This window comes from Microtus pennsylvanicus, chromosome X (genome assembly GCF_037038515.1).
Source record: "Microtus pennsylvanicus isolate mMicPen1 chromosome X, mMicPen1.hap1, whole genome shotgun sequence".
NCBI lineage: Eukaryota > Metazoa > Chordata > Mammalia > Rodentia > Cricetidae > Microtus > Microtus pennsylvanicus.
The window spans coordinates 143552004-143822460 of NC_134601.1; the positions used below are offsets into that span (position 1 = coordinate 143552004).

General features: G+C 40.8%; 2 protein-coding genes and 1 pseudogene across 5 annotated transcripts; 2 read left to right on the forward strand and 1 right to left on the reverse strand.

Annotated features, from left to right (window-relative positions):
* Positions 1 to 9228: 9228 nt before the first annotated feature.
* On the forward strand, positions 9229 to 48617 carry Chst7 (carbohydrate sulfotransferase 7). Its single transcript, XM_075958101.1, has 2 exons — positions 9229 to 10855; positions 48196 to 48617. Exon 1 carries the CDS (start codon positions 9361 to 9363, stop codon positions 10816 to 10818), a length of 1458 nt encoding a protein of 485 aa, XP_075814216.1. The 5' UTR covers positions 9229 to 9360; the 3' UTR covers positions 10819 to 10855; positions 48196 to 48617.
* A 1459-nt stretch (positions 48618 to 50076) lies between these two features.
* Positions 50077 to 222865, reverse strand: Slc9a7 (solute carrier family 9 member A7). 4 transcript variants are annotated; one of them, XM_075958423.1, is made up of 18 exons: positions 222389 to 222856; positions 177290 to 177400; positions 159713 to 159912; positions 158197 to 158274; positions 153231 to 153307; positions 141292 to 141404; positions 129925 to 130030; positions 128896 to 129037; positions 126367 to 126472; positions 126133 to 126221; positions 125930 to 126043; positions 122894 to 123005; positions 122084 to 122237; positions 108677 to 108736; positions 97925 to 97988; positions 66364 to 66446; positions 61951 to 62056; positions 50077 to 57240 (listed from the first exon to the last, which is right to left on the reverse strand). In XM_075958423.1, the coding sequence occupies exons 1-18, from the start codon at positions 222714 to 222716 to the stop codon at positions 56989 to 56991; spliced, it is 2295 nt and encodes a 764-aa protein (XP_075814538.1). In that variant the 5' UTR covers positions 222717 to 222856; the 3' UTR covers positions 50077 to 56988. The 4 variants fall into 4 exon arrangements, with proteins under 4 accessions (XP_075814538.1, XP_075814540.1, XP_075814539.1 ...); XM_075958425.1 differs by lacking the exon at positions 177290 to 177400; XM_075958424.1 differs by lacking the exon at positions 108677 to 108736.
* A 20886-nt stretch (positions 222866 to 243751) lies between these two features.
* On the forward strand, positions 243752 to 244895 carry LOC142840727 (SUMO-activating enzyme subunit 1 pseudogene; annotated as a pseudogene).
* The last annotated feature ends 25562 nt before the right edge of the window (positions 244896 to 270457 follow it).

Consider the following 270457-nt stretch of genomic DNA (forward strand, 5'->3'; position numbering starts at 1 on the left):
CCTTATAGAAATGGATGAGAAGTATAACAAAAAGTTTGAAGAAATGAGTAAATACGTAAATGATACCCTGGGAAACCAAGAAAGAACGATCAAACAGGTAATAGAAACAGTTCAAGAATTGAAAACTGAAATGGAAGCAAGGAAGAAAACACAAACTGAAGACCAGCTGGATATGGAAAATCTAGGTCAACGAGCAGAGCCTACAAAAACAAGCATAATCAATAGAATACAAGAAATAGAAGAAAGAATCTCAGATTCTGAGGACACCATAGAGAAAATAAATGCACTGATCAAAGAAAACTGAAAAGCCAACAAATTCTCATCACAAAACATTCAGGAAATATGGGACACAATAAAAAGACCAACCCCAAGAATAATAGGAATAGAAGAAGGAGAAGAGTCACAGCTCAAAGGCCCAGAAAATATTTTTAACAAATTATGGAAGAAAACTTTCCCATCATAAAGAAAGATATTCCTTTGAATATTCAAGAAGCATACAAAACACCAAACAGACTGAATCAAAGAAAAACATCCTCTCGCCATATAATAATCAAAACACAAAATATACAGGTTAAAGAAAGAATATTAAGAGCTGCAAAGGAAAAAGGCCAAGTAACTTATAAAGGTAAACCGATCAGACTTACACCTGACTTCTCTATGGAAACTATGAAAGCCAGAAGGTCCTGGATAGATGTACTGCACAAGCTAAGAGACCATGGATGAAAACCCAAACTACTATACCCAGCCAAGCTATCGTTCACTATCAATGGAGAAAACAAGACATTCCAGGATAAGAACAAATTGAAACAATACGTAGCCACCAATCCAGCGCTACAGAAAGTAATAGAAGGAAAATCGCAACCGAAGGAATCCAACATTGCCAACACTGCCTACAATAACTGAGGCATCTAGCGACCCTTCACCAGCACAACTCAAAGAAGGGAGACAAACAAACTCTACTACCAAAAACAATAAGAAGAACTGGAGTAAACAACCACTGGTCACTAATATCAATTAATATTAATGGACTCAATTCACCTATAAAAAGGCACAGGCTAAGAGATTGGATGCGAAAACAGGATCCAACATTCTGCTTTTTGCAAGAAACACATCTCAAAAACAAAGACAGGCATCTACTCAGAGTAAAGGGTTGGGAAAAGGTCTTTCAAGCAAATGGTCCTAAGAAAAAAGCAGGTGTGGCCATATTAATTTCTAACAAAACTGACTTCAAACTAAAATCAATCAGAAGAGATCAAGATGGACACTTTATACTCATAACAGGAACAATTCATCAGGATGACGTCTCAATCCTGAATATCTACGCCCCTAATATAAAAGCACCCACTTATGTAAAAGAAACATTACTAAAACTCAAGGCAGACATCAAACCACACACACTAGTAGTAGGAGACTTCAACACACCTCTCTCACCAATGGACAGGTCAATCAGACAGAAACCTAATAGAGAATTAAAAGAATTATGGGAGGTAATGAAGCAAATGGACTTAACAGACATCTATAGAACACTCGACCCAAATAGGAAAGAATATACCTTCTTCTCTGCAGCTCATGGAACCTTCTCGAAAATTGACCACATACTCGGAAACAAAGGAAACCTCCACAGATACAAAAAAAATACAGTGTCCACCTGTGTCTTATCAGATCACCACGGATTAAAGTTAGAAGGCAACAACAATACTACCCCCAGAAAGCCGACAAACTCATGGAAACTGAACAGTCAACTACTGAACCACACCTGGGTCAAGGAAGATATCAAGAAAGAAAATAAAGTCTTCCTTGAATTTAATGAAAATAAAGAGACAACATACTCAAACCTTAGCACTATAAAAGCAGTGCTAAGAGGAAAGTTCATAGCATTAAGTGCCCACTTAAAGAAAACAGAGAAAGCATACATCGGGGACTTAACAGCACACCTGAAAGCTTTAGAAAAAAAAGAAGACACGCCCAGGAGGAGTAGATGACTGGAAATAATCAAACTGAGGGCTGAAATCAACAAAATAGAAACACAGAAAACAGTCCAAAGAATCAACGAAACAAAAAGTTGGTTCTTGGAGAAAATCAACAAGATCAACAAACCCCTATCCAAACTAATTTAAACAACAGAGAGAGAACACGCAAATAAATAAGATCAGAAATGAAAAGGGGGACATAACCACAGACACAGAGGAAATTCAGAGACTCATTAGATCTTACTACAAAAGCCTGTATGACACAAAACTGGAAAATGCAAAAGAAATGGACATTTTTTTAGATAAGTACCATATACCAAAGCTAAACCAAGACCAGGTGAACTATCTAAATAGACCTGTTAGTCGCGAAGAATTAGAAACTGTTATCAAAAATCTCCCTTCCAAAAATAGCCCAGGACCAGATGGTTTCAATGCAGAATTCTACCAGAATTTCCAAGAAGAGCTAATACCTATACTCCTTAATGTATTTCACAATATAGAAACAGAAGAGTCATTGCCAAATTCCTTTTATGAAGCTACAGTCACCCTGATAGCAAAACCACACAAAGACCCAACCAAGAAAGAGAATTACAGGCCTATCTCACTCATGAATATCGACGCAAAAATTCTCAATAAAATACTGGCAAACCGAATCCAAGAACACACTAGAAAAATTATCCATTATGATCAAGTAGGCTTCATCCCAGAGATGCAGGGCTGGTTCAACATACGAAAATCTATCAATGTAATCCACCATATAAATAAATGAAAGAAAAAGCCATATGATCATTTTATTAGATGCTGGAAAAGCATTTGACAAAATTCAACACCACTTTATGATAAAAGTTTTGAAGAGATTAGGGATACAAGGGTCATACATAAATATAATAAAAGCTATTTACAGCAAGCCGACAGCTAACATTAAATTAAACGGAGAAAAACTCAAAGCCATCCCACTAAAATCAGGAACACGACAAGGATGTCCACTCTCTCCATACCTCTTCAATATAGTGCTTGAAGTTCTAGCAATAGCAATAAGACAACATAAGAGGATCAAGGGGGTTCGTATTGGAAAGGAAGAAGTGAAACTTTCATTATTTGCAGATGATATGATAGTGTACATAAGCGACCCCCAAAACTCCACCAAAGAACTTTTACAGCTGATAAACACCTTTAGTAATGGGGCAGGATACAAGATCAACTCCAAGAAATCAGTCGCCCTCTTATACACAAAGGATAAGGAAGCAGAGAGGAAAATCAGAGAAGCTTCACCATTCACGATAGCCACAAACAGCATAAAATATCTTGGGGTAACTCTAACCAAGGAAGTGAAAGATCTATTTGACAAGAACTTTAAGGCATTGAAGAAAGAAATTGAAGAGGACACCAGAAAATGGAAGGACCTCCCTTGGTCTTGGATTGGGAGCATCAATTTAGTAAAAATGGCAATTCTACCAAAAGCAATTTATAGATTCAATGCAATCCCCATCAAGGTCCCATCAAAATTCTTCACAGATCTTGAGAGGATATTAATCAACTTTACATGGAAAAACAAAAAACCCAGGATAGCCAAAACAATCCTATACAATAAAGGATCTTCTGGAGGCATTACCATCCCTGACTTCAAACTCTATTACAGAGCTACAGTGATGAAAACAGTGTGGTACTGGCATAAAAACAGAGAAGTCGACCAATGGAATCGTATAGGAGACCCAAATTTTAACCCACAAAACTATGATCACCTCATTTTCTATAAAGGAGCTAAAAGTATACAATGGAAGAAAGAAAGCATCTTTTACTAATGGTGCTGGCATAACTGGATGTCAACCTGTAGAAGAATGAAAATAGACCCATATCTATCACCATGCACAAAACTCAAGTCCAAATGGATTAAAGACCTCAATATCAGTCTGAACACACTGAACCTGATAGAAGAGAAAGTGGGAAGTACCCTACAATAAATGGGCACAGGAGATCGCTTCCTATGTATAAGCCCAGCAGCACAGACATTAAGGGCAACATTGAATAAATGGGACCTACTGAAACTGAGAAGCTTCTGTAAAACAAAGGACACTGTCACTAAGACAAAAAGACAACTTACTGACTGGGAGAAGATCTTCACCAACCCCGCAACAGACAAAGGTCTGATCTCCAATATATATAGAGAACTCAGGAAACTAGACTTTAAAATGCTAATTAACCCAATTAAAAATGGGGCACTGAAATGAACAGAGAATTCTCAACAGAAGAAGTTCAAATGGCCAAAAGACACTTAAGGTCATGCTCAACCTCCTTAGCGATCAGGGAAATTCAAATCAAAACAACTTTGAGATATCATCTTACACCTGTCAGAATGGCTAAAATCAAAAATTCCAATGATAGCCTTTGCTGGAGAGGCTGTGGAGGAAGGGGTACCCTCATCCATTGCTGGTGGGAATGCAATCTTGTGCAACCACTTTGGAAATCAGTGTTTCGGTTTCTCAGGAAATTCGGGATCAACCTACCCCAGGACCCAGCAATACCACTCTTGTAATATACCCAAGAGATGCCCTATCATATGACAAGAGCATTTGTTCAACTATGTTCATAGGAGCATTATTTGTAATATCCAGAACCTGGAAACAACCTAGATGCCCTTCAATCGAAGAATGGATGAAGAAGGTGTGGAATATATACATATTAGAGTACTACTCGGTGGTAAAAAACAATGACTTCTCGAATTTTGCATGCAAATGGATAGAAAAAGAAAACACTATCCTGAGTGGGGTAACCCAGACCCAAAGAGAGGAACATGGGATGTACTCACTCCTAATTGGTTTCTAGCCATAAATAAGGGTCACGGAGTCTACAATTGGTGAACCTAAAGAAGCTAAGTAAGAAGGTGAACCCAAGGAAAAACATATAGTTATCCTCTTGGCTGTGGGAAGAAGACAAAATTGCAAGGGAGAAAATTGGAATCTTGGGGGTGGGGTGGGATGGGAGTAAGAGGAGATGGGGAGAGAAAAGGGAGAAGGGGGGGGATGGGGGGAACTTGGGGAAAAAGGATGATTGGGATAAAGGAAGGTTGGAGAGGGGAGCACGGAAGCACAATTCTTAGTTAAAGGAGCCACCTTAGGGTTGGCAAGAGACTTGAACTTAGAGTGGCTTCCAGGAGCCCTAAGCGATGTCCCCAGTTAGTTCCTTGGGCAGCTGAGGATAGGGGACCTGAAATGACCCTATCCTATAGCAATACTGACGAATATCTTGCATATCACCATAGAACCTTCATCTGGTGATGGATGGAGATAGAGACAGAGACCCACACTGGAGCAATGGACTGAGCTCCCAAAGTCCCAATGAGGAACAGAAGGAGGGAGAACATGTGCGAAGAAGTCAGGACCATGAACGGTGCACCCACCCACTGAGACAGTGGGGCTGATCTATTGGGAGCTCACCAAGGCCAGCTGGACTGTGACTGAAAAAGCATGGGATAAAACTGGACTCTCTGAACTTGGCGAATAATGAGGGCTGATGAGAAGCCAAGGACAATGGCACGGGGTTTTGATCCTACTTAATGTGCTGGCTTTGTGGTAGCCTAGCTAGTTTGGATGTTCACCTTCCTAGACTTGGACGGAGGGGGGAGGACCTTGGACTTTCCACAGGGCAGGGAACCCTGACTGCTCTATGGACTGGAGAGGGAGGGGAAGAAGGGTTGGAGGAGGGGGAAAAGGGTGGGAGGAGGGGGAAAAGGATGGGAGGAGGAGGAGGGAAATAGGAGGAAGGGAGGAGGCAGAAACTTGTTTTTTTTTCCTTTTCTCAATAAAAAAAAAGAAATTGAAGAGGACACCAGAAAATGGAAGGATCTCCCTTTCTCTTGGATTGGGAGGATCAATATAGTATAAATGGCAATTCTACCAAAAGCAATCTATAGTTTCAATGCAATCCCCATCAAAATCCCATCAAAATTCTTCACAGATCTTGAGAGGACATTAATCAACTTTATATGGAAAAACAAAAAACCTAGGATAGCCAAAACAATCTTATACAATAAAGGATCTTCTGGAGGCATTACCATCCCTGACTTCAAACTCTATTACAGAGCTACAGTGATGAAAACAGTGTGGTACTGGCATAAAAACAGAAAAGTCGACCAATGGAATCTAATAGAAGACCCTGACATTAACCCACAAACCTATGAACACCTGATTTTCGATAAAGGAGCTAAAAGTATACAATGGAAAATAGAAAGCATCTTCAACAAATTGTGCTGGCAAAACTGGATGTCAACCTGTAGAAGAATAAAAATAGATCCATATCTATCACCATGCACAAAACTCAAGTCCAATGGATTAAAGACCTCAATATCAGTCTGAACACACTGAACCTGATAGAAGAGACTCTACAACACATGGGCACAGGAGACCACTTCCTATGGATAACCCCAGCAGCACAGACATTAAGGACCTCATTGAATAAATGGGACCTCCTGAGACTGAGAAGCTTCTGTAAAGCAAAGGACACTGTTGCTAAGACACAAAGGCAACCCACTGACTGGGAGAAGATCTTCACCAACCCCGCAACAGACAAAGGTCTGATCTCCAAAATATATAAAGAACTCAAGAAACTAGACCGTAAAAGGCTAATCAACCCAATTAAAAATGGGGCACTGAGCTGAACAGAGAATTCTCAACAGAAGAAGTTCAAATGGCCAAAAGACACTTAAGGTCATGTTCAACTTCCTTAGCGATCAGGGAAATGCAAATCAAGACAACTTTAAGATACCATCTTACACCTGTCAGAATGGCTAAAATAAAAAACACCAATGATAGCCTTTGCTGGAGAGGTTGTGGAGAAAGGGGTACCCTCATCCATTGCATGTGGGAATGCAAACTTGTGCAACCACTCTGGAAAGCAGTGTGGCAGTTTCTCAGGAAATTCGGGATCAACCTACCCCTGGACCCAGCAATACCACTCTTGGGAATATACCCAAGAGATGCCCTATCATACAACAAAAGTATATGCTCAACTATGTTCATAGCAGCATTGTTTGTCATAGCCAGAAACTGGAAACAACCTAGATGACCTTCAATGGAAGAATGGATGAAGAAAGTATGGAATATATACATATTAGAGTACTACTCCGCAGTAAAAACAAGGGCTTCTTGAATTTTGCATGCAAATGGGTGTAAATAGGAAACACTATCCTGAGTGAGGTAAGCCAGACCCAAAAAGAGGAACATGGGATGTAGTCACTCATATTTGGTTTCTAGCCATAAACAAAGGACATTGAGCCTATAATTAGTGAACCTAGAGAAGCTAAATAAAAAAACATATAGGCATCCTCCTGAATATTAACCTTCATCAGGCGATGAAAGGAGACATAGACAGAGACCCACATTGGAGCACCGGACATAAATCTCAAGGTCCAAATCAGGAGCAGAAGGAGAGGGAGCACGAGCAAGGAACTCAGGACCGCGAGGGGTGCACCCACACACTGAGACAATGGGGATGTTCTATCTGGAACTCACCAAGGCCAGCTGGCCTGGGTCTGAAAAAGCATGGGATAAAACTGGACTCGCTGAACATAGCGGACAATGAGGACTACTGAGAACTCAAGAACAATGGCAATGGGTTTTTGATCCTACTGCATGTACTGGCTTTGTGGGAGCCTAGGCAGTTTGGATGCTCACCTTACTAGACCTGGATGGAGGTGGGGGTTCCTTGGACTTCCCACAGGGCAGGGAACCCTGATTGCTCCTTGGGCTGACAAGGGAGGGGGGCTTGATTTGGGGAGGGAAATGGGAGGCGGTGGCGGGGAAGAGACAGAAACCTTTAATAAATAAATAAATTAAAAAAAAAATAATGACCCAGATCTAGTGTCATGACTCAGTGAGGGCGCCTGGCCTGAGCTGATCCTAGCAACCTGAGTTCAGTCCCCCGTTCCCAGGATCCACAAACTCCTCCGGGTTGTCCCCTGACTTCCATATGCACCTGCATACATACAAATACAAAATTTAAAATTAAAAAAGAGAAAGAGGGAAAGAATGGCCCAGAGTCTTTTAACTGAACAGGAAGTTTGAGACCAAAGTAAGTAGTTCCGAAATACTATATAGTGTATGTGTGTGTGTATATATACGTATGTATATATATACTTATACATACACAAGAGGCTGGAAAATAAGAGAATTGTGGACAGAAAGCAGCTACTGAGTCAGGTTTTACAAATGAGGAAGGTTTGGTGAAGAGAAGACGGATATTTTCAGGTGTCATTTCCCACTCTGAACACTTGCCCTTGGTGGAGAGAAGTCCATTCGTTTTCAGTCTTTTAATCTTTCCAGGCCTTATCAAGGTAGGTGAGAGACAACTCTGCCTGCCCTGTTCACCCAGCTGAAACCGAGGAAAACAACATTTGTTCGGTTCTCTTTTAAATTTTAATTTTAAGCTTAATCTGCCTCTTGGATTTCCTGTTACCTTTTCATCTGCCATTTGGCACATGTCTCTATGTGTTCTTTTAAACACACATTTCTTGGGGAAATTCACCATTTTGCCATTCTGGTTCTGCAAATATCCGTGTATACATGTGGATTAAACTGTAGCATCAACTCCTAAGGGCTGGAACTTTAGGATAACTAGCACTGGAAATTAATCATAGTGCAAGTGAGTAAATTGAATGCTTGTAAAATGTGCACAACAGAACACTTAGAGTTTCACAAAGCCTACTTGATCGTACCCATCAAATTTCTTGCATGAATCCAGCAATGTCTCCCTGCCTCCACCAACATAAGGTGCAGGCGGGTACCTTTTATCTTCACTGGGTACTCTATTCAGAACTCCACAACACCCACTGCGGGGCCAAGGAGTGTAGATCATGACGAGTCATCATTTGTCTAGGACCAGGATGGCAAGGCAGAGGAAACAAAACAAACTAACTAACCACCAACAATAAAACTGTGGTGTTCTCTCGGTAGGGTTCACGTCCAGGACCGTCCCTCGCCTGAAGTCAGTTGGTTAACGAAGACTTAACTTCGTTTTGAAGGAGTTTGGGAGAGGTGGAATAAGGCTCCATGCACCCCTGAGACTGTCCCCGGCCTGTGGCAGCCTAGTCCAAATCTGGCTAGGCAGTGAGCGAAGCCGGGAGGCTAAGGGGGCGGGGAGAAGTTGCGGGAACTGTGGACAGGGCGGGCAGCTGCTGAACCGGCCAATGAGTGCTCTCAAGAGGTTGAGCCAAACAGAGCAAGCCGGCACCACCGCCTCCCAAGTTTCCTTTAGTGGACGCACTGCCTGGCCGCTCTGCTCCACCCAGCGCAGAGGGACCCGAAGAGGCGGGAGCTGCAGTTGGGAGGCAGAGGAGACAGCCACCAGGCGCCGGCTCTGCCCTGGGCGAAGCGGGGGGAGGGGGGCGCGGTGAACTATGAAGGGCCGGCGGCGGCGGCGCCGAGAGTACTGCAAGTTCACCCTGCTCTTGGTGCTCTACACGCTTCTGCTACTGCTCATCCCCTCTGTACTGGACAGTGGCAGCGAGCAGGACAAGGGCGTCAGGAACTGCCCCGGCCTGCAGCGCAGCTTGGGCGTATGGAGCCTGGAGGCGGCGGCGGCTGGAGAGCGTGAGCAGAACGCGGAGGTGCGATCCCGGGCCGAAGGAGACGCGGGTCTATACCCTGGGTCCCCAGGCAACCTTAGCGCCGTCGGGGAGGCGGTGGCCCAGGAGAAGCAACACATCTATGTTCATGCCACCTGGCGTACTGGCTCGTCCTTTCTGGGCGAACTCTTCAACCAGCACCCGGACGTTTTCTACTTGTATGAGCCTATGTGGCATCTGTGGCAGGCGCTGTATCCGGGCGACGCCGAGAGCCTGCAAGGCGCGCTAAGAGACATGCTGCGCTCCCTCTTCCGCTGTGACTTCTCTGTGCTGCGGCTCTACGCGCAGCCCGGGGACCCCGCAGCGCGAGCACCGGACTCGGCCAACCTCACCACGACCATGCTCTTCCGCTGGCGCACCAACAAGGTCATCTGCTCGCCGCCGCTGTGTCCTGCCGCGCCCCTCGCTCGCTCCGAGGTGGGCCTCGTCGAGGACAAAGCCTGTGAAAGCAGTTGCCCGCCCGTCCCGCTCCGCGCCCTGGAGGCCGAGTGCCGCAAGTACCCGGTGGTGGTCATCAAGGACGTGCGGCTGCTCGACCTGGGCGTGTTGGTGCCCCTGCTACGTGACCCAGGCCTCAACCTGAAGGTGGTGCAACTCTTCCGTGACCCGCGGGCAGTGCACAACTCACGTCTCAAGTCTAGGCACGGGCTGCTGCGCGAGAGCATCCAGGTGCTGCGCACACGCCAGAGGGGCGACCGCTTCCACCGGGTGCTTCTGGCGCACGGCGTGGGTGCACGTCCCGGAGCCCAGGCTCGTGCGCTGCCCCCCGCTCCGCGAGCCGATTTCTTCCTAACCAGCGCACTCGAGGTGATCTGCGAGGCCTGGCTGCGCGACCTGCTATTCGCACGCGGTGCGCCCACCTGGCTCAGGCGTCGCTACCTGAAGCTGCGCTACGAGGACCTGGTGTGGCAGCCCCAAGCCCAGCTGCGCCGCCTGCTGCGCTTCTCCGGGCTGCGGACGCTCGCCACGCTCGATGCCTTTGCATTCAACATGACGAGGGGTTCGGCTTATGGCGCAGATCGGCCCTTTCACTTGTCTGCCCGGGACGCCCGAGAGGCTGTGTACGCCTGGCGCGAGCGGCTGAGCCAAGAGCAGGTGCGTCAGGTGGAAGCTGCCTGTGCCCCCGCCATGCGACTGCTGGCCTACCCTCGCAGCAGAGACGATGGCGGCGTGGATAGCGCCAGGGAAGGGGAGACATCCCTGGAGACCAAGGCCAACTGGGCCACGTAACATTCTGATCCCAAACCCTGCCCCAGGGCTGATCCAGGTAAGGTGGCTCTGGACAGGGCAGATTGTAAGGAATGGTGTTGGGGGAAACAACTAGCGTGGGGAAAGGGGAGTTAGAGGGTTGCTGCCAGAACACGTCCTGCTTCAATGGGTTCACTTGCTTAGCCACCTCCCTTCTCAGAGGAGGACCTAGAGATGAGAGATGTGTAAATGGAGCTCAAGCAGCATCCAGAGCTCTCTGCTCTCTCATACCCACTTATGAGGCGTCAGAGGTCCAAAGGCAGTAGAGAAGCCTAAAGCATCCTAATGCAACTTGAGACTGGGAACTGACTGGAAGAGTGGAGCATAGGATTTAGAGAACCCTTTTGAGACTGATGGTTCTGAAACTGGTGGCTGTTTGGCCGGTGGGGCAGCCTTTTGCCATGGTGTCTGCTGCCAGAGGGGGAAACCAAAACCAGAAACAAGGTGTCACGGAAAAGTGTGGATTCTTCCCCTACTTAATCTTAATTTTTCTGCCTGATATTTCGCCTCTCTTCTCCTCAGGCTCCAGAGCTCTCTTCCTGAGTACTCAGCAGGCAAGCACTTTCAGGCAACTCTTGTGACGATTTATGCACATTTGTGTGACTCCAGCCTATTTTAAACAAGTAAAACTGACAGTATTTTCCCTGGCTTGTGGATGCCCTTCTCCCTTCCTGTCTCTCTTCTCCTTTCCCCTCTCTCTAGAGGGTGACTGCTGTTTGCAGGATATCTGACCATATCCCGTTTGTATCAGGTCACAAAAGCTCCTTGGTCAACTTCCTCTAGTGCTCTAAGAAGGCTGGGCTGGGTTTCCCCCCAACTCCCTTGCACCGTTTTGATAGGTGGGCTCTTGGGTGGGCAGTTAACAATTTGTCAAGTAAACCTCTTTTGTTGTTGTTGTTGTTGTTGTTCATTCCCTGTACATTGGTTTGCTAAAATGGCTTCAAACAGGCTCTGTATGTGTCCAGTGTTGGGTTAGCAGATGCTGTGTAACATTGGGCCAAGGGAAAGCTTGTTCTGCATGATGCTCACCATAGTAATCTAGTCAGTGGCATGGTAATGCATTTCCCCAAACACTGTGAATTGCCTTCAGTACAGTGCAGACCAGAGGAGGAAGAAAAGGGACGGAGGCCAGACGTAACTTAAGTTTCCATTTATTCTTTTATAGTGCAATTCAGTATTCCCCTAGGATGGGATGGAAGGACAAAGGTTGAAGATGTTAATGAAGATGGATTTTTCTTTTTGGTTAATAGACCTAGGGTTCAGGAAGTGGTTTCAGGAAACTGACTAACTGAATTTGTTTCTCACAGTAATCAAATCAGTTTCTATAATTGCTAGGAAGTATGTGCTCTTTCCTGATTTCTACAGTGAAGGAAGGTAAGACACAGGGAGACTTCTCATATTTTTTCTTAAAATTAGATTATTTATTTTACATCCTGGTTGCAGTTTCCCCTCCCTCTTCTCCCATTCTCTCCCCCCACCTCCCTTCTGATCCTCCCCTAATCGAAGATGCCTCTGTTTCTGTTCAAAAGGGGCAGGCCTCCTAAGGATTGCAACAAAGCATGGCATTTTAAGTTGCAGTAAGGCTAAGCACCTCCCCTTGTATTAAAGCTGAAGACTAGGTTCCCAAAAGCCAGACAAAGCGTTAGACTCCACATCTTTTTTTGTTTGTTTGTTTTTGACTCCCACATCGTAACAAAAACATCCTATCATCTGTATTTACTGTAATGGATCCTAACTCACGTTCACAGACTTCAGGAAACTCCTCCTGTGCGCAAAAGCTGAAGCGTTCTGTGGTTTTAAGACATGAGAAACTCCTAAAAACCTTTTTCCACCTCCTCCCCCAATTTTTTTGACACACTGAATGATGTCTGGGGCCGGGAATTAGAAATGAGGGTAGGGTCCAAAGACTCTGTCCTCTCGGGAGTGCAAGTCTGTGTGGGTGACAGTGACTGTGGGTGGAGATGCTGCTGCTGCTGCTGCTGCTTTTGGAAGGTTGATGGTGCTTCTCTGCTGGACTGCAGGCACATCTGGGTAGAAGTTTTAGCCTCTTGTAGACTTTGGTGACTGAGCTCCTTTTCCTACATTGGACACTTATATCAATGTGTGAATTTATTAAAATGCTTGTATTCCTGGCTCCTAGGAAGGTAATCTGGTAAAACAGTCTTTCTCAGAACCCACCACTTACTAGACCTACTACTCACTGGCTAGAGCTAACTCACATGGTCTGGCCTAGGCCAATAATTAGCATAAAAGAACGGAAGTCTCTTGAGTGGCTCTTCTCAGCACTTCTCAGTCCTGGGTGAAAATTCCACTTGACTTCTTCGGTGAGTATGTTTCTAGAACCCTTTGCTAATACTGCACCTTATATGTACCATGATCTTCCTTATTCATGCATACCTATGAGAAAATTTAATCTATAAATTAGGCACATTAAAATATTAACAGCAATAATAAAATGGAATGATTATAATAATTAATTATAATAAAAGTTCTATCAGTGTATTGCTTCTGGACTGTCATGACACAGATGGGGTATACACTGTGGATCAGTGTGAATATTCTAGATAAAGGATGGTTTGCATCTCAGATAGAACAGTTCATCCTGATACTCAGAGCAGTGTAGTAAAGCTTAGAAATGATTTCTGCGATTTTCTATTTCTATATCTTCACTGTGGTTGACAGTAGGTAACTGGAATCTGAGAAAGGAAAACCATATGGGCAGGAGAAAGCCATTACTCTATATTCAGCCGAGGAACTTTGAGGAAAATGCCCATGCCTGGGACCCCAACTCTGAGATGTTTGTGAGGTAGATCTTGGTGTTGGAGATAGAACCCATAGTCCAGCGTATGTTATAAGCAGGTGCTCTATCATTGAGCTTCACTCCAGACACAGGAAATCTGATCCATTCAGTCTATGGTGGGGTCTCCAGACCCAAGCATCGGGGTTTCCAAAGCTCCCAAGGCAACTACTATACAGCCAAACCGCAAACCACTTGGCTTGGACCAAAGATTCATTTCCTGGGCTAGGCCACTGGCGTGAGGCCAAGATCAGAATGAGAACTCAAGGGCACTTAATAAGCAGCAAACTCTGCCACAGTGTTTTATGTGAAAGAACTTAAAAATACAAAGTTCTTTGCAGATAAAGATGTTATTATGGGAAGGGAAATTCTATGCGGGGCTTTTTAGCAGCTGCATATCTTCAGATGTTTGGTTGTCTTTCGATTCACATCTCAGAATCCACCATTGCAGAAACACTATCTACTCCTGTTCTGTGCAGATTGCTGTGCTGTTCTGCCCTTCCAGCGTGTCCCTCTTTGCCCTCTGTCCTTGGTAGGATACAAGATATTGCAGCAATGAAACACCAGAATCTAAAGCAAGTTGGGGGAGGAAGCAGTTTATTTGGCTTATACTTTAGCATTTCTGTTTATCACTGAAGGAAGTCAGAACAGAAACTCAAACAGGACAGGTCCTGGGGGCAGGAGTTGGTATAGAAGCCATGGAGGGGTGCTGCTTACTGTTTTGCTCTACATGGTTTGTTACTATGAGGTTTGTTCAGCTTGTTTCTTTATAGAACCCAAGACCACCACCCCAGGGATGGTACCACCCACAATGAAGTGGGCCCTCCCCCATCAATCACTAATTAAGAAAATGCCTTACAGACAGAAGCATTTTTCTCAATTGAGGTTACCTTCCTTTCAGATAACTCCAGCTTGTGTCAAGTTGGCATAAACTAGCCAGCACACAAGACTCCATTCATACTGCCCCTATATGTGTGCATCTATGTGTGCATGTGATGTGCGTGTCTGTGCATACATACACATACCGATGATAGACCAGAGCCTTAAGCATGCCGAACATACATTCTACCACAAGGCCCTAAATCTTTAGGTCTTTGTTCTTGATAAGATATATGCTACCATTGAAAGAAGCTAGAGACAGAGACAGGTGTCCTGTAGTTTAAGTCCTAACAATTAGGAAACTTTCCCAGGAAATCATTCTAAACAAAAGAAATGACCAGCCACCACCATTTTGGAACTCATTACATTTAAATCAGTGAACTGAACCCCAAAGTTCTATGCAAGATTATGTATTAATTATCACTGAAATGTCTATACTTGGTTTAAACCCGGACTACTGAATAACAGGCATTTAAAAACACTGCTTCTATATAGAACCTTTATCGGTTCTGACTTTCAGTAGCAAATTAAGCTGTGTACTGTGTTTGAGCCGAAGGCCATTAAGATGATGGTTTGAAATGGTGATGATGGTGTGTATATTTGTGTGCATATGCAAGCACATAGATAGGTTATGATTGTGTGTTCATACCAATAATAGGTAGATAGAAATCACAGGGCTTCAGTAGCACAGTTTTCTAAAATGTACCCATGTCCAAATCATTACTATCCCTTGTAAGTGAGATTTGTGCTTATTTTTGATTCGGACATTCTCTGAGTTCCTTCTGGGACTGTCTTCTTTGGCAAGTTCCCTCAGCTGATGGTGGGTTTGGTGTTTGTTTAGAAAATGGTAATACTCTTCAAGTCTGGTGAGTGAGAACTGAGAGAAAACTATTCCTGAAAAGTGATGTGTAAGCCCAAAGTACCAACAGTCATTTATTGACTTATATGAAGTCAGTTTTGACATTAGAACACAGGAACCCAGGCTTTGGGACCTGGGTCCTAGGTTGGTACTTTCTTAAGTATAAGAGGTCATTAACTGAGGATGTGGCTCAGTCATCAAGCAATGAAAAATAGCAAACAAACAAACAAGCAAAAACCAAACCTAGAACAATTTAAATGTCCTACCTACAGTGTGGCATCAGGAAGTAGGTGAATATGCAATAATACATTTCTACAATAAAATATAGTCACAGAAAAACAAAAAACATAGAAAAATCACCAAAACAATAAATGTGGTGGGAAAGTACAGGACAATAGTTTAGTCTTACTTATGTATTAAGATGCCAATATATTTTATTTAAATTTGTATAAAACATAACAAGAAGTATATTAGTTGATTCTAGGAATGGAGACTGGTGGGTTTTCATACTCTTTTTCTTACCGCATGCTTCCATGATTTCTATACGTGTGACAGATACTAGTTTAATAAAACTAGTTTTTAAAAATAGTGTGAGCTTGTTTAATCACCCCGAAATACGGAGCTGAGATGAGGAGAAACATATGTTTAGCAGGGAACACAGTGCACAGAATAGGCACTTAATGAGCATCCTTTGGGAATCCTCATTCTACACCCCTCCCCACGTGCTGGGAATGGAACCCAGGGCCTTGCCCAAAGCTAGGCAAACTCCCAGCTCCTTGCATTCCGATCATTCTCTAAAAGTTTGCTTTTAGTTTTGGCTGAGGTTTTCTCTCATGAATACAAATTCAAAATAAATAATTGGAAGTGATTCTTTCTAAAAACACAAGCAGCTTATTTAGAATTCTTTAAATTTGCCTCTTCTTAGCCTGCTCCCAGCATGAGCAGTCCAGAGGGAATGAAACTAGACACTCTCTGACCTTGAGATGTGTGTCTGACATTCTGGTCCAATGTGGTGGCTCCCAAGTAAAGCTCAGTCTCTCCTGTCTTCTGGCTTCCCACCCTCTTGGTTCCGATTGGAACTGAAGGAACTAACCCTAACTGAATAAGTGTCTCTGCTTGAGTGCAGTATAGAGTAAGATTCGTAGAGACTAAGAAACAGTTCTGCCCAAAGTTCAAGAACACTGGGAAGTGGAGGATTGTTTGGAAGCTGAACAGGAAGCCGTTTTAGTTGGAAAAAAGTTGCAGAGCTCAGTGATGTTTCCATGAGAATTAGAACCCTTCAGCTCTGCTCCCTTCCCCTTTCCGGACAGGCATAAAGTCAACAGCCACACTGATATTTCTGCAGCTGGCCTTCCTTATGATAAAGACCATGCTGCTAGAGGCGGAGAATAAATCAGAATGCTAGCCAGTGGTGAATATTTTGAAGTACAGAGGGTAGAGGCTAGGAAAGAGAACCACTACAGTTCAACCTGAGCACTCGTTGCATGCTGGGTCAACAGATCTCCCAGGAGATGAACAGGACAATCACTTCTGCCTAGAATCATGTCCCAAAATGGGCATGGAGGTGACATATTTTTACCTATAGATTTGAAGCCTTTTCTGTGAAGTATTACCTTACAGCTGGGGTGTCAAGGTGCTAGGACAGCAATCTGATGGAAGCGCTTTTTTAATTGAAGTTCTTTCTTCCCAGACTCTAGCTTGTGTGAAGTTAACAGAAAAAAACTAACCAGAACGTTAGGTGATAATGAATGTTTTCCGAAAACAGTAGGTTTTAGATATAGAAAAACTAATCGGAATGTGTTTGGCTAAGAAATCCAAAAGCTTTATTCAGTTTTGAGCACTAGTGCCATTTGTTCATTTAATCATCAATCTAGATGACTATATGCGCAATGGAAATTGTATTACAGGCCAAATTTTATAGATAAAGTTAAATATTACCCATTAAAATTGGTTCTACAAATACTATGAAATGTAGCAGGAATGTCACAGGTACAAGTAATTTTTAATAGAATTTTTTCTACTGTTAAGGCAGTGCTATTTGTGAGGGAAAACTTCAACCCAATGGGAAAACAGAAAAATTTAGTATTTAGATAAAATCTAATCAGATTGGATGCCAAAATCTGCCAGTCCCAAAGCATAGCATTTGCCTCAAAGGAAACTTTTGGAGCTAAATATATGTGATCATGGTACCAGAGCATAGATCCAGGCTGACCACAAGTACTAGTATGATAGCAGTTTGATGAAGTTTTTACGGTAACAGAACCGCAAGAACAAAATACAAATCAAAGCACTTTCAAGATCCATTGATGGAAATATTGAGTAGGTAAGTTACAGCAAAGGGGAGAAATCTGCTATAGGTCGCAAATGCTCTCTGATAACATTCTTAGCATCTGAGTTGCTGGAAGCTAAAGGTCTCTTTGTCCATCCTAAAACACTGTTACCTAATGATCACACTATGGATTAACATTCAAACACCAGTGAGTGGCTATTAAGGAAAGTAAAGATAGCAAGATAATTTGCTTCTGGCTGTATAAATTTCTGGCCCTCCACAACACAAGTTGTTCTGATCAGTTAAGCAGCCTTACAGAGCATGTAGCACACAAGTGCTGCTTTTTCCCTGGCAACTTTAGTTCACACTGGTGTGGAAACCAAATGGTTCCCTGAATAGGTCTAAACTCTGGTCACTTCCCAGACTTATGCCCTCAGCCTTCTCATCCTTAGTGGTGGCTGGTGAACATTTGAGTACATATTATAAAATATTTGCTCGATTCCTTTACTTCAGTTGAGAGAGCAATTTGTTCAAGAATAAGCAACCACCATGCCAATGGAAATAATTTCCCTGAAAACTCTTCAACAAAAGGAAAACTCTGTCAAACAGGCAAGCTCAGCTGTTTCTCACTTGTATTGTTTTTGATGTTTTTTAGTTTTAGTTATAAAACTGATGCATATTGGTTGAAGTATTGCTTAGCGTATGTGAGGCTCTGAGTTCAGACCCGGCAAACAAAAATACATAAAACCGAAGGATTGGTGGCTGAAGGAAGATGGCTCCTGCAGAGGATCCAGGTTCAGTTCCTAACACACACACCAGGCAGCTTGAATCCACTGTAACTCTAGTTCACATGCGTGATACACATAAACTCATGTAGGCACGTACACATACATATGTCAGTTTTATTAATACTCATTTGGTGTGCATTCATTTGTTCTCAAGTAAGGTTAGAAATTTGGGAAATTTTTAGTTGTGGGTGTTAGGAATTTTTCCTAACATGAGCTCTCTGCCGATGCAAAATCCCAATCAAGCCAAATCAAAACAAGCCAAATTAAAAAATATCCAGGTTTAATGGGATTCCTGCGCTCTCGGGTGGCCCCAAAGGGAAACCTGGAGGCCGCGAACTGACCACCAGGAGGAAGGCAAAGGGACCACATGTTCCTCTTTTGGGAGTTCACTTAAATACCCTGTGGGAGTGGTCTGAGCCCCCCCCCCCAGGACCTGGCATGCTGGGATTTGAAGTCCAGACCAATACAGCTTCTCAGGCCTAGGGGCTAGGATAGATGCGAGGGGCTGGGGTCTATGCTCCCAAGTTAACATTCCAGACGTTTTAGATATAGGGATAACAGGAAATCAAAGCGATAATTATAGGCTCTCTAGGGAAAGGGGGCATTGACTAAAGTCTGGCTACTTCCTGCGGGTATAGGGCAATGTGGAGAAGGGGAGAGCTGGGTGTTGGTGGGTCCACGCTCAGCAAGAGGTGTGGCTGGAAAGGCATCCCATGTACTGTCATCCCAGAGGTATGACATCTGTTCCTTGGGGGAGATGAGAAGGCATATGTCTAGGAAAAACATATTGTTATTATGGAAGATGAGCATGCCAGAATGAGGAGTAGGTAGGCCCTTCATTGTGGCGTCCTGGAAAACCGGAGGGTGGACGGTCCTGTCTGCTGGACAGACCAAGAGTCCTGAGTAGGTGCCCGCTTGAGCCTAGAGAGATGGTGCCAGCATGGGTGTCCCAGGAGCTTGGCAGCCGAGGGGGTGGTGAGGATTACCGTGTGAGGTCCTGTCCATCGAGGTTCAAGAGACTTAGGATTTAACTGTTTGAGGAGTACTCTGTCCTCTGGGGAGAGCAGGGCAGGTTCAGGGGCACTAGGGTCCACTGGTGTGGGGGCAGGGAGACAACTGTCAGCGTGTGAATGGAGAAGGGACCTTAAAAGGGAGAGGTAGGGTAGGTACCCTGCCAGTGGAGGAGTTTGAACTGGAAGGTGATGGTTAAGGAGAAAGGGCCTAGCATAAATCAGCTCAAAGGGGCTCAGGCCCATAGGGGAATGTGGGGGTGGCCCTGAGGCGAGTAAGGGCAATGGGGAGAAGGGAGGCCAAATCTTAGTGCATAGGGAAATTAGCCATTTGGGACAGATGGTATCGGACAGTCTCAATTTAAAAAGATTTTGTAAGAGGTGTCCCAGGGGAGACAGTGGATCTGGCTTTGAACTGCAAGTGCCCATTTTAAAGTCTGTGCCCAACCAAGTGGCCTAAGTCTATTACAGCGCGTCCTCTAAAGTAGCTCTTAGGCCTAACGGGGCCATGGAAATTGAATGCTAGGCGTCCCTAAAGCAAACAAAGTCCATCTCAGCCAAGCCTGATCTTGCCAGTCTGGCTGCTCCTGGAATCAAACTCTTGGCGTGAGCTCACGGCTTTAACAAGAGTCCAATAATTGACAAAAATAAGTAGAAATGGCTTCCCCCCAAACCCTATAGGATAGACAAGAAAAAGGGACTCACCGAGACGCAGCAGTTAGCGTGGTGTGGAGAGTGCAGATTTTGGACTAGGGAGCTTTGACACTGGGCCTAGGGCCACAAGGAAAGGGCTGCCCTACCCAGTGGGGCCTCCAGATGTTAGGACCTAGCATGCTGGGATTTGGAGTCCAGACCAATACAACTCTCAGGCCTGGGGGCTAGGATAGATACGAGGGACTGGGGTCTATGCTCCCAACTTAACAGCAGAGATTATAATAAGATTGAAAAATGGTATTATTTCATTCTACTCCATTGGAGGAGATATAATGGGCATTTAATTTTGGCCTTGGTCAATCCCAGGACTTGAGTGATCAAGCAATTGAAGTTTAACTCTTAATTCCTCCCATGATGCCTAGATAGCAGGGATAGACAGACCAAGATCTTCTCAGCCATTCTCTGGGGCTACCTAGGTCCCTCTTTTCCCCCACCCTCCACATACACTCCCTAGGTAATGGTTTTCTGCTTTGATTTCTGACTCAACCCATTTTTTGACCTGAAAGTTGTTTCAAATTAAATAAGTCTGAGACGGTGGAGAACTAGTGCAGACATTAACCAGCAGTCTTTAGTCCCTGCCACTTTCAGACTGGAAGTCTAGATGTTTGACATTTATGTTGCTTGATGTCCATTTCTGGGAGCGCTCTCTCTCTCTCTCTCTCTCTCTCTCTCTCTCTCTCTCTCTCTCTCTCTCTCTCTCCCCCCCCCCCCGTGTGTGTGTGTGTGTGTGTGTGTGTGTGTGTGTGTGTGTGTGTGTGTTTCTATCAACAAACTGACCATTTCTAATTATACTTTGTTTCAGAGTCAGGCTGAAGATATGCTGACGCCCCACATTGCTGGCATTTTGAGAATTATCTTATCCTTGCCTCTAAGCAAGTCCCTTACAACAAAACAATTTAATGGCTCTATTGTCAACATTATCAGTCATTTCCTTTTTCCTTGGCTCAGTATTTCACTGATTTGAAGTGCAAGCAGGAAGATGAAGAAAGCTTAACCTGGGCTATCAGATAAGCCTCAGATGTTAGTGCCATTCACAGTGTGGTTCTCAATGGAGTAGTTAAGGGAAGCCTCCACCAGAACTCCTGTCCATTGAAATGGAGACTACCACACTTGCCAACCCATTTGCTCTGGAAGTGGTCCTGGAGGAAGGCTGTGACAATAAGCTGGGAAGTAGTAACATAGCCCTGAGGATGGAACTTGCTGAATACCCGGAAATCTCTGCTCTCAGTCCAAGTGTTAAGTGCCAGCTCTCACTTTGAGCATCTGTTAAATAGCTTTAGGTGGTCAGTCTCCATGGTTCCTCACCTGGCATGAGCAGGTGAAGAGGAACAGGAAAAGACACATCAGTCTTCAGCACAGAACCCATACTCTGCAGGCAAGACCAGAAAATTTGAAAGGAAGAAAGGCAGGTCAAAACTTAGAAGTGGGACATGTATGGGGGCGGTGAGATCTACTTGGCATGACTGTGGCTCTTGACTTGACCTGAAAGAGACAGAAGACCACAGAGAAAGATGGAGCACCAAATTCAGTTGGTTAAGCCTTCTGTTCTAAAACTTTAAAAACAGCAGGAAGTTGATTCTTACCCCTCCCCTTCCTAGCTTCAAAGGTTGGAAATAATATGGTTAGAACACTAAGCCTGCCTTCCTGAGTTATTCTGCTACGGCAGGAGAACTTCAGCAAGGCCAAAAGCCTGCAATCCAGGCCACACAACTGCAGCATACCCAGAAGGCAGTTTCTTTTTGATGGCACTAAGGCTATGAGTAGGCCAGCTCATTGGAATTGGATTGATTTTAAAAGAAAAAAATCTATTTTAGAAAGTGAAAGCCAATTTGTGATTTTATTGAATATTCAGGAATGATGTCATATGTCAATGCCATGTATTAAAACCAACCCTTTAACATGTGCTTCTCAAAACAATGACATATAGAAACCTCTTTGATTTTTTTGCACTAGTTGCTCTGTCTTTTAGTAATGGTTTGCATGCTGTTATCATTCAAGCTAGATTTCTAATAATTTAAACCTATGTACAACCAGAGGGTCTATATTAATTTCAGACAGTATGCCAAATGTTTTCATGCTCCCCAGATTCTAGGTCAAGAAATTTATGAGCTTAGCATTGAATTTTTTTATTGTTTCCCATGTGCTGGCTGGAAAACAGGAGAAAGTGAGCTTCTGGGGTCAGTGTAGCTTGTTGATCAGTAGTGTTTACTTTAGAAGTATACACCAAATTTCATCTTTCACGGCTCTGTAGGAACATAGCCCCATTATAGTTTTACATTGGAGTGTAGGAGCTAGAGAGATGGTCCAGTGGTTAAGAGCACTAGCTCTTCTTTTAGAGAGCCCAGGTTTATTCCCAGAACCCATATGGCAGTTTACAACTGTCCATAATTCCAGCCCCAGCAGATCTGACATGTCTTCTGGCTTACATATGTAATGCATGTTACAAACACAGTGTACATGCAAGCAAAATACCTATACATATAAAATAAATATTAAAAGAATTGGAGTATGGAGCTAATTAAATTCTTAATATCTATATCTAAGGTATATTAGGTTTAATAGATTTTGGGGAACATCACACCAAGCAACTTTTCAGGTAGATTTTCAAAATGTTAAAGATGTACTTTCTATGCTAACTAAAAACATTCTTTTAAAAAGCAGTGAGTTGTATGTGGTAGCACATGCCTGTAATCCCAGTGTTTGGGAAGAAGGAGAAGCTAGAGTTCCGGGTTATCCTTGGCTCCATAGCTACTTTGAGGCCAGCTTGGTGTTATGGTAAAAGTAAAGTGGCACCATTCCCTGAGTGGCTTCAGTGGGCAGCAAATCCCGGGACCACAGTGGCCTACGAAGGCAGCCAGTCCCAGACAGGGAGCTGCGTAGCAAGTGAGAGCCAGAGACCTATGAGGCACACCATGCAGAGAAAGTGGGTATTCATTTAGTGGGTTATGGAGGGGAAATGGAAAGGGAGAAGGGGAGAAGGGAGAAGAGCAGAGAGAAAGAGAAATACATACACAGAGTGGGAAAGGGGAGAAGTGGGGAGAAGGGAGAGAGGCAGAAGCTGCTTTTTCAGTAGAGAGACAGAAAAGAAAAGGAGTCAGACTGGAAGCAGAAGAAAGATCTGCTTGCCTCAGCAGATGGGGGAGGGAGTGGGCGGGGTTTGTCTCTTAAAGGGACAGGACAGACCATTACATTTCTATCTCTTTTTTATTATAAAAAAAAGCAGGAGGTTAGGCACAACAGGTTAAAGGCACTGGGGCACCGGGTCCTCAAGACTACTTACTGCTTATCTGTGGGCATCATCTTGCAGAGGGGGAGAACCTGAGAAAGCTGGGTGCTGGCCACATCCTGGCATATCTGGTATCTTTACTCCTGTCTGGTGTTTGTGTTATGGAAATGTCTGGTGTCTCTTACTCCTGTTTCAGGTATTGGCAGAAACAGAGGACAACATTAAGTTTAGGAAAAAAATTCCCTGGAACTCACAAGAACTCTTTGGGTTTGTGAAAATATAAGTTTTAGACATATGCATTGGATATTTAGACATATGCAGTAGGATATTTATGTCAGAATGACTGTGACAGATATTTTTGCACAATGAAAGGTATTATTAAGACTATGGAAGGCAGCGTGAAAGAGAAATTTGATAACTTGTATTTGTCCTCACACCTTTATAACTTGCAGGTACACACCTTAATAACTTGTATTGTGTTTTACTGAAATTTGTTTGGTGAGGTTGTCCTTTTAAACTGACAAAACCTGTCTCAGCTGTCAAATTGCATCAGATCTTTGAAAAGGATGAAATTTTACTTGAGTCATTGATTAAAAACAACAGAGAACTTACTTGGTTGGCACCTAGAGCTACTCCTCAGGGTCTTCATGGTCGCTAAAGGTCATATTTGCCTTTTGCTGTTTAGCGGAGGACCTGCCAGGCTCCAGAAGATCCTGAAAGCTAAGACATCTGTAGGAAGACAGCCTACCTTGACCTGAGCAGCTAGGCTGGCAATTCCAGTGATCCTGTCCATTGTCTGGAGATCTTCAGTTTAGATGAAAGGCAGTTTTTCCCGGTGGTCAGTTCTTGGCAGTTGAAGCAAATTGCAGATGGACGTTGTTCTGTACCCATTTGTCTTCTGACTTCTTTGAAGGAAGCAGAGTGCTGCTGTTAGGAGCCAACCTGTCTCTTTTTGTTATGGAAAGTCTTTTAATAATTAAATACTTAAATGTCATATTCCCCAGCTCTCTGAGCAGTTGAGGGCTGTTTACTGGGTATATGTGAGTTATAACTACAGTATAGTTTCTGCCTGGAGAGCTGAGTCTGAGCTTGAATGTACTGGCTGTCAACTTAACAGGTAAAGCAGGGTTGGATTAAGAGACTTAAAAGTACATACCAATTTAAGACACGAGACTTATTGCTTTGTAGTCTGGAATGAGATACAATGAACAGACAATTATAACATTTAACAGTAAACACAGGCGTATTTAAGTTACATACACACACAGAGTGAACAGGAATTTGGCCCTACCAAAGTCATTCACTGTGCAAAACACACTTGTAACGGAGCCAGCACCGGGAACCAGGCAGGGAATACCTCAGTAAAGATGACAGGACTTGGTCACCTGACCTGGGTATCAGTTAAGATGGCAGTGAAGTCACCTGACCTCAGTTAAGATGACAGTAAGATCTCCTAACCTCAGTCAAAATGGCGGCAGTCACATGTTGGATGGAGAAGTTTTTTTTTTGAACTGTGGGAAATTTAAACATAATAACGAGAGACCTAGAGGCATGATCCGCCCTGTTGCTGAGCTGCCACACAACAAGCCAAGGCAGGGAGCAAAGGCTGGAATTGAAAACAGTTGCCTCACGGATCCAACTAATCTTGTCGTTTCTGTGGGATCAGCAGTAGTGGTGGCAGGGATAGTTTGAGGAAAAGCAGAGCTGGTGGCACACCAGTAGAGCATTTATAGGTGGGTGGCTGATAGTTTGAGGGTTTATACCATAGCTGAAAACATGAAAACAGTGAACAAACACCACAGGGCCTATAGAAGGATGTCTCCTCTATACAGGTGTAGGGGGAGGGGGAGGGAGTAAAGCCTGACTGGCTCCAGTCTGGGTGACTTGGAAACCAGAAGATAGAGGCTGCTCTGAGTGGTCTCTCACAGCAGGGACCACTGATAAGTAGTCCAAAAAAAAAAAAAAGAAAAGAAAAGAAAAAGGAAAATCTGAGGGATCCTGGGCTCAAAGACAACCACACTGCTCAGCATGTGCAGTGCTAACACGGGTGGACTAACCCTGGGTTGCCCAATCACATTTTTAGCTATGGGAAGCAACCAGAGATGACTGTTAGCGGTGGGCTCAACCATATCAGTGAAGGCTGTAGTTGGCTAACTGGAAGGGGGAAACTCACCACTGAAGCTGCTGGTGTGTGTAGAGGTCGGCATTCAGGCAGATAGAACACAGAGCTGTTGTAAAGAAACCTGGTTCCTGAGCCCAGGGTTCCATGTTTCCTCAGCCAGCCCACCCGTGGGCAGGAGGAAAGGTGGAAAGAGCCTGGCTGAGTCACAAGGACCAATGTTATGGTAAAAGTAAAATGCTGCAGGACCCTGAGTGGCAGCAGTGGGCAGCAGGCCATGAGACCATGGCAGGCCATGAAGGCAGCCCATCCCAGACAGGGAGCCATATGACAGGTGAGAGACAGAGACCTATTAGGCACACCATGCAGAGAAAGTGGGTATTTATTAAGTGGGTTATGGAGGGGAAAGGGAAAAGGGCAGAGAGAGAGGCAGAAAGAGAGGGGAGAAGGGGAGAAGGGAGAGAGGCAGAAGCTGCCTCTTTGGGAGAGAGATGGAAAAGGAAAGGACTCAGGCTGGAAGCAGAAGGAAGATCTGCTTGCCTCAGTGGATGGGGGAGGAAGTGGGCAGGGCTTGTTTCTTGAAGGGACAGGACAGACCATTACACTTGGTATATATGAGAACCTGTCTCAAAAATAACTAAGCAAAAAGTTATAAAACATTTGGACATAAAAATGTTTAATAAAAGGATACAAATATTGTATGGTCCAGGGGTTGAGCTGAGAGTACTTACCATAAATGGTTGTTAGGAAATGAGATCTGACTTGGCAACATTTAATACTTGGTTAGTCATTGACAAGACTGTGTTCTTGCTGAGCTAATTTCTGGGTCCTTAAAGTAATCCAAGTGACATGCTGAACACACCACACAAAGAAACAGTGATAAGAAATTTTTCTTGGCTTTCCTCTTTGAATGATTACAGACTCACAGGAAGTTGCACAAAAAATGTACTCAGGTACAGTGTACCCTTCACCTATTTTCCCCCAAGGGGATGTCTTACAAATAGATTAACATCAATACTAGGATATTATTGGTGTAATCTAAAGACTTAACATTCTACTTTCAAGTTTTGATGTACCACTTGTTATATATATATATATATATATATATATATATATATATATATATATATACACACACACACACATATGCAGAGATCTGTGTGAATGCATCACTCACAAATTTCTGTAAACACCATTATAGCCAAGACAGAATCATTGTATCAACACCAAGAATAGCCAAGACAGAATCATTGTATCAACACCAAGAAATTGTAGTGGCAACTGGTTGTAGTTATATACCCTGTCCAATCCTACCATTTCCCATAGCAAACACTAATTTGTCCTCCATTTCTATGATGGTTTTATTTTCAAGAATGTCTGTGTGATCTGGGCAGTGATGGCACATGCCGGTAATTCCAGCACTCAGGAGGCAAGGGCAGGTAGATCTCTGTGAGTTCAAGGCTAGCCTAAAAGACCGAATGAGTTCCAACCAAAGATACATAGAGAAACCCAGTCTTGCAAAACAAGAGGGGGGGAAGGGAAGGGAAGGGAAGGGAAGGGAAGGGAAGGGAAGGGAAGGGAAGGGAAGGGAAGGGAAGGGAAGGAAAGGAAAGGAAAGGAAAGGAAAGGAAAGGAAAGGAAAGGAAAGGAAAGGAAAGGAAAGGAAAGGAAAGGAAAGGAAAGGAAAAGGGAAATGTCTCTGTGAGGGTATCAGATCCCCTGGAACTGGAGTATAGACAGCTGTGAGCATTGAACTTGGGTCTTCTGAAAGAGAAACCCATGGTCTTAACCGCTGAGCCATCTCTCCAGTCCAATTTCAATCTTCTTTCTAGCTGGATCAAATCATCTTGTATGTACAGGACAGTCTCTTTATCCATTGATCCATTGATGGACACTGGGGTTGATGCTATATGTTGGCTATTGTGAATAGTGCTGCACTAAGTATAAACGTGCAAGCATCTCTGGGGTTTGGTCACATGTCAGAAGTAACTGTCATTGGTGTGTGGGTTCACACGGGTCTGAGAGGTGAAGACTCAGAGACACATGAGAATGAATGCATCCTCTGTGGCTACAGAGGGCTCAGTCTTGGTCAACTGAAGCGCCTTCCCTTTGCCTCCTAGCATCTTTATTTTTTCCTATATTTACACTTTAGCTAGTAGATTTCCATATCTCAAAACAAAATGAATAAAGTTTCTGGAAACACAATGCCAGGTGCAAATACCTGGTCACCAATTGGCAGGGTTTCTTAGAGGTGGAGTCTGGACTGAGGCAACTCTTAGGGAAGGGGGCTTCTCTCGGGAGCTGGGGTAAATCCCCCAGGCAAACAAAAAGTGTAATGTTTGGTCGGAAGCATCACCTCAGCTCCCTAATACCCCTTTATACAAAAAGTCTGGATTGTTTGCCTCAGGGCTTCACCCCAGCTCCTGACAGAAGCCCCCTCCCCTGGGAGTTGCCTCAGTCCAAATTCCACCTCCAAGAAAGCCTGCCATATGGTGACCCCCTCCCCAGGGAGGGTCAAGAAAGCCCATCAAATGGTATCCTCTCCCCACAGAAGACTAGGACCACTCCCACAGGCTATTTAAACTGCTCCCCCCAGAGAATGAACAGGTAGTCTCCAGGTTTCTCATGGTCTTCCTCTCTCCATGTTTTCCTCGGGCTACCCAGGAGTAAGGTAATCTATTAAACATGGGCATCTTTTAATTTGGTTTAATTTGGTCTGATTGGAATGCTGGAGATGGAACCCAGGGTTTCCTGCGTGGTAGGCAAATACTCGACCAACTGAGTTTAATAAAAGCACCTCCGTTTTACTTTTTATGAGGAACCTCCATACTGACTGTTAGGTCTCAAACTTGACAAATGGCTAAGTAAGGTACATTATCAAAGCAGAAGGTGTTCACCAGGTTCTCCCAGCACCTCACAGTCTACCAGCTGGCATACCCCATTCCCTACCCCAAACTCCCCAACCCAGATTGGGCTGGGCTTCCCTCTCCCCAGTACTTCCGTCCCCTATATGACTCAGCCATCTTAGTTACGCCTGTTTCTTGACCAGGCTGCCCTTCTTGGTCAGAGGCTCCTTTCTCCTATCTCCCACCCCCTCCTCACATGGCCCAGCTCAGTCTGGCCATGCTCACTCTGGATTCTCCCAGATGTGGCTATGCTTTTATCTACAATAAACTTCCTCTACCATACCCAGGAGCAGTCATGTCTTTTTTATTTCTCTTTTTCATTCTCTGATTTCCATAGTGGTGGCACAACTTTCTACTGCCACCAGCAATCTTCAACCCCTTCACACTTACTAGTGTTTGTTACTTGATTCCTTAGTGACTGAGTGGAAATGCAATCTTAGTGCACCTTGAGTTTGGAGCTCTGTGATAGCTAAGCAGATTAAGCACCTTCTTATATACTTACTAGTCATACACACATCTCTTTTGAATACTGTTTCTTTATTTGGCCTATTTATTCATTAGATTGCTTGGTTTCTTCTTAGTAGTTGTCTGTGTGTTTAATATGTTACAGATATTAATTCTCTGTCCAGGGTATAACTACAGATTTTCCCCATTCTGCACATGTGTGAGAGGACAGCTATAAATACAGCCCAACACAACATCATAAACTTACTTGAACTATTCTGAGATTTCATTTTGCAGTTTCTATTGTAATTCAATTATGCAGTTCTTGAGCATGATGTTTTATATGAGAACATAGTGTTGCAATGCAGAAAACTTGAACACACCTACTGGATTCTCTTTCGACTGGATTCTTTCCTTATGTAGAAGTTTCTACTTTCATGCAAGGCCATTTTTCAGTTCTTAAGTTTACTTTCTAAACTATTTGAGTCATTTTTCAGAAAGTCCTTTGTAAATCTATATCTTGATGTGTTTCCTCTTCTTTTTCCTTCAGCAGTTGCAGAATTTCAGGTTTGTAAGTCAAGCCTTTGATGCACCTTAGTTATTTTTGTGCAGGGCAAGAGGTCTGGATCAAGTTTTATTCTTCTACATGCAGACAAATCAGTTTCCCAGCACCATTTGGTTAAAATGCTTTCTTTTATCTGATATGTTTTTTACTCCTTTTGTCAAAAATCAGGCAACTACAGCAGTGCAGTCTTATTCTGGATTTAATATTATATTCTACTGTTCTACATGGTTTTGTTTGGTGTGTGTGCGCGCGCGTGCGCGTGTGTCAGGACAATGTAGTGTAAGCTGAAATTAAGTCTGGTGATATTTCCAGTATTTTCTTTTTGCTTAAAATTGCTTTGACTATTGAAGAATGTACAAGTTTTTATAGATAAAGGTGCTCAATTCTTAGAAGTAAATTCCCAGGAAAGCAATTTTTAGATTATGGGCAAGTGTAGTTTTAATTTTCTGAAAAATACACCAAACTATTTTCGAGGGCGGCTATCACATTTACATTACCTCAGTTACACATGGACTGACACACTTGATATTGTCACCATGCTGCAGCTGTTTAAAGAGTACATAGTGACATCTCATTATAGTTTCCATTTGCATTTTCCTGGTGGCTGGTGATGTGGAACATGTTTTCAAGTGCTCATTTGCTATCTGGACCTCTTCTTTTTGGTCCAGATGTTTTGCCCATTTTCTAATTAGACTTTTTTCTTTCCTTTTTTTAAATTTATTTTTTATTGAAAAAAAAATTTCCACCTCCTCCCAGCCTCCCATTTCCCTCCCCCTCCTCCCACTCCTCTCCTCCTCCCCCCACTCCTCTCCCCTTCCCTCTCCAGTCCAAAGAGCAGTCAGGGTTCCCTGCCCTGTGGAAAGTCCAAGGTCCTCCCGCCTCCGTCCATGTCTAGGAAGGTCAACATCCAAACTGGCTAGGCTCCCACAAAGCCAGAACATGAAGTAGGATCAAAACCCAGTGCCATTGTCCTTGGCTTCTCATCAGCCCTCATTGTTCGCCATGTTCAGAGAGTCCGGTTTTATCCCATGCTTTTTCAGTCATAGTCCAGCTGGCCTTGGTGAGCTCCCAATAGATGAGCCCCACTGTCTCAGTGAGTGGGTGCACCCCTCACCGTCCTGACTTCCTTGTTCATGTTCTCCCTTCTGCTCCTCATTGGGACCTTGGGAGCTCCTTCTGGTGCTCCAATGTGGGACTTTGTCTCTATCTCCATCCATCGCCAAATGAAGGTTCTATGGTGATATGCAAGATATTCATCAGTATGGCTATAGGATAGGGCCATTTCAGGTTCCCTATCCTCAGCTGCCCAAGGAACTAACTGGGGACATCACCCTGGGTACCTGGGAGCCCCTCTAGGTTCGAGCCTCTTGCAAACCCTAAGATGGCTCCCTTAATTAAGATATGTGCTTCCCTGCTCCCCTACCCACCCTTCATTTATCCCAATCATCCCGTTTCCCCAAGTTCCCCCCATCCTCCCCTTCTCACTTTTCTCTCCCCATCTCCCCTTACACCCATCCAACCCCACCTCCAAGATCCCAATTTTTTGCCCGGCAATATTGTCTACTTCTCATATCGAGGAGGATAACTATATGTTTTTCTTTGGGTTCACCTTTTTATTTAGCTTCTTTAGGATCACAAATTATAGACTCAATGACCTTTTATTTATGGCTAGAAACCAATTATGAGTGAGTTCATCCCATGTTCATCTTTTTGGGTCTGGGTTACCTCACTCAGGATAGTGTTTTCTATTTCCATCCATTTGCATGCAAAATTCGAGAAGTCATTGTTTTTTACCACTGAGTAGTACTCTAACATGTATATATTCCACACCTTCTTCATCCATTCTTCGATTGAAGGGCATCTAGGTTGTTTCCAGGTTCTGGCTATTACAAACAATGCTGCTATGAACATAGATGACAAATGTTTTTGTCATATGATAGGGCATCTCTTGGGTATATTCCCAAGAGTGGTATTGCTGGGTCCTGGGGTAGGTTGATCCCGAATTTCCTGAGAAACCAAGACATTGATTTACAAAGAGGTTGCACAAGTTTGCATTCCCACCAGCAATGGATGAGGGTACCCCTTCCTCCACAACCTCTCCAGCAAAGGCTATCATTGGTGTTTTTTATTTGAACCTTTCTGACAGGTGTAAGATGATATCTCAAAGTTGTTTTGATTTGCATTTCCCTGATCACTAAGGAAGTTGAGCATGACCTTAAGTGTCTTTTGGCCATTTGAACTTCTTCTGTTGAGAATTCTCTGTTCGGTTCAGTGCCCCATTTTTTAATTGGGGTAATTAGCATTTTAAAGTCTAGTTTCTTGAATTCTTTATATATTTTGGAGATCAGACCTTTGTCTGTTGCGGGGTTGGTGAAGATCTTCTTCCAGTAAGTAAGTTGTCTTTTTGTCTTAGTGACAGTGTCCTTTGCTTTACAGAAACTTCTCAGTTTCAGTAGGTCCCATTTATTCAATGTTGACTTAATGTCTGTGCTGCTGGGGTTATACATAGGAAGCTATCTCTTGTGCCCGTATGTTGTAGGGTACTTCCCACTTTCTCTTCTATTAGGTTCAGTGAGTTCAGATTGATATTGAGGTCTTTGATCCATTTGGACTTGAGTTTTGTGCATGGTGATAGATATGGATATATTTTCATTCTTCTACAGGTTGACATCCAGTTGTGCCAGCACCATTTGTTGAAGATGCTTTCTTTCTTCCATTGTATACTTTCAGCTCCTTTATCGAAAATGAGGTGTTCATAGGTTTGTGAGCTAAAATCTGGGTTTTCTACTTGATTCCATTGGTCGACTTCTCTGTTGCCAATACCACGCGGTTTTCAATACTGTAGCTCTGTAATAGAGTTTGAAGTCAGGGATGGTAATGCCTCCAGAAGTTCCTTTATTGTATAAGATTGTTTGGGATATCCTGGGATTTCTGTTTTTCCATATAAAGTTGATAATTGTCCTCTCAAGATCTGTGAAGAATTTTGATGGGACATTGATGGGAATTGCATTGAATCTATTAATTGCCTTTGGTAGAATTGCCATTTTTACTATGTTGATCCTCCCAATCCAAGAGCAAGGGAGATCCTTCTATTTTCTGGTGTCCTCTTCAATTTCTTTCTTCAATGCCTTAAAGTTCTTGTCAAATAGAACTTTCACTTCCTTGGTCAGAGTTACCCCAAGATATTTTATGCTGTTTGTGGCTATCATGAAAGGTGATGCTTCTCTGATTTTCCTCTCTGCTTCCTTATCCTTTGTGTATAGGAGGGCGACTGATTTTTTGGAGTTGATCTTGTTTCCCGCCACATTACTAAAGGTGTTTATCAGCTGTAGGAGTTCTTTGGTAGAGTTTTTGGGGTCTGCAAATAACGAAAGTTTCACTTCTTCCTTTCCAATTCGAATCCACTTGATTCCCTTATGTTGTCTTATTGCTATTGCTAAAACTTCAAGCAACATATTGAAGCGGTATGGAGAGAGTAGACAGCCTTGTCATGTTCCTGATTTTAGTGGGATGGCTTTGAGGTTCTCTCCGTTTAATTGGATGTTAGCTGTCGGCTTGCTGTATATAGCTTTTATTATATTTAGGTATGACCCTTGTATCCCTAATCTCTTCAAGCCCTTTATCATAAAGGGGTGTTGAATTTTGTCAAATGCTTTTTCAGCATCTAATGAAATGATTATATGGTTTTTTCTTTCAGTTTATTTATATGATGGATTACATTGATAGATTTGCGTATGTTGAACCAGCTCTGCATCTCTGGGATGAAGCCTACTTGATCATGATGGATAATTTTTCTAATGTGTTCTTGGATTCGGTTTGCTAGTATTTTATTGAGGATTTTTGCATCGATGTTCATGAGTGAGATTGGCCTGTAATTCTCTTTCTTGGTTGGGTCTTTGTGTGGTTTTGGTATCAGAGTAACTGTAGCTTCATAAAAGGAATTTGGCAATGACTCTTCTGTTTCTATATTGTGAAATACATTAAAGAGTATAAGTATTAGCTTTTTTTGAAAATTCTGGTAGAATTCTGCATTGAAACCATCTGGTCCTGGGCTTTTTTTGGAAGGGAGATTTTTGATAACAGTTTCTAATTCTTTGTGACTAACAGGTCTATTTAGATAGTTTACCTGGTCTTGGTTTAACTTTGGTATATGGTACTTATCTAAAAAATGTCCATTTCTTTTGCATTTTTCAGTTTTGTGGCATACAGGCTTTTGTAGTAAGATCTAATGATTCTCTGAATTTCCTCTGTGTCTGTGGTTATGTCCCCCTTTTCATTTCTGATCTTATTAATTTGCATATTCTCTCTCTGACGTTTTATTAGTTTGGATAGGGGTTTGTTGATCTTGTTGATTTTCTCCAAGAACCAACTTTTTGTTTCATTGATTCTTTGGACTGTTTTTTGTGTTTCTATTTTGTTGATTTCAGCCCTCAGTTTGATTATTTCCAGTCTTCTACTCCTTGATGAGTCTGCTTCTTTTTTTCCTAAAGCTTTCAGGTGTGCTGTTAAGTCCCCAATGTATGCTTTCTCCGTTTTCTTTAAGTGGGCACTTAGTGCTATGAACTTTCCTCTTAGCACTGGTTTCATAGTGTCCCATAGGTTTGAGTATGTTGTCTCTTTATTTTCATTAAATTCAAGGAAGACTTTATTTTCTTTCTTGATATCTTCCTTGACCCAGGTGTGGTTCAGTAGTTGACTGTTCAATTTCCATGAGTTTGTCAGCTTTCTGGGGGTAGCATTGTTGTTGCCTTCTAACTTTAATCCGTGGTGATCTGATAAGACACAGGTGGACACTGTATTTTTTTGTATCTGTGGAGGTTTCCTTTGTTTCCGAGTATGTGGTCAATTTTCGAGAAGGTTCCATGAGCTGCAGAGAAGAAGGTATATTCTTTCCTATTTGTGTGGAGTGTTCTATAGATGTCTGTTAAGTCCATTTACTTCATTACCTCCAATAATTCTCTTAATTCTCTATTAGGTTTCTGTCTGATTGACCTGTCCATTGGTGAGAGAGGTGTATTGAAGTCTCCTACTACTAGTGTGTGTGGTTTGATGTCTGCCTCGAGTTGTAGTAATATTTCTTTTACATAAGTGGGTGCCTTTATATTAGGGGTGTAGATATTCAGGATTGGGACGTCATCCTGATGAATTGTTCCTGTTATGAGTATAAAGTGTCCATCTCCATCTCTTCTGATTGATTTTAGTTTGAAGTCAGTTTTGTTAGAAATTAATATGGCCACACCTGCTTTTTTCTTAGGACCATTTGCTTGAAACACCTTTTCCCATCCCTTTACTCTGAGTAGATGCCTGTCTGCTTATTGCAGTGTTGAGGACTAAACTCGGTATCACACACAAACTAAGAAAGTCATCTACCGCTGAATAGCAACGCAGTCCCAGAATGTCTTCTGTATCCCTCAAATGTGTAGACCCTTTCCTCCTACCTCCAGAACTCTTCTAGTACATCCTCAACCTAGCTTGTTCTTGTTCATTCTTTATTTTCCGGTTTGCAAAGACTTTGGTTTTTTTGTTGTTGTTGTTGTTAGTCAGAGTTTTACTTTGTAACCCTCCTGTGCTAAACCTATACACCTTATGCCATCCTTGCCCTGACAGCCATATTCCTGCCTACGTCTTTTGTATGTTGGTATTATAGGTGTGAGCCACCATGCCAGGCTTGCAAAGCCTTTTAAAAATCATGTAATTTCTCCTGATCCTACAAGAGAGACTGAGAACCCAGTAATATTTTTTTTATATTATCTTCAGAAATTCCTTTGATATCTTCTGATATTCTTCAGAAAAAGTTAAAGTTTCTCCCTTTATACTGAGACCTGCTAGGTATTGGATTTACAGTGGAGAATGAGAGCTTAAGTGAAGACCATGAAAACTGCGAGATTTAGATAGCTCTGGGAATACTTCTCCACGGAGCTGAAATTTAAACTGAAGCTATGAAAGAGAAGAAAGGTAGATTATTTCAGACAGACTGCATAGGTTCTATAAAGGTACCAAGGTAGGAAAAACCTTGGTATTGTGAACATGAGCAACGACCAGTGCAGTTAGTTTTCTGGGTAGATGACTCAGTGGTTAAGAGCACTTGCTGCTATTGCAGAGGACCTGGATTCTGTTTACAGCACCCACACAGCAGCTCACAGTAGGCTGTAATGCTAGTGCTAGTTTCAGGAGATTGAACAACCTCTGAGGATTCCAGACAATGATGCAAGCAAAACACCCATAGACATAAAAATAATAAAACAGATAAGTATGACTGAAGTGCTTTTTAAAAAATTGTTTTTATGGAGCTATATATTTTTCTCTGCTCCCCTCACTTCCTCTCCCCTCCATTTCTGCCCTCTTCCATGATCCCTATGCTACTATTTTACTCAGATCCTGTCTTTTTCTACTTCCCATTTAGATTATATCCATGCATGTCTCTCTTTGGTCCTCTTTCTTGTCTAAGTTCTCTGGGATTGTAATTTATAGGCTGGTTTTCCTTTGCTTTACATTTAAAAGCCATTTATGAGTGAGTACATATGATATTTGTCTTTTTGGGTCTGGGTTACCTAACTCAATATGATGTTTTCTAGATCCATCCATTTGCCTGCAAATTTCAAGATGTCATTATTTTTTTCTGCTGTGTAGTACTCCATTGTATAAATGTACCACATTTCCCTTACTCATTCTTAAATGTCTAGGGGCATTTAGGTTGTTTCCAGGTTCTGGCTATGACAAACAATGCTGCTATGAACATAGTTGAGCACATGTCCTTGTGGTATAATTGACCATCCTTTGGATATATATCCAAAAGTGGTATTAATGGGTCTTGAGGAAGGTTGTTTCCTAATTTTCTGAGAAATCACCACACTGATACACCAGTTTTCACTCCCACCAACAATGCAGGCGTGTTCCCTTTTCCTCACAACCTCTCCAGCATAAGTTGTCATCAGTGGTTTTAGTCTTGGCAATTCTTACAGGTATAAGATGAAATCTCATAGCTGTTTTGATTTGCATTTCTCTGATGACTAAGGATGTTGAGTATTTTCTTAAGCGTCTTTCAGCTATTTTATACTTATCTTTTGAGAGTTCTCTGTTTAAGTCAGTACCCCATTTTTGTATTGGATTATTTGTTTATTGGATGAGCAATTTCTTGAGTTCTTTGTATATTTTGGAGATCAGACCTCTGTCCAATGTGGGGTTGGTAAAGATCTTTTCCCATGCTGTGGGCTGTTCTTTTGTCTTGTTGACCATATCCTTTGCTTTACAGAAGCTTTTTAGTTTCAGGAGGTTCCATTTATTAATTGTTTCTCTCAGTGTCTGTGCTGCTGGGATTATATTTAGGAAGTGGTCTCCTGTGCCAATGCATTCAAGTGTCCTTCCCACTTTCTCTTCTATAAGGTTTAGTGTGGCTGGTTTTATGTTGAGGTCTTTGATCCATTTGGACTTGAGTTTTGTGCATGGCGATAGATATGGATCTATTTTCATTCTTCTACATGTTGATATCCAGTTATGCCAACACCGTTTATTGAATATGCTTTCTTTTTTCCATTTTATATTTTTTTTACTTCTTTGTCAAAAATCAGGTGTTCGTAGATGTGTGGATTGATATCCAGGTCTTCGGTTCCATTGGTCCTCCTGTCTGTTTTTAGGCCAATACCAAGTTGTTTTCAGTACTGTAGCTCTATAGTGGAGTTTGAAGTCAGGGATTGTGATGCTTCCAGAAGTTCCTTTATTGTATAGGATTGTTTTGGCTATCCTGGGTGTTTTGATTTTCCATATGGAGGTGAGTAACGTTCTTTCGAGGCCTGTGAAGAATTTTGCTGGGCATTGCATTGAATCTATAAATTGCGTGTGATAAGATTTTTCTTATGTTAATTCTACCTACCCAAGAACATGGAAGATCTTTCCATTTTCTGGCGTCTTCTTCAGTTTTTTTTCTTCAAAGATTTAAAGTTCTGGTCATGCAAGTCTTCCACTTGTTTGGTTAGAGTTACTCCAAGATATTTTATGTTATTTGTGGCTATGGTGAAAAGTGATATTTCTCTGATTTCTTTCTTAGCACGTTTATCATCTGTGTAAAGAAGGGATACTGATTTTTTTCAAGTTAATCTTGTATCCTGTTACATTGCTGAAGGTGTTTATGAGTTGTAGAAGTTCCTTGGTAGAATTTTTGGGGTAACTTATGTAAACTATCATATCATCAGCAAACAGTGTGTTTGACTTCTTTTCTGAATCGTATCCCCTTGATCTTCTTTTGTTGACTTATTCCTCTAGCTAGAACCTCAAGTACTATATTGAATAGATATGGAGAATGTGCACAACTTTGTCTTGTTCCTGATTTCAGTGGGATCACTTTGAGTTTCTCTCCGTTTAGTTTGGCTGTTGGCTTGATGTATATTGCCTTTATTATGTTTAGATGTGTTCCTTGTATCCCTGCTTTCTCCAAGACTTTTATCATGAAGGAATGTTGTATTTTTTCAAAGGCTTTTTCAGCATCTATTGAGATGATCATGTGGTTTCCGTCATCCACCATGATCAAGTCAGCTTCATCCCAGAGATGCAGGATGGTTCAACATATTATATATTATATATATCCTACATCTCTGGGATGAAGCCGACTTGATCATGGTGGATGACGGTTCTGATGTATTCTTAGATTAGGTTTGCCAGTATTTTATTTAGTATTTTTGCATCAATATTCATTGGTAAAATTGGTCTGTAATTCCCTTTCTTAGTAATATCTTTGTTTGGTTTGGATATCAGGGTAATTCTAGATTCATAAAAAGAGGTTGGCAATATGACCTTTGTTTCTATTGTGTGGAATAATTTGAGCAGTATTGGTATTAGTTCTTCTTTGACAATCTTGTAGAATTCTGAGTTGAAACCATCTGGCCCAGGGCTTTTTCTGGTTGGGAGACTTTTGATTACTGTTTCTATTTCTTCAGCGGTTATAGGTCTATTTAATTTGATTGTCTAGTCCTAATTTAATTTTGGTAAGTGATATTTATTAAGAAAATTGTCCATTTCCTTTAAGTTTTCCAATTTTGTGGAGTACAGGTTTTTCAAAATATGGCTTGATGATTCTCTGGATTTCCTCTGTGTCTGTTGTTATGCCATCCTTTTCCTTTCTGATTTTGTTAAGTTGGATGTTCTCTTTCTGCCTTTTGGTTCATTTGGATAAAGGTTTGTCTATCTTATTGATTTTCTTGAGGAACCAACTCTTTCCCTCAATGATTCTTTGTATTGTTTTCTTTGTTTCTATTTTGTTTATTTCAGTTCTCAATTTGATTATTTCCTGACATCATTTGGATATGTTGTGTGCTCATTTTCACTGAATTTTAGGAAGTCTTTAATTTATTCCTTCACCCATTGATGATTCAGGTGAGCATTGCTTTATTTCTACATGTTTGTGGGCTTTCTGAAATTAGTGTTGCTGTTGAATTATAATTTTAAACCATGGTGATCCAATATGATACATGGGCTATTCCAATTTTTTTTGTATCTGTTGAGGATTGCTTTCTTACTTAGTATGTGTTCAGTTTTTGAGACGGTTCCGTGAGGTGCTGAGAAGAAGATATATTTTATGTTTGGATTGAAAGTTCTATAGATGTCTGTTAAGTCCATTTGATTCATAACATCTGTTAGTTCCCTTATTTCTCTGTTAATTTTCAGTCTGATAGACCTGTCCAGTGGTGAGAATGGGGTGTTGAAGTCTCCCACTATTAGTGTGTGGGGTTTAATGTGTGATTTAAGCTTTAGAAGTGTTTCTTTTACATGTGAGGGTGCCCTTCTATTTCGGGCAAAGATGTTCAGTATTGAGTTTTTTCTCTTTATGGATTATTCTTGTGACTAATATGAAATGTCCTTCTACATCTCTTCTGATTGATTTTAGTTTGAAGTTTATTTTGTTAGATATTAGGATAGCTACACCTGCTTTGTTCTTATGTCCATTTGATAGGAAAAATTTTTCCCAACCCTTTACTCTGAGGCAATATCTGTCTTTGAGGTTGAGGTGTGTTTCTTGTAGATAGCAAAAGAATGGATTCTGTTTTTGTATCCAATCTGTTAGCCTGTGTCTTTTTATAGGTGAGTTGAGTTCATTTATATTAAGGGATATTATTCTTATTGTTTTTCTTTTTTATTTCTTTTTTATTATTATTTTTATTGAGCTCTACAATTTTCTCTGCTCCCCTTTCTACCTCTCCCCTCCCCTTCAACCCTCTTTCAAGGTCCCCATGCTCCCAATTTACTCAGGAGATCTTGTCTTTCTCTACTTCCCATATAGATTAGATCTATGTATGTCTCTCTTAGGGTCCTCATTGTTGTCTAGGTTCTCTGGAATTGTGATTTGTAGGCTGGTTTTCTTTGATTTATGTTTAAAAACCACTTACGAGTGAGTACATGTGATAATTGTCTTTCTCTGGGTTACCTCACTCAAAATGATGTTTTCTAGCTCCATCCATTTGCCTGCAATATTCAAGATGTTGTTATTTTTTTCTGCTATGTAGGACTCCATTGTACAAATGTACCACATTTTCCTTATCCATTCTTCTGTCTAGGGGCATTTAGGTTGTTTCCAGTTTCTTGCTATGATAAACAATGCTGCTATGAACATAGTTGAGCACATGTCCTTGAGGCACGATTGAGCATCCTTTGGATATATATCCAAAAGTGGTATTACTGGGTCTTGAGGAAGGTTGTTTCCTAATTTTCTGATAAATTGCCATGCTGACACACAAAGGGGTCGTACCAGCTTGCATTCCCACCAGCAATGCAGGAGTGATGTTATTGTATTTTTCCCTTCTTTGGGATTTGCTGCTGTGAGATCATCTATTGTCTGGGTTTTTGTGGATGTAGCTAACTTCCTTGGGTAGGAATTTTCCTTCTAAAATTGTGTAGGGCTGGGTTTATGGCTAGGTTTTGGTTAAGTCTGGTTCTGTCATGGAATATCTTGTTTTGTCCTTTTATTGTGATTAAAGTTTTGCTGGGTATAGTAGTCTGGGCTGGCATCTGTGGTCTCTTAGTGTCTCCACAATACTTGCTCAGGCTTTCAGTGTATCCATTGAGAAGTCAGATATAATTCTGATAGGTCTGCCTTTATATGTTACATAGTTTTTTTTCCTTTGTAGCTTTCAATATTCTTTATTGTGTATGTTTAGTGGTTTGATTATTATGTGATGAGGGAACTTTTTTTTGATCCTTTCTGTTTGGTGTTCTGTAAGCTTCTTGTATCTTCATATGCATATCTGTCTTTAGGTTGGGAAAGTTTTGTTCTGTGATTTTGTTGAATATGTTTTCTGGCTTTTTAATTGAACGTCTCCTCTTTTATCACTATTATTCTTATGTTTGGTCTTTTCATGGTGCCCCATATTTCCTGAATATTTTGTCTTAAGCTTTTGTTAGGTTTAATGTTTTCTTTGACTGATGAATCTATTTCCTCTATTGTATCTTCAGTGCTTAAGATTCTCTCTTCCATCTCTGGTATTCTACTGTTTATGCTTGCGTTTGTAGTTCCTGATTGTTTTTTCATATTTTCTGTTTTCAAAATTCCCTCGGTTTGTGTTTTCTTTACTCTATTTTGGTTTTCAAGCCTTGAATCATTTCTTTCATTTGTTTGATTGCCGTTTCTTGGTTTTCTTTAAGGGATTTATTGATCTCTTTCAATTTTTTGTTTGTCTTTTCTTCCATTTCTTTGAGGGAATTTTTCATTTCCTCTTTAAGGGCCTCAAACATTCTCCTAAAGTTATTTTTTGGTCATTTTCTTCTGCTTCATCTATATTTTGGTGTTCAATTCTTATTGTTGTATAGCCACTAGTTTTTGTTTGTGTTGTGTTGCTCTTTGTGGTGTTGACTGTGTTCTTACCTTGTCTACCCATCTTTTCCTTTGATTGGTGTAGCTGGTGCTGTGTCTCTGGTGATCAGTCTTCCACATGCCAATGGACCCAAGGCTCAGATGGTTGTTCCTCAGGACCATGGTTCCAGTCAGTCAGTGTTCCTAGAGGTTGCTTGGTGCTCCCCAGTATTGTTCTGCAATCCTGGAGGTTGGAGGTCATTTGGGCCTGCTCCTATTGAGGGTGCTTGCTTGGGGATGCTTCCACTGATGTTGCTGCCTTGGACCTGCTCCAGCAGAGGTCACTGTATTGGACCCATTCCTATAGAGATCACTGACTGAGGCCTGCTCCCTAGGAAGTCCCTGACTAGTGACTTGGTATTCTTTAAAACAAACAAAACCTTTCTTTTTGGTTTTTCAAGATGGAATTTCTCTGTAGCTTTGGAGCCTGCCCTGGCACTCATTGTGTAGACTAGGCTGGCCTCACACTCACAGAGATTCACCTGTCTCTACCTCTTGAGTGCTGGGATTAAAAGTGTGTGCCACTAATATGTAAGAGTTAGCCAATAAGAAGCTAGAGCTAATGGACCAAGATGTGATTTAATTAATACAGTTTCTGGTGGTCATTTTGGGAGTCTGGGCAGTCATGAAATGAACAAGTGCCCTCCTTACAGCAAAATGGCTCTCCAATATGGTCCACTATATCCACATTAAACCTGAGAAAGCTTAAAAGGGAACTCTAGACACAACAAACAAAGTTTAGCTGCATTTTTTTTAGCTGGAAGCTTGCTGTAGCTCCCTTAAGAGAGGTCTTCCTGATTCAGCAGTAACAGAAAAAAATGCAGTTTCAAAACAGCAGTTTCCTGGTTCTCCAGCACAAATGACTCTAGCTCTTTCGGGAGGTTCAGCCAAGGAGCATTTAAATGGGATTTATGAGCAACATGCTACAACTTGCTTAATAGCAACATAGACCAGCTGTGTGCCTAAAAATGGAGCAATGTACATGGCTCTCAGCGGTAGCAAACAGCTCCACCATGCTGGACTGGGCAGGGCAAGCAGAAGGGCCATACCACTGCTTAAGCTCATAAGAAGGGCTTAGCATTTTAAGAAGCAGTTCTGATCAGAAAAGGATTACAGATATGCAATAAAGACAAATCCAGATTTAAAAAAAGACCTCTAAATGGGTCACCTTGTTGAATAAATGTACATAGGCTTTGGAGAGAGAAGAAAAAGAATATAGAGATTTGGGAAAGAAGTAAATCATTTTAAAAAAAACAAAGTCTTTAAAGAGACAGAGTACAAACAGTCATAGATAAAAGGAGTAAATATAATAAAATAAATATTAAAGAGTAATAGAATAAAAACAAGCCACATAAAGATGAAATATACAAAAAGGGTCTGGATTATGTATATTATTGTGTTTTCTTTGAATTTTTGACTGTGAAAGTACAGAGAGACATTTCATTGTATGGGCTGATAAACTAAACCAGCATATATGTTCTAAAGGTATCATGGCTTCCAAATTTGGGTCTAAGGATTTGTTGCTTTGGAAAAGAGTTTCTGCTTTTGTTACCACAAAAGTTGAGAACCTGTGGAATCCTTCCAGACTAATGTGATTTGATGGACCAAGACCCCCTGAAAGGTCACTTTGAAAATTTCTCAAAAATTACTTTGCCCAATAAACAGCAGGAAGCAGTTTGAAGAGAACTACACCCATATTCCCAAATATTGTTTATAAATGTTTTAGATTTAAAGGTATATATATTATAGAGATTTGCATTGGTATGATTTGGTTTACTGATTCATATTTAAGGTCAGTTTTGTTATATGTGTATTTCTGCTCTTGATTAAGGTATTATGTATGCAGCTCATTTAAAAATGTAATGTACAATTTAAAATATAGTTAAATAGAGAGTCATCTATAATAGTCAAGTTTGTAGTCATGTTAGTTAGATTTTCTAGATGTACAAAGATGTTTTTCAGATGGATAGGCATTCTTCAAATCTTTCAAAGACTACAGAATTTGGCATTTAAAATGTTTAAAAACTTAGGAATTTTTATGACAATAAGACACATCTGCTCCTGGCAGCACCAATTGCTTCAAGAGGAAGATGGGCATCAAAGAGGCTCCTTATGGAGTTTGTTAGCCATTTAGGCAAGAAACTGCTCTTGCCTGGACTGCTTGAAATGTCAGGGTCCCTGCTTCATGAAAGAGTTTGCCATTGCAAGGCAGAACAGATTGTCAAATTTCCTGCTTTGTGGAAAAGTATGCTGAACACTATGGGCCTGTGGGCTGAAGACTGAATGCCACAACAACACAGAAGAACTTTGGGTGACTGTCCAGGCAGGGACATGTCTCTGTCAGTTCTAGAATTTTGGAAGTTTCTTATGATGTGCTTCCTGTTCACTTAATATATCCTTCTGGAGTCTTTGATGGAGTTGAAGAATATGTAGTTATAGTTTTTCTTAGTTATCATGAAAGATACAGTAGATATAAATATTGTAATTGTAATTCTTGCTTGATAACTGTTTTGTTATATGTAGTTTTACTATGTTAAAGTTAAAACCTTTCTTTTTATTTAAACAGAGAGGGGGAGGCAATGTGGGATTTCCCTCTGTATGCTGTGATTACCAGTGGTTAATAAAGTACTGCTTTGGACTTATAGTAGGGCAGAACTTTGCTAGGCAGAGGAAACTAAACTGTATGCTGGGAGAAAGGAGGCAGAGAAGCAGAAGCCATGGAGCTGCCGCCAGAGCCAGATAAGCTGAAACTTTGTCAGTAAGCCACTGCCATGTGGCGATATACAGAACATGGTTTAAATTAATATATAAGAGTTAGCCAATAAGAAGCTAGAACTAATGGGCCAAGCCGTGATTTAATTAATAAAGTTTCTGTGTGGTTATTTCAGGAGTCTGGGCATCTGGGAAATGAACCAGTGGCCTCCTTACAACATACCACCACTGCCCAACCTGAAGTATTTTTAGAAAGGTGTAGGGATAAGTCCCGCCCCTTAGGGGGTGTGTTCGCCTCAGGATAATGTTTGCCTATAAATTTGATGAGCGTGCTCCTAGGTCTCTTCTGCTTTCCTGGTCTCCGCGGGAACGGTGGTTCTGTAAGTCTATTTCGCCATTAAAGCTACAATCTGTCTACATTTTGGCGTCCAGCGTCGGGCTATTTTGCCCCTGACTCAAGCAGGTAGCCCACTAGCTAACACAGCACCCTCCTGGGTGCTGTTTTTCAGTTCGTGACTCCGGCCCCAGTGCTGAGTCCGAGACATACTCGGCCACACAGGCCCATTCTGCCTGCCTTGGCTAAGTTTTACAGCGGAACCCCACTGCCTGAATTAGCAGAAGCTCAAGTACCTGCGGTTTTGCAACAAAAGCCGCCACAGCGGCAGATTTGGTCTGATACAAAGTGACTTGGCCGGGCCGTGGTGGCGCACGCCTTTGATACCAGCACCTCTTGGGAGGCAGAGGCAGGCAGATCTCTGTGAGTTCGAGGCCAGCCTGGTCTACAAGAGCTAGTTCCAGGACAGGCTCCAAAACCACAGAGAAACCCTGTCTCGAAAAAACCAAAAAACAAACAAAAAAAAACTTGAACTCTGCCTCAACCTCTCAGTCTGTTTATCATTTGTATATAAGAGGACTATATCATTTATCATTGTATATAGTAGGATTACTGGTTTTTTGTGAGTTAATTTTATATTGAGCTACTTTATAACAGTTGCTGTGGCCATGGTGTCTCTTTACAGCAACAGAAACTCTAAATACTACAAATAGGTATATAGAGAGTGATCAACATTGTTTTGTTCCTGATTTTAGTACAACTGCTATGAGTTTCTCTCCATTTAATTTGACATTGGCAATGGCCTTGCTGTAAATTGTTTTTATTATGTTTACATAGGCTCATTATATCCCTCATCTCTCCAGGACATTTATCATGAAGGGATAATGGATTTTATCAAAGGCTTTTTCAGCTTCTGAGATCATGTTTTTTTTCCCCTTTAGTTTATATGGTGGATTACACTGATAGATTTTCATATATTGAACCATTCCTGCATCTCTAGGAAGGAGCCTACTTGACCATGTGTATGATCTTTTTTGATGTGTTCTTGGATTTGGTTTGCAAGTATTTTCCCAACTATGTTTATAGGGAGAATTAGTCTGTAATTCTTTTTGTTGGGTCTTTATGTAGTTTGGGTATCAGGATAACTATGGCCTCATAAAATGAATTGGACAATGTTCCTTTCGCTTCTATTTTGTGGAATAATTTAAATAGTATTGGCATTAACTCTTCTTTGAAAGTCTGGTAGAATTCTGCACTAAAACTATCTGGTCCTGGGTAAGTGGTACCTATCAAGCAAATTATCCATTTCTTTTATATTTTCCAATTCGGTGGAGTACAGGTTTTTAATGTCCTTATGATTCGCTGGATTTCCTTGGTGTCTGTTGTTCTGTCCCACCCCCATTTATATTTTGATTTTGATAATTTGGATATTTTCTCTCTACCTTTTAGTTAATTCTGATAAGGGTTTTTTCAGGCATAGTGGTTTTTCTCAAAGAATCAACCAGTTGTTTCTTGATTATTTGTATTGTCTTTTTGCTTGTTTCTGATTTTAGCCTGGAGTTTGATTATTTCTTGCCATCTACTCCTTTTGGGCGTGATGTTTTCCTTTTGTCTTGTTCTAGAGCTTTCAGGCGTGCTGTTAATTTGTTAGCATGAAATCTCTTCGGTATTTTTCTATGTAGGCACTTAGTGCTAAGAACTTACTTTTTAGAACCACTATCATTGTGTCCTTTAAGTTTGGGTATGTTGTGTATTCATTTTCACTCAACTTTAGAAAGTCTTATTTATTTCTCTCTTGACTCATTTTTCTTTCAGTATAGAGTTGTTCATTTTCCTTGAGTTTGTAAGCTTTCTGTTGCTTCTGCTGTTGTTGACATCCAGCTGTAATCCATGTGGTCAGACAAGAAGCAGAGGACTTGTCTTTATTTTCTTGTATCTGTTGGTACTTGTTTGTGTCCAAAATCTATGAAGTGCTGAGAAGGTGTATTCTTTTGTGTTTGAATAAAATGTTCCGCAAATATCTGTTAGGCTTATTTGGCTTATAATGTCTATTAGCTCTAGCATTTCTCTGTTTCGATTTTTGGGGGGTTGTGATGACTTGTCTATTGGTAAGAGTGGGGTGCTGAAGTCCCCCACTGTCAGTCTCTGAGGGTCAGTATGTGATTTAAGCAGTATTTAGTGTGCTTAGATGCTAAGAATTAAAATGGCTTTCCTCTTTTCCATTAGAGATTTTTCCTCTAATGAGTGTGTAGTGTTCTTCCCTATTTCTTCTGATTAGTTCTCATTTATTTTGTTAAATATTAAAATAACTACACTCACTTGCATTTACTTGGAATAACTTTTTTCAACACTTTACTCTGAGGTAATGTCTATCTTTGATATTGAGGTATGTTTCTTGGATGCAGCAAAAGGATGGATACTGTTTTAACATCCTTCTGTTTGTCTGTGTCTTTTTATTAAATAATTGAGACCACTGATGAAAAATATAAATGACAATTGATTGTTGTCTCCTGTGATTTTGATGTTGTTGGTGGTGGTGATTGTGGGGTGTGTCTATGTGTGTGTTTCCCATTTCTTCATTTAGCTGGTCTGGGATTATTTATTCCCAATGTTTTCTTGGGGGTAGTCAATCTCTTTAGGTTGGAGTTTTCCTTCTAGCCCCTTCTGTGGGGCTATATTTTGGATAGATATTGCTTAAATTTACTTTTAGCATGGAATATCTTGTTTTTGTCCATCTATGGTAATTGAAAGTTTTGCTGCATATAGTAATCTGGGCTTACATCTGTTGTCTCTTGGAGTCTGCAGCACATCTCTCAAGGCCCTTCTGGCTTTTAGAGTCTCCATTGAGAAGTCAGGTGTAATTCTAGCAAGTCTGCTTTTATATGTTACTTGGTCTTTCCCATTGTAGCTTTTAATATTCTTCTTTGCTCTGTAAATTTACTATTTTGATTATTTGTGCCGAGGGGACTTTCTTTTCTGGTCCAATCTGCTCTATATGCTTTTTGTACCTTCATAGACACCCACTTTTTTATGTTAGGGAAGTTTACTAAGATCCTGTTGAAAATACTTCCTGTGCCTTTGGCCCATGTTCCTTTTCCTTCCTTGTTCCTATTATTCTTGGATTTGGTCTTTTCATAGTGTCCCAGATTTCCTGGATCTTTTGAGCCAGGAGTTTTAGATTTAACACTTTCTGACCTATTTATCATTTCTTTTCAATCGTATCTTCAACACCTAAGACTCTTCCATCTCCTGTAAAGCTTGCCTCCGTGGTTCCTATTCAAGCTCCTAAATTTTTCACTTCCAGATTTCCCTCAATTTGGGTTTCTTTTATTGATTTGTTTCCACTTTCATATCATGAACTGTTTTATTAATTTCCTTCACAAGGGAGTCTATAGGTGGTGTGCTACAGAGCCAGGGATGAGACTGGGGGACTGGACTTGAAGGAAGTGATAGAGAAGGGAAGTGAAGATCTGCAGTTAGCCTACCTGCTTCCCTAGCAGGGGTGACCTGTGTGTTTCCAGGGTGCGCCTGCTGGAGTGGTTGGGAGGCCGGGATACAGTAACATTTTCTCTGTATGTCTTTTACAAACCAGAAATAACAGGCATTGATTTGCTATGCACTTTCAAAACTTGATAACATAACTTGGATAAAGAAAACTGTAGTTAAAAATCACCAGGGTTCAACAGACTGTGAATTTTTCTTTTGTTTTTTCGAGATAGAGTTTCTCTGTAGCTTTGGTCCCTATCTTGGAACTAGCTCTTGTAGCCTAGGCTGGTCTCAAACTCACAGAGATCCGCCGGCCTCTGCCTCCCGAGTGCTGGGATTAAAGGCGTGTGCCACCGCCACCTGGCCAGACTGAATTTCTATGAAGGTCAAACATCTTTTGTTCTTTCCCTTCCAGGTCAGTGGCCACAAACAGGTGAGCTCAGCAGGCTGCACCAACGGTGGAGAGGCTGCGAGGTGGAGGCAATCTATCACACTGTCAGAGACTGGGACCAATTTGGTACCAACTGCTGTGCAAATCTGCTGGTCAGGAACATCACAAGCTGTTAAGTAATGACGGACACATTGGCTGAGATGAAGTTTCCTGAAAGGAAGTGACAGTGCAATGTGGATATTTATGGTCATAAAATAGGAAAAGTTTTAGTTCCCAGGCTGAACTTGGCTCTGCTTGAGACATTTCAACAAGGCATCCTGACAACAAAGAAGATGTGACACGATTCCATTTCGCATCAGCAGGTGTCTGGACAAAAGTCATCAATGTGAATAAGGGCCAAGTGCAGTTGTGCCTTTCTTGAATAAATTACTGTATATTAAATAAAAGGTCTGGGTGGTTTTGTGTCTAGGTTTCTTTTCATTAGCCCTCCTCCTGTAGAACCACTTTTCTCTGGGGATAGGAGATCTAAAGAAATTGAAACTTTTTTTTTGCTTTCAAATTGTTGTATTTAGTACTTTTTTTAACTATGCGGTTAAATGGCACAAGCATCATGCTAATGACAGGGCTTGTTTTGCTAAGCAGATTTTGGGAAATGGCTCAATTGCATGAGTTCAATAGTCTATATAAAAGGAATATAAGAACTATGAAGGAAACTGTATATAGGGTTCAAGAATTTTCTTTTTAAATTTCATTTTACCTGTATGGGTGTATTATCTGCATGTATGTCTGTGTGCCATGTTCATGCCTAGTTCCCATGGAGGCCAGAAGAGGGAATCAGATCCACTGGAAATAGAGCTTTGTAAGCTGACATGTGAAAATCCAATCCCAGTCCTCTGGAAGAGAAGCCAGTGTTCTTAACTACTGAGCCCTCTCTATGCCATTTGGAGTAAAAAAGTTTAGCAGTCATTCTACAAGAAACTATTAAATTACAATGTCAAGTTTATACCCTTCAGTCTCACAGATTCATGTTGCCAACTCCTGGTGATGTGTTCTTTAGGGTTCTGCACTCACAGCCTGGGAGACTCTTCGGGGCAGGAAGAATCCCAGGCTGAAACCACATTTAAACCGTTTCTGTTAAGTCTAAAAATCCCCAAAAGATGTTAGCATGGAGGCTCAGACCCCAGCGTTAACCTGTCTGTGCAGCTAAAGCTGGTCTCAAACTTGTACCTGCCTACTAAATGTTGGGTTCCAGATGTGTACTAGTATGTCCAAATGACACCCTATTCTCTCTTCCCCCTAAACGTTTATGTATATGTGTTTGCCTGTATGAGATTATGTGCACTACCTTTATGAAATACTTGCAGAATCCAGAAGAGGGCGTTGAATCCCCTGGAATTGGAGTTACAGGTGGTTATACACTGGCCTATGTAGGTTCTGGGAACTGATTCTTGATCTTCTGCAAGAGCAGTAAGTGCTCTTAACCACTGAGCCGTTTCTCTAGGCCCCACGATACCCTATTCCAAAGCTGAAAATTTAGAAGTACCTAAATTAGGGATTGGCAAAGATTTTCTTAGTAAAAGGTCAGATAGTAAATAATTCAGGCTTTATGTGCCACAGAATATCACAACTCCTCAGCTCTATCACTATAGCATAAACAAACTCCAGATAGCAGGCCAAGCAAGTAGTGTAATAGATGCCAATAAAATTCCATTTACAAACAAGGCTGTGGACTGAATTTGCTCAGGTCCAAGTATATCTTACTAACTATAGTTTGAACGAATTCCCCTGGAGAGAAATATTCTTAAAAAAAAAAAAGTAACTTGTGAGCGGGAAAAAGAAACCAGCTAGAAATAAGAGCACACTGGATACACAGCAGAGGAGCTCCGAAAACACGAGACACCAGTAGCTCGGCCAGCGCATCTTTTTATTTTCAATTTTGTAAAAAAAAAAAAAAGCTTAGAGAAAAACAACATGTTAAATATTAGTAAAGGACAGGAAAGCACAAGGCTAGGTTTACAATAAACTTACAATAAATAGCGATCTAAACAGCTATCCAAAGGTGAGCAGTAAGTGAAAGGTGAGGAGGAGAGAGCACTTTAGGGTTCCTACTGCAGTTTTCCTGATTGCACACAAATGTAGCAGATAATTCCTAGTCTGTAATGTTCACAGTTAAAACACTTTGATGTCATTTTCTATAAAATTCCCCCAAATATACTGTCAGCCCTCTAGAAAAATTCACCAGAAAGTCCATCACTGCTTTCAAAATTGCTTTCCAGCAACTGAATCTTTGTGGTCTTCTCATTTCATTACCATAGTGGGCATAGGAAAACATGCCAAAAAAGAAGGATCAGGGGATTTAGGTTAGAAAAGAAAAAAGAAAAGAAAGGCTAGAAGGAAATGGCCCTACTGTGAAGTTATATTTTAAATAAAGCGCTTCCAGCACTAACTTATATTTCCACAGATTGAATACCCACAAAACGGAAAAGCATCGATCCTCTGTTCTTCCACGGCCTGCAAGTAGAATGATCATAATGAGCCCCCATCTGCCCTCGCATGGACCTAGCCACAAAGGCCAGGATGGCCACTTTCTGAAGGTGCTTTCAGTAGAAAACCCTCAGTGCCTCATGCTAGTCACTTCTTTTGCCGGCTCAGTTTCTTCAGCATATACAGCATACACAGTCAGAAACATGTCCCACTGGCCAAGAGTTGAAGGTAGACCGGGACATTTAGAGATTCTCTTGTGCCCTTTTAATGATGATGTGTGTTCTCATACCTATTTTAGGCCTTCTCAAAAAGCAGCACAAAAGATAGACCCTCCTTTTAATGTTCCCCAAGACTTGCTGCCCACGTTTCAAATGGGCCACAGCTATAGCATGCCCTGATTAGGAATAGAAAATGAACATTAAAAACTTTAGTTTTGCTCTTTATAATTTGCCAGCAGTTAGTAATAAGAGATATCTGCTAATCTGACAAATGGGTATGAAAACTGAAAGGAGGATAAAGTTGGTTTTTTGGTCCTATTTTGAAAGAATCGTCAGAGAATGCTTTTTTGTTTGATGCAACCACATTCATTCCTATGATACTTTTCTATGGACTGTCAAACTAGGTTTTCAAAAGGGGGTGAAGTCATTTTAGCTGTCAGATATGTTGCTTCTAAAGTAAAATCTTGGCCACGAGTTTCATTCAACTTACTGCCTTAGAACACAGCAGCTGATGCTGGCAAAGCAAAGTCACTTTAAAACAACAACTGAAGAGCTCAAACTCAACACACAGGAGAGGGCCTGCCCTATCTTAAGAGTCAACATCAAAATGCAGGAGTGAGGCTCTCAAGCACCCAAGTTTCTCCGCTGTAAGGATCGGCTCAGCAAGCTGCCACCCCAGCAGCCCTCTCTGCAGATGACATTTGAGATGAACGGTGATGTCATCTCTGGACTACTTTGAGTTTCCTTCGAACTCATGGAGGGAACAAGGCAGGTTACAAGAGGATGCTCTGCACCTCTGATCTCAGTGCTGTTTCTGTACCAGGGAACCAATGGTTCACATTAACTATCTGACATGATTACATTCACTTGTACTGGAAACAGGGCAAGGGAGAGACGGTGGAGGGCAATGGGAAGCAGATCTTTGTTTTGGAAGGGACTGGTCTTTGCTCTAGATGAAACTGCTCCCATACAGACGAGATAACCTTTTTTTCCCTTTTAAATCAAAAGAGATCTTATTTTTCTATGGAACCACAAGGTTAGACCACAAGGTTAGAGCACAAGGTTAGAGGTCTAGAGGATCCAACCCAGAGTGCACCTTGCTGTTTGCTTGATGAGACGTTTGATATCATAACATGATTTGTTTGGCTCCAGGGCATCATGGTCACTCTAAGAAGTACCCTGGATGACAGAGTTGGTATGCCCTTTCTACAGGGTTGGTAGGAAGAAACACACACGCTTTTAAGTTCCCAAATTCCTTCTCTAGGAAAGCTTAGGCTTTCCAGGTCGTTCCCACGGGAGCATTATGAAAAGTCTTCTATCAGAGCTGTGCCACCGCTGACATGTGACAACAGAGTAACCACAACCTTTGCCCATGCTGCTGGCAGCAAATGGGCCGACCCGCATTCTGTGGATAAGGCATGTGGACCAACAAGAAAAAGTTTGACCACAAAAAGGAACTATTGATTCCATACTGAAATGAAAGGACAGCTTCCCAGAATCCTTTTGTGTTGAACTACTCAGCAGATCCAAGACAAAAACTCCCTTGCCCAATCACAAGTGCTAATAAAGATGACAAGTGTGAAATTCTTCTACACACATACTCAAGTCACTCTCTTCAAGTCTTTGTTTTCATGTGGAAGACAACCCTGAATTCTGCCAAATGAGCAGGACGTTCTCCAGAGGCCTAGTCAGTATTAGCAATCACTTTCGGTTTTGTCGCTAACAATTACTAAACAAACATTCCTTTAACTAAGCTTTTAAAGGGTTCCTTGCAAACATGCAAAAGGCTCAACCTTCTATACAGGAGGCATCCTAGAACCTTCAAAACAAACCACACATGCCAGACCCCACCCTGAAGCTGCAGAATCCAAATCTTGAGGGTATTATGCCTTTAACAGGCCTTTTTATTTTCGTACCTGGGAATAGAACCCAGGGCCTTGGCATACTAGGAAGTGCTCTACAGCTAATCCAAACCCGTGGCCCTGCATTTTTTAAATTCAAGATCAGACAAAGGTAACAGCAGTCTGAGTTCAGAATGCCTGATCTAGAATATTCCAGTCCTCAGAGCTGTCATCTCCCTCAACTCAGAATGAACAGGTTTGGAAGATGACTTGGATTACTTTCTGAGATAATTCCAGTCTCGTTTCCAGATGGCTGCCTTTGAAGCAGGCAGTTTCAGGGCTTTGTGGCACCCTACTTTTTTCCATTCAGCCTGGGGACAACACTTCAATGCAAAACTTCTATAGGTAGCTTCATCTTTTTTTTAAGATTTTATTTATTATTATGTATACAGTCCTTTGCCTACATGTATGCTTGCAGGCCAGAAGAGGGCACTAAATGTCATTACAGATGGTTGTGAGCCATCATGTGGTTGCTGGGAATTGAACTCAGGACCTTTGAAAGAGCAATCAGTGCTTTTAACCACTGAGCCATCTCTCCAACCCAAGTAGCTTCATCTTTGAGAACTGTTGGGAAGTCAGGGTTAGTCTCCACATTTTGCAAGCAAAGATCAGGGCTACTTTTCAAAATAATGAAGATTATAAGAGCCTTTAAGAGGAACACAGCAGGATTACGCTAAGACTGGGATGTTACTACGGTTAACAAGGTTGATGGCCTAGTGCTTGTGGGCACTAATTTGTATGGAATGAGGAAAAAAACCACCACATTATAAAAACATCTTTTAAAAATGGAGTTACCAAAACTGCTAGCGCTGTAAGACACGGAAAGAAACTCTAAGATTTCTTTCAGCAGTTTCCCTCCTTTAAGAGTAGGGAAATTAGGATAGCTCAGCCAGAAAAAAAGTGAAACTGAAATGCCATATTTCAAAGCATGTCCATATTAAACTGGTGCAGTAGCCTCTCCACCAAAAACAAAATGATATCTCTTTGCATAGTACTCAAGAGACACATGAATCCCTAAACTTATAGAAGACAGCATTTTCTACTGGATTATGTTCCATTGCTGTTCTTCTGATTCCTCATGTAGCCACTAATATTGCAGCATGCATCAGCTCAATGTTGGAAGTTCTAAGTCTTAAGACTTCTTTCTATGGAGCACAACTGGCCTCACTGAGTAGAGCAGGAGTCAACAGTGCAGTAAGAGCAGGCAGCTCCTTCCTCTTTCCTTTGGTGCCTGTGCTGCCTATAGGACTGCTAAAGAAGACGGTATTGACTCTGCAGCTCTGGGGCCTTGATGGAGATGTCTGTATGACAAGCAGGTGCTCTAAGACTTTCATTGCTATAATGGGCTCCTTGGGTACCATGACTCTGAAAACTGGATGAATGGAATAGTTCCAGGTCTGATGGCAGAAGGCAAAAATATCTCTCAATATACCTCAGAAATAAAGATATCTCAATCAAACATATTCTCAATGGCAAATGCCTTTCTTATCAAGTATGCACAGAAGAGAATATTGACTAAAATATTCTACATGTTGATCAAGAATTGACTACTTTTAGTTTCATTTATTATACGAAAAATCTAAGAATAAAAAGATGGATAATTAAGTATAGGTTGTTTTAAAGTCTGGGTAAGCTGCTTGTACTTCACAGGAAGAACCTTGCAGCTTAGAAAAATGTGAAAACACATAATCTGAAACTGGAAAGTGCTATGGGCCTCTGCAGGCCTGCTAAGCAACTCAGGGAGCAACTAGAATCTCCCAGGAGAGAAGTCTAGACTTCAGGAGAGAGGGGCTTATTACGCAAGAACAAGAATCTCCTAAAATATGAGAAAGATGAGGTATAGAATTTTCAAACTAATGTTGCAGGCTAAGCTACTCAGTACAACCACAACACAAAAAGAACAAGAGCATGAAACCATCAACTTGTTATGAACAGGAAAACCAACTACAGCTATTATAAATTGTGCATACATAGGCTCCCAGTGAGTGGGCAAAACAGAATCCAGGAACAAAAAGGAAACTGCTTGGATGATTATAAATTGATCATCAGGAACAAATTCTAATGGAAAATGCTGGATTTCTTCCCCCCCCCCACACACACAAAAGAAACACAAAACATGGCAGATGATACAGAAACTGTTTCCTCAGCCAGAGGAGATCACACTGGAGAGCTGACCAGGGCCAACATGTGGGACCTCCCCTGTAAAACCTCAAGCACAGCTTAAAATAATACAAGAAAGCAGTAGAGAATATTGAAATCACATTGAAAACTTGATAATCAAGTTATACAAGACACACTGAGAAGATCTGAATGATGAAGATGTAACCTCATGACAAGACTGAACCTTCAAAAACTCAAGATGCTGGAGTTACAGATCCAGCAACGTAAAGAACTGACGAAAAGAGCAGCATTTCCAGCTGTTACTCACTACAGCATGTGATGCTGGTACTACTTCACCACCAGGAAAATCATTTGTAGATGAAGAAGCTTTCCAGAAGGCAGTTTTCATCTGGGATTGGAGGAAAAGGCATCCCATGAAGAAAGAGCCAGTTGATTAAAGCAACATTTTAAAAATAGGACTACCTTTGACCTTTGATTGTCTGATTTGGACAATCCTGGGGCACGGTCATTGGCCACAGCAAAGTAAGCCTTATAGCCTGTCCAGAAGTTCTCCAGTTTACCTGATGGATCTGCCTAAAGTCTCGCCCTCCTCACCTTCTACTTCAGACTTGAGCCGGACATAATCCTCTAGATCTGAACGGAGCTAAGTATGCCAAAGATAATTCCTGAAAAGAGTAAACCAAATCAGGCTGTCTGGAAGAAAAGGTTCAAAACTCAGAATGGAGCATGGCAATAGACCTAGACTACAAGAAGGTTGCTACAGGGATGGTCCTCTCACATACAAAGAGATGAGTCAGCTTTGATTCCTGGAGTTACCAGACTACACAGAGAAAGCATCAGAATGATTTTCATCTTCTAGGTATTGAAAATAGTACCAATGGGAAAGGAATTATTAAAAATATTGAAGTTTTTGTCCTAAAGATAGGTGGCTTTGGAAACTCAGCCTTTACTTGAACATATACATTTATATAATTTATGACAAATCAAGTTCTATATTCCGTTGAGTGTGATTTTGGAATTACCTCTTTTGGATGTTTCAAAATGAAATTGATGTAAAATAATAATGAAGATGTCTATCTTTTCTTTGCAGGTTATTATTCACAATGAAATTTCTTTCCTCTAACCACAGTCTGTGGCCTCTTGCATTTCTTCCTGCCTTCTCTTCTCTAGATAATAGCAGTATCCATGTTATCTCAAACCATGTGGTAGATACCCCTCAGTCTAGCAATGACCATCCAGGCAGTGGGCTCACATAGTCAAGTGAGGATTGCAGTTCTCAACACCTCATGTCCTCATATTAATTAAAAAAGAACAGAACATGATTTGCCTTTAGTTTTAAACATTTCAGGAACTCTTTTATAAAGATTTCCAGAGAAGGAACTAGACTTCTTTTCGCCATACTGAAATGCTCTTGGAACCTCCCCACCACACACACACTTTTTGCGTGCTGGGGATGGAACCCAGGGTCTTGTGCATTGTACGCAAGCACTCTAGCATTCTGTCATTGAGCTAATGCCCAGCCTATGGACATGCTTCCTAATCTTCAGTCTAGGAGCAACACAGACGGAACAGCTAGGACTCTGACAGGAGGATGCAGCTGTGTAAGTCTTCAGAGCCAGGGGCTCTACTGTCTGGTGTAACACCAGCATCTAGCACCACTGAGTCTGACTTCAGTTTCCTTTCTTCACCGTCATTTTGTCTAACTTGTCCTCCCAACTTAATGTTCCTTAAGGCCAGCTAGACTGGCACTACAGCCCCACATCTGCCCCACATCTGCCCCACCATTGTCAGATGCTGCAGGAAGTGAAGTGAGAAACCATTAAAGCATGCTATTACTTTGTTGAACTCTGAAACAGTGTACTACTATGTGAAAAAGTGGGAATAGGTCTGCATTTGTCTTAATTTAGAGAAGTTTTAGCTCCAGCATCCGAGTTTTGGGTTAAGTTTTAAGTGATGATAGTTTCAGGGCCCAATGAAATAGAAGCATTAGTTTAAGCCAGTCAATGTCACACCTCAAACACACTGGGGCATTCGACCATCCTCATCCTCATCCTCATGAGAGCCTCCCTGATCCTTCAGGACTTAGGGTGAAGTCATGCATTTTCCTGTAGTGGAAACACAAGGGGGGTACCCCGACTGGAAACCTTGTGATCTCCCATTCCCAGGTCTCGTTCAAACACTTCCTCCGAGCTGCTTTTTGTTCTCCGACCACCCTCGAGACTTGTGGAGGCTGTGTAGGAGCTCGAGGAGCCATTTGCTGTCACAGTGCTGTCTCCGTAGGTCAAAGTGAGGTCACCCTCCGTCAGGATGAAATCAGAGTCATCTTCTCTCAGCGGCTCTTGATTCTGAAAGGTGCAACCAATAAAAGAGGAACCTGAGATTTTCTGAAGCTGGGGCAACCTAACCCCAAATCCTCATATCAGAAAACCAAGGCTTTGGGCGGGGGGGGGGGGGGTCGGGCTACAGTATAGCAGTTAAGAACATTTGTTGCTCTTGCAGAGGACCCAGGTCCAATTCCTAGCACCCAAATTAGGTAGTTCACAACTACCTGTGATTCCAGTTCTAGGGGATCCAAAACCCTCTGGCTTCAGTGGGTACCTGCACACATTTAGTATGTGTACATACATATACCCAGGCACATAAATACACATATACTAAAAATACCCAAATACACATACATTAAAAAAAATTGCGCACGCCGTTAATCCCAGCACTCGGGAGGCAGAGGCAGGCGGATCTCTGTGAGTTCGAGACCAGCCTGGTCTACAAGAACTAGTTCCAGGACAGGCTCCAAAGCAACAGAGAAACCCTGTCTTGAAAAACCAAAAAAAAAATCTTAAAAAATAAAACCTAAGGATTTTATGAAACTTGCTTACATGCACCCTTGGTATAGTCACTGGATAGACACTATGGTGTTTTCAATCAAAACAATGCTGCCTAAAGCAGGCAGATTAGATTTCAGATGCATGATAGTTCAGGGGTTCTTATCTAAGAGAAGGAAGCATTGTGTCCTGTGGTCTGATATCAGAACCTCTTCTATCCAGACTCCTTAAGTCACGCTGTGCAAAACTATGGGTGCCCCCCCCAGTTGGCATGTGAACTCCCCACTTCAATGATAACACCCATGGTTTTCTTCTTGTCTTCCTAAGTGATGCTTAGTTGACAAAGGCTACTTTAGTACAAGACTCCCAAGCCGAAATTCAGCCATAATCCAAGCTTTTTGAGTACTATCTCTACCTTTTTACAGTTTTTACTAATTGTATAAAACAACAGGTTTTATCATAACATCATGACATAATGCCAAACGTGATGGAGGAAGGTCATTGGTTAAATAAAAAGAAACTGCTTGGCTCTCATTGGTTAGGAGATAGGTGGGAGGAGTAAACAGAACAGAACGCTGAGAGGAAGAGGAAGTGAGCTCAGACTCGACAGCTCTCCTCTCAGGAGCAGACACCTCAGAGAGACGCCATGCTCCCCGCTCCAGGGAAGATGCACGCTATGAAGCTCCGACCCAGGATGGACTTAGGCAAGAATCTTCCCGGTAAGACCGGTGCTATACAGATGATAAGAAATGGGCTAGTCCAGGTGCGAGAGTTAGCCTAGAAGAGGCTAGATAGAAATGAGCCAAGCAGTGATTAAAAGAATACAGGGTCCGTGTAATTATTTCGGGGCAAAAGCTAGCCGAGCAGGCGGCTGGGGTGTTGGGGACACAGCCCCGCCGCTCCTATTACTACACAAACGTCTCATGGTTCAAATATTGTTTCATGTATGAAATTATTATAAATATAAAATTAAGTTTAAGCTATGTGTACAAGGTATATTTGAGACATAAATGAGTTATGGTTAATGTAAATAATGGATGATGAACACCTCAAAGCTCTCCAAATAAATTTCACCTATTAAAAATAGCTGGCGCACGCCTTTAATCCCAGCACTTGGGAGGCAGAGGCAGGCAGATATCTGTAAGTTCGAGACCAGCCTGGTCTACAAGAGCTAGTTCCAGGACAGGAACCAAAGCTACAGAGAAACTCTGTCTCAAAAAAAAAACCCTATAGATGATGAGTAGGGAGCCACACAACAGGTGTCAAATGGCCATGAGAGCCACCCAGTCGGCAGCTCTCACCTGGCACTAACTAGAGGAAGCCCCTCTATCTTTCTCAATTTTGGATTCCTCAATTTATAATACGTATCAATCGCTAATACAATTGATAAGACTGTTTTCACTCAACAGGAGGCTTCGCCATATCTGGAGGTAGCTAAGATGCTGGGCCAAAGAACCTCAGCCCAAATGGACAGCATCAGCAACAAGGGTGGCTCTTGTCTTCGTAGTTCAAAGATTGGATAGGTGTGTGGAGCCCAGAGCCCAAATATTATTCCTAGAGCAAACCTTAAGTAGTCTCTTGAAGTGCTGAAAGACACTTGGTTTCTGTGACTGCAAGAACCTTACTGAGCTTATACTGTCGTCAGACTATTCCAAATATCCCTAACCTCTGAGAAAGGGGGCAATTAATAGGTTTCAGAGCAGAGAAGGTTTATTTTAAGTGGCTGAAGCTTTGGTTTAAATGTCCCATACACAGTCTTTTTCCCTTCTTCACCCTCAGTGCTGGGAATGCAAGCCAGGGTTTCATAATCACTGAGCTCCATGCTCAAAGGCCTTTTTCTTATAACTTAAGTAGTCTATTCCAGTGGTCACAAAAGTCTCACTTGAATATGAGAGGAAGAGCTGGGGGTGCTAGGAGGCTCAGATAGCTTTAAGACAAAGGGGTATGAATGTTGTTTTCTTCACAAAAGGTGAATATGTGAGACAAAAAGACTGAGGCAGAATTATATTCTTCCATGGCACAACCCACTCTCCCAAAGAGACAACCCAGCTGCTTTACAAGCACAAAGTTTTGTCATCTGTATTCATGATGCATGTGTGCGTGCACCTGCACATGGAGGGCAGCGGTTGATCTTTGTTCCCTACCTTATCTTTTGAGACAAGTTCTTTCACTAAACTTAGAGTTCACTTATTGATTAGGTCATCATGCCAGTGAGTTCCAGGGTGTTCCCTACCTTATCTTTTGAGACAAGTTCTCTCACTAAACTTAGAGTTCGCTTATTGATTAGGTCATCATGCCAGTGAGTTCCAGGGTGTTCCCTACCTTATCTTTTGAGACAAGTTCTCTCACTAAACTTAGAGTTCGCTTATTGATTAGGTCATCATGCCAGTGAGTTCCAGGGTGTTCCCTACCTTATCTTTTGAGACAAGTTCTCTCACTAAACTTAGAGTTCGCTTATTGATTAGGTCATCATGCCAGTGAGTTCCAGGGTGTTCCCTACCTTATCTTTTGAGACAAGTTCTCTCACTAAACTTAGAGTTCGCTTATTGATTAGGTCATCATGCCAGTGAGTTCCAGGGTGTTCCCTACCTTATCTTTTGAGACAAGTTCTCTCACTAAACTTAGAGTTCGCTTATTGATTAGGTCATCATGCCAGTGAGTTCCAGGGTGTTCCCTACCTTATCTTTTGAGACAAGTTCTCTCACTAAACTTAGAGTTCACTTATTGATTAGGTCATCATGCCAGTGAGTTCCAGGGTGTTCCCTACCTTATCTTTTGAGACAAGTTCTCTCACTAAACTTAGAGTTCGCTTATTGATTAGGTCATCATGCCAGTGAGTTCCAGGGTGTTCCCTACCTTATCTTTTGAGACAAGTTCTCTCACTAAACTTAGAGTTCGCTTATTGATTAGGTCATCATGCCAGTGAGTTCCAGGGTTGAGGTTATAGGCTTGCAGCATCATGCCCAGCTTATTATGTGAGTGCTGGAGATCCAAAGTGAATTCCTCATGCTGAGAGCCTATCTGTCACATTTTCAATGGTAGCCTTCCTCAAAGGGGAATAAGTAAGAACCTTAGCTTCTGTTGGTCTCTCCCATTGCACAGCAGCACGGTGACTTTGATAACTGTAATCCTTGTTCTCAAGGAAGAGCATGGCATCTAAGAACCCTGTCTTCATCTTGGCTCTTTTGGTATGGTTGCACTTATCTGATATCCCAACTATGCTAGCTATGGCATACATGTCCCTTTCTGTTATTTCTCCTTTCTGAATGTGTACCACGTTTCCCGACCCCATTGTTGAGGGCCCTCCTCCCTCAGATCTTGGTTGGCCTTCTACTTTCTTGTCACTGATGAAATCAACTGCAGATTGTTTGGAGCCCTGTCTTAGGGTCTCAGTTTTGTGTATTACTAATCATGGGCCATGGACAGCCTGCATTATCCCTGAGATGATATAGCTCTCCTCAACTATATTGCTGCAGTATTTGTTCTTTCGCAGTGTGCTGAGAATGAAACAAGGCTTTGACAGCTGGGAGGCTCTCTTCCTTCCAGGCAAAGACTATCATCTTGGGATGGTGAGAGAGAAATGGAGAGGGGGAAGCTCTATCTTCCCTTCTACTGCTTCGAATATAGACAGCTGCTTGCTCTCTTTACCTATCTGCCCTGCAACCCACATTGGGGACTCAAGTTCAGCCCTAAGTCTGAGACATCCATGGCAGAACCATTCTTTTCCTAAGCGTGATGACTCCATTTCTAGCACCAGAAAAAGGGAAGAGAGGACCTAAGCACACCCATAAATAAACTACTTAGAAAGGAATACTTGGTGTGCTGCTTTGTGGTTTGTGGTGCATCTTAATGAACCTTATTTAATGTTCGCACCAGGTGGCACTAGTAGGCCCATAGTACAATTAAGAAAAAGGGTATAGAGCACTTTCGGTAGCCTGTGAGGGCTTGAATTGCAATCTGGTCACTTGAATTCCCAACCACAGCTACCTACACTGGGAAGCCATATAACCCTTTTAAAAGATTTCCCTATTACTGTGCCAAACAAATGAACACACATAATACATGCATACGTACTTACGTACGTACATAAATGCACATATGCACACACACACCATTTCTAATCATCTTATTAGATGAACCAAATCTATGGATCTAGAGTTTGGAGTGTGGTGGTTTTTCCTAAGGAAGAGACTACCCATTGAGCAGGAACACGGACCTAAATGCGGTACTTACGTCATACACCTGGGGACTGGTCAGACATCGAGCTAGCAAGCCACACCAGGCTGGGAGAGTGGTGCTTAGCGGGGGACCACTGTGGGTGAGAATGGGCTTCAAGTAACTTTAAAGAGGAAATTAAGGAAAAATGGCTGCAATGAAAATATACACAAAACAGAATGCATTTTTAAAACCCACAAAGTCTGCCTGCCTCCCATTTTCTCAGTACAACACAGGTAACCCTTACATCTATAGGAACAAAAAGTGAAGATGTCTTCATGGTGTCTAAGCGCACGTGGGTAACTCTTAGGGTAATGATATCTAATAGTCAGTTAGAAGAATAGTGAATAAATTCAGTCAAGCACAACGGTACACATCTGGAATCCCAGCATCTGGGAAGCTGAGGCAGGAAGATAAAGAGTTTAATGGCGACCTGGGCAACACTATGAGCTTGTCTCAAATAATAAAGCCTCCGAACAATCAATCCAAAGCCAGCCAGCAAACAAACAAGCAAGCAAAAAGAACGCTGGATTCATTAGAGTACATATTCCTTACCTAATTTGGTTGCTTTATGGAGAAGAAACCAATGTATGTTTCTAGTTGTGAATTATTTAACTCTTTTAAATAATAGAAAAACTCTCTGTTAAAAGACAGAAACAAGGGTTCTGCTGGAGTTCTCTGCAGACAAAACATGCTGCTGTGTGATTGCCGGCTTTAAAGAGCAGGCTCCGGGATGGATGTGAGCCACTACAGGGCAGTCGTTTCTCTCCTGTCTTTAGTTAGGAAGGTGGCAAGAGCTTCAATCTCTACAATGTCAAGGGTCAAGCCAGAAGCTTCCTTTCTGTTTCCTGCTTTGGGCACTTCAAAGACTAGCCCTTTTTAATTCATGTTGAGAAGTCCTGGAACAATGCCCTCTAAAAACACATATGCAAATGTGTATATAGTTTCTTAAAATGGGTTTATATTTTAAGTTGGTAGACAAAGTAATGTGTTTCACTGTGACATTTTCATGCATGTGTATCATCTTACTTTGTTCCTATTTGTCCCTTTTCCCCATCCCTCCTATCCTATTTTTTCCTGGTTCCCTACCTCCCCCAAATAGTCCCTGTTTTTGCTGTCATGTCATATATATTCTATTATTCTCTATTTTAATTAAAACTTTATTATAAAGAACTTGCAAATAATCACACACCTAAATGAAGTTCATCAGAATGAACTTCTGTATGGTTAGAACAGCCATTCTAAAGCTATAGAGTTTCACACTGGATTTTACACTTTCACTGGAGAACATACTTTTATACACATACCTGTCATTAAAACACGGAAAAATTCATGTGAGTTAGAAGTAAATCCCATGGAGGCTGAGTGATGTGAACCATCCGGAGCTGACACTCTTCTCTCAACATGTCTCTAAACTTTTGCTAATTCTTGAAGTTTTTTCTCCAACTTTATTTTCCAAATCAACAATTTGGTCTTTGCTATGTACAAAAATTCATTACATTGGGGGGGAGGAGAGGTTATTTTCTGAAAAACTTGAGACAGGATCTTATGAAGTCCAGGTTGGCCTTGAAATCCTGACTCTCTTGCCTCTGTTTCTCGCGTGCTGAAATTATAAGCATGCATTACCATACCCAGCCATAAAACTATTTTTTTTTGGTGTTTCGAGAAAGGGTTTCTCTATAGCTTTGGAGCCTGTCCTGGAACTAGCTCTTGTAGACCAGGCTGGCCTCAAACTCACAGAGATCAGCTTGCCTCTGCCTCCCGAGTGCTGGGATTAAGCGTGCGCCACCACTGCTGGCTATAAAACTAATTTTTAATTTCCAAGATTTTTTCTTTTCTTTTTGAACTATTTTCTAACAACTTGCCCTTATTTCATGACTGGAAAAAAACGCTCCCATTTCTTTCTAAACATTTTATCGGGAAATATTTTGGGTGTTTCTTGTGGTTTCTGTTTGTTTATTTGTTTGTTTTTTGACTTCTGAGATAAGGTCTCACACCTTGAAGCTCAGGTTGGCTTATAACTCATTATATAGTCTGTGTTGGCCAGGAACTTTTATATGGGTTTACATCATCATGCCTCGCTGAAGGTTTGTTAACAGTAAACATCTGCAGTTGTTTGATTATTTCAGCATCCCCACTCCTTCGTGTATTTATTCAGTATCTTGGTTCATCAGGTAGGATGGGAACCCCTATTACGGTATTAAAAATCAAAACCAGAGAATATTATTCTGGGCAGAAAAATCTGTTGTCCTCAAGATCTGTTTCCCTACTATTGCCACCCCACCCCCCGCCGTCAAGGGTTTCTACTTTCTCTAGATGTCTAAGAAAACTAACAGCTATTAGGCAATCTATTGACAAGAAGGAACCGCTACAGCGTTCCCAACAACAGTCTTGAATAAATGAGCTAAACAAACTGGCTGAAACTCATGACTGTCTTTGACTCTATTTTGCCTGCTCTAATTCCTTCTACCTTCCTTTGGCTTTTCAAGTGACCAAAAATGCCTCTTTTGTGATTTCTGTAAGGCCTGGGAGAGTATGTGGACACATCTTAAACTGGAAGCCTGTCTACCCCATTTTAAGGCTTGTGGGGGAGGGGGTCCTGTAAATCAGTAGGAGTCATTCATGTACAAATCAACTCCCTTCTACACTCTCATGTTATTTAGATGGGATTCTGGAACTCATTTCTGTTTCTCTTCACACAAGCAATTATCATTTTAGCAGTTGCTCTTCAATGTTCTCTATCTTCTCCAAGCCTAGGGAACAACATGCTTTCTGAATTATCATTTAGACAAAATTCACATGACTTTAAAGAAATCCCTACAAGTTCTGTTTCAGTTAATAGAAAATATTAACTAGACCAACGAGAAAACATACACAACAGAAAATGAAACAAGGCAAAGCTCTTCGCCTGATGGCTTCAGAAAGTGAATAAGTCTCGGAAGAAAACACCAAATGTGTGAGCCCCACACTTCATGAGCCCCAGTTCCCTCAGACACGAGAGAAGCTGAGGAGAGAATTTGGCAGACTCAGATGTAACAGACTGAGAATGACAGAGACTGGAGGGTACTGAGGAAAGAGATGTGAACAGCCCAAGCTTTAGGGTGAAACCCTAGATGAAAATGCAAAAAGAGACACTAACACTCACAGGAATTGAATCCATCTTTAACCTTTCTTGTTGATTGGGTTAAGATGATCTTGAATCCCTATAGCTGATGCTAACTGGGAGCAGTCCTAAACTGAAATACTTAAATCATCTCTGAAGGAGAAACATCATCCAGAGCAACTCAAGTTATCTCTAGATGTCGTCTTTGCTCATGTTTGTCACTGAGAAAAGAAGACACATACACAAAAAAGACAGTTTAGGACACTGGGTGTATGACTTTGAGATGCAGCACACAAAAGACAAGAACAGCATCAATCAACCAAATGAAGAGTTTCTGTTCTTCAAAAGACTTCATTTGGAAAGTGAATAGACAAGAGGAAAAGTATTTTTATCAAATATAACCAGCAGAAGGTACAAATTCAGCTATATAAAAAACTCTTACCAATTAAGAAAATTGCACACAGCCCAATAGACAAATGGGCAAGAAATGTACAAGCATTTCATAAAGGAACATAGTTAATGGCCAGTAAATGTGTGAAGAGAGTCCTCAATCCCATGAGCTGTCACAGAAATACAAATTAAAGCCATAGTAAAATATACAATAAGAAAAATCAAAAGACTGGCAATAACAACAAAAATAACACATGTGGAGCATGTGGAGCAACTAGAACATTCAAACACGAGGAATGTGTGAAATAGTATTACCTTGGAAAACTGTCTTCTAACACTGAACCTACACATGTCTTAAGGAGTGGCTACAAACAAGATATCCTGACCTAGGCTGTTTCGGGTATTAAGACGGCCTATAGAGCTGAATCCTATCCACCTTGACCAAACATCGGAGAATTCAAGCCTATTCCTGCTCCTTCAAGGATAAGACAGGGAGTGGTTTCCTACAGGGAACTTGGTCTAAGGTGTAGTCACTGCACGTCCTGCCAAAAAAAACATCAGAATGCTTAACTCAGGAAATAGTGGCTTGATGTCTCAAGTATTGAAGCAGGTGATTGTTCTGTTTGTCCTTTGTGTCACGTTAAAGCAGTATTTTGTCTTCTTTCCCCCCTTTTTGGATTGGGGTACATAAACACAGGAAAAATAAACACAGGCATATTCAGTATTCACTGGGTAGCCCTCCTGGTTCTAGCCTATATCTCTGTATTTCTTTCATATCTCTGTTCCTCTTACCTAATTTTTCTAATCTACACACCCCTACCCTGGAATATGTGAACCCTGTCAAGGCTGGACCCCAACAGATGCCGCCCCCATGTGTGGCTCGGACAGTGGATGTTGTCACCAATGTCTCCTGAGCCCAGGAGAAGGCTAAAGGATACTTGTGATCAAAGCCATACCACAGCCTGAATATCCATGCACTCTCCTGCTTTGTCCGGCTTCCTCCAGCAGAATCCAGGCCATCCTAGAACAAACCAGAGAATGCTGATTAGGGAAAGGGATAATGAGAGATGGAGGAAAGGCTAGTTTTAAAATTGTAACTGTTGTGTTTTGCAGTGCTTAAGATTGACCTCAGAGCCTTGCACAAGTGAGACAATTGCTCTCAACATGCATGGGCTCACTCTGATGAATATCTTGCATATCACCATAGAACCTTCATCAGCGATGGATGGAGATAGAGACAGAGACTCACATTGGAGCACTGGACTGAGCTCCTAGGATCCAAATGAGGAGCAGAAGGAGGGAGAACATGAGCAAGGAAGTCAGGACTGTGAGGGGTGCACCCACCCACTGAGACAGTGGGGCTGATCTAATGGGAGGTCACCAAGGCCAGCTGGACTGGGACTGAATAAGCATGGGATCAAACCAGACTCTCTGAACGTGGCTGACAAGGAGAGCTGACTGAGAAGCCAAGGAAAGGCACTGGGTTTTGATTCTACTTCATGTACTGGCTTTGTGGGAACCTAGTCTGTTTGGATGCTCACCTTCCTAGACCTGGATGGAGGGGGGAGGACCTTGGACTTCCCACGGGACAGGGAACCCTGACTCCTCTTTGGACTGGAGAGGAAGAGGGAATGGGGGGAGGGGGAGGGAAATGGGAGGAGGGAAGGAGATGAAAATTTGTAATAAGAAGAAGAAGAAGAAGAAAAATGAAAAAAAAATGCATGGGCTCATATAACTACAACTTTCCCAGAGCTAGAACTCACAGTGGAGAACCACACACTACTATAGCTTCAAAGATACAGCTCAATGGTAGAGGATTTGTGTAGCATACACAGGGTACTGAGTTTAATGCCCAGAACCACACATGTAGAGATATATTGAGAAGCAATATTCTAGCAGAAATTAAGCAAACACCAAAGGAAAAAACTGAATTCCTAAAGTAAAAAGTTCTAGTCATGTTTGTGGGTAGATGGAACCAATATTAGCATAAAATCTCTTTGGCATTTTATTTTAATAAATGAAGGTACTTCCAAGTACCTTTCAAGAGTTAATTACCTTACTGTAGTCTAGATCCTTGCAGGACAAAATTGTACATGGCCAATGGTAAAAAAAAATATTCCATTGTGGGGATTCTCTTTCCCTCTCAGCCTGTTGGTCACCAGGTCAAGAGGGGAAAGAGGCAGAAAGCTTTGTCTACGGCCCATGAGCACGGCCAAAGACAGCCCTCCAGAAGACAGATTTCAGTAAATCAGCTCAATTTTATTCTAGAGTATATAGGAATATATAGGACTGAGGAGTCTGGGGGGAAACCCTAATTTGCATTAGGTGGTCCGCTCCTATCACAGGGTTCAGTATTTGGCAGAGGTCCTAGAGCAAATCTTCTTAGCAGGCATCTGTGTCAAGGATCAAGCTAAATATAAATCAGGCAGATGCTTTAGGAACAGCTTTTAGATAGGTCAGTCCTCCAAGTCCAGGGACATTCTCCAGATAAGGGCAGGTAGAGGCAGGAAGTGCTGCTGGAGGGAGGGAGCTCCCTGTTGCTGAGCTTATTGAGATAAGCTGCTAGGCCATAGGGAGGCTGTGACCTCTGACCAACCAGCAATGTCTTCCAACATTCCACTATCAAAAATCATTTTTTTTGAAATTACTGTTGTTTTATTTTCATAAGAATCATTAGTCACAATCAATACAAAATGAAAACTGCTTAATTTAAGTTGAGAATATGACAGAAACCAATTTTGTCTCTCAATATACTTACATACATGTTTCTATGGTTCTACTGTTATCTGTGATACACAAGATCCATAATTTACTTATTGTACCTCAATTAGCTGATGTCTAAAAACCAAAATAAACAAAGGATATTAAAATGTAGTCACACATTTACATTCTTAGAGCATTGAAAGGAGCAAGCTATTATATTCATTTTCAGATATAAAAAATATACATGTTCACGAACTAAAAATTCACCTCTTTCAGGAAAAAGGATACAATTCTTGACCTAGTTATATTCAGTAAGAGCTTTCTGGAAAGCTTCTAAAGTGTTTTCACAAAGTTGCTATGCCCTGTGTTTGACAATGGAAAAGTGTATCTACACTTTTCTTTTCAGATTTTAAAAAATAGTTGCCATGGTATCTGAGGAATGCTTATGAATGGATATGGAAATGGTCCAGTTAAATATGCCCTTCTGTGGATGAGAAATATACATAAGGAGAAACTGGACAGACAAATATGGGAGAAAGGGGGCATTTGCTGATAGTTGTTTCTCTGAGTAATTGCTAACTAATGACAATGATAGAAAAATTTCAAAATGCTACATGACTGAGTCGAAAAGTGGCAGATAGCCTTTCTATGAAAAAAAACCTAAGTATGTTTCCAAGTTTTTAAAAAAGATTTACAACCTCTCTCTCTCTCTCTGAGTATGCGTGCGTGCGTGTGTGTGTGTGTGCGTGTGTGTGTGTGTGCGTGTGTATGTGTGTGTGTGTGTGTGTGTGTGTGCGCGCGCGCGCGTGCTGGTACCCATGGATCCTCTGTGGCTGGAGTTACAGACGACTGTGAGCCATGCTATATAGGTGCCCAGAACTGAACTAGGATCTTTCGAGCAGCAAGTGCTCTTGTCTGCTAAGCTACCTCTCCACTCTCATACAATTTTACTATAGGAAAATAATAAACATCATAAGGGATATTATAACCAGGGCGTCTTAAACTTTTCCATTTGTGTCTGTAAATTCTGGTCTCTGGCCTCCATCTTTCGAGGCCCTGCCCCTGTGCCCCTTGACCCTTGACCCCTTCCCAAGGAGGGTCAAGGTTGCCTGCCAAACCTTGACCCCTCCCCAGAAAAGATCAAGACCACTCCCCCAAGCTATTTAAACTGCTCCCCAAAAAGTAAACACATGGTTTTTCCCTCTCCTCATCCCCCATGGTCAAATTGGCGGCTAATCTGCTTCCCCTCAGGGCCACCCAAGAGTCCAGTAGTGGATATCTTTTAATTTGGTTTGTTTTGATTTGGCTTGATTGGAAATATTCCTGTTTGAAAATATTCCTAACATCTGGAGGTCCCACCAGGTAGGGCGGCCCTTCCTATGGCCTACGGCCACACATCAAAAGCAACCTTATCCACAACCCAAGCTCTTCACACCAGGCTAAAACCAGCTGCTGGACTACAGCTAAGGCGAATGAGCCTTGGTGAGTCCCTTTTTTCTTGTCCATGATATAGGGTTTTGGGGAACAGTTCCTGTTTACTTTGTGTCGATTATCAGGCTCTTGCTAAAGACACGGGCTGCACCAAGGGCCTAATCCCAGCGGTTGAGCCAGGCTTAGCTGAGGTGAATTTTGTTTGTTTTAATTAGATAGTCCTAGCATTCAATTTTCACTGCCCCATTTTTGTCAAAGCGCTGTAATGACTTAGGCCACGCAGTTGGGCATAGACTTTAAAATGGCGCTTGCAGTTCAAAGCCAGATAAACTGTCGCCCCTGGGATGCCTCTTTTTTTTTTCATTTTACTTCTTATTGAATTTTACTTTTATTTACAAGAACTATGCATTTTAGTACTTTCATAGCTGAATATGGGGATTCAATTTTTGATGACCATCATTTCTTTTGAGTACCATAAATGGAGACAGCTTAAATTCAAACATTGAAATGAGATGGTTAACCATATTTAAAGAAAGCATTAACGATATTTCAATAGTCATCACTTAAGCTTATCTTGTGTTTTACCTACTAATGCTTAATTTTATCTTCTAAAGCTGGTGTGTTACAGTGAAGTGAGTGGCCATGCATAATTTGTCTTGGGAAACTGGGAAATATTGAGCTCAGGGTTTAGCAAAGGTTTTAAGTTACTTTACTTAATGACTTGTTCTAAGTCAGTGCTTCTCCGAGTTTAATGTACACAGGAATTACCTAGGGATTGATTTTAACTATAGAATAAGTAGCTGCTGCCCAGGCTTGATGTTCTGCATTTCTAACAAGTTCCCTGCTGAGGCTGCTACTTAGAGTTTGCATTGGTGAGGTTCTCACCCATTTCAGAAAGCTCAGAGTCAACACAACTTTCTGCCAATGAAATCAGAGTGACTTCTAACAACCAAAGCAGAGAGACCTCATAAGGCTGGAAAGAGGGACTGTCCTAATGGCCAGCTTTCTCTTCTGATAAAGAGAGTAGTCATGATTATGGGTGACTAAGAAAAATTATTTAAAGCGAACAAGAACAAAATGAGAATATTTAGTCCTCATTTTCATGAGTGAGGAACACATTCTCACCTCATCACTGAAGAAACAAACAGGGGAAGATGGCAGTCAGCTACAGTCCACTGCTTCTGTCTTTCTGTTCTCCCCTGCTGCTGTGCGGCCTACCTTCTCCATTTCTACAGGATCAGTGTTCTCTGGTCAAGAAGGCCAACTCTGCCTACTGTTACAGTTTAAGATGGGCTTGTCTAACCTGAGACAAACTTTTCTAATGCAGGTTATCTTTTACAAGTTGTAGAGTTATTCCTTCTTTTTTTTCTATTTAAGTAAAATTGCTTTATTCTAACCAACTCACAGATAAAAATAGGTATGTAAAGGAATCTGTTCACTTGCTTACTCTCAAACCCTATACATCTCTGGGATGCCTCTTACAAAATCTTTTTAAATTGGGCTTGTCCGATACAATATGTACTAAACAACTAATTTCCCTATGGACTAAGATTTGACCTCAATACCATCTTGACAGTGGGATGCATTGGTCACCAGAGAAAAGCCTTGCGCTTACTGTCCCTCCAAGGCCTAGAAAATATTTGTCACTGTGGGGATAAGTGGACAGAGCTTCCCTCAGTAGCCAGTGCCTCACAACATGGGTCTTGGTCACTAGGATCGTGATGCCTCCAAATTTCCTGTCATCTGGTAATTAGGACCCCAATAATTCTAGCTGGACCATGCAGCCAGAGGCACTGGCCCTTCCCCCACTCTCTCAAATCCTCACTACCTACCCCAGTCCTGTGAAGCAACATTCTCCACATTCCTCTCCTTCCCTGTCCTCACCTACCCCCTCTCCCTAGCCAAACTGGAGTTCTAGGTCAACTTCCCCCTTACCCACCTTCCTCCCTCCCTCCCCACTCCTACCACATCTCCCCACCCTTGAACCCCCTCGGTGCACTGGGCTAGCCCCTCCCAGTCCTCCCCAGTCTCCTCCTATACCAGATCCCACCATAGCTCCACCAGTCTCTGCCCTCTCTGGAAAATGGCAGTAGTCAATGGCATTATGAAAGTCCATGTTCCCTTTTCTCTTCCAGATTTCTCAGAGAAGTGGCTGGGTTCCTTTTCTACTAATTTTTCTGTTTATATTAAAGAGTTCCATTATTTGTCCCAGGCCTATGATCTAACCAGGCTACTAAGCCATCCAAGCGTCTACTACCATGGCCCAATATACCAGGCTAGATCCAGCCTCCCCAGCAGGAGCCATGGTCATGGCTACCCATTTTATTTCTCACTCAGCACCAGATATTAGAAAAAAATAAGAAAGGCTGAAGAGGGTCCCAAAACACCTATACAGGAATTGGTGAAAATGGCCTTTAAAGTTTTTAACGCCCAAGATGAAACAGCTGAGTCTTTCCGACAGACAAGGCTACAACAAGCAGTTAATCTGCAGGCTCAGGCCTTAGCAGCTGTCCTAAGATCACAAAAAGGGGGACAAGGGAAGCCAACCACAGGGCTCTAGCCTAAGTCAATCTCACAGGCAAGCTGTTCCAAGTGTGGCCTAAATGGCCATATGGCCCAATACTGCACTAAACCTCCTACAAGGCCATGCCCTATCTGCCAGCAACCTGGACACTGGAAATCACAATGCCCCTGTGCGGGCTTGTCCTCGATGTCACGCCACAGAGGTCCAGCCTCACCAACATCGACAACTGAGACTATGCCAGCCTTCAAACTTCTCAGCCTTGCAGAGGATTGACGCTGCCCAGACTTGGTATATCCTGTAACCCTGTCCGAGTCTAGGATAAAGCTGCAGGTAGTGGGTAAGTCCATTACTTTTCTTTTAGACACAGAAGCTACATATTCTGTTTTAACATCTCACTTAAGCCTTACGTTCACCTCACCAATTTCAGTTATGGGGTAGATAGAACCCATTCCTCCCCACTTAAAACTTTGCCACTGCCCTGCATTCTTGCAGGACAATTTTTCTCAAATTCTTTCTTAGTGATACCTGCTTGCCTAGCACCTTTACTTGGTTGCCTAACAACTCACATTGCAACACTCCAATTCTTCCTGTGCATAAGCCCTTGGGCAGTCATTCCAGTTCACCCTCTGGTTAACAACTCATACAATCTCCTGTCTAACGTCCCTCCTACCACCTCTGACTTTACAGTTCTAGACCTAAGAGGTGCCTTCTTTACTGTCCCTTTACACCCTGACTCATACTTCCTCTTTGCCTTCACCTGGGAGGACCCTGACTGCCGGTCCTTCAGACAGCTTACATGGACTGTTCTCCCTCAGGGTTTTCAAGACAGTCCCATTTATTTGGCCAAGTCTGGCTCGAGATCTCTCAAACTTTGACACATTTTCTAGCACGCTCCTCCAGTACTTGGATGACCTACTTCTCTGCAGTCCTACATTGTCTCTGTCCCAAAGGCCACCTCTGAACTCTGGAACTTCCTCAGATCCCTGGAATATCGAGTTTCACCAAATAAGGCTCGGCTGTGCTCTCCTACAGTGGAATATCTGGGTGCTCAACTCAGCCCAGGCTCTAAAACTCTCACCTCTGCCAGGGTCCAGGCACTGCAGAATTTACAGCCTCCAACCACAGGGGCTCATCCCCTGCTCTTGCTCTTCCAAACCCCAGAAAGCTTTGCCATACAGATGAGAGGTAAGGAGTGGCCATGGGAGTTCTAACCCAACAGGCTGGGCCTTTAAATCTGGCTGTTGTCTTTTTATCCAAACAGCTGGACCTCACTGTCTGTGGATGGCAACTATGCCCTGGCAGCAGCAGCTGAACTCACTCGGGAAGCTCTCAAGATGGCCTTGTCTGGGCCAATCACAGTATATTCTACCCACCGCCTCTCAGACCTTCTGAGATCCACTCCTCTCTCTCCTTGGACCTTCATGAGTCCAGGCTTTTCACTTACTTTGGCTTCCAGTCCTGCCATAAACCCCACAACTCTTCTTCCTGTTCCCTCCCCTCTGGTACCTCCTCTCATTCTTGCTCAGAGGCTATAGAAGCTTTAAACTCACCCAGGCCAGGTCTTCTAGACCAGCCACTTACAGATCACCAACTCACCCTGTTTGTTGATGGAAGTTCCCTTATCAGGAAACCGACAGGCAGTGTATGCAGTGGTCACTTCCACTGACAAAGCGACCCACCTGCCAACGGGAACTTCTCACAAAAGGCCAAATTAATTGCCTTGACTAGGGCACTCCAAATAGCCAAGGGCCGACGGGCTAATACCTACATTGACTCTAAATGTGCCTTCTCAACAGCCCATATTCATTCTGCAGTCTGGAAGGAAAGGGGCTTCCTTACTACCAAGGGCACTCCCATACTTAACAGATCCCATAGTTAACAAAGCCAAACTTTGGAGGCCCTCCAGCTCCCTGCAGAAGTAGCCATTATTCACTGTAGGGACACCAGTCCTCCAAGGACCCAGCGGCCTTAGGCAATGCCAAGGCTGACTCAGTGGCCCGGGGCTGGCCTCCAGTCCTCAGATTCCACATAATATATTTTGTTCTTGACTCCCTCCTATCAGCTCTGTTACCAACCTAAAGAGAGGGACGAGCTTATAAAAAGGGGGGCCACAAAAACAAAGGATGGATGGTTCTATTTAAATAACCGTCTCATCCTTCCTCAAGACCAGGCACTGTCAATCATTTCAGACATCCACCAGACCTTACACATAGGCCCCAAAGCTTTGTTTTGCTTCTTGGAGCCCCTTTCTAACCTCACCCATCTCTGAGAGTCTATTTTACAGGTTCTCTCCTCCTGCCAGACGTGCCCAGGCCAACCCACAGGGGGCTCTCCACATATGTCAGTCTCTACACCAGCTTTGCAGACGCCAACTAGGCAAAGATTGGCAGGTTGATTTCACTCATATGTTTACTCATAAAAAACTCTGTTATCTCTTAACACGTGTGGACACTTTTATAGGATGGATAGAAGTGTTTCAGGTCTCCAGGGAAACAGCAGATGTGGTGGCTCAGGTACTCCTGGACTGATGTGGGAGTGTCATATATCAATCTGTTGATTTCATTGTTTAAGCAATAAAGAAACTGCTAGGCCCATTTGATAGGCCCACCCTTAGGTGGGTGGAGTAAACAGAAGGGAAGGCTGGGAGGAAGAGGAAGTGAGGTCAGACTCCACAGCTCTGCTCTCCGGAGCAGACGCAGGAGAGACGCCATGCTACCAGCTCCAGGGAAGACGCACACCATGCCCCAGCTCCGACCCAGGATGGACTTAGGCTAGAATCTTCCCGGTAAGCGCACCTAGGGGCGCTACACAGATGATTAGAAATGGGCCAGAGCAGTGTTTAAAAGAATACAGTGTCCGTGTAATTATTTGGGGCATAAGCTAGCCGAGCCAGGCAGGCGGCTGGGGTGTTTGGGGACGCAACCCTGCCGCCGCCCATATTACTACACTGGACCACATCATTCCTCGGCTTGGCGTCCCACAGACCATCCAGACTAACAATGGGCCAGCCTTCACTTCCGGGGTCATGAAGCTTGTGTTAGAAGCTCTCAACATCTCCTATATTTCCACACCCCCTATCATCTACAATCCTCAGGAATGGAAGAGAGGACCAATGGACTCATCAAACAACAACTAACCAAGCTCTCCATTGAACTCAGGTTATCTTGGCCCTCCTTCTCCTCATTGCCCTTACTCGCCTCAGGGCCACCCCACGTTCCCCTAGGAGTCTGACTCCTGTTGACTTGCTTTATGGCAGGCCCTTTCTCCTTAACCATCACCTCCCAGTTCAAATTCCTCCACTGGCAGGGTACCTACCCTACCTCTCCCTTTTAAGGTCCCTTCTCCATTCACACGCTGACAGTTGTCTCCCTGCCCCCACACTAGTGGACCCTAGTGCCCCTGAACCTGCTCTGCTCTCCCCAGGGCACAGAGTACTCCTCAAACAACTAACTCCCAGGTCTTTCCAACCTCGATGGACAGGACCTCACACGGTAATCCTCACCACCCCCTCGGCTGCCAAGCTCTTGGGACACCCATGCTGGCACCATCTCTCCAGGCTCAAGCGGGCACCTACTCAGGACACTTGGTCTGTCCAGCAGGCAGGACCGTCCACCCTCCGGTTTTCCAGGACGCCACAATGAAGGGCCTACCTGTTCCTCATCCTGGCATGCTCATCTTTGATGATACAAACAAGATGGGTAATAACAATATTTTTTTCTCCAGTCACCTGCCTTCTTACCTCCCCCAGGGAACGGATGCCTGGCATCTCCGGGATGACAGTAAACAGGATGCCTTTTCAGCCACACCTCTCACTGAGTGTGGACCCCCCAACACCCAGCTCTCCCCTCCTCGACATCACCCCATGCACGCAGGAAATAGCCAGACTTGAGTGGATGTCCCTTTATCCAAAGAGGGCCTAAATGTTGGTCATAAATATCACCTCAGCTTCCTGTCACCCCTTGTACAAACAGTCTGGAAAGTAAGTCCCAGTCTCCGACCTCCATCTTTGGAGACCCCACTCCTGTGCCCCTTGCACCCTGACTCCTCCCCGAGGAGGATCAGGGTAGCCCACCAAACCTTGACCCTTCACCAGAAAAGGTCAAGACTACATCCCCAAACTATTTAAACTGCTCCCCCCAAAATAAACACGTGTTTTCCCTCTTTCTCTGCCCCCGGTTGGTGGCTTTTCCGTTCCCCTTGGGGTCACCTGAAAGTGCAGGAGTCCAATTAAACCTGGCTATCTTTTCATTTGGTTTGTTTGGATTTGGCTTGATTGGGATTTTTGCATCAGCAGAGAGCCCCTAACAGTGTCCTCTTTTTACCTTAGAATATTTTACATGGCCCTGGATGCATAGAAAAATCAAATATTTACTGATAATAAATCATAAACTTACCTTAAAACAGTTATTTGATTTACATATAATTAACCATTTCTAATAATAAAGATGAAATTCATTTTCATACTAATGAAATGGATATACTTCTTTTAATATAAATCTTGGGTGATTATTTGACACTTATGGACACAGAATCTTCAACAATTTTCAGGTCAATATTAATTTTTTTGTTAATATAGAGAATGCTGTTTCATATAAATACATAGCACAAAACAGCAAAAGTATATTAAGATCATTTCGGAAATTGGTGAAAATTCTGCCTAATCCTAAATAAAAATTCATGTAACTTTTTTCTATGAAACTGAAGGCAGCAACTCAAATAACAAAAAGTCTTGCAAGTCACAAAGGAATATGCTTGCAACCCACAAGAAAGATAAATGACCTCAGGTTCCACAGGAAAACTCAAATGGAAGAAAACTGAGTCAGAAGTATAAACTGGGAAAAAATAGTATTGTTAACTTTTTTAAATAGATGTTTAATACTTTCTAGCTCCAAAGAGATGGTGCCAGGGGCATGATTAGAGACAGGAAGAGCTCCAATCTGCATGTTGTGGCTCTGAGGAAATCAGGGCAATTTTCAACTACTTTAGCGCACAGAAGTCAAGAGACCCTTTCCTGTGGACTTGGAATGACTATGACAGATATTTATTTATAACATGATTGATAGAACACAGACAATTCTCCCGCAATCATTCTTGGAGATCTCTGATGCAATTTGACAGCTGAGAGGTTTTGTCAGTCAAAAAGGACAACTTCACCAAACAAATTTCAGTAAAACACAAATACAAGTTACTAAGGTGTGTACCTGCAAGTTATAAAGGTGTGAGGACAAATACAAGTTATCAAATTTCTCTCTCACGCTGCCTTCCATAGTCTTAAAAATACTTTTCATTATGCAAAAATATCTGTCATAGTCATTCTGACATAAATATCCTACTGTTATACAGTACATCATGGTATAAATATGCTGCTGTCTAAAACTTATGCTTTCACAAACCCAAACAATTCTTGTGAGTTCCAGGGAGCCGGAATGAAGCATCCACCTTAAATAGGTCAGATACACCACTCTCAATTCCCTGGTCCTGAAATATTTTTCTTCCTAAACTTAACTTTGTCCTCTGTTCTGCCAACACCTTGCCAGATCCAAGAAACACCAAACAGTTCCATACCACAAACCCTGGACAGAAGTAAAGAGACCAGCTACCCAAGATGTGACTGTTTGAGGCCTGGGGGACTTGCTGAGGCCTCAGGTCACCAGCCACTAACCCTCATGGGACCAGCTGCCCCTCATGGGACTGCCACCCCTCAAGGGACCAGCCTTCCCTCCCTTATATCTTTAAAAAGAGTAACAATTAATAACTACCTATCTTGTGGGGTCATTATGGGGTTGTGATACTGCAATATGACAAAGAAATATTTATATAGTCTTCACACTATTCCCTGGCGCAAAACTCCTAAAAAATGGGATTTCCTAATCAAAGCTGATCCTTTTTTGCTATTTATATTAAGTAGAGTTCACCCATGCCTCAGTTTATCTTATTAAGACCATGTTTAAAAGCTGAGAAGTGGTTGCCAGAGGCACCAATTATGTGACAGAGAATCAACCTTTAAACTGAATCAAAGACCTGGATATTAATCCATACACTTTTGAACACCTGCTTTTTGTCACAGAAGCAAAAAATATCAAATGGAAAAAAGAAAGCATATTTAACAATTGGTGCTGGCATAACTGGATATCAACATGTAGAAGAATGAAAATAGACCCATATCTATCACCATGCACAAAACTCAAGTTCAAATGGATCAAGGACCTCAACATAAAGCCAGCCACACTGAACCTCACAGAAAGAGAAAGTGGGAAGTACACTTAAACACATTGGCACAAGAGACCGCTTCCTAAATATAACCCCAGTAGCACAGACACTGAGAGAAACAATTAATAAATGGGACCTCCTGAAACTGAAAAGCTTCTGTAAAGCAAAGGACATGGTCAACAAGACAAAACAGCAGCCTACAGAATGGGAAAAGATCTTCACCAACCCCACATCAGACAGAGGTCTGATCTCCAAAATATACAAAGAACTCAAGAAACTGGTTATCAAAAGAACAAATAATCCAATAAAAATGGAGTACAGACCTAAACATAGAACTCTTAACAGAGGAATCTAAAATGGCTGAAAGACAATTAAGGAAATGTTCAGTATCCTTAGCCATCAGAGAAATGCAAATCAAAACAATTCTGAGATTCTGTCTTACACCTGTAAGAATGGCCAAGATCAAAAACACTGATGACAACTTATGCTGGAGAGGTTGTGGGGAAAAGGGAACACTTCTGCATTGCTGGTGGGAGTGCAAGCTGGTACAGCCTCTTTGGATGTCAACGTGTTGATTTCTTAGAAAATTAGGAAAAACCTGCTGCGGGAGCTCCTTCTGCTCCTTCAGCCAATAGCCTTTAAGATACCAGCCCACTTGGGCGTGGTCTCTTCTGCTTTAAAAAGCAGCAGTAGCCCTGCTCTGGCTCTCTTGCTTCTGGCTCCCGTTCCTGGCTGCCAGACTCTGTTCCTTTTTGTTCGAAGGGCTGTTGTCTAGGACAGTGATCTGTAAGTTTTCCCCTTAAATAAATAACCCTTTTATTAATCCTAATTCCACACTGGTGTGGGATTGTTTTGTGACTTACACCTTCATTTGGAGTCCAACAGATGTTTGGTTTTGGCTCTACTACCCACCGCCAGCTCAGAGCGCACCTGGCTAGGCCCTCCCTCAGCCAGCTGCAGCCTGTGCATGGAGCAAGCAGTTCATTTGGACACAGAATTTTCATGAAGCAGTGGCTTTTCTTACTGCAGATTGGCCACGGTTCTTTAAAATATCTCATTACTCACCTCAGAGCAGCTTTCAATCCTCCCGCCACCGCACAATGCACAGAAATTCAGCCAGGATACAGGCTTTCCTGGGTGCCTGCTGTTATCTTGTTATCCTTGTGGTCCTGTGGCTGCTGACTGATCAGAGCCCACTGCGGTACATAGTTTGTGATTTCTATTAATAACTATTTTTCGATCTAAGCATATCTTTCAGCATTTTATACTAAAATCAGATTCATACCAGTCACATGACTCCAACTGTGTTGCCACACCCAGCAGGGTTAGTTTTGTAGGTGGCCTGAGAAACCTATTGGCACGTTATAGTAATTGCTCCTAATCTAGCTAATTAAACCACAGTAAGATTTAAAATCCTAAATACAGATCATAAGTTCTTAATTTCAAAGGGCACTAAGTTAGACAACCTAACCATCCAAGGTTTCAATAGGCTCTTTACTTACAGCATGAGTGAGGTTTCACAAGATTTATATGATGTCCCTTCTACATCGTTAATCTTAATTCTGAGGATTAGATTTGTCCTCAGTATATTTTTCTTTAAAAAAAATGGTTTGACAATAGGCCTAAGAATTAAGCATTTTTAGAAATGGTGCAGTCTTTACAGACTGAAACCACGTTTCTCAAGAAAGCGTTTGGGACTCTAAAGAAGGATACGACTTCATTTAATAGAAGATTAAGCACTTGGGAGAAGGAAACAGATGATTTGCCCCATAAAATCCAATAAATGACAGTGGGTGCTGAAACATTATTTGACAGAATTCGCACTTTTGAATGCATTAATCGAACTCTGTCAAAGGGGTATGACAGATAGATAGACTGATAGAATGTCTCTACAGAAAGGTAATATGTATGCTATAAAGATTATGTCCAAGGATAAAAGATTATCTCTACTGGACAGACTTCATACCTTGGAATCCTCAATTAGAGCAGGACAGGAAATCCAGACATTACAAAAGGCAATGGCAAACAGATTTGAAAAAAATGAGGAAATTATCAAATTTGATGACAAAGGCAAAATTTAACCTAGTCAGTACATAAAAATCTCCAGGATAGCTTCCCCAGAGTTCTGCCTGCCTTTCCAGTAATAACAAAAGAAAAAGTATCTGGCCCCAAGTACCCTAAAGTTGTCAAAGAATATACATGGGAACCCATACCTATGACTGATCTAAAGGAAATTAAACAAGCAATTGTAGCTTATGGACTATATTCATCCTTTGTTAGGGAAATGGTCAAAACCTGAGCTTTCAGTAACAAAATAACGTCTCAAGATTGGGCTCAGTTAATCTCAGCAATTACTTTGGAGATGCTTTTTTAAAGAGGAGCTGAGAATTTTAGAGCAACAAGAAAAAGAAATGGACTTGAGATTTCCCTAGATCAAATTCTAGGTGAAGGACCTTACTCTGACCCTAAGGATCAAGCTTTTTATGATGACCACATCTTGTCCCTATGTAGCACAGCAGCTTTAAAGACTTGGGACAGGATTCAGGAACTAGGAAACACAGTTGAATCATATCTTAGGGTTAAACAGGGTCAGAGAGAACCTTCTAGTGACCTTTTGCAAAGACTAACTAGGGCTGCACAAATAGGGGTAACTGACATATAATATTTGACATATAATATTTGACATATAATAATTGAATCTTTGGCTTATGAGAATGCCCACATTGAGTGCAAACGGATTCTTGGGCCTTTAAAGATCAGATCAGCACCCAGGGATGAATGGGTCTTGCATTACAATGAATGTTGAGACACTTGATTATGGTGCTGAAGCATGGGTAGGAAAACCAATTTCCAATGTAAGAGAAGACATCAAAGATTATTAGGAGACATTTACAGTCTACGACTGGCTGTTGGGATAACACCTGATCTAATAATTCATTTAAACAAACCCTTAGATGGTGATAAAGACTTGGATAGTCCCAGAGAATTAACAGCTGAAGTGGAGAAGGAATTAACAATTGTTGAGGAGAAATTGCAGGAGACACATGTAGATAGGGTGAATCCAAATCTTAATTGTATTCTAGTCATATTGCCTTCCAGAATTTCTCCTACAGGAATTTTAATGCAGAGGGACAATATTATCTTATAATGGACCTTTTTACCATATAAACCAAGTAAAAAATTAAAAACTTATGTGGAAAAGTCTCTGAATTAATTATAAAAGGTAAATTGAGACTTTGTCAATTAGCAGGTATACACCCAGCAGAGATCCAAGTACCTTTTACTGTTGATGAAATAAAAAATGTTATGGGAAGATAATGAACCTTACAAAGGGCTTGTGCTAATTTTTTGGAGAAATTAATAGCAATTATCCCAAAAGTGATAGACTTAACCTTATAAAGAGAACTTGGATTCTTCCCTGAACTGTACGTGATGCACCAATAACTGGAGCCCATGCATTTTATACTGATGCAAATAAATCAGGGAAGATGGGTTAAAAATCAGAAGAATTAAGTAAGTAAGATTAAACAAAGCCCTTATAATTTTGTCCAGAAGGCAGAATTATATGCTATTCTTATGGTACTAAGGGATTTTAAAGAATCTCTCAATATAGTTACTGATTCACAATATGCATAAAGAGTTATCTTGCATATTGAAACTGCTGAATTTATACCAGATGATACAGAATTGACTTCATTATTCATCCAGGTGCAAGACATAATCAGGAATAGGCTTTGTCCTGTATACATAACACACATCTGATCCCATATGGGTCTGCCAGGTCCTCTAGAACAAGGTAATGCAGAAATTGATCAATTATTGTTTGGAAGTGTGTTACAGACCTCTGAATTTCATAAAATACATGATGTCAATAGCAAAGGTTTAAAGAAAGAGTTTTCTATTATATGGCAACAAGCTAAGGAGATTATAAAGAGGTGTCCTACTTGTTCTTTCTATAATCAAACACCATTGCCTGCAGGGAGTAACCCAAAGGGTACTCAAAGGAATGGAATATGGCAGATGGATGTGTTCCACTTTACGGAATTTGGTAAATTGAAATATGTACACCACACCATACACATGTATTCAGGTTTTCAATGGGCAACTGCCTTGAGCTCAAAAAAGGCTGATTCAGTAATCACACATTTATTGGAAGTTATGGCCATCATGGGTATACCTGCACAAATAAAGACAGACAATGGTCCAGCATATGTATCTAAGAAAATAACGTGGTTTTTTTGCTTATTATAATATAAAGCACACTATAGGTATACCAAATAATCCTACAGGTTAGGCAATTATAGAAAGGTCAAACTGGATTATAAAATATATGCTGAATAAACAGAAAGGGATGTAAAATATTCCCAGAAATAGATTGCACAATGCTTTATTAACCTTGATTTTCTTAATGCTAATGAGAAAGGAACAACAGCAGCAGAGAGGCAATAGATAATGGGAAAAAACTTCTGAATTGAATCAACCAGTATATTTCAAGAATGTGTTGACCTCACAATGGAAACTAAGAGATGTACTATGTTGGAGAAGGGGTTTTGTTCTTGTTTCCACAGGAGAAGAAAAATTATCGATACCATCAAAATTAATAAAGATTCATTTTGAAAAGGAGAAACCTATTGAAAAATAGAAATGATACCTCATCTACAATGGTGACAATCATACAGGTGGTAAGTAAAGCTCATAAGGGTTAGTGCAGGGTCTCCTCTTATCTTTACAGAAAAATACACATTATCAAAAATTCAAGAGACCCTGGATGTTTGAATGCTTACAAAAGAAAAAATAACTATCCACTAAGGAGCATCTAGGAAACAGAATATGGTTTATGAATCCAGGTATGGGTTACACTTACATTTACAAACACACACACACACACATATTAATATATTCAGTTGATTTTGGTGTTGGACAATGGCTCTGTACTTCTCTAAATCCAAGCATGTTGTTAAAAGGAATATTCAGAGTTTCTGTCTCATATCAGGAGCCATCTGATATGGGACAGAAGGAAGGCTTTAGGAAAAATTTTACTTTCAACATGCCTTTTTTGCCGTCTACATTCTTCATTGAGTGTTTATATGAATGATGTTTAAGTTTTTCATGATGAACAATAGATTTTCCTACAGATCCTTTTCCTGCAGTAATCTTTGAAGAGGATGGGGCCCCACAGCAACAACTCTATCTAGTTGAGATGACATCGTGATGCAGACAGCACTACTATAAGACCGCTTCTTTATTTTTGGGTACCAGCTGCTGAAATGGTACACCTTCTCATGACATTCTGGCCAGAACTCCAAATAAGAACTTTGAAGAAAAAAAAAAACCCTCAACTGCTTGGAAATTGTTTGCAACTATACTAGACAGTAATTTTGAAACTTAACCATCGCTTTAATTTTGCAGGATCCCATTAAGAGAACATCACCCCCACGACAGGAGGAAGCAATTCTAGAAGACGACACCCCCATCCCAAAAAAAGTTTGTCCATAGGGTTGGGAATACTGTTTAGGGGTTGTTGATTATTACATGTATTAGAGAGTTAAAAAGAAAACTATGTTTGTTCAAAAAAAGGGGGGATAGTAATAGTGGGTAATAGAGTGAATACTTGTGAGCTATATTATTCATGGGTAATTTACATTGGTATGTTTTTTGTATATTGATACAACTTCAAATTATATTTCTTATTTTTGTTTACATTATTTGTACACCTATGCAGAGTTATTCCATAAGACTTCATATATGGCCTTTTGTCTGCAGGGTCCTCTGTTCCTATGCTGAAGAGATCAATCCAAACACAAAGACAGACATTTACTCAGAGTTAAGGGTTCGGAAAAGGTTTATCAATCAAGCAGACCTAAGAAACAAGTGGGTCTAACAAAATTGACATCAAACTAAAATCAATCAGAAGAGATGGAGATGGATACTTTATACTCACAAAAGGAACAATTCATCAGGATGAAGTCTCAATCCTGATATCTATGTCCCTAATATAAAAGCACCCACATATGTAAAAGAAACATTACTAAAACTCAAACCATACATCAAATTCCACACACTAATAGTAGGAGACTTCAACGTTCCTCTCTCACCAATGGACAGATCAACCAGACAGAAACCTAACAGAGAAATAAGAGAAGTAATGGAGGTAATGAATCAAATGGACTTAACAGACGTATATAGATCATTCCACCCAAATAGGAAAGAATATACCTTCTTCTCAGCATCTCATGGAACCTTCTCGAAAATTGATCACATACAAAGTAACAAAGCAAACTTCCACAGATACAAAAAAAATTTTAGTAACCACCTGTGTCTTGTTGGATCACCATGGAATAAAGTCAGAATTTAACAACAATTCTACCCCCAGAAAACCCACAAACTCATGGAAACTGAACAGTCAACTACTGAACCACCCCTGGGTCAGGGAAGAAATAAAGAAAAAAAATAAAGTCTTCCTTGAACTCAACAAAAATAAAGACACAACATACCCAAACCTATGGGACACTATGAAATCAGTACTAAGAGGAAAGTTCATAGCACTAAGTGCCCACATTAAAAAAAAATAAAGAAAGTTCACATTAGAGACTTAACAGCATAACTGAAAGCTCTAGAAAAAAAAAAGAAATAGACTCACCCAGGAAGAGGAGAAGACTGGAAATAATCAAACTGAGGGCTAAAATCAACAAAATAGAAACACAGAAAACAATCCAAAGAATCAATGAAACAAAGAGCTGGTTCTTTGAGAAAAATCAAAAAGATTGACAAGCCCCTATCCAAACTAATCAAAAAGCAGAGAGAGAACATGCAAAGTTAACAAGATCAGAAATGAAAAGGGGGAATAACAACAGACACTGAGAAGGCCTATATGCCACAAAACTGGAAAATGTAAAAGAAATGGACATTTTTTTTAGATAAGTACCATATACCAAAATTAAATCAAGACCAGGTGAATAATTTAAATAGACCTATAAGTCGTGAGGAAATAGAAGCTGTCATAAAAAACCTTCCAACCAAATAAAGCCCAAGACCAGATGGTTATAATGCAGAGTTTCACTGGAAATTCCAAGAAGAGCTGATACCTATACTCCTTAAGGTATTCCACATACTAGAAACAGAAGAGTCATTGCCAAACTCTTTTTATAAAGCTACACTTACCCTGATAGCAAAACCACACAAAGACTCAACCAAGATAGAGAATTACAGACCAATCTTGCTCATGAACATCGATGTAAAAATTCTCAATAAAATACTGGCAAGCCGAATCCAAGAACACATCAAAAAAATAATAATCCAATATGATCAAGTAGGCTTCATCCCAGAGATGCAGGGCTGGTTCAACATACGCAAATCTATCAATGTAATCCATCATATAAATAAACTGAAAGAAAAAAACCATATGATCATTTCATTAGATGCGGAAAAAGCATTTGACAAAATTCAACACCCCTTTATGATAAAGGTCTTAGAGAGATTAGGGATACAAGGATCATATCTAAATATAATAAAAGCTATATACAGCAAACCAACAGCTAATATCAAATGGAATGGAGAGAAACTCAAAGCCATCCCACTAAAATCAGGAACAAGACAAGGCTGTCAACTCTCACCATATCTCTTCAACATAGTGCTTGAAGTTCTAGCAATAGCGATAAGACAACATAAGGGGATCAAGGGGATTCGAATCAGAAAGGAAGAAGTTAAACTTTCGTTAATTGCAGATGATATGATTGTGTACATCAGTGACCCCAAAACCTCCTCCAATGAACTCCTACAGCTGATAAATACCTTCAGTGATGTGGCAGGATACAAGATCAACTCAAAAAAAATCAGTTGCCCTTCTATACACAAAGGATAGAGAAGCAGAGAGGGAAATCAGAGAAACTTCACCTTTCACGATAGCCACAAATAGCATAAAGTATCTTGGGGTTACACTAACCAAGGAAGTGAAAGATTTACTTGACAAGAACTTTAAGCCTTTGAAGAAAGAAATTGAAGAGGACACCAGAAAATGGAAGGATCTCCCATGCTCTTGGATGGGTAGGATCAACATAGTAAAAATGGCTGTTCTACCAAAGGCAATCTATAAATTCTACGCAATCCCTATCGAAATCCCAACAAAATCCTTCACAGACCTTGGGAGAACAATAATCAACTTTATATGGAAAAACAAAAAACCCAGGATAGCCAAAAAAATCCTATATAATAAAGGAACTTCTGGAGGCATTACCATCCCTGACTTCAAGCTGTATTACAGAGCTACAGTAATGAAAACAGCTTGGTATTGGCATAAAAACAGAGAAGTCGACCAATGGAATCAAAATGAAGACCCGGATATTAACCCACAAACCTATGAACACCTGATTTTTGATAAAGGAGCTAAAATTATACAATGGAAGAAAGAAAGCATCTGCAACAAATGGTGCTGGCATAACTGGATGTCAACCTGTAGAAGAATGAAAATAGATCCATATCTATCACCATGCACAAAATTCAAGTCCAAATGGATTAAAGACCTCATTATAAATACAACCACACTGAACGTAATAGAAGAGAAAGTGGGAAGTAGACTGCAATACATAAGCACAGGAGACCACTTTCTATGTATAACCCCAGTAGCATAGACAACAAGAGCAACAGTGAATAAATGGGACCTCCTGAAACTGAGAAGCTTCTGTAAAGCAAAGGACACTGTCATTAAGACAAAAAGGCATCCTACTGAATTAAAGATCTTCACCAACCCCGCATCAGACAAAGGTCCAATCTCCAAAATATATAAAGAACTCAAGAAACTTGACATGAAAATTCTAATTAACCCAATTAAAATATGGGGTACTGAACTGAAGAGAGAATTCTTTAGCAGACGAAGTTCAAATGCCCAAAAGACACTTAAGGTCTTGTTCAACCTCCTTAGCGATCAGGGAAATGCAAATCAAAACAACTTTGAGATACCATCATATACCTGTCAGAATGCCTAAAATCAAAAACACCAATGATAGCCTATGCTAGAGAGGATGTGGAATAACGGGAACACTCATCCATTGCTGGTGGGAATGCAAACTTATGCAACCACTTTGGAAATCAGTGTGGCAGTTTCTACTACCTCAGGATCCAGCAATACCACTCTTGGGAAAATATCCAATCATACTACAAAAGCATTTGTTCAACTATGTTCATAGCAGTATTATTTGTAATAGCCAGAACCTGGAAACAACCTAGATGCCCCTCAATGGAAGAATGGATAAAGAAAGTGTGGAATATATACACATTAGAGTACTACTCAGCGGTAAAAAAAAAAAACAATAACATCTTGAATTATGCATGCAAATGGATGGAAATAGAAAAAAACTATCCTGAGTGAGATAACCCAGACCCAAAAAGATGAATATGATATGTACTCACTCATTAGTGGACTCTAGCCATAAACAAAGGACACTAAGCCTATAATTCGTGATCCTAGAGAAGCCAAATAACAAGGTTAACCCAGAGATAAAACATATGTAGATCCTCCTGGAAATTGGAAGGAAACAAGATTGCTGGGCAAAAGTTGGGAGCATGGGGGTGAGGGTAGAGGTGGGGATAGGGGTGGGGGTAGGGGTGGAGGTAGGGGAAGGGGAGATGGGGAGAGAGAAGGGAGAAAAGACTGGAGAGGGCTTGGGGGAGATGGAAGGACAGATATTGGAGCAGGGAAGAAGATATCTACATTAAGGAAGCCATTTTAGGGTTGGCAAGAGACTTGGCTCTAGAGGGGATCCCAGGCATCCACAGGGATATCCCCAGCTAGGTCCTTGGACAGCAGAGCAGAGGGTGCCTGAACTGGCCTTGACCCACTATCACACTGATGATTATCTTGAATATCACCACAGAATCTTCGTCCAGCGACGGACGGAGATAGAGACAGAGACCCTCATCAGAGCAACAGACTGAGCTCCCAAGGTCCAGTTGAAGAGCAGAAGGAGGGAGAAAATGAGCAAGAAAGTCTAGACCGCAAGGGGTTGGTCCACCTGCTGAGACAGTGTGCCTGTTCTAATGGGAGCTCACCAAATCCAGCTGGACTGGGACTGAATGAGCATGTGATCAAACCAAACTCTCTGAATGTGGCTGACAATGGGGGCTGACTGAGAAGCCATTGATAAAGTCAATGGGACATGTTTTTACTGCATGTACTGGCTTTTTGGGATCCTAGTCTATTTGGATGCAAAGCTTCCTAGGCCTGGATGTATCGGGGAGGGCCTTGAACTTCCCACAGGGTAGGGTTCCCTGCCCTCTCTTAAGGAGGGAGGTGGAGGGAGGAGGGGAAGTGGGGGAAGTGGGAGGAGAATGGGAGGAGGGGAGGAAGTGTAAATTTTTTAATGGAAAAAATAAATAAAATATTATATATATATATGTTCTTATCTCTGTTTAGGACATTTTGTATATTGATACAACTTTTAGAATATATTTTCATATTACATTATATATTACTCCTACCTCTGATCAAGATACATATAGATTGTTTACATTTTGAGGTCATTGTCCTCATTTGTTGCACATTTGTTTACAGATTATTTAATATTCTGACATGAAGTTTTACTCTCTAAGTTATACAGGTATTAATTATTATAGGTCAATAGTTGTTCATGCTTGTTGTACATACAGTTAGATCAATTAGGTTCTTTGGATACACAGAGATTGTATTCTGTCTAGATAGGTAATCTTCAACAACTTCAAGGATCTGTGGAATGTGACATTTAAATAACTTAGGGTTCTGTTGACATGAGACATAACTGCTTCTGACAGCACCAATCTATTCCCGAGAGAATGTTGAACACCAAAGATACTCCACTTGGAGCTCATTTTCTTCTTGGCAAAACTGGCCTTTGGGCAAGGAACTGACAATGCTTCAACTACTGACAAGTTACATGATATCCGGAAATGGATAAGCAAGCAGGACTGTCAAATCTTGCCAATACAGGATAAGACGGTTTTGAAAAATGTTCATCCTCTGAAAATGGTCTGTCAATTATATTAGGCCATAGCCAAAGTTGGTTGCTTCAGTGTTGTAAAATGAGGCTCAGGTAGCTAATTGTTTCTGTCATATGTTGCTAGCTTTAAAGATGGAAAGGGGGCATAAGCCAGGAAATATGAGTGGCTTCTAGGAACCAAACATGAACCCCAGCAAACAAACAGAAAAGACACCACACCTTAGTCCCACTAAGGCAGAATAGGGTGTAGAGTGAGGTTCAGAAGACCAAGAACTAAAGTTGACAAAGAGGAAGGCTGAGAGCCACTAAAGTGTGTTGGCACCACTGGCTCAGGCACATATGCAGTCCAAAGGGTCCAAAAGTCACTCATAGTAATTATAATACTAAAGGGCACATTCCTGCTGGAGATTTCCCATGCCAATGAGACATATAATGCATGAAGTTAAATGCTGAACTACATGGGACAGAGCACATGTGGAAAAACTTGTGCTATGCAAACGCAAACACCCCTCCTTAAGGTACCAAACAAGCCCCAACTCTCTGTAAAGCAGGTCCCTTTAAGTGCTAAACTTTCTCCCTTCTCCAGCCCACTCCCTCCCTTGGAAGTGTACTATCTCTTAATAAACCATCGGATTCTGCTGCAACTATGTCTCTGCTCAATACTTTTATTGGGGATGTAAAAGCCTGGAAGCCCTTTAGAAGTGCCCCCTAAACCCTGGTATCTACTAATATCAGCTGGCAGACCAGTTAGGAGGTAAGATCCACATTCTGAAACTCCTAGACATTCCACTCATTCTGGAGGCACCTGAGAGGTGTCACTCCAGATTCTACGCACAGGTTGAGCAGCTAAGAGCCATTGCAGTGCCTGTCACTTGAAAACTCTTCTCACAGGACAATCTGGTCATAAGCCAAGGTTAGAAATTAGACTTCACTAAATGCAAGAAAATATTCAATTATTAAGGTACTCTGTAAAATCATGTACCGTTCCACAGCAGCTGTCTGGTAAGGACTAATAACCTTAAGGGAATCTGGAATGTTTTCCTCTCCACACACCCTCAACAAGCACGCCTTCCCTCAGCAATCTCTCCCTCCTTTCATTTTCTAACTATAGACTTCAAAGCTACTTTTCATTGTGCAAAATCATTTCTGACATGAGTATACTGCTGTTCCTATAAAACAAATTTCAGTACACATTATAAACAATAAGAATGCTAATGTGTCTAAACATTTTCACAAACTCAAAGAATTCTTGTAAGTTGCAGGGAGCCAACGTGGAGGATTCACCTCAAACAGGTCAGATGCACCCCTCCCTCAATTACCAGGCTCTAAGAGCCCAAGCCTCCCCACCTTTCCCCATTCCTGGCACCCTCCCCCTCAATCACCAGGATATAAAGAAAAAGAAATTTACCCTAAACTTAACCTTGTCCTCTCCTCTGCCAGCACCTTGCCAGGTCCAAGAAAGACCAGAGAGCCTGGACAGCGGTGAAACAACCAGATACCCTAAGACATGGCCAGCACACCAGCTTTCTCAGGGCCTCCAAAATTTCAACCCCCACAAATCAGCAGGAAGCAGTCTATCAGATATCAGATAATGACTTTCCCCACCTTTTATAATAAGAAAAAGACGGGAATGTTAGGATCCAGGCATTATGCTGGCTTGCCCTATCATCTGGCAGAATGCACTTTGGCAGTGCCCTAGTCATCCCAGGGTCCTAGTCTGTACACAGGTGCAAAGGTCCCTTTAAGCAACAAGCTCCAGGGGCTGGAGAGATGGCTCAGCGGTTAAGAGCATTGCCTGCTCTTCCAAAGGTCCTGAGTTCAATTCCCAGCAACCACATGGTGGCTCACAACCATCTGTAATGGGGTCTGGTGCCCTCTTCTGGCCTGCAAACACACACACAGACAGAATATTGTATATACATAGTAAGTAAATAAATAAATATTTTTAAAAAGAGACAAGCTCCACCCACTCCCAATCTCTGCTTTCGCCACTGCTCTTCTGAAGGGGCAGGCAGGACTTCTCCTGCCTCTTCTTTTCTTCTCTTCTCTTTCTCCCTCTTTCTCTCTCTCTCTCTCTCTCTCTCTCTCTCTCTCTCTCTCTCTCTCTCTCTCTCTCTCTGTCCCTCTTCCTCCCTCCCACTCTCTTCTCTTTTCCTCTCTTGCTTCACTTTCTCTACTCCTTTACCTTCCCCCAATAAAACTTCCCACTTGAATTCTATCTGACAATTATATTTGTCCCTCATCTATCCTGGGCTTACCTGCCAGGGTGCCACTTTGCACTGTATCATAACAAGGAAAAAAGAAAGGAGGGAGAGAGGGAGGTTGGAAGGGAGTAAGGAAGGAAAAAGAAAAATTGAAAAATGGGGTAGAGTGAAGGATCAGAGAACAGTAATTTGAAGAAAGTGACTTCACCAACTGTTTGAAGTTAAAAATTTGTGTGGCTAAAGTATCAGATTTTAGCCAGAGGGGAGGTTCCATTCAGGGACAAAGTTCTCTGTCAATGGAGCTCTAAACATCTGACTTTCAATGGTACAGACACACACACACACACACACACACACACACACACACACACACACACACTTCCTTCCAGACTCCATTAGCACATCCGTTTGTGTGCTGCCCTTGTTGATATGATGAAGGCAGGAGTCACACTCTTTGTTGCCTAGAGGGGCCTCATTAATAAGTGATCTTCTGGAAAACTTGAGGAAGGAAGTGAATGATGTATCATCATGTGTAGCCAACAGAAATCTCAGCTATGTCTGATCTGGCAGGAAAGTCCCTTTCTAACTGGATGAGAAGCTACTACCCCTGGAGCCAGGCAGCTTGCTTCCAGCTGAGCTTGTTTTGGGTATTGGTTGCAAAGTTGCCAAGACCTCTAGAGAAACAAAACAACTGTGTTTTCAGGCCTTGTTTTTGTTCTGATGAGTCCAACTTGCCAGAAACACAAAGTTGGAGTCTGCCCACAATATTCATATGCTTCCCTCACAGAGCCAAAAGTTGCAGCCAACTGCTCCTTCCCATCTCCTCCATGAGCTAATGGGAGCTGTGACACTGTTTACAGCTCGGGGCTTCTAGAAACAGTAAGGAAAACTGTCTTTATTGTTTTCTGGTTTTGTTTTTGTTATTTTTTTAACATCCCAACTGCAGTTTCCCTCACTCCTCTCCTCCCAGTCTCTCTCCCCTCTCTGTTCCCAAGCCCCAATCCACTCCTCCTTCATTTCTGTTTAGAAAAGTGCAGGTCTGGCGAAAGAGTCAGAGACAGCCTTTGCTCCCACTGGTAGGAATCCCACAAGAAGACCAAGCTAGACAGCTGTAACATATATGCAGAGGGTCTAAGTCAGTCCCATGCAGGCTCCCTGGTTGTTGGTTCAAACTCGGACTCTGTGAGCTCCTATGATCCCAGATTAGTTAATTCTGTGAGTTTTCTTGTGATATCCTTGGTCTCTCTGGCTCCTATTTAGAACTGTACCCCACTTTTAATTGGATTATTTGGTTTGTTGATATCTGTTTCTTGAGTACTTTATATATTTTAGAGATTAGCCCTCTGTTAGATGTGGGGTTGGTGAAATCTCATCCCATTCTTTAAGCTGCATTTCTGTCCTTTAGACAGTGTCCTTTGCCTTACAAAAGCTTCTCAGTTTCAGGAGTTCCTATTTATTAATTGTCAATCTTGGTGTCAGCACTATTAATGTTCTGTTCAGGAAGTTGTCTCCTGTGCCAATGCATTCAAGGCTATTCCCCACTTCCTCTTCTATCAGGTTCAATGTATCTGGATGATGTGTGACTCTCCTCTGTATGCTGTGAATACCATGTTAATAAAGAACTGCTTTGAGCCTATAGCAGAGCAGGGCGGGGCAGAGGTATGTGGGGAAGGCTGGACTGAATGCTGGGAGGAAGAATGCAGAGTTTAGGGAGAAGCCCTGTAGCCCCACCAGAGATGGACGCTGGAACTTTAGCCAGTAAGCCACAGCCACGTGGTAATACACAGATTAATAGAAATGGGTTAAATTAATATCTAAGAGTTAGCCAATAAGAAGTTAGAGCTAATGAACCAAGCAGTGATTTAATTAATATGGTTTCTGTGTGATTGTTTTGGGTCTGAGTGGCTGGAAACCAACAAAGTGCCTCACCCACAACATCTAGACTTATGTTGAGGTCTTTGATCCACATAGACTTGAGTTTTGTTCAAGATGATATATATGGATCTATTTGCATTTTTCTACATGCCAACACCCACTTAGACCCCACCATTTGTTGAAAATGCTTTATTTTTTTCATTTTATAATTTTGGCCTCTGTTGAAAATCAGGTATCAACGTGGACTTATGTCTGGGTTTTTGATTCAAATCCATTGATCCATCTGTCTATTTTCTGCCAATACCATGTAGTTCTTATTACTATAGTTTTATAGTAGAGCTAGAAATCAGGGATCATAATACCTCTTACATACAGTTCTTTTATTGAACAGAGTCGTTTTTGCTATCCCGTTATTTTTGTTTGCTTTTCCATAGGAAGTTACATATTGTTTCAAGATCTATAAAGACTTGTGTTGGGATTTAAACTGATTTTGGTAAGATGTCCATTTTTACTATGATAATCCTACCAATCCATGAGCATGGGAGAATTTTCCATTTTCTAATATCTTTTTTCCTAATATCCAATTTCTTTCTTTATAGACTTGTAGTTCTAATCATACAGGTCTTTCACTTGCTTGGGTAGAGTTAAACCAAAACATTTTATATGATTTGTGGCTATTGTGAACATTGTTGTTCCCCTGATTTCTTTCTCAGTTATTTAACATTTGTATATTGGAGGGCTACCGATTTTTTTTTCAGTTAATCTTGTATCCAGCCACTTGACTGAAGGTGAAAAGTTGTAGGAGTTCCCTGAGAGAACTTTTATGGTTACTTTTGTATACTACCATATCATCTGTGAATAGTAATACTTTTACTTCTTCTTTTCCAATTTGTATCCCCTTGATCTCCTTTATGATCTTATTGCTCTAGCTAGAACTTCAAACACTATTCTGAATAGATATGGAGAGCATGGACAGCCTTGTTTTGTCTTTATTTTAGCAGAATCGCTTTGAGTTTCTCTCCATTTAATTTGATGCTGGCAATCAGCTTGCTGTAAACTGCCTTTATGCTTATGTTTAGGTATGTTCCTTGTATCCCTGATCTCTTCAAGACTTTCATCACGAATGTGTGTTGGATTTTGTTGAAGGCTTTTCCAGCATCTAATGAGATGATCATGGGGTTGTTGTTGTTATTTCATAAATTTATTTATTTTACATTCCAGCCACCTTTTCCCCTCCCTCCTCTCCTCCCAGTCCCTTCCTCTCACCCTGCCCCTCTGTTCTCACCCCATAATCCACTCCTCCTCCATTTTTGTTTAGGAAAGGGCAGATGTCCCATGGGTATCAACAAAACAAAGTATATCAAGTTGCAGTAAGACTAAGTACCTCTCCATGTATTAAGGCTGGGCAGAGTGACCCAGTATGAGAAGTAGGGTCCCAAAAGCCAGTAAAAGATTTGGAGACTGCCCATATCCCCACTGTTAGGAGTCTTACAAGAGGACCAAGCTATCACTTCTGTGCATATACTCAAAGGATGCTCAATCATACCACAAGATTGTGTGGGGGGGTTTTCCTTTCAGTTTGTTTATATGGTGGATTATATTGACTAATTTTCCTGTGTTGAATCATCCCTGCATCTCTGGAATGAAGCCTACTTGTTAATGGTGGGTGATCTTTTTGATGTGTCCTTGGATTCAGTTTGTATTTTATTGAGCATTTCTGTGTCAATGTTTATGAGGAAAATTGGTCTGTAATTCTCTTTTTGTACCTCTGTGTTATTTGGGTCTCAGGGTAACTGTGGCCCCAGAAAATAAATTTGGTGATGTTCCTTCTCTTCTGTTCCTATTTTGTGAAATAATTTGAGGAGTATTGGTATTAGCTCTTCTTTGACAGTCAGCTAGAATTCTGACCCTAGGCTTGTTGTGTGTGTGTGTGTGTGTGTGTGTGTGTGTGTGTGTGTGTGTGTGTTTGTGTGTGTGTGTTTTGTTTTGTTTTGTTTTTGTTTTGGCTTGAAGACTTTTAATGACTGCTTCTATTTCTTTAGGCCTTTTAGGTCTATTTAAATTGTTTATCTGATCTTGATTTAACTGTGGCAAGTGGTATCTATCAAGAAATTTGTCAATTTCTTTAAATTTTTCAATTTTGTGAAGTATAGAGCTTTGAAATACGATCTAATGATTCTCTGGATTTCCTCAGTTTCTGTTGTTAATGTCCCCCTTATCATTTCTGGTTTTGTTAAATTGGATATTCTCTTTTTGCCCTTTGATTATTTTGGATAAAGGTTTGCCTGTCTTGTTGATTTTCTCAAAGAGCCAACTCTTTGTTTCATTGATTTTTTTGCATTGTTTTCTTTGTTTCTAGAACCTGCAAGAAAATTGTCTTCTAGAACCAGTAAGGAAACTGTCTTTATTGCAAAAAAAAAAAAAGAGATTTTCTTTCCTGTATTACATCACTGTCTTTACTTGTAGGCATCCATTTAGAAGACAAGGTTAAGAGACCCTTGTCTTCCTTGAATTTAATGAAAATAAAAAGACAACATACTCAAACCTATGGGACACGATGAAAGCAGTGCTAAGAGGAAAGTTCATAGCACTAAGTGCCCACTTAAAGAAAACAGAGAAAGCATACAATGGGGACTTAACAGCACACCTGAAAGCTCTAGAAAAAAAGAAGCAAATGCGCCGAGGAGGAGTAAGACTGGAAATAATCAAACTGAGGGCAGAAATCAACAAAATAGAAACACAGAAAACAATCCAAAGAATCAATGAAACAAAAAGTTGGTTCTTGGAGAAAATCAACAAGATCGACAAACCCCTATCCAAACTAATTAAACGACAAAGAGAGAACACGCAAATAAATAAGATCAGAAATGAAAAGGGGGACATAACCACAGACACAGAGGAAATTCAGAGAATCATTAGATCTTACTACAAAAGCCTGTATGCCACAAAACTGGAAAATGCAAAAGATATGGACATTTTTTTTAGATAAGTACCATATACCAAAGCTAAACCAAGACCAGGTGAACGATCTAAATAGACCTGTTAGGGAGGGGGAGGGAAATGGGAAGCGGTGGCGGGGAGGAGGCAGAAATCTTAAAGAAAGAAAGAAAGAAAGAAAGAAAGAAAGAAAGAAAGAAAGAAAGAAAGAAAGAAAGAAAGAAAGGAAAGAAAGAAAGAGAACTACTCTTTCTAGAAGAGGACAAATATCTGGATTTCCCCCACCTCTATTTCAATTTTCATGACATCACCTAGCATGGAAGGTGCATCAGGAAAAACAACAAGAACCTAGGGTTTCACCTACAAATGAGAGGCCCCTGATTGCTCTCGTTATTCAAGGTCATTAAATGTTCCATGGTATGCTTCAAGAAAGCTAAGGAATATGTATTGGAAGCCCTTTCTGTGTGGGGATTGAGTCGTAGCAAGAAGTTGGGAAACCACATTGGAAGTCTGATTACTTTTCCCATCCTAAGCAGGGAAAACAGAACTGAATGCTGGGAGGAAGAAGGGCAGAGTGAGAGATGCCATGGATCTTCTGCCTGAGACGGATGCTGGTTAGAATCTTGCAGGAAAGCCACAATCACACGGCAATACACAGATTAATAGAAATGGGTTAAATTAAGATGTAAGAATTAGCCAATAAGAAACTAGTGCTAATGGGCCAAGTAGTGATTTAATGAATACAGTTTCTCACACATGGAACTGTTAAAATTGTGCCTTTTTACTTATTACATGTACCTAAGTCTAATCCCTTTGTGACCTATCTGTATAAGGATTCCTTGATGATTATTTTCTCTCTACTCTTTCTCCACCTGCAAGCCAATGAAATTTACAAAGAAGTTTCTACTTCAAGGTCAGAATTCTGTGGAAAATATAACTAAATATCCAACTATATATTGTCCCCATTAGCTAAGCTCATTTGCAGATGAAGCAGTTTCAAAACCACCCACGTCCCACGTAGCTATTCCTGAGTCACTTGACTGTATTTATCTCCTCCCATTCACATTTGACTCCCTTCTGCTCAATCGACAAAACCTGCTAACTCGGTTGGACTCAGTCTCAAGTTCTTTTCTATGGTAGATGTCAAACATCTGGATGCACCTGAGTAGATGTCCCAAGACTTGATGGGGACTCCTGGGGCCACACTGCCAGCAAAGTTGACTTGTACCTCTTGTTAATATTTCAGCCTGCAGGTCTTAAGAGACATACAGTAAGCAATGCTGCATGACACCAACCCAGCACCTCATTTAATTCTTTTTGCAGGTGTTTGAGTGTAGACGGAGAGGCAATGAGAAACAGAGAATGGAGCTGTTTTGACAGGTATAGAAGTATCTAGATGGAATCTCCTCATCTCGGTAGTTAGCTGTTCCTGGCCTTTTTCACTTACAAAATGCACCACTTTCTCATTATCTGGCCTTAGGTAACTCACTTAAGACTCAATTTTCAGCATCTAACCTATAAACCAGAATTTATGGCAGCAACCTAAAAGATTGTTGTCAAGACGACAATGCACAGCATGAGAGCAAACGCTTGGTTTTAGTAATTTTCAAATCATATATTACTCAGAAGACAGCCACTTGTGACTTACCCCTTGTAAGACTTGAAAGCTGTCGTTGTTAGGTGGCGGGTCTTGATCTGGGTCAACACCAACTCTAAAAGTCACCAGGGAAAAAGACAAAGAGAAAAACAGAAAGCATTAGCTTAGGCCATGGCAGCCTTGCTTGCTTAGTCAGCGACTATCTTCCCAAAGCAGGAGTGGTTAGCTTCAAGGAGAGAAAGGCCATCATGCAGAAGTCAGGTCCACATGGAAGCAGATCCCAAAGAGTGAGATATTATAAGTACACATGCCCTTAGCATTTTTCCTCTGGGAAATAAGCTGGCAGTTTTCCACCTGCCTTCCTGTACCAAGCAGTCCTCACTACTAAGTCCTAGGTCCCTTCTGCTTGGCTGTTTCCTCACTTCTTCCCTGAACTGCTTTGATGCCCACAATATTTTACTATGAAATTAGGCAGATATACAAAGAAGCATGGGAGGAATTTGTAGTAAACACCTGCAGGGCCACCAAGATTCTACATTACCATTTATTACAGGTTCTTTATTACCATCTTCCCATTTCTCCATCCCACATCTTATTTTCTGATACAGATACAGCAGTGATATCAATATATTTCTTCTAACTCTCTTGTGTGTATGTTTGTACATGTGCAAACATCTGTGTATGTGTGGTAGGCCAGAAGTCAAACTTAGGTGTTCAGAAGCCAGCCACGTTATTTTTCAAGATTGGTACTCTCGTTTGGCCTAGAAATCACAAATTAGGTTATGCTGGCTGCTCAGCAAAGCCTATCTCCCCAGTGCTGGGGTTAGAAACATGCACCACTGTATCCAGCTTTTGACATGGGTTCTGGAGAGTAAACTCAGATCCTTATACTTGCACAGCAAACACTTCACTGACAGCCATCTGCCAAGCCTCCCTTCCCTGACATTTTTAGTATGCATAATGATAGAATCTCTCCTTCTTCCAAATTTGAGTTAGTTTTTTTTTTAATCACCTTCCCAATTAGGACCTAACTTTTCGGCTTCTTCCCTTTACATCACCAAGTTTTATCAAAAATCTCCTTAAGCTGGTTTAGCCAGAAGTCCCACCTTTGTTACCTGGTCCCTCTCAATACCTGATGCTCCTGCCGTCTCTCAAGTGGTATCTGATCTCCACAGCCAGCCTTTAGCAAGAATACCCACTTATCCCTGATATTTCCTCTTGGCAAATTTCATCCATCAATTCCTAGCACTCTCTCACACTGCAAAACCCCACCACAGTAGAACTCTATGTCGGTCACAGTGATCCTCACTAAGAGCTGTCCTGTCCTCACAAGTATGGCAATGCTATCTTCATCAGTATTATTAACTGGAGTCCTTGTGTCCCACACTCTCTTTATCAAAGATGAACAGACAACTCACACATCTGAGAAAACATGCACATTTAAAAAGAACTGAAAATAAAAGAAAAAAGACCAAGTGGCAAAAATCCACTTACAATTAATTCCTGAGAAACACCAGGACGGTTGTCTTAGCTTTGCCATATGCCACCTATTGTTAACTATTTATATCATAACTTACAATTCTGAGACAGAGAAATGGGACACAAATAACATAGATAACATGGATCATGAGAGAAAAAATAGACACCAAGAAAATCCTGTACTCCTTTCAACCTCCCAGTATCTCAAAAATATGGACAGCATCATAAAATGTAGTAGAACATCAAGTCTTCAGCAGATTAGGCCATTCTAAGCTTGAAGAGGGATGTTCTGTTGCCAAGTACAAGCTGTCCTAGTCCTGCAAGCAGATACTGGGCTGGACATACAAAGCCTTAAGTACATACTTACTTTTCTTATTCCTCCCCATCACCTGTAACACTTGGGATCTTTCTAGAAAAAAGAGACTACATGCAATTAAGAAGTAAGTGATAGCACAGACAGACCTTTATTCTGTCCTGTCTCATGCTTGTGCCCTTGGCAAGGGGGACAGAATAAAAGGAAGCAGCTACCTCATTTTCTGTTGGAGGCAAAGTTTTAGCCACAAGATGAATTCACATACACAGTAAGATATGCATTTAGGGCCAGGCAGTGTTCTGGACACTTGATAAAATTTAATACTGGACCTGGCACCAGATTCTTCTCTGTGAACCTGGGACTAGATGGGCTGTTTGCACTGAATTACACAGATTTTGCTCTATGTTAGAGGCTATTTCCTGGCAGAGAATTCTGACATCTGGGATCTTGCAACTAGACCTTATCTGGTAATGTTTGAACATCAAATCTCAGAGACCAATATTTTGACAAGAAAACCATCTACTTCAGGGACTCAAAAGCTGACCAAAGAAGTTACCTAAGACCCTAAAGGCATGCAAATAATCTAATATATGGAAGTAACTGGAGGCAAGATCGCATTAGGAACTCCTAGCTATTCTTCAACTCCTACCTGTTTTTAGAGCCCTTTAATGTACATTCCATACAGAAACATCCCCTAGATGGTGTTCTATAAGGTATCTATTGTAGCATTTATGAGGCCAATGGGCAATAATATACTATTAAACCTTATGAAGCAGCACAAAAATACTTTGTGCCAGACAAATCTACTGAGACTGAACTGTTGGATGCAGACTCAGCGGTACAGTGCCTCTCAGAAAAGCAGGTGGCATGTTATCCTCAGGTGAACGACAGATAGGCTGCTAACCAAGAATATGGCACTTCAGATCTGCCACTAAGAATCTCTCTTCTCTGCACTTACGACCGTGAAAGAAGTTTGCTTCTTTTTTTTAAAATTAATTTATTTATTAAGGATTTCTGCCTCCTCCCCGCCACCACCTCCCATTTCCCTCCCCCTCCCCCAATCAAGTCCCCCTCCCTCATCTGCTGGAAGAGCAATCAGGGTTCCCTGACCTGTGGGAAGCCCAAGGACCGCCCACCTCTATCCAGGTCTAGTAAGGTGAGCATCCAAACTGCCTAGGCTCCCCCAAAGCCAGTACGTGCAGTAGGATCAAAACCCCACTGCGATTGTTCTTGAGTTCCCATTCTTCCTCATTGTCCACTATGTTCAGAGAGTCCAAATTTATCCCATGCTTTTTCAGACCCAGGCCAGCTGGCCTTGGTGAGTTCCCGATAGAACATCCCCATTGTCTCAGTGTGTGGGTGCACCCCTCGTGGTCCCGAGTTCCTTGCTCGTGCTCCCTCTCCTTCTGCTCCTGATTTGGAACTTGAGATTTCTGTCCGGTGCTCCAATGTGGGTCTCTGTCTCTGTCTCCTTTCATCGCCTGATGAAGGTTAATATTCAGGAGGATGCCTATGTGTTTGTCTTTGGATTCACCTTCTTATTTAGCTTCTCTAGGAACATGAATTATAAGCTCAATGCTTCTTAAAAGGCTTCTGCATCAGTTCTGGTGAAGCAAACTTACTGTATATCAGCCCGGATGAAACAGGAGGCCCACAGGGAATACTGGACCATATGAGGAAAATAAAATTAAATGTAATAAGAGCTGCCAGAGGAAATTTAGCTAACCTCAAATCTTTACTATAAGAAGAAAATAATGTTTAACAAAATCATTTTGGCTTGTGGGTACAGGGCAGCCTATGTAGCTAGCCTTGCCTGACCTGGAATTTACTGTGTATACTATACCTTGAACTTGTGTCAATCCTCCTGAGTTCCAGCAAAGCTTTAAATTGATTCTATTTTAAAATAACTACTTATAATGACTAAGATTGATCTACTGTCACTCAAAGCACAGAAATACCAATGAGACTCATCCATTTGCATTAGACCCATGTGGCAGGCCAGAATTCCAAACAGAGCTTAAAATACTGTATTCAAAACATTTTATGGTGGACCTAGGAAATTAGAATCATCTTATCTTGACTACAAGCTCATGATGCTCACAATTTGTTATGGGGGAACCTGAGAGTCTAAGTCAGCACTACACAACAGAACTTTTTGCGGTGTTCTGTACCTGCAATGTCGTTATTAGCACCTGCTGGCCACATGCGGTCACTGAGCACTCATAGTATGAGTGAGGAGCTACATTTTACAGCTTATTTTTAACTAATTAAAGTTAAATATGTGGACAATGGAAGTGTAGATTCTAGAATAAACCCTAATTTCAGCCAAGGTTCCATATTGTCCTCACTTTTTCCTTCATTTTGCTAACTCTTTGTCAGTGCTAACACCCAGATTCCTCTTATGGTCCTGTAGGGCCACAACTCCAATGCCACACAGTAAGTTAAACTCTTTTGAACTGAATGCTCAGACAATGAAAAGACTGTTAACTCCATCAGTACACAAAATAAATCCCCAAACTTTCTAAAGTTCTTTATGGGGAACATGAATCTTGAAGAAATGGGAGAATTAGGAAAGTCTTAATGCTACTGTCCTCGGAGTAACCACTAGTGGATGATTTCCCTGTTGGCCATTAGGAATCTGGCCATTCATATGGTGGGAAAACACTCTACTGATAACTTTTTAATTGCATAAAGAAAAGTGGCACTTTGAAACTAGAGAGACCTAGGATCAGTATTCTATGCTAGATAACTAATCAAATGGAATATCACTAAAAATGAACAGCTTGACAACATGTGCACCTGAAAGGATACAGCAAGAAACGTGTGACCACACTTTTACAGCATTATTTGCCTCTTGTCATAATGAGATATCAGAAAAATCCAGATGATAGGACATTCTGTTAAGTAACTATCAAGAATACTTAAAACTCAAGCCGGGCGGTAGTGGCGCATGCCTTTAATCCCAGCACTTGGGAGGCAGAGGCAGGCAGATCTCTGTGAGTTCGAGACCAGCCTGGTCTACAAGAGCTAGTTCCAGGCAGGCTCCAAAGCTACAGAGAAACCCTGCCTCGAAAAACTAAAAAAAAAAAAAAGGAATACTTAAAACTCAATGTTATAAGAAAACATGAAAATTGACTGGGTTGTAGAAAGAGAGTAAACAGGCATGCCAAAAGCATAAACTTTTGTTGGATCCTAAGTGTGTAAAATTCATGTTGCTTTTCTCAGATGTGGTTACTGAGGAGATTGCATTTAGGAGTGGACTCAGGACACCTGACTCTGAAGTGGGAAAAACATGATAAATGTTACGTATGTGGTGAGTGCAAGTTAGTGCCTAGGTATTCACTGCTCCATTCTTTGTTTCCGGGGGGAAGAGTTGTAAATGCCACAGTTAGTGCCTAGATATTTACTGCTCCATTCTTTGCTTCTGGGGGAAGAATTGTAAATGCCACAGTTAAGAATATTTAATGATAACTTTGGTAAAGATGTTTCAAAAGCACACCAGCTTATTTTCCTATCTCTAATTAATTAATACTGACGATTTATAAGCTCATTACATTTCAGGGTCTGAAAACCAGACACTGTAAAGATTCCTAACATAAGGTACTAGAATTGGTAAGGACAGGCAATGGTAACTAAAGATTCTCATAATTATGCAAGATTTTCCTCTTAATAATTTCAGAAATGTTTTCTCTTTCCCCTCAAAGTAATGGACATGGAGAAAGTCTCAAGTAGAATGAGACACAGTTAAGGAAGTACTAAGCAATATAGCCATGTTCAGATCTGGTTGTTCACTCCCTAGAGACTTAAGCTCAACACCTGCTTCCCTTACTTGTATCAGTCTTCTGTGTGGAAGGTCCAGTCTTCACTGCAGCTACTTGCTATCAACCATATGTCTGAGATGCACAGAGCCTGCCTGCACAGGAACTATGGGGACTGCCTGGCTCTCCCATTCTGACTCATGAAGACTCATTCTGGTCTCATGAAGGTACCAACTACTGTTATAAGTGTTTGGTAGGCAAATTCAAGAAGGGAAGTCAATATCTGCTTTCCAGCTTGCCACGGCTTTATAAATGACCCCTCGGAAGACAGACACGGGGCATGGGTATGAAGGTTATTCTAGAATTTTTCCCATTTGAGAATATTTACTTTAGAGAGATTCAATAATTACTTTTTGGCATCTGGATGGGCCCTTGGACTAATCCCCAAGGATGGCACACTTATCCTGGGATTCCTACAAAGGACTCCACCCTTGGGTCACAGCCTAGAATCAAACTGGCCAATGTGAACAAGAGTAAAGCAATGGGCCAAGACATTTGGAGTGATGTTAAACAGCAAGAAAGACCAGACACAGGCTTTTGATGAAAGATTCAGAGCCCCATAATACTTAGCTTCCTCGAATTTCCTGGGTTGGCAACTGTTTATAATGTATTTATCTCCTGATTGTAACACCTGGGAGGTTGCAGAAATCTGGAGCTTTATTACGTCACATTTATAATGTATTTATCTCCTGATTGTAACACCTGGGACATTGCAGAAATCTGGAGCTTTATTACGTCACATTTATAATGTATTTATCTCCTGATTGTAACACCTGGGACATTGCAGAAATCTGGAGCTTTATTACGTCACATTTCAGCATTCAGATACACCTAGGCAGAGCACACTGTAACAGACACTGCCGTCTTTTCCTCCAGAATGAATTGAATTATCTTTAGTTTCATTAAGAATGAAACGAAGGTTGGATAGGAGAGCAGGGAAGCATAATTCTTAGTTAAGGGAGCCACCTTAGGGTTGGCAAGAGACTTGGACCTAGAGTGGCTCCCAGGAGCCCAAGGCGATGTCCCCAGTTAGTTCCATGGGCAGCTGAGGATAGGGAACCTGAAATGACCCTATCCTATAGCAATACTGATGAATATCTTGCATATCACCTTAGAACCTTCATCTGGCGATGATGGAGATAGAGACAGAGACCCACACTGGAGCACTGGACTGAGCTCCCAAGGTCCCAATGAGGAGCAGAAGGAGGGAGAAGATGAGCAAAGAAGTCGGGACCACGAGGGGTGCACCCACCCACTGAGACAGTGGAGCTGATCTACTGGGAGCTCACCAAGGCCAGCTGGACTGTGACTGAAAAAGCATGGGATAAAACTGGACTCTCTGAACATGGCGAACAATGAGGGCTGATGAGAAGCCAAGGACAATGGCACTGGGTTTTGATCCTACTTCATGTTCTGGCTTTGTGGGAGCCTAGCCAGTTTGGATGTTCACCTTTCTAGACATGGACAGAGGGGGGAGGACCTTGGACTTTCCACAGGGCAGGGAACCCTGACTGCTCTTTGGACTGGAGAGGGATGGGGAGAGGAGTGGGGGGAGGGGGAGAAGGGTGGGAGGAGGGGGAGGGAAATGGGAGGCTGGGGGGAGGCGGAAACTTTTTTCTTTTTTTTTCCTTTTCTCAATAAAAAAATTAATAAAAAAAAAGAATGAGACAAATGTGGAAATTCTGTACCAAATGAGAATACAAAGAAGTCAAATAGATGTGGTTTTCAGGAATGGATAAATACCTCAAAGTTAATAACTTTCATTTTAGAACAATTATTTGTCTACCGTACTGTATTAGTCAGTGTTCCCTAGGATTACAGAACTTATGGAATGAATCTTTCTCTACACACACACACACGCACACACTCACACATTCCATATGTATAGGGGATTTATTGTAATGACTTACACGCTGCGGTCCAGCTAGTTCAACAATGGCTAGCTGTGAACAGCAAGTCCAAGAATCTAGTAGTTGCTCTGCCCGCAGGCTAGGTGTCTCAGCTGACCTTCTGGATGTGCTGGAAGAAATGAGCTCCAAAGCCAGTGAAGGAATGGATTGCTAGCAAGGCAAGAGCAAGCAGGCGAAGAGCAACAGATTCCTTCTTCTATGTCCTTATATAGACTTCCAGGAGAAGGTATAGTCCATATTAAAGATATGCCTTCCTGCCTCAAGATTTGAGTTAAAGACATATGTCTTTTTGCCTCAAGATATGAATTTAAGGCCTGTGTTTTCCAGCCTTAAAATCCAGATCTAAGATGTATGTCTTCCCACCTCAAGATCCCAATCAAAGGTATATATCTTACTACCTCAAAGGTCCAGACTAGAAGATTAAGCTACTTAAAAAGAAGCAGAAAATCTCTCACAGGTGTATCCCCATTTCTGGATTCTAGTTAATTCCAGATATAGTCAAGTTGACAACCGAGGACAGCCATCACAATCCACCCCTTGTCAACTTGACACAAATCATATCTCCTCATGTCATGATTAATTTCCAAATGAAGACAATAACCAGGTCATAATAACTCCTACACATAACTATACCACATACAATCACAAACACATTATCTATTTAACCAGGTCATAATGAAGCCTAACATGATATAACTATCTTTTGTACAAATATAAATGCATTATAAATTTATAATGGGTGACACTGTCCCTTGGGGGACATCTTTTTAGTAGCTCAAGCTTAAATATAACCATTAATATTCTTTTTGTTGATATTACAACATATGATAAAGAAATTGAAAGAAAACACAAATACCTGTACAAATGCATTGTTATCAAGATACAACAGACACACTCATGTCAACTTAATCCCCGTTTCTGTGACTGGTCATGTGACCTCAGCTGGTATTTAGAACTCCCTTCCTCTACTACCCATTCTGTATTCCCTCCACCCTGTGCAAGAACCTCAGCAGACCTAAGCTCTTTTCCTGGAGGAGTGGCCCATACCTTCATATACCAGCATTCCTGCAGGGTCTGTGCCTTTGTCATCCTGTCTGCTTTAGGCTGTTGTAGTTTCCCACTGACTTAACCACAGAACATGATAGCACCAAGAGATGCCCTAGAGTATCTCCTCCAGTCTAGACATAATCGTTCTTATCACCATTTGTGGAGACTCGATCCAATTTCCCCAGAGTAATCTGGATCAATCATCCCACCCAACTCTTTTATTCCTTTCTTAGCCTGTTGGTTTAAGGGCATCAGAAGGCAAAGTAACCAGGGGAAAGCTGCTTTCCAGTTCAATGGAATGTTTTTTGTGGCTCTTGACAGGAATGCTCCCCTCTGGAACCCAAACCTCTAGGTAGTAGGAACAGTAAGCAAAAACTTTTCTAGTGGGTTACAAGGGGTGAGGGTGAGTGGAATTATTTACCCTTTTCTAACCCTTGATTCCTGGACCCATGGATCCTAGCTACGGGAGAAACTGTACTATATATTGGATGTTGATTCAGAGTGTATACTACCTTCTGGAGAACCCTGCCCCACTCCTCCTGGCTGCTGCCACCTAACTGGCACTGTAACTGAGTCTTCAAAAGTCCATTCCATCTTTCTGTCAGGACAGCTGATTCGGGATGGTAGGGAATATGATAAGACCAGTGGATTCCATGATCACGGGCCCACTGTCACACTTCTCTGGCTGTGAAGTGAGTTCCTTGGTCAGAAGCAGTACTGTGTGGAATACCGTGATGGTGGATAAGGCGTTCTGTAAGTGCATGGTTTTGGCAGAAGCATATGTGCAGGAAATGCAAATGCATAACCAAAATAAGTGTCTACTCCAGTAAAGACAAAGCATTGTCCTTTCCAAGGATGAAGTGGTTCAACGTAGTAGTCATATGTCAACTTAACATACAAACTAGAGTTATCTGAAAGGAGGGAACCTCAATTAAGAAAGCACTTAATTCCCCACCACTACCATGGGAGAGCTGACCCCCAGCACTTGGGAGAGATGGCACAGCACAGGCATGTGGTGAGAGATCCCTCACTACAGGCATGAGAGCTGCTGGTCCATTGACATGAGCCTAGGAGACCTGGCTCTGCCCCTCACCTCAGGGGGTGGTCCCATTGGCCCAGATCTACCAGTTCAGCTACCGCCCAGATCCATATCCTGGGCCTTGGAATGGCCCACCCTAACAGATTCCCATCTATGACCTGCTGGATTGCACAGAGGGACTGGTGTGATAACTTAAAGTGTCCTTGAAGGCAGGACACATTAGTAGAAAAGGTCCCTCTGCAACTCCACTAGTAAACATTTTAGTGTGTGTGTGTGTGTGTGTGTGTGTGTGTGTGTGTGTGTGTGGAATGGTAAGAAGAAGCAGGAACCCAGTGAGATATTTCAACACTTCCATGAATTTGATGCATGCCATTAGAGCATATATCTACGCCCCATTACACACACACACACACACACACACACACACACACACACACACACATATAAATAGTTTCTTTCATCCTGTCCTCAGGGAACAAAATATTTTCACAAGATCTGAGTTCAAGATGATTTTGCATTTAATGTATCTACAGATCAGACCAGGAAGAAAACATATCAATTGGAGATCCAGAAAGGCAATAATGAACACTGGACGGTTTTCCTTTTCTCCTTCGTCACCACTCTTAAGCACAATTCCATCACACAAAGTTGGATGTAGACCGAGAAACAACTGTGTTAGTGGAAACATCATCCTTTCATTTATTAAAAATCAATGTTCTTCATGTCATCTGAACCATCATGAGAAAGTACAGATATACAAATACATACTTAAAAATATACAACACTGGCATCTAATTAAGGTCATGTGAGCTACGCTGTAGTCAAGGCTGAAATAGGAAATTCTAGGTCTCTGGATTAGTTATAAGCCTTGCTTACCATATCAGAAGGAGCGTTTTCTGGGGGAAAGTCTAGGTGACTCTGAAAATAAGCTGTCCTTAACACTAAGCTCAGCTGTACCAGCCTCCGGCTCTGGGGTTGAAAATGTGGGAGGAAAGCACATAGTCCCAATAACATTGACACACCAATCAGCATGAAGGAAGAAAGGAAAGAATGATTACAACTCATTTCCCTGTTTCCCATGGAGTGAGAATTGGCACATTCAGGAAAGAAAAAGCAAACAGCATAAAGAGAAAGCATTCGAGTTAGAAGAGAAAAGAAAACCTCAATGAATTATTTTCTTAGTAGTGTCTGCGTCACCTGAAGTACTGCCAGCGATGTTCATTCTGGTCCTCTTCGGAGAGCTCTTCCACACCAACTCTGGGCATCAGAAGAAGGAAATGTGAACACGACAGGACAACACAGGTACCAGGAGCTCTGGCATCCAACCTGGACCATGTCCATGAGGAAAGCTATCTCACCTTCAACAGAAATTCATAGTCCCTTTTTTGGTCAGTGCTGGGAATGGAACCCAAAGTCTTGAAAACACCATGTAAGTGCCAACCATGGAGGCCGCATAACAATCTGGTTGTCCCTATTCTCTAAAACCCAAGAGGCAGAGAAACTGCTAAATTTAAAACAGCAATGTTAAGAGCTAGATCAAATGAGGAACGATTGAGAATGACGTCAAGCCCCTAAAAATATAACACAACAAAATCAGATGAATAAATGTATAGCATATAAAATTAATCTACAAAAATTCCAGGAGTTTATCAGTTTCATAAAGCAAGATGAATCCATAAAAAAGAAAGCAGAAACATGTAGTAAGTACATGTTACTAAACAATGAACATGTACTTAAAGTATGTGTATATTTTATACATGGTTAATAGGAAGAACAAAACCCACTGTATTACTAAAACAAAACAATACTTAGAAGATAGAGACGGCCACTTTTTTTCTACAGAAGAAAAACAACATTGTCCACAGCTTCAATCTGAAGGCCAAGAATCCCACTCCGGCTCTTATATTTCTTTGAGGTCTCTGGCTTGTTGTGGCCTTTCACTTTCCTTAATGATTTCTGGATTCTTCAGACAACATTGAACTTTACATCATGCTACAATATGGTTCTATAGACTCAGCACTAAGGGCTTTTGAATCCACAATGAATATTTGTTGTGGGGAGCCATTCTCCTGTGCACTGTGGGATCCTGCTTTCTACTTACGGGATGCCGACAGCAACAACCCCAACTGCCCCAGCATAGAACAACTCAAAAAGATCTCCAAAAATTCCTAGATGTCTTCCAGGTAGTAAAATCACCCTTAGTTCAGACATTGCACTAAATCAGGTATTTCTGGTGGGAGTAATAGCATCCCTATGGGTGTAAAAACTGCTTCCTGTGGGACATACACAAAAACATACTGGGTACGTTGGAAGCCATTGAAAAGCATTATAAAATAAAAAGAGATATAGCAGATCTCTGGTACTAAATTTTCACTACGGTTAATTGAAAAAATTGAGAAATATTGGGATAGGCAATGCTCAAAATTCTCATTCCATTGTCTCCCTTGAAAAAATGTGAGATAATGATGTCTCATAAAATGATTCTTTCAATCAGTTACATGGTCAGATAAGAATACGCCTTAAACTGTACTTTCTAAATTACTATAGCATATTAAAAACTGTAAAAAATACCAGAAAGACAAACCAGAATTTCTTTAATGTCAGTTTTATTATTGCTTGGGGGATTGTAATAATAATATTAATAACATGATATAAACAGCTAAAATTTAGAAAGAGAGTATCATGTGTCAAACAGCATATTTAATGAGAGAATGTTTGGGGGGTTCTGGAAGTAGTGGTGGTAACACTGGGGATAAAAACGAGGACCTTGCACATGCTGGGCAAACATTCTGCCATTGAGCTGCACCCTGTAGCCCTAGTGCAAGAATTCTTCATCAGATCAACACACTATGATTGTCACTATTTAATTGGTGAGAAAACTGGGAGTTCGAGGTAAAACAATTTGCCTACAGTCACGAAAATAGAAAAGACCAGGGCGGTGGTGGCGTACACCTTTAATTCCAGCACTTGGGAGTCAGAGGCAGGCAGATCTCTGTGAGTTCAATGACAGCATGGTCTACAAAAGTGAGCTCCAGAACAACCAGAACTGTTATATAGAGAGAGACCCTCTCTTAAAATAAAAAAAAAAGCCCAACCAAGCACAACAAATAAGCAAAAGGTAGAAACTGTACGGGCACAATTCCAACTTCGACCTGCTGACTCAGGGACCCCAGTTATTTCTGCTAAGATTTCTAAGTATAAGGCTGCATCATTTTAAAAGTCAAGTAACAAACACTGCTACAGAAACAGCCCAGGGTTTCTTCTCATCTTGAAGAGAATGGTACCATCATTTCTCAGTCTAATAAGATTAATACCAGAGTGTTCTTACTTGCCCTTGAATAATTGTATTACTTCCCTGCGGGGTACAAAGGCTAGCTGGATTTATGTCTTTCCACTACCTCTCTACCCAATCCTCACTACCATTTCATGTATGTACTCCAAGAAAACAGTCATCGCACCAACATAATGTGTTTGGGATACATATGTTCATCTGTTGATATAATTTCATAACCCCTCTAAGTCGCCAAAATTATGTCATTTGTGAATAACAGCACTTATTCAAGAGTCTAAAAAAATACACAGCTTGTATATTAACTAAAATATTGGAGAATTTCCCATTACATTTTGAAATATCAATCACAAAACATTAATTTAAAAATATAATTTAGACTTATGGAAAGAAGTGACCTGGCTTTGAAATTGTAGTTTTATTCATTTTTTTTCTTCATAAACAGACTTGAAGTTAGTCATGGTCAAGAATGGTGGCATATACCTTTAATCCCACCCAGCATTCTGGCAGCAGAGGTGGGTGGATCTCTGTGAGTTTGAAGGCCAGTCTGGTCTGCATAGTGATTTCCAGGTCAGCCAGGACTATGTAGAGAGGCAGTGTGGAAGGAGGGAACGAGGGAAAAAGAAGAAGGAAAGAGGAAGGGAACAGAAGGGAACGGAAGGGAAGAAGGAGGGAAGGAATCACAGCTAACCTCTAGTTATGTACAGTAGAACTCCAAGACTTTCCTTGGTCCTATTTCTGAGCAGCTACCTAACCACTCATCAGCAGCTGAAGAAATAAGGAACAAGTAAGAAAGTAAACTCTGATCCTACTGAGTTCTCAGGGTTCAATACACCACAGTAAGTATCAGGGGATTTCTGAGTCAGTTTAAAATAAGAACCGTGTTACAGAAATTACGTGAGGCCACCAAATAACATCACAAGCCACAAGCCAAGAGAAACCAATCACTCTCGTTACCTTATTTTGGAAGGAACTTGTTTTGATGCAATTTCTGTAAATGTCAGTGTCTATACTTAAATAATCATTATTTATACACATCTGGAAAAATACAATGAGCTAGCACCATATTTATTTTTCAACAATAGTACATGTTTCACTTGGGTGTCTAGGTAGAGCTGGGCACAAACAAGAAAGATGGAAACAAAATACAGAAGCAGAAATCAGTAAAACGAAAATCAGATAAGCAGTATAGTAAATTAAGTAGAATAAAAGGTAATTTTTAAAAGAGAAACAAAAATGTTTACATAAAAAAATCTAATAGCTGGGCTTGGTAGCATACACCTTTAAACCCAGCACTAGAGAGACAAAGCGAAGGCTTTTTGTGAGTTCTATGCCAGCCTGGTCTACACAGTGAGTTCCAGGACAGCTTAGGCTACATAATGAGACCCTATGTTCAAACAAAAATAACAAAACCCTTTCTACCAAACCCCTAGTGAGTCTGACAAAAAAATAATGACACACATTATTAGGAACAAAATGTAAAAAGGAAAAACAAAACATTAGATCACTGCAGACCCAGAAATATCTAAAGAACAATCAGGAAACACCATAGGTCTTAGGGTTGCTATGGCTGTGATGAAACACCATGCCCAAAGCAACTTGAGGAGGAAAGGGTTTATTTTGATCACACTTCTACACAACAATTCGTCATCAAAAGCAGTTAGGACAGGAACTCAAACAGGGCTGGAACCTGGAGTCAGGAGCTGATGATACAGAGGCCATGGAGGGGTGCTGCTTACTGGCTTGGTCCTCATGGCTTAATCAACCTGCTTTCTTATAGAACCCAGAACCACCAGCCCAGGGGTGGAACCGCCCACCACAGGCTGGGCCCTCGCCATCAATCACTAATTAAGAAAATGTCTTCCAGCTGAACATTACGGAGGCATTTTCCCAACTGAGGCTCCCTCCTCTCTGATGATGGTTCTAGTTATATAAATTGTGTCAAGTCGACATAAAAATATGAATAACATTAACTTGAAAATCTAGGTCAAACTGATAAATTTCACAAACTATCACAGTTCACTCAATATAAAATATGTAATTTGAAAAGCCTCATCCATTACACAGTTTAAAGATTTTTGAAAAAGTAGTCTTTAGACCTAGCTGGTTCCACTGGAGAATTCTTACCAAAAAGTAAAAGAAAATAACACCAAGTATAAAGAAGGGTAGAGAACACATTCCAGTTCATGTTGTGGTCATGTTACCCTGATACCTAAACCAGAAAAGTGCATGCAAAAAAGAGAGCTACAGACTATATCCCTGTGAACACAGAAAAATTCTTAAGCAAGTATTTATTCATAGAGTTAAGCAGTATTAAAATAATATACCATAATCAAGTAGGAGCTATTTCAGAAAAGCTGGACTGGTTCAGTATTTGGAATTGAACAATGTAATCCACCAGAGTAAAGAACTAAACAAAAAAAGCACATGATCACACCAACTGACGCAGAAAATGAATTTATTAAAATCCATGCCCATCCAAGACAAAACCTTTAAGAAAATAAATATGAGGGCCAGCAAGATGTCTCAGTGAGTAAATGCATTTCTTGCCAAGTCTGATGACCTGAGTTCCATCCCGAGGACAAACATGGTAGAAGAAAAGAACCGACTCCCAAAAAGCTGTCATCTGGCCTACACATGTGTGCCCTGCCCACAAATAAATACAATATATTTAAAAAGAAAGTAGACTAAACATGAGATAGAAATTTACTAAATATGATGATGACTATCTAGAAAATCCTTATAAGCTATTATGACATCCCATGATGAAGGGGGCTGGGTGAAGACACCCATTAGCACTACTTTTATTCAAAATAGGACTGAAAGACAGTCAGAGCAATAACACATGAAAAGAAAGCCAAAGGTAAATTGGTTGGTTGAAAAATGAAAATTAAAAATATTTAACTTTGTATAATTATGCAGATAATCCAGAAAATTTTATCTATGTAGAAAATCCCAAAGACTATAAAAACAAAATAAAACACCTCCTAGAACTTTAAAAAAAGGGAATTCAGCACAGTTACAGGATATAAATCTAATAAAACTTGCATATGATTTATATACTAAGAATGACAAAATACTAATATAAAGACACAAAAAGGCCAAAATAAATGGGGAAACATACTCCATTCATGAATTGGAAGACACAACATGATGAAGATGTTAATCTCCATGGTTGATAGTTTATAAAATACAGTTCCTATGAAAAGCACAGAAAGATTTTGTTTACTTTTGTTTTATCCAATGTTTTTTGAGACAGGGTCTCTTTATAACTCTGAGGCTAGCCTTGAACTCCCGCCTTGGCCTCCTGATTGTTGAAATTACAAGCATGCCTGACCATAGAAAAAAATTTTACTTTAGAGATAGACAAGCTTATTCAAAAAATCATATGGAATAAAACTGGAATAGCTCCATTGGAAAACAAGTAGTTGCAATCTGTGTGCCTGATGCTCAGACATACTGTTTAACTATAGTCAGCATTTTTGGTAAGTCAGACACACAGATCAACGAACCAGAACAGAAACTGATCCATGGATACACAGAAAACTTCATTTCTGATAAATGAGCTAAAGCAATTCAATAGAATATCACAGTCTTTTTATTATATCATACTGGAACAACTGGATAGCCATAGTCTTTTTATTATACCATAATGGAACAACTGGATAGCCATAGACAAACAAGACAAAACTTTACATCTCATACAAACATTAACCAACAACAGCTCATAGACTTAAAAGTAAGCTATAAAACTAAGTGTTTAAGGTAGCAACAAAGAAGAAAGTTTCAAGAGGGTTTGGTGAGTTTTTTAGACATGGCATCAAATATATGATCCAAAAAAGACAGATTACAATACTTCAAATTGTGACTTCTGATCTATGAAAGATTCTACCAAAAAGACTTCAAGACAAGCTATAAGAAAGCGAGAAAAGACTTACAAACATGTTATCTTGCAAACATTAGTATCTAGAACAAAAACATTTTAAAAGTCAATAACAACAACTAACTCCAATTAGAAAGCAAACAAAAGGCTTGAGCAGAAAAGCAATAGATAAGCACATGGAGAGATATTCAACATCATTAGGGCACAAAAAAGAGATGCAAACTAAGAGCAGGAGGAGACAGCATCACACACCTATTACAACAGCCAAAGAATGCAAAGCAGCACCGCTGAGAGCACCGGGAAACCCAATTCTCACACGCCGCTAGCACAGCCACTTCCAGAAAAGTGTTAAGCAGTTCCTTAGAAAATTAAATATGCATTTACTATCTCATCTGGCAAGCATAGTCCTGGACATGTATCTTAGGTATATGGAAGTCTATACTGATATAAAAACTTACCCAGAAATGTTAGCAATAGCTTTATTTATAATAGTCATCAACTGGAAACTAAGCAAATGACCTCTAAGTTGTGAATGATTAAACAAGCCCTGATACATTCATGTCATAGAGTATTATCCAGAAACAAAAAGAAACAAACAATTGACATGTACAATGGCCTTCATGGATCTCTTCCAGGCATATGCTGAATGGAAGAAAAAGCCAATCTCAAAAGATCATATGCTATGATTTAAGCTCCTTAATTATCAAAATGACGAAAGTATGGAGATGGAGAACAAATCTGAGGGTATTGGACTAAGGGATTGGTAAGGATAGGCCGTGAGTGTGATAAAGGATGGGGCTGAGATGGCGCCTTTGTATTGGAGCAGCTCTTTACCTTGAACAAAGTGGTACTTACAAAAAAACTATATGTAAACTGGGTGGGGGTGGAGGACACTTTTAATCTCGGGAGGCAGAGGCAGGCGGATCTCTGTGATTTGAGGCCAGCCTGGTCTACAGAGCAAGTGCCAGGACAGCCAGGGCTACACAGAGAAACCCTGTCTCAAAAAACCAAAAACAACTACATGTGCTACTTCGGGTCATGGCTGCAATACGATACAATTGTGCAAGATGGAAGCACACAGAAGCATAAATATTCTGTGCAAGATGGAAGCACACAGAAGCATAAATATTCTGTGCAAGATGGAAGCACACAGAAGCATAAATATTCTGTGCAAGATGGAAGCACACAGAAGCATAAATATTCTGTGCAAGATGGAAGCACACAGAAGCATAAATATTCTGTGCAAGATGGAAGCACACAGAAGCATAAATATTCTGTGCAAGACGGAAGCACACAGAAGCATAAATATTCTGTGCAAGATGGAAGCACACAGAAGCATAAATATTCTGTGCAAGATGGAAGCACACAGAAGCATAAATATTCTGTGCAAGATGGAAGCACACAGAAGCATAAATATTCTGGCTCACATGTCAAAGAAACTTAAGAGACATTTCTCCAAATTTGACAATTCAAAAAACTCATATGACATTACCAATGAAGAAAAGTGAAACTGAATCTTTTCTAAAATACTAATAATATCAAGTTTTGATCACCCATCCTCCAAAGATTTTTATTTCTATATATTATCTATGAATAATATGACAAAATTGCATGGTGAAGGGACCAAAAAGTAGACAGATAAAAAGCAGCAAAGAAGTATTACAGGAACTGTTGGTTTTCCGCTCAACAGAATTGCTCACTTCTTACCAACTGCAGTCGAGTTGGGCCATCACATGCTTCTCAGAAAGCTGCCCACATATTCAGCTCTGGGAAGGACTGTTTTCATGGCCCACATTTTGAAAAGGTCATGAGGAAGTGCAAAAAAGTCAACTCTCTACTCTCAGTGGAAAATCACTTGGTTCTATTTGTACCAGATATGTTTATGGGTTGAAAAAATGCACATGACGTAATCTGGTCCTGAAGAGTCAGGGGACAGGGTGACCAGGCAATTCCTGAGGGGGCTAGGATTTTTATATAGTTTAGGGACCTACTTTAAATTACTCATATAAAATTAAGCATAAATATGAATATTTTATGAACATATAAAAGTGAGTTTTATGAATAGGGTGAGAAATTATGACAGACTTCAAAGTTTTCATAAACTCCTGATAAGTTATATAATATTCTTCAATATTTTCAAAGCCCATGATAAATACCAATATCGCAGAGTCTGAGAAAATTACAAAATGTTGCTTATTAGCTATCTGCTAACCAGCAGTTCTTGCTTGAAGAGTCCTTTTGTGATCACTCACTATGTCCAACAGGTAATGCCTCTTGGTTTTGTGTGTTCAGTTGGCCCTCCTTATGTATGGCGGGGCAGGGAATTCAATCAATCCCAAATTAAAAATATCCCCCCCACAATTGCTTCTGTACTGAGCATATAGACTTTTTTCTTGTCATGATTCCCCAAACAATGTGGCACTACAGTTGTTTACATAACATTTACATTGTAGGAAATATCAAAGGCTTTTAGAGACCACTTAAAGTCAGAACGGGCATGGGTTCTGAACAAATACCCCATTTTTATAAGGGCCTTGAGCATCTCTAGGGTTTATTATTCATAGAGAGTCCTGGAACAACATTTTCAAACACCAATTAAATATTCGTGCATATATTTGTGATGTTATAAGTGTTCTGTAGGTAAGGAAAGAATTACAGAGGTTAGACGATGAGGACGTGTCTCACTGGTACAGAGAATTACAGAGGTTAGACGATGAGGACGTGTCTCACTGGTACAGAATTACAGAGGTTAGACGATGAGGACGTGTCTCACTGGTACAGAGAATTACAGAGGTTAGACGATGAGGACGTGTCTCACTGGTACAGAATTACAGAGGTTAGACGATGAGGACGTGTCTCACTGGTACAGAATTACAGAGGTTAGACGATGAGGACGTGTCTCACTGGTACAGAATTACAGAGGTTAGACGATGAGGACGTGTCTCACTGGTACAGAATTACAGAGGTTAGACGATGAGGACGTGTCTCACTGGTACAGAGAATTACAGAGGTTAGACGATGAGGACGTGTCTTACTGGTACAGAATTACAGAGGTTAGACGATGAGGACGTGTCTCACTGGTACAGAATTACAGAGGTTAGACGATGAGGACGTGTCTCACTGGTACAGAGAATTACAGAGGTTAGACGATGAGGACGTGTCTCACTGGTACAGAGAATTACAGAGGTTAGACGATGAGGACGTGTCTCACTGGTACAGAGAATTACAGAGGTTAGACGATGAGGACGTGTCTCACTGGTACAGAATTACAGAGGTTAGACGATGAGGACGTGTCTCACTGGTACAGAATTACAGAGGTTAGACGATGAGGACGTGTCTCACTGGTACAGAATTACAGAGGTTAGACGATGAGGACGTGTCTCACTGGTACAGAATTACAGAGGTTAGACGATGAGGACGTGTCTCATTGGTACAGAGAATTACAGAGGTTAGACGATGAGGACGTGTCTCACTGGTACAGAATTACAGAGGTTAGACGATGAGGACGTGTCTCACTGGTACAGAGAATTACAGAGGTTAGACGATGAGGACGTGTCTCACTGGTACAGAATTACAGAGGTTAGACGATGAGGACGTGTCTCACTGGTACAGCACTTGCCTAGCTTGCTTGAACCATTAGTTCTATCACTTGTAGCATATTTAAAAACCCAGATATCTTGCCTTTGTTCTTAGTTACATGATGGTGAGTTACGGTTTTTAATTACAATTCCTGGGAATAGCAAAAAATGATAAGCATTTAGAGATCTGCTTTAAATTATTCATATAAAGTTAAGCATAAGTGTGAATGTTTTCTGAATACATAAAATACATTTTTATGAGTAGAATGAGAAATAAATCATAATAGTCTTCAAAGTTTCCAAAAACTCCTGATAAGCTACTTAGTATTGTTCAGTATTTTCAAAAGCCCATGATAAATACAAATATCAAAGAGTCTGAGGAGGTTATGAAATTTTATTTGTTGCCTGACAATTTTCTATACAAAATGAGCATCTCTATTACAAAAATCTTCATCTGGCAAAAAGTAACTTCACAGGTCAATTCTACCCTGCAATTATAGCCAGGATCAACCACCTGGCTTATTCTCATGTTACCACAAAAAACAAAGACAATACTATCTGATGTCTCAAGTTGGATGTCACAGAATTAAAATTTCTTTCTTCGGGTTTATATTCTCAAGGATAGACTGTGTTATTTAATCCGACCTTTAGTATTAATGCTAGGAAGCTGAAATTCTAAACACTCCAAATTTCATGCGGAAGGCAGTCTTTAGCATTACAACCCTTTTTATAGATGGCAGGCACAGTGAGCAAGTCTTGGGAAGACTTCCTGAATTCCAATCCACCTCATCCTCTTAATACTCTGCTACCTGCAGTCAAATCGCTGCCCTGGGTCTCATTTCCCCAACTCTACAATAGAGACTGCAGTATATTCTCCACTATGGGTATGTTCTGAGAACCATATCTTAACACATAGGCACGGAAACGCAATGGCATCTGCAATGCAAGCATGAGTGGGGACCCTGATTGTCACCAAGAAGCCTTGATCTGCAGACTGAGACATACTGCCCAGAAATGGCATAGCTGGCAGTGGCCAAACCCAGGAATCCCTGCCTACCATTATACCATTAGTATAAAAGCCTCAGGTGGAAGAGGCCATTTTCTCAAATCCCGCTTCTTTCCTCTGAAATGTGTAGGAGCTCCAGCTGTCTTTGGCATTCTACATTCTAGAGGGAAAACAAACTAAAGACCAATAGAGAAAGATATACTGCCACCTTGTGGCTCTTTGGAGAGTGACTCTTCAGGCATTTGCATTACTTGTGGTCATGAAGTCTCTTCACAGGAATAGAAACCCTAAGACAGTCTGGGGTAAGGGGAGATGGGGAGAGAAAAGGTAGAAGGGAAGGAGGGGGAACTTGGGGAAACAGGAGGATCGGGATAAAGGAAGGTTGGATAGGGGAGCACGGAACCACAATTCTTAGTTAAGGGACCCACTTTAGGGTGGGCAGGAGACTTGACCCTAGAGGGGCTCCCAGGTGCCCAAGCTGAGGTCCCCAGTTAGTTCCTTGGGCAGCTGAGGATAGGGAACCTGAAATGACCCTATCCTAGAGCAATACTGACGAATATCTTGCATATCATCCTAGAACTTTCATCTGGCAATGGATGGAGATAGAGACAGAGACCCACACTGGAGCACTGGACTGAGCTCCCAAGGTCCCAACGAGGAGCAGAAGGAGGGAGAACATGAGCAAGGATGTCGGGACCACGAGGGGTGCACCCACCCACTGAGACAGTGGAGCTGATCTACTGGGAGCTCACCAAGGCCAGCTGCACTGTTACCGAAATAGCATGGGATAAAACTGGACTCTCTGAACATGGCGAACAATGAGGGCTGATGAGACGCCAAGGACAATGGCACGCGGTTTTGATCCTACGCAATGTGCTGGCTTGGTGGGAGCCTAGCCAGCTTGGATGTTCACCTTCCTAGATATGGACGGAGGGGGGAGGACCTAGGACTTACCACAGGGCAGGGAACCCTGACTACTCTTTGGACTGGAGAGGGAGGGGGAGAAATGTGGGGGGAAGGGGAGAGGGGTGGGGGGAGGGGGAGAAGAGTGGGAGGAGGGGGAGGGAAATGGGAGGCTGGGAGGAGGTGGAAATTGGTTTTATTTTCTTTTCTTTATTCTCCTTTTATCAATAAAAAAAATAAAACATAAAAAAAAGAAACCCTAAGACAGTCTGGGGTGGGGGTAGGGGGGAGACATACCAAAATGGATGGATATGGCATTTTCTATGTAACATTCATCTGTTATATAGCCCCATGACATCTTTTGTGTGTAGTCTGTAGCTTTGTCTAACTAATAACAGGGGGATGTTGACCTGAGTTTGATTTTTTATTTTCCCTTAATTCTCCCGACTCTACTTCCCAAGCATTAGAATTGCAGCCTATAGTTCGTGATCGTAGAGAAACTAAATAATAAGGTGAACCCAAAGAAAAACATATATTTATCCTCCTGGAAATTGGAAGTAGACAAGATCGCCAGGCAAAAGTTGGGAACATGGGGTGGGGGTGGGGTGGGAATAAGGGGAGATGGGGAGAGAGAAGGGACAAGGGGAGGGTTGGGGAGAGCTTGGGGGAATGGGAGTGTTGAGATGGAGGAAGGGTGGATATAGGAGCAGGGAAGAAGATATCTACATTATGGGAGCCATTTTAGGGTTGGCAAGAGACTTGGCTCTTGAGGGGTTCCCAGGTGTCCACGGGGATGTCCCCAGCTAGGTCCTTGGGCAGCATCAGAGGAGAGGGAACCTGAACTGGCCTTGTCCCATAGCCATACTGACGAATATCTTGCATATCATCATAGAACCTTCATCTGGCAATGGATGGAGATAGAGACAGAGACCCACATTGGAGCACTGGACTGAGCTCCCAGGGTCCAGTTGAAGAGCAGAAGGAGGGAGAAGATGAGCAAGGAAGTCAGGACCACGAGGGGTGCGTCCACCCACTGAGACGGTGGGGCTGATCTAATGGGAGCTCACCAAGGCCAGCTGGACTGGGACTGAACGAGCATGTGATCAAACCGGACTCTCTGAATGTGGCTGACAATGAGGGTTGACTGAGAAGCCAATGATAATGGCACTGGGATTTGATTCTACTGCGTGTACTGGCTTTGTGGGAGCCTAGTCTGTTTGGATGCTCACCTTCCTGGACCTGGGTGGAAGGGTGAGGGCCTTGGACTTCCCACAGGGCAGGGTGCCCTGACTGCTCTTCTGACTGGAGAGGGCAGAGGGGGGGAGGGGGAGGGAAATGGGAGGAGGGGAGGAGGTGGAAATTTTTAATGAAAAAAAAAAGCTCAAAAAAGAAAAGAAAAGCCGGGCGGTGGTGGCGCACGCCTTTAATCCCAGCACTTGGGAGGCAGAGGCAGGCGGATCTCTGCGAGTTCGAGACCAGCCTGGTCTACAGAGCTAGTTCCAGGACAAGAACCAAAAGCTACGGAGAAACCCTGTCTCGAAAATTCAAAAAAGAAAAGAAAATGCCATCTCTTTTTTGCACAGAAGCAAGAAAAGGCACTGCATACAAAATCCTAAGAAAGCGAAACTCTACTTGCCTCTTTTGGTTGCTGGCTAAGGAGCTTCTTCTACGCTAGTAAGAGCCAGCTCATCCTAGTCTCTGTGTGTACTGATAATCCTATTTTCGATTGTTTTTTTAGAATTCAATGACAATTTTGTATCCTGAAAAATCCCAATACTCTAAATTTTAATTTAAAAAAATCTAAAACACCTCCCCCACACACACATTGCTTAAACCAAAAGAAGGAAAATCTTTCACAAGCACAGCCTGCACAGCACCTGAGCTTTCTCAAGAATTATGACAACTGACACATTTGGATGCAAAATTGGCTTGGTTTCAAACTGACCTTATATTGAGCCATGACAGCATTGGCGTGGTGCCTCCACCGATGACCCATACAGTGAAGAAGACAATGAGCAGCGTGGTTGTGAACATCATCTGGCGGGCATAGGATGTCGTGTCACGGATGGCAAGTGCAAATGCCATTGCTCCCCTCAGGCCTGTGGGACCAAACAGGAAGATCTTCTGCTGATGTGGGAACCTGGTGATAATTCTTCAGAATGCACTGCCACTGTGGGAATAATAGAACCCTAGCCATATGCTTTGGGAGCCCAGCTGCTTAAGCCAGGTAGAAGCACCTTAAAGGTGTATGATCCTCTTCCCTTTGAAGCTGGCTTGCACAGAATTCCCAGCATAAGAAGAAAAACAGCACCACTTTGTATGGCAGAATACTAACCGCTCTTATTATTTAAATGAATCTTCTCCTAATGACCTAAAAGGAAAAGAAGCTTGCATAATAACAAGCTCTAAGTCTTCTATCCAAATACCACACAGTCAACAGAAATGTTGCCTGACTATGAATGTGTGAAACTGTACATTCACGGAAAGCAGGGCAGTATTTTTCTTAGTAAAGGAAGGGGTAGCACACGGAAGAGTAGAAAGATAGGTTGATGTGTAACAGGATCTTGAGACAGGGTCTCATTTAGCCCAATATGCACCCAAGCATGACCTTGAGCTTCTGATCCTTCTGCCTCCCCTTCTTAGTCTGGAATTCCAGATGTGTGCTTTAAAGCCAAGTTGTTTATATTTTAGTCATATTATCATTGTTTGCTAAATAAAATTTATTTTCTTTATATATTATATAAATATATTTTACCTGAAAACATCATCATGTGTTGAAAATTCCAACCAATCTTGTGCCTTCTGCCCAGGTTGAGGAAGAAGGAGAGAGGGTAGATATGCGCAGCTCTGCCCAGGAAGATGGCAACCTGACCACCAGGCGAGGTTAAGGAGCCCACACGTTTCCAAAATGGCACTTCAAATACTCTGGTTGAGCACAGAACTTTAGCAGTGCTGTGATGTAGGGCTGCCCAAAGAAGTCAGAATGCCTGGACCCCCCATCGCAAATCTCTCAGCAACAAAGTGGCAGTCATTTGGTCAACTTTCCCATCTCTTGGTTCATTATACCGCTTATCAACACATGGTTGTACCTTTTGAACTGAATTGAACTGGTTCAATTGACAGGCTTGCCAATTTCTCTAAAACTAACTCCAGAAGAAATCTAAAGTCCCATAAGATTGAGAACTGGACAAGGCACATACTATGTTGGGCTCTACTAGAGCGAAAGAGCCAGCAAGTTTCATTCGCAAGAAAACATTAGGGACTTCAATGCCTAGGGAGCACACAAAAATAGATGTGAGGAACCCTCAAGTAGTCTTACCACAAAGAGACATTCACTCACACAAATGAACTCAGAGAAAGTTTCTCCTATGCAGCTTAAATGACCTTTGGGGATGCTAGAAGTAGAAAGGATGAATGTGAAAAGCAAAGAATGCAGAGAAACCAATCATCTTTTCCTTGCCAAGTTTAAACAGCACCCAACAGAGAGAGCTGCACAATCCCCTGGTCAGAGAAGGAAACACAAGCAGGAGCCAGCAAATAGAGAGTTTCCGCCAGGCAATGCACCAGCTGCAAGAGCCACAGCTGTTTCAGACAGAAACCAGAGCCAAACTAGCTTCCTCCAGGGTAAAGTGTAAACTGTTTTCCTGCTTTTTTGTCTTTCTTCCTTTCCTTGTTTGGTTTTGTTTTTAACAAAGGGAAATGGGTGGTGCTTGTAAAGCATATTCTATCTCAGAGGTGAAGGAAAAATCCTCAAGTGCTCAGCAGCCTTTAGGATTTCCAGAGGATGTGGCTCACCCAGCCAACAGGCCCTGTTCTATAAACAAGGCCTTCCTCCACTATCTCTTCCACTATGACGTGCAGGAAATACAAATCAGAGCAACAAGCTAAGTCTGAGTGAAGAAAAACTAATCTAACAGATTCTAAGCTGTTCCTCTAGTGTGAAGCCATTACGAAGATCCTAAACTAGGGTGCCAGCACTGTCACTCTCGAGCAGTCAAGAAGGGACAGCCCCCACATTCTTGCACATGAAATGAAAAACCCAGAGGAAAAATATACTCTTTGAAGACAACATTTAAGAGTTAAGGAATCCCAGGAGGCCTAAAAAGACAGAAAGAAAAAGAGAAGAGAAGAGAAGAGAAGAGAAGAGAAGAGAAGAGAAGAGAAGAGAAGAGAAAGAGCAAATGTCCAACAATCTTGAAATCCAGGGCCAGAAAAGCTTACTTTAATGAAAACAATAGTATCTAAAACCAAGTGAGCCAAACCCTTGGCCACTGAGCCATTGCTAGGTACTCAACATCCGCCCTTTTTGTTTTTTGTTTCTCTCTTTTTTTTATTTTTATTTTTTGGTTGTACTATCCTTTTTTATTTTTTAAAAAAGAAAACAAACTATCTTTTTTCATTTTACATATGAATCCCAGTTCCCACTTCCTCCCCTCCTCCCATTCCCTCCACCTGTCCCCCAAACCCCCATTCACTCCTCAGAGAGGGTAAGTCACTTTGCTTTGGGAAAGGTCCAAGGCCCTCCCTACTATATCAAGGCTGAGCAAGGTATCATCCAAAGAGAATGAGTTCCCAAAAAGCCAGTACCAGCAGTAGGGACAAATCCTGGTGTCACTGCCAGTGGTCCCTCAGTCTGCCCCAGTTATACAACTGTCACCCACATTCAGAGGGTCTAGTTTGGTCCTATGCTGGTTCCTTCCCTGTATGGAAGTTGGAGTTGGTGAGCTCCCATAGCTCAGGTAGATTGTTTCAGTGGGTGAACCCATCATGGTCTTGACCTCTTTGCTCATATTCTCATTCCTCCCACTCTTTAACTGGACTTTGGAAGCTTAGCCCAGTGCTCCACTGTGGGTCTCTGCCTCTGTTTCCATCAATTGCTGGATGTAGGTTCTATAGTGATATTTAAGATACTCATTAATCTGACTGCAGGGCAAGGCCAGTTCAGGCACCCTCTCCTCTATTGCTTAGGGTCTTAGCTGGGGTCATCCTTGTGGATTCCTGGGAATTTCTCTAGTGCCAGGTTTCTTGCTAGCCCCAAAGTGGCTCCCTCAATCAAAATATCTCTTTCCTTGCTCTCATCTCTGCCTTTCCTCTATCTCGACTATCCTGTTCTCTCAAGTAACATCTGTCCTTTCTAAGTCAAGCATCCAAAGTGTCCCTTCTCTAAACACTGTATTCTCAACAGCCAAAGTCAAAGAACTACATATTTTATTTTGTCTTTTCTTCTCTTTTCTCCTTCCTCTTTCCCTCTAATCTTATCAATTATTTTTATCTGTTCTTTTTTCTCCTCTCTCCCTCTTTGCAAACCTCCCTTCCTTCTTGTTTTAGCAAACCAAAGGAGTATCTCTGAGAATAATCCACAGGAGCAGGGCAGCTTGGGTGCGGGCAGCCTGGAGGTAGAGCTAGCCAAGTGGGACTATGCAGCCGACAGCAAGAGGATTAGTCACTAAAATCAGGGAACTAACTGCCTGGGTTACATTAACGTGGCAATGACATGTTAAAAATAATTGTGGGGACTGACAGGGTTATTGACTTTTAGATCTACTCGGGACAGAGCTCTACAAAACAAATGATAGCCGGTCAAGCACTAAATTAGAACAGAAAATACCAGAAAAAAAGCCAGACTTGAAATGAAATACATTCTGCTTTAAGAATTTCCCCCCAAGTATCCTGAACTAGAACTGACCCGCTTATCCATTCAAAACAGAAATGGTAATCAAATGATTATTCTTAGTGGTTATCCAGAGGTCACCTCTCTGTCTACAACGTGGAATAAATGAGAAAAGGATACAAAAGCACCAATGATGAAAATGGGGCTGAAAACATGCTTCTGGAAGGTGAACAGTGCTAGGCCCATATAGGAGAAGATGAAGTTCTCCGCCAGAAAGTGTAACACCTCAAAAAGCTGCATGAAGAAGGAAAGAGGAGGCCATGAACTCTGCAGTCTCCTGCTGTGCTACCTGGCAGTCCATCAGGCTCAAGGGCCTCTCTTACCTGCTTGCTCCGAGTTCTTGATTCTACTGACAGATTGTTGTATGTGTAATGAGCCTGTGCAATCCCACAGGAAAGAACAGCTACAACACCTGCCAAAAGAGTTGCTAAGAATCAGTGAGAAACAAGAGGCAAGGAAAAACTGAACTGACAAGACAATTTACAGCAGGTGAGCCACACAGCCTACCTCCCCTCTTCCTCTCTTACAGGCTCTGCTGAGACCAGCAGTAAACCTACCTGTAAATCCACAGGCTTCAGCCAAAAGAAACGTGCTCCAGGACATCAGGAAAAAGAGCGCTGTCTCCAGCAGGGGGAAGCAGTGCAGCTTAGTAAACTTGGTCACGTCAGCACCAGGTTAAGGACAGCAGCTCTGGGCATGGGCAGCAGGGACACTGGAAGTCCCCATTCTTTCAGCCCTCTCAAAGGGCCACCCATCCCCTACCTCCTTGGAGGGAGTTAGATCTCCCTTTTTTAACTGTTACAGTGTCGGGATGGAACTTAAGAGCCCTGAACATGCTAGGCTGCTTCTCGACCACTCTGCCATACAGGCTTTGTTAGTTCTTTTTTCTTTCTTCCTTTTCCTCTCTCCCCCCACCCCTGATAGGGTTTCTTTAATTAGCCTTGGCTGGCCTGGAACTCACAATGTAGACCAGGCTGGCCTCAAACTCAGAGATCTACCAGCCTCTACCTCCCAAGTGCTGGGATTAAAGGTATGCGCCACCACATACAGCTCAATTTTACTTCTTTCTTTAAATGATTTATTTTTATTGTATGTACATTAGTGTTCTGATTGCATGTACCTCTGTATGAGGGTGTCAGATCCCCTGGAAATGGGATTACAGACAGAGTTGAGCTGCCATATGGGTGCTGGAAATTGAACCCAGATTCTCAGAAGAGCAGTCAGTGCTCTTAACTGCTGAGCCATCTCTCCAGTCCTGAGCTCAATTTTCAAGTAACAAAATTTTAAAAATATCAGCTTTCCAAGGGCTGGTGGTGTAGCTGAATGGTAAGCACTTTCCTAGCATGTTTGCAGTCCTGGGTTTGATCACCCCACCACCATACAAAATAAAAGAAACTTTACAGAGTCAGAGCTGGAGCGCAGAGTTTCTGTCTGAGATGAGAAACAGGCAGTAGGAAGGGATAATCAACACTGTGAATGTATTTAAAAACTTAAAATGTGTATTTAATAACTTAAAATGGGGTGTGTGTGTGTAAAAGGGGGGACACGTGCCTGCTAAGCAAGCAAGTGAAGGTCAGAGGACAATCCGTAGGGAGTAGTTTCTTCTACCATGTGGGTTCCAGGAATCAAGCTCAAGTCATCAGGCTTGGTGGAAAAACTCCTTACCTGTTGAGTCATTTTGTTGGTTCCTGTACTTACTTTAAACTGTGTACTGAGGCAAATTTTATTATATATTACCATGATTTTAAAAATTAATGATATAAGGAATGCAAAACAATTGAGTTGCATGCTTTGAATGGGTGAACTCTATAGGAAATGAAGTACTGTGATTCTAAGAATAAATTCTGGCTGCTTGACTCACAGGTTAGTTCTCTCATAGGACTGGGAAGGCCTTAGGCAGATCTGGGAAGACAGGCTCTTAAGGCTCTAATTTCCATGATTAAGGCCTGACCCATGTATGGGACAGAAAAAAAAAAGAAATCTATAATTCCTGGAACAGCAATGAAGTCCTGAGGTCTCCTTTTGAGAACAAAGGGAATCTTCCTCCTATCCCAACCATTCAATATGCCATCAACACAGAAGCAACTCACAAACAAGTTCACTGAGCAATTAAGCCCTCAGTACCAGGGCCTTTAAACAAAGCTAGCTTGATGTGTGTTTTAGAACAAAGTTGCTGCTAGCTACTCTCAACATTTAAAATGTAGTTAGGCATAGCTGCGATTTTGCAAAGAGCAAAGGATACATATCTCAAAGACTAAAATAAAAAATCTCACTAATAATTTTCCATATTATCTATACTGGTCACACATAAAATGGATGTGGTTTGTATTCCATTCATTAGTAATGCCAATCAAAGAGAGTGATGGAGGGACTGCAAGCTCTTTCCATGGTTTTCTCTTTATGTTTGGTTATTTTAAACTAAATATCATACTATCCTTTGTCATGGAAGACACAGTGGGAAGTTCAATAATTCTCACCAATTACTCTGGGTTAGTTATGGCTACCTTAATGTTCATAGTCCCTGAATAGCAGAAGCTAAAGTCCAGCCTGACCAGTGGTCACTGACTGCAAGCCTCCTCTGGGTTCCTCAGTCTCTTCATCCCCTATGATTAGTGCTCCAACTGGGTTATAAGGAAGGGAGAGAAGAAGCAAAGGTAAGGACAAAGCAAAATCTAGAGTTGAATTCCCCATCTTTATTTAGTATATCTTATGTTTCATTGATGGTATTTCCTTCTTTCACACTCTTGGGAAAAATTGCTTTACTTATTCTTTAACAATTTCGTGCATGCTAGCAATGTATTCTGATCATATGTACCCCAACTCCCTACATCCCACTTCAGATACCTCAACATATCCCCATCCCCATTTTCAATACCTCTTCTTTTGTAATTCTCCAGTCTTTTTCTCAGATTATTACTTAGGGGCCCAATCACTGTGCCTGACCCAGATGAGGAAGTACCACATCTCAGGAGAACAATCAATTTAAGATTCTGAGCTGAAAGGAGGAACTGAGAACTTTCTCTTTGCAAACACAGTATCATGTATATGTAGCCAGGCAGGGACCAAAACTTTTTTTAAAAGGATATTAAAGCAGTCACAACACCAGTTACAGCTCCCATTGTAAAAGAGCCACTAAATATACCTAGAAAAATGCCAACTGACTTAAAAAAGGCAGCAGCATCAAAAGCGTGGGTATTTAGTCCTGCTGGCTGATAGGCAACAATAGACCTGGAGTTTAAAAACAAAGAGAGAGAAAGTTTTGTTTTTGTTTTTCTTTTTGAAAAGATGACCACACTGGTTTTACATCATGACACTCCAAACAGTCCCGACCCTCCTTCACTATTTCACCTGCTGTGGTATTAGTTACCTGAGGTCAACCTCAAACTAAAAACATGAAATAGAAAAATCCAGAAATAAACTATTTATAAGTTCTAAATGATATACTGTTCTCAACAGCATGATGAAATTTCCAACCATTCAGCTGGATCCTGTCCATGACATGAATCACTACTTTCACTAATATCTCCACGTGGTATATGCTAACTGACTATTAGTCCATTAGAAACCATTGAGGTTATCAGACTATAGCATTTATGTTCAAACAACCTTTATTTTACTTAATAACGTTTCCAACGAGAAAAAGTAGTGTTGCTGAAAATTTGGATCTGCCAAAGAGAAGTCATAAAATATTTATTACGTTAGTGAAAAGTTGAATAATATTTTGAAAGAGTAAGTTTGTTGCATAATTTTATTACAACTGAAACATTATTTTAATTGTTCTACTTTAATATTAGTTATTGCTAACTTTCTACTTGTCTAATTTATATACTGAACTTTATTATTATAGATATGTATGTGAAAATCATCAACAGGGTTCAGTATGGCTTCAAGCATCCACAAGGGGTCTTAAACTATCCCCGAGGGATAAGGAGACTCACTGGAACTGAAAATAACAACAAACGTGGAGTCTAGCAAGCACTGCCCAGAGCAACTCCATTGAATCTAGGCTGCAGCCACCATGCTGTGCTGGCACCAGCATCCTGAATGCTGCTAAGGGACAAAGCCAGAAACATTATCCTACCCCACCCCACCTCCCTCCAGACCCAGTTACTCACGAGGACAGTACAATGGCAACAGCATCGTTCAGGACACTCTCTCCAAACAGAAGAGCATAAAGATCCACATCTGCATGCAGTTCATTAAAGATTGCCAACACAGTCACTGAAATCGAGGCCCAAAGCATAGACATTAGTTTTGGCTTCTGCCGTCAAACTACAGATTGCAGGTTTACAGAGGCTATTTGTCTATTAGATGGTACAAGGTGGTTTGGTAGCCAGTAATAGTCTGTCTAGTAAATGATAAAAGGGAAAATGTTAAGCTTCTAATGTAGATGAGGTTTGATGTGATCATTGAGTCTGATGACCCCTGCACCTAACTACACTGCTGTCTGCGCCAAAGTACACAGCCCTAATACCGCCAACATACTGAAAATACCTTGTATAGAAATTGGGGGGTGGCGGGGTAGAGCCACTTATGTAATTTGTCTCTTTATGTGGGTTGGCAATTTTTTGAAGATAGAAATCCTTTTTTTTTAACCTTAGTACTCCCAGAACTCAGCACAGAGTCAGGGTGTAGAATAGACTGATAAAGGCTTTCTCCATGACAAATCACCTGTAATTATACTTGTTAGGGAATAAATAACTAAGAAAGGGTCTTTTATTTAGCCCAGGCTGTCGTAGAACTTACAACCCTCCTGCCTCAGTCCCCTGAACGTTGAGATTACAGACATGCACTGCCATGCCCGGGCCATAATTACACTTCTCCCAGTTTTCACATTTCTGAAGCATTTAAAAACCAATGATTCTCTGGATCAATATCTGAAACTTTTAACCTCTACACTCCTTTATATTCTAAGATCTGTGCTCCTAATACTGATATTTATTGAATACAGCATAAAATTAGTATTTGTGCATTTTAAATAATAACTTTTCTATACTAACATGAAATAATTAGATAAAAACTATACTTTCTGAAATAAAAATCTGGAAAGAAAAAGGGAATCCCTTTAAACTCTTGGATTACCAGATGTTTCTCACAGCTGTTTCTATATCTAAGGGACAGATAATAGTACTATGTTCTTGTGCAGCCTCTGGAAGACTTCACTGTACATGTGGGAAGATGAGAATAAAAAGACAAATAAGGTGCGGCTGTTATTATGAAATCAGTTTTAACCTGATGGGCCCCTTGAAAGGGTTTTGGAGAACCCCAAGTATTCTCAGTTCATACACACTGAGACTTACTGCTAGAACATGGTTTCTCAACTTCAGCCTTACTCGTATTGGGGACCAGATAATTGCTTTGCTGTGGGGGTTGACCTGCGTACCATATCCCTGGCCTCTATCTGCAGAAGATGATAGAGAAAGACACATGCATCCAGCTTACCTCCACAAGGCAATGGAAGTGCTACTGAAACCCAAAGTAATATAGTAGAAAGAATAAGAAGGTCCTAGGTGCTCCCAGCTAGGAGAGAACTCATGGTACCAGGCCACAGGTGGGATTCAAGATAAACATCTAATTTTGTTTAAGCTTGCATCAGCCAGGTTTTCTGGTATTTGTAGCTAAAAGTACTACTACTTAGAGAAATAGAACACCAAACCAAATGCTTAGTTCAGTGAGTAATTAGAAGAAAGTCAGTTTGCTTACCAATCCAAGAATTTGCCAGCCCCCTTCATATACATGTGTCCCATCCCAATCTCGAGCCCCCTTCACTCAAAAATAACCATTGTGTGAATTTTACAGTGACTTTCCCCCTTTCTTTATAGTTTAATAACCCAAACACAGACTGTCTGAAACTACCATTTTAAAGAAAATGGACTTTAAACTAACCTCTTTCTCTCTGCTAGGTTCCTCCTTGATCCCCTTCTGTGAGCTCTTTTCTCAAGGTGCCTTATGATTTAGCTCTTCGGTTCTTCCAAGCTCTTTTGTAATGCCTATTACTTTCTGTTAGGGAGGATTTTTGAGACAGGGTTTCTCTGTGTAGCTCTGGCTGTCCTGAAACTCACTCTGTAGACCAGGCTGGCCTCGAACTCACAGAGATCCACCTGCCTCTGCTTCCTGAGTCATGGGATTAAAGGTATGCACCACTACCGCCTGGCTAGTAGTAGTAGTAGCAGTAATAATAATAATAATAATAATATATCTATATTATTATAGATAATATATCTATAATAATAATAATAAAGATAGGATCTCACTATATAGATTGACCTTGAACTCATAGAAAACTACTTGCCTCTGTCTCCCAAGTACTGGGATAGAAGCTACACCAAGTTGTCCATCACTCTCTTAATTCACCTTAGCATCTTTTGGAATCAGAAGAAAGTTGCATCCGTTAGGATGGAGTCATATTTTCATAGTCTAACCTCATTCCTGTAGTTTTCTTATTCAAGGGGTTAACTTCATTTTTCCTCAACTTGACAGTGTTGCTTCTATTTAATGAAGGTGTGGCAAGGTTAGTGTATGGGTTCCTTTTTCTCATGCAGTGTAATGAATGAGAATGACCTCCATAGGCTCGTGTATTTAAATACTTGGGATCCAGATGGTGGTTTGGGGGAGGCTATGGAACCCTTAGCAGGTGGAACCTTGCTGGAAATACATCACTGGGGCAGCAAACTTTGAAGGTTTGCAGGCTTGTTCCACTTCTCCCCTCCCCCCAACTTCCTGGGTGCACATGCAAATATAAAAGAAAGAAAATGCAATTATCCAGCTTCCTGCTCCTGCTACCATGCCATGCATTTCCAACATCAACAGACTCTGTCACTCTAGGATCATACATGAAAATAAACTCTGTCTTCCTTATTTTACCGTCGGCTATGGAATTTTCTCACAGCAGCTACTAACAACTAATAAATATGACCCTTTCCCCAATACTTTCTGAAATCCACTGATTCCAGCATTTTCCATCCCACCCCAACTAGAATTCAATCTGTCTTCCTCTTTTAGTGACCTGTCAATCAAACTCAATAGCCCCAGCAGCTCCTCTTTGGGGAATGGGTCAATTCTTCCAGAAATATCTTTCGTGGGCATTTATTTTTATAAAAAATATTATTAGTTATGTACAGTGTCACACGCCTTTAATCCCAGCACTCAAGAGGCAGAGGCAGGCGGACCTCAGTGGGCTAGAGACCAGCCTGGTCTACACAATGGGTTTCAGGCTGGCCAAGACTACATAGTAAGACTCAGTCTCAAAAAATTGTTATTGTGTGTCACACATATGTGTGGAGGTTGTAACACAATTTTATGAAGTCAGTTCTCTCTCCCCACCTTTACAAGGATTCCAGGTTTGGAACTCAATTTACCAAACTTGTACAAGAATCTTTACTCACTGCACTGATGGAGGAAGGTCATTGGCTAATAAAGGAACTGCCTTGGCCCATTTTATTGGTTAGAACATAGGTAGGTGGAGTAAACAGAACAGAAGGCTGGGAGGAAGAGGAAGTGAGCTCAGACTCCACAGCTCTCCTCTCGGGAGCAGACACCTCAGAGAGACGCCAGGCCCCGCTCCCGGGCAGACATACACGATGAAGCTCCGACCTAGAATCTTACCGGTAAGACCGGTGCTCACAGATTATTAGAGATGGGTTGATCGGTATATCAGAATTAGCCAGTAAGGGCTAAAGCTAAAGGGCTAAGCAGTGTTTAAATGAATACAGTGTCCGTGTAATTATTTCAGGGCATAAGCTAGCCATGCAAGCGGCTGGGGTGTTGGGGACGCAGCCCCGCCGCCCTTATTACTACACTGCACCATCACCATCTGATGGTCATTTTCTGTGTGTTTCTAAGAGCCCTCATAACCCAGATCACTCGCACAGCCTCTGACCTACTTCAGTCTCCTTATACTCATCAGCAAATCTGAACACTGAATGTCCCTATCAGCTTCAAGTGTCACCATACAGGCTAACAGTATTTGTGCTCAGTGGGGACTCTTACTTTAGTGTATAAATATTGGAGGGAAATTTCTGGCTTTCATAGCACTCAAAATGATCAGCACCCCTTCTTTTCCTCTGCAGAGGTGCTATTTTTATATCCAAGCCTCACTGTTTCTACTGCAATAGCCTGCTATTTCCTTTATGGTTTTTTTTTCTTTTGCTGTCCTGTTTTCTGTATTTTTGTTAGGGACTAAAGGACATCTCGAAGTAACATTCCCTCCAACATGCTTTCCTTTTCAAAACTTCTAATTCATTTACAAAAGATAAACACCTAATTTGGATTTGAAGAATAACAGAATAACCTCTTTATCATGACATAAACTAGTAGGAACAGGCTACATGCCTGCCAGCAATGCTTCTTAGAGGACATATTCTTACAACACTGATGCTATCTCAAGACACAAAGTCAACTTCTCCCATTTGGCCTGACGCGACAGCTTACACAACATGGAAAACATTAGGGATAAGACTTTTTAAAAAGCTGTGTTCCATATAATTTATTACATGAATTACATTTATGGCCTCCTCATGCAAAACTTTGACTCTAGTAGTTTACTAGTATATACTATAAGAATTGCCTTTTTTAAAAAAAAAATCCAGCTGCTGGAGAAAATTTAACAATGATAATCACAAATGCTGATGATTTACCATAAAACAGATAACCATGTTAAGCATTTTTTAATTTAATTCAGTTCATATAAAACCTTATGAGGCAGCTAATATTACCATTTAAGGGTAAGAAAACAAAACTCTGCAATGCACGGGCTTCTCTATACTTCATTAATGAAATCCACCAAATCTCAATGATGAAAAGAGAGGCTTCATTCCTCAGTTACATCATCTGTCCACTGTAGACTGTTGTGTGGGGGGCTCTATCCACATCAGCTACATTGAGGATTCAGAGACTCAACACTGATGGAAGCAAATAAAAATGAACAGTATTTAGAGTTGGCGGTCTAGGAGCAGGAGATCCTGGGCATCAGACTCTATCAATCAGAAAGGGTCTTAGAAGGAAACAAATGGCACACTCAAACAGCAAACTAAGAAGAGCTTTAGATGGTGATGTATTCCTTTAATCCCAGCACTCTGGGAGGCAGGGGCAGGCAGAGCTCTGTGAGTTCAAAGCCAACCTGGTCTAAAGAGGGAGTTCCAGGACAGCCAGGACTGTTACACAGAGAAACCTTGTCTGGAAAAAACAAGAATTAAAAAAAAAAGCTTTATAAGAGGTTATTTACAAAAATGTAGGAAGAGTGCAGGAAAACAGAAGGGAGAAGACAGTGCTTAAGGCCAGAACCAGGGAACTTACATCCATAGGTCTGAAGGCTCAAGAGCAAGGAGTAGTTAAAAGAACCTGGAGTTGTAGGGACTGGGTTCCTTGATAGGAGCTGTTACTTCTGATGAAGAGGTACAACTGGTCTGAAAGATTCCTATACCTCTATCCTCCTTCCAGTGGCTTCACTCTAGACAAATCTGGGAAATCAGAAAGCAAAGGAACCTTGGACATGTTCCATATAAGCCAGCTTCTAGGGCTGAGGGAAAGGAAAGGGCAGCAGGTAGTTGTGAAGGGGCAGCAGGAGACATGCAACAGCCATCAACTGGTGAAGAATTCAGCACACAGCAAAGTCCAAAGATTTGGTGGACTGGTTACTTTTCTCCTACCTGTGACTTGAAAAGCACAACTTAGGGGAGGAAAGGTTTATTCTGGCCCATGGTTTGATCAATATAGTCTGTCGTTGCTGGGAAGGAATGTTACCAAGAGCATGAGGTAGCTAATCATACTGTTTACAATCAGGAAGCAAAGAGAGATGAATGCTCGTGTTAGCTGATTTTGTCTCTTTTCAATGGAGTAATGCCACCCACACTCAGGGCATGTCTTAACCCCCTCCATTAATCTACTCTGGAAACACCCTTATAGGCATACTCAAAAGTATTCTTTATTAATGCCCTAGTGTTTCTTAAACCAATCAGTAAGTAGTTAAAAATAACTATCATATTTGACAAAGTGGAGGATTATATTACATAACTTCAAAAAGCCTTTTTGACTTTTAAACATATCTTGCCTAAAATGTTATAGTTCCCAATAGTAAAAACAAAGCATAGTTCATTGCTCATGACAATGAAAGCATGTCTAATACCATAACAACGGTCAGTTACCTAGATCTGGTATGAATCTTAACTCCTCTTTATTCCTGCTGTCATCTTAGAAAGCAAGTCAGGAACTTTGTGCTCCAAGTCTATGCCAGACTACAGTGAGGAAATATCCACAGTAGATGGCAGCATCCAAAAGAGAATGATGTAGGGATAGCAGGCTGGGAAAGGGATTTGCCCTTTTTTTGGATGTAATTTGAATGTCCCGTAAACTTTCACATAAAATGGGTTGGTCCTCTAGGAAGCAGCATTAGGTGATGCTGAGGAACTCTGAGAGAAGGGACTTCAATTACTGTTCTGGGGGACCCTAGTTTCTCACCATTTCTGAGCTCTTGGCTTGAGATATTACCACCTACTTAAGCATATACCCCACCATCGCCATTCTACACACTTATCAGATGGCCAAACCATTGTGGAATGCCTGATTTTCAACCTAAGTGGTGGTGGTGCATGCTTTTAGTCCCAGCACTCAGGAGGCAGAGGCAGGCAGATCTCTGAGTTGGAGGCCAGCCTGGTCTATAAAGCAAGTTTGGGACAGCCTGGGCTATACAGAGAAGCCCTGTTTCAAAAACAAACAAACAAACAACAAAACAAAACAAAATGAACAAAGAAAAATCATTTCTCTTTCTTAAGTTACTGTCTCCAACATTTTCCTGTAGTGATGCAAAGCGACTAATACAGTATGCAACAGACTATCCCACCACTGCAAGACCCTTTACAGATCCCAGAATAGCTGGCACACACAGGAAGAAGAAAAGCATCTTAAGAACCTGATCTGTTCATTCAATTGACTTTTCTTGAACACATCACTTGTTTATGAAATATCATTCAATATTTGTGAATGCTCACTATAAAGTACCCATATCTCTATGTACAAAATAGACTTAATTCCAAGAGCTATAAAGAGAAATAGTTGGGCCGTGGTAGTACATTCCTTTAATCCCAGCACTCGGGAGGCAGAGGCAGGTGGATCTCTGTGAGTTCGAGGCCAGCCTAGTCCACCAGATCTAGTTCCAGGACTAGCTTCACAACTATTGAGAAATCCTGTCTCAAAAAAAGAGGTCTAGGAAGAGTGACCAGGTAGGTGGCACACTGGAAACATCTCAAAAGGTAACAACTGAGTGGTACAACTAGAGAATTAGTTTTGGACAACTAATTTGGATCAGAGATTTTAAAATCTGCTATGTTGATGGACTCTGAGGGGTACATAAGAAACAGGATTAAAATGGAGGGGAACAGGGTTAGTTAGTAGTATATCTCAATGGGCGAGACGCTTGCCTAGTGTGCTCAGAGTTTGATTCTCAGCAACTCCCTCCACACATGCGTGTACACACAAATTAAGATGGGGGAAGCCAGGTCATTGTGTGACACGCCTTTAACCCCAGCACTCAGGAGGCAGAGGCAGGCGGATCTCTGTGAGTTCGAGACCAGCCTGGTCTACAGAGCTAGTTCCAGGACAGACTCCAAAGCTACAGAGAAACCCTGTGTCGAAGGGGGGAAAAAACTAGGAGAATCATTTCATACTGAGTCACAAGAAGAAATAGCACTCATTTTCTACCGATATACTAGAAGATGGAACCCTATATTTCCTTTCCTCAATGATAGATCAATCTAAATTGGCCCTTTTTTTGTTTGTTTTTCGAGACAGGGTTTCTCTGTAGCTTTGGAGTCTGTCCTGGAGCTAACTCTTATAGACCAGGCTGGTCTCGAACTCACAGAGATCTACCTGCCTCTGCCTCCTGAGTGCTGGGATTAAAGGCATGCGCCACCACTGCCCAGCCCTAAAATGGCCTTCTGAAAAGATGAAATATGGATCCCATGATACCAACCACAAGTGGAGAGGGCTGTAACCCCTCATATATGGTGACATTTTCGATGAGAAAACCAAAGATTGATATGTTAAGTCAGGTACAGTATAATCAGGGATAAGAAGCTTATTTTTTCCTGCCAGTCAATACCACTCCATACTAAAATTTGTGTTTGATGACTTAGGAACAAAAAGCCAATCTGATCTAGTCATCCCCTTAAAACCAACTTCTTGCTCTATCGGCTATAATCATCAGTTGGGCATTTATCAAAAGAGTGGTTACAGTTGTAAATATGTGTATTTTGCTGCTCAAAACCATCTCAGTGGCTTTCTTGAGAAAGAACCATTCTCGGGACTATCAAAAAGCTTCAGTCTCCAAGACTTCGCAGAACAGACCCCCAAATTTAATCGTTAAGCAAACAGCTAGATGTGCTAGCTCACGCCTGTAATCCCAGCATTAAGAAGGTCGAGGCAGTAATGAAGTCAGTCTGTGCTATACAAGTGAGTTCTAAGCCATCCTGGGCTACAGTGAGAGACCCTGTCTCCGAAAGCAAACAATCAAACAAGTGCAGCTGGTCTAGTTCCCTTTATGCCCACCAACACTGACTTCTGCTGTTCTGTCCCTCCACATTCCCACTTAGTTACTTGCTTTTTTTTTGTTTTGTTTTTTTTTCTTTTTATTCTGTGTAACACTTCTGGCCATCCTAGAACTTGCTCTATAGACAAAGCTGGCCTCAAACTCAGCGATCTGCCTGCTCCGCTTGTCTCCTGAGTACTGGGATTAAAGGCGAACACCACCACCACCACTGGCTCTGTTAACTTTTAAAATCACTAATTTTGGAATTCACACAACTAAACTATATTATTGTAATTTATTCACCCCCATACTAGTTTCATGCAGGTAATATCTGGCACACGGAGGTCACAATAATAGCAGAAGACAAAGTACTAACTTCAAGGCCATTTCTGTTCACACCACCAAGTCTTCACTTGGGCCTATGCAGGTGATATTAGCACTACCATTTTCGGAACATGTGTCCCGTGAAGATTGATTACACGTGTGTTTAGATCACTGATTACTTCACCTCCAGCCCGTTTCCCCGAGTCTTAAATCACCCTGCTGCTTTATCTCTGAACAGCCCCTGTCCTAGCCTAAGGGAAGAGGATTGAGACTTGCTTCTGTCACCTCCACCGTCAGCTGTCCAGTAAATAAGCTGGTTTGTAAAATGTATAGGTTAAGGGATTGACTGACTTCACTGTTGGTGGTGGTGGTGGTTTAGCAGCATCCTCTAACTCTGTGCTCAAGTTTTCCAACAGCAGATTTTTAGGAGGCTAGTAAAACACTTCAAATAGCCTACATTTGAAAAGCTAGCCATTCAAAAAGCAGTTAGTTAATGTACCAATATCTAACAAGTTTAAACATCTAATTTTCTAGAACTTTTATTTACATGGAACTCTTACTATACCAATCTTCAGAGGCCAAATAAAAATGATATGCTTTCTGTTATTTTATAGCATAGCAAATAAAAGTAATACTTTCCATTATTTTATAACATAGCACAAATGCATTATAAGGGAATAAACTGTTACTTAGGTGATCTGGAAATATAGGCCTTTTATCCAATTAAGTGAAGCAATACTAATAGTTCAGAAAACAATATCTGTAATCTTTACCACACTCACCTCATATTACTAATAAGATGATAATGATAAAGTTACACACAAACATAAATAGTGATATATGTTCAGACACTATAAACACCCTTCTCGGGCTTATGAAGAATCTATTTCTCAACAGATTCTTCTCTGAACACAGTCACAGACAGCTTAACATTTAAATAAAGTTACCTTTCGGGGTGGTTTTTAGAAGCATGTTTGAGGAGTGAGGATCTATTATTTATCTTTTAAACAAACATGAAGAAAGCAGAACTCTCTGCCTGGGTCTGATGTGCACAGAGGCCAACATAATCACCAAACATTATGCTCAGTGCTTTATATGCATGGCTGTATTTCATTCTCACAAGAGCCTTCGAAACAGGAAGCACTACTTGTACTTTATAATGAGATTGCCAATGGAATAAGGGACCGTGGGCCCAAGACGGCTGATCAGTGACTGGCCCCGTGAAAGCTGAACACAAAGGCCAAGACTCCACAAACTAAGTTCCTCAAGCAGTCAATCCTTCAATACCTATTTAGAGAGTCTATGATAATATGTGGTGGTAAAAAAAAAACTTATTGAATTTAGAACAGTGAGATTCAACTATACAACTGTCTAGCACCATGCTATTCAATAGGGCAAGGCCAGTTCGGGCCCCCTCTCCTCTACTGCTTAGGGTCTTAGGCGGGGTCATCCTTGTGGATTCCCGGAAATCGTTTGTTTTCTTTTAAAAAAAATAAAAGATTATTACTATTCAGAATGTTAGAGAGTATTTTACACATGCATGCTTCTGCACATCTAAGCAAGAACAGAAACATCAAGATTTTTATACCTCCATTGTTAGGACTAAACCAACCCTTTCTCTGTAATTTATTTCTAAGATGTATAGTCAGTCAATCCTCATTGTGTGAAGAGAATCAGTTCCAGGAACTTCTTCACAGAGATACCAAAAATCTATAAATGTTGAAGTCCCTTATATAAAATGATAAGTGTATATAAAACCTATGTGTACCCTGTTGCATTTGAAAGTCTAGCTAAACTGGCTGTAATAGTTAATTCAAGGTAAATGCTATGTAAGTAGTTGTTATACTGTATTGCTTAGGGAATAAGACAAGAAAAGAACTCTCTTACACATTCAGTACATGTGCAATTGTTTTTTTATTTTTGAGACTGCAACTTAATTACAACACTTCCCCCTTCCTTTTCCTCATTCCAAATATCCATCCCTACTCTCCTTCAAATTCATGGTCTCTGTTTTCACAGCCCTGAAATCATACATACAAGTAACATTATATGAACCCAGAAGATTATATTTAGGAATATATATGTATGTGTGAATACATATATTCATGCGGATTTTTTTAAAGCTACATCTGAATCCAGACATGGAAAACACAGTTGTAATAGCTGACATTAGAGAAATTAATAGCTGATACTTCGGGAAACTTTAAAAATTTATGTGTATGGGTATTTTCCCTGTAACTGGGGCTACAGATGGTTGTGAGCCATCATGTGAATACTGGGAATCAAACCTGGGTCCTCTACGCAAGCAGCAAGTGCTTTTAACCACTGAGTCATCTCTCCAGTCCCCTGCTCTGCTTTATATATTCTAACTTGGAGTCAAGCTATCTTGTTTGTTTTTGAGGTACAGGAGAGAAGGTCTATAAATGAATTCCATTTCTTTTTTCTGATGTCTTGAGACAGAGTAGCTTTGGAGTCTGTCCTGGAACTAGGTCTGTAGACCAGATCTAACTACCATTCACTTCGTCCATCATCTCTTGATGCCACAGTCTCTCTACTGTAAAAAAGTCAATAACTGCTCTTAACTTTACAAGATTTACATAATATAGTAACACAATGATCAAGCCAAATGTCAAATTACCTGGGTCAGTGGCAGAGATAATTGCTCCAAAAAAGAGACAATCCGTGTAGTAAAATTTATCAGTGAGCTGGCCCACAATCTTCATGAGTTTCACCACCCCATACATAAGATTTCTGTAGGATGAGAGGTAAACAGTGTCAGGGGAACATTTTGCTGACATATAAACAGTAATAGAGTGATATTAGAACATTGCACTTTAAGGAAGATTCAGGAAAGCATGGGCAGTTTCTATGGTTGGGCACTTACCAGGAACCTAGGCAAATAGAACTTTGACACCAAACAATGGTTTATAGTTATTATCTTGCAGAAGTATCTAAATACTTTTTTGTTATTGTTGCTTTTTTGTGCATGCATGGGGGTGGGGCACTGAGAGAAAGTCTCCAGTAGACTAATCTAGCCTTGACTTGCTACCTCATAGCAGAAGATGACCTTCAACTTTTGATCCACTCAAGGATGGCCCTGAACTTCTGATTCTCTTGCCTCTGCCTTTCAAGTGCTATAATTACAGATATAACCCACCACCACCCAAAGCTTTGTGCATTTTAGGTAAACTGCACTAACGGAATTACATCCCAATCCCTGAATATTTCACTCTTAAAAGTTGTTCTCATTAACAACTATATCATCTGTGAGGTATGATCTTTGATGAGTCATGAAGTTAAAAGATCTTAAGCAACTGGGTGATAGAGGAGAATAGAAGGTAGAGCCTCAAATAATGTATAATAAACAACTACAATGTAGACTTATAAGATAGTATAGCTCAAGTCATAAAAACTAAGGGGCTGGGTGAAGCTAGAGAGACTGATATTACTAATATCTCCATCAAGAAGTAGTGCAAAGAAGGTAAAGACACAACCCTCTTGAAATGCCCTAGTAGATCACCAGTGTCCCCACTGATATATCTGGCCTCCTGCTCTCTTTGGGTGAGGCAGGCTAGCTATAGCCCCTCTCATATTGGGCAGAATGTGAGATGTTCTAACAGGGATCACCAAGTTCAATATTTCAGTTTGGCTGGAGCAAACTTCCTACATGGCAGATTATAATCGGAAAGAGTAATGAGTATTGAAAAATAGCCTATCATGTATTACACATGTGTGTATGTATCTGTGTGCATGTACCAATAATAACAGCAAATGCAAGGTTTAAAAGAATAAAAATAACAGAATTAACTCCATGTACACTAAGACCAAGGCCAACCATTTAATAAGATGTGTGATAGTAAAGACGATGTCACTGTCTTCCCTTATGTCTTTAGTGACTACAACAGTGGACTGGCTAGTGGTGAAAGAATTGCTTGCACTGTAGACTGGAATCCTTATGAGAAGAATTAACTAGAACTTAATGCTTGCCTAGTGTGTGCCCAGGTGTTGCTCCAATCAGTTCAACTTCAGTCCATGACCACTCCATGGAACAGATATGATTTGTTCTTCGCTGCTTACCAAAGGTTTTCACGTTCATACCTTTCAAATATTTCTTAAAAGTAGACTAAACCTACACCCACATGGTACATTTCTGTCTGCCAGCCTTCCCACCATCTTGCTTCCCATCATCATTAATGTATGCCAGAGAACCTGTGTCCTTCAGTGATCTGTCACCCCATTAAGGAGAGACCTCAAGACCATCCTTTTAAAGAATAAAATAGAAGGTCCTTGCCTTTATCACCAGTTTTCCAACTAATTTTTTGTTAAAGTCCTTATTACATTTAGATTTGCTTGTACATTATTAAAAAATATCACCTTTCTATTCTAAGATTCCATCGAAACTACCAAATGGCATTTAGTCATTAAATCTCTTGTGACAGTTTCTCATCCACTGCTTGTTTTTGACGATCTTGGCAATTCTGAACACTGCTGGACAGAACGTTTGCAGGGTACCCTTCAGTTGAGATTTGTCTGCCTTTTTTTCCAGATAAAGCTGATGTGTTTGGGGTGGCAGAGAGCCTCCCTGCTCTGCCTGCTTGGGCGCTGGGTCCCAACCCCAAGCGTAGGGTAAAGGGGAGCCCGGGGGCTTCTTTGTCCCCATAGCCCGCCTGCAGCAAGCAGGGTGGGCCCTTTGTCTGCGAGCGAACCAAGCAGCACGGAGTTTCATCAGGGCACCTAGTGAGACATCATTGTGGTGAGCGAGTGCTGCGGCACCCGGGAACAGCCCGCCTACACTTCCTGATCAACCTACAGGGCTACACTGCCCGGTACCTCCTCTCTATTCCTATCCCATCCAGCTTACATCCAGATCCCCCCACCCTCTGTTTCTCTTCCCCCTCCCTTCCCTGGTGGCAGAGAGCCTCCCTGCTCTGCCTGCTTGGGCGCTGGGTCCCAACCCCAAGCGTAGGGTAAAGGGGAGCTCGGGGGCTTCTTTGTCCCCATAGCCCGCCTGCAGCAAGCAGGGTGGGCCCTTTGTCTGCGAGTGAACCAAGCAGCACGGAGTTTCGATCAGGGCACCTAGTGAGACATCATTGTGGTGAGTGAGTGCTGCGGCACCCGGGAACAGCCCGCCTACACTTCCTGATCAACCTACAGGGCTACACTGCCCGGTACCTCCTATCTCTTCCTATCCCATCCAGCTTACATCCAGATCCCCCCACCCTCTGTTTCTCTTCCCCCTCCCTTCCCTGGTGGCAGAGAGCCTCCCTGCTCTGCCTGCTTGGGCGCTGGGTCCCAACCCCAAGCGTAGGGTAAAGGGGAGCTCGGGGGCTTCTTTGTCCCCATAGCCCGCCTGCAGCAAGCAGGGTGGGCCCTTTGTCTGCGAGCGAACCAAGCAGCACGGAGTTTCGATCAGGGCACCTAGTGAGACATCATTGTGGTGAGTGAGTGCTGCGGCACCCGGGAACAGCCCGCCTACACTTCCTGATCAACCTACAGGGCTACACTGCCCGGTACCTCCTCTCTCTTCCTATCCCATCCAGCTTACATCCAGATCCCCCTACCCCCTGTCTCCCTCCATCCCTCCCTTCTTGGAGCAGAGTGCCGCCCTGTTCAGCCTGCCTGGGCGCTGGGACTGAACCCGAAGGTGAGTGCAAAGGGGAAGGTGGTAGCTCCTTTGTCTCCATAACCTGCCTGCAGCAAGCAGGGTGGGCCTTTGTTTGGAAGCTAACCAAGCAGCAAGGAGATCGGAACTGGACTCCAGGAGAAACATCACGGGGGAGTGACATCACTTGGAAGGTACATCAGTTGGCAAGAAGACCTGATCCTGTAAAAGAAGATCCATAGGAGAATATTGGAAGGAAGAGATGGGGAGACGCCAATGCAAGAATTCACCCAACAATCTGAAGAACAACACGAAACCACCAGAAGCCAGCGACCTCACAACAGGAGGACATGAACACCTTAATCATGAAGAAGGAGAAAAAACTGACTTCATGACAGTGATTGACACCCTTAAACAGCATATAAAAAACGCCCTTATAGAAATGGATGAGAAGTATAACAGAAAGTTCGAGGAATTGAGTAAATCAGTGAATGATACCCTAGGAAAGCAAGGAAAAACAATCAAGCAGATAATGGAAACAGTTCATGATTTGAAAAATGAAATGGAGGCAAAGAAGAAAACACAAACAGAGGGCCGGCTGGACATGGAAAATCTAGGTAAACGAATAGAGACTACAGAAACAAGCATAACCAGCAGAATACAAGAGATAGAAGAAAGAATCTCAGAGTCTGAGGATAACATAGAGAAAATAAACGCACTGATCAAAGAAAACAGCAAGTCCAACAAACTCTCATCACAAAACATTCAGGAAATATGGGACACAATAAAAAGACCAAACCTAAGATTAATTGGAGTAGAAGAAGGAGAAGAAGTGCAGCTCAACGGTCCAGAAAATATACTTAACAAAATTATAGAAGAAAACTTTCCCAACCTGAAGAAGGATGTACCTATGAAGGTTCAAGAGGCATACAGAACCCCAAATAGGCTGGATCAAAAAAAAACATCCCCTCGCCATATAATAATCAAAACACAAAATATACAGAATAAAGAAAGAATATTAAGAGCCGCAAAGGAAAAAGGCCAACTTACTTATAAAGGTAAACCTATCAGACTTACACCTGACTTCTCTATGGAAACCATGAAAGCCAGAAGGTCCTGGATAGATGTACTGCAAAAACTAAGAGACCATGGATGCAAGCCCAGACTACTATATCCAGCCAAGCTTTCGTTCACCATAAATGGAGAAAACAAAATCTTCCAGGATAAAAACAAATTTAAGCAATACGTAGCCACAAACCCAGCCTTACAGAAAATAATGGAAGGAAAATCACTAACCAAGGAGTCCAACAAAGACCTCAATAACTCAGACATCTAGAGACCCTTCACCAGCGCAACTCAAAGAAGGGAAACACACAAACCCTACTACTTAAAAAGTGACCGGAGTTAACAACCACTGGTCATTAATATCACTTAATGTCAATGGACTCAACTCACCTATAAAAAGGCACAGGCTAAGAGACTGGATACGAAAACAGGATCCAACATTCTGCTGTCTACAAGAAACACACCTCAACCACAAAGACAGGCACCTACTCAGAGTAAAGGGCTGGGAAAAGGCTTATCAAGCAAATGGACCTAAGAAACAAGCAGGTGTGGCCATACTAATTTCTAACAAAGTTGACTTCAAACTTAAATCAATCAAAAGAGACGGAGAGGGACATTTTATACTCATAACAGGAAAAATTCATCAGGAAGAAATCTCAATCCTGAATATCTATGCCCCTAATATAAAAGCACCCACGTATGTAAAAGAAACATTGCTAAAATTCAAGGCAGCCATCAAACCGCACACACTAATAGTAGGAGACTTCAACACTCCTCTTTCACCAATGGACAGGTCAATCAGACAGAAACCTAACAGAGAAATTAGAGAATTAATGGAGGTAATGAAGCAAATGGACTTAACAGACATCTATAGAATATTCCACCCAAATAGGAAAGAATATACCTTTTTCTCTGCAGCTCATGGAACCTTCTCGAAAATTGACCACATACTTGGTAACAAAGCTAACTTACACAGCTACAAAAAAATATTACTAACCACCTGTGTCTTATCAGACCACCATGGATTAAAGTTAGAATTCAACAACAATGCTACCCCCAGAAAGCCTACAAACTCATGGAAACTGAACAGTCAACTACTGAACCATACCTGGATTAAGGAGGAAATAAAGAAAGAAATTAAAGTCTTCCTTGAATTCAATGAAAATAAAGAAACAACATACTCGAACTTATGGGACACTATGAAAGCAGTCCTGAGAGGAAAGTTCATAGCACTAAGTGCCCACTTAAAGAAAACAGAGAAAGCACATATTGGAGACTTAACAGCCCACCTGAAAGCTCTAGAAAAAAAAGAAGCAGACTCACCTAGGAGGAGTAGAAGACTGGAAATAATCAAACTGAGGGCTGAAATCAACAAAATAGAAACACAAAAAACAATCCAAAGAATCAATGAATCAAGAAGCTGGTTCCTGGAAAAAATCAACAAGATTGACAAACCCCTATCCAAACTAATCAAACGGCAGAGAGAAAATTTGCAAATTAATAAGATCAGAAATGAAAAGGGGGACATAACCACAAACACAGAGGAAATTCAGAGAGTCATTAGATCTTACTACAAAAGCTTGTATGCCACTAAACGGGAAAATGTAAAAGAAATGGACACTTTCTTAGATAAATACGATTTACCAAAATTAAATCAGGACCAGGTGAACAAGCTAAACAGACCTGTCAGTCGCGAAGAACTAGAAGCTGTTATCAAAAACCTCCCTACCAAAAAAAGCCCAGGGCCAGATGGTTTCAATGCGGAATTCTACCAGAACTTCCAAGAAGACCTAATACCTATACTCCTCAATGTATTCCACAATATAGAAACAGAAGGGTCATTACCAAATTCCTTTTATGAAGCTACAGTTACTCTGATACCAAAACCACACAAAGACTCAACCAGGAAAGAGAATTACAGGCCGATCTCACTCATGAATATCGACGCAAAAATCCTCAACAAAATACTGGCAAACCGAATCCAAGAACACATCCGAAAAATTATCCATTATGATCAAGTAGGCTTCATTCCTGAGATGCAGGGCTGGTTCAACATACGAAAATCTATCAATGTAATCCATCATATAAATAAACTGAAAGAAAAAAACCATATGATCATTTCATTAGATGCTGAAAAAGCATTTGACAAAATTCAACATCCATTTATGTTAAAAGTCTTGGAGAGATTAGGGATACAAGGGTCATACCTAAATATAATAAAAGCTATATACAGCAAGCCGACAGCTAACATCAAATTAAATGGAGAGAAACTCAAAGCCATCCCGCTTAACTCAGGAACACGACAAGGCTGCCCACTTTCGCCATACCTCTTCAATATAGTGCTGGAAGTTCTAGCAATAGCAATAAGACAGCATAATGGGATCAAGGGGATTCGAATTGGAAATGAAGAAGTTAAACTTTCGTTATTCGCAGATGATATGATAGTGTACATAAGCGACCCCCAAAATTCCACCAAAGAACTTTTACAGCTGATAAACAGCTTTAGTAATGTGGCAGGATACAAGATCAACTCCAAAAAATCAGTCGCCCTCCTATACTCAAAGGATATGGAAGCAGAGAGGGAAATCAGAGAAGCTTCTCCATTCACGATAGCCACAAACAGCATAAAATATCTTGGGGTAAATCTAACCAAGGAAGTGAAAGATCTATTTGACAAGAACTTTAAGGCATTGAAGAAAGAAATTGAAGAGGATACCAAAAAATGGATGGACATCCCTTGCTCTTGGATTGGGAGGATCAACATAGTAAAAATGGCAATTCTACCAAAGGCAATTTATAGATTCAATGCAATCCCCATCAAGATCCCATCAAAATTCTTCACAGATCTGGAGAGGACAATAATCAACTTTATATGGAAAAACAAAAAACCCAGGATAGCCAAAACAATCCTATACAATAAAGGATCTTCTGGAGGCATTACCATCCCTGACTTCAAACTCTATTACAGAGCTACAGTAATGAAAACAGGGTGGTACTGGCATAAAAACAGAGAAGTCGACCAATGGAATCGTATAGAAGACCCGGACTTTATCCCACAAACCTATGAACACCTCATTTTCGATAAAGGAGCTAAAAGTTTACATTGGAAGAAAGAAAGCATCTTCAACAAATGGTGCTGGCACAACTGGATGTCAACCTGTAGAAGAATGAAAATAGACCCATATCTATCACCGTGCACAAAACTCAAGTCCAAATGGATTAAAGACCTCAATATCAGCCCAAAAACACTGAACCTGATAGAAGAGAAAGTGGGCAATACCCTACAACAAATGGGCACAGGCGATCGCTTCTTAGGTATAACCCCAGAAGCACAGACATTAAGGGCAACATTGAATAAATGGGACCTACTAAAACTGAGAAGCTTCTGTAAAGCAAAGGACACTGTCACTAAGACACAAAGGCAACCTACTGACTGGGAGAAGATCTTCACCAACCCCGCAACAGACAAAGGTCTGATCTCCAAAATATATAGAGAACTCAAGAAACTAGACTTTAAAATGCTAATTAACCCAATTAAAAAATGGGGCGCTGAACTGAACAGAGAATTCTCAACAGAAGAAGTTCAAATGACCAAAAGACACTTAAGGTCATGCTCAACCTCCTTAGCGATCAGGGAAATGCAAATCAAAACAACTTTGAGATATCATCTTACACCTGTAAGATTGGCTAAAGTCAAAAACACCAAGGATAGCCTTTGCTGGAGAGGCTGTGGAGGAAGGGGTACCCTCATCCATTGCTGGTGGGAATGCAATCTTGTGCAACCACTGTGGAAGTCAGTGTTTCGGTTTCTCCGGAAATTCGGGATCAACCTACCCCTGGACCCAGCAATACCACTCTTGGGAATTTACCCAAGAGATGCTCTATCACATGTCAAAAGCATTTGTTCAACTATGTTCATAGCAGTATTATTTGTAATAGCCAGAACCTGGAAACAACCTAGATGCCCTTCAATGGAAGAATGGATGAAGAAAGTATGGAATATATACACACTAGAGTACTACGCTGCGGTAAAAAACAATGACTTCTCGAATTTTGCATGCAAATGGATGGAAATAGAAAACACTATCCTGAGTGAGGTATCCCAGGCCCAAAAAGACGAACATGGGATGTACTCACTCATAATTGGTTTCTAGCCATAAATAGGGTTCATGGAGTCTACAATAGGCGAATCTAAAGAAGCTAAGTAAGAAGGTGAACCCAAGGAAAAACATATAGTTATCCTCTTGGATAAGGGAAGTAGACAAAATTGCCGGGGGGAAAAATGGGATCTTGGGGGTGGGGTGGGATGGGGGTTAGGGGAGATGGGGAGAGAAAAGGTAGAAGGGAAGGAGGGTGGACTTGGGGAAACAGGAGGATCGGGATAAAGGAAGGTTGGATAGGGGAGCACGGAACCACAATTCTTAGTTAAGGGACCCACTTTAGGGTGGGCAGGAGACTTGACCCTAGAGGGGCTCCCAGGTGCCCAAGCTGAGGTCCCCAGTTAGTTCCCTGGGCAGCTGAGGATAGGGAACCTGAAATGACCCTACCCTAGAGCAATACTGACGAATATATTGCATACCATCCTAGAACTTGCATCTGGCGATGGATGGAGATAGAGACAGAGACCCACACTGGAGCACTGGACTGAGCTCCCAAGGTCCCAATGAGGAGCAGAAGGAGTGAGAACATGAGCAAAGATGTCGGGACCACGAGGAGTGCACCCACCCATTGAGACAGTGGAGATGATCTACTGCGAGCTCACCAAGGCCAGCTGGACTGTTACCAGAAAAAGCATGGGATAAAACTGGACTCTCGGAACATGGCGAACAATGAGGGCTGATGAGACGCCAAGGACAATGGCACGCGGTTTTGATCCTATGCCATGTGCTGGCTTGGTGGGAGCCTAGCCAGTCTGGATGTTCACCTTCCTAGATATGGATGGAGGGGGGAGGACCTAGGACGTACCACAGGGCAGGGAACCCTGACAGCTCTCTGGACTGGAAAGGGAGGGGGAGAGGAGTGGGGGGGAAGGGGAGAGGGGTGGGAGGAGGGGGAGAAGAGTGGGAGGAGGGGGAGAAGAGTGGGAGGAGGGGGAGGGAAATGGGAGGCTGGTGGGAGGAGGTGGAAATTTGTTTTTTTTCTTTTCTTTATCCTCCTTTTATCAATAAAAAAATTAAAAAAAAAAAAAAAGCTGATGTGTTTGGCGTAAATGATCAGGGAAGCGAAGCGCCCTTCTTCCTACAAATCTCAAGGATATACAATAACAACAATGCAAATCTCAAGGATACACAGTAACAACAATACAAATCTCAAGGACATACAATAACAACAATACAAATCTCAAGGATATACAATAACAACAATACAAATCTCAAGGATATATAATAACAACAATACAAATCTCAAGGACATACAATAACAACAATACAAATCTCAAGGATATATAATAACAACAATACAAATCTCAAGGATACACAGTAACAACAATACAAATCTCAAGGACATACAATAACAACAATACAAATCTCAAGGATATATAATAACAACAATACAAATCTCAAGGATACACAGTAACAACAATACAAATCTCAAGGATACAGAGTAACAACAATACAAATCTCAAGGATACAGAGTAACAACAATACAAATCTCAAGGATACAGAGTAACAACAATACAAATCTCAAGAATACACAATAACAACAATACAAATCTCAAGGATACACAGTAACAACAATACAAATCTCAAGGATACACAGTAACAACAATACAAATCTCAAGGACATACAATAACAACAATACAAATCTCAAGGATACAGAGTAACAACAATACAAATCTCAAGGATACACAGTAACAACAATACAAATCTCAAGGATACACAGTAACAACAAGGCTTGCAGTGTCTGCCATGCTCTCTATTTTCCCCACTTTTTGGACCATCCTCATCAGAAGAAGCCACAACATGCAGCCCACACTCAAAGCTAGCTTGGAATGAAGAGGTGGGGATAGGGGGACTAGTTCTAACATTTGAAGGGAATATATCTATAACACTTAACTACAATTTGGCATGTGAAATGTCTCTTCTTGTTTATTTCTTCATTAAATTATCTCTCTATGTATAGACACAGGAATATTTATTTTATATTCTGTATGATAATCTCATTGAAAGTTATTTATTTTGTTGTGTTTCAGATACTTATGGGTTCTGGCTATGGTGAGAACTTCAGGTTAGCTTTTGAGTTCCTTTGACATGACTTGTATCTTTATGGTTGTCTGTCCTTTGAGCGTTAGCTTACTTTCTATATTGAAAGATGCTCCAACAGCATTGAGCTGAGCTCCCAAAGTCCAATTGAAGAGTGGGAGGAGTGAGAATATGAACAAAGAGGTCAAGACCATTATGGGGACACTCACTGAAACAGCTTACCTGAGCTAATAATGAAGCCTTCCAACTCCAACCTGACAGTGAGGGAACCAGCATAGGACCAAACTAGGTCCTCTGAATGTGGTTGACAGTTTTATGGCTGGGGCAGACTTTGGGGCCACTGGCAGTGAGGCCAGGATTTATCCCTACTGCTTGTTCTGGCTTTTTGGAACCTATTCTCTCTGGAGGGATACCTTGCTCAGCCTAGATATAGTGGGGAGGATTCTGGTTCTGCCTCAAATCAATGTGCTAGACTCTGTTGACTCCACGTGGGAAGCCTTAGCCTCTCTGAGGGGTGAATGGGGAGTAGAACGAGGGGTGGGGGGAAGATGGAAGGAGCAGGAGGAGGGGAAGGAGTGGGAAATGGATTTGGCATGTAAACTGAGAAAAGACAGATTTTTAAAAAATAAATTAACAGAAAAATGATGCTCCATCTTCATGTAAATTTCATGCTCCTGCCCTAGACTAAGAGACACTATGTTTTTATCATAGAATGCTACAAGAAATTATGATCTAGTAATTTAGTTAATTCTAATTTTTCTTTATTTTTTGTTTTATTGAGCTATATATTTTCTCTACTCCCCTCCTCTCCTCTCTTCCTCCTGCCACACTTCTACCCTCCCCATGATCACCATGCTCCCAATTTACTAAGGAGATCTTGTCTTTCTCTACTTCTCATGTAGATTAGATCCATGTATGTTTCTCTTAGGATCCTAATTATTGTCTAGGTTCTCTGGGATTGTGAACTGTAGGCTGTTTTTTTTTTTTTTTTGCTTTATGTCTAAAAGTATGAGTGAGTACATATGATATTTGTCTTTCTGGATCTTGGTTCCCTTACTCAATATGATGTTTTCTAGATCCATCCATTTGTCCACAAATTTCAAAATGTCATTTTTTTTCTGCTGTGTAGTACTCCATTGTGTGATGTACCACATTTTCCTTATCCATTCTTCGGTCGATGGGCATTTAGGTTGTTTCCAGGTTCTGGCAATTACAAAAGATGCTGCTATAAACATAGTTGAGCACATGTCCTTGTGGCACGATTGAGCATCCTTTGGATATATACCCAAATGGTATTGCTGGGTCTGAGGAAGGTTGTTTTCTAATTTTCTGAGAAATTGCCACACTGACATCCAATGGGGCTGTACCAGCTTGCATTCCCACCAGCAATGCAGCAATGTTCCCTTTACCCCACAACCTCTCCAGCGTAAGTTGTCATCAGTGTTTTTGATCTTGGTCATTCTTACAGGTGTAAGAGGGAATCTCAGAGTTGTCTTGATTTGCATTTCTCTGATGGTTAAGGATGTTGAGCATCTTAATTTAAATTTAATGTCCACATGCAGCTAACAACTACCATATTACACAGGATAATGCTCTATACTAATTTCCATCCTCATACAATATTAAAATACTGCTTTCTACACTATATTGATGAATCTCATTCCTTTGGGTAGTATGTTAGACTGGTTATACCACAAAGGAAGACTTACCCAATAATGAAGCAGGAAACCGCTGTCCCAAAGAAGGCGTAGGCCAGAATTGATCCAAGATTTCTGAAAAAGTGTCTCTGAATAAAACAAAAAAATAGGAATTATAGTAATTATTGGTAGCAAGCCAAATAAAAAATCAAACATATAAGCAAAAACTTTACATTAAAAGCCTCTAAAACCTAATATGTCACACGGTTTATACATCTAGCAATATCAGGAGTCACTCCTAAATAATGCTATTCAGTCTTAAACAGCGTGGTTTTAAAATATCCTTTGCACTATTGATCACTAACCAAGTTACCAAGAACCTGATGAATTTCAGACAAAACAATTCAGGCTAAAAATAATGAACTGAATTGAGTGTTTATATATGTAAACCAATTTTTTTTCACTGGACAAAAGCCAGCTTATTGCACAGTTCTGCCAAGTACTCCCTACTTTAGTGGGATCTTAGAGGGTCATTAAAGATAAAAGTCTGAAACAAATAAATGAAAAAGTATCATCTGAGAAACTTTCTACTTAATTTGATGGCAGAAAGCAGACTCCTAAATATACGCTCATTGGACTTGGGATATCACCTTATATTCATCTGCTTTACTCTTTGGAGCCTGAAAAAGATGAACAACAGAGTTGGGAGTGGATAAATGAGAATGGTAATGAATTTGATTCAAGATGGCCATGTTTGTTATAGGAAAAACTTATAATCAATGTTAAGATGCAGTGATTATTCAGAAAGTTGCAAAATTACAATATCCCTCTGATGGGGTTCTGCATATTCAAAAGTTAGCTTCAAAATGAACACCACAAACACATATGCACACATGCTCACTTCTTACAATTCATCAGGTCCATGGGGTCTCCTGATGAAGAGCAGGTTATACCTGTTCGTAAGATCTTTTAAAAACAGGCAAAGGCAATTTCTATTTGAGATTCAGAAGTACTTAATAGGAATAGACAAGCAAAAATCCTCCAAACACCCACAATTAAACAAAGATTATCAAAATGTTAGCCATTATTTTTTATTGTTTTTATTGAGCTCTACGTTTTTCTCTGCTCCTCTCCTTTCCTATCCCCTCCCCTTCAACTCTCTCCCATGGTCCCCATGCTCCCAATTTGCTCAGGACATCTTGTCTTTTTCTACTTCCCATGTACATTAGATCTATGTTTGTCTCTTTTAGGATCCTCATTGTTGTCTAGGTTCTCTGGGATTGTGAATTGTAGGCTGGTTTTCTTTGCTTTATGTCTAAAAGCCACTTATGAGTGAGTACATATGGTATTTGTCTTTCTGAATCTGGGTTACCTCACTCAATATGATGTTTTCTAGATCCATCCATTTGCCCACAAATTTCAAGATGTCATTGGTTTCTTCTTCTGCTGTGTAAGTACTCCACTGTGTAAATGTACCACAGTTTCCTTATCCATTCTTCAGTCACGGGGCATTTAGGTAGTTTCCAAGTTGTGGCTATGACAAACAATGCTGTTTTTGTTGTTGTTGTTGTTGTTGTTGTTTGAAACAGGGTTTCTCTGTGGCTTTGGAGCCTGTCCTAGAACTAGCTTTTGTAGACCAGGCTGGCCTTGAACTCACAGAGATCCGCCTGCCTCTGCCTCCCGAGTGCTGGGATTAAAGGCGTGCGCCACCCCTCCACCCCCCCACCCCCCCACCCCCCCACCCCCCCACCCCCACCCCCGGCTAACAATGCTGCTTTGAAAATAGTTGAGCACATGTCCTTGTGGTATGATTGAACATCTTTTGGGCATATACCCAGAAGTGGTATTGCTGGGTCTTGAGAAAGGTTGTTTCCTAATTTTCTGATAAATCGTCACACTGACATCCAAAGGGGCTGTACCAGCTTGCATTCCCACCAGCAATGCAGGAATGTTCCCTTTACCCCACAACCTCTCCAGCATAAGTTGTCATCAGTGTTTTTGATCTTGGCTATTCTTACAGGTGTAAGATGGAATCTCAGAGTTGTCTTGATTTGCATTTCTCTGATGACTAAGGATGCTAAACATTTCCTTAAGTGTCTTTCAGCCATTTTAGATTCATCTGTTGAAAATTCTCTGTTTTGGTCTGTACTCCACTTTTTTATTGGATTATTTGTTCTTTGGATGACCAATTTCTTGAGTTCTTTGTATATTTTGGAGATCAGACCTCTGTCCTATGTGGGGTTGGCGAAGATTTTTTCCCATTCTGTAGGCTGCCGTTTTGTCTTATTGACCTTGTCCTTTGCTTTACAGAAACGTCTCAGTTTCAGTAGGTCCCATTTATTAATTGTTTCTCCCAAATTTATTGTTTGTGCTACTGGGGTTATATTTAGATAGTGATCTCCTATGCCAATGTGTTCACGCATACTTACCACTTTCTCTTCTGTGAGGTTCAGTGTGGTTGGCTTTATGTTGAAGTACTTGATCCATTTGGACTTGAATTTTGTGCTTGGTGATAGATATGGATCTATTTTCATTCTTCTACATGTTGATATCCAGTTATGCCAGCACCATTTGTTGAATATGCTTTCTTTTTTCCATTTTATATTTTGTTTTACTTCTTTGTCAAAAACCAGGTATTCATAGGTGTATGGATTGATATCTGGATCTTCTACTTGGTTTCATTGATCCTCCTGTCTGTTTTTATGCCAATACCAGGCTATTTTTTTGTGTAGGAGGTCCTTCTATATTTGTATTGCTTTCATTGGTTGAATAAAGAGACTGCCTTGGCCTTTTGATAGGACAACCTTTAGGTGGACGGAGGAGACAGAACAGAATGCTGGGAAGAAGGGAAGTGTGGCAGACACCATGAATCTCTGGCCTGAGATGGATGTAGGTTAGAATCTTGCCAGTAAGCCACAATCACGTGGTGATACACAGATTTAATAGAAGTACATACTGTAATGATTCTGTAATGATTTCAGCTACGTAAGGCTGATACTTCCAAGTTCTAGGGGTCATGCAAGTACAGACAAGCCCTCAGGCAAAAGAAGTGCCTAATGGCCCCAAGGGATGTTAAAGGGCCCCCTGCAAGATCCACATATGACTCAGCTAAGCCCTTGCATGCACGTGTGAGCCCTGTCGTACAATGTACGTAGTCACGCCAACCCCCTGTGCGCATGCGCTAGGCAGCTTTTAAAAAGCTGGACTCACCATCTTTCTCTCTCTGCACACTAATTCACCAGGCCTGTGCACGCCCCCTCTAATAAACTCATAAGCAAGTTTGTTGTGTTTTGTGGTTCCTTCTCACTCGCACCAGGTAATTTCACTCATGTGTATACACCACACAAATGCACACAGACACAGACAAAGACAGACAGACACAGACAGACAGACAGACACACACACACACACACACAAGAAAAAAACAAGGTGGGCATGATGGTGCACACTTGTGATCCCGGTACTCAGAAGGTTGAAAAAAGCAGGTCCCTGGAACTCCCTAACCAGACAGTCTAGTCTACTTACAGAGTTTCAGGCCAATAAAAGACCCTGTCTCAAAAATAATGAGGTGTACAGTGCCTGAATCATACCGAGATTAACTCCTCCCTCCCCATACAATTTCCTGGCACAAAACTGTTCTGAGTACTCCTTTATTATCAGCTGAATGTCGGAATATTCTATAGTGATACCCTCTCTTATGTTCCTAATACAGTTTTCCCAATTAATCTATCCAAAGTTTCCTCATTTAGAAGTTATTTTCAGGTTCATAAAGATGTTATGTTTACTGTCAGCCAAGATCTCTCTTCTCTGGACCTGGAAGGTTTGTCTCAAGTCTTCCTTTAGAGTTGAAATGGGCTATTACCCTAGGAAGGCCTTTGGGGAGGTAATCTTCACACAATACTCCCACAATGAGAAAGAGAGAGGGGGGATAGAGGGAGAGAGGGATGGGGGAAGAGAGAAAGAAAGATCTACCTATGTTTTGTAAACATACTTGGTTTTTCAAATAAACAGTAGTTTAGGTTTAAGATGCTGTCAAGTACAGTGATCCTCAATAAGGGGGATAGTCAGGTTCTTTAAAACATTTTTTTACTTATGAACTAACAATGGATTCACTGAAGTTGCAAAGACAGTATAGAAAGGGTTTGTGTACCCTTCATCCACTTTCCTACACTGATGGTAACATATGCAACTATAGGAAAGATTCTAAACCCAGGAAACTATCATTAGTACAATATCAGTATAATTTTATCAGATGTGCAGATTGTATAACTACTGCCACAGTCAAGATACAGAACTGACCTGGAGCATCACACTCATCTAGCATGTATGAAAGGCTCTGCACCCCATCCTTGGACAATCAAGAAATATTCCATGACTACAAAAATATCCCTTGTGATCTCTCTCCGCAAACTCTACTTTACCATCATCCCTAATCCCAAGCAACCACAAACTTGTTCTGTAGTTCTATAATTCTGTCATTCCTGTGATGCTACATAAAGTAATACAGCATATAACCTTGAATGTGGATTTTCTGACTCAGCAGAATGCCTTATAAATCTATCCAGATTATACAGCAAACATTTTTTCCATGTGATCGCTGAAGGTTTTTCTATGGCATGGATCTACTACAGTTTAATTAACCATTACCCACAGGAAGGCATTTTAGTTGTTTTTTTTTTTGGTTTTGTATTACAAATAAGATAGTATGAAGAATGCAGCATAAGTTTTGTGTGAATGTAAGTTTACTTTCTCTTCAAGAAATCCTCAGCAGTGAAGCTGTTCCCTTAAGACAACTTGGACTTCAGTTTTACAAGAAACTATCACCTTGCTTGCCAAAGTGGCTATATCATGTTATATTCCTGGTGGTATGAAAGAGCTCTAGATTTTAAAACAGATGAATCACAGATGATGAAGCCACCTATGATCTCTGAGTGGGTACAGAGCACAGAAATCTGAGAGTTTAAGGGGAAACACTAGAAAATTATTTAGGTCAATTAACACTGAGACTCTTAAGAAATTACTGGCAAAATGGTCATACCTTCTTTAAACTGTATCCAGCATGGAAAATAATTGGAGGCAGCAGAATGTTGAAAAATACCTCTGGATCAAATGTTACCTGAAATTTTAAAAAGAAAAAAAGTCAAAATTTAGATTAAGATAAACTGAAAATATTTATTAAATATTGAAAGCCATTGACTAAAGTGCCTGATTAAAACAAAAGCCACCAATGTGTTAAATCATTACAGCAGTGAAGCCGCAATTTCCCTATTGACTGGTGTGTTCTTCCTCTCTATCTCTCCCTCCCCCAGCACTTCTGAATAAGAATCCAGTGTTCTATCTTAATACATATTAAGTCCTAACAGTTTGAGGCAATTTCAGGAACTCACAGAAAGCTGCTGCCAATGTTTTTCAACAGAAAAGAAAAACATCTTGATTTTTATCACATATTCATGAAGGTTTAATTGCAATTGAGTCTTCATTAACTTCCAGACTATTAATGCGCTCTTTTCTAGATACAATTCTACTACATTTAAGTCTCTTTTGAGGAAACAGTCTTCTGAAATCCTTCATGTGGCCTAGACAAAGTTATCAGTGAGGTCAGTAGCTTCCTGATCATCAACAGAAGTTCAGTAACTCTACAGAGACTGAAATCAGTTGTTGATATAAGGAATTCACACTGAAACACCTACAGCGCTAATCATAGTACAGCCAAAGAAACTAAGCATTTCCAAACATGCTAACCTTTTTAGGAGGGAGAAAGGGTAGGCTAAATATTTAAAATAATTAACTGAAATAAAAGTCAATTAATCTACCCACATGAATAAATCTTTTAATATTGATTTCTTGTCTATCCTGGAAATCACTTACATGAGAGGCTTATAATCTTTTTTGAAGCATTTTTGCTACTCCATAATCAAATGAAAAACAATGTTGAAGCTAGGCATAGTGAAGAATGCCTATAATTCTAGCACTCCGGAGGCTGAGGCAGGAAGACTGATTTTGAGATCAGCCTGAGCTACATTTTAAGAGGCTTTCTCAAAAGAAAAAAAATGGATTTTTTAAAATTGAAAAACAGTGCTTGCACCTAAATTCTCCCTAAAACAAGCCTGTCTCCCTTTGAAGATTAGGTAAGTCTTTGGCATCAGTCACTAATAAGTTCAAGCAGTCAAATATTTTCAGACTATGTAAAGAGAGCCAGGAAGAATTAAGAATTACAGTTCAGAATACTGACTAAGCTAAAAGGGAAATTAATATTATTTTAAGAAAGATAGCCTCCTTTCTAAGGCACAGCAAGGTTAAGAGAAAACAGGCACGCAGGATGTACAAACATGTTGCATAAGCAGCAGCCCACATCTACAGACCCTAGCTAGTTAAGGTCAGAAAGCTGAAGGGACAAAGTTCCAATCTGGCTCTTCCTTCTCCTCATCCTGACACGGAAGCTACCCTAGAAAACAGTGAGCCAGGAATGTGACTGAAGTTCCAGCAGTTAGAAGGGGTTTTTCTCCTACAGGTCAAGATGAAGCCAGGGAATCTGGAACTTTGTCCCAGCTCACCTTCCGCAGCATGTCATTCTGCTCCACGCTATTGATCTTGCCAGGGCTGATTTCTCCTTTCAAAGTGTATTCAAAGAACTTGCCACTGACATTCACTAATAAGGTGCTAAAGGCTCTATCTTCCTGAGTACAGCTGAGTGACTTGTCATGTCCGCTGGTAGCAGGGGTGCCATACCTCAGGATCACTCCAACAATGAGCCCTGAAATAGGGTGACACATAGAAAAAGAATCAGTCCTGGTTAACTGTCCAATCATTTGCAGAGGTGCAGCTGTGCAGCTGAGTTAAACCTGCCCAGTCTTCTGAATAGTTCAGAAAAGTCATTTTCCCTTTTGGTTTCTCTCTTTCAGATCCTGGCCAGAGTCTCAGTATGCTTTCTCCGGGATTCTTTTTTACTCTGAAGCTACCTCCCTTTTGCCATGTGCTTGCTTGCCCAACCTCCATGCCTAACTTAAAAAGACATAGCTTTCTCTCTTCCTCTTCTCCATCTACCTCCTCTGGGCAGATGCTGAGATTTCCAGATTGCCTATTCTAGAGTTTTAAACACTAATAAAAAACATTGTTGAACTCTGAAAAGGCCAGTCATGTGGCAGAACAGAAAGTATGGAAGTGACGCCACTGTTGATGTAAGTCCCTCAGTCACGAGAAGGATTAAACAGTTTAGTGGTTAATATGACCCCATGAACAGAATTAATACCTGCTTGTGCTTCATGTCGTATTTCTGAGGCTTTTAGTAGAGAAGGATGAGGTGGAGAAACAGTGTAATATTTTCAGAATGAGGAAGAACTACTGAGCCTTTTTTTCCCCAGTGCATCCCTCAAACCAGCCCAGCTGTCATCTGCTAGGGTGGACCAAGCCACTGGAATTTTTAGTTGCTATAAATGGAACATGCTTTGCCACACACCAGAGGTAGAAGAGGGGAAACAAAATGGTTTTTCTTATATCATTCCAAGCACTGAATATCATGGAGAAAGTAACTATACCCACTAGGAGGCTAAATACTGTAGTGTAAACTTAAGCAGTCATGATCCAGGGGCCAGGGAGCTGCTTCTTGAGGCTACACATTTAAAATGATGTTCTTAATAATCTCATCCTGACCACCTGTGAAATAACCTTAAAGGTATAAGAAAAGGCAGACTTAATCTTAAAAAGTATATTTCTCATTACCAAAAGAGATATTTAAAGAAAACAAAGGTTCCATAATGCAGATGCTTCAAGTTACCTGGTGAACCAGCAGTGCCAGTCTTCTTTTTTTCTGGGTTTTTCTTTTATTTTATCCAATAATTATTATTAAGCAAAACCAGTCCCTTGGTAATGGACTTCTTTTTTTTGTTTTGTTTTGTTTCGTGATTTTTTTTAATTTTTTATTTTTTTTATTGAAAAAAAATTTCCGCCTCCTCCCAGCCTCCCACTCCTCTCCCCCTCCCCCGACTCCTCTCCCCCTCCCCCCACTCCTCTCCCCCTCCCTCTCCAGTCCAAAGAGCAGTCAGGGTTCCCTGCCCTGTGGAAAGTCCAAGGTCCTTCCCCCTCCATCTTGGTCTAGGAAGGTGAGCATCCAAACAGACTAGGCTCCCACAAAGCCAGAACATGAAGTAGGATCAAAACCCCGTGCCATTGTCCTTGGCTTCTCATCAGCCCTCATTGTCCGCCATGTTTAGAGAGTCCGGTTTTATCCCATGCTTTTTCAGTCACAGTCCAGCTGGCCTTGGTGAGCTCCCAATAGATCAGCCCCACTGTCTCAGTGGGTGGGTGTACCCCTCGTGGTCCTGATTTCCTTGCTCATCTTCTCCCTCCTTCTGCTCCTCATTGGGACCTTGGGAGCTCAGTCCAGTGCTCCAATGTGGGTCTCTGTCTCTATCTCCATCCATCACCAGATGAAGGTTCTATGGTGATATGCAAGATATTCATCAGTATTGCTATAGGATAGGGTCATTTCAGGTTCCCTATCCTCAGCTGCCCCAGGAACTAACTGGGGACCTCGCCTTGGGCACCTGGGAGCCCCTCTAGGTCCAAGTCTCTTGCCAACCCTAAGATGGCTCCCTTAATTAAGATATGTGCTTCCCTGCTCCCCTATCCAACCTTCCTTTATCCCAATCATCCCGTTTCCCCAAGTCCCCCATCCTACCCTTCCCACTTTTCTCTCTCCATCTCCCCTTACCCCCATCCCACCCCACCCCCAAGATCCCAATTTTTTGCCTGGCAATCTTGTCTACTTCCCATAACCAGGAGGATAGCTATGTTTTTCTTTGGGTTCACCTTCTTATTTAGCTTCTTTAGGATATCAAATTATAGACTCACTGACCTTTATTTATGGCTAGAACCCAATTATGAGTGAGTACATCCCATGTTCATCTTTTTGGGTCTGGGTTACCTCACTCAGGATAGTATTTTCTATTTCCATCCATTTGCATGCAAAATTCGAGAAGTCACTGTTTTTTACTGCTGAGTAGTACTCTAACATGTATATATTCCACACTTTCTTCATCCATTCTTCCATTGAAGGGCATCTAGGTTGTTTCCAGGTTCTGGCTATTACAAATAATGCTGCTATGAACACAGTTGAACAAATGCCCTTGTCATATGATTGGGCATCTCTTGGGTATATTCCCAAGAGTGGTATTGCTGGGTCCTGGGGTAGGTTGATCCCGAATTTCCTGAGAAACCACCACACTGATTTCCAAAGTGGTTGCACAAGTTTGCATTCCCACCAGCAATGGATGAGGGTACCACTTCCTCCACAGCCTCTCCAGCAAAGGCTATCATTGGTGTTTTTGATTTTAGCCATTCTGACAGGTGTAAGATGATATCTCAAAGTTGTTTTGATTTGCATTTCCCTGATCGCTAAGGAGGTTGAGCATGACCTTAAGTGTCTTTTGGCCATTTGAACTTCTTCTGTTGAGAATTCTCTGTTCAGATTAGATGAATTTCCATTCATTTCTTCACATCCGGTGATAAATCAGATGATGGCAGAGATGGCTAGCCAGAAGTTGCTCATCCTTGGGAGCATGTTCCCAGCTGGCACTGTCATGGCTATCTTGCTTCAGGCTTTCTGGGTTTCTATGCTGGGAAGTAAAGTTGTGAGCTACCTACAGAAAGGTGGCTGTTGCTCACATCTTTTTATTTCCTTGATCTTTATTCCTGTTCCAGCAAGGAAGGTAGGATAAATTGTCAGTTTCTATCAATTCTCCCTCATAGGAGGCTTTGAGAACTCTGATAACTACTTAGGGCTCCTATGAATGGAGCAGGAAGAAAGTATGTCATGTGTAGTAGTCAGTCCGAGTGTTTCCTAGTCAGTCCTCGGGGCAGTGAACCACCCCTTTGCTGTGAAATCTGTCCTCTAGGTGTGATATGGAAATCGTCATCTTGAAATCAGAGCAGCTGTGATTACTCATACAAGACCCTCACAAGATTAGGTCAAAAATAAGTTACTTTCTGGAAGGGAAGGGCTCTTCATCACCGGTGCAGCTGTCTCTAAGTTGCCCATGCTTATATAGGGAAGCCTTTCATTCAGGATCCTATAAATAACCCCAATTAAACTCACTGGCTCACTAAGCTACACCAGTCGAATTATTTCTTTGGCTTTTATCAGAGCCCTATCTAAAGTGAAGAAAAGTCATTAGCCCCATTTACATTATTCTGCTCATTCTTCTGATGACTGTGTGGAAGGTCCCATGGCACAGATGATATCTCTCATGGTTACCATGTGTTATTTACATCCCAACATTAGAACCCCACCAGGTCCTGTATCATTGCTGCCTGCTGCCTGCTGCCTGCTGCCTGTGCACCCTTTTCTCCTTTAACAACACACAACTCCACAAATGTTCTATCTTCTTTGTTGTAAGGATGTTCCTTGGGAGTTATTCTTCTCGGTGACAATCTCGTGAACAAGTTACATCTATTAGTATCCTGTGGGTGAAACCATATATCTGTGTGTGTGAGAGGGGGCGGGAGGGAGAGAGAGGGAGAAAGGGAGAGAGGGAGAATGAATGAGAATTCAGGAGATATGCGTGGAGATCAGAGAACAACTTTGGGTGTCAGTCCTTGCCTTCTACTTTGTTTGAGATGGGACCTTTCTTTTTGTTGCTGCATTCACCAGGCTAGTTGGCCTGTAAGCTTCTGGGAAACCTGTTCTCTCCACCGCTCATCTCTAGAAGCAATGGGATTACAGATATACCACCACGATCAGCTTTCATGTGGGTTCTGGGGATTTGAACTTAGATCTTCACACTTGCTTTGCCCACTGAGCCACATCCCAGAAGCATATGCTTCTTATATAGAAGCATCTTGTGGTTTTTAAACCTCCATGACAGTGACAGTTTGTGCCCATGGTGCCAGGCTGAGTGTCTCGGTCTTATTACTCATAGTTGAGGTCATGTTGATAATGACTAAGATTAGCTGCAGCAACAGTACTTCCTTCCAAGGCAGCTGGCAGCAGGGCGGGCAGAGGGTGGGGACTGCTGGGTGCTCTCAGGGCTTTACTGTCCACATCTTTAGAGTGTCTTTTAGTCTCATTTCAGTCCTTGGTTAGCCAGTCATGTTCTGATGACGTTTTACTTGACAAAGCAGTTGACAGCTCTTCAGCATTTATCATGATACACCATGGTCTATATTGCCTTAAAAAGATGTATTAGCCGTCTCTGCAGTGAGCAGAGACCAAACAGTACCTTTCATGCTGGAAATCAACGCTGACTGGGAGCTCCCATAAGGGGCTGAGCTTCAAAGGAGGAAGGGGAAGTGGGCAGGAAAATAACTCTCCTTAAAGGAGAAATTGAGGAGCAGCAAAATTATGCCAAGTGTTATGAGCCTCTGCTTCAAGTGGAAGCCTTTTTGGGTCAATAGGGTGATATTTTGCAATAAAAAGTACAACCCAGACAACCTCCAAAAAAAAGAATATATTTATGTAACAATCAAACAGCAGATGCCCAATAAATACTTTTAATCAGCTGAATTTGAATAAAGATTGTCAGTAAAAATCAAAAAAAACTAAGCTAATAATGATGTGAATGTCCCTGTAGTGTAAGACTAGGTTAATATCCCAAAGAGTAGGATTAAGATTGTGTTGATAGGAATACTACACATCCCTTCTCTATCCTATACTTAGTGCAGTCTTGGGAAAGAAAGAAATTAGTTGCTGTTGTTTAAAAAAAAAAGTAGCCTGTCACACAGTTTATACTAAACAGGTTCATAAAGAAAAGAAAAACCAAAACATAGTATTTACAAAAACTGCTTATATTAAAATTTGCTTTACATTCGTCACTGCTTCTCGAGTTTATCAACCTCCTCAGCTGAGCTAATGAAGAAGTAAACTGCTCTCTTCTAGGTCCTCACAATGAATACTGAGAAAGAAAGAGGTTTAGGGGCTAGAGAGATGGCCACGTGATTAAGAGCACATTCTACTCTTGCAGAGGATCCAAGAACTACTCCTGGAACCCATATTGTCTTCAGGCAGCTCACAACTGCCTATAACTGCAACTCCAGAGTATTTAGCGGCCTCCTCTTCTGGCGTTCACAAGTACTTACACACATGTCACACACACCGATGTATATGCACACACACAAGCACACACACACACACACACACACACACACACACACATATATATATATATAAAATAAATCTTTAAATAAGAGGCATACAATTGTATACGAATTCTTTTATTCCAGGAAACGTCTAGATTCATTAGTAGATGTTGAATACTGGTGCTTAAAGTTAGAAAATCTTCTCGTCTGTGCTCTGGGCCCAATGCACCCATACAAATAAAGGGAGACAGCGAGAGAAATGACACTCTGTTTAAACAGCAGCATAACCAAGTACAGCAAGTGGTTAGCCCCATGCTCAGAGCTTGACCTAACCCAGCCGCAGAGTATACGCTGAGTGACCCTCAGTTCAGATATCTAGTTACTACCATCACACTCCAGGCCATGATATGAAGTTCACAATGAGCATTTTCTGATTGACAAAAAAGCAGCATATCAGGACTGCAGAGGGCTTTTTGTTGTTGCTTTATGTTTGAATTAATTATTTTTTAAAAATCTGGAGACAACATGAACACCCTAGTTCATGTGCTAGATCTGAAGACATCCTCTGATATAAAACTCTGAAAAGACCTTAACTGCAAAGAGTAAAAACATGTAAGGAATTCTACTTAAAGCTCAAAAAGTTCAGTACATACACCAAAAAAAAAAAAAAAAAAAGAAAACCAATGCAGAGAGCCACAGAGGCACTGATCACACTGGCTCAACAGCACAGTGCTCCAGATTACAGAAAAAATAAATGTCTGTGAAAAAAGAGTCACAGCAGACACCAGCTGAGGAATGGATGGTCACTGATTTCACAGGCATATGACTAACTTCAGGAAATAATTTAATTTCAAATTTTACAGAAAGAAAATGGAGATGGAATTACTTTGACATTTTATGTGGCTGAAAGCAAACGGTGAACTCGAAAGTATAAAAATTCAAGACTAACTTGTGGGTATGAACAAACCTACTTCCCAACTCTATCTACAGTATATAACTGGCAGCTCTTCCAATTTTAAGATATAGCCAAAGGACGTGAACATGTATATACATCTATATATGCATATCTATATATGAATGGATATTTTATATATGTGCTCATCTGAACTTTGGTAGAATGAGAAAGGAATATGAGCCAAGTGTGACTGCAAATTCCAGAGGGTCATAAAGATGCCAACCCCCATTGGTGTGGAGTCAGTTTCTCTTTCGTAACTGAGGCTGTTGAGAGAATGGTTGAACAAGTAGACATGGGAGAGATGTAATTCTAGACAATCATCCACCAGCTGCATTATAAAAATGCCAATATTAATAAGACTTTATTAGCTGGGTTGGCAGTGGTGGGACACGCCTTTAATCCCAGCACTTGGAGACAGAGACAGGTGGATATCTGTGAGTTCGAGGCCAGCCTGGTCTAAAGAGGGAATTCCAGGACAGGCTGCAAATCTACATCAAGAAATCCTGCCTCGAAAAAAAAAGGACTTTATCAAAGGCAAGAAGGGCCGGTACATGAATGTACTGTTCTCTACTCAATGAGAACATCACTTATGCATGCTACTGAGGGTAAAGGATCACCATCACATGGTAGTGATTTGGCCACCACCATGTTACTGTGTAGTGTATAATAAGGATTCTGAGTTCTAAAGCTTCATTTGACATAATAAGAAAAGAAAGCATCAAATCACAAAGCATTTGAAAATAGTGATATCCAGTGTTCTTACAATGAGGTGGCAAGAGATAAGGAAAATCCCAAGAAGCTAACAGGCCAGCGAATCAGGCATACATGGCAACGAACAAGAGACCTTGCCAAAGAACTATACCCTAGGTTGCCATCTGGCATCCATTGCACACCATGCACACATGTCTACACTTACACAAAAGAGGAGAAATAACTATTGCTTGAGAATGTGCTACCTGAAATGGAGGGACTAGAGGTGTTTCTGATTTCAGAGTCATTTGATTGGGATTCTCGCACAGACTTTATCAAATTGAGTATCCCTAATCTGGAATCCAAAATTTACTATGCTCCAAAATACAAATCTTTTTTACTTGTCATATCAGAACTCAAAAGATCCTGGATTTTAGGTTTCAGTTGAGGAATGCTCAACCCACACATCAAATTTGACAAAAAAGAACCCAATAGATTTTAGCAGTAATCATCACTTTTCAGGGTTAGGGGTGGTTGGCAGGACTTTGGCTTTGAGAATGCATTGCTATGGTTCTCTTCAATGGCTTCTACTCACTCTGCTACTTATACAGCTGTGCTAATCACTGATATGGGCTGGGCGGGGAGCAGTAACTGAGAGTCATCACAGGCTCCTCTACCTGCCTAAAGTAAGTCTTTTGAACACGTATCTGGAGAGATGGAGGTCATCTCTAGGCTAAAAGCCACAGGCGACCATTGTCCTTGTTAATGTTCAGCAGTTTTAATACATGTTCCCCAATTTGTTATTGACTATTTGTCCATTCTTATATATTTTAAATAGTTATTTTTAAGAGTTTTGTTCAATTTTGTTGCTATGGATCACCCACCCTAACAACATGCTCTACCAAGCAGCAGAAAGGAGAATTTTGTGGGCTTCACAGGAGTCCTGGGTGTGTCCCATCACTTACACCTCAGTTGCCATACAAAGCAAGGTGCCTCCACTATTCCCTCCTAAGATCTGGCTGTTGGAAGAATGAGTGCAAAGTACCAACTGCTGCCCAGGTGCTGCTTTTCTACAAGTCTTTTGGATGAATCACTTCCCTTACATTATCACAGTTGCTATAAAAAATACCACATATAGAGAATCAGGGATCTGGAAGGGAGTGGATGTGTGGGCTGGAGCAGAGTAGGAAATCTACTCCAGAGAAGCAGCTATACGGCTATCTCTTATTGACGTCACCCTGTCCAATGTAGGAGACAGGTGCCATAATTTATTTGACCACCTGCTTCATGAGTGTCAGTAAAATGAACATTTGTATAAGAATTTACCATTCTAAAAAGTTTTGACCAGAGAAGTATTTTGAGAGTAAGCATAATTCTCTATAAATGCTGATATTTATTTTAGAAAATTGTCCCATGGATTTATCAAAACAGAAAGTCAGTAATAGGGCTGGAGAGATGGCTCAGTGGTTAAGAGCAGTGACTGTTCTTCCAGAGGACCCGGATTCAGTTCCCATCACCCACATGGAAGCTCACAACTGTCTGTAATTCGAGTTTCAGGGGACCTGACACCCTTACACAGACATACAAGTAGGCAAAAGTCAGTAATAAAACGATATAGCCATATGATGCATCAGCATGCAGCACTCTAGCTTGGTAAACAAACAGAAAATAAGCAACTCTACCAGTTTCCCTACAGTAAGTAAGATTGTTCTCTATAGAAGAAATAAAGGACTGTAGGGCTGCAGAGATGGTTCAGTCAGTAAAGTGCTTGCTGTGCAAGCATGAGGACCTGATTTTAGACTCCCCAGCATTCATATAAAAGCCAGATACATCTAGGTTGTTTCCAGGTTCTGGCTATTACAAACAATGCTGCTATGAACATAGTTGAGCATATACTTTTGTTGTATGATAGGCCTCTCTTGGGTATATTCCCAAGAGTGGTATTGCTGGGTCCAGGGGTAGGTTGATCCCGAATTTCCTGAGAAACCGCCACACTGCTTTACAGGGGATGTTCTATCGGGAACCCACTAAGGCCAGCTGTCCTGGGTCTGAAAAAGCCTGGGATAAAACCGGACTAGCTGAACATAGCGGACAATGAGGACTACTGAGAACTCAAGAACAATGGCAATGGGTTTTTGATCCTACTGCACGTACTGGCTTTGGGGGAGCCTAGGCAGTTTGGATGTTCACCTTACTAGACCTGGATGGAGGTGGGTGGTCCTTGGACTTCCCACAGGGCAGGGAACCCTGATTGCTCTTTGGGCTGACGAGGGAGGGGGGCTTGGCTGGGGGAGGGGGAGGGAAATGGGAGGCGGTGGCGGGGAAGAGACAGAAATCTTTAATAAATAAATAAATTTATTTTAAAAAAAGCCAGATACAGCAGCACATGTCTGCAATACCAGCACGGAGGCAGGGGAGAACAAAAGCAGAGTCAGCTGGATCCTTGGAGCTCACTGGCCATACAGCCAGCCTAGCAACTGATGAGCTCCAGGTCCAGTGAGACTCTATCTCAAAGGTGGAGAGCAATTGAGAAATACATCCGACAAGCACCTCTGATGTCTCCATATGCTCCCACATGTACGTGTGCACACACCTATATGATGACCATATATGCATGCATAATAGAAACCCACAGAATTAAAGGCTATAAGGAAGATGGGCTGCATGAAACCAATAATGTCATTGTTGAAAATTCCCATTTAAGAGTTATTAGAAAGAGTAAGTTGGGTGGGTAGGGAGGTGGGGAAGATCTGGGATGAGTTGAGAAAAGAGAAAGAATATGATCAAAATATATTGAAAAATTAAAAAAAATACTCAATACAAAAAAATCCCAATTAAGTGGTGAATAATTGTCCATTCTATTTTTTAAAGGTTTAACCTGATAATAAGAGTCACACACCATTGGTTTTATTACACAATTTCTGCAAACTGTTCAGTTCCCTTAAATTCAGTTGATATTTCAGAATTGCATGAGATTCAGTCTTGGCATTAAAGCATCAGTTCTGAAGCCCAACATGAACAGAGCCATAAATCCTTAACTGCTCACTCACTGAGAAGTCCTCTGCTTTTGTTTACTACACACCTAAGGAATAGCTATAATATCCCCACATTTATTTTATCCAGATCTCATATCACAATTACAAGAGATATACAAGATATGCATCACATTTAAAAAAATGCTGTCTTAAGCTGTGGTATTCAGAGCCGCCTGGGGAATCAGCTGGAATACAGGCCCCAAGGTCTTCCGTATAGCTTTTGATCTTTTGGTCTGGGTTGTAAGTTTGGGGTTTTGTTTGTTTTGATTTTTAGTCCAGTAATATGCACATTTAGAAATGAGAACCTTTGCTTTCTTTTCTTTATTTTTTCATTCTTACATCCTGACCACAGCTTCCTCTCCCTCCTCCCTTCCCAGTACCTCCCACCCACCTCACCTTTTCCCCTCTCCCATCCTCCCCTGTTTCTCTTTAGAAAAGGATGGGCCTCCTATAGCTATCAGCTAGCCATTTTAAGGTTTAAGGTTTGACTTTTTAAGTACTGAGAAACAATACATATATACCCTTCAACCTGATTAGATTTTTAGCAACTTGATACAAACCAGAGTCACTCTGGGAAGAGGGAACCTCAGCTGATAAAATGCCTCCATCAGATTAGCCTGTAGGCAAGTCTCCAGGACATACCTTGATTAAGGATTGATGTGGGAGGGCCCAATCCACTGTGGGTGGTGCTATCCCTAGGCAGGTTGTCCTAAATAGAAGGTAGAAGAACATGAACCTGAGGAGCAAGCAGTAAGCAGAATTCCTACGTGGTCTCTCCTTCAGTTCCTGCCTTGAGTTCTTGCTTTGACTTCCCTTCATAAAAGACTGTAATCTGTAATCCAAACAAACCCTTTCCTTCCCCCAAAGTTGCTTATGGTCATGATCTTTAACTTAGCTATAGAAACCTAACTAAGACACCTTCTCAATAATTACCAAAATAAAGAAATTTCTGTAAACCCATCTCACTTTTTTGTGCAATATACAGAACTCATATTACAAAAGGCCAGATGCTGTAGCTATACATCTCATAGATACAGGGAATGCTAAGCATGGGCAAGGCCTTCGATTCAATCTCCAGCACCAAAAAATGGGGTTCAATATTTGGGGTGTAGAAAAATGTAGCTCCTAATAATTCTTTTGTCCACTGGATACTCAATCAATGGGCTTATCCCTAGGGAAGGGTAATTCTTCCCCTCTCAGCAGCTGTTAATTGCTTATAGCTCTTCATCAACATGGGGCCCTGTGAGATTACCCCCATTTAAGTTGGGATGTTAACTACTGTTGGAGTTGTTTAGGCAATCATGTTGTTGAGATTTCATGGTTGTAGTTTCCTCTTATAGCTAAATGACATCATATCACAGTAGACTTCATGGTCCTCTGGCTCATATGGTCTTTCCTTCCCCATCTTCTGCAATGTTCCCTGAGCTTTAGGTGCAGGAGTTACATTGTAGATATATCAACTGGGACTGAGCAGCACACAGTCAGTTGATTCCTATATTTTCACCAGCTGTGACTTTCTATAATGGTCTGCTTCTGTTGCAAAAAGACTCTTCTTTGATGAGGGATGAGAGCTATATTCACTTGTGGATATCAGGATATGTACTTAGTGTGTAGTCAAGAAATTATACTGGCTTAGGAAAGTGTCAGTAGTAGGTATTTCTCTAGGGTCTATGACATTTCCTTCCCATGGGTAGCTGGCTAGGTTTGCAGAGAGTACAACAGAAAATCTGCACATTGTTAGTTCTCTTCTTCAACAGCTAAAACCATGAACATCTGACTAAACTCAAGATAGACGTTCATATGATTAAACATATTAAACACACACACAAGCTGAACATGGTGACACACATCTGTAATTCCAGAACACAGGAGGCTAAGGCAGAAGAATGATCCCTGTCTGGAAAAAAAGATTCTTCATCTAAATATCAACTACATTTCAAAACAAACCACCTTTCCTCTGAACCTATTCCTGGAACCCTCTTTCTACCATAGACACCCTAACCATTTTACCAGGTTGAACATTATTCAAATCATAACAGCGATAATGTGGAAGAGAAAGGGTCCTTAAAAGTGAGCTGGCTATGCTGGCATCTTGACCTTCTAACCTTCAGAACACAATGCAGTCCCAGGAGCCAGTGCAGTCCCGGGACACTGGCAGATGAGGCACCAGAACAGGTACAGGGGAGTAACCGCTGAGTGAGTGAGCCAAAGCCAGAATCCGCTGAGGGTCCCCACATGGATCTGGGACCTTCAAGGGAGTAGACCTAAGCCAAGACCCCTGTGGATCTGGGCACAAGTCTGGGACCTCCCAGGAACTAGGCCAGAGCCAGGACCTCTGCCAGTCTGGGCGTGAATCTAGGATCTCCGAGGGAGTAGGCAGGAACCAGAGATCAATACAGGGACAGGCATGAGTCTGAGACATCAGAGGGAGTAGGCCTAACCCAGGACCTCTGTGGGTCCGGGTTTTGGTCGGGGACATCAAAGGGAATAAGCAGGAACCTGGAACCTCTGAGGGTCCCAGTGTGAGTCTGGGACCTCAGAGGGGGTAAGCCTGAGCCAGGTCCTCTGCGGTTCTGGGCATACCCGAGCCTGGGAACTCCAAGCAGTAGACTGGAGCCAGAAACCTTTGCAGGACCAACTCCAAGCCAGAGACTTCTGCAGGAGGGGATCCAGAGCAGGATTTGTAGAGGTAGGTCAAGGCCGGTAACCTAAGCCAAAGTAGGCTTGAGACAGCAAACTCCCAGGGAGCAGTGCAAAGCAAAGGAGTGCTGAACTATCTCCAGGAACACGGAGTAACCAACGGGGTACCTAGAACTGTGGCACTGGCTGTACCACGAGAAACAACCATCTGAGCTTTGGATTCTTTGGCACTTAGAAGTTTATTCAACAGAATATCAGACAGCCCCTACCAAACCTTTTAGGGGAAAAGATGAGAAGAAAAGGAAGAGCAACACAACACCAATAAAACCTAAAGACCTACAACAGCAAGACCTGAACAACCATATATAGATGAAGCAAAAGAAAATGACCTAAAATATAACTTCAAGAGAATGTTTGAAACTCTTAAAGAGGAAATAAAAAAATCCCTTAAAGAAATGGAGGAAAAGACAAACAAAAAATTGGAAGACAAAAGCAAATCCCTCAAAGAAAACCAAGAAACAGAAATCAAACATATGAAAGAAACTATTCAAGACTTGAAAACTGAAATGGAGACAATAAAGAAAACACAAGCCGAGGGAATTATAGAAACAGAAAGCATGAGAAAACAATCAGGAAACACAAACGCAAGAATGAACAGCAGAATACAAGAGATGGAAGACAGAATCAAAATATCCAGGAAATATGGGACACCATGAAAAGGCCAAATCTAAGAATAATAGGTATAGAAGAAGTTCCACTCAAAAGCACAGAAAATATATTTAACAAAATCATAGAAGAAAACTTTCCCAACCTAAAGAAAGACATGCCTATGAAGATACAAGAAGCTTACAGAACATCAAACAGACTGGATCCAAAAAAATTTCCTCTCACCACATAATGATCCAAACACTAAACATACAGAGTAAAGAAAAAATATTAAGAGCTGCAAAGGAAAAAGGCCAAGTAACATATAAAGACAGACCTATCAGAATTACACCTGACTTTTCATTGGAGACAATAAAAGCCAGAAGGTCATGGTTAAGTGTTAAGCGGACATTAAGGGACCACGGATGTCAACCCAGACTACTATACCCAGCAAAACTTTCAATCACCATAGAAGGACAAAACAAGATATCCCATGATAAAACTAGATTTCCCGAATACCTAGCCACAAACGCAGCCCTACACAAAATACTAGAATGAAAGCTCCAACCCAAGGAAGTTGGCTGTACCAACAAAAACACAGACAACTGATGGTCTCATGGCAGCAAATCCCAAAAAAAGGGAAAAACTGCACAAATTAACATCACCAACAATGAAAACTAAATTAACAGGAGATAGCAATCAGTTTATTTATATATTACATTTCCTCTTGAAAGATTTTTCCTGTGACTAATATGAAATGACCTTCTTTGTCTCTTTTGACTGATTTTAGTTTGAAGTCTATTTTGTTAGATATTAGAATAGCTACACCCACTTGTTTCTTAGGTCCATTTGATTCGTATATTTTTTCCCAACCTTTTACTCTTAGACGATGTCTGTTTTTGAGGTTGAGATGGATTCTGTTTTTATATCCAATCTCTTAGCCTGTGCCTTTTTTTTTGGTGAGTTGAGTCCATTTACATTAAGGGATTTTAATGACCAGTGATTGCTATCTCCTGTTAATTTAGTTTTCATTGTTGATAAATGACAGATTTCTGTATTTTTGCTGTTATCTCCTGAGTCATTAGTATCTGGGAAACAACCAAAGTCAAGAGCCAAAGTTACATTAATGACACAAGAAATGCTTGATATCATACATCCAACAAAACCTTTTATGTGCTTCTGAAGGCAGAATAAGATATAATTACAAACTGCCTTTAATTCAGCTTAGCTCAAAACTACGTCGATTCAACAGGTTACTTGATAAAATCACTTTAAAACAAAACAGAGTGAAGTTGCTTTAATGGAAAGTGTTGCTCATCCTACAAAATGTAGTTCCCAATAGTTGGACCCTTCATACTGAGAGGGGAAGGTTCTGGACTGTACTCACAGGGAGATGAAAAGCTGGCTAACACAGAACCTGCCCCACACAGTCCCACTACAGGCACACACAGACACACACACACACCTGTACCACTTGTATTACATTACAATAAAGCCAATTAAAGTGTGATGCCACAAAAAAGACACAAAAGGTTGACACAGCAGGATACAGAATAAATATTTCTTTCATGTGAAAAAAAATGTTGAAGAAAACCAGAGAAACAGTGACTTCTTGATTGGGCCTTACAAGAGAAGGAAAGAGACTGAAAACTAGACGTCAGAGAAAATTACCCTGGCTAAATATCCAGGTTGGTAAATGAACGTCAGATGGGACTGAGTTGGCTCACGCTGGGGAGAAAAGGGAAGGGAGGGGTCCAAGTGTCACGTGGAAGGCAGCTTCCTTCCTTTTGAGCCAGGCTCACAAGATTAGCATTTACCACACAGGAAACAGAGACCACAAAGACTGCTGGGCCAAGAAAGAAGCACATACAACCAAGTCTGACTTTTAGAAGGTTCCATAGCAACAATATTGAAAATGAACAGCAGGAGAAACAGGATATGAGTTCAAGAGCTTTAGCAGCTATCCTGAAGATATGGTTCAGGATGTCCTGGTTTTATTTCTGTTGCTAGAAAAAAAAAACCAGACAAAGAGCAACTTAGGAGAGAAAAGATTTACTCAGTTTACACTTCCAGGTCCATCACTAAAGGAAGGCAACACAGGAACCTGAAGCACATCCAAAGTCAATAATAGAGAATAATAAAATGTACAGGCCCATTATGCTCAACTCACATTTTTTTCCTCATACAGTTAAAGGCTTACCCCTCCTTAAAGGGTGCTACCCAATTTTATACTGGATCTTCCATATTAATTAAAGTAATCAAGACAATACCCACCAGACATGCCCACAAGCCAACTTGATATAGACAACCCCTCATTGAGACTCTCTTTTTAGGTAAATTTTCACCGGGTCAAGTTGACAAAACCAACCATCCCATGTAGGGGTGGGGAGTCAAAATCATTCCTCTGCTGAAGAGTCCCCCATTATCCTACATCCTGACTGCTTTCTTTCTTTCATTTGATGGCTGTGGTTCAGGTGCAGACAACAGGTCTCAGATTATTCTAAAAAGTTACCTACTCAATCCTATTGATAAAAGATTTATGATAAATCAAGATATATCAGCCAAATGCTATTGGAAGGCCTAATTTGGATCTTAAGTCAAACTAAACAAAAAGTTAACTGGAGAAATATGAACTCACTGTATATTTGACAAGTATCACAAAATTAGTATGGATTTTAAGAGTTAATAATCTATTATAGCCGCATTATTAAAATATCCTTTGTCTTCTGGAAATATTTACAAATCAAATAATATAATGTGAGGGATTTGGATCAAAATCATATATGGGATAAGCTGGTTGGAAGGCACAAATGAAATAAAATGGACTACAAGTTGGTGATTAATGAAACAGGTAATGAACTCATGGGTTTCATTTATTATATTATTGACTTTACTTTTATGAATTTGAAACTCACCAATATAAACATCACCTAACCAGTATAACGCTTTAATGGTATCATTCTAGCAACCAGAGGGTAAGCACAGATTTCCCTGCCCCACCCATCACTCTTGAACCTCTGTCCAATTAATTGCCTGCTCACCAGCTCTCTTAACACCTCAAACTCAACAGGTCCTAGAGGTAGCTCTTACTCCTCCAGGTCAGCATTGTTTCTCTTCTCCATTCCCTGTCCTTGCCACAGTCAGCTCCCTGTGAGTCACTCTTAAACTCATTTACATTCACAGGCACCATCAAGGTTCTGCACATTGGCAGCCATTCTTCTCTCTGGAACTTTTCTTCAGAGCCTTTTCATCCCTCTGCATCCATCACACACTGCTTAGCAGTCTACCTCAAAACCACCACAATGTCTGTAACTCTGAAAGAACCGCCACTGCTCTAGCTTAAAGACTCTGGTGACTCCTTGACAGCCAGAGGACAAAGCAAAAGCCCAACTGCTGAGCAGCAAAGCAGGATCCCCTTGACCACGCCCATCTGAGTGAATTTAATTCCCACAAGATGTGAAAGCTGTTTTGGAGCTAATTAAGAAACAGATTAATGAGTGATAGAATCATCTTGCATGTAACATCCACAGTCGTAGTATAGGAGGACCCCTTAAGGCAAAATGGCCAGTCAGCCAGCTTGTTCTCAGTACTGTGCCCAAGCCAAGGCCTACCTGCTTTGTCTTTCAGGAGCTAGAACCCAAGGCAGTTGCCAGAGGAGCAAACTATGGCCATACATCAGAGTCTAAATGACATGATGAAGCCTCAAAATCAAACACAATCTACTAGCATCTTCCTCAGTATGAGACTTACAGCATCAAACCAAAGAAACAAAAAATATTAACCATAAAACATAAAGAAATAAAACACCAGCAAAAGAAATACTCAACAATGAGAATTACAGAGCTATGAATCACACTTCTTAAAGGTGTCATGTGTAACTCAGTGCAGGTGTGTGTGTTCACACGGCTCCGTGAAATGAAGACTAGAGACACATGAGGATGAACTCAGGGGGCTCAGTCTCGGTGAGCTGAAGCCTTTCCCTTTGATTCTTGGCATCTTTATTTTTTCCTGTATTTACACTTTAACTAGTAGATTTTCATATCACAAAACAAACTGGATAAAGTTTCCGAAAATACAACGCCAGGTGCAAATACCTGGTTCATGAGGTCCCACGATTTTCCCAGGTTCCTCTAAACCAAGTTTTGCATAGGTTTTGTATCCATGGGGAACTCTCAGACGAGATTCACTCGGACAACAAAAGGTATCTGTAACACAAAGGATGGATTAGGGGCTGAGAGCTGCCTCCGGAGCTAGGCCAAGAACAACGCAGTGGCGAGTTCATGGCTAGGGAGGATTACTTGCTAACCCTCTGGCGCTGAGCCAGTATGAATTTCTGCCACATAAAGGTACCCAAATAAGGTAAGAAAAATGCAAATTGGAAGTGTTGAGAGAGGGTAGGCCATATGACAGCACCAAAAGCAGAGGCCCATCCATTATGGTGTCTGTTTCTTCTTTCTACATACCTCTCAGTTGCTCAGCTCCAAACTAAAATTTATGCTCACAGAGAGATGACAAATGTCTCCCTGGCTTCAAAGCCATATGATTCAACAATTCCAAACAGAACATAGAGAAATCTAGGATTGGTGACTATAGTGGTTTAAATAGGAATACCCTCCATAGGTTCAAATATTTGAAGAAGTATTCATTAGGGAGTGGCAGTACTTGAGAGAGATTAGGGGATGTGACGTTGTGGGAGGAAGTGTGTCCCTGTGGGAGGGCTGGAGGTTTCAGAAGCCCAAGCAAGGCTCCTCCTGCTACCTGCAGATCCAGACGTAGAACTCTGGGATGCCTCTCCAGTACCCTCTCCAGTACTGTGTGTCACTAGGCTCCCCACCATGACGAAAATGGACTAAGCCTCTCAACCTGTAAGCGAGCCCTAATTAAATGATTTCCTTTATAAGAGTAGTTGTGTAATGTTTCTTCCCGAAGACAGTGACAATAATCTATTTAGTGACAACCCAGCAACCAGTACCTCCCCAAATGATATACACAGTAAATATGAATGTAGCACTCTCTCTTCACAGGCCTCATATTCTGACAGGGGAAAAACCTTTTCAGATCAAATATCGAAGCTAAGCAGGAAAAGATGAAAATAAAGGAGGTAAAATAGCACAAGGAGAGTTGGAGGAGACGTCAGGTAGGACAGTGAAATATTAGAGGCCAGAAAAAAAGGTTTCAGTGGAAACAAAGAGAGGATACAGCATCAAATATGAGGCAGCTACTCAGCTCCTTGTCATTCAATTTTCTGCCAACAGTCACATCTTCCAGTGAGTTTAAAAATAAGATGCCCACATCAATGACTTGAACAACACTCAGTGTTTGTCACATCACTTTGTCAGCCGCCTAAGGGGTTCTGTACAGAGACTTCTCTTCAGACAGAGCCCAGATAAAACTTGGTCAGAGAAGAGAGTTTCAGGATTGACAGACAATATGAAGCAGAGTTGGTGTTTGTGGAGGGGAAAACTTTACTATGGATTTTAAAACGGAGGTTAGTAGTGGGAACATGAGCTCCTGCAGGGAAGCTATGACCACAAAGGCTAATTCATGAGAACTTCAGTGATATTGAAAATTGGAATGTAGTGGGTCAAGAGCTAAATTATTTGGGGATATCTTTATCTCCCCTTAATTGTCATTTATTACCTGCCTCTGGATATGACTTAACATCATTGTAATCACCAGGCACAACCTTTGGACACCAGGCACACACCCCCATTTCTATCAACCAAAAAAGCTGCAAGCATCTGAGACCTATAGCTGATATTTCCCTGTTGGTCTGCAACCCACCTACCTGATATACCTACCAATATGTTCAAAAAGTGTCTTGTCTCAAGATTTAAGTGTCTGTTACTATAAAAACTTCATGTAATTGTTACCACATTAGAACATGGTATTTGAATAAATCTATGTTCCTAGGCCATATTGGGCTCCAGAATAAACCATCTCATTTGTTCCTCTGGGGACAAGAGCTCTTTCTTTCGTTGCCAAGAGAGACACTGAGGGAAAGAATTGTACATCCTAAAGCAAGGGTGTGGACTTCGCAAGAAAAAGTTTCCCTTAAATATGATAGTAGTCCAACAGATGAAATTACATTGTTCAAAGAGTTTCTAAGGAACTTATTTCTGCCCTTTCCAACTTTTCTTGGTAAGTGAGATCAAAGAGTGGTACCTAAGGTGAGTTGGATAGGGTTACAATCAGACGAAATAAAGCCCCACAGGTCACAAGGGTTGCACAAGAGCATTGAGACTTACCTTTCACTGTAAGGGAAGTGTCTTGTGAAATTCCTTTAAAAATTGAGAGTTTCGAGTTGGGAAAGGAGAAAGGCTATCCCTGGTCCTGAATGCTTAGGCCTTAAGCAGATTTGTTGCTTTTTTAAACATTGCATATTTCAAATAACTCTAGAGAAAGGTAATATTGTCTCTATACAGGCAATATTCATAGCAAAATTTGTTAGTTGTCCTGGGAATTCTTTACTCTCATTTGGAGAGAGACTTCATTCAGATAGGGAAGAGGGTGTTCCTTTCCCTTCCCATGTCCCCTTCATTTTCTTCTGCCTTCTACCTGCATCAACTGGACAAATAGATGAGAAATTACTCTATAACTCTCTAAGAAAGTGCAAGGCACCAAAAAGGGGAACAGGCCAGAAATGTTATACAATGGTTCCTATCCTCTGACAGTCTAAAGCCCACTCAAAGTCAGCCAACTGTGCCAAAGAGAGAAAAAAAGCACTAGAAAAGTCTATCAACAGTCCTGGTAGTTTGTATTATAGCAGTGGGATGCTCAAGGCTCTCAGGGGAACTATCGTCAGTTAAATGTTGTCTGGGGAGGAAGGCCATCCCCCCATCTGGCTGGGTCTGGCTGGGTCTGGCTGGGTGTGGATGGCTGTGTAGCATGACAAAATGGCAGGGCTGGTGCAAAATGCAGAGCCAGGATTCCAGTGATGGAATGTGCTGATTAATAAGGTAAGAAGGAGACACAGGGTCAGAGAGGAGTAAAAGAACAAAGTCAAAGAAACCAGACCAGCTATGCAAAAATTATATCTAAGGCCAGAATTATGAGACCAAAAGTCATCAGAGCAGAGTACCTCTTGGGCACAGCTACATTTAGCTAAACACAGGCACACGGAGTGGATGAAGCACACTTATGTGACTAGAAGAATTCATTTGGAATTACAAGTAATAAATGTATTAACGAATGTACCTGAAATAAGGAGAGGACAGTTAGGGTCATCCATCCCCCAGATTTAAAGGTAAGAAAATGAAAGTTTCCTTTAACACTTCCTAGTCATTTCTCATGTGTTGGATGTGAGTGAGAAACTATTGGCATAATGAAGGAGTTTAGCTGTTTGTATGCACTTAAGGACATGTGAATCCCCAAACCACGGGGTGACTCAACTGGAATGTACCTGAAGTGCATGCAAGGAAATAGTAGCAGTAACCGGCAATCAGAGGGTGAGGTCATCCATCCAAACACATAGGGACTATCTCAGGCTGGCCAGGGGTGGGAAGGGGGCAAAGCCATCTCAGCAAGGAGATTGAGCCACTAATCTCTGTGTATGAGCACACCATAACCACTGCTTCTGTGCTTCTCTCTTCTTTCTTAGCAGCCTATCGCCAACACAGGGGGCCCTGCCACTTGCATATATAAGAGAAAACACTGTTCCATCTAAGCCTACACTCTGCTTGGCTTACCCAGTAAATATCTCACTAGAAATGAATCTACTGGCCTTAGGTTATGAACCTGGTTAATTCGAGCCACTCCTCCAAGCCAGACATTTCTGCTTGTGAGCTAGCAATGTCATTGTTTGCATTTTCTACCAAGGCAGGTGCTATGCTGCCTGTGTGGCGCCTTAACATACAACTGCAATATCTATTTTCCTTGTTCTATTTGACAGCTAACTCTATAGTGCTACCTATGACTGTGACCTTTGTTTCCTAATCCCATCACTTCATACACAGTAAATGTCACTATTAAAAGCCATCTGAAAACAGCTGCACATAAAGAAATCACCAAAAATCTCAGGTATGCATGCTGAACTAGCCTACTCAACACGACTGGGCATTGCACACAGAAAAGAGAGACAGACTGCACCTCCTCATCCCTAACCCTAGTACTTTCCTTCTGCCTCTGAGACAACCACTATTTCAATTTTGTTTGTATTCCTAGTCTAAGGTTTACTAAGATGATCTATAAATATGTAAGTCATTTTCCTGTTTATCTTTCATTTGGATGTGTATATTTTGTAGTGGTTGTGCAGCATGCGCATTTACTGTACAGGTGTGTGCACACGTGCATGTGGGTGTGTATGCAGCTATGTGCACCCCAGTATGGGGCTCTCTCTCATTTACTGTACAGGTGTGTGCACACGTGCATGTGGGTGAGTATGTGCACCCCAGTATGGGGCTCTCTCTCATTTACTGTACAGGTGTGTGCACACGTGCATGTGGGTGAGTATGCAGCTATGTGCACCCCAGTATGGGGCTCTCTCTCATTTACTGTACAGGTGTGTGCACACGTGCATGTGGGTGAGTATGTGCACCCCAATATGGGGCTCTCTCTCATTTACTGTACAGGTGTGTGCACACGTGCATGTGGGTGTGCATGCAGCTATGTGCACCCCAGTATGGGGCTCTCTCTCATTTACTGTACAGGTGTGTGCACACGTGCATGTGGGTGAGTATGTGCACCCCAGTATGGGGCTCTCATTTACTGTACAGGTTGTGCACATGTGCATGTGGGTGTGTATGTGCACCCCAGTATGGGGCTCTCTCTCATTTACTGTACAGGTGTGTGCACACGTGCATGTGGGTGTGTATGTGCACCCCAGTATGGGGCTCTCTCTCATTTACTGTACAGGTGTGTGCACACGTGCATGTGGGTGTGTATGCAGCTATGTGCACCCCAGTATGGGGCTCTCTCTCATTTACTGTACAGGTGTGTGCACACGTGCATGTGGGTGTGTATGTGCACCCCAATATGGGGCTCTCTCTCATTTACTGTACAGGTGTGTGCACACGTGCATGTGGGTGAGTATGCAGCTATGTGCACCCCAGTATGGGGCTCTCTCTCATTTACTGTACAGGTGTGTGCACACGTGCATGTGGGTGAGTATGTGCACCCCAGTATGGGGCTCTCTCTCATTTACTGTACAGGTGTGTGCACACGTGCATGTGGGTGAGTATGTGCACCCCAGTATGGGGCTCTCTCTCATTTACTGTACAGGTGTGTGCACACGTGCATGTGGGTGTGTATGTGCACCCCAGTATGGGGCTCTCTCTCATTTACTGTACAGGTGTGTGCACACGTGCATGTGGGTGTGTATGTGCACCCCAGTATGGGGCTCTCTCTCATTTACTGTACAGGTGTGTGCACGTGTGCATGTGGGTGAGTATGTGCACCCCAGTATGGGGCTCTCTCTCATTTACTGTACAGGTGTGTGCACGTGTGCATGTGGGTGTGTATGTGCACCCCAGTATGGGGCTCTCTCTCATTTACTGTACAGGTGTGTGCACACGTGCATGTGGGTGAGTATGTGCACCCCAGTATGGGGCTCTCTCTCATTTACTGTACAGGTGTGTGCACACGTGCATGTGGGTGTGTATGTGCACCCCAGTATGGGGCTCTCTCTCATTTACTGTACAGGTGTGTGCACACGTGCATGTGGGTGTGCATGCAGCTATGTGCACCCCAGTATGGGGCTCTCTCTCATTTACTGTACAGGTGTGTGCACACGTGCATGTGGGTGAGTATGTGCACCCCAGTATGGGGCTCTCTCTCATTTACTGTACAGGTGTGTGCACATGTGCATGTGGGTGTGTATGTGCACCCCAGTATGGGGCTCTCTCTCATTTACTGTACAGGTGTGTGCACACGTGCATGTGGGTGTGTATGTGCACCCCAATATGGGGCTCTCTCTCATTTACTGTACAGGTGTGTGCACACGTGCATGTGGGTGAGTATGTGCACCCCAGTATGGGGCTCTCTCTCATTTACTGTACAGGTGTGTGCACACGTGCATGTGGGTGAGTATGTGCACCCCAGTATGGGGCTCTCTCTCATTTACTGTACAGGTGTGTGCACATGTGCATGTGGGTGTGTATGTGCACCCCAGTATGGGGCTCTCTCTCATTTACTGTACAGGTGTGTGCACACGTGCATGTGGGTGTGTATGTGCACCCCAGTATGGGGCTCTCTCTCATTTACTGTACAGGTGTGTGCACACGTGCATGTGGGTGTGCATGCAGCTATGTGCACCCCAGTATGGGGCTCTCTCTCATTTACTGTACAGGTGTGTGCACACGTGCATGTGGGTGAGTATGTGCACCCCAGTATGGGGCTCTCTCTCATTTACTGTACAGGTGTGTGCACATGTGCATGTGGGTGTGTATGTGCACCCCAGTATGGGGCTCTCTCTCATTTACTGTACAGGTGTGTGCACACGTGCATGTGGGTGTGTATGTGCACCCCAATATGGGGCTCTCTCTCATTTACTGTACAGGTGTGTGCATACGTGCATGTGGGTGAGTATGTGCACCCCAGTATGGGGCTCTCTCTCATTTACTGTACAGGTGTGTGCACACGTGCATGTGGGTGAGTATGTGCACCCCAGTATGGGGCTCTCTCTCATTTACTGTACAGGTGTGTGCACATGTGCATGTGGGTGTGTATGTGCACCCCAGTATGGGGCTCTCTCTCATTTACTGTACAGGTGTGTGCACACGTGCATGTGGGTGTGTATGTGCACCCCAGTATGGGGCTCTCTCTCATTTACTGTACAGGTGTGTGCACACGTGCATGTGGGTGTGTATGCAGCTATGTGCACCCCAGTATGGGGCTCTCTCTCATTTACTGTACAGGTGTGTGCACACGTGCATGTGGGTGTGTATGCAGCTATGTGCACCCCAGTATGGGGCTGTCTCTCATTTACTGTACAGGTGTGTGCACACGTGCATGTGGGTGAGTATGTGCACCCCAGTATGGGGCTCTCTCTCATTTACTGTACAGGTGTGTGCACACATGCATGTGGGTGAGTATGTGCACCCCAGTATGGGGCTCTCTCTCATTTACTGTACAGGTGTGTGCACACGTGCATGTGGGTGAGTATGTGCACCCCAGTATGGGGCTCTCTCTCTCATTGATCACTCTCCATATTTAGTTTTGAGACAGTGTCTGACTATACCCGAAGCTCATGAATTTCCAAAGTGCATCAGAGACCTGCCAATTACCATCCCCCTATACCCATTCCCAGCGCTGGGGTTGCAGGTATGTACCATATTGTCTGGCTTTTCATATGGGTTCTGGAATCTGAAGTCAGGTTCTAATGCTTGCATGGTAGGCTCTTTACTGATTGAGCCATCTCCCCAGTCCCCTTCCAGGTTAATTTACACAAATAATATTTTCTAAAACTAGGAGGTTGTAGCTGTGGAACAATGACCAAAATAACAATAACTTAAACAGGCCAAAGGGTTTTTCCCCTCATGTAGAAGGTGGAGTGAGCATTCCTGGGATGAACCCCAGCTCCCTGTCTGGGCATATTGTCATTTAGGCAGAAGGAAGTGAGGGGAAAAGGAAGGCATTCTCTTCCTTTCAAGAGCATGCCTTCCAATTTGCTACACTACTCTGTATACATCTTACTAGCCAGTACTCAGTCATACTTAGTCACATGGTCATACCTGGCTATAAGAGAAGGGAAAAATAGTCCTTTTCTCTGGGAGGCCATTTATCCTTTTAAAATTTCATTACTGGAAATTATATTTACTAGACAAGTTTTGCAGCATCTCCCTTTTTTGCTGAATACAATCTTTTAAGATTACTCACGGTGAGACATATAAAGTCATGCATGTGCATTGCTGCTCAGTTGTGTGCATATATGAGCTTGGGTGACAGGTTTGCTTTAGAATTGAGGATTTAAATTCTAACTGTGCAGCATGAATATACCACAATGTATTCAACCATGCCCCTACTTCAAGACACCTGGGCCTTTTAAACACAATATATTTCCTGACTGTTTGAATCACCTCAGGGAAAATGTTAAATTAGTTAAATGCTAAATTATATGGATCAGTCTCAGGTTCACTCTTGTTATTTTGCAAAGTTTTTAAAGGCTCTACACCAAGTCGGTTAAAACAGAAACTTAACAATGCTGAATTACATAAAAAGAAGAAATAAGTCTGTGGTTCACCTAGAGTTTCTGCTATTGTAATTAAACATTGCGTGGTGTTCTGAGTTTCTTGACAACTGAAACAAAGAGGAAGCATAGTGTGCCATTCGTTCCTCATCATCTGATAAGGATAAACAAATAGCTAGGTGTTTGCTCAATTCCACATTCTAAAACAACATTGTCTTATTTTTACAAAGCTCGGTTAGCAGGACAAGTTAACGCCACTAACAACCAGTTGTCAAAAACAAGACAAGACTTATCTAGAAGTATTCTCATTTTACCCTTAACAAGTAAAGGACTTAGTGTTCCCAGTTTTTCAGGTTAAGGATGTAGCTCAGTGGTACAGAGCTTGCCTAGCATGTACAAGGCCCTAGGTTTCATACTCAGTACAGTATAAAATAAGGGGAAAGTTTCTATATGGGGCCAGGGTAATGTCCATATGTAGGGCATTTAGGTTGTTTCCAGGTTCTGGCTATGACAAACAATGCTGCTATGAAATAGTTGAGCATATGTCTTTGTGGCACGATTGAGCATCCTTTGGATATATCCCCAAAAGTGGTATTACTGGGTCTTGAGGAAGGTTGTTTCCTAATTTTCTGATAAATTACCATGCTGACACACAAAGTTCTGGCAAGAAGTGGTCGTCTAGGAGGAATGGACCAAGACTCTTCCAGAGTTTGATAGTTTCCTTGTAGCTGGGTATTTTAATAAGATCACACTATTAGGTACCTTGGTGTCAAAGGATTTTTGAGTCTCCTGTAATTAATTCAAGATTTCAACCCATTTTAGAGAAGTGAAAGAAACTGGCTATTTCTCTGGCTTTTTTTTCAAAACTGTGAACAACCAAATATAGCATCCTTCCCATTTTTACATGCATTTTGGTAGTTTTTTTCTTTCAGCATATTTTAAAATTATTATTTGAATTGCAAAAGTTTATGGGATGTCGTATATACAGTTCATAATGACCTAGTCAAAGAAATTAACATTTCTGACTCTTCAATCTTTAAAAACTTTAAAATTAAATTATGGCTACAGTATCTTACCCCAATATACTACCCTTTATGCTTCATGCTTTTTCCTATTACTCCAAGAATTTTCCTGCAAATAGAATCAGTACATTTGTATACTGTTTCAAATCATCTTGGACAGTATATCGAACACCCAGTTTATACTATGGATTCTTCTTATAATAACAACCCTTAAACCTCACTACAACTTCATGATGTAGGGATTACTAACACCACTTTCCAGTTAAGGAAACTGGGTATTGAAGAGTAAATGATCTATGTAAAAAATCACATGGCTGACAAACTCTAAATAGAGCTTAGATCCAATTTCACATACTTCCAATTCCAAACTTTCTAATAGCTGCAGATATTCAAATGGCAAGTAAATTATGGCTAAAATTTAACTCACCTTTGTCAATAATACATGAGTCTACTGTATAGAAACCCCAAGTCTTCCCCCAAAGCAAGTTAGTAGATATAATCTGAGCAGACTGAACTCCCTCCAAAAATCTTCTTTCCTACCTACTCTACAAAGACCTCCATCCGCACCAGTATCTGATCTCCCAGCTTTCACCATTGCCTCCACAATTACATAAAAATACATTCAGTCAACAAATGTTTTAAGATCCTTCTGTGCCTCAGGCACTGTTCCAGTGTTTGGATACATATATAAGTGAAGAAACAAAGAGAAATTCCTGATCTCGCAGAACATATGTATACTTCTAGTATGTGGCCAGACGCAAAACCAAGATAGATCACACTGTGTGTTAGAAATAAAAAGTGTCACACTCCAGCCAGGGAAGCAGGTAGGCTTTTCTCCAAATTCAATCCCCAAGTCTTTCCCATAGCTCTGCAAGAGAACTCCTGCTGAGGTAACCGAAGAATGGATAAGGAAAATGTGGTACATTTACACAGTGGAGTACGCCACAGCAGAAAAAAAATTAACGACTTCTTGAATTTTGCAGGCAAATGGATGGAACTAGAAAACATCATTTTGAGTGAGGTAACTCAGACACAGAAAGACAATTATCACATGTACTCACTCATAGGTGGTTTTTAAACATAAAACAAAGAAAACCAGCCTACAAACCATAATCCCAGAGAACCTAGACAACAATGTGGGCCCTAAGAGAGACATACATAGATCTAATCTACATGGGAAGTAGAAAAAGACAAGATCTCCTGAGTAAATTGGGAGCATGGGGACCTTGGGGGAGGTTTGAAGGGAAAAGGAGAGAGGCAGGGAGGGGAACAGAGAAAAATGTCAAGCTCAATAAAAATCAATTTAAAAAGGTTTAAAAAGTCAAAAATTAAAAATAAAAAAATAGTTTAAAATAACGCCACATAAAGAGTAAAAAAATACACAGAGAGTGTTGTCTTTAAATTGTTTGATGGCTGAAGAAGGAATAAAAGCTGCTAAAAGACATTTGATTATAAATGCTGCTGGATTAATCTAACATGTATATTTTGAAAATGCCTTGACTTCAACATTTAAGTCAAAAGGTATGTTACTTTGGAGAAGAGATTTTGCTTTTGTTTTCACAGGAAATGAGAGGCTGTGGATTTATTCTGGGTTAAGAAAAATCAGGTTTGATCAAGGAAGACCCCCCCCCGAAGAATCTCCAATAGGAGCAGATGGTCCAGATGATCCTACATTTCAGAGGATCTCTGTTGGAGTTTCCTCTGAGTTCTACATCCAGAACAGTTTTAAATTGCTGGCTGAGATGATGAAGCCTCACAGAATTTTCCAGTCAGGACTTGACCATAATTCAAATTTTTCTTTAGGTCCCCATAAGATTATTAGTGCCCCCAATCAGCAGGAAGTATCCTGGAAAACTCTGTCCACATTCCCTCCCCCCAAAATATGGATTAAGGATGTTTGCCTTTCTTTAGAATTTTGGTTACTAATTGTTGTAGATAATGGTCAGGAGAAAAGCTAACCAAAGGAGATTCAATTCACAGTTCTTGTTTGCAAAATCGCGGGCAGGGTGCTGTGAGAGAGTCAGTTTTCTTGCTCCAGTGAATGGCCCCACATCCACACCGATATGGGCAGCAATAATTAGACTCAGTTTTTAAAAACTGACTTCATTTTTTTAAGGGGGAAAAAAGAAATAACATAAAGTAGGTAGGAAGTTGTAGTGAGGATTTAGGAGGAGTGGAAGGGAAAGAGTAGGGAGTAAATATCAAAATACATTGTGTGCATGAATAAAATTCTCAAAGAATAAAAATATTCTATTTTAAAAGAAATACCTATTATTTAGAGATTTTTATAAATGTAACTCAGCAATCTGTAGTTTTAAAAAGCACTTTCTGAACTCCACCTAATATTTGGCTGTGGGTCTGCATCTGTTTCCATCAAGTGCTGGATGATGCCTCTGATGACAATTGGGCTAGGCAACAATCTGGTCCCAGGAGATGGCCAGTTTAGGCTACATATCCACTATTGCTAGAAGTCTTAACTGGGGTCCTCCTTAGAGATTCCTGGGAGATTCGCTTGCACCAGGTTATTACCTGACCCTAAAATATCTCCCCTTCCAGCAGTCTCTGGGGAATTCTGCAGAAGAGGGGGAGAAAGTATTGTAGGAGTCAGAAAGTGTAGACAAATTTTTCTTTGGGCTGTCAGCTCACCAAAAAAATGACACAGAGACTTATTAATTGATTATAAAAGCTTGGTGGGGGCCAGCCTGATCTACAGAGTGAGTTCCAGAACAGCTAAGTCGTTTCACTGAGAAACCCTGTCTTGGGAAACCAAACAATGAAAAAAGCTTGGCCTATACCTTAGGCTTATTCCACTAGGTTTTATAACAACCCATTTATATTAATCTATGTTTTATCTCACGTCTTTTTACCTTTCTTCCACCTTGCACCTCCTGTTTCCCCTCGGTGTCCTCTGGCATCTCTCTCACACCTAGATTCATTTTTTTCATTTCCTCTCTCTCTTCCTGGAAGTCCCGCCTAAGCTCTTCCTGCCTAGCTATTGGTCATTCAGTTCTTTATTAAACCAATCAGAAGGTACTTTGGCAAAGACACATCATCACAGTATATAAAATGATTATTCCACAGCAAGAGTGATCAAGGACACCAAGAAAACCCACAGAATCAATTAACCTGGGCTCATAGGGGCCCACAGAGACTGAATGGAAAACCATAGACCCTCCACGGGACTGACCTAGGTACTCTGAATACATGTTACAGTTATGTAGCTTGGTTCTCTTGTGGGACTTTTAACAGTGGGAAAGGGACTGTCTCTGACTCTTTTATTGGCTTTTTGGACCTTACTTCTCATACTGGGTCACCTTGCCCAGTCTTAGTCTTACTGCAACTTTTTTTTTAGTATTTATTTATTTATTATTCATACAATATTCTGTCTGTATGTATGCCTGCAGGCCAGAAGAAGGCATCAGACCCCATTACAGATGGTTGTGAGCAACCATGTTGTTGCTGGGAATTGAACTCAGGACCTTTGGAAGAGCAGGCAATGCTCTTAACCTCTGAGCCATCTCTCCAGCCCCTTACTGCAACTTGATATGCCATGTTTTGTTGATACTCATGAGAGACTCATCCTTTCCTGAACAGAAACAGAAGATTATGGGGTAGGAACGGGTGATGGGCTGGGGGTAGAGGACGGAGTGGAAACTGTGGTCAGAACATAAAATAAATAAATAAATTTATTTTTTTTAAAAAAAAAAGTACATTCTGCCAGGTATGGTAGAGCACACCTTTAATCCCAGCGTTCAGGAGGCAGACAGATAGATGTCTATGAGTAGGGTAGCCTGGTCTACAAAGTGGGTACCACATCAGTTAAGTTTATAAGTCTCAAAACAAAAACATAACAAAGAAAACCAGTTTCTAAGATAATCTAGATAATATGGCTATTCGCAAAAAGAAAAAGAATTAAAAGGGGTTAGCAAAAAAATTTTAGTTGCCTGAATTATTCTAAGGTTATTAGTAAAACCTAAAATTCTGTGTAGCAAGGAAAAAACCTTTCATCAATGTCATTTATGCTGTGTTACACATAAAGAATTGAAGTATTAAAGTAACAAAATAAGAACTGGGTGTTTAAATAACACTAAATTGCTGATCTGAGAATTACAATGCGACAAAATGAGTCCTTACTTGTGGCTGCAGGCCATTGTAACACTGGGTCTATAATATTCTACCTGCTTTATGCTAGTTCAATTACAGGTTCAAAACACAGGCACTTTCTTAATTAGCAGGTAATATTCTGTCATTTTCGGTCACTGCACAGATCCATTTGTCACTCACAGCTTCTGGCACAGTAGAATATGCCATGCTGCTCTACTGTGCAAAATATAATAGGAAGGAGAAAATGTGTTCTGTTTCCATAGCTTCTGTCCAACTAGCAATTGTGAGGAGCTGGAGTGCTGTAATAAAATAGTAGGCTGCTTACCATGCTGACTTAAAAACCAAAGAAGTGCTATATAGCAAGGAATGACAGCCATGATGAAAAATCACTCTACCCAGCTAGCAAAGATAGGTACAAAATAATCTCTGCATGGAGTCTGGGGTCTTAAATAAGGACTAATTATGCACATGTCATAAGGCTCATCTTAGAGAAAGGACCATTTCCTTTCTTTTGCTATCTAACGAGCCCAGGCAGGATAGCCCAGGTACTGACAATGAGATTTCTTTTAAAATGAAGGAAAACTGTGTGATGAGGCATGTCTGTATCCACAAGAAAGGCACAAGTGCATATCCATGGATCAAGCCCAATTTCCTCCCTAAGTTCATTTCCCTATGAAAAAGCAAGGGAGGAAGAAGCCTGCAGACGCCTTTGCCAAGGACGCTGAAAGGAAGGGACACAAGGTGTACTAATATGAGCAGCGGGGCTGTGGCCCCAGCACCCCAGCCGCCTGCTAGCTTATGCCCCAAAATAACAACACACAAACTGTATTCACTTAAACACTGCCTGGCCCATTATATCTAGCCTCTTCTCGGCTAACTCTCGCACCTGGACTAGCCCATTTCCAATCATGTGTGTAGCACCCCAAGGTGCGCTTACCAGGGAGATTCTAGCCTACGTCCATCCTGGGTTGGAGCTGAATCGCGTCTGTCTGCCCAGGAGCGGAGAGCATAGCGTCTCTCTGAGCTCACTTCTTCTTCCTCCCAGCATTCTGTTCTGTTTACTCCTCCCACCTATGTTTTAACCTATCAGGGCCAAGCAGTTTCTTTATTGCTTAACCAATGAAATCAACAGATTGATATATGACACTCCCACATCAGCAAGGAGTTGGGGAAAGAACTCAGTAACAAAGAGGGTCAACAGACATGATAGGAGGTACATAACCATAGTACAGCCCTGCCTTGTTAGAACAGGAATGTAAGGCACAGGATATTGCTGTCTTCCTCTAGGCTCCCCACAAGCTGAGCATTGGCCCAACCCAGTGCAGCTGCAACCCGCATGAGAGATCCCTCATTCTCACAGTATGAGAAAGAATGGAGGAAAGTAGCTCCTGGATTCAAACGGCTCAGAACAGAGGGTGTGAGTCAGACAGCTTTAAAGCTCTGCTTTACCATTTAATCAGCTGGGTGACCTGAGCAAACCTCTCAATATCTCTCATTTTTCTCATCAAAAAACTAAAATAGTGTTGAGGTACTATGAGAAATTAAGGAAGTTAATAATTATAAAATTCCTAGAATAGGGTTTAGCACACCCCTTGACTTATAATAGCTCAACTTCTTATAATATTTCTTAATAAAACCTGCAACTATCCAGGCCCAGAACCAGGGCTATGGGTTGGCCCACCCTAATATCCACCCTATCTGTGATCTGCTAGAGCACGTGAAGGAACTGATCCTACAGACCCCAAACTGCAGGATCTCCATGACACAGAGCAACCCCAGGATAACCAAGAGGAGTCCCAGTGAAGGTCCAGCATCCTTAGTGTAGCAGAAACCAGAGAGACCTCGAACCAGATCAATGAAATGACTCTCTGCAATGAGTATGTAAGTAAACATGTATGGACTAAAGGGTATACTGCAAGACTCACTATATCACACCACAGTTTCCACAATGAAGATTCCTCCCCCCAGCCCTTTGTTCTTTTTTTCTCTTAAATTTTATTGGGGAGGGGCACCGTAAGGGCAGAGGGCAGATATGCAGGGACTGAAAATGAATGGGATCAAGACATAAAAAATAAATAAATAAAAAGGAAGTCTTTTTAAAAAAAACAAAAAAATAGCAGAGAAATGATGATATCCCACAGAAATTATACTTGTACTGTATTCTGAATTTGGATCATTACCCAGAGTAGCAGAACTATCCTCTGTCAGGGTACTGGGATGTACCTCCCAGTCACCTCTGAACCCATGAAGAGAACAGCTGGCATCCTAAAGTACACTAATGGCTAAGACGGGGGTTGCAGGACATTAGGTAGATTCAATTCATTTGATGGGTTTATCAACATTTGTATTAAGAACTCTTGCTTACATTTTTAAAAAATGACAACTTGAAGAGTTCCTGGTCCTGCCTAGGCCCCTCACCTGAGATGAAATTGAAGTTCTGTCCTCCCTCCTCATCTGGATTTCCAGCAGGAGCACTGTGCCTTGCCCTAAGAGAAGATGCTCCTCATTCTCCTACTTTTTCATTGTGCTAGTCGCAATTCAGATCTCTCAGCCATGACACAATCCCACTTTGTCCTGCCAGCTTTTCAGCTTAAGGAGGCATAGCAAGCAACATAGATGTGGTAATGGGGTCCAGAGGCAAACAGACTCCCAGGACACAACCAGGTTGTCGCTGGTTACATTTATTGTGCTTTGCAAAAGGATGAAAGACAGAAATAAACAAGGGATAGCAGCTACATTTCAACGTGAGGGCTAAGCAGCTTCCCGTCTACCCTTCACTCACATGGGTCACATATGACTGCGAGAGGACAGGAAAAATGTTTGTAGGTCTTGTTAACAAATGACAACAACAACCAAAAAACCCAAAACCCACAGTCTCTTTTCCTGCACTCTCAGACAAGCCAACTAACATGCTTCCTGACCCAGGGTAGCCCTAGACAAAAACCAAAGCAGACACCAAAGCCCCCAAATACCTTAACTCTATTGATCTGTGTGTTTTGAGATAGTATTCATGTATTTCAAACTGACCTTGAATTTAGTATGCAATCAAAGGTGATCTTGAACTTCTGGCCATTCTGTCTCTGACTCCAAAGTGCTGGGTATAGGCATTCATGTATCAACAGGTCTGTTCTGGACAGTGTTGGATATCAAACCAAGGGCTTTTCATAATCTAAACAAAAATCCTACCAAGTAGGTATACCACCAGCCCCAACTCCACCATTTTCAAAGAATTCAGGTGATCAAATCACCCAAAGACAAGCCCAAAACATCCCAAGACTTCAATCATGAATGTTAATTCACTTTTTTAAGAGAATGGTGTTTCAAGCTCCAAAAGGCAACTAAAGGTCCCCACAATCCTGCCTTATCTTACATACCTGATCACCATATACCTAATATAACATCCCTTGACTTTTGGGTAACCATACACAGTTTATCCCATTTAGGATGGCACTTCTTGGTGGCAGAAATGTTTTCTTTTCTCTTTCTATCATCCAGCAATCAAGCATATTTGTTTAAATACAAAAACTGGGCAAAATATCAATTGCATCTAAGCAACCAATGAATTCATCACTATTATTCAGGTACAGTGAAGAAAAGTTGATGTGGGATGTCCTTCTGCATATGTGTTGCTTTTATTGGTTAATGAATAAAGCTGTTTAATTTTCTTACAGACATATGCTGGAGCATTGTCTGTTTTTATTTGTGCAGGTACCCATGATGGCCATAACTAAGAAGATCAGCGATTAAAACATCCCAACTGTAGTACAAGTAATAAAAACCCAAATGTAGCATAATTAATAAAAACTCGGAGACAGATATTGGGGTTCAACCAGAAGGTCAGAAAAGAAAACAGCCAGCCACTGGCTCTTACCTCTACCTCAGTCCAAAATGGCAATCCTGCCTCCAGGAATCTCAGGATGCGGCTGTTTCTGAGGGCTTTTTCCTCCCATTTTATAATCCTCTCTAGGGCTGGGATTAAAAGCATACACCACCACTGCCTGGTTTCTATGGCAAGCAGGTGTGGCTACTGGGATTAAAGGTGTTTGTTACCACTGCCTGTCTGTAAGGCTGACCAGTGGGGCTCTTTTACTCTCTGATCTTCAGACAAGCTTTATTTATTAAAATTCAAATGAAATATCAGTATAAAAAGTTACAGGATTTTAAAAGCCCCAATGTCTGAATGGCAGTAATCCTTAAAAAATGACATGGAAAATGCTACAAGACTTATCTAAACTTGTCTCAATTTTATGAGGAGGCAGGCACTTGAGTGGTCTTAAAGCTAGTATCTTTTCTTGGAAAGGAACTTAAGGCCTCATACATGCTCGACACTTTATACCACGACGGTGCATCCTGGGCTCCTAAAGCTAATGTACTAATAACTTCTTCTGCATATACTCCTAAGTGGGGCCTATGGCCCTACACAATAAACAGTCAAATGCTTGAGGGGGTTCATCAGATAGAAAGAAATACTTAGACTTGACCCAAATCTAAAACTTCTATTCTACAAAAGACACTCCTAAGGAAATGAAATGATAAGCCATAGGCAGCAAGAAAACAGCAGGTAAAGAATTGGTACATCAAAATATACACAAACCTACAAAAAAGGCTCCAATAGGTCAAAGTATGTAAAAGATATAAGAAGATAGAGAATGATAAATAAGCAACAGAATGATGCTCATTGTCATTCATTAGTACAGAAATGTACTAAAAACCAAAACTGTAAGGTACACAAGAATGGTTAAAATTAAAACTTCCTAAGAAAGCAAACACTGTGAAAATGTAGACCGGTCTCACATCTTCTGCACTATTCCTGGGAATGCAAATTATTCCCACTCATAAAAATGGTTGTCGGGTTTTGGGAAAATTAAGCATACACTTTCCATACAAGTACAAATGAAAAACATAAGCATATGCCCATACAAAAATATGTAGGTAAGTGTTCATTACACCTTTATTTATAATACCCACAAAGTAAAACCAACCAACAAAAATGGTGAACAAATGGTCAATACATGAGTAAACTGTGAAACATTCATAAAATGGACAACTCAGAAACAAAAAGCAGACAAATCTCTGATAAGCTTTATGCTAAATCAAAGACATCAGGTACACAATGTTTCCCCAAAAGACAAAAGCACAGAGATAGCAAACATATCAGGAGTTGCCAAGAATTCAGGTAGGACAATGAACATGTTAAGCAAAAATACATAAAGGAATGCTCTATATCCTTATAGCGACGGTAATCACACAAGTAGGTCACTATATATGTAAGCTATACATCAATAAACATTTTTTTATTATTTTTATTGAGCTCTACATTATTCTCTGCTCCCCTTGCTTCCTCTCCGAGCCTCCTCTTCAACACTCTCCCAAGGTCCCCATGCTCCCATTTTACTCAGGAGATCTTGCCTTTTTCTACTTCCCATGTAGATTAGATCTATGTATGTCTCTCTTAGGGCCCACATTGTTGTCTAGGTTCTCTGGGATTGTAATTTGTGGGCTGGATTTCTTTGCTTTATGTTTAAAAAACACTTATGAGTGAGTACATGTGATAATTGTCTTTCTGTGTCTGAGTTACCTCACTCAAAATGATGTTTTCTAGTTCCATCCATTTGCCTGCAAAATTCAAGATGTCGTTAGTTTTTTTCTGCTGTGGCGTACTCCACTGTGTGAATGTACCACATTTTCCTTATCCATTCTTCGGTTGAGGGGCATTTAGGTTGTTTCCAGGTTCTGGCTATGACAAACAATGCTGCTATGAACATAGTTGAGCACATGTCCTTGTGGCACGATTGAGCATCCTTTGGATATATACCCAAAAGTGGTATTACTGGGTCTTGAGGGAAGTTGTTTTCTAATTTTCTGAGAAATCGCCACACTGACATCCAAAGGGGCTGTACCAGCTTGCATTCCCACCAGCAATGTAGAAGTGTTCCCATTACCATACAACATCTCCAGCATAAGTTGTCATCAGTGTTTTTGATCTTGGGTAAGATGGAATCTCAGAGTTGTCTTGATTTGCATTTCTCTCATGACTAAGGATGTTGAACTTTTCCTTAAATGTCTTTCAACCATTTTAGATTCCTCTGTTGAAAGTTCTCTGTCTAGGTCTGTACTCCACTTTTTTATTGGATTATGTGTTCTTTTGATGACCAATTTCTTGAGTTTTTTTATATTGAAGATCAGACCTCCGTCTGATGTGGGGTTAGTGAAAATCTTTTCCCATTCTGTAGGCTGTTGTTTTGTCTTGATGACTGTGTCCTTTGCTTTACAAAAGCTTTTCGGTTTTAGGAGGTCCCATTTAGTAATTGTTTCTCTCACTGTCCGTGTTGTTGGGCTCAGTCTCCTGCGACAATGCGTTCAGTGTATTTCCCACTTTCCCTTCTATGAGGTTCATTGTGGCTGGCTTTATATTGAGATCATTGATCCATTTGGACTTGAGTTTTGTGCATGGTGTTAGATATGGGTCTATTTTCATTCTTCTATGTGTTGATATCCAGTTATGCCAGCACCATTTGTTAAATATGCTTTCTTTTTTCCATTTGATTTTTTTTACTTCTTTGTCAAAAATTGGGTGTTTGAAGGTTTGTGGATTAATATTCTGGTCTTCTATTCAGTTCCACTGGTCCTCCTGTCTGTTCTTATACCAATACCAGGCTCTTTTCAGTACTGTAGCTCTCTAGTAGAGTTCAAAGTCAGGCATTGTGATGCCTCCAGAGGTTCTTTTATTGTACATGATTATTTTGGCTATCCTGGGTTTTTTCCTTTTCCATATGAAGTTGAGTACCCTTCTTTCGAGTCTGTGATAAATTTTGCTTGGGATTTTGATGGGCATTGCATTGAATCTGTAGATTGCTTTTGGTAAGACTGCCATTTTTGCTATATTAATTCTACCTAGCCAAGAGCATGGGAGATCTTTCCACTTTATGATGTCTTCTTCAAATTCTTTCTTAAAGATTTAATGTTCTTGTCATACATGTCTTCCACATGTTTGGTTAGAATTACTCTGAGATATTTTATGCTATTTGTGGCTATTGTAAAGGGAGATGTTTCTCTGATTTCTTTCCCAGTCATTTTATCATCTATGTACAGGAGGGCTACTGGTATTTTTGAGTTAATCTTCTATCCTGCTACATTACGAAAAGTGTTTATGAATAGTAGAAGGTCCTTGGTAGAATTTTTGGGATTGCTCATGTAAACTATGATATCATCAGCAAACAGTGAGATTTTTACTTCTTCCTTTCCGATTTATATGCCCTTGATCTCTTCTTGGTGTCTTATTGCCCTAGATAGGTCCTCAAGAACTATATTGAATAGATATGGGGAGAGTGGACAACCTTGTTTTGTTCCTGATTTCAGTGGGATCACTGGGAGTTTCTCTCCATTAAGTTTGATGTTGGCTGTTGACTTGCTGTATATTGCCTTTACTATGTTTAGGTATGTTCATTGTATTCCTGCTCTCTCCAAGATATTTATCATGAAGGAATGTTGTATTTTGTCGAAAGCTTTTTGGACATCTAATAAGATGATCATGTAAATTTATTTTTCAGTTTTTTTATATAATGAATTACGTTGGCACATTATCATATGTTGAACCATCCCTGCATCTCTGGGATGAAGCCGACTTGATCAGAGTGGATAATGGTTCTGATGTGTTCTTGGAATTGATTTGCCAGTATTTTAGCATCAATGTTCATGAGTGAGATTGGTCTGTAATTCTTTTTCTTAGTAATGTCTTTATGTTTCTGGGTATCAGGGTAATTGTAGCCTCATAAAAAGAGTTTGGCAATGTTCTTTCCATTTCAATTATGTGGAATAATTTGAGGAGTATTGGTATTAGTTCTTCTTTGAAATTCTTGTAGAATTCTGAGCTGAAACCATCTGGTCCTGGGCTTTTTTTCTTTGGGGGAGTTTAGATGACTGTTTCTATTTCTTCAGCAGTTATAGGTCTGTTTAATTTGCTTATCTGGTCTTGATTTATTTTGGTAAGTGATATTTATTCAAAAAGTTGTCCATTTCCTTTAGGTTTTCCAATTTTTGTGGAGTACAATTTTTTGAAATATGACCTGATGATTCTCTGTATTTCTTCTGTGTCTGTTGTTACATCCCCCTTTTCACTTCTGATTTTGTTAATTTGTATATTCTCTTTCTGCCTTTTGGTTAGTTTGGATAAAGGTTTGTCTATTTTGTGATTTTTCTCAAAGAACCAACTCTTTGTCTCATTGATTCTTTGTTTTGTTTTCTTTGCTTCTATTTTGTTGATTTCAGCGCTCAATTTGATTATTTCCTACCATCTAGCTCTCTTAGGTGAGTTTGCTTCTTTTTGTCCTAAAGTTTTCAAATGTTCTGCAAATTCACTAGTGTGGGATTTTTCCAGCTTCTTTATGTAGGCATTTAGTGCTATGAACTTTCCTCTTAACACTGCTTTCATTGTGTCCCATAATTTTGGATATGTAGTGTGGTCATTTTCATTGAATTTTAGAAAGTCTTTTATTTCTTCCTTATTTCTTCCTTGGCCCAATTATGATTCAGTTGAACATTGTTTAATTTCCATGTGTTTGTGGGTTTTCTGAAATTAGTATTACTGTTGACTTCTAGTTTTAAACTATGTGATCTGATAAGGCACATTTTTTTTATTTGTTGCGGTTTGTTTTGTTATCGAGTATGTGGTCAGTTTTTGAGAAGGTTCCATGAGGTGCTGAGAAGAAGGTATATTCTTTCCTGTTTAGATGGAATATTCTATAGATGTCTGTTAAGTCCATTTGAGTCATAACATCTGTTAGTTCCCTTATTTCTCTGTTCATTTTTTGTCTGATTGACCTGTCCAGTGGTGAGAGGGGGAGTGTTGAAGTCTCCCACTACTAATGTGTGGGGTTTACTGTATGATTTATGCTTTGGAAGTGTTTCTTTTACATATGAGGGTGCCCTTGTATTTGGGGAATAGATGGTCAGTATTGAAATTTCCTTTAGATGGAATTTCCTGTGACTAATATGAAATGTCCTTCTTTGTCTCATTTGATTAATTTTAGTTTGAAGTCTCCTTTGTTAATATTAGGATAGCTCACCCACTTGTTTCTTAGGTTCATTTGATTGGTATATTTTTTCCCAATCCTTAACTCTGAGACAATGTCTGTCCTTGAGGTTGAGGTGTGTTTCTTGTATGCAGAAGAAGGATGTATTCTGTTTTCATATCCAATCTGATAGTCTGTGACTTTTTATAGGTGAGTTGAGCCCATTTATATTAAGAGATATTAATGAAAATTTATATTAAGATATATTAATGACCAGTGATTGCTATCTCCTGTTAATTTAGTTTTCATTGTTGGTGATGTTAATTTGTGCAGTTTTTCCTTTCTTTAGGATTTGCTGCTATGAGACCATCAATTGTTTGTGTTTTTGTTGATATAGCCAACTTCCTTGAGTTGGAGTTTTCTTCTAATATTTTGTGTAGGGCTGGGTTTGTGAGTAGGTATTGGTTAAATCTGGCTTTGTCATGGAATACTTGTTTTGTCCTTCTATGGTGATTGACAGTTTTGCTGGGTATAGTAGTCTGGGTTGGCATCCATGGTCCCTTAATGTCTGCATAATTCTTGACCATGACCTTCTGGCTTTTATTGTCTCCAATAAAGTCAGGTGTAATTCTGATATGTCTGCCTTTATATGTTACTTGGCCTTTTTCCTTTGCAGCTCTTAATATTCTTTCTTTACTCTGAATGTTTAGTGTTCTAATTATTATGTGGCAAGGGGACTTTTGTTTGGATCCAGTCTATTTGGTGTTCTGTAAGCTTCTTGTGTATTCATAGGCATATCTTTCTTTAGGTTGGGAAAGTTTTCTTCTATGATTTTGTTAAATATATTTTCTGTGTTTTTGAGTTGAACTTCTTCTTCTATCACTATTATTCTTAGGTTTGGTTTTTATATGGTGTCCCATATTTCCTGGATATTTTGGGTTAAGTTTTTGTTAGATTTAATGTTTTCTTTGACTGATGAGTCTATTTCCTTTATTGTATCTTCAGCGCTTGAGATTTTCTCTTCCATCTCTTGTATTCTGCTGTTCAGGCTTGCATTTTGGGTTCCTGATCATTTTCTCATGACTTCTATTTCTATAATATTCTCGGCTTGTGTTTTCTTTATTGTCTCTATTTCAGTCTTCAAGTCTTGAATAGTTTCTTTCATATGTTTGATTTCTTTTTCTTGGTTTTCTTTAAGGGATTTGCTGATGTCTTCCAATTGTTTGTTTGTCTTTTCCTCCATTTCTTTGAGGGAATTTCTCATTTTCTCTTTAGAAGTTTCAAACATTCTCCTAAAGTTATTTTTTAAGTCATTTTCTTCTGCTTCATCTATATTTGGTTGTTCAAGTCTTGCTGTTGTAGGATCTTTAGGTTTTACTGGTGTTGTGTTGCTCTTTGTGGTGTTGCATGTGTTCTTACCTTTTCTACTCATCTTTTCCTCTAGTAGGTATGGTTGAGGCTGTCTGAAATTCTGTTGATTAATCTTATGGGTTCCAGTGAATCCAAGGCTCTTCATTGTACAATTAGTGCCAAGGTTCTAGTTACCTCTTTGGTCACTCTGTGTTCCTGTAGGCCGCTCAGCGCTCCTGGGCTTTGCTCCACTCCCTTGGAGTTTGCTGTCTCAGGCTTGCTCTAGCGTAGGTTGTTGGCTTTGACCTGTTTCTGTAAATCCTGGTCTGTATCCACTCCGGCAGAGGTCCCTGGCTTGGAGTTGGTCCTGCAAAAGTCTCTGGCTCCGGTCTATGCCCTTGGAGTTTCCTGGTTTGGGGTCACCCAGACCCACAGAGGAACAGAAGAACTGGCTCAGGCTTACTCCCTCAGAGGTCCCAGACTCATGCTCGAACCCACAGAGGTTTCTGGTTCCTGCCTATTCCCTTTGATGTATCAGACCAACGCCCGGACCCACAAAGGTCCTGGCTCAAGCCTACTCCCTCTGAGGTCCCAGACTCATGCCTTAACCAACATAGATCTCTGTATTCTGCCTACTCCCTCTGAGGTCCCAGATTCATGCCCACACCCACGGTGGACCCAACTAAAGCCTAGTTCCTCAGAAGTCCTGGACTCACACCCAGACACACAGGGGTCCTGGCTTAGGTCTAGTCCCTTGAGGGTCCCAGATTCATGTCCAGACCCTCAGTTGTCTCTGACTCTGGCTCACTCACTTGGTGGTTGCTCCCCTGTACCTGTTCCTGTGGAGTTCACTGTCTCGGGTCTGCTCTGGCCCAGGTCGCTGGCTCAATCCTGGTCTGCCAATGTCTCTGATGTAGATCCACTCCCGTTCCTGTTGAGCTTGCTTCCTTGATAAACATGTCTTTTTAAAAAGAATATATTGAAGACCAGCAAGATTGTTCAGCTGGTAAGGGGTCTACCTATTTTAATTTCCAGAAGCCAAATGGTGAAAGGAAATAAAGAACATGACCTATGACTGCAAGTTGTCTTATAACATCCATAAGTACCATGGCACATGTGCCCACACACATACATTTATAAATATACAGAAGCAAGTATATACACACATACACACACACAAAATAAATAAAGAAGTATAAGTTTTTTAAGAAGAATACAGTAAAAAATAAGTAAATAGTAGATATCTGTTGAATGAATTAATGAATTGAGAGCTTGGTAGTTAAAGAACTTAAGGAAAACACAGTGTATCTGGATAAGTTGACAAATATCTAAAACTAGAAGATAATGTATATAATAGTTCAACTTAAATCTGATTTCATCAGAAGGGTTTGGCGCATTTGTAATGTTAGCATTTATAACATTTCAACACAATACAAAGTGCTTGCTCCCTCTTTAGTATCACACTTATGCAATCTAACAGAGTATGATTCTGAGAACTTGCAATTTACTCTGTAATTGCAAACTTCAAAACACGATTAACATTTTAATGTAATAATAGTGGATCTCTGAATAAAATTTCTGATTTTTTAATTCAGAGATTCCTTCTGTTGATGATATTTTGGTTTGATCTTGATCAAATATTGATTTTTAATGTTGTCATTCAACATCCAGCTAACAAAGTTATTCAGTGACCAAGCTATCAATCTTTTCAAGTTCTAGGTAATGCTTGGCAAGTCTCTACCAATTGACTATCAAGATATACTTTGGGAGAGACGCCATGCTCCCCTCTCCCGGGCAGACGCGAGATGCGATAGCTTTGCTCTCTGGGGCACACGCGATGAAGCTCCAACCCAGGATGGACGTAGGCTAGAATCTCCCCGGTAAGCGCACCTTGGGGTGCTACACACATGATTGGAAATGGGCTAGTCCAGGTGCGAGAGTTAGCTGACAAGAGGCTAGATATAATGGGTCAAGCAGTGTTTAAAAGAAAAAAAAAGATATACTTTGGTTTAGCCTTTCCTGTTTTTAAAGACTTGTTCTCAACTCAAAACTGGTAACTTTTACACAAAAACCCAAATCCATTTGCAGGACTTTGATTCCTTGTCTTTTCATTTTACATTCTTAATTGTTCTGGGATGCTAGGGATGGAACCCAGGACCTTCCACATGCCTTCACATAATCTGCAGACTCAGATCAACTTTTACAAAAAAAAAATTCAGAATAGGCATACAGTTTAAAGGGGTTGTGGATGGGCTGGAGATGTAGATCACTTGGTAGAGCTAGTATGTTTCAGTTCTCTTAGCATGTGTGGGGTTGATCCCCAGCACTGAATAAACCAGAGAGGGTCACATCCACCTGTAATTCCAGAAGTGGAGGCCAAAGAATCAGAAGTCCAAGGTTATCCTCAGAAGCACAAGAAAGAGATATATGAGGTCTCTCCCAATAAATAAAGGATAATGGGTGAGATCTCATTTATAAATATCAAAATTATAAGTGTCAAAAATAAAGTAATCCAATACAAAAAACATAAGTGTAACAAAAATATAAAATATCTATGAATAAACTTGAGAAATGTGCAAAACTTAAGAAAATTCAAGCATAGAGCAGAAGAAGGCATAGAAGGTCCCTGACTAGAAAGAATCATAAAAATGATACCACCCATGTTGGCTCAGAAATCCACTGCTCTTCTAATAAAAATGCCAAACATGTTTGGCCGGGAGGTAGGCAAACTGATTCTAGAGTCACATGCCAAACCAAACAAACAAGAACCAGGAAAATGCAGGCGGGGGGAAAAGGGCAAGAAAAGGGCACTGGCCCAAGCACATTTAATATGTAATCTAAGGGTCTCAAGAGTAACTATTGTGATATTAGACAGCAACAGACCAGGATGGGAAGCCTAGAAATGCTGTTTTAGAGGGGCCAACCTGAACTTTTTAGCTACTCTGTAAGAACAAAGAGTAACCATGTGGGAGAATATCTAATGACAAAGTCTAGACATCATTTAAAACATGAAAATCTGATAACAACAGAAGTCTAGAGGAGCAGAACACATAAACAGTGTGTGGACGGGGTTCCAACTGAAGAGAAGGTGTAACTCATAATGGAGAGAGTTAACCTCCCTGATACACAGAAAAAAGCTATTAGAATAAAGAAAAAGCCCATATGAAAACTAGAAAAACTATAAGCAAATGACAGGAAAAATATATGAATCACCTGTAAACTTAAAAAAAATCCATTCTTGCTAATAAAAGAAAAGCAAATTCTAACAGGACGATACTATTCTCTCATGATAACAAAAACATCTCAGTATATGGTATATGAGAAGAATATACCATATTTATCCCAAATTATAAGCCATTACTCCTTCAATACAATAATCTCAGCTCTAGACCTCTACCACATGATACACCTGAACACAAATAACAACCTTGAGGTTATCCACAAGGTATTGTTTACTGTAACACGGGAAACAACCCTAGTGGCCACCAACAGAGGACAGAAAATGGTGAAACTTTAAAGAATGACGAGAAACAACTCCTTGGATGAAATAGGACAACACCAGAACAACTGAAATGAAAAACCACATTAGCGTGCAGGGCCATCAGCCTTTTGTAACATAATAGGTGGAAATTAGCACTTACGTGTCTATTTGCTTGCATTTATGAAAAACAAAACAACAAAGCCACTGGAACAAGAAGCCAATGACAGTGTCAAGCAGAAATAAAGAGAATTTATTTTACATGAGGATCATGTGCATGTATTATCTATTTTTAAAATAACATTTAAAAAAAAAAAGTCCTGTCATGTGCCTGTTCTTCCAGCTACTCAGAAGTCTAAAGCAGAAGGGTCAGTTGAGCCCAGGAGTTCAGAGATAGCCTGGACAACAGAGCAAAACCTCAACCCAAAAGAAAAATATTGCAATAAAGATTCAAAGAAGGCAATTTTTAAAAAGAAAAATTAGGTAAAACTAAACAATATATTATTTAGAGGCACCCACACATTATGAACCTATAGTGACTATTTTAACATTGTCAGACAATCTTTTTGTTGTTGATCTTTCTGTTAATACAATTAGGGTGTAGGCTGGTTTTGAAAGCCTTGGTTTCCATGGTTACATTCAGAGTACAGGCGTTTTCAAATGCCTCATCTTTATGGAGTAGGATAAATTGCCACAAGACTTTTCTCGGTGTCTTCTTTCCCTCCCTTAACTTTGAATCTCCCCTTGACTCTGAAATCTGTGCACTGTGGCCCAGCTCTCTCCTGCAGCCACCTGAATTCCATTATTGTTATTATTTGATGTTTGTTAGCTTGGTAATAGGTGGTGAGGGGATTCTCTGACGTTCTGATAAATCCTCAACATTAGGCAGATATGGAATCGGGTCTAGGGCTGGTAACCCACAACACACATGTCCTTGATCCCCCATGTGCAATGATGAGTCAGGCGGAAATTATTTCACTTAGTGTACTGCTCTGTGGCCAGTGGGTTTCCACCAAAACCCTCCATATTTTCCTGTCCCAAGGATTAAGACTTTGCATTCTTGGGAGCTGGCAGGGATGGGCTGGGAGAGACACCTGAGCAGATCTTGGCAGTGTTGACAAACTTTCTCAGGATTCTCTCTGACCTTCATCAAAAGCACCTGATGGGACTCCTAGAATGAGAATCTCTGCACCCCCAATCTCTGGCAAGCCCTTAAAATCCTGCTTTAACCTTCTTAATGGTTTACCCAGCTTTCAGCAGGTCTGCCCTGGGTAAGCAAATGCTCATCTGCCACCTGTGTCTCACCCAGCTTCTGCTTGGATTCAAGAAAGTCTTTCATTTGCTACTTATCTCTCTCTGAGCCACAACCAGATTTCTGTATAGTAGTTTCAAATACATATGTGTGTATGTATGTTCATATACATATTTACACCTTACATATATGACAAATGCTATATGGCTAAGCCACATCCACAGTCTCTCATAAGGTTTTCTCAATAAGGTTTCCTCATAAAGGTTGGATATTTGCAATATGAAAGAGTGTATTAAGTAAATTGTACAAAATAACAGTTCACTAAATGCTCTGCTAATCAGACAGACATTAAAAATTTGGAAAGCCCAATAGTATTAATATCTAGTAAAGGATTCTGATCAGTTCCAGTTGCAATTAAAGACAACATTTATTTTATTAACTTATATACTGTTGCAATAAACAAAATTCTTGATTTCCATTTGGCATCTTAGGGGGACAAAATGGTCGAACCCTGTACCTTAACATCGTGAACTGCATCACTGGCCTAGTCAGGTCCTCCCTAAGAACAGCAGGGACTAAGCAGCCCTTATACCCTGGAGATGCCTCTCACAGAAACTCAGCTTTAACCAGGGAATCTTCTAGCAGTCCGTGTACTGCAAAAATGTGAAGTCATCATTATAAAAGCAAATAACACCAATTCCAAGGGATTAGTACCTCCCCCATGCAGTCTCCCTGAGTGAGTTCATCCAGCAGAGTAATTTCATAATTTGGAAGTGCCAGGGTATCACTGTTAGCATGGCTCCATGACAAAAGCCATTGTAACAAAAATGACTATCACTCTGCTTCTTCAGATTAATATGAACGTGAAACTGCATGCATGGATAGTTATATTATAAAAGGTCCTTCCTTCTGTCCTATCTACCACCACATTCTCTCCCTAAATTTCAAAAAATATACCATTGGTAGGTAAGTTTACAAAAATAACTCAGGTGAGAATTTTTTTTCTGTTTTCTAATTTAATTTAATTTATTTATTTATTTATTAAAGATTTCTGGCTCCTCCCCGCCACCGCCTCCCATTTCCCTCCCTCTCCCCCAATCAAGTCCCCCTCCCTCGTCAGCTCGAAGAGCAATCAGGGTTCCCTGACATGTAGGAAGTCCAAGGACCACCCACCTCCATCCAGGTCTAGTAAGGTGAACATCCAAACTGCCTAGGCTCCCACAAAGCCAGTACGTGCAGTAGGATCAAAAACCCATTGCCATTGTTCTTGAGTTCTCAGTAGTCCTCATTGTCCGCTATGTTCAGCAAGTCTGGTTTTATCCCCTGCTTTTTCAGACCCAGGCCAGCTGGCCTTAGTAGGTTCCCAATAGAACATCCCCATTGTCTCAGTGTGTGGGTGCACCCCTCGGGGTCCTGAGTTCCTTGCTCGTGCTCTCTCTCCTTCTGCTCCTGATTTGGACCTTGAGATTTATGTCCGGTGCTCCAATGTGGGTCTCTGTCTCTGTCTCCTTTCATCGCCTGATGAAGGTTAATATTCAGGAGGATGCCTATATGTTTGTCTTTGGATTCACCTTCTTATTTAGCTTCTCTAGGATCGCGAATTATAGGCTCAATGTCCTTTATTTATGGCTAGAAACCAAATATGAGTGAGTACATCCCATGTTCCTCTTTTTGGGTCTGGCTTATCAGGTGAGAATTTTTGTTTCTTTTTGTGGTATTGGGAATCAAACCCAGAGCTTTACATGCATGCTCTATAACTAAGACATATCCCCAGCCTCTCATGTGAATTTTCTTTAATGCATGGATTCAACATATTAAACCCAAACAGATGTTTGTTATAATTACCTCACTTCACCTTTTACAGAAACTTCTAGAGTAGCTGCAGCTACTGCCTCAGCACCCAATCCTTTCTTCCAAGTTTGCTAATACAGATAATGCTTCCTGACCTGGATCATACAACTTTTCTCCTCTCTTCTGGTCATATCTAGACACTGCATCTACGGCACAGCAGACGAAGCCCTTGAGGGTGAATTTTATACTCCTTGAACTTAAGGGACTCAGCCAGTTTTCTGCCTTTTCTTGCTCTGCTACACATTGCAAGGAGAAACGGCAGGGGGACTGTGTGTTTTAAGGTCCCCTTCCAAGTGGCTGCCTATATGCATTCAATGAGAAGGTGGTAGGGAAGGAGAAGCCAAGGCAGGTAATTCTTCCTCTATCTCTCCATTCTCTCTCCCTCTCTGTCAGCCTCCACATCTGTCTTGCTCTCGCACTCCCTGGCTACATATTCTCATAGCTGAAGCTCTCACAACACAATCCTCTCTCCAGGTCCCATGCTTAGATGTCTTCCTAATATTCCAGGTCCTCACAAGAGGCCTTATCCCTGAGTTCTAATAAAAACAACTACCTTGTTTTGGTGTTAGTACAGGGGTTGGTAGTCATCTCTAAGCTGCTTCAACAGTCTAACTGGCATCTTTATTCTTCTGATTTTTTATCTAACAGTTGCCTCCTACTAAACTTCCTGCTGGTTTTTCTCCTGGCTAGACTTCATCAGCCACATCAGACCTCTACCATATTACTCTGTACTGGATAAAAATCACCACAGTTTCTCTGCGAGTTTGAGGTCAGCCTGGTCTACAGAGTGAGTTCCAGGACAGCCAAGGCTACACAGAGAAAACTTGTCTTGAAAAAGAAACAAAAGTCCTCACACTATTACCACCTTGTCTCTCTCTCTTCCATGCCGTCATAAACAATCCGCACAGTTCTGCCATTGAAAAAAACAATTCTTTTCTTCATACTACTGAAGAGAATCATTGTGGCTAGTTCATAGCCTACCTCTGAATGAAATCTTTTCTTTCTCTAGTTCTCTCAGAGCTAAAATGTAGCCAAGAGAGTCGTAGACTAGAAAAAGACAGTTCATGGTAAGCCTGCTTCAAGTGTGTCTGTAAATACATAATCATATCTAACCACATAAACATACATAAAAAGTTCACAATTCAAGAAAAATAAATATCAAATGATAGAATGTACATGTACAGGGTTTCAAAACTGAGAATCAAAATTTCTTTATAAACAAAAGCTTCTACTTCCAGACAAGATAGAAAATGGAACAGGGTTTATACCTTTTTACACAAAATATATGACATGGTGGTTTTCAAAACAGTAACCATCAAGTAGTGGATGCCAATGACCCCTGGGAGATGGAAAATATGAGGCAAATTCTGTGACTGCCCAGCCTACTGTAGTGATTTTGAGGGTCACAGGACAGAGAGGGGGGAGTAAGTGAAGCCTAACAGCTGCCCAACTCAAGAAGCTCAAGAGTACAGACACAAACATCACAGAGACATTGGATCTAGCTACACAAGGACAGAATTCTGGAAATCCAGAGGGGCTTTCCTTCAAGTATTAAAGGCAGATTCTCACATGCATACAAGAAGGGAAAGCAAAACTTATGTAAAGAGGGCAATACACCCAGCAAGAGCGGCTCTAATGAAACAAACTGGAAGGATATTTGATTCCCAAGGCCCTGTACAACAGAAGTGAGGGGAAACAGCCTATGAGCAATGATTGTTTCAGACACACCTAACAAGTCATAAAAGATCAAATCACTTCCAAGCAAATGTACTGCACCTAGCAATTTCTAGATGCCAAAAATGACTAGTGTACAACGAAGAAAAACTCTTGAAGACTGCTGGGCATGTAAAAAGGGAGGAAAATAAAACCTACAAAAATAGTCAAGTGAAACTGACCCAAATGCTAGAAGCACAAAGCAAAGACAGGTATTTAAAAACATATTATAAGATATCCCATATATTCCAAAAGTTAAACAGAGATATAAGAGCTAAATGGAACTTCAGAGTATAAGGACAAGAATTTTAAGAAATAAAATAACATACTGGATTACACTCATGGCAAATCAAGTTACAGGGAAAAAACCTTTAACTGGAGGGCAAAGCAATAGACACAGCCCTAAATGAAACACAGGCCAGGCAAGGTGGCACATGCCTATAATTTTAGCGCTTGGAAGGCTATGGCAGCAAAATCACAACTTTGAGCCCAGTCTGGGCTACATATTTAGACACTGTACTAAAATATACAAACAAGCAAATAAAAGCAGAAAAGACTATTCAATTCATTCTATAAAGCTAATGTTACTCCAACACACCAAAGCAGACCCTATCATTCGTAAGCATGAAAATTCTAACCAAAATTTTAACAAACCATTTCTATAATGTATTAAAAGAGTGGTGCATCATAACCAAGTGGAGTTTATACCAGGAAGGAATCCAAAGTTTGCTATTCAAAAGTATATACTATACTGTATTCATAACCAGGAAATGAAAAATACACAACCATCCCAACAACCACATGAGGGGCACGTGAAAGTCTCTCACAGCCACTCCTGCTAACCCTCTCAGCAGTGTAGAAATAGAAAGGTGTTTCCTTTATTTGATAAACATTTGTAAAAATACACAGTTAACATTAATAGTTCAAGAAAAGACTTAGCACACCAGCTCTACTATTGTAATAAAATGTTCTACCTGGCACGGCTAGACAACAAAAAAGAAATGCCACCTTTAAGCACAGCACATGGGAGGCAGACACAGGCAGATCTCTATGAGTTTGAAGCTAGCCTGGTCTACAGACTGAGTTCTAGGCTAGCCAGGACTGCATAGAAAATAAAAAAAAAAGAGCAAAAGAAATACCCTGCAGATTAGAGAGAAATAAAACTATCATTATTCACAATATGATTGAATATGTATAAAATCTGGTAGAATAATCAAAAAGCTACTGAAATTAAAATGTGAATTTAGCAACACTACAGGATATAAGATTTAGGTGCAAAAATCTATTATATGTCTATATATTTGCAACAAAGAACTGGACATTAAAAATAATAAAAAAGAAAAATTGTAATGCCAGCTAAAATACTTAAGGATATCAGTTCACCAAATACATGAAGACCTGTACATTTAAAACTAGAAAACATTTGAGGCCAGTCTGGTCTACAGAGCTAGTTCCAGGACAGCCAGGGCTACAGAAAGAAACCTTGTCTCAAAAAAAAAACCTAGAAAGCAATGCTGAGATGAAACCCCAATGCTAAAGAAACCCTAAGTAAGTGAAGAGCTGTGTCTATAATGATCATTCTCCTCAAATTAAGTACCAATTGACTATGTCAATCAAAACACCACCAAGACATTTTGCAGAGAGAAATAAGCTGACTATGAAATTGACGTGGGAAGGTCAAAGAACTGGAACAGCTCAAGCAATCTCACAAAGAAAGAATAAAGACGCACACTATCCAATTGGAAGAGCCATTATAAACCAGCAGTAAAAAAAACTGCAGTACTGGCAAAGACAAGTACACAGATTAGTAGATCTATAACGAACAATTCAGAGGCAGAGCTACATAAGTACAGCTAATTGATTTTTGACAACGATGCAAATGTAACTCAATAGAAACAGCAACTTTCAACAAAATTACTGAAACAACTGAATGTCCTTACACACAAAAAATTTGAATCTAAACCAAAATGTCATACCATCTACAAAAACTAACTGAAAACAAATTCTAGATCTAGATGCAAAGGTATAACATATTTAGATGAAAACAAGAGACAATCTTTTTAACCTGGGTTTAGTCAACTATAGCCTTTTAGACATGTGTCAAACAGACAATATAAAAGTTTAGTTCTAAAAATGGACATGGTTAAGCTGGGTGTGGTGGTGCTAGGTGAGCTGTACAGCCGCTCTAGAAAACAGTTTGGTAGTTTTCATGTGAAATGAAACCAATGACTAATCTACTACCCAGCAACTTCGTTCTTCATAACTTACTATAAAAATGAAAACTTCCATTCATTCACACAAAAACTAATATAGTAGCCCTAGTCATAACCATTCCAGATTGAAAATAATCCCAGTATCCCTCAACTGTGGTATATCCCATAATGTATCTTAGGCAATAATACTCATTTTATAAAATAATTAATCCTTTTGTCAGTTTTAGACAACAAATACTCCAATAAATAAAACCAAATTTAGACAATAAATATTCTTTCATTAGAGAATCATAGAGAAGAGTGATTCTCAAAGGCATTGCGCTGACAATGTTAATCCCTACACATTATGTACTATTTGGAGCCAAAAAAGTTCATACAACAGGCCTGATGTTGCTAGCCCTGGAATGGACTACTTTAGATGAGCAATCCTTACAATAGTTCCTAGGACTGTGTCTGTGAAATGTTCTCTATGCTGCTAGTTGGTAGACAATGTGATTTGTGTGCCAGTAACACTAAGTTCTGTTATACTGTCCTAGGAAGACTGTTTTCACAAATGCAATTTATAGTAAACACCTGTTTTCCACCTGAGTGCCAGAAATCTCAGAGAGAGGGCTCAATTGTAGGGTAGCTGCCTAGAATGTACATGATCCTGAATTAGACCTCCTCCGCTGCAGGGCTCAAGAGAGCCTACCGAAGCAGAAATGCGAGTGTGTGTTGCCAGAGGATGAAGCTAGTCCTGTGCAGCTGGAGTTACAAACTCACACTCAACTCCCCTATGGAAGTACTTGAGAAGCTCAAACTAAATTCTTCCAGACTCCACTCATTATGAGGTTTTCCCTTGCTGATCCTTCTGTGTCCCCTTTCACTGTAATAAGTCACAGCCATGAATAAAATTGTGTCTTAATTCTAGACCTTTTCACCTAATATGCCTAAAACAGTTACCAAATGTGCTTTAAGTGGAGCTTAAAACCTGAGGCTTTCCTCAAACTATTTCTCTGGACTCCTGTCTACTCTTCATTTTCCAGTAGAACTCCAGGAAGTACCATATGCATGGTAGCTATGAACATTTGCATCAGCTCCTCAAAACACCCCATGTTTCCTATTTAAATTCAAGTAACACTAACAGCTTGACATAAACATTACAATTCGGTTCAGCAGCAAATAGAAAACTTGCATCACTCTCATAAAGAGTACACAAGTATGCAATCCAAGCCCAACATGAAACTCAACGATTTCAAAGACTCTGGAAAATCCTACTTTATTATATTGCCAGAAGTGTTTCTTGTTCTCAAGGTCATCTCTTGATCCAATGTGGCTGCTGAAGCTCCAACATCAACACTCCAAGAATCAGACAGACAGCATGTATAAAATAAGAATGTTTTATATAACCCCATCCAGCACTTTGCGTTGCCTCCTGTTTCTAACCGGAACTTAGTTGCACTTTTCACTGCACAGCAACAGGCTGATCAGGCACAAGATGGAAGCTACCTGATCCTGGCTATGAATCAGTATGGACATTTGTATTATGATAATGTTCATTCTTAAAACAACCCGATTCCATGTTTTCATGATCTAACATAAGAGAAGTTCGTTTCCATGCATGACATGGGCCAGAGGAAGGAGAAGCTGGCTTTTCATGTTGTTATCAGGGATCAGGTACCTACCATCTTGTGCCTTTACTACTCCTTAGGGCCATGGAATCCTCCCCTCCAACTGACAAATGGATAAAGGAAAAAGGATCACATGGGGACGACACTTATGCTAAGAAGAGCACAGGCAATTTTTATTTTGGTATGCTTCCTATGTCAGCATGTGTGTAAATGTGCTTGTGTGTGTGGAAGCACATGGAGGCCGGAGGTTCACGCCAGCTGTCTTTCCCTACTGCTTTCTCTCCAAGTTTTCAGAGGTCTCTCACTGAGCCCAGAGCTCAAGAACTGGACTAAAATGGCTGGACATGTGCCAGCCTCAGTCCAACCCCAGTACTAGGGTTGCAGACACTTATCTCTATGCCTGATTTTTTAAAAACTTCTTTATTGAATCTTTGGAATGTCAAATCATGTACCCCAATTCTGTTTACTTCCCGCCCCCTGTATTCCTCCCTCATCCCTGTTGCACTCTCCCATGAAAGAAAACAAACCAAAGTAAGCAAGCAAGCAAACAAAAAATCATACAAACAAGAAGCACAAAACAAAAACAGATAAAACCATAAAAGAACAAAAGCCATACCCGAAATAACAAAATCTCAGCTTCTCCTTCTCTCCTGCCTCTCTATCACCTCTTCATCCATCCTTTTGGCATTAGAGGCTTCAGTGTATCAGATAGTATATATCCCTTTGTCCCATCAGCTTGATGAGCAACTGTACACTGCAATGTCACTGGTCTGGTTCAAGGCCTCTGGTTTTTGTACAGCATCCTCACTGAATGCTCACCAGAGTTCTTCTGGGAGATCTTGTGGGTATTGTTCCACAGGACCAGTCCCTTCACAAGCTCCAGCAGAATCGAGATGGACTAGATGCTAGGGTGGGTCAACCCAAGGCCCATTAGTGGGCCTGGGTGTTAGGTAGGCAGGCCAGATGGAGCCACTGGGACCACTTGCCTCTGGTGCAGAGATGGAGTCAGCTCCCCAACATGCATGCCCTCAGGGTAGTTTCATCCTCACCTGTGGTGAAATGTGGGGGCCCTCTCTCCAGAGTGCAGGGGCCAGCTCTCTTGCTACAGTGGGCAACAAGAGGTAAGGCCAGCTTTCTCAGGGCATCTCTTTTTCAATGGCTGTATAGTATTCTTTAATTGACATGCAGCATCATTTTACTAGTCCATGCTTGGTATTCCTTTTTTTCTGCTGCAGCAAATACTCAATGTCATATGTCAACACAAATTTCTGGAGGACAAAGGGCAAGAAGTGACACTGCTAGACAAAAGGGAAAGGTAGGCAAATGGCAACTTTTTTCTAGGTATTAGCAAAGAACACACCAAAAGCTGTAATACTATGCAATTATCCTCACCATTAACTATGCCTTCACAGATCTTAAAATTATATCTGGGTTCTTCTGAACAAGTAAACTTCAAAAAGCAAAACTTTCCAAGGAAATCGCAAAGTCTTAAGTGAAAATGAAAACTAATATTTACCAAATTATTAAGTATCAGACACTGTATCTTAACCTTTTAGAATACTTTAACCCCATGGGGTAAGCAGTTTTATCTCCACTTCCCAAAAGAGGAAACTAAGGTTCAGAGAACTTCCCCATCTAAAGTCATGCAGCTTTCTAAGAAGCAGACCACCACCTGAACCCAGGGACATGGGTTACCCAAGTGAGACTACTCTAAAGTTGGGCCGAGGTGAGAGGCTCTTTTACAGAGAATATTTGATTCACCTGAAGGAAAGTGGGCCATGTTTGTTCATAGGTTCAGATATTTCATCTGGATTGGCAGCTTGAACGGCCTGCCAAGCCTCTAGGACAGGTAGAGCGCACCGGAGTGTGTCTCTGAGCACATTTCCAGAGGGACTAAGATCCACACTGAATGTGGGTAGCACCACCACATAGACTGGAGATCCAGATGGAATAAAAGAGGAAGAAGGAAGGGCTGGAGAGATGGTTCAGGGGTTAAGACTACTAGCTGCTCTTGCAGAGGACCGGGGTTCAATCTCCAGCACTCGCATGGTGATTCACAACCACATGTAACTCCACTTCTGGGGGATCCGATGCCCTCTTCTGACCTCCACAAGCACCAGGCATACATGTGGCAAACAGATATGCATGCAGACAAAACATTCATACACACGCTAAATAAATATTTTTAAAGAAAAAGGAAAAACCCCACAAGTGCGGTGTCTCTACCCCTGCCCTGCCACAATATTGTAAGCTGAACCACCTGCCATGATAAACTGAAATTTCTGAAACACAAAATAAGTCCTTCCTCAGCAGGGTGTGGTGGTGCACACCTTTAATTCCGGCATTCCCGGAGGCAGAGGCAGATGGATATTTGTGAGTTTGAGGCCAGACTGGTCTACAAAGCAAGTTCCAGGACAGCCAGGAATATTACACAGGAAACCCTGTAAAAGGAGACTGCGCTTTCATTTACCAGCCGCCCAGACCCAAATAATTACACATTAACTGTATTAAACTACAACACTGTTTGGCCAATGGCTCAGGCATATTCCTAGCTAGCTCTTACATCTTAAATTAACCCATTTCTATTCATCAATGTATCACCACAAGGTTGTAGCTTACCGGTTATGTTCTGGCATCTTTCTCCTTCAGTGGCTATATGGCATCTTCTCAACTCCACCTATTCTCTCTCTCTCTCTCTCTCTCTCTCTCTCTCTCTCTCTCTCTCTCTCTCTCTCTCTCTCTTCGGATTTCCCACTAGGCTTTATTCTGCTAAGCCAATAGCCGAAATAGCTTTATTCATCAACCAATAAAAGCAACACATATACAGAAGGACATCACAGAGCAAAACCCTATCTCAAAAAAATAAAATTTAAAAATCAAAACTTCCTCCCCTAAGTTGTCTCTCTCAAAACCAGCAATAAGAAAGTTTTACTAACAGAAACGTGGTACTAGAGAAGTAGGGCTGTCGCCATGACTACTTGGAAATATGATTCAGAAGCCTTTGGAATGTGTTTGTGAGAGGAGTATGAAAACATTTGAAGCTGTGGACTAAGAAGCCTAGACTGCTGTAAACACAATTTTGGGGCTGAGTGGAGTGGGAGCTCAGAAGACCAGGATGCATACAGAATGCTACAAAGTTTCAGATGGAAACAAAGATTCTATTAGCAATTGGATCAGAAGACATTCATGTTACATGCTGGCAAACAAATTGTCTATACTTTTATACATGTCCTGAGACTTTTATAGAAAACTGTCTTTAAAAACAATGAACAAATTCATCTGAAGAAAGAGGCTCTAAAGCAGCAGCATGCAGTAGCAGCTTTCAGGATGTAGAATGGATGCTGCTGGAAGCTCCTAGCCAGGTTTACAGTGAGGATCAGAAGAAAAAGACAAGTCTGAAAACCTTAAAGGTCCAAGAAAAGATATAGCATAGAAAGGAATGACGTCTGAAGAGATTAAAATAATTTAAAAGTAGGGATTGAAGAGAATGCTCTATAGTTAACAGTATTTCCAGAAGATCTGAGTTCAGCTCCCAGCAGCCATGTCAGGTGGCTCAAGACTGCCCACAATTTCAGCGTCATCAAATACGACACACTCTTATTGCCACCTCTAGCACCTGCACACATGTGACACACATACACACACATACACACATACACACAAATACACATTGAAAACAAAAATCTTTTTTTAAAAAAACTACTTTTAAAAGTCTTTCAATCCAAACAGAGGTGGTGTAAACCTTTAATCTCAGCATTTGGGAGGCAGAGGCAGGCGCATCTCTATGAGTTCGAGGCCAGCCTGGTCTACGAAAGAAGTTCCAGGACAGGTAGGGCTGTTACACAGAGAAATCCTTTCTCAGAAAAACAAAACAAACAAGTCTTTCAAAAGAATCCACGTATTTTGTAACAAAACAATGAGAAAAAAATACAGAGGGTAACTTTGGAATTGACCATACCCCCCCCCCCAAATTGGAGTCTCAAAGGGAGTTTGTCACTTTTCTAGTTTTGTGTGCAAGTGGAATGAGCTTCAGAGTCATTGAAGCTTCCTCCCAGACTTCAAAGGAATAGCTGGGAAGCTCGGTAATATGCAGCAGGCAGCCCTCAAGAGGGCAATGTATGAAATTGGGAGGATTAAATAAAAGATGCAATGCAGAGCCCAGAATATTGGAGATGATTAGAAAGGTTGGAAGCAGGAGGCACAGCCAGCTCAAGAGAAAATCCATGTGCTATACGACCAGCAAGGCTATAGGGGTAGGGCTACCAAGTCCTCCGACCTCATGGCACACCACAACACATGCCACAGGTGCTAGACATAAAGCTCGAGGGTTTCCCTGCAGGGTTGCAGTCTTGCTCTTGTCTGATCCTTCTTTTCTATTTCCCTATCCTCCTTTTTAGAATAGGTAATCTCCTCTGTGCCATTATTCTACAGGGGCTCACAGCTAAGAGTTGATTTCATTGTTCAGAGGAAATTTTGGACTTGAACTTTTAAGCAGTGCTGGAACTATTGAGACTGGGGGTTTTGGAGATGGACTAAATCTATTTTACAATATGAGTTATGAGCCTTTAGTGGTGCAATGTTATGAATGAAAGAGATGTGTTTGTGTACTGTGGCTCAACCAATAAACTTGTAAAGGAGGGTTAACTATGATCAATCATATGACTGGACAGAGAAGCACCTAGAATGCTGAAATGTACCTTTGGATGTATCTGTGAAGGTGTTTCCAGAGAGGATAATCTAAGAAACACTTTCTCTGAAAGTAGGCAACACTATTCCATGGATAGGGAACTGGATTAAATAAAAAGGGGGAGGGAGAAATAGCCAATGCAGCAGGCACACTCTCTACTTCCTGGGCAACATAACGAAAACCCACTAAGCCCTCCACACTGTGGCAGGCTGAAATCATGGAGATAAAACCAATCCTTCTCCCTTAAGTCGTTTCTCTCTGGTATTTGGTCAAAGCAATAAGAATCTCACCAACACAGATGCCCAAATGTAAGACTAATGTTCCTACATCATATTTGATCCTTTCATACTTTGTCTGGAAGGTCTACCCTCAGGCTGTGCTTAGCAATCTAGCTACAGTCATCAACAGAACAGCAGCAAGGAACCCACAACCCAAAAAACTTTGCAATGGCTGACCAATAAGTCTTCAGAAAGCTGGCAGACATGGAAAAAGGAGAATTAAGAAGCAGGTGGCAGGCTAGTGTCGTCTACAGATATTATTTTGGATACACGTCATTTGTCACAAAAACACTATAGAGGAAGTAGAACTACTGTAAACATGAGAACCACAGTTAACTGACAGGCTATTTATGCCACCTTCCCCTGCCTCAAAAATTTGTTATTTCGGCTGTGCAGACATGCAGGACCCTGTAACTTCAGGATGGTGCTTAATCACCTACAGAGACAACTGGAAGCTCCCTAGTGTAATGGAACAGGTTAGACTGGTGCCTTGCTAATGCTTCACACAGATATCTACAGCTGGCATGTTCAGGTCTGGGGACTGCTTTCAAACTCCCTAGGAAGTCAGGTCTGGGAATACTGTGCCTAGTAGCACCTTGGCCTCTTGTCAGGGATGAATGCACTATCCTTAGTACTTGTCTTTTACTACAAATGCTAAACATTCACAATCTCTTACTGTCTTTAGGTCCTTTGTACCCAAACAAATACTTACTGCTACAAGACCTATTGGTGTAAATTCCTAACGAAATAACTACTCCCTGGGGACAATGGGATGACATACCATGATATAAATAGGGAGAAGTGGGTGTCACATTCAGTGATTTAAGAAGCACACACATCACAACTGATACAGAAAGGAGGCATAGACATGCTACTGGGTAATTACACTTCTACAGTTCAAAAACCAAAATGCACAAATAAGTACATAACGACATCTCCCTTCCACTCAAAAGTCACACCTACCAGCCAGGCGGTGGTGGCGCACGCCTTTAATCCCAGCACTCGGGAGGCAGAGGCAGGCGGATCTCTGTGAGTTCGAGACCAGCCTGGTCTACAAGAGCTAGTGCCAGGACAGGAGCCAAAAGCTACGGAGAAACCCTGTCTCGAAAAATCAAAAAAACAAAAAAAAAGTCACAGCTACCAAGGTTCTGTCCCCTAAGGAAACCAATGAATAGTCCATTACATATACTTCCATAGATATTTATAACTATACTAGTTTATTTGTTTAATACTAAATCTATTCCTCTCAAAATAAATATCAGTTCAATAGAAAAAGGTGGGAAACTCCTGGGTATTTACTCAAAGGACTCCAAGACAAGAGATCCCTGCACATCCATGCTTACTGCAGCAGGACTCACAACAGCTAAACTATGGGACAACTTAGGTGTCTGTCGTCAGAAAAAGTGGATAAAGAAAATGTGCTACATATACACAATGGGATTTTACTCATCCATGAATAATGAAATTATGTGGTGTGCAGTAGCAGATTATCACGATAAGTAAATTAAGTCAGACTCAAGAAGACAAATATTGCATATTTTCTCTCATTTGTGAATCCCAGACTTTATAGATATAACAAAACTCATGACATGAAAATAGAAGCTTGAATGTCTAAAACAGTGGTTCTCAAGATGTAGGCTGTGATTCCTTTGGCAAACCTCTGTCTCCAAAACTATTTACATTAGAATTCATAACAATAGCAAAATTACAGTTATGAAGTAGCATTTCGGGGTGGAGGTCACCACAATGTGAGGAACTGTATTAAAGGGTCACAGCATTAGGAAGGCTGGGGGAAGAAAGGGAAAGAGCAGGAGGAGAAAAAAGTAGAGGACAGCAGGGGATGAGGAAAACACTGTCAAAATACATTAATTACTTGTGTCAAATGTTCTTAAGAAAACCAGTAATATGTACAATGAATATATGCCAATAAAATAGATGACAGGAAAGAGACTTTTCAAACTTGAAGGGTTTTGGATTTCAAAATTGAACATTTTAATTCATAAAAATTTATTCATAATAATTTCTGAAGTTAAATTGTAGCTTCCAGAAATTAATATGCATACCAGGGCAGAGCAGATCCTCAACAAGTATATCCCTAAGCCTTCCTGACCTTTATTACTCAGAGACAAGAGGACAACTACTCACTTCCTCTATGGATACTGAGAAATAAAATCAGATTTCTTTGTCTGTGGGTAGATGCATGTGTGAGCACAGGTGTGTTCATGTGTGTACACTAAGGCACATCTGCAGAGTCAGAGACTCCTGCCTTATTACTCTAATAATCTTAAGTACATAGTGGAAAATTTAGTAATCAATTAAAATTAGAATTCAGATTTTGATCGAGAATTGAAACAGAAGATCAAATGTCCTGGAAAGAAATGTTTTCTCACAATTACAAACAACCCAAATCAACATATTAATATTTGACATAACCCAGGAAATCACACTTTGACAAAATAAATTTCTCAATACATTTAAAAGCAGCAAGAAGACCCAAAGACATAGAAGAAAATGACACAGGTATATCATGAGATTTATAACATGACTATCCACAAAATGAAAGAGCACACTGGCATGTGGTCCCAATTACTGAAAAAGTGAGGTGACTTTCTGAAGTATATATGAGTGCAAGAAAAGCCTACTGTTGTTTTTAAGCCTTATGATAAAGATGGCTGGAGCTGGGTGTGGTAGCTCATGCGTGCAATCCCAGTACTCAGAAGGCTGAGGCAGGAGGGACTGCCCTAAATTCAAGGCCAACCAAGGCTACACAGTGAATTTCAGGACAGTCTAGGCTACTCTGCAAGACCCTGTCTCGAACAAAATCCAAAGATAAAAATTACTGAATTCTATGAACATAGAATAATCCTCAGAACACATATTTTTATCCCCATTTATTTTCTGTCTTTGAGCATGCATTTATGAGTCTGTCAAATGTACTACCTATTTCTCACTGTTCTTTAAGGAGTTGGTTCTGAGACCTATAAGATAAATATATGCTCATAGCTTTGTATAAACATACAAAGGCAGTCCTTCATTTCCAGCATGGCTCTGAGGCAATCGTCTAAGATGGCGGCATATTTCAATTCCTCATTCACTATCTGCCCAGGAAACATCTCGGTTTACATGCTTTCCTCATGTCACTGATTTGTTACCAACTAAAACAAACTACAGAGGCTCCTTGATCAAGTATGGAGGCCAAAGTCTGGCCTGAGACTTGTGATTTCCCATAACCACCTAGATTTTTGATTTTATGGTTTCAAAATCTGTTTAGGTCACTACTTCCAAACTGAAAGACTCCTAACTAGTCCCTTATACAATTTGTTTGAAAGGGTTTGGTAGCCATAAGCCCTGATTAGTAATAACTAACCAAGAACCATGAGACCCAAAAGGTCCAGGACCAAGGGTAATTCACACATTTAAAGTTAAGAAATTAAAGATTAATTTCTATTCGTCAGGGATCCCTGGGTAAAAACTGGAGTATACTGTGCTGAAGAATAATGCTCTGGCTTGGGAGACAGTTCTGAAGGGGGGGCTCTTTTATTTCATTGGAGAATGCTGGTTTGGGGCTTCCACACCCCTGAATTAAGTTTAAAAAGAATGCTTGGCTCCAGTTTGGAGTAAGAGAGAATGACAGGAGGCACAGAGAGAAAAAAGGATGACTCAGATTGTGACTATTATTATCCCCGTCATAACCCTGTCCACGCAACATGCTGTGTACTATTCAATCCAGAAAGGAAAGTGATATCAGCCCATCCTTAACAAAAGAATCAAAACCATCACTTTTCCCTCCATACACTCAGAAATGTTTCTTCAAAGTTGCTCCTTGTTACCAATTTAGGGGTAGAAGAGCTACCCTTGGCTTACAGAAAGCCAGGAAATAGGTCTAACTTCCCAAGGGACATTAAGGATTCCTGTCTCAATAGTTAGGCCTGCCATAGTGGTCACTACAATGCGTCCTAGACCACACTCACCCTTCATTCCTCCTCGGGCATTATTGACACGAGATAAAAAGAACACAGCCCTCAGAAGTGAGCCCCTACCTGGAATGACCATCATGGGCAGCCCAAAGTCAAGACTTACATTCAGACCTCTTTCTCACCCCTCTGGGGCCTGTCCCCTGGCGCAGCACAGCTCCCTGAGAAATCACCCACCTCCTGCCCCTGTGTCCTCTACAGATCTAAACTGGGGTAGGAAAGGGGGTCAAGGCTGATGGAGAGGGGCACAACAGAAACATAATCAAGCAGAGGGGCTAAGAGATCTCCTCTGTGTCTTTCATCTTGGTTCCTGGTAAAGAAACGTTGAAATGGGACAAAAATGCTTTTAAGCAAAGCACAAAGTCATAAAAATACAGACAGTTGACCTTGGAAAGCCACGGCGTCTCAGCTGGAAACGCAAAAGAAGAAACTCCTTGGGAAGTGAAGCCGGAGAACTGTGCGGCAACCCGGAGAAGCACAGCCGGCCGCCCAAGGGATGTTGGCCGGGCAGTGGCAGGGAACTCACCATAGATCATGGCCAGCCCGGTCTCGTGCAGGAAGCGCACCCGGCGGTGCTTGAAGAGCCAGATGGTGAGGATGGTGAGGGTGAGCAGCAGGATGAAGGTGAGCAGGCTCACGCTGTCCTGCCGGTGGCTTTCCTCCGCCTCCTTCTCGGTGGCGAGCTCCTCCATGGCGCTGCTGTCCCCAGCCGCCGCCCCAGACGAGGAGGCCGCGGCCCCGAGCCGCAGCCCCCGACCCAGCAACACTGGCAACAGTGGCAGCAGCAGCAGCCGCGGCGCCAGCGTCCAAACAGCCCTCCCTGGACCGGGGTGCGCCGCGTCACTAGGCTCCATGACTCCGGGGCTCCCCGCGCCTCCTCCACGCGGGGACCAGCAACAGCCCGCGCAGTCGTCGGCAGCTTCCCGCGGTGCCGACCGAGCCCGTGGCTACAGCCGCAGCTCCTCCTCCTGCCGCTAGCGCCCGGCCAGGGCTGCGCCAAGCTGCGGGGGAGGGGCGCTCGCAGTGCGCAGGATCCCCAAGCGCCGCCCCCCGCCCGCGCACCTGTTCGTCGTCGTTGTCGTCGTGTCCCCCACCCCCCCGCCCTGGCCTAGAGCATGGCCACCCGGCTGTCCGGGTGGGGCGGGCTCTGTCCTCCTTCTCCGCCAGGCGGGCAGCCAGCCCTTTGGTGGCGCCGCGCTGACCGTCCTGTCCAGGAGTACCTGGTCAGACCGTCTGGGGTCTGCTAACCAGTTTCTGGGTAGTAGCCTTCACGCTACCTAAAAGGGACTGCAGAGGTCACTTGCTCCTGGCAAGAAACATCAGCTAGGACTGACTCGCTGCGAGATCTCCAGTCCTGTTCCTAGCGCCATCGCTAGGAGTTTGGTGTCACGCGGGTGTGTGGCCTCTGTGAGCCCAGCAAAGTGGGGCCTCCCAGGAGTTACAAAATCATATTACTGTTCACACACAGAGAGACAGAGAGACAGAGACAGAGACAGAGACAGACAGACAGAGACAGAGAGAGACAGAGAGAGAGACAGACAGACAGAGAGAGACAGAGAGAGAGACAGAGACAGAGAGACAGAGAGAGACAGACAGAGAGACAGACAGAGAGACAGACAGCCAGAGAAAGACAGAGAGAGACAGAGACAGAGACAGACAGAGAGAGACAGAGAGAGACAGAGAGAGAGAGACAGACAGAGAGAGAGAGACAGAGAGAGAGAGAGAGACCCCTTTTGTCACCTTTATAGGGACTCCCCCAGAGTCTTCCAGGCATTATTCAAATAAGGATAGGTAATGGCAATCGGTGAGAGCGATGAAATAAATAACTCCATCATTAGACTTCAACTAATTCCTTGCGGGAAAGAGGGTTGAATTGGAGGGAACTAAGAACTCTTGCCATTCTGAGAAGAGTGGCCAATGGTCAGCCCTAAGGAGGGTGGGAGGGGCAATTTATCATGATGATACTTTTAATGTTATCTTCCTGTTAACTCAGAAAACAGGTGAGTCTTTACTTGAACATTAGGGTCAAGTCCAACTCAGAATTATGACAAGGTCTTCAGAGATAAAAACCTCTTGGAAGAAATCCTAATAACTAGAGTTTTCAACCCACCTTGTTTCTCTAGTCAAGAAAGAAAAGAAAGCTGAACACATCAGTCACTGCCTGTTGTCAAGCACTCTATTCACATTTACTGAATCTCTCTCCCCACCAACTGCCCATGCTCTCTCCTCCAGAGGAGTTTGCTGAAGAAGATAGGAAATCTGTTCAGAACACCACCACCCTCCTCTAGGTGAGCATTTAGCCAAGACTACTTAGTGCCTCTTCACATCATGGAATCTCTTCATCTTGATTTTAGCCAGGATCTTTTCCTACTCCACCATAAATACAAAAGAAACTGCAAATAAGAACCATCTAGCTGAGCCTAGGCAATGCCTTAAGCCGAGATAATGAAATGATTGTTGCTATGTTCATAGACCTTACGTTACTATTTGATGACAGCTTCTTCCACAGCAATAGACAACCAAAAGATTAATCATTACATAAAGTGATTGCCTCAGGAAGAACATGAAAAAACTCACCTGATATTCACACCTATACACCAAAGACTCCATTCGCTATACATATTTATATATGCAATCTATCTTATTCAACCCAGAGATTCGGATTCCAATTAACACAGATTAATACACTCAACTGTGTGATTCCCTCTGGGTGTGGTGGCACACCTCTATAAATCCCAGCTACTCGAGAGGCTGAGGTGAGAAGAATTGAATCAGAAATTTCAAGGCTAGCCTGGGCAACAAAGCAAGATCCAACGCAGCCCAGAACACCTGAGCAGAACGCATAGTGAGGCCATTTAAACATTCTGAAATGAAGACAACCAGGGAACTTCATGAAGAACACCGGAGTTGAAGCCAACTCAATACCAGACTCAAGCAAACCTACAAGGGTGAATAGACATGGACAAAAAGAGCTCCAGAAAAAGGGGAAATAGGTCTCCTAATGTTCAAAGAACATAGAAGAAATACCATTCAAGTTTTTTCTTTGTTCTTTCCTGTACTGTGGCATCTGCATTGGTTAAAAAGAATGCCGTACCCCCATGCACTCAGACTGACCGGAGTGGGGACTGTCTTTCTCTCTGCCTAGAGCGGCTGTGATCCCAAGACACTGGGGCTGTTCCCCAATGGTTCGTTTTCATTTCTCTATGTCTGTCTCTGTGTGTCTCTCTGTCTCTGTTTCCATCTCTGTCTCTCTATGTGTATCTGTGTCTGTGTGGGGGTGTCTTCCTCCTCCCCACTCCCCCCCTTCCCTCCCTCTTCATCTGTCCATTCTTCTACTGTTTACTGTCAGACAAAGTTACAAGAAGTTACTAGTAGAGAAAAGGAAATATGTAGATTTCTCTCTAAGAACCCAATAAAGGCACTCCAAGGAATTCCAGATTACCAGGGAGACCATGGAGAAGAATCTCAAAAGAAAAAAGTTGTTGATGAATTCCTAAATTCACTCCAACCTGAATGAACATGGAACAGCATACAAAAGACTATGATAATTAAGAAACCTCCAGATTGTAGACAAGCTGCTGGTTAAAATATGTGTGTGATCACAACATTTAGGAGACTGAGGCAGGAGGATACTGAGATTAAGACTTGCCTAGGTTAATAGCAATTTCCTGGTCAGGCTGGGTTACACAATGAGACCCTGACTCAAAAAAACCAACCAAACAAACAAAAATACAAGACAGATATGAGAGTCCTGCATAATTTTCAAAACTTGATTAGCTTTGGCACTATAATCCACACGCTGCAGGTCAGAATTTGTGTTCTAAACCAAACCATGTTGATTACAAGTTAAAACAAAATATTTCTACATAACAAAATTTTAAGTGTCAAAAAAGTGGTTTTATTTTTTGAGACAAGGTTTCTCTGTGTAGCCTTGGCTGTCCTGGAACCTACTCTAGACCAGGCTGGTCTCGAACTCACAAGGATTCAGCCTGCCTCTGCCTTGTAAGTGTTGGAACTAAAGGCCTGTGCCACTACCGCCTGATGACAAATGATCTTTAAATGAATGTAAACATTGGAAGTTTTAACAAAAACCAGGCAGTGGTGGTGCACACCTTTAATCCCAGCACTCAGAAGGCAGAAGCAGACGGGTCTCTGTGACTTCATGGCCAGCTTGGTCTACATATGAGTCCAAGGACAGCCAAGGATACACACAGAAACCTTGTCTTGAAAAACCAAAAAGAAAAGTTTCAGCAAAGAAGAAGTAATAGAAAATTGAAATTGTAAGACTGAAAAATACAGTAACAGAAACTTGCAGGGTACAATAGAAGAGTAGATTTGAAAGAGACAATAAATTTAAGGATAGATCAATAGAAATTAGCTAAGTTGAACAATAGAGAGGGAAAAGGTGAGAAAAAACATACAGAGCTACAATAATCTGTAGGATGATACAGTAAAACCTAACATTTTGTTTCTAGAGATGCTGAAGGAGCGAGTAAGTAATGTTGAGAAAAAAATATGTGAATACGTAATAACTAAAATTATTCCAAAGTGAGCAAGAGACATGAACCTGCCAGTTTAAGGGCCTCTTCAAAAAAAAGATAAATCCAAAAGTTGTCCAGATATATTCAATGTATAGAAAGGATAAAATTAATGCTATGTATAGAGTAATAACAATTTAAATGCCTATGGGTTTCTCTTTAGAAATTAATCAGGTCTTAAGAAGTGTAAAACATTTTAATGTGATCAGATGACTATCTTTACAAAGAAATGTGTCCAGCATAACTTTCAAGGTGAAGAAATGATACCAAGATGATATAATCTCTTCTAGAAAGCAAAAGGTAAACACTTCTCATTTTAAGAGGTCAGCATTACCCTGATACCAAAATCGGAGAGCTGAAGAAAATAAAGGTGTAGGGCACAATATCTCTCATGAACACAAAAAATCTCAACAAAATCTTAACAAATTTTATCTAGTAATAAATAAGAAGAAGCATATACTGTGGCCAAGTGGGTGTTCTTCCTTTTAGCAGTTTCAGGACTGACTCACCATGAGGAAAGCAAGCAATACAGTCTAGCATATTAAATGTCTAAAGAAGAAAACCTATACTATCATATCTTCACTGATGTAAAAAGATGTCTGGCAAAATTCAATATCCACTCATGATAACAACATTCAGCAAAACAGCACAGATAGATAACATGCTTGAAACACAGCATCATTCTTAAGGTGAAAAATATGAAATCTTTCCCCGTAAGATCAGGAAAAATTCAAGAAAGTCCATATCACCACTCATGTTCAGGATTATACTGCAATCCTAATCAGTGCAGTAAGGCAAGATAAAAGGAAGCAAAGGGCAAAGAGATATATCAAAACTTGTACATAGATATTTCAGTGATTCATTGGCAAGACAGAACCAAAAATAGAGGTAAGAGTAAGGGAAAAAATGAAGAGATTATTAATGGCTACTTGAATTTTTCTTCTTATCAGATGATAATTTTTTTAGAAAACCCCAAGTAATCCAAGAAGTAAATATTTAAGTTCAGTAATATCTCAGGATATAAGGTTGGTGTGAAATCTAGCAATATTTCCAAATTCAAGCAATGCATAATTAGAGATGAAAGTTTTCAAACATACCATTCACATTAGAAAATTGAAGAAAATTCTTAGATAAAGATGTTTAGTATCTATATGCTGAAAACTATAAAACACTAATTACATAAATCAAAGGATGCTTAAATAAATAAACATGCCTTGTTAATGGATTGGAAAACTAAACTTAATAGAGACAGGAATTCTCTCCCACAGTTATGTACATACATAATGCAACCCCAATAAAATGACCAGGAAATTTTTGGTAACTATAGCAGGGAAATTTTAAATGACTAGGAAAGTTAAAGCAACTAGACCAGCCAAAACAAGTTTGAAAAACAATACAACTACCAATTTAAGACTCACTCTAAAAGTAGTGTTAAAGCAATAATGTATAAGATAATCAAATCAGTGTATTTGGAACTATGAGAAAGGACTATACCTTGAGCTGAACTTTATACCTTATTCAAAACTCAATTTCAGTGGATTATAGATCTAAATCTAACATGGAAACCCGTAAAACTTTTAGACAAAAAAAAAAGCTGCCTAACTTGGGGCTTCTCAGAGAGTGCATAAACAAGACTCCAAAAGCACAATTATCCAACACAAATGTTGATGATTTGACTGCATCAAACTTGAATATTTTTCTGCTTACTTTTTAAGGGTATCACTGTCAGGGTTTCAAGGAAGGACTGTAATTACAACCATGTTCAGCTTTTGCAAAAGAATTTTTTTTCTTTTCCATTTGATCCCAGAGTCTCACTATGCAAACCAAAACAACTTCGAATTTACAGAGCTCAGCCTGCCTCTGCCTCTCAAGTGCTGATTAAGTGTGCACCACTATACTCAGAAACAAAAAATCCTTTTTGTTGTTGCTGTTGTTTTGTTTTGTTTTGTTTTGTTTTTGAGACGGGGTCTCATGATGTAGCTCTTGGTATCCTGAAACTCATAGAGATCCACCTTCCTCTGCTTCCCAAGTGCTGAGATGTGTGCCACCAAACCCTGCTCAAAAGATTCTTTTAGGGGGTCATATATTAAATGAATTCTACTGTAGTATATTCATTAAAGAAAGAAATGTGTTTCATTATGACATTTCCAGATGTGAATATAACATACTTTGATCATATTCATTGCTTCTTTTCTCTTTGACATCCCCAATAGGAAGACAATCTTGAAAATCCAAACTATTATTCTGTTGAACAGACCAGTAGTTTCTAGGGAGTCAATGGCAAAGGAGGGAGGGCGATATTATGATGATGCTGGCCCTCCCTGCCAGTACCCTGTCCCTCTAAGAGACAAGCTCTGCCTAGTCTCCAGCCTCTCTCTCTCTCTCCCCACTAAGGCCCCTTCCTCTCTCTCACTCTGCTGTTCTGTCTCTCCCCACTCCTCTTCTCTCTCCTTCTCCCTCTCTGTCTCTCTCGCTCTCTCTTTCTCTGACTCCGTATCTCTCCCTTCCTCCCCCATATCCTCCCAAACCCTCCCAATACCCTCTTCCTAAGTAAAATTTCATCCTCCCCAAGCTCTCTCTGCATGGCTAATTCTGTTTCCTACCCACAGTACCCCACCTGCAATGAGACCTGCTGAAAATCTTTTAGGCATAATTAGGACATATGAGTCAAGGAAGGTGGGGGTGGACCTGTTCTGTATCATAATTGTGACCGTGGTAATATGAATCAGCACATGTGTTAAATTGATCTCACTGTAGTTATAGGTCAAATCCTCTCTTTGATTACACTCTTACGTAGTTTCCAATTTGGGGTTGGTTTAAATAGATAGTAACGGCCTTAAGCAATTCTTTACTGATGTGCCCTGACCTCAGTAAGCATGAAGTGTGGCAGGAAGTAGTAAAGAGGAGAACTGAAGCCTAAAATTCACACAGAAGAGCAGGACATAATGAATCCTAGGACTGTGCTCAGGGGCCTGCTTTTCTCTAATGGAAAACCAAGAGGGGGCGGGAAGCTCTGTGACAAAGCAGAGAGGGACTAATTTACACAGAATTTAACAAGAAAGTCTACAACTGCTTTGGGTATTCCGACCAGAGAAAATTGAAGGCAGATAAAAGGATCTATAAGTGATAGAAGAGCTGAGATGTTAACAAGGTCACAATGTAGTGCACTAGAAGGCCACAGGCTGGAGCCAGAAAGAGGAGAAAGAGGTTCATAGTTGGGATTGCCTTTTTCCTCTAAACCAGGTGTCTCAGGTAACACAGCCACCCACCAGTGTGTGGGTTCACGCTGATTCGTGAAATGAAGACACAGAGACACCTTGAGAATTAATTTATGCTTTATGTCATGGGGGATGGGGAGTAGCCTCTGTGAACTGAAGTGCTTTTCCCTTTGTCTCTAGGCATTTTTATTTTTTGTTTTTTTAATTGTTCTTTTAATTGTTTTCCCCTCTTTTCCTCTCCCCCCCCCTTCTTCCCTCTCGCATGATCCCCATGCTCCCAATTTACTCAGGAGATCTTGTCTTTTTCTACTTCCCTTATAGAATAGATCTATGTAAGTCTCTCTTAGGGTCCTCATTGTTGTCTAGGTTCTCTGGGATTGTGTATTGTAGGCTGGTTTTTCTTTGCTTTTTGTCTAAAAGCCACTTATGAGTGAGTACATGTGATAATTGTCTTTCTGTGTCTGAGCTACCTTACTCAATATGATATTTTCTAGATCCATCCATTTGCCCACAAATTTCAAGATGCCATTATTTTTTCTGCTGTATAATACCCCACTGTGTAAATGTGCCACATTTTCCTTATCCATTCTTTGGTTGAGAGGCATTTAGGTTGCCTCTGATATCTGTCTATGATAAATAAATATGCTATGAACATAGTTGAGCACATGCCCTTGTGGTATGATTGAGCATCCTTTGGATATATACCCAAAAGTGGTATTGCTGGGTCTTGAGGAAGGTTGTTTCCTAATTTTCTGAGAAGTCACCATAATGATTTCCAAAGCAGCTGTACCAGTTTGCACTCCCACGAGCAATGCAGAGGTGTTCCCTTTACTCCAAATCCTCTCCAGCATAAGTTGTCATCAGTGTTTTTGATCTTGGCCATTTGTAGAGGTATAAGATGGAATCTCAGAATTGTTTTGATTTGCATTTCTCTGATGACTAAGGATATTGAACATTTCCTTAAGTGTCTTTCAGCCATTTTAGATTCCTCTGTTGAGAGTTCTCTGTTTAGGTCTGTACTCCATTTTTTATTGGATTATGTGTTCTTTTGATGACCAATTTCTTGAGTTCTTTGTATATTTTGGTGATCAGACCTCTCTGTCTGATGTGGTGTTGATGAAGATCTTTTTCCATTGTAGGCTGTCATTTTGTTTTGTTGACCACGTCCTTTGCTTTACAGAAGCTTTTCAGTTTCAGGAGGTCCCATTTATTAATTGTTTCTCTCAGTGTCTGTGCTACTGGGGTTATATTTAGGAAGTGGTCTCCTGTGCCAATACATTCGAGTGTACTTCCCACTTTCTCTTCTATGAGGTTCAGTATGTTGAGTCTTTGATCCATTTGGACTTGAATTTTGTGCATAGTGATAGATATGGATCTATTTTTATTCTTCTACATGTTGATATGCAGTTATGCTGGTACCATTTGTTGAATATGATTTCTTTTTTCCATTTTATATTTTTTACTTCTTTGTCAAAAAATAGGCGTTCATAGGTATGTGGATTGATATCTGGGTCTTAGATTCCATTCCATTGGTCCTCCTGTCTGTTTTTATGCCAGTACCAGGCTGTTTTAAAAACTGTAGCTCTGTAGTAGAGTTTGAAGTCAGGGATTGTGATGCCTCCAGAAGTTCCTTTATTGTACAGGATTGTTTTGACTATCCTGGGTTTTTTGCTTTTCCATATAAAGTTGAGTATGTTCTTAAGAGGTCTGTGAAGAATTTTGCTGAGATTTTGATGGGCATTGCATTAAATCTGCAGATTGCTTTTGGTAAGATTGCCACTTTTACTATGTTAGTTCTACCTACCCAAGAGCATGGGAGATCTTTCCACTTTCTGGTGTCTTCTTCAACTTCTTTCTTCGAAGATTTAAATTTCTTGTCATACAGGTCTTCCACATGTTTGGTTAGAGTTACTCTGAGATATTTTATGCAGACTAAGAGACCATGGATGCCAGCCCAGACTGTTATACCCAGCAAAACTTTCAATCACCATAGATGGAGAAAACAAGTTATTTCATGACAAAGTCAAATTTAATCAATATTTATCCACAAATCTATACCTAGAGAAGCTACTAGAAGGAAAAATCCAACCAAAGGAGGTTAACTATACCCATTAAAATATAGGAAATAATCTCAGACCAGCAAAACCAAAAAAAAGGGAAACACACATACACACACACCACCACCACTACCACCACCACCATCAACACCAACAACACCAATAAAATAACAGAAATTAACAATCATTGGTCATGATATATCTCAATATCAGAGGAGTCAATTCCCCCATGAAAAGACAAAGTAACAGAATGGATGCAAAAACAGGATCCATCTTTCTGCTACATACAAGAAACACACCAGAGCACCAAAGACAGACATTACCTCAGAGTAAATGGTGGGGAAAAGATTTTCCAAGCAAATGAACATAACAAGCTAGTGTGGCCATTCTAATAGTTAATAAAACGGACATCAAAACAAGAGGTAGGGAAGGATGTTTCACACTTTTAAAAGGAAAAAGTCCACACAGATAATCTTTCAACTCATAACATCTATGCCCCAAATGCAAGGGCACCCACATTTGTAAGAGAAACATTACTAAAGCTTAAATCACACATCCACCTCAACACTGAGTGGGAGACTTCAATACCACACCCTCACCAATTGACAGGACACCCAGACAGAAACTAAACAGAAAAATAATGGAACAAACAGGTGTTGTGAAACAAATGGACCTAGCAGATAACTACAGAACATTCTAGCTAAATACAAAAGAATATACTTTCTTTTCAATACCTTACAGAACTTTCTACAAAATTGACCACAAACTCAGGCACAAAGCAAGTCTCCACAGATACAAGAAAATTGAGTTAATCCCCTGTATCCTATCAGACCACCATGGACTAAAGCTGGATTTCAACAACAGAAACAACAAAAAGCCTGCAAAACTCATGGAAACTGAACAACTCTCAACTGAATAACCACTGGGTCACTAATGAAAGACTTCCTAGAATTCAGTGGAAATGAAAGCACAACAAACCCAAACTTAAGGCACACAATGAAAGCAGTGCTAAGAGGAAAGTTCATAGAACTGTGTGCTTCATAAAAAAATTGGAGAAATCTGATACTAAGTAGCAACTTAACAGCACACCCTAAACCTCTAAAACAAAAAGAAACAAACTCACCCAGAAGGAGTAGACAGCAAGAAATAATAAAACTGAGAGCTGAAATCAATAAAATAGAAACAAAGAGAACAATACAAAAAGACAATAAAAAAAGTATAGTGGTATACTATTTGTGTTTTAATAAATAAAGCTTGCCTGAAGGTCAGTGCAAAGCAGTCTCGTTAGTCAGCCACACAAACCAGGCAGGGGTGGCACACACCTTTAATCCCAGCAACCACACTAGTCAGTCATAGAGGCCTGGTGGTGGTGGTGCACAACTCTAATTCTAGCACTAGAGAGAAATAAGGCAGGATGAGACAGGAACTAGCTTTCTTTTCAGTCTGAAGATTTCATATAGGTAAGAGCTCTTTAGTGGCTTGGCTGATTTGCTTTTCTGATCTTCAGGTTGAACCCGAATATCTGTCTCTGGGCTTTTATTATTCATGCTACATTAGGTACCCAACATTTGGGGTACGAATTCATGAAAAGACATTTGCCACAGGCCAGAGATGCACATGGGGCTCTAGCCACACCTGGTTAGGTTTTCTTTTCTTTCTTCCCCAAGCCTCTGATCAAGTTTGGGATATTCCTGTTGTAGCCACTCTGAAACAGTTTTCAGCTGCTACCCAAACTCCAGAAGTACCTGGGCTCCAAATGGCACAGGACTCGTCCACCCTAGACTGGCTGGTTCTGACTTCAGGCAGTCCCCCACCATACATGATTTTTCTGAACACATTACAATGAAGGGATTTAGGTCTCTATATGATAATATGTTAACAGTTTGAAAATGGAATGATGAAATGAGAGGATATCTAATTTAGATGGGATTTATGTAATGTCAATTATAAACTATCAATTTTATCATTTTTGTTTTATCACTAAAATGTTGGTTAATATGAGTGCTAAGATACAGAACTTAGAAAAGCCTAATAAAACAGATCACAGAGATATCCAATTCCAGACAGAGAAATTTAATTTAACCAATTTCAGTGTTGCATTATGAGAACAGAGAGGAAGAGTCTTTTGGATAACCATCCTTAATATTTCCAGTAACCTTACAGGAATTGCCAAATGACAGAGGCTCTGTTGCAGCTAACTGGACTCCTGTGCCAAAGTAAAATTTAAGGAGATTCAAGGAAGCAATAGTCTCATATAGCATGGATTCAGCTTTTGTGAAGCAAAAAAAAAAAAAAAAGTTAAACTCGTGGTAAGTTTGTCATAGAATTATCCTTAATGAAGGATAGAGTTGGTTAAAGGTGTTTTAGAGCCTGATCCACAATTACAATGGGGCGATGGGGTATCTGATTCAGAGAAGAGGCTAAAATTATTGAACAAGAGAGTAAAGCTAGAGATAGGGAAATCTCCCAAGATCAAATTCTTAGAGAAGGAGACTATGCTACTATAGAAAGGCAGGCTGTATATGATGACCACACCCTGCATTTACGCTGTCCAGCAGCTCTGAGTGATTGGGATAGAAATGGAGAAATAGGAAAGAAAATTGAGTCATATACTAAAGTTTTAGAGGGCCCAAAGGAAGCCTTTATGGATTTATTACAGCGAATGATCTCAACAGTAAATAGAATGATAGCAACTTCAGAAGCTAGAGAAATAATAATTGAATCTCTGACTTTTGAAAATGAAAATTCTGTGTTCAAAAGGATAATCAGGCTGTTAAGGCAAGGCTAGCAACTTTGGAAGAATGAATCTAAGATATAATTAATGTTGAATCTCATGACCATGATGATGCATGGATAGGAGAGGTAATTTTTAGAGGCTTAAGGAAAAATTGAAATGTCAATTGTTATAATTGTGGCAGACAAGATTACCTTAAAAGGGACTGTAGACAGGGAATTCCTAGAAACAATGTTTTTTCTAAGAATAATTCATTCAGGACACTCCTCCCTTCTGGATTATGCAGAAGATATGGCAAAGGCAGGCAGTGGGACTAATGAATAGACGACAATGAGGAATATTTAAGGTAATCATTTTCCATTGGGAAACTCTGTGAGTGGTCTCTCACAGGTCCCTATTCCAAATCCAGTTCAGTCATAGAATAAACTCATTCCCAGAGCAATGAAAGAACCGAATGCCTATAGTAAGAAACCATACTGTTCTGCATAATAGAAGAGAGAACAAAACAATCAGAAGAAACCATAAAGTGAATGTTTTGGCAAACATTTATAAATGAACAAAGACCAAAATTAAAAGTACGAATAAATGACGTTGTCATTGAAGGTCTGTGTCAGGGTCTGGTGCTAGCCCAGACCATAAATTATTTCTCTGAACCAGACCCCAATATAAACTATCTCTCTTTGGACCGGTGTGGAGGCACAGGACTAAAGACACAATTCACATGGCTTTATCGGGAGGGAGATTCTCAGTGATCCCTCATGAAATCCTGAGTGCACATCCTGAAGAATTTTCTCTTGTTTATTCTCCAAACAGCCTTTATACCAAAACGTAGACTGAGGGGAAAATATATTAGCATTCTGTTTCCTAGGTAACCAGGTGAATTGCTTTTAGTCACGTCCACATCTACTTGTGATTGCTATATCGTCTTCCTGATCAGCATGCTATCTTTGTCATGTAGGCTGAATTAGCAACTCTATTCAGGCATCCTTCCAAATTACAGAGGAGCAAAACAACATCCTGACCCTTTGTTTGGTAGTGTCTGGAAAGTTATGTGATCCTTAGAGGCTGGCTGCCATACCATATAGAAATACGGGCCTACAATCCACTCTCTCATTAATTTTAATAAAAACCTGTGCTTCTGCCTGGCTTGGGCAAAGACTTCTCCATTCACCAAATTTTCCCACCTCTGGAATAGGCATTTATATATGCGAGCTCCTGCCTTAGGCATCTGGGGAGAAGAAGCTTCAAACCCATCATTGACTGCTGATCTCTGTAAAGAAAAAAGATTAAAGGAGAGAGATACCTTTGGGCTCTATGTCTCTGAGCCTGTCAGGATAAATTATAATGTTTTATGAATAACCATGCTCCTAAAGACTGTATTCTCCTATTTAAAGTGAGTTGAGAATGCTTCTTCAGCTAGTTTAGAGCACCTCTTAAATTTCTTACATTGTATCCAAGTCTAAAATTCCTAACATATGCATTAAACACAAACATTTACAGGGTGTGTCAAACCTTTCTCAACATCTTATAAGCAGTTTCAAACATTATCAGGTTAGTACCATAATTCTCAGCATTATTGGTCAATACCATCTTTTCTCAACATCTTACATGCAGTTACAAATATCAGGTCAACTGGATGGAGGTGGGGGTTCCTTGGACTTCCCACAGGACAGGGAACCCTGATTGCTTTTCGGGCTGGGGGGGGGAGGGGGACTTTATTGGGGGAGGGGGAGGGAAATGGGAGGCGGTGGTGTGGAAGAGACAGAAATCTTTTTTTGTTGTTGTTTTATTTATTTATTTATTTATTAGAATTAATTTATTTATTAAGGATTTCTGCCTCCTCCCCGCAACCGCCTCCCATTTCCCTCCCCCTCCCCCGATCAAGTCACCCTCCCTCATCTGCTCGAAGAGCAATCAAGGTTCCCTGACCTGTGGGAAGCCCAAGGACCGCCCACCTCTATCCAGGTCACCAAGGCCAGCTGGCCTGGGTCTGAAAAAGCCTGGGATAAATCCAGACTAGCTGAACATAGAGGACAATGAGGAATACTGAGAACTCAAGAACAATCGCAGTGGGTTTTTGATCCTACTGCACGTACTGGCTTTGGGGGAGCCTAGGCAGTTTGGATGCTCACCTCAGAAATCTTTAATAAATAAATTAATTAAAAAAAACAAATATCAGGTCAATACCATTAAGTGTACAATGACATTGCTGTTATCAAATACCAGTTCCAGTCTCTGAGCAGACATTAAATCCTTAGGTTGCCTCCTTCTTAAGTGAAGAGGGGTTTCAGTCACTTCTTATTTTGAGTCTTTCTTTCCCTGAGGGAAAGCTTAAGTCTTAGTTCTTAGGTTCAATAGTTTAATGAAAATGAATTCTGTGTGTTAAAGCTTAAAACAGTCAAATGTTCAGTCTGCATATGAGCTCGAAAGCAAACAGGATTCAAACTGCAGAAAATTGTAGTCATTGCGGTCAGGTCATCTCAGCAGGGCCCCTGGGTCTGTGTGTGTCCCAAGTGTCTGGAAGCATCTCAGCATCTGTTCCTCAGTGCAGCATGGCACCCTGCAGTGTAGAGTGTCAGTAGCAGGTCCTGCAACCAGCTCTCTCCCTCTGCCAGCCTGCAGTCCCAAGCTCTGGCGGGCATAACTGCAACGATTTTTAACTTTCTTTTTTTATTTTAACATGTAATCATAAAATTATGAGAATTTTTTTAATCCTCTCCTCTATTCTATTGACTGACTCTGGGGTAAAATTTGTTCTCTAAACTTACTCCTACTTGCCTTTTACCCACAGGTGGGTTAGATTTAGCTAGCTACTGTGTGCGCATGGCGCCTCAATCTCAGCAATAACCAAGGCAATTCTTGAGCCAAAAGCCAGTTTTCCTTCACTTTTCCTACCCATTTAGCAAGCGATAAAAGTTGTCTCTCTACATCTATCACGCTTACAAATTTTAAATATATCTGCCATTGTTTTTGCTCCAGTCTAACTTCCTTTAGCTGCTAACATAATTGAATACTTTTTCCTTATCTCATATATATATACATACATATGTATATATACATATATATAACTTATTATATACAAATTTTTACTCCCAATTTAAATTTTGTCCCACTTTATCTATACTTCTTTAAATTCTGATCTCTATTTCTGAGTGTTCAATACTTACATATCCACCAATTTTTTTCTCATGGGTTCCTCATGTCTGGTCACTTCTTCTGTGTTTTTTGGGATTCGCTGATCAGCCTCACATCTGGGCACCATTATGTCAGGGTCCGGTGCTAGCCCAGACCATAAATTATTTTTCTGGACAGGATCCCGACAGGTCTGGTAGACACAGATGCAGATGTAACAACAATTTCATCAGAACCTTAGCATCTAAATTGGCCTCTTCAGGATGTAAACGTTCATTTTTTTAGGGACTGGAACTTTATCTCAGGTAAATCAGAGAGCTAGGTGGATCAAATATACAGGGCCAGAAGGACAGAGAGGATTATTAAAACCTTATGTGGCTAACATAGCAATGAATTTATGGGGATGTGATTTGTTACAACAATAGAATACTCAGATTCACATCCCCCCAATCTTAGAAACAAACCATATATTAATGTCTGTTTCTGGGGAAAATATTACAAGGTATTATAAAGGACAATCACTGACCATTCAGGTTGTACAAAAACAGGGCACAACAGCTGCTGATATTTCAAAGGCACCAACAGCCCTACCTTTAAAATGGTTGACAGACAAACCTGTATGGGTTAAGCAATGGCTTTTAATAATAGAGTAACTGTGGGCTTTAGTTTAGTTTAGAACAGCTGGTACAAGAGCAACTAGATACTCAGCATATTGAAAAATCAACCATCCCTTGGAATTTTCCTGTATTTGTTGCTAAAAAACAATCTGGAAAGTGGAGAATGGTAAAAGAGTTGTTAATAAGGTGATTCAGCCAAGGGGCTCTCTATAGTCTGGCATTCCTTTGCCTTCTCTGTTGCCCAAAGATGGCCTCTTGATTTAAAAGATTGTTTCTTCACTATACCTTTACAAGAAAAAGACAGAAAAAATTTTGCCTTCACAGTGCCTATTTATAATAATTTTCAGCCTGTTAAAAGATATTAATGAAAGACTCTCCCACAGGGAATTTTAGAAAGCCCCACTCTGTGTCAATATTTTGTAAGTCAACCATTAGAATTGAAACATTAAGCAATTTCCTGAATATATAGTTTATCATTACATGTATGACATTTTGCTATCTGATTCAAATGTAGATACTTTAGAAAGAATGTTTGAATAGGTGAAGAAAATTTTGCAGTGTTGGGGATTACAAAGTGCTCCTAAAAAAATAAAAAGATAGATTCTATTAATTATTTTGGCTATAAAATAGGTTTATGAAAACTTAGACCCCAAAAGGTACAGATTAGGAGAGATTGACTGTAGAATCTTAATGACTTCCAAAGATTGATAAGAGACATTTCCCATCTATGGAATACTACGAGGTAGCTACTTATGACCTGATTAATTTAAGCAAAACCTTAGTTGGTGACAAGAATTTAAATAGTTGCAGGGAAATATCAGCTGAAGCTTTGATTGAAGAGAAATTACAGAAAGCACATGTGGATCATGTGGATCCAAATTTTATCTGCATTTTGTACATATTATCCTCTAAACATTCCCCTACAAGAATTTTAATGCAGAGGGAAGATATTGCCTTAGAATGGATCTTTTTACCACATAAACCGAGTAAAAAATTAAAAACTTATGTGAACAATTTCTCTGAGTTAATTTTAAAAGGAATATTGAGACTTCATCAATTTAACAAGAATAGATCCAGCATAAATTATAGTACCTTTTAGAAATGATGAAATTGACAAATTATGGAAAGAAAGTGAACCCTGGCAAAGAGCTTGTAGTAATATTTTTGGAGAGATTAACTACAACTATCCCAAAAGCAAGAGCATTCAACTTATAAAGAAAACTAACTGAATCTTTCCTTACATTGTAAGGGACACACCAATAACTGAAGCCCCTACATTCTATACTGATGCAAATAAATCAGGAAAGGCAGGTTACAAATCAAAGCCCTTATGATTCTGTACAAAAGTCAGAATTACATGCTATTCTCATGATACTAAGGGATTTTAAAGAACAAAGTTACTGATTCACAATATGCAGAAAGAGTTGTTTTGTTTATTGAAACTGTTGAATTTATACCAGATGATACATAACTGTCTTCATTTTTTATTCAGTTACAAGATATAATCAGGAATAGGCATCATCCCATATATATAACACACATCCAATCCCATATAGGCCTACAAGGTTCTCTACCACAAGGTAATATAGAAATTGGTCAATTATTGATTGGGAATGTGCTGAAGGCCTCAGAATTTCATAAGAAAATCATATCAGTAGTAAATGTTTAAAAAAAGACTTTCCCAACACATGGCAACAAGCCAAGGAAATTATAAAGAAATGTCCTTCTTGTTTTTATACAACCAAACTCCACAACCTGCAGAAAGTAACCCAAAGGGTACTCAAAGTAATAAAATCTGGCAGATGGATGTGTTCTATTTTGTAGAATTTGGAAACCTAAAATATGTACACCACACAATTGATATCTATTCAGGTTTTCAATGGGCAACTGCTTTGAGTTTGGAAAAAGCTGATTTGGTAATCACACATTTGCTAGAACTTATGTCCATCATGAGTATATCTATACAAATAAACACAGACAATGCTCCAGCATATGTCTCTAAGAAAATGAAACCACCTTTTTGCTCATTATAATATAAAATATATTACAGGTATTCCACACAGTTCTACAGGGCAAGAAGTTGTAGAAAGAGCAAATCAAACTCTAAAGGATATGTTAAATAAACAAAAAAGGATGAAAATACCCCAGAAATAGCTTTCATAATGCTTTATTAACTTTGAATTTTCTGCATGTTAATGAAAAAGGAACAATAGCTGCAGACATTGAATAGTAGAAAAAAACTTCAGAGCTAAATCAGCTGATATACTTTAAAGATCTACTGACCTCAGAATGGAAACCAGAGCATGTGTTACATTGGGAAAGGGGTTTTGCTTTTGTGTCCACAGGAGAAGAAAAGCTATGGATACCATCAAAATTGGTAAAGATTTGATTTGAACAAGAAGCACCTCTTAATTATAAGAGATATTTCATTAAGCACCATGGCTGTCTAATCTAAACAAACATATAAAACTAACAAATGCTTTTCATTTGATCATATATAACTTTCCAAAAGAGAATACCCCCAAAATTACAGTTGGGGAAGTGGTTTGTTTTTGTCTTTTCAGGAGAATAAAGGTATCAAGCCAAAGAATTTGAAGACTATTGGACAAATAAGACATCTGAAGAAAAAGGACAAATTATCCAGAAAAAAAGTCTCAAGCAAAAAATTAAGTTAGTCTATTAGCATATCACATTTCCAATGGGATAAAATTTTATAAATCTTCCCAAATGTTTGCTTATGCTGTTCTTTACAGACATATATTGCAAATGTCTTTTTGTAGTCCCAGACTAATTAAAGATTAAAGCTGGCTCTGGAGTTGGAGTGGGGCTCTCTCCTTCTCTAAACCCAAGCATGCTTATTAAAATGAAATCCAAAATCTCTGTCTCCTGTCAGAAGAGCCACCTGACATAGGACACAAGAAAAAGAGAAATTTAAGGACTATTTTATTGCTACTAATCTTGTAATCCTGTGATTTTATATTGACTCTTTAGCAGCTTTCCTTAAGGTATAAGATTCATAAGATTAATATATATATTAAACTTTTTGTCATGATATTAATGACTAACTAACTAATTCTAGAAAAAGGTTTTATCTGCCTTCCTGTACATGATTTCAGGTTTGAGTCTCTATCAGTTTTCTGCAACGAGCATTCCTAATAGCAACTTTTGATGTTATTCAAAAGGGGGATGGGGCCCCACAACTATTATTCCTCCAGAACTATGATAACCACTAACCCGAAAAACATGACCTAAAGCTCGGCTTTGGACTACAAACTGCTCAGAACAATTTTGAGGTGGCTAGCTGAAGTGATCCAGCCTAACAGACTGTTTTAGCCAGGACTTGAGACAAGCCCTGTACTTTTGCATTATGCAGAGACTAGACAACAAATGATACAGCTACCTCTCCCAGGACTTGACAATTAACCCACATTTTTCTTATCAGGATCCCCTAAAGATACCATCACCCCCAGATAGCAGGAAATAAATTTAAAAATATGACACCCACATTCCCAAGAGGTGGGATGGGTGGTTTTTGATCATTCAATGGCTCATGGATATTTGTTGTTGCTTAAGGGGTTTGGGTGCAAGTTGTTATTGGTAATGGTCAGGGGGAAAGCTAAATAAAGGAAAATTAGATTCAAGGTTCTTGTTTTGAAAAGAAAAAAAGGATGATATAGATATTATAGAAAAAGGGTATATTGTTGAATCTACTCTAAGAAGAGAAAAGGGAGGATACAGATATGATAAGATAAAAAGGAAGATTATTGAATCTACTTTTAAAAAGCAGCTACTAGTTTTAAATGTTTTCTATTGGATTGGACTTTTATATATTGTCTACAAATTTTATTTATTGATAAAAATTTGAGATTAGTCTTATTAGAACATATTGTATATTCATTTCTATTCTTGTTCAAGGTATTGTACCTATACAACTCACTTAACAATGTAATGCGAATTTCTAGTCCTTGAAAATTATTATTATACTAACTGTTTAGGATAATAAAGAAATGCGTGTTAGTAATTAATTGCCTATTATAATCAAACTTGTCACATTAGGTATGTTTTCAAGGTCAAACAAAGAAATATTTTAAATAGACAGGTCATCTTCAAACACTTCAGAGATCTACAAAATATTGCATTGAAGATATTTTAATAGCATTGGTGCTTTTTTCTTTTTTTATGACAATGAGACATATCTGTTCCTACTTCATGTCCAATCTACTTCAGAGAAGATGATGGGCATCAAAGAAACTCCACAAGGAGTTTGCTTTCTTTGTGGCAAAAGTAAATTACTGGGTAATAAAGTGACCTTGTCTTAGCTACTGACCGTATGCTGTGCTAATAGAACAAACAGGACACCAAAGAGAGTAACTGCCAAACATTGCCCAGACAAAAGGTGGGACAGTCCTTCAAAAACCCTGTTTCATAAAAACGTCTGTCAGATACTGTAGGCCTGTAGGCCAAAGATGAATGCCTCAACACTGCAGAGGAACTTTGGGTAGCCAGCTGTTTCTGTCATTTCCCACAATTTTTTTTAATGTCACTTGCTCACACTTCCTGCTTACTCAGTTAATATTATTTCCTTCTTGAGTCTCTGAGAGAGTTGAAGACTAGATATTTATAGTTATAGTTTTCCTTGTTTACTATACATAGAAAGCAAATTATGATAGCTAGTAAAGTAGCTACAAGACTTTGGAATCACCAAGATATAACAGATATGGAGTATTTTCTCTGAATCTGTCAAATGCAAATGGACTAGATATTGTTGGTGTACATATTGCCTGAATATATTATATATAGTTATTGTACTTATTGTATAGAGTCTTTCTTTTATTAGTTATAGCCTAACTTTTTTATTTTAGACAAAAATGGAAAATATAGTGGTATATTATTTGTGTTTTAATAAATAAAGCTTGCCTAAAGTTCAGTGCAAAACAGCCACACTAGTCAACCCTACAGGCCAAGCAGGGATTACACACACCTTTAATCTCAGTAGCCACACTAGTTAGTCATAGATGCCAGGTAGTTGTGGTGCATACCTCTAATCCCAGCACCAAAGAGGAATATAAGGAAGGATGAGACAGGACCTCGTCTCTCTTTCAGTCTGAGGATTTCATTGAGGTAAAAGGTCTCTAGTGGCTTGGCTGCTTTGCTTTTCTGATCTTCAGGTTGAACCCCAATATCTGTCTTTGGGTTTTTATTAATCGTGCTGTAACAAAGAGCTGATTCTTTGAGAAAATCAACAAAATTGACAAACCCTTATTCAAACTAACTAAAAGACAGAGATAGAACATTCAAATTAACAAAATCTGAAGTAAAAAGGGAGGCATAAAAAGAGACACCAAGGTAATTCAAAGAATCATTAGGTAATACTTTAAAAACATGTATTCCACAATATTGGAAAATCTAAAAGAAATGAATAATTTTTCTCAACAAATAATATTTGCCAAAGTTAAATCAAGATCAGATAAACAATCTAAGTATATCTATAAGGAAATAGAAGTAGTCATTAAAGGTCTCCAAATCAAGAAAAGCTCTGGGTCAGTTGATTTTAAAAAGAGCTAATACAAATACTCTTCAAATTATTCCACAAATGGTGGAGAAGGAAGATGCCAGCGGCAGCGGAATCAGCGAGGAGGAGGCAGCGCAGTCTGACCCAGAGATCTGCCTGTGGGGGCTGGAGGCCCAGAAGCGGCTTCGAGCTTCCTGGGTGTTGATTGTCGGCATCAAAGGACTTGGGGCTGAAATTGCCAAGAATCTTATCCTGGCGGGAGTGAAAGGACTGACCATGCTGGATCACGAACAGGTATCTCCAAAAGATCATGGATCTCAGTTCTTGACTCAAACTGGGTCTGTGGACCAAAATAGGACTGAGGCATCTTTGGAACGAGCCCAGAATCTCAGCCCCATGGTGGATATAAAGGTGGATACTGAGGATATAGAGAAGAAGCCAGAGGCATTCTTCACTCAGTCTGATGCGGTGTGCCTGATTTGCTGTTCCAGGGATGTCATCGTTAAAGTTGACCAGATCTGTCACAGAAACAGCATCAAGGTCTTCACAGGAGATGTCTTTGGGTACCATGGGTATGCCTTTGCAAATCTTGGAAAGCATGAGTTTGTAGAAGAGAAAACCAAAGTTGCCAAAGTTGGTCAAGGAGTAGAAGATGGGCCTGATACCAAGAGAGCAAACTTGATTCACCTGAGACAACCATGGTCAAAAAGAAAGTGCTTTTCTGCCCTGTAAAAGAGGCGCTGGAAGTAGATTGGAGTGGAGAGAAAGCCAAGGCTGCTCTGAAGCACACAGTCCCAGACTACTTTCTGCTGCAAGTGCTGCTGAAATTCCGTACAGATAAAGGAAGAGATCCCAGTTCTGATAGCTCCAGTATGTGCTGTGGTTGGAGGAATCTTGGCACAGGAAATTGTGAAGGCCCTGTCTCAACGGGACCCTCCTTACAACAATTTCTTCCCTTTTGATGGCATGAAGGGGAATGGAGTTGTGGAGTGTCTGGGTCCCAAGTGAGCCAGCGGTGTGTGTGCTCCAAACCCACCTGCCACCTGCTGTCTTCTCAAGAAGGTATTTCTGGATGACAAAGATTTTCCTAGAACAAGTAGGCCTGACTGTGTCCTGCTTCCGTCCTACCAACTGTCAGGGACCTGCCGGCTCCATAGCATCACCATCAAAGAGCAGCATACTTCATGTTGTCGGAGCTTCTTAGAACCTTCTGGACTTAGTCCCTTCCGTAAGTCAACAGAAAGGAGAAGGCCTTCAGCAGGGGTATGAGGCCCAGAGCTTTAGAAGAAGAAGAAGAAGAAGAAGGAGAAGGAGAAGGAGAAGGAGAAGGAGAAGGAGAAGGAGAAGAAGAAGAAGAAGAAGAAGAAGAAGAAGAAGAAGAAGAAGAAGAAGAAGAAGAAGAAGAAGAAGAAGAGAACATCTCTATATACACAAATACCTGCACATAGACATTTATAGTAGGTTTATTTATCATTGCCAAAACTTAGAAGTAACCAAAATATCCTTCAAGTAGGTGAGTGGATAAATAAGCTATGGTATATGTAAACAATGGGATATCATTCAGCAATAAAGATAAATGAGTTACCAAGTCACCAAGACCCACAGGAAAAATATCGTGCATATTGCCACATAAAAGGAGCCAATCTGAAAAGATTCCATAGATTTGGTTCCAGCAATATGACATTCTAAAAATGGGAAACTATGATGATAACAAGTAGTTTGCTCAAGTAGAAACGCTGAATAGAGAGCAGGCAGGGAATTTTAGGACAGTAAAAGTACTCTTTCTGAATAGTGCTAGTAGATATATGTCATTAAGCATTTTTCTAAAGCCTTAGAATAAACATAATAGAACTCTAATGTGAACTATGGACTTGGGATGATGACAATGACATAGGTTCGTTAATGGTAATTACATTCCACTCTGCAGTGGAATGCTTATGGTGGAGACATTTCACAATACTTCTCCTCTTCTTCCAGCTCTTATAGTCTTTATGCCCCCTCTTCCACAATGTTTTCTGAATGCTGGCAGACTGAGTTAATGTAGATGTCTCATCTATGACTAAACACTCCTAGTCATTATCAGCACTTTGAACAGTAATATATCTCTTCATCAAACACTACTTGTGGCAATAAGAAACTTCTTTGACCAAGGTTGTGAGTAGCACAAGTCTACAGCTGTAAATGTAAACATTTATAAAGAAGGCAGATAGTTCTAGCCATTAGAAAAACAACATCAATAAACTTTCCCCTAGGGCCTATGACTTCCATAGCTATGGGTTTTTACTATGTTTACAATACCAGGCAAGAAATCCCTCCTGTACATCAGGCCTCAAATCCAATCAAGAGAGCAACTAGTAACCCCAATAAACAATACTGTCATTATTACACCAGTGGGCACATCTTGCTTGATAAGCCAGTATTGTATATGCAGGGTCCAGCACTGTATAACCACTGGTGCTTTTTCTCCCCATAATAGCCAACATAGCATCTTCAACCACCACAACAGTTAGCCAGCATGGAGAGTTTGCTGATTCATCCTTGCTTTGCAATCAAAGTAGATGGTGTCTTCAGCAATGGGTCTTACCATCTAATTATGGTGTAGAACCAACAGCAATAACAATAGCCTGTACTACTTGGGATGTCTCTGGGACCTCTTTGTCCAATAACCTGCAGGGAGGCAACCTATGCCAAGCACTGAGATTTTCAGTTAATAGCTAGTGTCTCTGAGAGCAGCATTGTTCACTAATGTGTGCTTTCATTCAAACTTTTTTAAAAATAGATTTTAATTAGCTTGCAAACTAGCAGAGCTACAGAAGGATTCCTTTCCCCCAACCCCTATTCCCATCCCCACTTAAACCTTTAGCTCTCAATGTTCACTCCCTCTTCTTTTACATCATATCTGCTATTCCCCTCTTGTTACTTTTTAAACTTGGATTGCAAGATCCTGGGTTAAAGCTGAGAAAGAAAAAATATAAAATGTATAATTTGAGGAGAAAAAGGGTACAAGAAAGTGGAATGGAACTATGCCCTGTGCTCAAGGAGAGAAACAGATTAAGAAATTGAATAAAGGGAGTGGTAACCTCAGGGCCAGATTCTACCCAGCTAAGTTTCCAATTTGTGAAAACGAATTAAAGAAAATCTTAGAGTCAGGTGTGGTAGTGTGTTCCTTTAATCCCAGAACTCGAAAACTGGCAGACTTCTGAGTTTGTGGCCAGCCTGGTCTACAGAGCAAGTTCCAGAATAAGCAACCTTAGGCAGTGAAGGAAACCACTGAAAACCAAAATCTGGTGAAGATGTAATTGAAAGATCTCTGAGTTCAAAGCAAGCCTGGTCTACAGAGCACGCTCCAGGACAGCCAAGCTTAAGCAGTGAAGGGAACCATGGAAAATAGAAAGCGGGTAAAGATGTAATTGAACAAGGAGGCAACAGCAGAACTTAACAGCTTTGGTCATGTGTGCCAAGGATAGAAGAAAGGGCTTATGGAATCTTCCTATGCAACTAAGGAAAGCTGCTGAGGCCAGGCATATATCAGGAGTGTTCCTGAATGGAAGCCTAAAGATGCCATTGTGTGAAACTGTGAAGCCTGGATCTTGGAGACTCCAAGATGGTGGAGATGCCAGAGCCATGGGATACCTGCTGAGAAAATCTGCTCACAAGGAGTGAAACCAGCCCAAGAGAGAAAAGTGTGTTGCCATCAACATAGCTGACAGGAGTTGAAGATCTGAAGAGTGTTTTGACATCAGATATGGAGATGCAGAGTTTGGAGCTTTCCCAACTGATTTTCAGTCTTGCTTAGGTTTAGTATACTCCCTTCCCTACTTTTTTGGAATAGTAATGCTTATACTGTACCACTATATGTTGAAAAGTCTGTGCTCTGCTTTTTTATTTTGATTTTACAGGAGCTTACAGTTAAGAGACTGAATGAATCTCAGAAGAGACTTTCAACTGTACAGTTTTAAATAAGTTTGAGACTGTTATAGACTATGGGGACTTTTGAAGTTGGATTGAATACATTTTTACATTATGATATGACCACAAACCTATGGAAGCCAGGGCATGGAATGTGGAGGTTTGAAAGAAAATGGCCCCCATAGCGAGTGGCACTATTAGGAGGTACGACTTTGTTGGGAGAAGTGTGTCCCTACGGAGGCAGGTTTTGAGCTCTCATATATGCTCAAGCCACACACAGTGAGACAGTCCACTTCCTGCTGCCTGTGAGAACAAGATGTCAGAATTCTTAGCTCCAGTACCATGTCTTCCTGCACACTACCATGTACGACCATGACCATAGTAGACTAAACTATAATATAGAATATAACCCCAATTTAATGTTTTCCTTTTAAGAATTGTCGTAGACATTGTATCTCTTCACAGCAATAAAAACCGTAAGACAACCCCAAAGGGGTTGTGGCCCACAGGTTGAAAACTTCTTTTAAAAAGCTTCAGCACCTATTCCAGTAAGCTTCCCTTAGTCCTGAGAACAACCCCAGTCTCTGAAAATTATTCTTCTATGTTCCTGAAGCTCTACTCATCTCTAAAGTTGGAACTCTATAATTTTCTATCATTTTTGTCCACCCTGGTGTTGGGAATCATATCACCCTATAGAGATAGAGCTTAGTATGTTGTGGCAATTGTTCCCAAATCCTTTGATTTCCCTTCCCTCAAAAAGAATAGCTTGCCAGGTGATGGTGATACACACCTTTAATCCTAGCACTTGGGAGGCAGAGGCAGGAGACTCTGAGTTTGAGGATAGCCTGGTCTACAGAGTGAGTTCCAGGAATGCCAGAGACACACAGAAACACTGTCTCAAGAAAAAAGGAAACACACACACACACACACACACACACACACACATGAAAAGAGCAGAAGAAGGGCTTATTTTCCATTTCTTTGAGTTGGACCAATATTATGATTGGTTTATAGACCACAGAATGAGGCAGAGGGGATGCTTGGTGGCTTCCTAAGCTAGGTCAGAAGAGGCAATGCAGATTCTATCTTGCTCCCTGTGATGTGAACTTAAAAACTGATTGACATGGAATAATGCTCTGGTTAGTTTTTGTAAACTTGACACAAATTAAGGACGTTTTGGAATAGGGAAACTCAACTGAGAAAATGCCCCCATCAGAATTACCTATAGGCAAGTCTGCAGAGAATATTTTTTATTAATGATTGATGTGTGAGGGTCTAGCTCACTATGGGCAGTGTCACCCACGGGTACACTGAGTGAGCATGAGGAGCAACATTCTTTGGTCTCTGATTCAATTACGGTCTCCAGGTTTCTTCCCTAATTGACTTCCTGCCTTGTCTTTCCCCGAGGATGAACTTTGTTATGTACATATAGACCAAATAAACTCTTTCCTCTCCAAGTTGCTTTTAGTTATGGTGTTTGATCACAGCAATCGAGTACACCAGGACAGAAATAGTGACATTTTTAGCATAAGTATACAACATAGAGTGATCATTGGCACGGCCACCACTTCAAATATGTATACATTTCAAAATATGTAGTAAAGAAAGCTTGGAAGGGACACTAACTTTTGAGGTACAGACTTAGCATATCCAAAGTCTCCACTATGCTGTGAAGCAGGCCATGTCATGTAGAGGACAGCTGGTCAACATGTCCAGCTGACAATATATTCAGCTAATAGCCATATGCATGAATAATGAATTCTCCTTAAGATTCCATTCCCCAACCATTGAGTCACCAGAGCCATCAAATCTTCCTAGCTAACACTACACACATTGTACAACACAAGTCGATGACTCTCACTGCTCTCTATCTGAATTCCTGATCCACAAAATTCATGGAAGCAGTAAATGGTTATTGGAAGCCACTAAGATTGGGGCTAATTTGTTTCTGAACAATGGTAAGCAGAATGGAGAGATTACAAAGCTGAATTGCACACTTACGGAGTATGCTCTCTCTCAGGCATTCTCTGGCTCTGCAGGAACCTGCAAATGGCTCAGAGCAATTTTCCCATATGAAGATTTGACAAGGAGAATTTTCCAGATTCCAAGTATCATTTTTAGAATCAACTGTGTGATTGCTTCAGGATGCAAGTATGTGATGACTATAGTCCAAGAGGGAAGACGGGTCTAAGAAAGTGGGAAGTTAATTTTGGTAAGTGATTTTTATCCAGAAAGTTGTCCATTTCCTTTAAGTTTTCCAATTTTGTGGAGTACAGGTTTTCAAAATATGACCTGATGATTCTCTGGATTTCCTCTGTGTCTGTTATTATGTCCCCCTTTTCATTTCTGATTTTGTCAATTTGTATATTCTCTCTGTACCTTTTGGTTAGTTTGGATAAGAGTTTGTGTATCTTGTTGATTTTCTCGAAGAACCAACTCTTTGTCTCATTGATTCTTTGGATTGTTTTCTTTGTTTCTATTTGCCAAATTTTATTAGTCTTCAATAAGCCTAAAATTCTACAGTCTGAGATAATGGAAATATGTATGTTATTACCCATAATGTCATCCTTAGCTACTGTAATCCCTAGCTACTTAGAGAAACTGTTAGAGACCACTTTCCAAAAATATACCTGAAGGGCTTTGTGGAATAGCAGGCTCAACACTTCAGTCAACTCGTTCTCTTACTAACGACAAAACCCTGTGTTGTAAATAATGTCTCTTTCTATTTGGTGACATTGGGAATCTTCTCAAGAATGGTATGGCAACATATGAAATCTAATACTGTGTGTGAAAATTAAAACTAAAGTTTAAAATGATATGATAAGACACGATGAAAGGAGAGAACGCTCAGTGGCAGTCTCTGTCACTTCAATCAGTGAAGGGCATTTTCTTCTTGTGTCACAAAGCTAAGAAATAGGGCCGAAACTCTTATTATCAGATAGATAATCTGGAATAACATTTGTATTGTAACCACTTAAGTGCAGAGTTTAGTCTTATTGAAGATATTCACATTATTGTTTAACCGTCACCATCATCCATCTCTAGAACTTTTTGATGATGAAAACAACCCAGAAATTCTGCACCCATTAAAATCTAACTTCCAGCTCTCCTGTCAACACAACTCTATATTTTTCTCTATGAATTCAACTACTCTAGGCACCTCTTATGGATAAGATCATACCTTGATTGTGTTTTCAGATTAGCCTATTTTATTTATGATAATGTTCTCAGCGTGAATCCATGTTGTAGCAAATGTAAGAATTTCCTTCCCCTTTAAGGCAACTAAAGTACCATTATATGGATATACTACGCATTATACATATGAACAAATGTCCATACATAGGCATTTCTGACATTTTTACTTACTCTTAGACTTTTAAAAGTCAATGCCACCAGTACCCCATATAAAAAGCAATGGCCTCCACCCTTTCTGATCTACTTCCTACTCTGCACTGTTATCCGGGTGTCACAAGCTAACCTGTAGCTCTCTCTTTGACCTGTGTTCTCTTCCTTGCCTTGGGCGTGGCTTCACTCTTCTACCTATCTTAACCTTCCACACATCCCCGTTCCCTGTCAATCACCACAATTCCAGAGCCCTTTGTTTTAGACATTGATCTTTTATTCTAGGTTTCTGGAGAACTGAATCATATTCTCTACCAACCCTCCACATACTGGTTCCTAAGCCCACAGGCCCAGGTTGCAGTCCTTTTAAGACTGAACTGGCTCCCTGCTGCCACCTGCTGGCTAGAGACACCAATGAGACTGTTTCTTATTCAAAGGTAATCCTTCCCATTGTAGAGTCACTGACCTCAGTGGCATATTATCCATTATGGGATATGACATTCAACTACATAATTAAAATTTGTCTTACAATATTTTGACTCCCCTGTATTTAAAATGAATACCTTTTAGAAAATCCTTGTGTAAGTCATAGAGATTCTCAATCACACTTGCTGAAAGATAAAGAAAAAATTTCACTCTCTTACTTGAACACTACATTTTACAAAATGATAAGAATATATATATATATGAGTATATACATATATTAGTATATATAATATATTACTTTTCATTAGCTTTATAATGCTAGTTATGTTATAGTCAAGATGAATTGAATAATCTTAATATTTTGCTTTCATTTGCTATGATAAAGACCATGACCAATGAAAAGAAAAGGATTTCTTGGTTTACAGGTCCAAATCATAGTCCATTCTCAGGGGAAACTGAGGCAGAATCTCAAGCAAGGAAGGCACTTGGAAGAAGGAACTGAGGCCGAGACCGCAGAGGAGCGCTGCCTACTAGCATGCTTCCCATGGCTTGCTCAACCCGCCTTCTTATACCACCCAGGACATCCATGAGCGATACAGTGGGTTATTTCTCTCAGTCTGAGGCCAGCTTAATCTACATAGCAAATTCCAGGCCAGCCAGGACTACATAGTGAAATCTTATTTTTAAAAAGTAGTTTTGAGGACTTATCGATATTATGGCTTGAATTTGGAAGGTCCCCTGTAAACCATTTATTAAATGCATGATCAACAGTCTGTGATGCTCTTGGGACATAGTTGAACCTTTAAGGAATGTGACCCTCTCAGAGGAAGTTAAGTCATTGTGAAAAAGACTGGGGCTCCCTCTTATGCCCCTCTTTTGCTTCCTAATTACTATCTACAATTCACTGTTACCACAGGCCTGAAGCAACAGGCTGTAGTGACCATGGACTGAACAAACCCATCCTCCTTTCCAATCCCTTTATTCCATGTATTTGTCACAGCATCAGCTAACTAGCAAAATGGATTAAATGAATTTGTAAATTGGAAAAACTAAAAATGAAACAAAATAACAAACAACAACAATGAAAACCCAGAAGCAACAAGTGTTGGTATTGGAAAGTAAAGGAATAGAATCTGGTATTTGTAACTCATCTTTATATATTTACATATTTCCTTTATCTTTCCCTTGGGGTTATCCTTTGTCTTTCCACTTCACTTTAAATTTATTTTCCATGTCATGTTCTGACAGACATCCAAGATCAGTGGCATTAGAAATACTATTTTTGAAGGTGGTTATATTGGTTTATTTTCTCATTGCTATGACAAAGCACATGACAAAAGCAACTTAACTGAAGAGTTTATTTTTGACTCACAATATATGAAGTGACACAATCCATCATGGTGGATGAGACAGTAGAGGATGAGACAACTTGTCAGAGAGAGAAGTGCTGGTACTAAGCTTGCTGTCTCCTTTTCTCCTTTTAATTTAGCCTTCACCTTAGCCCAATGGCAAACCAAGGTATGATTCCACCAAAGTTCACTCTAGGAAAGCAGCGAATTTATTCGGCTTACTTACAAAGCAGTGAGAGAGGGGTTTGTGGAAGAAGCATGGGTGACTTAAAGAAAGCACACTGGAAGGATAACGATTCCCCCATGCCTTGTATATGGATTCCCCTCCCCTCATTTTCCTACACACACACACACACACACACACACACACACACACACACACACACACACACACACACACATATATATATATATATATATATATATATATATATATATATATATATATACTCTAGCCCTTTGTAGCTTCTCTCATATGACATGCAGTTAGGGCACAGTTGTATACAGTTGTAGGGAGGAGTGACTGGGTACTCAGGTGAGGGTCTCAGGTCTCTCCAAGCCCCCTCCTTCCAAAAGGCAACATTAACAATCATTAAAACCAGCTGTGGTGATCTTTGGTGAGTAGGCCCAGTCATACTCCTGAAGATGGTGGCCGTTTGGCTCAGAGAATAGTCCTATATAACGCCAACAAAAACATTTATACCTATCGTACACTTTCTTGCTGTAAACTTGATAGTACTTGCAAATTAAGAAGTGTGCAACCTGGGACAAGACCAAAGTCATGTATGAGTTTTGTCTTCTTACCTATGACAACTCCAATCCTGCCTTGGCTCAGGATAAAGTTGAGATGTTTCTGAGGTGTCTATTCAAAATAGTTTGTCTTTTTCTTTGATACTATCCACTTGCCCGACATGCTATATTAAATATTCCACTCAAATAGTAATCCAAAGAATGATCTGGCCAGTCCCCCAAAGCGCTGAAGTTGGAGGGCATATATCATTGGTATTGTTTAACATCACTAATGCAGGATGGAGTGCAAGTCAATGCTGTTACATTCTTATGGATCTATAGGTGTGCAGCACCAAACACTGCCTATCGTTGACTTCCCTTTTTATTATTAGTATCAGTGTGTGTGGCATGGTGCATTTGTGTGCCGTGCTGTATATAGAGATCAGAGGACAACTTCAGGAGTCAGTTTTCTTCTTTCGCTGTGGATTCTAGAGATTGCATTCAAGTCATCGGGCTTGTAAAACATACGTTTTTACCCAGAGTCATCTCCCCGCCCTATCATGATTTTGAATGCTCTAGAAAACGAACACTCTTGTTGCTTGTAGCTAGGGTGAGTCATTCTCATTGTTCCTTTCCATGACTGGAACCTACCAACTTCACATTTTCCCCAGAGACTTAATTCTTCATCAGTGTCCACTTCTGGGCTTTCTCTTCTTGTATATTGGTCTGCCTCCTCACTAGTATGTGAGTAGCTTACTCCATTTGTAAAGTTTTATGCTTTAATATTTTATTCTGGCTCTCTATCTTTGCTTTTGTATACTTCAGACTGTTCTCATATCAATTTTGGAACCTGTTTAAACGTGGCTTCTGCTTTCACTTATAATCTTACTCACCTTTAAATTTGAATGTTGCAAGCTTGTAGCTCTTTTGAAACAGGATGTCATGTAGCCTGGGCTTGCTTCAAACCTACCTGATCTTCCTACTCCTCCCTCCCTCCCCCCCTTCCTCCATCCCTCCCAGGTACTAATATTACAAGCATGAACCACCAAACACATCCTAAACATCCACGAAAACCACATCCACACTAAAACTTTTAATTTAGTATTGCAAAGTCTTATCTACCAAGGTTGTAGAAAATTTCTCATTCTATGTTAGAATTCTGACTTTTTAAAAGATTTTGTTTCTTTTTTAATTATGTGTATATGTATGTGTGTGTATGGGTACGTGAGTGCCAGTGCTTGTGGAAGCCAGAAGAAGGAATTGGATCACATGGAACTGGAGTTACAGACCATTGTGGGTTGTGAGCATCCCAGTATGGATGCTGGGAAGCCACTACACTTAAGGTTGTAATCTATCATGTCCAGACAGCTCTTTAAGGTCCAGACAGCAAAATGGAGGACTCCATTTCCAACAGGGCTCCCTCCCTACCTGGATAATGTCTCTAGGCTCAGAAGTCTGATCTTATCTGGAAGCTGTCCCTAAGCCTGGATGCCTGATTACCTCAAGCAAGGCCTTTGACATAGATCCCTGCAGATGCTCTCCCCTGCTGCCCATATGATAATTAGGTTTTGTGCTCCCAGCTGTATGGTAGGATCATGCTGCCACATATGGTAACTGGGTGTGCTCCAGCTGTATGATAAAACTTTGCCGACAAAAGCAAATGAGGTGATGATTCCCCTGCTGCTGTTTCCATATTATATACTTCCCCTCGCTCTGGGATAAAGTTGAACTGTAGCACGGAAGCAGACTCCCGGAAATCCTTCTGAACCCTGTTCCCTGCTTCTGCTCCCTCTCCCCTCTCGAACGAACGGATGGCCAAAGATCCCAATCTCGGAGGAAGGAGGCTCACAAGCCGTCTCTCTAGCCTCTTGATTTTAGCCTTCTTATTTTTAGTTACGGTTTTACTGGTTGAGTGCTATGGTTTGAACAATGACACCCTTTCCAAAAATTAATTTCAAAACTGAATCTCCAAAGCAACAGTAGTAAGAGGTGTAGTCTGGGAGTTGCCTCAATCTAGACTTTGCCCCCAAGAAAGCCCGCCAAATGATGACCCCTTCCCAGAGATAAACAAGACCACACCCACAGAATATTTAAACTGCCCCCCAGAGAACAAACGTGTGGTTTTCCAGTCTCCCTTCCCTGGCTCCTCTCTGGGGGACTGGAAAGCCATCCGGGAGCACTGGTATCCATTAAAGCTTTTTCTAATTTACTTTGATTTGTTCTGATTCCGATTATTGCATTGGCAGAGAGGTTTATCGGGATACAGAAACTTTTCAGCTGATGTATGACTGTGCTGAGATCAACTGTGAACATCACAAAGTAAATATTACTAATGACAAAATGAAGGGTGATATATTGTTCAGTGGTACAGTGCATTGAGAGGTCCTGGGTTTGATACCAGCACCACAAAAATGGGAATAATTACTATCTTGTTTTTTAATTGCTTGTATGTTTTTCATCTAGACTCAAAACTCTATGAGGATGGCGTACTTTGTTCATACTTACACCTCCAGTGTCTAGCATACTAGGTGCACATAATTGATGACTATATGAATTAATGAATGAATGAATAATCTGGATTGGTGCTGACTTCTTCCTTAACAGTAAGGTTTTAGGTATTTATTAACTCCATTTATTTTAACAATGAGATGAAGTTGTCTCCAGATCCTGATTAGATCATGATATCATAGACAGCTTAAATATGATTTCTTGCTTATGATTTTTTATTTTGATTATTTTCTTCTAACACAGATGCTATACTTAGGCTCTTACTTAATTCTACCTCTGAAAGTGACACATAAATCTCTAAATTGTATCTTTTAGAAGGCTTTCATTTTTAACTTATGTGTCTATAACAAATTCTGTTATGGGAAAAACCATAAAAGTGAGGCTTTTTGCTTGTTTATTGCAGAAAAAAGACAATGTTCTATGTACTATATCGAAGCTTCTGCAAGACTCTGTGTTTGTTTTTGAGGTGTGAACAACTGCTAGTAGTCAAGGAGATATCATCACTAGAATCTAGGAGCTGAAAACATCCAGATGTGTCACATTATTAATTAATCAGCAGCACTATTTTTCCATCTTATCTTCAAATACAGTCCCTTGCCACCCTGGTTATTAACAAGTAGCATAATTTATTCCTTAGAGGCCCTCAGAGTGACATAATTCAGAACTACAAAACAAAGCAGGAAAGAACAACATATTTTACAACAGCAGAGACTGCTAGTAAAGTTAATCAGGCATTTAATGACAATGAACAATTTACACAAGAAACTTGGAACATGGAAACAGGGATGAAAATTATTGAGTGGGGTTTTTTTTGTTTTGTTTTACTTTATTTCGTTGTGCTTCTTACAAAGCGCACCTTCACTATTCCACACTATAATCATTGCTCCTGCTTCCTCTACTGGTTTGTCTCAAACACACTCCAGTCAGGGTATTGTCCCTACCTCTGTGTCAGAACCCTTACCACCTAAGTCCTTGACAACTTCCATGTAAACAAAGCCTAGGCTAAGTAAGTCTATATAAAAGATCATTCTTTTGGCCTCTCTATTTTTCATCTACTTCACCAATTTCTCATTAATTTGGTTTTTAACATTTTATCTCAGAAGGTAGCAAGACAAATGCTAGAGATTGGCCCTGTGCAGCCAGCTCTCCACATGTTCACATGAACATACTATAAAATCAAAACCTGACATTGCAGGTATGATTGGGATTTCACCATTTTTGCATGCATTTATTTCAAGAATAGAATGCACAGTATATGTTCATGCCACCATATTGGCATTAAGACACTGTGGCATGACCACAAAGAGACTTCCTGTGCTAGTCACCTTTCTCTCATTGACAGAAATATCTGAGAGAAATACTACTCCCCAAAAGTTAGAAGATTGGATTGTAGCCAGTATTTATCTAATGTTAGGGAGCCCCTGTGATTAATTGCTAACACTGTAGGAAATATAAAAGAAAAATTTAGTTTGATCCAAGATTTCAGGCCAAGGTTGATGGATCCTTTGCTTGCTTTTGGCTTAAAGAAAGGCAGAATTTCTTCGAAGCAAGCAGGACCATGAGGTCGAATCTGCTTACTTCGTGGTAGTGATGAGCCTAGGCAATGGTACCACACTCCTTTAATCCCAGCACTCAGAGTTTGAGGCCAGCCTGGTCTACAGAGATAGTTATACTACATCCAGGGTTACACACAGAAACCCTATCTCAAATGAATAAATAAACAAGCAGACAAAAGATTAGAAATTATCTTGTTAGATGGTCAAAATAAGTTTACTTCTGTTTGCTGTAAAACTTGAGTTCCTGAGAAATTGAAGAAGACACCAGAAAATGGAAAGATCTCCCATGCTCTTGGGTAGGCATAGTAAAAATGGCAATCTTCCAAAAGCAATCTACAGATTCAATGCAATGCCTGTCAAAATCCCTGCAAAATTCTTCACACACCTTGAAAGAACAATACTCAACTTCATATGGGAAAAGCAAAAAACCCAGGATAGCCAAAACAATCCTGTACAATAAAGGAACTTCTGGAGGCAACACAATTCCCGACTTCAAACTCTACTACAGAGCTACAGTACTGAAAACAGCCTGGTATTGGCAAAAAAAAAAAAAAAACAGACAGGAGGACCAATGAAATTGACGCTAAAACCCACATATCAATCCACACACCTTCGAACTCCTGATTTTTGACAAAAAAGAAAAAACATAAAATATAGAACAGAAAAAAGAAAGTATATTCAACAAATGGTGCTGGATATTAACATGTAGAGGAATGAAAATAGATCTATATCTATTGTCATGCACAAAACTCAAGTCCAAATGGAGCCTTCAACATAAAGCCATCCACACTGAACCTCATAGAAGAGAAAGTGGGCAGTACACTTGAAAGCATTGGCAAAGAAGACCACTTCCTAAATATAACTCCAGTAGCACAGACACTGAGAGGAACTTCTGTAAAGCAAAGGACATGATCAACAAGACAAAACAGCAGCCTACAGAATGGGAAAAGATCTTCACAAACCCCACATAGGACACAGGTCTGATCTCCAAAATATACAAAGAACTCAAGAAATTGATCATCAAAAGAACAAATAATCCAATAAAAAAAATGGAGTACAGACCTAAACATAGAATTCTCAACAGAGGAATCTAAAATGGCTGAAAGACACTTAAGGAAATGTTCAACATCCTTAGTCATCATAAAAATGCAAATCAAAAGACTGCTGAGATTCCATCTTACACCTGTAAGAATGGCCAAGATCAAAAACACTGATGACAACTCATGCTGGAGAGGTTATGAGTAAAAGGAACACTCCTGCATTGCTGGTGGGGTTGAAAGCTGGTACAGCCCCTTTGGATATCAGTATGGCAATTTCTCAGAAAATCAGGAAACAACCTTCCTCAAGATCCAGCAATACCACTTTTGGGTATATAGCCAAAGGATGCTCAATTGTTACACAAGGACATGTGTTCAACTATGTTCATAGCAGCATTGTTTGTCATAGCCAGAACCTGGAAACAACCTAAATGCCCCTCGACTAATGAATGAATAAGGAAAATGTGGTACATTTACACAATGGAGTACTACACAGCAGAAAAAAATGATGACATCTTGAAATTTGTGGACAAATGGATGGATCTACAAAACATCATATTGAATGAGGTAACCCAGACCCAGAAAGACAAATATCATATGTACTCACTCATAAGTGGCTTTTAGACATAAAGCAAAGAAAAACAAGCCTATAATTCATAATTTCAGAGAACCTAGACAACAAAGAGGACATGGATCTAATCTACATGGGAAGTAGAAAAAGACAAGATTTCCTGAGTAAATTGGGAGTGTGAGGATCATGGGAGAGGGTAGAAGGAGAGGGGAGAGGAAGGGAGGTGAGCAGAGAAAAATATATAGCCCAATAAAAAAAATAAAAAAAACTTGAGTTTCTCCTTCTTATAATTTGTTCTGACTATACCTTGGAACTTCCTGGAATTTGACTTGGTCCAGAGCCCCTACTGTACCTTGACCTCCACCCTCATATGATAAGACATTCTGCTAATTCATTTTGAAACGTTCTGCCAAGTTCCTACATAACCAAGATTCCCCTGGGAATTCCCCAACCCTTGAAAATCCCCTAGTCTTGCAGCTTTGTAGCTATAAAAACCCCACTTCTACTATGTTCAGGTCGTCCTGTTAAATTCCAAATTTAGGGAGATGTAATCACCAGACCAGCTATATTGTGCTCACATAGTAAATCTTACTGTAAATTGGACTAATTTGGGTCTTTACTCTTTTCTGTGGGGTTGATAGTAGCTAGGAAGCCCAGATAAGATGGGACTGGAGTCCAAGTATATAAACTTTAAGGACAAACTTCCCCCCAGGCCTTTCCTTACACAGTTCCAACACATCCCAATAGTCTATTCAGAATTTGAATCTATCATTGGATTAATCTATGGATGAAGGCATAGTGTTATGAAGAGTTAGTTTTAATTATTAACTTGACAGAATCTAGAATCACCTGGGAAGAGAATACCAGTGAAAGATTATGTAGATGAGGCTGGCATGTCTATGGAGGATTATATTGATTACATTATTTAAGTATGAAGACTAGCCTACTAGTAGGTGGCACCATTTCCTAGGCAGGAGATCCTTAACTGTCTAAGAGTGGAGAAAACAAGCTCAGGACAAGTAGGCATATATTAATTCCTTCTTCTTTGCTTCTTGACTACCATGTAATGTGACCAGCTGTCTCTAGCTCCTGCTACTCTGACTTCCCTGAAACAAAGGTGTTTTTGTTCATTGCTTCTTCATCTTGATTATTTTGTTTTTGAGAAAGCGTCTCATTATATAGCCCTGACTGGCCTGAAACTTGCTATATAGACCAGGCTGGCCTCAAATTAATAGAGATCTTCCTGCCTCTGAATCCCAAGTGTTGGAATTAAGGGAATACAACATCACAACTGGCTCCACCTTGAGTGTTGAGACAGGATCTTTCACTGAACTGACAGCTTGAATCTTCATTTAAACTGGTTGACAACAAAACCCTCAGGATACTCTTCCCACCTCCCAATTCTGGAATTACTGGTGTGTGTCCACCCGCTCAGCTCTTTACATGAGTGCTAGGGATCTAAAGACAGGTCTTTGTGTTTTTGTGGCAAGCACTTCATTGACTAAAGCATCTCTTCGGCCTCAAGGTCTATTTTGATGGTTTGTACAACTCCTTGAATTTTTAGACTTCTGCTTTTTAAATTTTTAATCAGAGTTCCACAAAACAATTTATTATTTTTAAATGTACGCTTTTCTCTCTTTCTCATTTTGTATAATTTCTACTAATCTGTCTTTAGTTTGCCAGCTCATTCCTTCGTCTCCATTCTACCATTGCACACATCAAGGTGACTTCTAATTTTAACTGTTGTATTTTGCAGCTCTGAACTTGTTGTGTGGTTCACAACTGTATCTTTGTAAACAGAGACTGCGTGCTCATCTCCCGGTTGTTCAGACCATAATAATCACACAGAAACTATATTAATTACAACACTGCTTGGTCAACAGCTCAGGCATATTTCTGGCTAGCTCTTATATCTTAAATTAACCCATTTCTATTATTTTGCATTTTACCACAAGGCTCGTAGTTTGTTGCCTCGTTCTTCTTCGGCAACTACATGATGTCTTTTTCCTTTGGCAGCTACATGGCATCTCCTTGGCTTCAACTACTCTCTTTCTATATCTCTGTTTGTATTTCCCACCTGGTTTTATTCTGCTAAGCCATTGGCCAAAACAACTTTCTTCATTAACCAATAAAAGCAACACATATACAGAAGGGCTGCCCACAGCGATCGTATCTTTTTTTCTTTGATGAGACTTTGTATTTTTCAGCGGTTTAAAGAATGTTCGTGACTACTTGTTGGATCACTTGTACGGGTATTACTTTTAAAGCATTGTGAAACACTTTCAAGGCTGTGTCATCTTGGTGTTGGCTACTGTTGATTGTCTTCACTTGCACGATTTTAAAGTTTCATAGTTCATGATAGAGTTAGTATTTTTATTATGTTCTAGATAATTTTCATATTACAGTGTAAAGATTCTGGTTTCTATTTGAGTCTTCTAGTAGAGAAGACAATCTTTATAGGTTAAGAAAACATAATATTATTCCATATTTCTGGGATGTGATCCAAATACACATTTACTTCTCAGTCTCTGCAGCACTGTTTGGATCTGTTCACATATGTGCTGCCCAGAAATTACTGTCAAATCTAGGTGGGGTTCAATTCCCAAGTATTTCTCTGTTGTTTCTGTTCAGTTTCACATTTGAGCTGCTAATAGCTCAGCACAGAATTTCATAGGCAGATTTTAAAAATTACTTTCTTTACTTCCCTTCTCTTGGTAATTTTCAGCCACTTCCTAGTTAAGAGGAAGAAGGATATAGATTTCTTGATGATGCATACCAGAAGCAGGACAAGTAGAATCAACTTACTCCCTTGAGAAAACTGTTCTTTACTTGGTCCTCTAGCAATCAGGAATGAGTGAGCTTTTATGAAGACATGATTATTAATGTCATGGACTGGACAGTAGAGAGGTCCCAAATCCAGAAATGTCAATAAGCACACAAAAATCATGTCTTCATAAAAGCACAAAACAAAGCAGAGAACTAACTACTATGGTGCTGCTTGTTTGTGTAGACAGGGTCTTACTCTGTAGACCAGACTATACTAGAACTCACTGTGGAACACAAGGCAGCCTTGAATTCATGGCGATCCTCCTGCCTCCCTTTTCCATGTGTTAGAATGACATGCATAGCTCATAATGTCTGGATACCAGAGTACTTCTTAAGCCCCACATTTCACTTCAGCTCACTTCTGAGTTGTCTAATGACCACAAAACTCTTTTACCAAATGTGTGCAGATTGTTTACTATAAATTAATGAGAGGAGTGTCCTGGAATGGATTACCTCCATCGAGAACTCAAAGTCCATTATCATTCCTTTGAACCCTGGTCCCAGATCGTCAACATTTTTAGTTACCTAATCCATACACCAAACTAAACACTTCCATGTATACATTCAATTTTTCCTCCCTCATACTTTTCTGTCTCTGTAAATATAAATCATGCTCAAATCACTCTGTTTTGTCTTTTTTATTTGTTTCTCTCTCACAACTGTAACATGTATGCAGAGTGCATATGTCAGTCCCATGCAGGCTCCCTGGTTGTCAGTTCAGTCTCTGTGAGCCCGTATGAGCCCAGGTTTGGTGATTCTGTGGGGCTTTTTACCCTACTGCTCTCTCGCTCCTACAATCCTTCCTCCTGCTCTTTGCCAGGCTTCTCACAGTTCTACCTAATGTGTGGCTGTGGGTCTCTGCATTTGTTTCCATCAGTTGTTGGAAGAAGCCTCTCTCATGATGGTTATAACCAGGCTCCTGTCTACATGTATAGCAGAATATCATTAGAAATCTTTCATTGGATTTTTAATGAAATGGTTCCTCAAATCATTATTTTTTTATTTTTTGAAACAGAATTTCTCTGTGTAACAGAGAATATCATGGACTGGGCAGTAGAGAGGTCCCAAATCCTAGGCTGTCCTAGAACTTGATCTGTAGACAAGGCTGGCCTTGGACTCACAGAGACCCGCCTGCCTCTGCCTCCCAAGTGCTGGGATTAAAGGCGTGCACCACCACCACCCAACTCCTCAAATAATTTTTGACTCCTCATTTATGCCTTTCCTATTCAGACCCATCAGTACTTTGTCTAGACTCTCTGCCTTTAACAAAAAATACATTCCTCCTCATTTCTCCGCCTGTCTCCTGGTCTAAGCCAGTATCAGCTGTGGCCTGGATCACTGAAGTAGCATCCCGCTGCTTTCTCTGCTTTCATTTTGGCCTTTCCTCTGTTCTCCATTTCCCAGTGAGACATTACATGTCAACCAGACATTACATATCATACCCTTTTTCCAGAAACTTCTTGAGTCCAACCCATAGTCCTGTTTGTGCCCCCTGCCTAGTCTGACCCCAACCCTTTTCTCCAATAGGTAGAAGGACAGGTGAAAACAGACTCCACCTCTGGTGGCAAGAGCAGCAGATGCATACGCAGGAAGTAATGGTATCCCTGACTACCTTTGTGGGTTTATTTTCATAGCAAATATTATATTCATATTCTATTTTTCTGATATATATGATAAGCATGTTCATGCATTTTAAAACTTTCAACATAATTTTTAATATCTACATGAGATTTCATCAATGGATGCTCCATCATTTTCCACTGATCTCATATTAATGAATACTTAAGATATGTCATTTTAAACTATTATCTAAAATATCACCAAAAAAGTCTTGTTTATAAGTTGTGATCCCTGATCTCAACATTTCCTTAAGTCAACTTTTGGTAAGTGAAATTACAGGAAGTCCTTGTCACAGAAATTAGGAAAGAGAAAAAAGGCATCCAAAGTAAAAAGGAAGAAGTGAAATTGCTTGCTTTCTGATGACAAGATCATATGTATACAAACTCTAAAACCTCATCAAAGATGCTAAATTCAGAAAAGTTGAAGGGTACAAACCAAGAATGTAATATCCAGTAATATTTCTACCCACAAACAATGAACTATCCACAAAATAATCAAACAATCATTTCCATCAATTGAATTTCCCAGAGCCACACATACACAGTCGGCAAATTTACTTCAGAATCCATTTAAGAGCTGAAGAGACGGCCCAGTGACTAGAGTTTAGTTCTCAGCACTCACCTTACATGACTCACAACTGCCTGTAATTCTACAGGTAGATCCAATACCTTTTTCTGGCCTTTCTAGGTACCCGCACATGTACATGCACATGAATAAAAATAAAAATAAATCATTTAAACAGAATAAATTTAATCAAGGGGATATAAGAAGCTTACAGAACACCAGATATGCTGGATCATAAAAGTCCCCTTGCCATATATAAATTAAAACACAAAACATACAAAATAAAGAATATTAAGAGCTGCAAAGGAAAAAGGTCAAGTAACATATGAAGGTAAATAAACCTACCAGAATTACACATGACTTCTCAATGGAAACCATGAAAGTCAGAAGGTCCTGGATAAATGTGCTGCAGACACTAAGAGACCATGGATGCAAGCCCAGACTACTATACCCAGCAAAGCTTTCATTCACCATCGATGGAGAAAGCAAGATATTCCATGATAAAACAATATGTATTCCATGATTTAAACAATACGTATCCACCCACAAACCCAGCCTTACAGAAAGTACTAGAAAGAAAACCCCAACCCAAGGAAGCTAACTGCACCCACAAAAACACAGGCATCTGATAACTCCCACCAGGATAACCCAAAGAAGAGAAACACACAAACACTACTACCAAAAAATAACTGGAATTAACAACCACTGGCCATTAATAGCACTTAATATCAATGGACTCAATTCACCTATAAAAAGACACAGGCTAAGAGAATGAATATGAAAACAGGATCCAGCCTTCTGCTGTATACAAAAAGCACACCTCAACCTCAAAGACAGACATCTACTCAGAGTAAAGGGTTGGAAAAATGTTTTCCAATCAAATAGACCTAAGAAACAAGCGGATGTAGCTATCCTAATATCTAACAACATAAATTTCAAACTAAAATCAATCAGAAGAGATGGAGAAGGACACTTTATACTCATAACAGGAACAATCCATCAAGATGTAGTTTCAGTCCTGAACATCTATGCCCCTAATACAAGAGCACCTAAATATGTAAAAGAAACATTATTAAAACTTAAATCACACATCAAACCCTACACACTAATAGTAGGAGACTTCAACACTCCACTCTCGCCAATGGACAAGTCAACCAGATAGAAACCTACCAGAAAAATAAATAAGAGAACTACCAGATGTCATGAATCAAATAGACTTAACAGACATCTATAGAACATTCCACCCAAACAGGAAAGAATATACCTTCTTCTCAGAACCTCATGGAACCTTCTCTAAAATTGACCACATACCCAGAAACAAAGCAAACCTCCACAGATACAAAAAAATTGGAGTAAGCCCCTGTGTCTTATTGGATCACCATGGATTAAAGTTAGAATTTGACAACAATACTACTCCCAGAAAGCCTACAAACTCATGGAATTTGAACAGTGAACTACTGAACCACCCCTGGGTCGAGGAAGAAATAAAGAAAGAAATTAAAGTCTTCCTTGAATTCAAATTTGATTCTGTGGGCTTATGTGACTTGTACTCTTACCTTATGAGCTATTTGCCCCAAGCCCACCCTTGCACGACTTTGGAATGTTGTTCTGGAGCACCATCCAGTATGGCCAACTAAGATGCAGCTCTCTCTGAACAAGGAATAGAATTTGTTTGGTACATTCAATACACTTGGTATAATTTTTATCAATTTGAAAGCAAATGGGTTATCTGTAAAATTAAATGCCATTGACAAAAATCGAAGTATGGATAAGAAAATTTGGAACTGGGTTTATTTCTGCTAGCAAATATGGCAAATACAGTAAGAGTTTACACTATCTTAACAGGAAGCATAAGTGTCAGCTTGGTAAATATTTGGAGAAAAGGAAAGCTTGCAGCCATACTAATTTAAATCTGAAATACTAAGCCTACACATAAATTTGATGGTGCTATCTTACCTTTCTTAGCGGTCAGTCCAAAGTATTTGATTAAATGTGTGCCAATGGTTGTCAAAATATTTGTACAGTTGTCTTTGCTGATTGCTAATGAGTCTATAATGCATGCATTAGGATTTTGTTTGAGCATATCTGACTCTCATAGTTAATCTTTGACTGAGTTTCAGCAGCCTACACCCATTTGCTTCTCTGTTCCTCTTGAGGTTTGTGTGAGATGTAGCAGATCTGAGGCATGCTGGGCAAACAGTCTTTGTTATTTGCTCATGTGCTATGCCGACATGGATGCATTCAGAAGCCAAATGATATGTGGAAAAAATGCATAACATGTGTAGATTTAGATCCTGATTCCTCAAGAAATAATAACCCTCATACATTCAGACAGGCTATTTTACAGCGTTTTCCATTTTTAGTTTGTGTATGAGTTTTACCTGAACATATGTATGTATATTGTGTGCATGCCTAGTCCCTAAGGAGGCAAGAAGACCACTGATTCCCTGGGACTGGACTTAATTATGTTTTGTGAGCTTTCATGTAGATGCTGAGAACCAAATTCAGGTCCTCTGCAAAAACTTAATAACTGAGCCACCTCTCCAACCCCAGATTCTTTTTAAAAGACAGGATCTCACTAAGTAGTCCTAGCTATGTTACCTGGAACTTGCTTTGTAGATCAAGCTAGTCTCAAGACTCACAGAGATTTACCTACTTCTACCTTGCAAGTGTTGGATTCAAGGTGTGCATCACCATGCCTGACTGGATAGTACAACTAATAAAATTTAAACTTTAGAGTTTTCATTTGCTTGAGTCTTGCATATACCCTAGGAAAGGGCCTGGTTATTTTATGTTAATAATTTTGTACTATTTTTATTTAAAAGACATGGTACATGTTACAGAAACTTCAAAAATCTATAAATCTTGAATTTCTTCCTGTCTTTGAGTGAGTTATTGTTGATTTAATGCCGTTCTCAGCCTCACACGAATCAAGGAATGCCCTATAGATGGGATTGAGTCACTTCCCTTCCTGATGCGCATGTGTATCCTTGGCTGAGAATGTACTGTGCAGCTGGGCTTTGTGGTGGGGAGGAGGGGAAGTGAAAATTGTACCAAACTTAGCAGAAAAACTCTGAGGGAACATTTTTGTCTAAAATAAACTCCAGTGTTTATTAACTTTGTTGGAAACCAAAGAAGAGGGAAGGAGAGGAAAGAAATTCTACTTTTATAAGAAGCAGAGGTGAGTGGAGTGGGTCTTCTTAGGCATTGACTAGCTACGTAATGTTAACATTTTTCTTATGGAAGATTCTGGAATTGTTATTAGATATAACTTTTTTAGACAGTCTGAACTCACTGTCCAGGCTGAAGTAGACCTTGTCACTCTCCTGCCTCAGTCTTCTGGACTCAGTCTGCTGGGATTATATGTATGTCCACATTTGACTTTATATATATATATATATGTATATATATATATATATATACGTCTATATAATGTTTAATTAAAACTTTTCAATTGTGACATAAGTTATTTTGTTCAATCATTCTACCTAACACACACTATTTTGAGATTATGTTGAAATTGTATAAATGTTTATGGGTGACAATCATGAGAACTGGGATTTTCTAGGTGTCAGATGAGAATTTATTTTAGTATACATGGTGTGATGACTATTCTGGGTTGTCAACTTGACTACCTCTGGAATGAACTACAATCCAGAAATGGAGGGCACACTTGTGATAGACTTTCTGCTTGGTTTGAAGTAGACAAATCCACTTCTAGTTCTGACCTTTGAGGCAAGAAGACACACCTTTAATCTGGGCCACACCTTCTGCTGGAAGCCTATATAAGGACAAATGGAAGAAAAAGGGAGGGAGGGAGGGAGGGAGAGAGAGAGAGAGAGAGGGGGGGGGGTTTATTCCATAAGTTCTTTAACTCTAGAGAACCCTGACTAAAACACATAGGAAGAAGAAACTAGGTAAATCATTTATAGCTTGAATGAAATGGGAATCAGTTCTCTCTTTTTTTATACAAAGTAAGTTCCTAATAATAAAAACAGAGTTTTGAGCTCTGGTGGCCACCCTCTGCTCAAGCACAAGCCACGTCTGCCAGCAGCAGCCCTTCTCTATTTGTTCTGGTCCCCTAGCAGACCCAATCCCTCAGGCTCATCCCTAGTATGGCAACACAACAGCTGGAGACTCCCTTCTCTTCTCATCATGCCTCCTGTGGATCCCTGGCCTCCCTCCCCCACTCATCACTGCATCCCAGCCTCCAAGACCATCAGGCATTGCCTGTGAACACAGCAGCTGAGAAGGGCATGGAAACATCCATCATACAGCCGTCATACTCTCTGAAAATCCAGAGGAAATAAAAACCATCCAGCAAATAAAGACCCATAATCATAAAGAACTATAATCACCCCAAACCCAGGTGCCTAGATGATAGTGTAAGAACACAATCAATAGTAGCCAGGGCAATATGTCTCCATTAGAGTTCAGCTATCTTACCACAACAGGCCCTGGATATTCCAACACAGCTGAAGCACAAGAAAAAGACCTTAAAGTGACTATATGAAGATGAAAGATATTCTAAAGAGGAAACAAATAAATCCCTTTTAAAAATCCAAAATATCACAATTGGAGGAAATTAATAAATACTGTAAAGAAAGCAAGGAAAATACAAACAATTAGAGGAAATGAATAAACCCCTTAAAAACAGCCTAGAAAATGCAAACAAACAGTTGAAGGAAAGGAATAAAACTATTCAAGACCTGAAAATGGAAATAGAAGCAATAAGGAAAATGCAAACTGGGGTGATTCTGGAAATGAAAAAAAAATTAGGAATTCAAACGAACTACAGATGCAAACATAACCAGCATTATACAAGAGACGAAAAAGAATCTCAGGCACTGAAGATACCATAAGGGAAATGATACATTGAAATTTTAGATTTAAAATGTTAAATCTAAAAAATTCCTGACACAGAACATCCAGGAAATCTGGGACACTATGAAAAGACCAAACCTAAGAATATTAAGAATAGAGGAAGCACACACACCATCAAATAGATTGGACCAGAAAAGAAAGTTCCCTCACCACATAGTAATCGAAACACTAAACATACAGAACAAAGAAAGGATATTAAAAGCTGCAAAGGAAAAGTGCCAAGTAACATATAAAGACAACCCATTAGAACAACAACCCACTGCTCAATGGAGACTAACCCTTATCCAAATTAACTAAAAGGTGGAGAGAGAATATCCAAATTAATAAAATGAGAAAAAAAGAGGGACATAACAACAGACACCGAGGAAATTCAGTGAATTAAAAAAACATTAAAATCTACCTTCCAAAAAAAGCCCAGGACCAGATGGTTTCAATGCAGAATTCTACCAGAACTTCCAAGAAGAGCTAATACCTATACTCCTTAATGTATTTCACAATATAGAAACAGAAGAGTCATTGCCAAATTCCTTTTATGAAGCTACAGTTACCCTGATACCAAAACCACACAAAGACCCAACCAAGAAAGAAAATTACAGGCCGATCTCACTCATGAATATCGATGCAAAAATTCTCAATAAAATACTGGCAAACCGAATCCAAGAACACATTAGAAAAATTATCCATTATGATCAAGTAGGCTTCATCCCAGAGATGCAGGGCTGGTTCAACATACGCAAATCTATCAATGTAATCCACCATATAAATAAACTGAAAGAAAAAAACCATATGATCATTTCATTAGATGCTGAAAAAGCATTTGACAAAATTCAACACCCCTTTATGATAAAAGTCTTGGAGAGATTAGGGATACAAGGGTCATACCTAAATATAATAAAAGCTATTTACAGCAAGCCGTCAGCTAACATTAAATTAAACGGAGAAAAACTCAAAGCCATCCCACTAAAATCAGGAACACGACAAGGCTGTCCACTCTCTCCATACCTCTTCAATATAGTGCTTGAAGTTCTAGCAATAGCAATAAGACAACATAAAGGGATCAAGGGGATTCGTATCGGAAAAGAAGAAGTTAAGATCTCGTTATTTGCAGATGATATGATAGTATACATAAGCGACCCCAAAAACTCTACCAAAGAACTCCTACAGCTGATAAACACCTTTAGTAATGTGGCAGGATACAAGATCAACTCCAAAAAATCAGTGGCCTTCCTATACACTAAGGATAAGGAAACAGAGAGGGAAATTAGAGAAGCATCACCTTTCACGATAGCCACAAATAGCATAAAATATCTTGGGGTAACTCTGACCAAGGATGTGAAAGATCTATTTGACAAGAACTTTAAGTCTTTGAAGAAAGAAATTGAAGAGGACACCAGAAAATGGAAAGATCTTCCTTGCTCCTGGATTGGGAGGATCAACATAGTAAAAATGGCAATTCTACCAAAAGC

Excerpts from the sequence above, each read along its gene's own strand:
- Chst7 (XM_075958101.1), top strand. The coding sequence starts at position 9,361 with ATGAAGGGCCGGCGGCGGCGGCGCCGAGAGTACTGCAAGTTCACCCTG.
- Slc9a7 (XM_075958423.1), bottom strand. The coding sequence starts at position 222,716 with ATGGAGCCTAGTGACGCGGCGCACCCCGGTCCAGGGAGGGCTGTTTGG. Across the intron at positions 141,405-153,230 it reads GTTTCCTGCTTCATTATTGG|AAATCTTATGTATGGGGTGG; the intron begins GTAAGTCTTCCT and ends CTCATCCTACAG. Across the intron at positions 130,031-141,291 it reads TATCTCTGCCACTGACCCAG|TGACTGTGTTGGCAATCTTT; the intron begins GTAATTTGACAT and ends CCTCGATTTCAG.